The sequence below is a fragment of the Chiloscyllium punctatum genome, chromosome 46 (genome assembly GCF_047496795.1).
Source record: "Chiloscyllium punctatum isolate Juve2018m chromosome 46, sChiPun1.3, whole genome shotgun sequence".
NCBI classification, from domain to species: domain Eukaryota; kingdom Metazoa; phylum Chordata; class Chondrichthyes; order Orectolobiformes; family Hemiscylliidae; genus Chiloscyllium; species Chiloscyllium punctatum.
In genome coordinates this window covers 40,466,850-40,755,207 of record NC_092784.1, presented here as the reverse complement: position 1 = coordinate 40,755,207, position 288,358 = coordinate 40,466,850, and the positions used below count along the sequence as shown (strand labels likewise).

Here is a 288,358-nt window from a genome sequence, read left to right as displayed (position 1 = left end):
GTCTGTGTGAAAAATGTGCCTCTTAGGTCCCTTTTAAGTCATTCCCCTCTCACCTTAAACCTCTGTCCTCTAGCTTTGGAACCCTCTTACCCTAGGGAAAAGATATTTATTATTCACCCGATCCATGCCCCTCATGATTTTATAAACCTTTATAAAGTCACCCCTCAGCCTCTGATGCTCCATGAACTTTTATTTTCCTCTTTATTGTCTAGGCAGCATTTATTGCCTGTCCCTAATTGCCCAGAGGGCAGTTAACAGTCAACCACACTGTTCTGGATCTGGAGTCATATGTAGGCCACACAGGTAAGGATGGCAGTGTCCTTCCTTAAAAGACATTAGAGAACCAGATGGGATTTTTCTGACAATCAACAATGGATTAATGGTCATCGTCAGTGCCTTAATTCCACAAACCTTCACAAACCTTCCAGATATTTATTGAATTCAAATTCCATGGCAGGATTCGAACCCAAGTCCCCCTAATACTATGAATATACAAATATGTAGAGAGATCATAGAAAGATGTAGGAAGAACAGGGTGGTGGTGGTAGAAGATTTTAATTTTCCCAACATTGACTGAGATTCACTTAGTGTTAGAGGTCTGGATAGAGCAGAATTTGTAAGGAGCATCCAGGAGGGTTTTCTAGAGCAGTGTGTAAATAGTCCAACTTGGGAAGGGGCCACACTGGACTTGGTGTTGGTAAATGAGCCCGGCCAGGTGGTTGAAGTTTCAGTGTGGGATTACTTTGGGAATAGTGATCACAATTCCAAAAGTTTTAGAATACTCATGGACAAAGACGAGAGTGATCCAAAAGGAAGAGTGCTAAATTGGGGGAAGGCCAACTCTACCAACAGTCAGAGGAGCTGGGGAATGTAGATTGGGAGCAACTGTTTGAAGGGAAATCCACATTCAATATATGGGAGACTTTTAAAGAGAGGTTGATTAGAGTTCAGGAGAGATATGTTTCTGTGAAAATGAGGAATAGAAATGGCAAGTTTAGGGAACCATGGATGACAGGTGAAATTGTGAGACTAGCTATAAGAGGAAAATTGATGTGTACATAAGATCTAGGTGACTGAAGACAGACGAAGCTTTGGAATAAGATTGGGAATGTAGGACCAAACTGAAATGAGGAATTAAGAGGGCTAAAAGGGATAATGAGATATCCTTAGCGAGCAGGATTAAGGAAAACCCCAAAGCATTTTATTCAGACAGAAGGAGCAAGAGGGTAACTAGGGAAAGGGTTGGCCCACTCAAGGATGAAGGTGGAAAGATATGCAGGGAATCAGAGAAAATGAGTGAGATTCTTAATGAGTACTTTACATTGGTATTCGCCAAGGAGAGGCACATAGCGGATGTTGAGCTTAGGGATGGATCTTTAATTACTCTAAGTCATGTTGGCATAAGGAGGGAGGAAGTGTTGTGCATTCTAAAAGGCATTAAGGTGGACAAATCCTCAGGTCTGGATGGGGTCTATCCCAGGTTATTGAGGGAAGCGAGAGAGGAAATATTGGGGCTTTAAGAGATATCTTTGTAGCATCCTTGAACATGGGGGAGGTCCCAGAGGACAAGAGAATTGCTAATGTTGTCCCCTTCTTTAAGAAGGGTAGCAGGGATAATCCAGATAATTATACACCAGTGAGCCTGACGTCAGTTGTAGGGAAGCTACTGGAGAAGATACTAAGGGATAAGATATGTACCCATTTGGAAGAAAATGGGCTTATCAGTGATAGGCAGCATGGTTTTGTGCAGGGAAGGTCACGTCTTATAAACCTAATAGAATTCTTTTTTTTTGTAAATATATTTATTAACCAATTTTTTTAACTTTACAAACATATAAAATTATTGAAAAATACAATCAATAACAAATATCAGTATAATAAAAAGAAAACAAACACACAATCAATACAACTACCGTCTCCTAACTATTAGCCTACCCTCTAAGACAAAACAAACCCTAACACTGTGCAAAGCAACACCAAAAAAAAGAAAGAAAAGCAAAAAAAACCAGAAAAGAACACAGAATACGGAACAGCTATGCTCGGCGCAAAGCTCCCAAACAGAGGAATGGGAGCATTGTATATACACCCATATTAACTCAGGAGACCCCCTCCAGGGCTCAGGGCTTGACAAATCTAATCATTCTGGTTTAACAAACATCCTAGTTAAGATAACTGACAAATCTGTTTTCCAAATAACTCAAGTAGGGCTGCCATGTCTTATAAAAATGGTCTGTTGTGTGGTGCACCGTGTTTGTAAAAAAGTCCAAGGGAATGTGCTCCATAATTAATTTCTGCCATCCCAGCAAGCCTGACGGGTTCTCAGACACCCAATTCATCAGAATATTCTTCCATGCATAGTATGCAAGAATATTAAATAGTTTCTTCCCATGCCCGTCTAAAGATGGTAAATTTGGTAGACCTAAGAGGAGAGATATCCGGTCTACTTTGACTTCAGTCCTCAGTACCCTCCCTATCTCTCCCGCCATAGTGCTCCAATAAACACGGAGCCTGAGGCATGTCCAGAAGCAATGGGTAAGAGTACTTACACTTATTTTACATTTGGGACACATTGCAAATGCCCCTTTTTTAAACTTCACCAGATGGTCTGGTGCCAGGTGAGCCCTTTGTAGAACTTTTAACTGCCTGGTGCATGTTCTATTACAGATTGAGATCTTTCAAGTATTCTCCCATATGTTCTCCCATGTTTCAGAAGAGATCTCCACTCCTAGCTCTTGCTCCCAGACCTCACATAACCGGTTAATATCCTGCCAGACCCTGCACCCAGCAGGCGATAGAGGGCACTAACCGAAAGGGTGCTTGTAGAACGTAGCAACAACCTCTCTGTATCGGAAAAGATCTCTGCTGGGTAACCCATATTTGTAGCTCAGTTGCTCAAAAGACACCATAACCTCCCCCTCAAACAAGTCTCCCAAATTAGAAACTCCTCTTGCTGCTCATAGTTTGAACCCTGAGTCCATCATCCCTGGTCGGAACCCTGGCATTCCAACTATAGGTTTAAGTGGCAAAGCCTTGGATAAACAATCCTCACTCTGATGCATTGCCTTCCAAGCCCTGACTGTACTAATAACAATGAGGTTCTGGCAGAATTCTTTGAAAAGGTGACAAAGTTGGTTATGAGGGAAGGAATGTAGATGTCATATATAAAATTCTGATTTAGTAAGGCGTTTGGTAGGCTGATGAAGAAGATGAAGTCAATGGGGTCAAGGGTGTTCTAGCTAGATGGATTGACAACTGGTTGTGCAACAGGAGACAGACAGTAGTAATGGAAGGGAGCTTCTTAAAGTGGAGACCTGTGACCAGCGGTGTCCCACAGGGATCTGTGCTGGGACCACTGCTATTTGTGATATACATAAATGATTTGGAGGAAGGTATAGGTTGCCTCATTAGTAAGTTTGCAGATGACACTAAGATTTGTGGAGTAGTAGATAGTAAAGGGGACTGTCAGAGAATACAGCAGAATATAGATAGATTGGAGAGTTGAGGAGAGAAATGACAGGTAGAGTTCAAATCAGACAAATGTGAGGTGATGTATTTTGGAAGATGCAATTCAAGAGCGAACTATACAGTAAATGGAAAAGTCCTGGGGAAAATAGATCTACAGAGATTCTGGTTGATCTGGGTGTTCGGGTCCATTATTCCCTGAAGGTTGCAACACAGATCAGTAGAGTAGTCAAGAAGGTGTACGGCATGCTTTCCTTCATCGGATGTGGTATTGAGTTCAAGAACTGGTTCAGCCACTTTTGGAACACTGCATACAGTTCTGGTCACCACATTACCAAAAGGATGTGGATGCTTTGGACAGGGTGTAGAGGAGGTTCACCAGGATGTTGCCTGGTATGGAGGATGCTAGCTATGAAGCGAGGTTGAATAGATTAGGATTATTTTCATTGGAAACAAGGAGGTTGAGGGGGGACCTCACTAAGGCCTACAAAATCATGAGAGGTGTAGACAGGGTGGATAGCAGAAACTTTTTCCCAGAATGGAAGACTCAATTACTAGGGGGTCACGAGTTCAAAGTGAGAAGGGAAAGGTTTTGGGGAAATATACGTGGAAAGGTGTTTAAGCAGAGAGTGGTGGGTGCCTGAAATGCGTTGCTAGTGGAGGGGTAGGGGCAGGAATGATAGCGTCATTTAAGATGTATCTAGACAGATACATAAATGGGCAGGGAGCAAAGGGATACAGACCCTTAGGAAATATGTGACTGTTTAGATAGAGGATTTGGATTGACCCAGGCCTGGAGGGCTGAAGGGCCTGTTCCTGTGCTGTAAGGCTTTTTGTTCTTTGTTCTTGTTCCCCCTGAGTAGTCCCAGCCTGTTCAGCCTCTCCCTGTAGCTCAAACCCTCCAACCCTGACAACATTTTTGTAAATCTTTTCTGGGCCCTCTCCAATTTAATAATCTGCTTCTTATAGCAGGGCAACCAGAATTGTATGCAATACCCCATAAGTGGCCTCACCAATGTGCTTGACAGCTGTGACATGACGTCCCAACTCCTGTACTCAATGCTCAGTCTGATGAAGGCAAGTGTCGCAAACTCCTTCTTCACCAAACTGTCTACTTGTAGCATGACTTTCAAGGAACTATGTACCTGCACCCCTCGCTCTCTCTGTTCAACAACAATCCCCAAGGCCCTACCATTAACTGTGTAAATCCTGCCCTGCGGTGTCTTATGGAGATGCAATAGCTCGCATTTGTCGAAATGAAAGTCCATCTGCTACTCCTCAGCCCACTGGCCCAGTTGATCAAGATTCCGTTGTACTCTGAGATAACTCTTTTTTACTGTCCGCTACACTGCCAATTTTGGTGTCATCTACAAACTTACTAAGCATGCTTCCTATATTCTCCATGGGGTGCGGATGTTGCTGGCTAGGCCATCATTTGTTGCCCATCCCTAACTGTCTTTAAGAACATGATGATGAATTTGCTTCTTGATTGCTGCAGTTAGGGAATAAGTTCCAGGATTTTGACCTAGCGACACTGAAGGATATTTCCATGCCAGGATGGTCTGTGGAGGAGAACTTGCAGAAGATGGTGTTCCCAGGTATCTGCTACCTGTGGCATGCTAGATAGAAGTGGGTTTGGAAGGTGATGTTGGAAGAGGCTTGAAGAATTGCTGTGAGTGACGATGGTACACACTGCTCTCACTGTGCATTGGTGGTGGAGGGTGTGATATTGAGGTGATGGGGGACGGTTCTACTTTGTCTTGAATAGTGTTAAGTTTTTCGAAAATGTTGCACTCATCCAGACAAGTGGGGACTATCCCAGTACAATCCTACCTTTTTCTTGGACGCTGGAGAGGCTTTGGGCAGTCTTGCCATGGAATTCCCAGTCTCTGACCTGCTCCCTTAATCATAGTATGGATATGATTAGCCCAGTTCAGTCTCTGGTTAATGGAATCCTCTGGGATGTTGAAGGTGAAGGATTTAGCAACAGTGATATTATTGAACATCAAGGGTGTAAAGGTGCTGTGCCTTTGACAAGATTATTCTGTCCTTGGTTCTTCTTGAGAGGGATCATAAACGCAGAAGTTCCGATGTGTCTGGTTTGTATGGGTTTTAGGGCCAATTTGATTTTGCCAACAGATATTGCCACAGCCAAAAGGTTTTCAAATTTTAAAGAAACACTTGTACAATGAAAGGGGAGTGGCCAATTCTGGTTTGTTTTGGTTTTAACAAGCTGTTTTGTTTGTAAGTGCTGGTCAAGTTAATTAGCTGGGAACCCAGAGGAGCTGCTGGACCCAAAGGAACAGCTCCATGTTGATGCCAAGGAGGTGTTTATGGGAATGTTGCAAGTATTTGGAGCAGCATCATTAAGTTATGATAGAGTCGATTGGGGTTTTGAGATAAATTAAGTTATTCAATATTCTGTTTTATTTTGTTCGTGTTTAAATAAATTCTGTTTTGTTTAAAACTCAGTGGTTGGGCTAGCTGTAATCACTCCTGGTACATAACACTTTTCACCAGCTTAAAACAACTAGAAAAGTTAGGGTCTGGGCTACCTTCTTGAAATTTTTTGAGGGGTCTGGCTTGGTCCTTAGCAAGGGGTGATGATTGGATTCTCTTTTGTCGGAGGTGGTCTTTCCCTGACTTATGTCTGGTGTGAATATAACTTGTCACTTGTCATCCCATAGCAGGATATTGTTCAGATCTTGCTACTTTTTGACACAGACTGCTTCAGTATCTGAGGTTGAAAATGATACTGAACATCGTGCAATCATCAGCAAACATCCCGACTTCTGACCTTATAATGGAGGGAAGATCATTGATGAAGCAATTTTAAATGGTTGGGCCTAGGACACTACCCTGAGGAAACCCTGCAGAGATAGATTCATTGAGTCATACTGTATTGAAATAGACCCTTCGGTCCAACTAGTCCACACTAACCATAATACCAAACTAAACCAGTCCCATCTACCTGTGCTTGGCCTGCATCCCTCAAACCTTTCCTTTTCGTGTACTTATCTGTCTTTCAAATGTTGTAACTTATATGGATCCACCACTTCCTCTGGAATTTCATTCCACATGTAAAACAGTTACCCCTCATGTCTTTTCTAAATCTTTCCCCTCTCACCTGAAAATATACCCACTAGTCTGGAAATCCCCAATTCTAGGGAAAAGACACCTGACATTCACCTTATTTATACTCCTCATGAATTTTAACATCTGTATAAGGTCATCCTTCAACCTCCTACACTCCAGTGAAAAAAGTCCCAAACTCAAACCCTCCATTCCTAGCAACATCCTGCTAAATCTCTTCTGAACCCTCTCCACCTTAATAATATGCATCCTATAACAGGGCAACTAGAATTGCACACAGTACTCCAGAAGAGGTCTCACCAACATCCTGTCCAACCTAAACATGTCCTGGAGCTGAGATGACTGACCTCCAACAATCATGACCATCTTCCCGTTATATATGATTCCAACCAGTGAACAGTTTCCCATCTGATTCCTATTGGCTCTAATTTTGCCAATGCTTCTTGATGTCACACTCAGTGGTATTTAAGTAGTAGGACTGAGGTCTTGAAATTGGATTTGTAGAAAAAGTGGATCATTGGGATGAGGAATTTGGGAAGGAAGGTGGGCAATGAAATGAGGGATTTGCGGAGAAGGTTGGTCCTTGGAATGACGGATTTGGGGAGAAGGTGGATTCTATACTGTATGACTGTATGATTCTATACTGGGATGAAGGAACATATGATTGAGGAACAAGGCATAATCTGTGAAAAGGGAAAGTCTTGTAGAATCTGCTGATCTATGTTCCTCCAATCCATTCCACTTTATGTTTAAACTAAACAGCATGAAGTTTCAGGGGAGGCCTAATTTGTATTAATACAGTCTGTACAAGGATAGAAGATTTCTTTCCAATTTATGAAAGCACTGGCACCATTACTGAGGCTTTACATTTCAACCTCTCTTTTACTGATTGAGTTTAAATTCCACCAGCTGCTATTATGGGATTTAAACACACAACTCAGGGCAATGAACGGCAACCTCTGCGTTGCTATTCCAATGACGTTACAACTACATCAGCCAATCCCACACATCTCAGATTTGAAATCAGAATTTCTGGATTATTCATACTGGTCAAATGGCTGAATAACAGAATTCTGTAACTGCCATGATTAGAACCATAGAATCCCTACACTGTGGAAACGGCCATTCAGCCCAAGTCCTTACAAAACCTCTGAAGAGTAACCCACCCAGTCCCATTCCCCTACATTTCCCTTGACTATACACCCCTGAACACTGTGGGCAATTTAGCATGGCCAACCCACCTAACCTGCACATGTTTGGATTGTGGGAGGAAACCGGAGCACCTGGAGGAAACCCTGACGGGGACAATGTGCAAACTCCGCACAGAGTCCGAGGCTGGAATTGAACCGGGTGCCTGATGCTGTGAGGCAGCAGTGGTAACCACTGAGCCACCATAGTATTACTAATCCAGAAATTGGCAGAAAGGGCTCTCTTACAATGTTGATGTTACAGTTGGGGCATTGGAGGAAAGGGATGGAGAGGTGGGTCTGTGTGAAACCTGATTGACTTCTATAACTTAGTTGTGTCTATGGTGCATTGTATAAAATACAGAAAGGCATTGGGGACACTGAAAAAAATCAAAGTGTTCAGAACAGAATTTGGAGTATATGGAATTGAGATGATGATTTTTTTCAATTAAGAGGGTGAGGTCTTTTTCTCAGAGGGCTGTAGCCGTTCAATCATTGAGCAGGTACAAGACAGAGACAGATAAGTTTCTGCAAATGAATGACCAATAATACATGAGGAAATAGCGCAGGAAAGTGGTGTTGAGGGGATGGTCAGTCAATTTCTCGAATAACCAGGGAGGCTCGATGGGTTTGAGTGGCATAATCTTGTTCCTGTGTTGGGCTCTGCCTGAAGGGTGTCACTAGGTAGTGGATCGCAGAGGGGCTTTCAATGCAGAACGGAGATTCTCTCTGCCTCAGACCTCCTCCTGGTTTTGATCTGATGTGGATGTGGAGCAGCCTCTCAGCCCATTCTGCCCCTCGTCCATGAGACCTGGTTGAAAGGAGGGCACTGCCCTCTGGGGAAACAGCTGATCTGTGAGGGGCACTGGCTGGGACCTGCAGAGAGGTGGCAGCACCACCGATTTAAAGGCTCCTCCCAATTGGTGGAAGCCCCGGCACCGCCTGTCCAATCAGGGGAGAGAGCACGGCGAGCGGGCGGAGCCACGGAAACCCGGAAACGGATGGGCCGTGACCTGGTAACTGTCCGTCATCGCGTCGCAGGGGGGAGGAAATCCATATTGTGTAGGTTCAAAAGGTACATACTATAAATAACTGTATATTAGTGAGGAAAGAGAGAAGGAAGGAGGCGGGGAGTGAAGTGATGAGATTGTGGGGAGAGGGTTATGTGGAGGGAGGGATCAGGAGGAGACAGGGAGAGGGATTGGGTCTGAAGAAAGGGAAGGGGGACAGGGGCTTGGGAACAAATCATAGGTCTGTCTGTATGTGTGGGAGGGAGTTTGAGGGGGTTACTGTGCTGCTCCTTGTATCTTGCTTGCACCAATAAATGCTTTCATCGCTTTTCCTTCGGGATGGTGTACCTTTCAGAGCCTGAGGCTGACCTGGCTTGACTGAGAGCCAATCTGGTATTTCTGTCGAGTTATAATGTAAGTGACCAGTTAACTTTCAGCTAAACCCCATGAGCAGCAGTGTGACAATGGCATTTGATAGCAGATTGGGCCATGGATTAGATTCTCATCTAAAGACAGCACTTTTGACGAGGCAGCTTTTCCCTTAGTGTTGCCCCCCTCATTGGAGATTAGATTAGATTAGATTTCCTACAGCGTGGAAACAGGCCATTTGGCCCAACAAGTCCACACCGACCCTCCGAAGAGTAACCCCATCTAGACTCTTTTCCCTCTGACTAATGTACCTAACACTATGGGCAATTTAGCATGGCCAATTCGCCTGACGTGTACATGAGAAGGTGATGTAAAGATTCTGTGATAAGGAGGAGCAGGTGAGCTGAGGACCCTTAGAGAGAAGCAGACAGTTCAGTAATGAGTTTGACTCTGGACAGACAAGGATAAGATTTTTCTCGGCTGTATTTAAGTAGAAGTAAGAGTAAATGAAAAGCAAATATTCCCTTTAATTAAGATATGTCTTGGAAGATCCTGATTTGTGCATCCCGCTTTACTGTATATGGGAAACCCTAGATGCTTCTGGAGACCTGGCCAACCTGGGAAGTGTCTCCAGCTGGAGCAATTTGAGTCCAGGGGTTTAGAACATAGAACAGTTAAGTGCAGGCCCTTTGCCTCGAAGTTGTGCTGGCCTTTTTATCCTACTCAGACTAACCTTCATTTTACTAACTTCCATGTGCCTATCCAAGAGTCACTTAAATGTCCTTAATGTATCTGACTCTACTACCACTGCTGGCAGTGCATTCCACGCACCCAGCACACTTTGTGTAAAGCTTGTACCTCTGACATCTCACCTAAACCTTCCTTCAATTCCCTTAAAATTATACCCCCTTTCTGTCATGGGAAACTGTCTGTCTATCTACTCTAACTGTGCCTCTCAACATCTTTTGGAGATGCCGGTGTTGGACTGGGGTGTACAAAGTTAAAAATCACACAACACTAGGTTATAGTCCAACAGGTTTAATTGGAAGCACTAGCTTTTGGAGCGCCGCTCCTTCATCATGTCGTTGTGGAGTGCGCAATTGTAAGACACAGAATTTGTAGCAAAATTTTACAGTGTGATATAAAAGAAATTATACATTGAAAAAAAACCTTGATTGTTTGTTAAGTCTCTCATCTGTTAGACTGACCACTTCTTTCATATGTAACTCTCAAAACTTTTTTTAAAAAGTTACATTCTCAGGTTAACTGTAACAATTGGTGTCAGCGCAGATAAGATGTTGAGATGTTGAAGGTGTTAGCCCCCTGTGTTCCCTGTCTGTGCCATAATGTTTAGACTGATTCTAATCAAAAAAGTGCATTAGCAGACTCATGCAGTTTTTGAACAAAGTACAATGTAACTCTGCAAGTACAAATTCACCCCACAAGCATATATTGTATGTGTGCATGTGGGTTTTTGTGTGTGTCTGGGGTGGGGGTTGTGAGTGTCTGTGAGAGAGTGTATGTGTGTGTGTGTGTGAGAGTGTAAAGTGGTCTAAGTCTGTGAGAGGGTGCATGTGGGTGTGTGTGTGTGTGTGTGTGTGTAGTGCAGTGGTGGTCACCTGTCGTGTGACATGAAATCAAGGTCCCGGATGAAGCCCTCCCTATGGGTACCGAACTTAGCTATCAGCCTCTGCTTGGCTGATAGAGCAGAGGTGACCACCATTGCACTATACACACACACAGACACTCCTAAGTGCACACGCACGCACACAGGCACTCCTACACACAGACATGCACACAGACACTCTCGCTCCCACACTCTCACATGCACCCTCTCACAGACTTAGACCACATTACACTCTCACACACACACACACACATACACTCTCTCACAGACACTCACAACCCCCCACCCTAGACACAGACACAGACACAGACACACACACTCCTACAGATGCACACACTCCCACACTCTCACATGCACCCCCTCACAGACTTAGACCACTTTACGCTCACACACATATACATTCTCTCTCACAGACCCATTCAAACCCCCACCACAGACACATACAAACAAACCCACATGCACACATACACATATACATTTGTGGGGTGAATTTGTACTTGCAGAGTTATGTTGTATTTTGCTCAAAAACTGCATTAATCCATGTAGCACTTTTTTAATGCACTTTTTAGATTAGAATCAATCTAAACATTATGGCACAGACAGGGAACACAGGGGGCTAATGCCTTCAACATCTCAACATCTTATCTGCGCTGACATCAATTGTTACAGTTAACCTGAGCATGTAATTTAAAAATAGTTCTGTGATTTACATATGAAAGAAGTGAAACTATCATGGTCATTCTAACAGATGAGAGACTTAACAAATAATCAAGGTATTTTTCAATGTATAATTTCATTTACATCACACTGTAAACTTTTGCTCCAAATTCTGTGTCTTACAATTGTGTACTCCACAACGACCTGATGAAGGAGCGGCGCTCTGAAAGCTAGTGCTTCCAATTAAATCCGTTGGACTATAACCTGATGTTGTGTGATTTTTTTTTAACTCTCAACATCTTGTATGCCTCAATCAAGTCACCTTTCATCCTTCTTCGCTCCAATGAGAAAAGCCCTATCTCCCTCAGCCTTCCTTCATAAGACAGGCCCTCCAGTCCAGGCAGCATCATGATAAATCTCCTCTACACCCTCTCTAAAGCTTCCATATCTTTCCTATTATGAGGCAAACAGAACTGAGCACAATATTCCAAGTGGGTGGTCTACCCAGGACTCTGCAGAGCTGCAGCATAACCTCGCAGCTCTTAAACTCAGTCCCCCTGCTAATGAAAGCCAACACACCATACTCCTCCTTAACAACCCTATCAACCTGGGTGGCAATTTTGAGGGATCTGTGGACATGGACCGCAAGATCCCTATGTTCCTCCACACTGCCAAGAATCCTGCCCTTAACCCTGTATTCTCCATTCAAATTTGACCGTCCAAAGTGAATGACTTCACTTTTCCAGGTTGAACTCCATTTGCCACTTTGCCTCGATCTGCATCCTGTCAATGTCCTGTTGCAGCCAACAAGAGCCCTCCACACTACCCACAAACTCCACCAATCTTCGTGTTTGCTCGAACACAGCTTGCTCTAGGGTGTGCTCAGGAGACCGAGAGGTTTGTAGCTGGCACATCTCAGGATATGGTCGCTCTCTAAGGAAAAACAGGCAGTGAAGGAATGGGTGCTAGTGAAGAGGAGGAGCAAAAGAGTCTTCTGAGTGCATCTTGTTTAAAAGCTGTTTTTCTGTGTTGGTTCCTCAATGGGGGCCAAGGACACAGCACTGAGCATGGTTGCTATTCATGGAGGGGGGAAAGAGATGTGGAAAGACAGTAGTGGTTGGGAACTCATTAATAAGGAGAATAGATGGGTATCTCTGTGACGTGACTCCAGGATGATAGGTATGTTGCCTTCTGGATGGCAGGGTCAAGGATGTCAGTGAACAGCAGCTGGGCATTCTGAAGTGGGGAGGGTGAACAGTCCATATTGTACAAAATTTTAAGGGCCCAAATATTAACTGGACAGTTCTACTTATAAGGTGAGGAAGGAATAACACTTTTTTTCCAATGTTTTTAGCCAGTACGTAGAAAGCCCAAAACAGTTCTGAACTTAACATTGGGAAATGAGCCCTGGTAGGTGGAAGATGTATCAACAGGGGAACATTTTGGAGATAGTGACCATAATTCAGTTAGATTTTGGCTAGTTATGGAAAAAGGTAAGGATAGGCCAGGAATTCAAGTTCTAAAATGGGGAAAGGTTAATTTTACAAGGATAAGGAATGATTTAGCCCAGGTAGACTGGGAGCAGCTACTTACAAATAAATCAGTGTCAAACCAGTGGGAAACAATTAAGGGAGAATAATCAGATTACAGGGTAAATATGTTCCTATAAAAACAGAGTGGGGCTGAGACTGGAGAATCCTGGATGTGAAGGGCATGAATGTTAGGGTTAGGTAGCAAAAGAGAAATTAATGGCAGGTGCCCAAGACCTCCATGTCTGCATGGGTTTCCACTGGGTAATCAGGTTTCCATCCACAGTCTAAAGATGTGAGGGTTAGGTGGATTGGCCATGTTAAATTACCCATAGTGTCAGGGGGTATGCAAGCTAGTTGGGTTAGCCATGGGAAATGTAGGGTTTACTGGTATAGGGTGGGTGAGAGGGCTGAGTCTGGGTGGGATGCTCTTCAGAGGATCGGTGTGGACTCGGTGGACTAAATGGCCTCTTTCTGCACCATTAAGGATTCTGATTCTATTCTATGACTTCAAAAGGAAACTTATTGGGCTCTGGGATAGAATTGGGGGTTGGACCTGAGTGAATTGCTGTACAGGGGAAACACCGGCTTGATATGCCAAATGTCCCACTGTGTCAAAATATGTACATAATGATGACATATCCAAGAACTGCTTGGATGCAGCAACTGGGATTATATTTCCTCTTTGTTTTTCCAAAGATCCGACATGGACACGCGCTTCACCAGGGGCAAGTCTCCCATCCTGGAGCGCTCGCTAACTCGTCCAAAGACTGAGGTCAGCCTGAGTGCATTTGCTCTGCTCTTCTCCGAGATTGTACAATACTGTCAGAACCGAGTGTACTCTGTGTCAGAGCTGCAGAACAAGCTGTCTGAGCTGGGTCAGCAGGTCGGCATGCGTATCCTGGATGTGCTGGTGATGCGCGAGAAGAATGGCAAGCGTGAGACCAAGGTCATCAACATGCTGCTCTTCATCAAGGTCAATGTATGGAAGGCACTGTTCGGCAAGGAGGCTGACAAACTGGAGCAGGCCAATGATGACGACAAGACCTACTACATCATTGAGAAGGAGCCCCTCATCAACGCTTACATCTCAGTGCCCAAGGAGAACAGCACGCTAAACTGTGCCTCTTTCACTGCGGGCATCGTGGAGGCCATTCTTTCTTACAGTGGCTTCCCTGCCAAGGTCACTGCTCACTGGCACAAAGGCACCACACTGATGATCAAGTTTGACGAGTCGGTCATCGCGCGAGATAAAGCTCTGGATGGACGCTAAGCTTCCGCCCGACTCACTCTGCCCTGTTTAGGTGTATCCTCAGCCCTCCCCTTTCTCTTACCACACTGTCCACCATCCTGCCCTTCTCAAACCAGTGAATGTCTGCCTCATGTTGTAACATTGAAATAATCTTGCTTCAGCCCTCACTGACCTTTCCAACTTCCAAGATTCTGCTATGGTCAGGCCTCTGTTCCTGGCTCTGTCCTGCAGTAGCCTCCCCTGTGCTGTGGGACCTGAACGATACAAATCATATCTGAAAGAAAGCCAGCTTTTCCGAGTGTTTGCACTATCTGAACTTGTATGGAAAAGTTAACAGTTATAAAATCAGATTTCAGAGATGGTGGCAAAACTCTCTTTTGTCTGTGAGGCTGCCACGATTTAGGAATCATTCTCACCTTGGTAATAGTTGGCATGAGCAGTGGGACAGGATTTTACAGATTTCAGTTTTAATCCCCTGAAAAGGACCACTGAATGTGGGATATAGGATATTTCTGGAAATTGGCAAACTGATCCTTCTGCATCTAGGGCTGTTCTTGTCTCACTGGGACATTGTGGAGGAAGCTTCTTTCTCTGTTTTAACCCTGTGTATAATTGCTCTGGGAGTGTTTGTGCGGTGGGGAGGTGGGGCTGCTGGAGGGGAATGTTTGGGGACAGTGTACAGGAAACTTTATACTGTGTCAACCCCATGGCATACCTGTGCTGAGGGTGTTCCAAGTGTAGAGGGAGCTTCACTTCTGGTTTAAAGTAGTAGATGGACCTGTACTCTATCTAACCCTCTGCTGTCCCTGTCCTGGGAGTGTTTACTGGCACTGCATAACCTGAAACCACTCACATTTTACAATAGATTGCTTTGTTTCTCTTCTTTCATTGAAGAACTGTGAGATGGTTGGGTGTCTGAGTTGAGGGTTTGTTTCCCAGTGTTATGTTGAGGTGGTTCATTTGTCCGATCTCCATATGAAGTTAATCCTTTTACTTGAACCCAGCCTGAACAGAAAATAGAACTATGAACAACTGTGTATATTATTTCAATAAATCCAATAAACTAAATAAATTTATGTGAAGAGAATGGGCTGTCTCATAATTTGTGATTAAAATGGGTGTAGCTGATGTGTAACTCCCTGGTAGTTTCAGTTCCAAGTCAGTGTGTGCTGCAGAGAAAAGTCTCCCCCTCTAAAAAGTGTGTAAAATCTAAGAGGTTATCATCAGCACAGTGAATCACAGTGAAATCATTTGTTTATCTAATCAAGGCTCCAATTCTTTGCCTGTTTGAGTTTTTGCCTCTGGGTATCTCTGTAGCTCTCTCCCTCTAATTTTGTGGCTGGTTTTTCCTCAATGGTATATGAAGGGTTTAGTTACAAAAATATCAACTAATCTTTTGACCACCAAAATCCCTCTCTCAATGCAAGATTGTCCAAAATAAGATGGACCAAAACTTTTTGGGTAGTACTGCGAATGTGCTCCTTATCAATGTCCCGTACAGCTGTAACATGGATGTCCCAATGCTTTCCTCACCACCCTGTCTGCCTGTGACGCCATTTCAAGGAACTATGTACCTGCACCCCAGCTTTTTCTGTTCCAACAGAATCTCTGCAATATGGAATTGAGTCCATCGAGTCCACACTGATCACCTAGAGAATACACCACACACGCACACACCCTCCCCAACATCTCTGGAGTCCTATATTTGCCATGGTTAACCCACCTAGTCTGCACACCCATGGACACATTGGGCAATTTAGAATGGCTGATCCATCGAACCTGCACAGCTTTGGACTGTTGAAGGTAACCTGAAAACCCGAAGGGAACCCACGCAGACACCGAGAATGCAAATTCCACACACAGTTGCTCGGGGGTAAAATTGAAACGGGGTCCTTGCACTGTGAGGCAGCAGTGCTAACCACAGAGGCACTGTGCTGCTGGGTCACTGGGTTGTTTCAACACTATGGAAACAGAAGCAATTCCTAACCCATAACCTCCCTACCAGAAATAACACTATCCCTTGCTTGATCAAGTTAAACCCTTCTTTGCTTAACCTCAATACACTATGCTGAGCTAAACATCAAAGGAAGAAACTGCCTCTCTTTAGTGCCTTTCACCATCTCAGGATGTCTCTGGGTACTGGTGACGCAGTTATTGCAGCGCAGAAGGAAGCTATTTGGCACTTGTGTCTGTGGAGCAATCTGGTCAGACTTATTGCATGACAATATAGGAGCAGAAGGAAGCTGATCGTCCTTAGAGTCTGTTCCACATTTAATAAGGTCATGATTGATGTGATAATCATCAAGTCTTTTCTTCATAGACCTTGATCCCCTTCCTGATTAAAAATCTACCTCTATCTATTTGATTATACTTAGCAATCCAACCTTGGCAGCCCTCTGTGCTAAAGAATTCCACAAATGTGTTACCCATTGAAGAAATTACTCCACATTCCTGTTTTAAATTGAGCTATGTACCTGCACCCTGGGTCTTTGTCTCCGTAGAATCCCAACATGTAAAATTTAGTTCATTGAGTTCACGAGTGGAAGCATCCACTCCACATCTATTTTATCCATGCCATTTATCATCTTGACTACCTCACTTTGATATCCCCACATTTTTCTAAATTCCAGATGATAAACTGTTCAATCTCTCATCATATGACAAACTCCTCATTTCTGGGATCAATCTAGTGATCAGGAGAAGCATAGCAGCAAAAACCAGGGAGGGTTTTCAGAGATAAAAAAGCTTCTTTTAAAAGTCCCTGTATCTTCCTCTAGTCAATTCTCCTGAACTCTCGACCCTTGGGCATCTATTCTTACTTACAAAATGACATTGCTTTTCTTGCTGCTGGCTTGTGTAGATTTGGATGCCCAGCTGAATCTACCAGAACCACCCACAGCTTTCCACTCTTTGAGAATTGGCAAAGTGGCTATGTCAGGGGAGATCCCTATCCTCCCAGGCTTGTTTCAGTCAATTCCTTTCCTCCCCTTCTTCCAAAGTTTGCCAAAGCAAAATGCTCTCGTTCACTGCTGTGTGTATATAAAAGAAAAGCTCCCTTACATGACCTTCCTGGAGCCTGAAATTACAAACTTTGGAGCTGTAACCCTTTCCACTGACAATCTAGCCTTGCTGATTAAGTGCTGATCTACCTCCTTATTCTGGGCCCTAGTAGTGTTCATTTAGGTTAGATTAGATGAGCGTGGAAACAGGCCCTTTGGCCCAAACAGTCCACACCAACCCATTTCCTTCTGACTAATGCACCCAAAACTATGGGCAATTTAGCATAGCCAATTAACCGGACCTGCATATCTTTGGACTGTGGGAGGAAACCCACGCAGACACAGAGAATGTGCAAACTCCACACAGGCAGTCACCTGAGGCTGGAATTGAACCTGGGATCCTGGTGCTGTGAGGCAGCAGTGCTAGCTACTGTGCCGCTCCTAAAGGAATGTGGATCATTGTGGCAATGAGCGGTTTAACATATATTTTACAGCTAGGAACTATGGCTAATGATAGAGGGCCCAACATTCATTCTAACACATAACAGAGCAGCAATCATTACTGCCTGTCCCTGGAAATTAGGATTTTCAAGTTGGTCTATGTCATGAATGCACCTTCTTTGGCTATCTGATCCTGGAGTGAAACTGGAATCCAGACTTTCTGACAGGGGCAGGGGTACTACCCACTGTAGTGAGCTATTGTCAGTGTTCTTGCTACCAGTGAATGGGAGCAGTTTTTCTTTGTCATCATTCTGTATGCCTTCAGCTCCACCAACAACCGATTTAAGATCATGGTTCAAGCTTGCAATGTGGCTCATTCTACTTGCTGGAAGTTTTTATTGATTCATGGGCTGTGGGTGCTCCTGGATGAGCCTGTATTTATTGCCTGTCCCTAATTGCCATTCAGAAGGTGATGGTGAGCTGCCTCCTTGATCCACTACAGTCCATGTGCTGTGGGTTGACCCACAATGCACTTAAGGAGGGAATTCCAGGATTTTGACGCAGTGACAGTGAGGGAACAGTGATACGTTTCCAAGACAGGATGGAAGACGACTTGATCTGTGACCCAATTCCCTTGTCTTTCTAGGTGGTCGTCAGTTTCCTAAGGAGCCTCAGTGAATTTCTGTCGTGTATTCTGTAAATAGTGCACACTGCTGTTATAGAGCTTTGGTGGTGACTGAAGGTTTGTGGATGTCAATCAAGCAATCTGTTTTGCCCTGCCAGCTTATTGTTGGAGTTGCACCCATCCAGGTAAATGGGAAGTATTCCATCACAGTGCTGACTTGTGCCTTGTAGGTGGTGGACAGGCTTTGGGGAGTCAGGAGCAGTATTTGTAACCCCACTCCCCAACTTTTCCTTGTAGCCACTGTATCTTAATGGCTAGTTCTTCCAGTTTCTGGTCAATGGTAACTTCCTGGATGTTGGTATGAGGGATTCTTTGCAGGGACTCGTTCTCAGAAACCTTGCACCATTTTTCAAATTACCTGGACACTTGGGGGCTGATATCACCTGTTGCTGTCTCAGAAGATGCTATTTAATTATAAACTCACATTTTTCAGCATTTTTCTCAAATGTCAAAGATTGAAAACTTGTCATTCCCACTTAATTGGAAAAAGCACCCAACTACTTCCTTTCAACCTGATTTATACTCCCTAGCCCTTTTGTTCAGACATGTAGCAGGGATAGGCCAGGTAATTACAGAACAGGTAATTAATCAGATGTCAGTGGTAGAGAATTTATTCAAAGAAATTCTGAGGGACAGGATTAATTGTGGATAGTCAGCACAAATTTGTTAGACTAATTTATTGTCTGACTAATTTTAGAGTTTTTTGAAAAGTTGCCTAAATATATCGATAGTACGGTTGATATGATTTACATGGACTTCAGTAAGGCCAGTTTACAAGGTCCCACATGGAAGCCTAGCCTAAAAGGTAAGATCCCATGGGACCCAAAAGCAAATTGATAAAATGGATCTAAAATTGGCTTGCAAACAGGCAAAGGTTATGGAAGGTAGCTTTTGAGGTTGGTGTTAGGGCCTTTGCTGTTACGTAATTTAACGACTTGGATGAGGATATAGAAGGTACACTTAGTAGGTTTGCAGATGACACAAAAATTGATGGTGGTATTGTTAATAGTGAAATGGCAGATGGAATTCAATCCTGATTAGTGTGAGGTGATGCATTTTGGGAAATCTAATAAGATAAAGATGTACAAGGGATCATGACCAAGAATTATTGGTGTGTGGGTGGAACCACTTGTGATTGAAAGTTGGTGTGGTGCCCTGAATGATAACAGGGCCAAGAAGAAAAATTATGGATCCTCGTGCTCTCCTATTTTCTGGTGTTTTCACCATCCCCACCCCCTTAACCTTAACCATCTGCTATCAATCACCCATGTTATTTTTCCATTTCCAAGATTCATCAAACAATTTCCCATACAGAGGCTCTTGCTAAATGATGATTCATACTGATGACACCTGGATATAATTATCATTGCATATTTATAGGATGGGTCACCATCAATGTAACGATACAATGGCACATTAGTTCGTCCGTGCTCTGCAGGTGATTCCCACTGCAACTATTCAATAAACCAGAAAGTACAAATTTTGTTGTGATAACGTTTTGCAATCTTGTTAATTTGGCAGGAAAGTATTCAGTGACTGCCTGAGCCCTCAAACATGTTCTGTAATTTACACCACATGTCCATGGTGACAGTAAATTTGTGTGTAGGGGAAAGATGCAATTGGTTTGCAACTGAGAAAAGTGCACAAGATCCTTCCTGTTCTGTGGAAGAAGTAGAAGAATTGGGCAGAGCAATGGTAAATGGGATTTAATCATGTTAAGTGAGAGGTGGTATATTGTGGTATAAGTGAAATGATTGAACAATGTGAGTCTTAACTGCCAGTGAGAGGTGCTGGAGCCTGGGTATCTGTGGGCACATTGTGAAAAATTCACAATTACCTCTGCATTTACTTGATCAAGAAGACTCTACTTCTCAAAACAACATAATTTCAATATCACCTACAACTTTATCACACTTCAAACAGTCCTCACAAAAGCACCAAGATAAAGCCGGATAATTAACCAGAGGAAAGGGCTCATGCCCGAAACGTCGATTCTCCTGCTCCTTGGATGCTGCCTGACCTGCTGCGCTTTTCCAGCAACACATTTTCAGCTCAGAATCCCTCAGGCAGTGTGCCTTACAAAAAATGTACATTGTGAACATCAACAGTATTGAAATTGTATGAGATAGCTCAGAGTGAAACATGGAGAAAAGTTTACAATGAAAGTCCAATGCTTATATTGGACCAGTTTTGAGAACCCATTGGCTGTAAAACAGTTTTGGACATGTGAAAGGTACTATGTAAATGTAGGATTTGTCTTTTTTCATTGTCGCTGCATGCTGTAGGTGCTAAGTGAACCAATGGCCAGAACAGATTCATAGAAACTCTACAGTATTGAAGCAGGCTATTTAACCCATTAAGTCCACATCGGACCTCTGAAGAGTGTCCTATCCAGCTCCCACCTTATCTCTGTAACCTTGCATTTCCCATGGCTAACCCATCTATCTTGTACATCCATGGACGTTAGGGGACAATTTAGCATTTCCAATCCACCTATTAGACTGTGAGAGGAAACTGGAGTACGCAGAGGAATCCCACACAGACAAGGAGAATGTATAAACTTCAGACAGGCACAGTCACCTGAGCGTGGAATCAAACATCGGTTCCTTACGGCAGCTGAGCCACCCCAGATTCTCAGGATAAATGAATTATGTGAAAATCAACTTGTGTTTGCAAAGTGCATGTAAAGAAATTATGGTCTTTACAAAACAATTCAGCTGTATAGCTTACACATCCCTTTTATTCTGACTTCTGTGGTATTAGAAGAGGATCAATTGTTATGGGGGTAAGGCATAAAAGTAGAGTTGAGAATTATGGGATCATCCATAATCTCATTGAATGGTGAAGCAGACGTGATGGGTTAAATGGCTTATTTCTGCTCCTCCCTGTTATGTTCTAGCCCACAATATACTGTAAATGACCAAGAGATACATACCTCAGGAGAAATGATAAATGCTGACCTGAATTCTCAAAGGTGAATGATACCTGGTACAAAAAGTCAGTTTGGCCTTAAATAGACAAATTGATTGTTTACCCTGCATTCAGAAGCTGTCCTAAACTGTGAATTTACAGCTGATCCCTAAACATTCCATATGGTTACCTGTTACATTTATACTAAATAAATGTGAAATTGGAACTATTAAAATATTTGTGCTGTTTGAGGTATGAAACACGTAAAAATGCAAATAGTCAGACTCTCTCTCTCCACAGGGCGAAAGTGGGCACTAATGGAGAGCTTTTGCCCAAAGCGTGGACTCTCCTGCTCCTCAGATGCTGCCTGACCTGTTGTGCTTTTCCAGCAACACACTCTCGACCCTGTTTCTCTCCACATGCTGCTAGACCGGCTGAGATTATCCAGCACCTATTGCAAATTCACTTAAGAGGTGCCAAGAAACAGGACCATTAATAATAGATCAGATTAGATTACTTACAGTGTGGAAACAGGCCCTTCGGCCCAACAAGTCCACACCGCCCCGCCGAAGCGTAACCCACCCATACCCCTACATCTACCCCTTACCTAACACTACGGGCAATTTAGCATGGCCAATTCACCTGACCTGCACATCTTTGGACTGTGGGAGGAAACCGGAGCACCCGGAGGAAACCCACGCAGACACGGGGAGAATGTGCAAACTCCACACAGTCAGTCGCCTGAGGCAGGAATTGAACCCGGGTCTCAGGCGCTGTGAGGCAGCAGTGCTAACCACTGTGCCACCGTGCCGCCCACTTGCAACATGCAACATTCCGTGTGGCAAACAAAAGGCGAATAGTGTGGTGCTGGAAAAGTACAGTTGGTCAGGCAGCATCTGAGGAGCAGGAAAGTCATCATCAGGAATCGTGAGGGGGCGTGGCCCAATCTGATTGACAGTTGCCAGGGAGACGTCCTAGTTTGATTGACGTATTGGGTCATGTCCTTATTTGATTGACGTGACAGGGGCGGGTCCTGGTTTGCCGGGCAGTGGGCGCGCGTCCTAATTTGATTGACGTGTGTGGGGCGTGCCCTAATTTGATAGACGTGTGTGGGGCGTGCCCTAATCTGATTGACGTGTGTGGGGCGTGCCCTAATCTGATTGACGTGTGTGGGGCGTGCCCTAATCTGATTGACGTGTGTGGGGCGTGTCCTAATCTGATTGACGTACGGGGTGGCGGGCGCTCCTCGGTCACGGGTTGATGGCGCCCTGGGCCTCAGCAGCTCCCGGTCGTGGGGGTGAGAGCGCCCGGTGCTGAAGCCGGTTGTGGGCGGGCAGAGTTGTGCGGTCCACCTGCAGACGGACCATGGACACCGAGAGCCGGCCGTCAGGTAGGGGCCGGTAAACTAGACACCGGAGAAACACGGGGCCCCGCAGAATCTGCTGCTTTCTCTCTGTAGATACAGGCGGATCTGCTGAGCTTTTACACTGGCCCCTGGTTATGTTTCTGATTTCCAGCATCCTTTGGTTGTTTGTTTAATTAGGGCCCGCCCGGAGTGAGGCTAAAAGGGTCGAGGGTCGGGGGTCGGGGGTGAGTCGGTGAAGGTGAGGGTTGCAATGAGGAGGCTGAAGGTGAATGGGGGGGGGCAGGGATGAGGAGTGTGTAGGATCTGATGGTCAGGCTGAGGATGATGTGTGTGGGTTGGGGGGGGGGGGGGGTGTGTGGGTTGGGGGGGGGGGGTGTGTGGGTTGGGGGGGGGGGGTGTGTGGGTTGGGGGGGGGGTGTATGTGGGTTGGGGGGGGGTATGTGGGTTGGGGGGGGGGGGGTGTGTGGGTTGGGGGGGGGGGGGTGTGTGGGTCGGGGGGGGGGGGGTGTGTGGGTCGGGGGGGGGGGGGTGTATGTGGGTTGGGGGGGGGGGTATGTGGGTTGGGGGGGGGTATGTGGGTCGGGGGGGGGGGGGTGTGTGGGTCGGGGGGGGGGGGGTGTGTGGGTCGGGGGGGGGGGGGGTGTGTGGGTCGGGGGGGGGGGGGTGTGTGGGTCGGGGGGGGGGGGGGTGTGTGGGTCGGGGGGGGGGGGGTGTGTGGGTCGGGGGGGGGGGGGGTGTGTGGGTCGGGGGGGGGGGGGTGTGTGGGTCGGGGGGGGGGGGGTGTGTGGGTCGGGGGGGGGGGGGGTGTGTGGGTCGGGGGGGGGGGGGGTGTGTGGGTCGGGGGGGGGGGGGGTGTGTGGGTCGGGGGGGGGGGGGGTGTGTGGGTCGGGGGGGGGGGGGGTGTGTGGGTCGGGGGGGGGGGGGGTGTGTGGGTCGGGGGGGGGGGGGGTGTGTGGGTCGGGGGGGGGGGGTGTGTGGGTCGGGGGGGGGGGGGTGTGTGGGTCGGGGGGGGGGGGGGTGTGTGGGTCGGGGGGGGGGGGGGTGTGTGTGGGTCGCGGGGGGGGGGGGGGTGTGTGGGTCGGGGGGGGGGGGGGGTGTGTGGGTCGGGGGGGGGGGGGTATGTGGGTCGGGGGGGGGGTGTATGTGGGTCGGGGGGGGGGTATGTGGGTCGGGGGGGGGGGTATGTGGGTCGGGGGGGGGGGTATGTGGGTCGGGGGGGGGGTATGTGGGTCGGGGGGGGGGGGTATGTGGGTCGGGGGGGGGGGTGTGTGGGTCGGGGGGGGGGGTATGTGGGTTGGGGGGGGGGGTGTGTGGGTTGGGGGGGGGGGGTGTGTGGGTTGGGGGGGGGGGGTGTGTGGGTTGGGGGGGGGGGTATGCGGGTTGGGGGGGTGGTGGCGGTGTGCGGGGTGGTGGCGGTGTGTGGGTTGGGGGGGGTGGGGGGGGTGTGTGGGGTGTGCGGGTTGGGGGGGGGTGTGCGGGTTGGGGGGGGGTGTGCGGGTTGGGGGGGGTGGGGGGGTGGGGTGTGATTTCAGGGGTTGAAGAGCAAATCCAAGTGGTCATGGGAGTGAGAGTGTGGAGTCTGAGGTTGAGGCAGGTGAGTTTGGGGGGGGGGGGGGGGGGTAATCTCTGCCAAGGTTTGGGTGGAAATCAAGTTATTTCTCACAGCTGGAAGTCGCTGTCCTTCACCAGCAGTATGTGGTTACCTAGAAGGGCTTTCCTCCTGCCTCTTTCCCCTGACTCCCCACTCATCCATAGGACTGGGCTGTCTCCCCTTGCTCATTTTTGGTGTCTTGGGCTCTCCTCTTGATGTCCTGTGTGAAATGCTTTCAGTTGTAGAATGGCTGCCGCTGTGTTGTGTGACAAGTTAACATTTTGATTGTGGCATTTCTGATTGTTGTTCAGGGTATCGTGTCTTTTATGTGAATTCATCCCTGTCCTACCCCCAACTCCCATGCAGTCAGTTGATTTCAGACATCTATTGGAAGCAGCTAAACTCACGGAGGTGAACAAAATGTTATGTTTGGATGGTAAAGGAATGAGGAGAAAGTGAAGACTGCAGATGCTGGAGATCAGAGTCAAGTGTGAGGTGCTGGAAAAGCACAGCAGGTCAGGCAGAATCCGTGGAGCAGGAGAATCAACGTTTCAGACGTAAGCCCTTCATCAGGGATGAGGCCTGTGGGCTGGAGGGGCTGAGAAATAAATGGGGTGGGGATGTGGCTGGGGGGTGGGTGGGGGAAAGGTAGCTGAGAATGCAATAGGTAGAATAAAGTAGGGACAAACATGATAGATCAGAGAGGACAGTGGAGCAGATAGATGGGAAGGACGATAGACAGGTCAAGAGGGTGGTGCCAAGTTGGAGGCTTGGGACTGGGAGGTGAGGGGGAGGGGAAATAAGGACACTGGTGAAATCCACACTAATCCCTTGTGGTTGCAGAGTTCTATGGCAGAAGATGAGGTGTTGTTTCTGTAGGTGTCGGGTGGTTTGGGTTTGGGGACGTGGTGGAGGAATTGGTTTTGCAGTTGTCTCCTCCGTGTGTGTATGGATAGAGTCTGTGTACATTTGGTATTTTTCGAGGGGATATTTAGGGGGATGTATGAGTTGCATGGTCTGCCTTCATGAGGAGGACAACACACCTGAGAAACAGGAACAGGGGTGTCCAGCCTGTTCTATTCTGACTTTCTGCACCTTCATCTGTTTCTTTCCCTTATCCTGATATCCTTGTCCAACAACATTGAAGGACTTGAACAGCTATTGGCGCAGTAAGCTGCGTAACAACAGCTTGCCCTTTATAAAGCATCTTTAATAATATTGGTGCTGGAAAGCACAGCTGGTCAGGCAGTATCTGAGGAGCAGAATAGTCAACGTTTCGAGCATAACCTCTCCTTGAAATGTTGACTCTCCTCCTCAGATGCTGTCTGATCAGCTGTGCTCCTCCAGCACCACATGTTTTGACTCTGATCTGTAGCATCTGCAGTCCTCACTTTCTCCACCTCTAAAAATACAGCAGGAAATTCCAAAGAGCCGAATCAGAAATTCTGCGCTGAACTGCATCAGGGCAACATTTGTTTTAGGAGCCCTGTGTTTGAGGCCTAAGCAGTGGAAGGTACCCTTACCCGGAGTATTTTGACAAAGCAGAGCAGAATTGGAACACTTCTGGTTGAGTGCGGATATTTGGCTAAGTTTAGCCGAAGTGGTAAGAAACTTTCAGTATGTTTGTGCGATGTGAAGAAGCTGCTGCTATTTGTAAAATTGCACTTCAGAATTGCAGAATGAATCAGCTTTCCCTTTAAGACAGAGGAACTTAAAGCCAAAGCAGCTTTGCACATGACCTGCAGCATGTGATTGTGTAAGGTGGTTTGCAGCTAAATTGCTGTTCTCGATTTCTTTTGTCTCTGCCTCATTGTTCACACACAGTGAACAGGATGAAATCTGATAGCACCTTGAGCCTATCCCACGCATGTGGTAGCCTGTTCATCCCAATATTTACTCCCTAATTGAAAACTAATTAATCCTAGAAAGGTGAAACATAGGGTTACTAATCGGGAGGATGGTATCTTAACTCATGTCCAATCTCTCCCTCAAGTATTTGCTTCTTGTGGACTGAGTGACAGCGGGAAGGTCTCAGATAATTTCTTGATCCCTCGAATTATAGCATGCACAGTGGCTGCCAATTATTAAACTGCGCGAGCCTTCTCTTCTGGGCAGCCCATGGCGTCTGAATTCAGCAGCTTGTGCTCCACTCCTTTCCATTCCATAGATATAACTGCATAACTCAAACTGCATCCCAGCGCCACATTGTCTGAGGTATGTTGGTGTCTTTGTGATCTGCTCACTCTGGTGCACGTAAAGGATCCATGTTTGGAAGAAACACATGAATGTTCTTTTCCCAGTATCCACTCCAGTATTTATCGCTCCAACAGCATCGTCAAAACACTGTACTGCCTTGCTTGACTCAACTACCCATCAGGAGGTACAGTGGGCAAAGGTGGTCTGCAGTCCATAGAGAATAAGAGGAGCACTGAATTTATAATGCACCTATCATGACCACCAGTGTGTCAGAAGGTTGCACAGCCAATAATGGATGTCAACTCAGTGTTCCAAAGTTTGGATTTTGATTTCTAGTTCCTAAGGAAGTTGTTTTTTCATAATACTGTTCCAATGCCTGTTTCTCCAAGGTTACCAATAAAATCGGGCTTTTCACTGTGCCTTATATCCAGCTTATTTTTGGCCTTGATTTTTGTGTCCTCTTTGTCTACAGGAGTAGTGCCAGAGGACTTTAGGCTAGCAAATGTGGTTCCCCTGTTCAAGAAGGGGAGTAGGGATAATCCTAGTAACTATAGGCCAGTGAGTCTCACTTCTGTTGTGGGCAAAGTCTTAGAGAGAATTGTAAGGGACAGGATTTATGCACATCTGGATAAGAATAATGTGATCAAGGATAGTCAGCATGGTTTTGTGAAGGGCAGGTCGTGCCTCACAAACCTTATTGAATTCTTTGAGAAGGTGACTAAGGAGGTAGATGAGGGGAAAGCGGTAGATGTGGTATATATGGATTTTAGTAAGGCATTTGATAAGGTCCCCCATATGGTAGGCTACTGCAGAAAATACAGTGATATGGCATTGAGGGTGAGTTGGAGGTTTGGATTAGGAATTGGCTGGCTGGAAGAAGACAGAGGGTAGTAGTTGATGGCAAAGGTTCATCTTGGAGTGCCGTCACTAGCGGTGTTCCGCAAGGATCTGTTTTAGGACCATTGCTGTTTGTCATTTTTATAAATGACCTGGAGGAAGGGTTAGAAGATTGGTTGAGCAAGTTTGCGGATGATACGAAAGTCGGAGGAGTTGTAGACAGTGAGGAAGGATGTGGCAGGTTACAGCTGGATATAGAGAAGCTGCAGAGCTGGGCAGAAAGGTGGCAAATGGAGTTCAATGTAGCTAAGTGTGAGGTGATTCACTTTGGTAAGAGTAACAAAAAGATGGGGTACTGGGCTAATGGTCGGATACTTGGTAGTGTGGAAGAGCAGAGGGATCTTGGTGTCCATGTACACAGATCTCTGAAAGTTGCCACCCAGGTAAATAGTGCAGTGAAGAAGGCATATGGCGTACTGGCTTTTATTGGTAGAGGAATTGAGTTCCGGAGTCCTGAGGTCATGCTGCAGTTGTATAAGACTCTGGTGCGGCCGCATCTGGAATATTGTGTGCAGTTTTGGTTGCCATACTATAGGAAGGATGTGGAGGCACTGGAGCGGGTGCAGAGGAAGTTTACCAGGATGTTGCCTGGTATGGTAGGAAGATCGTATGAGGAAAGGCTGAGGCACTTGGGGTTGTTTTCATTGGAGAAAAGAAGGTTTAGGGGTGACTTGATAGAGGTGTACAAGATGATTAGGGGGTTAGATAGGGTTGACAGTGAGAACCTTTTTCCACGTATGGAGTCAGCTATTACAAGGGGGCATAGCTTTAAATTAAGGGGGGGTAGATATAGGACTGATGTTAGGGGTAGGTTCTTCACTCAGCGAGTCGTAAGTTCATGGAATGCCCTGCCAGTAGCAGTGGTGGACTCTCCCTCTTTATGGGTATTTAAGCAGGCATTGGATAGGTATATGGAGGATAGTGGGTTAGTGTAGGTTAGGTGGGCATTGATCGGCGCAACATCGAGGGCCGAAGGGCCTGTACTGTGCTGTATTCTTCTATGTTCTATGTTCTTATCACCTTAGTCACTACATCTGGTGCAGCACGAGGGACTTTGCTTCAGTGATTATGGGCATCACATTGACTCAGTGGTTAGCACTGCTGCCTCCTGGCACCAGGAACTGGGTTTGATTCCACCCTTCAGGTGACTGTCCATGTGGAATTTGAACGTTCTCCCTGTATCTGCATGAGTTTCCTCCAATTGCCCTGGTTTCCTCCCACAGTTCGAAGATATGCAGGTTAGGTGAATTAGCCATGCAAAATTGCCTGTACTGTCCAGGGATGTGCAGGCTTGGTGGATTAGCCATGGGAAATTTAGGGTTACAGGGATAAGTTAGGAGGGTTGGGTCTGGATGGGATGATCTTCGGAGAGCCGGTGTGGACTTGATAGGCCAAATGGTCTGCTGACACACTGATATCAGTGGGCAAGAAGAGTTAGTCACATTGCTCTGGGTCTGGAGCCTCATGTCAGCTAAAGTGGATAAGGACAGCAGATGTCTTCCCTAAAGGACATGAGTGAACCAGACGGTTTTGTTTTTAGTTATGGTCGCCATCACTAGCATCCAATTCCAGATTTATTTATTGAATTTAAATTTCACCAGGGACTGTGATGGGATTTGAACCCTGGGACTGTCGATTCCTAATGCAGTGATATTAATAGTATATCACTCTCTCCATTCATTCCCCTTGAGATTCTGCGGGTACTGAAATGCCTGTTCTTTGTACGACAGCCTGAATACAGTGACAGCAGCATACTGAACATGGGCTTCACAGCTGAGCTCCAGCCTTGGCCTGACTTTGTGCTCCCACTTGACGCTCAATGCAGTCAAAAGACAGGAGACTCTGATATCTTGTTACGTACATATTTATGTTTGTTGTGGAACTGACTGCATGTAGGCAGTGTATGAATACAGGTTCTTAAATCTGTTCAAGGACAGGGTGTAGTTTAAGATGCCTACATAGCAGGAGGGAATTTGATTACCATAATTGTTCTTGTGACTAAAAATTAATCAACAGTTTCCTCATTAGTATCGATGTAATCAACTTTAGAGTAACATGATAACTAATCAGATGTTAGCTTTAGGTATGCAGTTAATACTTGTGCCCTGTGCTAGTGCAATGTCTAAGAGAATCTTTGTGTATTATTCTTTATATTAGAGTGCCCTTTTGCCTGCTTGTGTGCTTTGTTTGGCTTCCAAAATACTTTGACACAATTTGAGATGTTTGTTTGTGACGAGTGTTGCTTGAGGTGTCATACCATTTCCCCCTCAGTTGAAGCAAAATGTTCAGAGACACTGTAGAGTTTTACTTCATTCATCTTTATTCCGGGCCCTGAAGGGAGAGGGAATGATCGACCATGTGCAAAGGGAGATGAGTTCACGGTCTTCTCTGGAACAGCAGTTTCTTAATGATCTATATAGTAATTTTACAGGGAGGAGCATCCAGATAAGGCAACATACATATTAATTGGGTGACCGTTACAATCAGTGAGTATCAACAGTAAAGATTAAGCCATCTGCTGTTACACAATGAATCACTGGCTTCACTCAACGAATATCTTTCACCTTGTTAACTGACATTACATACTGAATACTACCTCATCTTTGTTACATGGCTCTATATAATGAATGCTTTTCCACCTTGTTAACCCATTACCCTTGCCTTCAGCACCCATTGCTAACTGTAAGTTCTTACCTGATCTGAGTCATGTTCAGCTGAACCTCTTGTTTCACAAAACTCAGAACTTAGCTCTCTCCCTGACTGCTTATATCCTATATACATTCTTATTCTCTCCTTTATTATTTCGTGATAACCACTGCGTGGCACTACCAGCTTTTGTAAGACTCTGACAGCCAGTATTTAAGCAAGTTATTGATACACAACATGCAGTGATTATAACAAAAATTACTAGTGCGTTACAGTAATTAGTTTGAAGAATAGTCCCATGTGAAAAAAATTCACCAGTAAAGTTCTTAAATCCATAGTGACCACTCCATACCCTCCAAGTCAAGTGGAAACGAGCCAGGTCTCCAAGATCTCCTTTAGTAATGTCCAATCTGAAAGCAAAATTCAGTCTGTCCTTGTTTATCACTCCACAGAGAAATCTGATTTCTTGGATAATGCCGGTTAAGTACTTAACAAAACTGACGAGACTTCCATCCTTCCGAAGATGCTTCAAATGGAGGATACCAGCGCCTCTGAGTATGCAGTGCAGCAGCTGCAACTGCAGGCTCAGTGAATGCAGCATTTTTTGCTGAGTCTGCTCTCGCTTTGCTGTTAAATGTAACAAAGCCAACTGGCCGTTTTGATGTTAGCTTGGTCAATGAACCATCATAACCATAAATGATGGAAAGATAAGGTAAAGCTCACGTGGTTTAATGTCCATAGTAAAGCCACTGACAAAAAGTCGACAGACCTTGATTGTTGTTAGCTGCTTCACTTTTCATGCTCGTGACTGGGGAGCTGATTGAATCCATTGCATCAGGTTGTGGAGGGGTGGGCAGTGGTCTGAAGATGTACTTTACCGGTGAATGGAGAAACTCAAGAGAGGATGTTAGCTGCTGAAAGTATCTTTGCATTTCTTCTCTCATGCCTTCCATGCCAAGTTAGTTATCAGTATAGACAGTCACGCATTTAACTACTCTAAATCGTGTCTGCCTATTTCAACATTATTTGAATTCTTGAAGTCTGTTACTCTGTTCACTATTTATGACATTATCGAGTTTTATATAATCCATAAACTTCTAAGTTGTACTGCCTTAACAACCATAAACAACAATCGATGGTCCTAAAATCAAATTTTCAGGAGACCCCATTCAGGGTTGTTCAAAAATTATTTTCCTGTAACAAATTGATACCTGGCTACTGTGAAAGCTGTCAGGAAACGTATTTCAAAAATCTGGAACAGCAAGAAAACAACAATGCCTCTTCAGTTGCTAAAGCACAGGAAACAGTTTCAGTTTTGATTTAAATTCCAAGTATTCATGGAAAACAAATGCTGAATATCTTAAAATACGGTGACAGGCCAGGCAAATATTTAGCATATCTCGCTAGGAAAAGGAGCGCCCCCTCAAGGCATTACAGTGATTAGGGAAGGGTCTGGGAGCCTAACGTGTGACGCTAACAAAAAAGTGACATTCCAGAGATTTTACTCTAAGTTAAAACCATCTGAGGATTGTGAGGAGTACGGGCCAAAATGGAATTTTTTTAAAGGATCGGGCATGACCCCCGGACAAGAGTCCTTTCTCAATGCTCCCTTATCAGAGCAAGATGTGCAGGATGCTGTGAGGCAGCTACAGAGTGGAAAGGCGCCCGGTCCTGACGAGCTTTCCAGTGAATTCTATAAGGAATTTATAAACATACTGTCAAGCTCGATGCTCAATATGTTTAATGATTCATACACTCATGATTGTCAGCTGCCATCTGAGTGTGGCCAATATTTCACTTATTCTTAAAAAAGGGAAGATCCTGAAGGACTCAGCTTCACACGTGCCCATTTTACTTTTAAATGTGGACTTTAAAACCCTCTCTCATACTCTGTACAAACAAATACTACAGTGGGCGGCATGGTGGCATAGTGGTTAGCACTGCTGCCTCTCAGCGCCGGAGACACTGGTTCAATTCCCGCCTCAGGCGACTCTTTGTGGAGTTTGCACATTCTCTCTGTGTCTGCGTGGGTTTCCTCCAGGTGCTCCGGTTTCCTCCCACAATCCAAAAATGTGCAGGTTAGGTGAATTGGCCATGCTAAATTGCCCGTAGTGTTAGATGAAGAGGTAAATGTAGGGGAATGGGTCTGGGTGGGTTGCGCTTCGGTGGGTCGGTGTGGACTTGTTGGGTCGAAGGGCCTGTTTCCACACTGTAAGTAATCTAATCTACATTGGACAAACAGGCAGAAAACTAGCCAGCAGGATACATGAACACCAACTAGACACATGACCCTCTCTCACTAATATCCTGATAAACTGATGAGGAAGGACACTTTGACTGGGACAATACATCCATCCTAGGACTAACCAAACAAAGACATGCACGAGAATTCCTAGAAGCAATGAGTTCTGGTTGGAATGCCATCAGCAAACGCACCAAGTTAGACCCCATCCACCACCCCCCCCCTGAGAAAAGGAACAGGAAGTGTCTTCACAGGAAATGACATCACCAGCCCAAGGAAACCCAAACATATAAATAGAAAGCAGGAATTTTTAGCATTGCTTTACATGAGGTCCACTGAAGATGTTACCTGTTAAGGTAACGAAACATCTGGAAATGAACCTTTCAGCTCAGCGAGCAAACCTACATCCAAAATGGTTAGATATCGAAGCCTCCCAGGCAAGGTGCCCCCTTACTAGTTTTCTGTTTTTGGGCAAAATGAGGACAGGGAATATTGCCATAACCCAATAGTCTTCAATGCTGTTAAAGCATGGAGGGCAATTCGGCAGAGGGAAGACAGTATTGGCAAAACATCTTCTTTTACACCTTTTGTCGGTATGCTCTGTTTTCAACAGGGGGTGATGGATTCAGGATTCAAACATTGGGCAGCTGGAGTGTGTCTTACATGGGCAGTTTATTTGAGGGAGACGTAATGATGTCCTTCGATCTGTTGATACGGAAATATGAGCTATCTAATAGGGACCTCTTTCATTTTTTTTTTCAAGTTAGGGACTTTATTCAAAAAAAGCTTCACTTTTGACTGATCCCTACAAATCCGACGTAGAGAGGGGTGTGCTGAGTGCTAAGAATACACTGTCAGTACTTTATATCATCAATTGGGGAGTGCCTCCTCAGATGAGTTTGATCGACTCTACAGGATGTGGGAGAGAGAGCAGGGTGTTGAAGTTTCCTCAGAGGCATGGGAAGATACTTTGGGAAAGCGCAAGAAAGATATTAATTTGCAGTAGGACCTATGCTTTACAGTTGAAGATGCTGCAGACAGTTTGTCAAAATTTAAACCAGGAGTCTGTTCAACATGTTCCAAGTGCAAGGTCTGCACGGGCACTCTGGTCTTGTGGTAGGCTTCAATGGAGAGGATTTTGAGTGTAAGGGTGGAGCAGTACCCGACCCCTCTCTACTGGGCCTGCTCAGTGTGTTCCCTGACGCGCATAAGAAAAAGTTTTTCAATATTCTCACGTTCTGTGCAAGCAAGAATATTTTGCTAGGTTGGGTATCCGAAAACCGCCTTGGCCGGTTGGGTTGGCGGAAGAGTGTTATGGAGCATATTCCCTTGGATTTTTCTCACAAGTATGGTCCATCACAAAATTGAGAATTTTTATAAGATGTGGCAGCCCTTCTTGGAATATTTGGACACTGATTTATCTGCCACACTAACAAGGGTTTTTATATAGTCCGTAACATTTGTGTTTTCCGAGTCCAATATCTGGGGAGGAGGAACCATTAACGTTTGAGTGTTTGGCTGAGCTGACTTATTACTATTTATTAGTTTGTAGGTTATTTGTTTATTTGGTTAAATAGCTAGTTTGGTTTTTTATTCTATACTTTTCTATATGTTTATACATTTGTACATGACGGTGGGTTGGGGCTTTTATTACTTGTGTTTTTTGTACTGTTTTGAATTATATTGTTTTGTATTTGTAATGTTAAAAATCTATTTTTTTAATAAAAATATTTTTAAAAAATACTACTCAAACTGAGATTGACAGAAGTTTCAATGCCATTGGATTGAGAGTGTGTGTGTGAAGGTGAGTAAATGATCTTATTGAGTGGTAGGGCAAGCTGCAGGAGCTGAATGGCTGACTCACCCAACTGTTTGTTTTTTGCAAGCAAAGTAGTTTTATTTTATTAAAGTGGGAGATCTATGAGGGACAGTGAGCACGTCTACAAGCATTGCACAGTCAGCTCCGTGATCTCTTACTGCTCCTTATCTTGAAGACAGTACAGTGGACCCAATGCGTGAGCTGTTTCTTTCATGGTTTAGTCACTTTGTGCCAATAATGGTTCTCAAACAGTAGTACGTTGAGTGACCAGATGCTGGTAGTTGCAGAGGAAGGAGTGTCAATGAGGGAACCTCTCCTCAAGTGGAAGCCCTCCATCTTTAACTCTTCAGATGAAGAAGGTGCTTTGGATTTACATACCACATGAGGTGTAGTTAGTGCCTTGAGAAAGCCATTTGATTTGTACTGTTGTGACATAGCTTATGGCACAAGGTGAAGTAGTGGTGATCTCTTGGAACAGTTTCCTCTGAGCAAAAGGGAGGCGCAAATTGTGATAGGGATAAACCTAGTCTAGTCTGCTCTGCCATTTAATTAGATCGTCACTTATGATTATTCCATGTTGTGAGTGGGGTGCTGGAAAAGCACAGCAGATCAGCATCCAAGGAGCAGGGGAATCAATGTTTCGGGCAAGAGCCTTTCATCAGGAATGTGGCTTGTGAGCCGAGGGGGTGGAGAGATAAATGAGGGGGAAGGGGTGGGGCTGGGGTGGAGGTAGCTGAGAGTGCGATAGGTAGACTGAGATGGGTGTAATCGTGATAGGAGAGGAGGGCGGAGCAGATAGGTGGGAAGGAAGATAGACAGGTAGGACAGGTTTCGCCACTATGCCTATCTCTGTTTACCTATCTAACACTCAGCTACTTCCCATCCCAGCACCACCCGATATCTCTCCACCCGCTTGGCTCACAAGCCTCATTCCTGATGAGGGGCTCTTCCCTGAAACATCGATTCTCCTGCTCCTTGGGTGCTGCTTGTCCTGCTGTGCTTTTCCAGCACTTCACTCTCGACTCCGATCTCCAGCTTCTGCAGTGCTCACTTTCTCCTGATTATTTCATGTCCCGTAGACCAATAGTCTGCCCCCCACCTTGCTCATCAAGAATGTATCCATCTCTGTCTTAAACATATTCAATGTCTCTACTTCCAGCACCTTTTGAATGCCATTATGTCAGGCTGGGAGTTGGACTTAATAACCAAGGCTAATGTTTGCTGCTTGACTGAAAGTGTAACACTAGATCCCATTTGGCATTTTTCTTCTCTCTGTTCAGAAAGTGCGAAGCTGCTGACTCCGGTGAACAGCTATGGTTCCCAGGACAGTGACCATGTTGTGGGCCCTCAGCCTACCCACCTGTGCCAGGGGCAAGAGGAAGAACTGAGGAGGAAACTAAAATATTTCTTCATGAGTCCCTGCGACAAATTCCGAGCGAAAGGCCGGAAACCCTTCAAACTTATTGTGCAAATATTGAAGCTCATCGTAGTCACAGTGCAGGTAAGGGGTAACCTTGGAGAAATCCACTGAGAGAGATTGACACAGGTTGGACTATTGAGCCCGTGATGGTAAAGAGGAGACTTAGGGGTAACCTCAATGCTTTAGTAATGCAGATACCCAGGATAATACTGCAGGGATGTGACTTTAGATCTCACCTTTGCTAGAATTTAAATTCAATTCATTTAAGAAACAAAAACAATCGGAAGTCCTGTCATAGTGACCATGAATAAATTGTCATAAATACCCATCTGGTTCATTTTAGGAAGAAAATCTGCCAACCTTGACCAATCTGACCTACATGTGACACCAGACCCACAGTTATGGGACTGACTCTTAATGACCCTCAAGGGCAATTAGGAGTAGGCAAATAATTTGGCCTTGCCAGTGACGTCAACATCCCATGACAGAATTTAGTGAAGGATGCTCACTGTTTGAGTCATCGTTATAGAAATATATAGCACAGAAAAAGGTCTGTTGCATTCCCAATGGTCAAAACCAAACAAATAGCATTCTAATCCCATTTTCCAACACTTGCCCCATAGTTTTGCATGCCTCGTGCACACCTAAATACTTATTAAACATTGAGGTTTCTGTCGTATCACCCTTATGGCAGTGAGCTCCAAATTCCCACCATCCTCTGGGTGGAAATCGTTTTTCCTTGCAGTTCCTCTGAACATCCTACCCTTACCTTAAAACTATGTCCTCTGGTCATTGATCCCTCCATCAAGGGGAAAAGGTTATTCCTGTCTGCCCTATCTACGCCCCTAATAATTGTCATGTCCCCTCTGTCTCCTGTGCTTCATGGTAAACATCCACTCTTGTCATTGAAACTTCTAGCCCAGGCCACATCCTGGTAAATCTCTGCACCTTCTCCAGTGCTAACCCATCCCCCGATAATGTGGATTCCAGAATTGCATACATACTCTAGCTGTGGCCAAACCAGCATCTTCCAGCATAACCCATCTGCTCTTAAACTCTGTGCCTCAGAAAACAACACAAGTATTCCATATGCCTTCATAAAATAATATAGCATGGAAACAGGCCCTTTGGCCCAAACTGGTCCATGCTGACTCAGCTAGTTTCAATTGCCCGCATTTGGTCTATATCCCTCTAAACCCTTCCCATCCATGAATCTATTCAATTATTTTTGAAATGTTGCTGTTTTCTCTTGCAGCCCATTCCATATACGCATCACACTCTCAGTGAAGAAATTGCCCATCAGGTCTGTCTTAAATCTTTCCCCTCTCGTCTTAAATCTATGCCCTCTAGTTTTCAATTCACCATCCCTGGGGAAAAAGACTATATGCATTCATCCTATCTATGTCCCTCATGATTTTATACACCTCAATAAGGTCACTCCTCATTCTCCTATATTCCAAGGAATAAAGACCTATCCTGGCCAACCTCTCCCTATAACCCAGGCATACTACTCTTGGCAACACATCTTTGCACTCTTTCCAGTTTAACCACGTCTTTCCTATAACAGGGTGACCAAAACTATTCACAATGCTCCAAGTGTGGCCTCATCAACAACTTATACAACTGTAATATGCTAGCTTCTATACTCAAAGCCTTGACCGATGAATGTCAATATGCTAAATGCCTCCTTCACCCTGTCGACCTGTGATGCTGTTTTCAAAGAACAATGTACTTGTACTCCTAGGTCTCTCAGTTCCACAACACTCCTCAGGATCTTACCATTTACTGTATTAAGTCCTACCTTGGTTTGACTTTCCAAAGTGCGACACCTCACATTTATTTTTGTTGGATTGTATTTGCTAATCCTCTACCCACTTCCCCATTTGATCAAGCTCCCTCTGTGATTTTTGAGAACCTCTTAACCACTTTATGCATCTGATAACCTTAAGGGACCAACATATGTGCACACCATGGACGCTCTGATTCTCGGTGCTGCCCAGAAGCCTACATTTCTTCATATTTTTGCTTGCCTTACTTGTTCTGACCAAATGTAGCACTTCGCATTTATCCAGCTTGAATACTATTTGCCACTAGTCAGCCCCTTTTTATTTTCTTGTAGTCTAAGGTGGCCTTCCTCCATCTTTATCACCCCACCAATTTTTGTATCATCTGCACACTTACTTAAATGTAGGCGTCTTGATCAATTTAAATCACTTATATAAACCACAAACCACCTAAAACCGACCTCTGTGGGATTCTATTGGAGACAGACTTTCAGTTTGATAAACACCCCTTGACCATTGCTCTGCTTCCTACCACTGCAACAAATACAGATCTAATTTGCTAAATTTCCTTGGATCCCATGGACTCTTAGCTTTGCTATCCATCTCCCTTGCAGGATTTTATCAAAAGCTATTCTAGCTGAGATTGTTATTTGTCTGTACATTGACGAGATGAGCAAGTTTAGAGATTTTTATTACTCCATTTAGGATGTGACTTGAAGTTCCCTTCGCTGTCATACATGGTTCTGATTTGGACAGGTATTTGAAGTTTCTTCAACATCAACGAGTCAATATTCTGGAAATCCCTCCTGAAGGTTACTGGGGATAAATCCACATACCACTAGTGTATAAAAGAAAATCTGTCATGATCTAGACTGCAGCTGTCCCAGAACAAGGCAGCACTCTGAATCAGCAATAAAATGCCAGCCAGGCCAACGATGCGCACATAGTCATCGTCATAGAGTCTCACAGCATGGAAACAGCACCTTCAGTCCAGAAATGTGAGATGCTGCATTTTGGAAAGGAAAATCAAACACGGAGAAAGTGAGGACTGCAGATGCTGGAGATCAGAGTCGAGAGTGTAGTGCTGGAAAAGCACAGCAGGTCAGGCAGCATCCGAGGAGCAGAAAAATTGACGTTTCGAGCAAAGGCCCTTCGTCGGGAAAGAGGCTTGTGGTTCAGGGCTGAGAGATAAATGGCAAGGGGTGGGTTTGGGGAAAAGTAGCTGAGAAAAGTGATAGGTGGATGAAGGTGAGGGAGAAGGTAATAGATAGGTGGATGAAGGTGAGGGAGAAGGTAATAGGTCAGAGAGGGGAGTGATTAACAAGTCTGGAGGGTGGTGCCGAGTTGGAGGTTTGGAACTGGGATAATGTGGGGAGAGGGAAAATGAGGAAGCTGTTGAAATCCACATTGATTCCGTGTGGTTGCAGAGTCCCAAAGCTGAATATGAGATGTTCCTCCTCCAGGCGGGTGGTTAGGGTTTGGCAGTGGAGGAGGCCCAGGACCTGCATGTCCTTGAAGGAGTGGGAGGGGGGTGTTGAGGTGCTCAGTCATGGGGTGGTGGGGTTGGTGGGTGCGGATGTCCCAGAGATGTTCTCTGAAACAATCCGCAAGGTGGGGTCCTGTCTCCCTGACGGAGAGGATACTGGGTGCAACGGATGCAGTAGATTACATTGATAGCGGTGCAGGTAAATTTATGACATGTGGAAGGATCCCTTGGAGCCTTGGACAGAGGTGAGGGGAGTGGTGTGGGCGCAGGTTTTGCACCTCCTGCAGTGGCAGAGAAAGGTACCAGGAGTGTGGTGTGGGCTGACTACCCCAGTTGACCCATTGTCTCAGCCTGCGCCTGTCCCACCGAACTCCCCTCTTCCTACATCGACACCATCCTGTCCACTTTAGTCTTGGAGCTCCTCACCTATGTTAGTGACACCACGCATGCCCTTCAGTACCTCCAAGGTTTTCGTTTCCTCAGCCCCCAGTGCCTTATATTCACCATGGACATCCAGTCCCTGTACACATCGATCCACCACAACAAAGGCCTCCAAGCTCTCCGTTTCTTCCTCTTGTGCCATCCCAAACAGAACCCTTCCACCGACACCCTCATCCATCTGGCTGCATTGGTCCTCACCCTCAACAACCCCTCCTTCCAATCCTCCCACTTCCTCCAAACCAAAGGGGTAGCCATGGGCACCTGCGTGGGACCCAGCTATGCCTGCCTGTTTGTCGGATATGTGGAATAGTCCATCTTTCAGAGTTACACTGGCATCATCCCCCACCTGTTCCTCCACTACATCGATAACTGTATCGGCGCCGCCTTGTCCTCCCACAAGGAGGTTCATCAAGTTTACCAACACCTTCCACCCCAACCTCAAATTCACCTGGACCATCTCGGACACCTCCCTCCCCTTCCTGAATCTCTCCATCACTGTCTTTGGCGACCAACTAACCACAGACAAGCCCGATTCCCACAGCTACCTAGACTGCACCACCTCCCACCCCACCTCCTGTATATAAATGCCATCCCTTATCCCAAATTCCTCAGCTGCATCTGTACCCAGGATGACCAATTCCACCACAAAGTCCCAGCTGGTCACCTTCCACGATTGCAACTTCCCTTCCCATGTGGTTGATGATGCCCTCCAGTGCATTTCCTCAACTTGATGCACCATCACCCTTGAATCCCACTCCTCCCAATACATCAAGGACAGCATCCCCCCACCCCCAACCTCCATATACATCGCATCATCCTTCCCACACTTTCGCCATCTCCAAACGGACCCCACCACCAGAGATATATTTCCTTCCCCACCCCATCAGGGTTCTGAAAAGACCATTCCCTCCGTAACTCCCTCATTAGGTCCACACCCTCCGCCAGCCGACACCCCACTCCTGGCACCTTTCCCTGCCAATGCAGGAAGTGCAAAACCTGTGCCCACACCACTCCTCTCACCTCCATACAAGGCCCCAAGGGATATTTCCATATCTGTCATAAATTTACCTGCACCTCCTACCAATGTCATCTGCTGCATCCGTTGCACCCGCTGTGGTCTCCTCTACGTTGAGGAGACAGGAATACTGCCTTGCAGATTGTTTCAGAGAACATCTCTGGGACACCTGCACCCACTGACCCCACTGCCCCGTGGCTGAGCACCTCAACTCCCCCTCCCACTCCACCAAGGACATGTAGGTCCTGGGACACCTCCACTGCCAAACCCTAACCAGCCGACGCCTGGAGAAGGAACGCCTCGTATTCAGCCTTGGGACTCTGTAACCACACGGGATCAATGTGGATTTCAACAGTTTCCTTATTTCCCCTCTACCCACATTATCCTAGTTCCAAGCCTCCAACTTGGCACTGCCTTCCAGGCCTGACCATCACTCCTCCCTTTGACCTATTACCTTCTCCCTCACCTTCATTACCTATTGTTTTCTCAGCTATCTTTCCCCAAACCCTATCCCTTGCCATTTATCTCTAAGCCCTAACCCACAAGCCTCAAATCAAAGCAGGACTTATACATTTAATGGTAAGGTCCTGGGGAGTGTTGCTGAACAGAGAGACCTCGGAGTGCAAGTTCATAGTTCCTTGGAAGTGGAGTCTCAGTTCGATAGAATAGTTAAGAAGGTATTTGGTAAACTTTCCTTTATTGGTCAGAGCATTGAATATAGGAGCTGGGAGGTCATCTTGCATCTGTACAGGACATTGCTTAGGCCACTTTTGGAATACTGTGTGCAACTCTCGTCTCACTTCCAGCAGAAGGATGTTGTGAAACTTGTCAGGGTTCAGAAAAGATGACAAGGAAGTTGCCAGGGTTGGAGAGTTTGAGCTGTAGGGAGAGGCTAAATTGTCTGGGGCGGTTTTCCGTGGAGTATCGGAGGCTTAGGGTTGACCTTTTTAGAGACTTTTAAAATCATGAGGTGCATGGATAGGGTAAATATCCAAGGTGTTTTCCCTGGAGTGGGGGAGCCCAGAACTAGAGGGCATAGGTTTAGGGTGAGAGGGGAAAGATTTTAAAAGGGACCTGAGGAGTATCTATTTCATGCAGAGTGAGTGTGAGTGTGAGTGTGTGTGTATGTGTGGAATGAGCTGCCAGAGGAAGTGGTGGAGCCTGATGCAATTACAACATCTGAAAGTCATCTGGATGGGTATATGAAGAGGAAGGGTTGAGAGGGATATGGGTCAAGTGCTGGCAAATGGGACTAGATTAGGTTAGGATATCTGGTTGGCATGGACGAGTTGGACCAAAAGGTCTGTTTCCATGTTTCTCTATGACTCTAGTCCCACCTGCCTGCTCCTGGCCAATATCCCTCCCAACCTTTCCAATTCATGTACTTACCCAAATTACTTAAATATTGTAACTGTCAACATCGGCTCACTCGCTGTGTAGAAAAAAAGAATTGCCCTTTATGTCTCTTTTAGATCTCTGTCCTCTCACCTTAAAGGACGCCTACTATTAACCCTATCTATACCCCTCATGATTGTATAAACCATAGAAGGTCATCTTTCAACCTCCTATGCTTCAGTGGAAAAAAATCCAGTTATTCTTTATAATTCAAACCTTCCATACCCAGTAACATCCTGGTAAATCTTTTCTGAACCCTTCCCAGCTTAATAATATCCTTCCTACAACAGGGTCACCAGAACAAAACATGTTACTCCATAAGAGGCCTCAACAATGACCTGTACAACCTCAGCATGACTCCCAACTCCTATACTCAAATATTCTGAGCAAGGGAGGCAAGCTTGCGATATTCAATTTTTTGATTATAGGGATCAAGGAAATGAGTTTCGGTCCTGAACTTGAGACTCTGGCTCACTGAATGCTCTGTTCTCATCACTAGGAATTAATTATGTTTCTAATTCTAAAGAAAGGAGTTTGAAGAAAGCATTGCATTTCTGTGGTGACATTTTCAAACTCGAAGCCCTTCGCATCCAGTGACTGGTAGTGACTGTTGCAATGTGAGAATCAAAGCAGTCACTTTGTGCCAAGCAAATTCCTGCAAATAGCAATGTGTGGTCATAGCTAGACAATCTGCTTTTATCTCTTAGATAATTGGTAAACGCCGCAGATTCTGGTGAGAACTTGCCTCCTGCCCTTTGAAATAGTGTTCAAGGATCGTTTACACCCAGCAGAGGAGACTTGGTCCCGGTGATTAATCTGGTGGAGCTCTGTTGTACAGTTCTCTGTAACAGATGTAAGCTTATTTGGATAAGCACACCAATCCTGTAAATGCTATTTCAGGTGTGTGGGACTGGATGCTGTATTTTATTTTTTTGCCTGTGAGCATTACTAGTGAGACGAGCATTTACTTCCCCACCTTAATTGCTCAAGAAAGTGGTTGTGGGCCTCCGCCTTGAACTGTTGCAGTCAGCAGGGTGGAGGTACACCCAGAGTATGAGAAGGGAGAGAGTTCCAGCATTTTTCCTCTTTGGTGAAGTCCCAAGTCCGGTTGGTGTGGTTTGGAGGGGAAGTTGCATGCATTCAGAATTCCAGTGCAAAATTGATGAAGAAAGGAAAAATGGAATATGGAGGTAAATTACCAAAAGAAAATCCACACTGGCTGTAAAAAGGAAAAGATTCACCCAGAGCCAGGGGAATTTATATCTGAGAATAGGAAAATGGCAGAAACACAACCAATTGCTTTATCTCTGTCTTCACAAGGGAGATGCAACATTATCTTCACGAGCAGCAAAGAACTGGGAGGAATTGGTATTCATAAGAAGGTAGTATGGGTTAGAAAGAGCAATTAACGGGTCTGAAAGTTGTGAAATTCTCTGGTCCTGATGTGTTACATTGAATGTGGTGGCTGTAGAGGTAACAGATGGTGGTCATCTTTAGAATTGGTTCCTGCATACTGAAGAGAAGCAAGTGTAACCCAACTCTATATGACGGGAGGGTGACCGAAACCTGGGAACTAGACATGTCAGCCTGACAGCAGCAGGGAAAATGCTGGAAATTATTTATAAAGTAGACACTTAGAAAAAAGTAGGGTTAAACCGTCAGTGTGGATTTATGAAAAGGGGAAATCTGATCAATCTGTTGGAGATCTTTTGAAGCTGTGACTAATAGAGTAGATAAGGCTAAACCAATGGATGTAGTGTATTTGGATTTTCAGGAGGCTTTCGATAAGATCTCATACACGTTACGAAGCAAAATTAAGATATGTGGGATTGAGAATAGTATAAAGGCATGATTTGAAAACTGCTGGATAGAAGACAGTCAGATAAACACGTACTCTGTAGGCTGGCAGGTGACAACCTCCAGGATCTGTGCCTGTGCCCCCAGCTATTCCCAAACTTTGCAAGTAGGCACTAAATTTACAATATTTTCAAGTTTATTGATGATACAGAGCTAGGTGGGAATGAGAATTGTGAACAGGAAGCAAAGGAGTTTCAAGGGGACTTAGACTGGCTGAGTGAATGGGCAAGAGTGTGTCAGATGGAATTTAACGTGGAAGAATGTGAAGTCATCAACTTTGATAACCAAAACAGAAATACTGAGTATATCTTTGTAGTCAGAGATTAGGCAATGTTGATGTTCAAAGGAATCTGGTGACCTTGTTCAGATGTCACTGAAAGCTAACTATAGGTGCAACAAGAAATTAACAGGACTGTAGTGTGTTGGTCTTTGTTATTGCAAATTTATATTGAGCACAAGAGTGAAGGTGCCTTGTTGCAGTTGTATAGAAAATTGATTTACCCCACCTGATGTATTGTGCACTGTTTTGGCCTCTTTACCTAAGGAAGGGTAAATTTATAGAGTCATAAAGCACGGAAACAGACACTTCAGTCCAAAGCATCCATGCTGACCAAATATCCTAAATTAAGCTTGTCCCATTTGCTAGCGTTTGGCTCATATCCATCTAAACCGCTCCTATTCATGTACCTATCTAGATGCCTTTTAACTGTTGTAATGGTACCAGCCTTCATCACCACCTCTGGCAGCTCATTCCAATATTACACCACCCTCTGCATAGAAACATTTGTCCCTCAGGTACCTTTTAAATCTCTCCCCTGTCACCTTAAATTAATGTTTCATAGTTTTGGACTCCACTATCCTGGGAAAAAGACCTTGGCTATTTACCTATCAATGTCACTCATGATTTTATAACCCTCTATAAGGACACTCCTCAGCCTCTGATGCTCCAGGGATGATAGCTTCAGCTTATTCAGGCTTTTCCTATATATCAAACACTCCAACCCTGGTAACATCCTTGTAAATCTTTTCTGAGCCCTTTCAAACTTAACAACATCCTTTCTTCAGTAGGGGAGACCAGAATTGAACTTGTTGTAGAAGAAATTCAACAAAACTCAATAAATTAATCCCAGGATTAATTAAGTAGGATTGCCTATGAGGAGATTTGAGACTGGTCCTGTTCTGTCTGAAATTTAGAATTGGAGGGGATCTGATTGAGACACAAACAGATCTTACAGGGGTCGCCAAGATGCATGCAGCAAGAATACTCCTCGTTGAGGTCCAGTCTCAGAATAATGGATAGGACTGAAAGGAGGAATTCCTTAATTCTGAGGGAGGTGAATTTTCAGAATTCTCCACCCCAGAAGGTTGTAAAAACTTAATTATTGGCAATGTTCAAAACATGGATTGATATATTTTGAAATATAAAAAATATCAAGTGATGGGAATAGTTTGGAAAAATGGCATTGAGGTGGAAAATCAATGACAATGTAGTTAAATGATGGAGCAAGTTTGCTGGGCCCAATGGCTGCCTAATTTTTCTTGTATGAATGTGTCTGCTCTCCATGTCTTTGAGTGGTAGAGGCTACAGGTTTGGAAGGCGCTTTTGAAGGACGGTAAGTGAGTTGTTTCCATAGCCTCTGTCCAGCAGTGGCCAAGAAGGGCTAGTATTTGTGGAAGCAGTGCTTGCAAGGAGCAATAGGACATGAGGTCAGTGGCGACTAGAGGGTTAACTGTTGTGTGGGCACATTGCTCTGTCATTGAACCGTGCAGGCAAATGTGTTTATTTAACAAACATCCAACATATTCAATAAATAAGGAATTAAACTAAACAGTCAGTACATCATTTACTAGTATTTCCTCTTACCATTTTACCAACAGCGCACAATAAAGGTGAAAGTTCATATACATATTGTGTAACACCCTGCACCACTGTCAGAGAAATTAGCCCAATAAAGCAGAGATCACAAAACACAGATCGAAGTGAAATTAGCAAACCGTTTATTAACACAGCAATATCACAGAAGAGAAATTGACTCAGCTGAAACAGCACAGGGAGTCTGTCCAGGTAGCTGAAACACACTTCCCGAGCTGAGAATCAAGCCGGGTTTTATAGGAATGCTGTACAATGATGCTAATAAAAATAGGGAAAAGACTATGTATTTGATAATTAAGTAATCCAGTTACGATGGTGATAATCACTCTGCAGTATCAGAAGAATGTCCTGATTGTAGATACAATGTAGCTTCCTGGCAGCATCAAACAGCTTTTAGTAGGATCAGGAGATTCCAGCTCTCTTTGAGTGTAAGTGAGAATGTCCCTTTTAAGGCAGGTATTGTGAGCGAGGTATTCTGGTACCTCTCTGCCTGTCACTGGAGTATGAGACTGCCCTTAGGGTTTTGGGACGTCTGTGTTGATTGGATCCAGAAAGCTTATTGTCAGTTTGTCTTGGGAAGTGTATTCTCTGGTCTGTGAGTGACTATGGTCATGTCTCGTTTCTCTTGTCAGCTTGTTTGGTCAATGCTGAGGCATTCTGGGTGTTTCTTGTATGGTTTGGACAAGCTTGACTTTGTGTCCTGTGTGGCCATGCTGTGGGTAGGCAGGTGGCAGATCTTTTCCCACAGCCACCAATACTCAGCAGCAGCAGTGCGGACTACCTCCAAGATACTCTATAGAAATCCACCAAAAACTCAACAGCACCTTCCAAACCTGCAACCACTTCCATCTAGAAGGACAAGGGCAGCTTATACATCGAAGCACCACCCCCTGCAAGTTCACCTTCAAGCAAGTCTCTATCCTGATTTGGAAATATATCATTGTTCCTTTGCTGTCATAGGGTCAAATCCTAGAATTCCCTCCCTAAGAGCATTGTGGGTGTACCTATAGCACATGGACTGCAGTGGTTCAACCACCACCACCTTCTGTAGGGCAAATGTTGACCCAGCCACTAACGCCCACGTCCCGTGAAGTAATAATAAAAAAAAGCACAAGTGTACCAAAGTCACCAGCACAATTATGTCCATTACTCATGTCGCAGTTTGCTAATCAGGGATGCCAGTTGTCATGTCCTGACCAAAGTCAAGATTAGTGTGGAATTCCTGATGAAGGGCGTTTGCCTGAAACATCGATTTTCCTGCTTCTCGGATGCTGCCTGCACTACTCTAATCTTGATTCTGATCTCTAGCATCTGCAGTCCTCGCTTTCGCCTATGTTCTGACCAAAGGTTGCTCTGCTCAGCTGAGCTGTAGACAGGTTCAGGGCCAACTTAGGCCACATACTTTTCCCAAAAGGATTTTGTTGCCTTTTCTTGCACAATCATATAGCAATTATTCTTGTTTGATTCTTGGTGTGTGCGAACAGACTTAGCTGTTCCCTTTTGTATGTTCATAGAATGTAGGCATCACTGAAGCCATAATTTTTTTGCCCACTCTTGTTGTCCAGAGGGCAGTTAAGAGTCACCCACGTTGCCGTAGGTCTGGAGTCATGTCTACGCCAAACCAGGTAAGAATGACAGACCTCCTCCCAACAGGACATTAATGACCCAGATGGGCGCTTACTGCAATTGTCAGCAGTTTCCAAATCACCATTCAATACAGGTGTTGAATTGTCTTTCCAGCTAGTGTGATGGAGTTTGAATTCCTGGTCCGAGAGAATTAGTAAGGCTCTGGATTACTAGTGACATTACCGCTGTCACCCCGCCAGGCTGCAGACAGTGTCATAGAGCTGGACAGCACGGAAACAGATTCTTCAGTCCAATTCGTCTATGCTGACCAGTTATCCTAAATTAGTCTTGGCTCATGTCCCTCCACCCTTCCCATTCACATACCCATCCTTTTTAAATTTAAATGATGTAATTGCACCAGCCTCCACAATTTCCTCTGGCAGCTCATGCCATATATGGACCACCCTCTGTGTGAAAAAATTGCTTCTTAGGTCCCTTTTAAATCTTTCTCCCCCCTTACCTTAAACCTACACTCTCTAGTTTTGGACTCCACGGCCCTTAGGGGAAGGCCTTGGTTATTAACCCTATCCATGCCCCTCATTTTATAAACCTCTATAAGGTCACCCCTCCGTCTCCGACCCTCCAGTGCAAATAGCCCCAGCATATTCAGCGTCTCCCTATAGCTCAAACTTTGCAATCCTGGCAATGTCCTTGTAAATCTTTTTCTTACCCTTTCAAGTTTAGCTATTTTTCCTATTGTAGGGACTCTAGAATTGTGCACAGTATTTCAAAAGTGGCCTAGCTAATGTCCTGTGCAGCTGCTACGTGACATCTCCATGCCTGTACTCAATGTACTGACCAATAAGGGCAGGCATACCAAATGCAGCCTTCACTATCCTGTCTGCTTGTGGTAGACAGTGGTACAGTTAATCTTGCTTCAAGATGATTGCAGCAACATTGGATGAGTGAGCTGTCTAGCAGAAACCACAGTAAATCTTCAAATGTAACCATTTTGGAGTTTTTTGTGGGTTAGAAGGAGCAGGAACACAAGTCCCAATTGTCTTCTGATTCAATGGCCAGTTGCAGTTACTATCGGCTGTTTGCTGTTCCCATTTCTCAGCTACTGGCAACAGGATAATGACAAGGTACCTGGCAGAACTCCCAGAGCTGTTTATTGAAATAAATCCATTATGATTGGCAGGGCTGTTTGTCACTGATCTCACCAGTTACGTTGCCCATTGCCCGATCTCTCTCCATTCCATTCCTGTATCTGATAGGTTACCCTATAAAATGGGCACCTTTGTTAGGACTATATCGTAGTTTGTTATCATTGACCCCGCATTAAGAATGTAATTTAGTATCCGAATCCCTTTTGAGACATTTTGACGATGTGTCAAAGTGCCGTAACTGGGTGTTTAAAAACAGTGGTTTGCAAAACTAAACTGCTCCTGGCTCTGGCAGTGTCTGATATTGTTTTCTGCTATAAATAGAGAATCTATTGCTTGTGGTAATTTATGCTGATGAATAGAAATGACCATTTGAGATTTTAAAAATCCTTTCATGGGATGTAGGCAGTACCGGCAAGGCCAGCATTTGTTGCTCAAACCAAGTTGCTGCTTGAGAAATGGTGTTGGGTTGCTTTCTTGAATGATTACAATCTGAGAGACGTAAGGACACAGCAGTGAGGTAATTCCAGTTGACCCAGTGATGGTGAAGAAACAGTGATATTGTTTCAAATCAGGATGATGTGAGGGGAACTTGCAGGCATTGATGTTCCCATGTCTCTGCTTAGCGAAGGGTGCAGTTAGTTCTGGAGCCTTTTATTACTATTGAACCTTTTATACAAAAGTACTTGTGAAAAGTATTCAATGTTGCCTTGTGGAGTACGCATCTGCTACTTTGGTTACAGCATATTCTCAAAGATAACGATGAGGTGAATTAATCAGATTAACTTTGAATCCATTGATTATGGTAAAGTTGACCCCTGAATGTCTGCCTCTCTCTGGCTCAGGGTGATGACGCAAGTCTTGCAGGGCATCCCAAAGTTAAGGGTTGCGAGTTCGGGCAGCAATAGCTGCTGTGGACTGAATTAAAACAGCTACTGTCCTGCAATCTTGGCCCTTACTGCATGATATCTCTGTTCTCCACTGAGGGGTGACAACAATTTTCTAGTTGCAAAATAGGGTCATAGTGGGGAAGCAAGTTCAGGCAGCACTGATTTATTATGTGTGCGTGTTATAAAGTCATACAGACCATTTGGTCCAAACAGAATTCCAAACTAAACTAGTCCCACCTGCCTGCTCCTGTCCTATATTCCCTCCAAACCTTCCAATTCATGTACTTATTCATGCTTTTCTTGAATGTTGTAATTGTGCCTGTATCCACCACTTCCTGTCATGTGGAATGAACATGCAGAGGAAGTGGTAGATATGGGTGCAGCAACAACATTCAAGAGACGTTTGGATAAGTACATGAATGGGAAAGGTTTGGGGGGATATGGGGCCATGAGCAGGCAGGTGGGACTAGTTTAATTTGGGATTATGTTCAGCATGGACTGGTTGGACTAGGCCCTGCAAGATTTGTCGTTCATGTTATGTCAGACAAAGAGAGGCGGGCATCCACGGGTCACCTTTATCATAATTAGCGGTTTCAAAGTTAATCTGATTAATTCACCTCGTCGTTAATTTTGAGAACATGCTGGACTCCACAAGGTAACAATGAATACATTTCACAAGTAATTTTAGACAAAACGTTCAATGGTACTGAAGAATCATGCTCCAGAACTAACTGCCCCCTTTGCCAAGCAGAGGTCAAAACATTGAATATAGGAGTTGGGAGGGCCTGTTGCACCTGTTATTGGTTGACTACTTTTGCAATATTGAGTGCAATTCTGATCTCCCTTCTATAGGAAGGATGTTATGTAACTTGAAAGGGTTCAGAAAAGATTTCGAAGGATGTTGCCAAAGTTGGGAGTTTGAGCTACAGGGAGAGGCTGATGCTGGGGCATCAAGAGGCTGAGAGGCGACTTTATAGTTGTTTGTAAACTTGAGGTGTATGGAGAGGGTAAATAGACAAAATCTTTTCCTTGGCTTGGGGGAGTCCAGAACTAGAGGGTATAGCTTTATGGTGAAAGGAGAAAGATTTAAGAGACCTAAGAGGCAACTTCTTCATGCACGTATGGAATGAGTTGCCAGAGGAAGTGGTGGAGGCAGGTGCAATTACAACATTTAAAAGGCATCTGGATGGGTATGTGAATAGGAAGGGTTTAGAGGGAAGGGTTTAATGGGACCAGAATAATTTGGAATGTTTGATTAGCATGGATGAGTTGGACCGAAGGGTCTGTTTCCACACTACAGCTCTGACTCGATGCGTACCCCTCTCGTTTTAAAAAAAGTTTTTTAAAAATCTCTCTCCTCTCACCTTAAAAATGAGACCTCCAGTCTTGAAATCCCCCATCCTAGGGAAAAGCCAACTACCATTAACTCTATCTGTGCGGCTTACTATGTTATATTTGTCAGATGTCCTTTTACCTGCAAACAGTCTACTTCAATCAACCTTTAAAAGTTCTTGTCTCATATCATTAAAATTTGCCTTATTCCAATTAAACAAAATTAGATTTTATGGAAGGGTTATCCATTTCCATAACCATTTTGAAATTAATAGAATTATGATTGCGAGACCCAAAGTGTTCCCCCACTTTTACTTCAGTCACCTGCCCTACCTTGCCCATAAGGTCATGTTTTGCTCCTTCTCCAATAGGAGCATCCACACATTTGTTTGTGAATGTTTGTAGCTCAGGTTGAGGTTTAGGGTGTAGGTTTGCTCGCTGAGCTGTAGATTTGATACCCAGACGTTTCATTACCTGGCTAGGTAACATCATCACTGGCGACCTCCAAGTGAAGCGAAGCTGTTGTCTCCTGCTTTCTATTTATATGTTTGTCCTGGATGGGGTTCCTGGGGTTTGTGGTGATGTCATTTCCTGTTCATTTTCTTGGGGGGGGGGGAGGGGTTGAAAGATGGTATCTAGATCTGTGTTTGTTTATGTCATTGCGGTTGGAGTGCCAGGCATCTAGGAATTCTCTGGCATGTCTTTGCTTAGCCTGTCCCAGGATAGATGTGTTGTCTCAGTCGAATTGGTGATTTTTTTCATCTGTGTGTAGGCCACCCTAAACATTGATGAAAATGTTTTCTAGAACACATTTGACAAATTCTTCACCATCCAAACCTTTTACACTATGGTATCCCCAGTCAATGTGTCAATGTTTAGAAAATTAAAATCCCCCATTAATACAACCTTATCATGCTTACATATATCTGAGATATTTCTACATGTTTGTTTCTAAGTTTCCCTTTAACTAGTGGGAGGCCTATATTACAATCCTATCAAGGTGATCTTTCTTATTTATAATTTCTACCCATATTTTCAGTAGACTATTTTTCAGAAGTACCTTTAATCAAATGTATTCTTTAATCAAAAATGCTTCCTCTCCACGCTCCCCTCCCCCACCCCCGGTCTCCTTTCCTAGTCTTCCTCTAGCATCTAAAACTCGGAACGTTGAGCTTCCAGTCTTGTCCATCTCTCAGCCAAGTTACTGTAATAGTGATGATGTCCCCATCCCATGTTCTTAAACATGCCCTGACTTCATGCGGTCTTACCTGTAAGATCTTCAGAGTTACTACATACTCTAACTCTCTTGCCTTTTCTAATTAATGAGCTCTCCTCACATTCAAAGGAGAAAGTGAGGACTGCAGATGCTGGAGATCAGAGTCAAAAAGTGTGGTACTGGAAAAGCACAGCAGGTCAGTCAACACTGAAGGAGCAGGAGAGTTGATATGTCAGGCATAAGTCCTTCATCTTACTCTTGAAGGGCTTATGCCCAACATGTTGACTTTCCTCAGTTATTGTATGACCTGTGCTTTTCCTGTGCCACGCTTTTTGACTACACATATTCAGAGCCTTCTCATCAATCTTTCTATTTACACTGCTGCTTAGAATTCCTCTAACACAGTAGGTAGTCAGGCCATCAAGGGGTGAGGCCGCATTGGGTTTGGTACTGGGTAATGAACCATGCCAGGTGTTAGATTTGGAGGTAGCGAGCACTTTGGTGATAGTGACCACAATTTGGTTATGATTACTTGAGCGATGGAAAGTGTTAGGTACATACTGCAGGCAAGAGTTATAGCTTGCCTAATTGCATCAATTATGATGCAATTAGGCAAGATTTAAGGTGCATAGGATGGTGGAGGAAACTGCAGGGGATTGACAAAATTGAAATGTGGAGTTTATTCAGGGAACAGCTACTGCATGTCCTTGAGAAGTATGTACCTGTCAGGCAGGGAGGAAGTGGTCGAGCGAGGCAGCTATGGTTTACTAAAGAAGTTGAACCTCTTGTCAAGAGGAAGAAGGAGGCTTATATAAAGATGCGACATGAAGTACTTGAGATAGGACAAGTTAACCAGGAAGGACCTAAAGAGAGAGCTAACATCCAGGAAGGGACATGAGAAGGTGTTGGCAGCTAGGATCAAGGGAAATCCCTAAGCTTTCTATAGGGAGGTCAGGAATAAAAGAATCACGAGGCTAAGACTACGGCCAAATCAGAACAGTAGTGGGAAGTTGTGTGTGGAATCAGAGGAGATAAGAGAAACGCTAAATGAATTTTTTTTCAGTATTCACACTGGAAAAAGACAATGTTGTCAAGGAGAATACTGAGATACAGTCTACTAGACTAGACAGGGTTGAGGTTCACAAAGAGGTGGTGTTAGCAATTCTGGAAAGAGTGAAGATAGATAAGTCCCCTGGGAAGGATGGGATTTATCTGACGATTCTCTGGGAAGCCAGGGAGGAGATTGCTTTGATCTTTGTTGTCATTTCTACAGGAATAGTGCCAGAAGACTGGAGGACAGCAAATGTCTCATTGCTCAAGAAGGGGCGTAGAGACAGCCCTGGTAATTAAAGACTAGTGAGCTTTACTTTGGTTGTGGATAAAGTGTTGGGAGGGGTTATAAGAGAGAGGTTTTATAATCATCTTGATAGGGATAAGTTAATTTGGGATAATCAACACGGTTTTGTGAAAGGTAGGTTGTGCCTCACAAACCTTATTGAGTTTTGAGAAGGTCACCAAACAGGTGGATGAGGGTAAAGTGATTGGTGTGGTGTACTCGGATTTCAGTAAGGCATTTGATAAGGTTCCCCGTGGTAGGCTATTGCACAAAATACAGAGGCATGGGATTGAGGGTGATTTAGCAGTTTGGATCAGAAATTGGCTAGCTGAAAGAAGACAGAGGGTGGCGATTAATGGGAGATGTTCATTGTGGAGTTCAGTTACTAGTGATATACTGCAAGGGTCTGTTTTGGGTCAACTGCTGTTTGTCATTTTTCTCAATGACCTGGATGAGGGTGTGGAAGGATGGGTTAGTAAACTTGCAGATGACACTGAGGTCATTGGAGTTGTGGATAGTGTTGAAGGATGTTGTAGGTTACAGAGAGACATAGATAAGCTGCAGAGCTGGACTGAGAGGTGGTAAATGGAGTTTAATGTAGAAAAGTGAGGTGATTCACTTTGGAAAGAACAACAGGAATGCAGAGTATTGGGCTAATGGTAAGATTCTTGGTAGCACAGATGAGCAGAGAGATCATGGTGTCCATATGCATAGATCCCCAAAAGTTGCCACTCAGGTTGGTAAGGTTTTTAAGAACACATACAGTGTATTGGCTTTTATTGGCGGAGGAATTCCGTTTCAGAGCCATGAGGTCATGTTGCAGCTGTACAAAACTCTGGTACGGCTGCAGTTGGGGTTCCGTTTTGGTCACCACATTATAGGAAGGATATGGAAGCTTTGAAAAGGGTTCAGAGGAGATTTTACAAGGATGTTGCCTGGTATGGAGGGAAAGTCTTATGAGGAAAGGCTGAGGCTGTTTTCATTTAGAGAGCAGATGTTTGAGGGGTGACTTAATTGAAACATATAAGATGATCAGAGAGTTAGATAGGTTGGGCAGTGAGAGCCTTTTTCCTCAGATGGTGATGGCCAGTGCGAAGGGGCATAGCTTTAAATTGAGGGGTGATAGATATAGGACAGATATATGGCATTGAGGGTGAGTTGGAGGTTTGGATTAGGAATTGGCTGGCTGGAAGGAGACAGAGGGTAGTAGTTGATGGCAAAGGTTCATCTTGGAGTGCCGTCACTAGCGGTGTTCCGCAAGGATCTGTTTTGGGACCATTGCTGTTTGTCATTTTTATAAATGACCTGGAGGAAGGGTTAGAAGATTGGGTGAGCAAGTTTGCGGATGATACGAAAGTCGGAGGAGTTGTAGACAGTGAGGAAGGATGTGGCAGGTTACAGCGGGATATAGAGAAGCTGCAGAGCTGGGCAGAAAGGTGGCAAATGGAGTTTAGTGTAGCTAAGTGTGAGGTGATTCACTTTGGTAAGAGTAACAAAAAGATGGGGTACTGGGCTAATGGTCGGATACTTGGTAGTGTGGATGAGCAGAGGGATCTTGGTGTCCATGTACACAGATCTCTGAAAGTTGCCACCCAGGTAAATAGTGCAGTGAAGAAGGCATATGGCGTACTGGCTTTTATTGGTAGAGGAATTGAGTTCCGGAGTCCTGAGGTCATGCTGCAGTTGTATAGGACTCTGGTGCGGCCACATCTGGAATATTGTGTGCAGTTTTGGTCGCCATACTATAGGAAGGATGTGGAGGCACTGGAACGGGTGCAGAGGAAGTTTACCAGGATGTTGCCTGATATGGTAGGAAGATCGTATGAGGAAAGGCTGAGGCACTTGGGGTTGTTTTCATTGGAGAAAAGAAGGTTTAGGGGTGACTTGATAGAGGTGTACAAGATGATTAGGGGGTTAGATAGGGTTGACAGTGAGAACCTTTTTCCACGTATGGAGTCAGCTATTACAAGGGGGCATAGCTTTAAATTAAGGGGGGGTAGATATAGGACTGATGTTAGGGGTAGGTTCTTCACTCAGCGAGTCGTAAGTTCATGGAATGCCCTGCCAGTAGCAGTGGTGGACTCTCCCTCTTTATGGGTATTTAAGCGGGCATTGGATAGGTATATGGAGGATAGTGGGTTAGTGTAGGTTAGGTGGGCATTGATCGGCGCAACATCGAGGGCCGAAGGGCCTGTACTGCGCTGTATTCTTCTATGTTCTATGTTCTATGACAGATGTCTGAGGAAATTTCTTTATGCCCTCTCTGCACCAGTAGTAGACTAGCCAACTTTACGGGCATTTAAAAGGCCATTGGATAAAAATATGGATGAAAATGGAATAGGAGAAAGTGAGGACTACAGATTCTGGAGATCAGAGTTGAGAGTGGGGTACTGGAAAAGCACAGCAAGTCTGGCAACATCCGAGAATCAGGAGCATTGACATTTCTGGCCCTGATGAAGAATTCGTGCCCAAAACATCAATCCTCCTTCTCTTTGGATGCTGCGTGACCTGCTGTGCTTTTCTAGTACTCCACACTCAATTTTGAAAATGGAATAGTTTAGGTTCGATGAGCTTCAAATTGGTATCACAGTTCGGCGCAACATTAAAGGCCGAAGGGCCTGAAATGCACTGTAATGTTCTATGTACTTGCCTGTCTATCAGTACAATGTCATGCTAATGAAACAAGCAAATCTCCCTGGTAAGGTATTGGTTCCTGTCTAGTTTGGGTTAGACCCATCCTTTTTGAGCAGGGCTTTTCTGTCCCAAAAGAGATTCCAGTTGTCCAAAAACCCTGAATTCCTGAACAATACACCACCTCTTCAGCCATTTATCGTGTTGCTTTTGTCCAAGTTTGGCATTGGGAGTAAGCCAGAGATTGCTACTTCAAAGGTTTTTAAAATCTTCCACCTAACTTCTTACATTTTTTCTGTAGAGCTTTAATCTTTTCCGAAATGTATCATTCTTACTGTTATGACACTGGGTAAACCCAGAAAAGCTCACCTCGCCTCATAATCTATTAAAGTATGAGTGAGAAAGAATACCAAATCCCACTATTTAAAGAAAAAATTAACCATTTATTCTTTAACTCCAAGAAAAAAATGTTGAACAACAGCTATCTACACTGTAAACCTCCTTTGCCTGATCAATTTATTTACCTTCCACTCTACAACACTGTAGTAATCCAATAAAACCTCCTGGTTAGGTTTTACAAAAATTCAAATTTCAAAACCAGTCGGCTGTGTCGATTCTCCTCTATATCTTCCTCTAGATTTCTTGTGGGGTTTTTTTTCGGTCTTGTGCACAGTGCAATTCTACGGGCTGTCTGTATTTGTTGATGCTCTTTGCTACTCTGGCTAACCGTTCAAAATGTCTGATTTTTATAGGCCAAAACATCAGATTGTCTCTTGGTTTGATGCTGTCAAAACAGTAAAATTCAAATTCAATTGCATTTGGTATCTTGTAATATAATTTAATCTGATTGGCCAAATTCAAATTTGTTATGTACCACAGCAACAGCTCAGCTATTTGTTTCACAGCCAAATGTTATATTTTAAAATTTTTCAGCATACTCTGTGCTTTCCTAGATCTGTGCCAGCTTTTGCTCTCAAAGGTACACACTGCACACCTACTTCTTCATAACACCACTAATGCGTACAACAATTTCCTTGCATTAGTTAGTGGAGTACAGGATCATTGCCCAACAGCTAACCTTCCTGCCATGGTCAAGCATCACAATGAAGAATACCAAATCTGTGCATATTTGGTCCCTTTAAATAAAAATAAGATTTTAAAAATTCATTCATGGGATGTGGATGTCGCTGGCCAAACCAGCATTTATCCCTAACTGCCCAAAGAGCAGGCAAAATTCAACCACATTGATTACCTGGTCTAGGGTGGCATGGAGACCAAACCAGGTAAGGACGACAGTTGCCTTCCCTAAAGTTCATTAGTGAACTCGATGGGTTTTTCTGACAATTGACAATTGACAATGGATTTATGGCCATGATTAGACTTGTCATTTCAGTTTTTTTTAAATTAAAATCAAATTCCACCATATCCCATGGAGGGACTTGAACCTGGGTCCCAGAGCATTTCCTGGATCTTTGCATTAATACTTCAGTGGTGAAACTACGAGGCGTTGTCCCACTTGGTACATATTGTCTTTTGTGATCACAGGACATCCCAAAGCACTTTACGGCTAATTATATACTTTTGAAGTGTAGTCACTATTATAATGTACGTAACATGTCAAGATCCACTTTGTAAAAATTCATTCATGGAATTGGGTGCTGCTGGCTGAGTCAGTGTTTATTGGCTGTCCCCAGTTGCCCTTCCTGAACTGCTGTAGTCCATTTGATGTGGTACTGTTGGGGAAGGACCATTGTGGTAGTGACCAGATAATCCTGGTTTTGTGATGCAGGTTTGGAAGATGAAAAGCTAATGGAGGAACTCAGGAGCTCTCCCTGCTCTTTGAAGGACAGTTTTCTTTTTACCAATCTACATGAGAGAAGAGAGAAGGGGAGCTCGGTTAAATGCCACATCGGAAAGGTGGCTTTCTGACAGTGCAACGCTATACTACAATGGTGTGTCAGCCTTTAGTTTTGTACTGAAGCTCGGAGAATGGGATTTGGACCCACAAACTTCTAGCTCAGGCAGGAATGCTGTCAACTATGTTATAATCTAAGTTAGAATGCCAAATGACAGGGAGCCCTTTTACCAGGCCAGCATGTTAATGTTTAGAGACTGATGCCACTTGCTAATTGTTTTCCACAGTTGATCCTGTTTGGATTGAGTAACCAAATGGTTGTAGATTTTACTGAAGAAAACACAATGACATTTAAGCACCTCTTCCTGAAGGATTACACAGATGGGTCGGATGATTCTTACGCTGTGTATACACAGAAGGATGTCTGCGATTCTATTTTCTACACCGTTGAACAGGTTAATGGCTGTCATACTTCCTCTTTTTACGATTTGAACACTTTACAGTTTTACTCTTTCTGTTAACTTGCCAAATTGAACTTTCTAGTGGCAACCCATGCTTATCGAGTCAAACTGCTATTTCAGCATGTAGTTTGAACTGGATAAATATGCCATATTGTAAAATAATATCACATAAGTTTGAATCTTATTGAAAGAAAGAACTCACTTGTATAGATTGTCTTTTATGAGCTTAGGGCATCCTTAAGCATGTTGCAGACAATTAAGTAATTTTTCAAGGATAATAACTGTTGCCCTGTGAGAAAAGGGCCGTCAGTTTGCATGCACCAAGCTCTCTCAAACAGCAATGACCAAGTAATTTCTTTCAAGAAAGAAAACCCTGGGAGTTTTCAATGGCATCTGTAGGGAGAGAACAAGAATTACCATTTCAAGTCCATGACTCCTCATCAGAACTGGAGAAAGACGAAAATCTAATAGATTAGATTACTTACAGTGTGGAAACAGGCCCTTCAGCCCAACAAGTCCACACCGCCCCGCCGAAGCGCAACCCACCCATACCCCTACATTTACCCCTTACCTAACACTATGGGCAATTTAGCATGGCCAATTCACCTGGCCTGCACATCTTTGGACTGTGGGAGGAAACCGGAGCACCCGGAGGAAACCCACGCAGACACGGGGAGAACGTGCAAACTCCACACAGTCAGTCGCCTGAGGCGGGAATTGAACCCGGGTCTCTGGCGCTGTGAGGCAGCAGTGCTAACCACTGTGCCACCGTGCCGCCCACGGTTGCGAGGGGAGTAAGAAAAGTGACTGAGAGAGATGGGTTGGGAGGCAAAAGCTGTTCAATGACAAGAACTAGTCTTAGAGGGCCAGAGGGGGACAATAAAGGTGAATGAGGGAGAAGATGCAAGCAAACAATGCCTTCAGAAAGTACAGCAGAGCTTCAAGGTGTACGTTCCTGGATGAGAGATGGTAATTAAATGAACACGAATGAAAAACAGAATTTTCTGGCAATCTGAAAGAAGAATGGAAGTTCTACTTTGCTATATCTTGTATGTTATGCCAATTGCCCTGAGAGAAATCTAAATCCTTTACCCAATAAAATCCTGCTCTGCTGTTTGCTCCTATTTAGCATTCAGCCCTACAGGGAATGCCTACTGTGTATGATCCAGTTCTTTTCCCTTAGTATTCACAAATGCCCTTCTGGTGATGCAGTTTTAAATTCACCTGGAAAGCGGACATCATTAGCTGCACCAGCATTTCTTGCCTGTACCGAGTTGCCCTTGAGAAGGTAGTGGTGAGCTGCTGCAGTCCACTTGCTTTAGGTTGACCCACAATGCCGTTTGGGAGGGAATTCCAGAACCTTGGCCCAGTGATAGTGAATAAACTCAAATTTATTTCCATATTGACATGGTGACTGGTTTGGAGAATTACATTACATTACAGTGTGGAAACAGGCCCTTCGGCCCAACAAGTCCACACCGACCCGCCGAAGCGCAACCCACCCATATCCCTACATTTACCCCTTACCTAACACTGCGGGCAATTTAGCATGGCCAATTCACCTGACCTGCACATCTTTGTGACTGTGGGAGGAAACCGGAGCACCCGGAGGAAACCCACGCAGACACAGGGAGAACGTGCAAACTCCACGCAGTCAGTCGCCTGAGGCGGGTATTGAACCCGGGTCTCTGGTGCTGTGAGGCAGCAGTGCTACCCACCGTGCCGCCCACGAATCTTGCAGAGGGTGGTGTTCCCCTGTATCTGCTGCCCTTCCTTCAAGATGGAAGTGGCTGTGAGTTTGGAAGTTGCTGTCTGAAGTTCTTTGGTGAATTTCTGCAGTCCATCTTGTAGGTAGTACACACTGCTGCTACTGGGCATCTGTGGTGGAGGGAGTGGATGTTAGGATTAATAATGCAGGTTGCTTTGTCTTGGATGGTGTCTAGTTTCTTGACTGTTGGAGCTGCACCCACCCAGGCAAGTGTTGTGTATTCCATGACAATCCTGACTTGTGCCTTATAGATGGTAGAAAGGCTTTGGGGAGTTGGGGGGGTAAGTTACTCACTGTAATATTTCTAGCCTGTAACTTGCTATTGTAGCTACTGTTTATGTGGCAAGTCCAGTTGAGTTTCTAATCATTGGTAACCCAAAGGATGTTGAAAGTGGGATTATGCATTGCATGTCAAATTGAATAATCAGAGCTGGAATCCTGGACATTTTTCCTGAGCCACCGCCTACCCCAAGACACTTAATGCAAAATTACTGGCTTCCTTCTGCAGTGTTACGACTTAAACAGTTTCAGCTTGTTACGCCTGGGGTTGCAAGGTTGAGGGTTCAAGTTTCACCCCAACTCTTGAGGGCTTATAAACTGAATGTAGTATGGAAGGGAGTGGCTGAGGGTGCCATCAGCCTTTCTGTTCAGTTGGATCTTTTCAATAAACTAATCTCTCATCAGAATTTGGAAGCCCCATAGAAATCTCTCCAGAGTCCTGGTATGTTCCCTCCTCAATCAGTAACACTGAAAGCAAGTGATTAATCGCACTTGTTATTGAGGTTTTTGTTGTGTCTGTATATTGGTGATGCTCAAAGTGTTATCTCTTAATCTTTTAGTTATGTTGCTGTTGAGTGTCCGTCCTGTGTCTCTGGGAGATGCTGAACTTTGTGGTTTTACATACTCCACTCAACCCCATTCTTTTGAACTGTTTACTTGATGAGTGTGTTAAAGGCAAAAATGGGGCAAGAAGGCCAAGGCTTTGTGAATGAATTGCAAGGACTGGACAAAGATTTGGCTAAGGAAGTGGCTTTGGGTGAAGCATTAAGCAGAGAATTCCAGAGGTGGTGGCATTTGTAGCTGAAAGTGGAGCTATCATTGGTGAGGCAAAGGGATTGGGATATTGTCTAAAGGACTGGGTGAACTCAGGCAACATAGCTAACTTTGAGCCAGAATAAGTATGCTCTGTTTCCTATCTCCAGTCTTTGTCCAGTGATTGCTGGTAGGTGTGGAGTGGAATTGTTCAAACACCGAGGAGAGAGCCAGCACCATTGAGATAGTGGGGACAGGGGAAGAACATATGTATGGCTCCAATCCCGATCTTGAGACATGAGTAGATATCACCGGGCTGCGCACAATTGTACAATGTTAAACCATTGGGCTTGTCTGGCTCCTTTGGTGCATGTGGCTCTGTTTCAAAGTAGCCAGTGAACCCCAACTCTTGGACAGTGATTATCTACACGCCGATCACTAAGGCATATTGAGTTGGTCATTGCTGTTTGTGGGATCTTCCAATGCATGTAGACTTCTGGGTTTCCTGCTTTGCAGCAATTTTATAATGTTCCACCACTGCAAAGCTCTCAAGAAAATCCTGGGCTTGTGAAATCTGCTGTTGGAATATAAGTTTCTTAGTTTTTCATCAAACCTTCCCTGATACGATTCTGCATCTCCTACCTCTATGTGCTTATGATGTAATTCAGAATTGCTGTTTGTGTCCCTGCTGTTTGGCTGTGTCCTGTCACATTGCTCAATGTCCTTTACAGTGCAGTAGCTTGGTCCTGCATTGGCTGGGTGGACCTCGAGCAACTGCAGGGTGGCTGAAGTCAGATACTTTATCTTCCTTGTAGTACCTGGCTCTGCAAAACATGACTTTGGGACGGTACGCCTATGTGTTCGGTGGTGATGAGAATCGCACTGCGCTGCAGCTCTGCCAGCGCTTTTACAAGAAAGGCAGCATCAATCCAGCAAATGACACCTTCAACATCAACCCACTGGTGATAACAGGTGAGAGATTCATGTGCCCTCAATGGGGAACACACAAATGGAAAGCTCTTCTTTCACCTGCCTGCTGTGAGGATAGTACCAGGATTTAATCCATCCCTTATAAAGGGACAGAGACATGTCGACATTGGCATGGTGTGTTACTTGAGGAACTCTGAGCTGAAAGTGATCCAATGAGATTGCAGTTCCCCATACCACCTTGATGGTGAAAGTGATGGGTTTAGGCGCTGCTGTAGGAGCAGCCTGGGTGAGTTGCTGCCCAAGCTGTATGTTGGGGGAAGTGACATTGATTAAAAACTGCAGCACCTTGGATGTTTTCAAGCCTTGAGTACAGTTACACTTGTCCCATTGAAATGAGTGGTGAGGTTTCTCTCAATCCTAACTTGAGCCCTGCAGATCGTTAAGGAGATGTGGCAACTACAAAAAGTGAGTCACCATCTCTTGCAGTCAGTGTTGATGTAGCTGTCTCACTCCCTCCCCGTGGTACTGACTTGTGTCCCAAGGTCCTGTGTACATTCAGAGCCCCTTCATGTGTGGTTTTGGTGGTGAATACCAGTCTTAAACCATTGGAACTTGTTGGCCAGTCAGAGTGAGGGATGACCTTAAAAAGGTTTATAAAATCACGAAGGGCATGGATACGGTGAATAGTCAAGGTCTTTTTCCTAAGGTAGATGAATCCAGAACTAGAGGGCATAGGTTTAAGGTAAGAGGGGAAAGATTTAAAAGGGACCTAAGGGGCAACTTATTCATGCAGACGATAGTGCATGTATGGAGTGAGCTGATAGAGGAAGTTGTGGAGGCTGATATAATTTCAACATTTAAAAGACATCTAAATGGGTACATAAAGAGGAAGAGTCTGAAGGGAAATGGGCCAAATCATCACGAATGGGACTAGGCCAGATTGGGATATCTGGTTGGCTTGGACCGAAGGGTCTGTTTCCATGTTGTATTGGTTTCGGACTCTAATTTGGTTATATTGCCATCACAGCAAGTGACCGGGGCAGGCCTGAGATTGCACTAGATTATGGGAAGTTTCTGGTGGGTCACTGACAATCTTGTTCGCCCATAGAGCTGGGACAGTGGAAAAGGCCTCCTTCCTGGGAAAGGGTAGCTTTTTTATGCTGTAATTTAGTTTAATTCATCTCCAACTACACAAATTTAATTTGCTTTGTTACTGTAGTTACAAAGAATCCTTGCAGTGAGGCATCATACCCCAGTGGGAGGGTGGAGACCATATAGAACTCCAGGTTTTATAAAAGTAGAAATCGGTTCTAAATGAGTCAACTGCAATTGCATAGTGCTTTTGACTTGGTAACCAGTCTTAAAGTGATTGCCCTCAACCATGCTAGAGTGGACGAGAGGAGGTCAGGCCGCAGAGCTGATGGGTAAGTCAGTGTGCAGCAATGTGATGGGCTGGGTGAGCCTGCAGTTTCTCCTTGCCATGCTGTCTCACTGTTCAACGACAGCACTAATCCCATAGTGAGCACCATTGCACTTTCCCCAGGCAGTACAAACTCCCAAGATGCACCCCAATGCATGTCTGTCTGACGCTGATGGGGTTGTAGGGGTGTATTTTCATAGAATCCTAGAATCCCTAAAGTGTGGAAACAGGCCATTTGGCCCAACAAGTCCACACCAGCTCTCCAAAGAGCATCTTATCCAAATAGAGTAAAGGTGAATTTGGACTTTGAGTTTAAATTTGAGTCATTGGTGAGAGATAGGGTAACAGTGCCCCTAAACTAAGTAGAGTCAGAGAGATGTACAGCACAGAAACAGACCCTTCGGTCCAACCCGTCCATGTCGACCAGATATCCCAACCCAATCTAGTCCCACCTGCCAGCACCCGGCCCATATCCCTCCAAACCCTCCTTATTTATAAACCATCCAAATGCCTTTTAAATGTTGCAATTGTACTAGCCTCCTCCACTTCCTCTGACAGCTCACTCCATACATATACTACCCTCTGCATGAAAACATTGCCCCTTAGGTCTCTTTTATATCTTTTCCCTCTCACCCTAAACCTATGCCCTCTAATTCTGGACTCCTCCAACCCAGGGAGGAGATTTTGTCTATTTATCTATCCATGCCCTTCTTGATTCTGTAAACCTTTAGAAGGTAACCCCTTAGCCTCCAATGCTACAAGGAAAATAGCCCAGCGTATTCAACCTCTCCCTGTAGCTCAAATCCTCCAACCCTGGCAACATCCTTCTAAATCTTTTCTGAACCCTTTCAAGTTTCACAACATCTTTCTGATAGGTAGGAGACCAGAATTGTGCCACACTATTCCAAAAGTGGCCTAACCAATGTCCTGTACAGCTGCAACATGACCTCCCAACTCCTGTACTCAATACTCTGACCAATAAAGGAAAGCATACCAAATGTCACCTTCACTATCCTATCTAGCTGTGGCTTCACTTTCGAGGAGCTATGAACCTGCCCTCCAAGGTCTCTTTGTTCAGCAACACTTCCTTGGAACTTACCATTAAGTGTTTAAGTCCTGCTAAGACTTGCTTTCCCAAAATGCAGCACCTCACATTTATCTAAATTAAACTCCATCTGCCACTTCTCAGCCCTTTGGCCCATCTGATCAAGATCCCATTGTAATCTGAGGTAATCTTCACCATCCACTACACTTCCAATTTTGGTGTTATCTGCAAACTTACTAACTATACCTCTTATGCTCACATCCAAATCATTAGTAGAATCAGGCTGGGAACACTGTGTTGGCCCACTAGCAGTGGTGAGGCAAGTTCAGTTTTTGGATGGGGCAGTTCAATCTTGAATGGAATCACAGATTGATTACCAAGGCATCACTGAGTGCTGAAGAAAGGCTTCATGTTTGGGCTGGGGCCCCTAAAATTAAAATTGAGACTGAAGGTTGTACCTGAGTTATTAGCCTCCCCTTTCAGCTGTTGTCAGACCTGTATTGGATTCTCAGTATTATCTGTTTGATTGATGGGCCTAAAATATTAAGCGGTAGTTTGTGTTAAGAGCTGTAACTTCTGGTAAGCCATTGCTTATCAGAATCCTCAATAGGAGCGAGAGTGACAGCATAGTTTTTATTGGGGACGTCAACTTTCCAGATATTGACTGGGAATACTATAGTTCAAGTACTTTAGATGGGTCAGTTTTTGTCCAATGTGTGCAGGAGAGTTTCCTGACACAATATGTAGACAGGCCAACAAGGGGCGAAGCCAGATTAAATTTGGTACCGGGTAATGAACTTGGTCAGTTGTTAGATTTGGAGGTAGGTGAGCACTTTGGTGATTGAGACCACCATTCAGTTATGCTTACTTTAGCTATGGAAAGGGATAGGTGTATACAACAGAGCAAGAGTTATACCTGGGGGTGGAGAAGGAAATTACAATGTGATTAGGCAAGACCTAGGGTGTATGGATGGGGGAGGAAACTGCAGGGGATGGTCACAATTGAAATGTGGAGCTTATTTGAAGAACAGCTACTGTGGATCCTTGATAAGTTTGTACTAGTCAGGTGAGGAAGACATTATTAGGTGTGGGAGCTGTGGTTTACTAAGGAAGTTGAATCTCTTGTCAAGAGGAAGAAGAAGGCTTACGTTAAGATGAGGTATGATGGCTTAAAAATGTGTTGCTGGAAAAGCACAACAGGTCAGGCAGCATCAAAGGAGCAGGAGAATCACCGTTTCGGGCATGAGCCCTTCAGGAATGAGGAGGGTGTGCTAAGCAGGCTAAGATAAAAGGTAGGGAGGAGGGACTTGGGGGAGGGGTGTTGGGAATACAATAGGTGGAAGGAGGTTAAGGTGAGGGTGATCGGCCGGAGAGGGGGTGGGGGCGGAGAGGTCGGGAAGAAGATTGCAGATCAAGAAGGCAGTGCTGAGTCTGAGGGTTGGGACTGAGACAAGGTGGGGGGATGGGAAAATGAGAAAGCTGGAGAAATCTGCATTCATCCCTTGTGGTTGGAGGGTTTCTAGGCAGAAGATGAGGCGCTCTTCCTCCAGGCATCGTGTTGCTATGGTCTGGTGATGGAGGAGGCCAAGGATCTGCATGTCCTTGGCGGAGTGGGAGGTGGAGTTAGTGTTCAGCCACTGGGTGGTTGGGTTGGTTGGTGCGGGTGTCCCAGAGGTGTTCTCTGAAACATTCTGCAAGTAGGCGGCCTGTCTCCCCAATGTGTACGAGGCCACATTGGGTGCAGCGGATGCAGTAAATGATGTGCGTGGAGGTGCAGATGATGGCTCAGTTAGGGCGCTTGAGAGTTACAAGTTAGCCAGGAAGGAGCTAAAGAGATAGCTAAGAGGAACCAGGAGGAACATGAGAAGTCATTGGCTGATAGGATGTACAGGACATTGGTAAGGCCTTTTCTGGAGTACTGTGTCCAGTTCTAATTGCCCTATTATAGGAAGGATATTATTAACCTGGAGACGGTTCAGAAAACATGATCTGGAATGTTGCTGTGAGTGGAGGGTTTGAGATTCAGGGATAGGCTGAGACCTTTTTTATTTCAGTGGAGCATAGGAGGCTGAGTGGTGGCCTTATAGAGATTTATAAAATTGGGAGTACAGGTAAAGTGTCTTTTCCCTCGGATGGGGGTTTTTAAGACTAGGAGGCGTGTTTTTAAAGTGAGAGGAGGAAGATTTTAAAAAGACATGAGGGCAATATTTCTACCCAGTGAGTGGTTCATGTGGAATGAACTTGCATAGGAAGTGGTGGATGTGGGTACAGTTACAACGTTTAAAAGACATTGGATAAGTACATGACTAGCGCTGAAAATGTGTTGCTGGAAAAGCGCAGCAGGTCAGGCAGCATCCAAGGAACAGGAGAATCGATGTTTCGTGCATGAGCCCTTCTTCAGGAAAGTTTCCTGAAGAAGGGCTCATGTCCGAAATGTCGATTCTCCTGTTCCTTGGATGCTGCCTGACCTGCTGCGCTTTTCCAGCAACACATTTTCAGCTCTGATCTCCAGCATCTGCTGTCCTGACTTTCTCCCGAAGTACATGAATAAGAAATATTTTGAGGGATATGGAGCAAGTGCAGGCAGGTGGGGCTCCTTTACTATGGGATTATGGTTGGCATGGACTGTTTGGACTGAAGAGTCTGTTTCTGGGCAATATAACTATCTATTGAGCCATCCTATAAAAAAAAATCAAAATTAAACTAATTCATATTGTTTTGACAGACAATGATGCACACGAACCAATCAGTTGTGCAAGACCTGTAGTACCAGTGAGCACTTTGTTGTATCTCTACTTAACCTCAGTATTATTAAGATTCATTAAGTGGGCTCTTGCGGTGCAATTGGGTTCAATAATGTCACTACTTCTGGAGCTGGAGAGCCAGGTTTAAGTCCCACCTGCTCCAGAGCTGTATAATATGTTCACATTTCAGGTCATTGACTTTGCAATCAGAGCACTCTTGTAGCACAGTAATAATGTCCCTTCTTCTGGACCAGGAGACCTGTGAATCAAGTCCCACTTGATTCAGAACTGTGCATTTGCATGTCTGACAGGTTGATTAGAAAAAGGATATGATTCCCTGGTATTTCAGAGCATTCTCTTGCGGCACAGTGGTAGTGTCCCTACCTCTGGGCTAGGAGGTCTGGGTTCAAGTGCCACCTGCTCCAGTGTGTCATAAGATCTCTGAATAGGTTGGTTAGACTATATACAGAACAACCTCAATTATCTGAACGAAACAGACGGGAGTATTTCGTTCAGATAACTGAGAGTTCGGATAACAGATTGTTCAGATAATGTATAGCTTTCTTATTGGGACCTTGCGATCTCTTGGTTGGATAATCCAAAATTCAGGTAATTGTTATTCGGATAATCGGGGTTGTTCTGCACATGTATTTTTTTTAAAAAGATTAATTAACCTGTGATGGATGAAACTAGAGGCACTCATGCAGTGAATTTCTAACATTTTTTTTTCTTTCAGAGTGTGTGTATGTGAGTCCCTCTTTTCACATCAATTCCAGAGAAACACCGCAATACAGGAATATCACATTAAAATTCTACAAGTAAGGCTGTCCTTTTAAAACTGATGGTTGAGATTGTTTTATTCAGTCCAGCTTGCTTGATAACTGAGTAGCATTGTTCACGTCAAGAATTAAAGATTTTTGTGTATAAATTTGTGTTGCAGACATTTCGTCCCCTGTCTAGGTGACATCCTCAGTGCTTGGGAGCCTCCTGTGAAGCACTTCTGTGATCTTTCCCCCAGCATTTGTAGTGGTTTGAATCTGCCGTTTCCGGTTGTCAGTTCCAACTATCCGTTGCAGTGGCCGGTATATTGGGTCCAGTTGATGGTGCTTATTGAATCTGTGGATGAGGGCCATGCCTCTAGGAATTCCCTGGCTGTTCTGTGTTTGGCTTGTCCTTTTAATAGTAGTGTTGTCCCAGTCGAATTCATGTTGCTTGTCATCTGCATGTGTGGCTACTAAGGATAGCTAGTTGTGTCATTTCGTGGCTAGTTGGTGTTCATGGACAAAGCAGACTACATCCAAAAAGTGCAACAACTACTTTCAGATACCAACACCTACCAAAAGAGGGAGTTTGACCCCACCCCACAGCTCACCAATAGGATAAACAACACACTGAGGAACCTACAAAAAAACAGACAGATAACCAGGTTTGACCTACAGAGAATGAAACCTGAAAGCAACAACACCCCCAGATTCTATGGACCACCTAAAATGCACAAACCAGGCATCCCACTCAGACCCATAGTATCACAACCAGGGACGCCATCACACAAACTGGCTAAAGAACTACAGCAGAAACTGAAACACCTGATCAGCAGATCCAGACACTCTATACAATCGACACAGGAATTCTTGGACATCATCAGAAATATACACATAGACAAGGAAGAAGCCATGGTCTCATTCGATGTAACGGCACTGTTCACCTCCATCGACAAAACCCTAGCCAGAGAAACAATAGCCAACCTGCTGGACATACAAAACAGACAACAGGATGTTGAACCTATCAACAAAGACGGCATACTCAAACTACTGGACCTGTGCCTCACAACACACTTCACATTCAACAACCAAATATATGAACAAATCAGCGGCACACCCATGGGCTCACCCATCTCTGGACTCATAGAAGCGGTAATGCAAAGATTAGAACAAACAGTCTTGCCGCAAATTCAACCCAAACTCTGGGTCAGATATGTGGGTGACATCTTTGTAATCATTAAAAACACCGAAATAGAGAACACACACCAGATCATCAACGCCACACTCACAGGAATCCGATTCACAAGAGGAAGAAAAGGACAATCAACTCCCATTCCTAGATGTGATTGTACAGAGAACACCTAACTGAGAATTCACCACAAAGATATACAGGAAAGTCACGCACACAGACCAAGTCCTGAACTACGAAAGCAACCACCCCAACACACACAAAAGAAGTTGCATCAAGATACTATTGAAAAGGGCCACAACACACTGCAGTACACCAGAACTGCAAAAAGAGGAAGAAGAACACCTATACAATGTATTCGCCAAAAACTGATACCTGCGCAATTTCATCAACAGATGCCTAAGGGAAAGACAATGGAACGAGGCCATGCCACAACCCAAAGGACTAGCCACACTACCATACATCAAGAGCATTTCTGAACTGACAGCCAGACTACTGCGACCACTAGGACTCATAACAGCACACAAACCAACAGCCACTCTCCGACAACAACTCACCAGAACGAAGGACCTGATACCCAGCATGAGCAAAACCAATGTAGTGTACAAAATCCCATGCTAGGACTGCACAAAACACTACATAGGACAAACAGGAAGACAGCTAACGGGATCTGCATCCACGAACACCAACTAGTCACGAAACAACACGACCAGCTATCCTTAGTAGCCACACACGCAGATGACAAGCAACATGAATTCGACTGGGACAACACTACTATTATAGGAAAAGCCAAACACAGAACAGCCAGGGAATTCCTAGAGGCATGGCACTCATCCACAGATTCAATCATTGAGCACATCGACCCGGACCCAATATACCGGCCACTGCAATGGACAGCTGGAATTGACAACCGGAAGCGGCAGATTCAAACCATTACAAATGCCAGAGGAAAGATCACAGAAGCACTTCACAGGAGGCTCCCAATCACTGAGGATGTCACCTAGACAGGGGACGAAATGTCTGCAACACAAATTCCCAGCTCGGTGAACAGAACCACAGCAACGAGCACCCGAGCTACAAATCTTCTCACAAACTTTGATTGTGTATAAAACTGAATCAGAATAACTCTGAATAGGAAGGCACTGAGGTTTTAGAGGGTGTAATGTAGGTTTTCAATATTGTTGCCTGGTTTGAGGAGCTATATAGAAGGAAGGGCCTGAAATTGACTTTTGCCATTCCAGCCTGTTAGATTACTGTGTGATAGGGCAGAATTTCAAATCAACGGATGACTCCGTGTAGATACAACCAGGTGGACCATAGAAACCAGGATGGCATGGTGGCTCAGTGGTGGTTCAGCACTGCTCAGGTAACTGTCTGTGTGGAGTTTGCACATTCTCCCTGTGCCTCCGGGTGCTCCGGTTTCCTCCCACATTCCATAAGATGATCAGGTTAGGTGAATTGGCCATGCTAAATTAGCCGTAGTGTTAGATGAATTTGTCGGAGTTAAATGTAGGGAAATGAGTCAAGGTGGGTTACTCTGAGGGTCAGTGTGGATTTGTTGGGCACATTGTAGGGAATCTAATCAAATTGAATCTAAACTCCGAATTCAAACTCAGGACATGAGAAATTGCTTCAGAGTCACACAGCTAAGGATTTTCTTCCCAGGTTTGTTGTCAAGGCAAAGATTGTGACCAGATTCAAGAGAATTTTGGGTAAAGGCAGATGAGATTTGGGTGGAGGTAAATTTTATTTTTAATTCATTCAGGGAATGATGACGTCGTTGGCCAGCCCAGTGTTTATTGCCTATCCCAAATTGCTCAGAGGGCAGTTAAGAATCAGCTGTATTGCTGTGGGTCTGGAGTCACATGTAGGCCAGACCGGGTAAGGATGGCAGATTTCCTTCTCTAAAGGACATTAGTGAGCTAGAAGGGTTTTCCTGACAATCAATAATTGATTTTATGGTCATCATTAGACTCTTAATTTCAAATTTTTATTGAATTCAAATTCCACCACCCAGGTCCCCAGAACATTACCTGGATCTCTGAAATAATCGACTCTTGATAATAGCACTAGGTTATCACCTGCCCATATGATCATGACTTCAGTGTATCTCCTGCCAACACACTTGAATTGGAAGTTAGTGCCGTTGACATTGTCATTGTAGTGCTAATATTCTGTTGGAAATGGGAGAATTGTATCTTGCGGCCAGTATCCAGCCATCCTGCTGGTTCCTTCCTTTCTTGCTCTTTGTAACAGCCAGTGCTATTATTAAGTTGGATAGCAAGCCTATCATTTGTAATGGGAGACTCTGCCACTACATCACTATCGATTCAACAAAGCAAGTAGCTGAAGTCTCCAAGGTCTGTAGTCAGGTTGTGAATTATTTAGAGGTTACGACAACTAATGTTCCCGGTAGTGTCCTGTTTCAGGTGATTCAAGGTAAGCTGGAGGCAGATCTTTGGTAACCTCAGGACGTAGTGATAATATCATGAGTATGTTTTTTGAAGACCAATTACAATACTCATTGAAAGGTGTATCATTAAACATATGGATGATAATGGAAGGTTAGATGGGCTTCAGATTGGTTTCACTGATCGGTGCAGGATCGAGGGCAGAAGAGCCTGTACTGCAGTGTAATATGTTCTATAACACCAACTGCTTTCCACTGGTCATTACTGTGTGACTGTATGGACTGAGTGTGCCTCCTGTAGTTCATGTAACAACAAATGCAAAATTTTAAGATTATTTGCTCCCTTGGAGGGCAAATACTGCGAGTCTGTTTAGTCCAAATAACCTGTTTTAGCTTGTGTGTATCCATGTGCACAGTGTAACATCATCAAGCCTTTCTTACAACTAACTGTAGAACATAGAACAATACAGCACAGAACAGGCCCTTCGGCCCACGATGTTGTGCCGAACTTCTAACCTAGATTAAGCACCCATCTATGTACCTATCCAAATGCCGCTTAAAGGTCGCCAATGATTCTGACTCTACCACTCCCATGGGCAGCGCATTCCATGCCCCCACCACTCTCTGGGTAAAGAACCCACCCCTGACATCTCCCCTATACCTTCCACCCTTCACCTTAAATTTATGTCCCCTTGTAACACTCTGTTGTACCCGGGGAGAAAGTTTCTGACTGTCTTCTCTATCTATTCCTCTGATCATCTTATAAACCTCTATCAAGTCACCCCTCATCCTTCGCCGTTCTAACGAGAAAAGGCCGAGAACTCTCAACCTATCCTCGTGCGACCTATTCTCCATTCCAGGCAACATCCTGGTAAATCTTCTCTGCACCCTCTCCAAAGCTTCCACATCTTTCCTAAAGTGAGGCGACCAGAACTGCACACAGTACTCCAACTGTGGCCTAACCAAAGTCCTGTACAGCTGCAACATCACTTCACGACTCTTGAATTCAATCCCTCTGCTAATGAACGATAATACTCCATAGGCCTTCTTACAAACTCTATCCACCTGAGTGGCAACCTTCAAAGATCTATGTACATAGACCCCAAGATCCCTCTGTTCCTCCACCTGACCAAGAACCCTACCATTAACCCTGTATTCCGCATTCTTACTTGTTCTTCCAAAATGGACAACCTCACACTTGGCAGGGTTGAACTCCATCTGCCACTCCTCAGCCCAGCTCTGCATCATATCTAAGTCCCTCTGCAGCCGACAACAGCCCTCCTCACTGTCCACAACTCCACCTATCTTCGTATCATCTGCAAATTTACTGACCCACCCTTCGACTCCCTCATCTAAGTCATTAATAAACATTACAAACAGCAGAGGACCCAGAACTGATCCCTGCAGAACTCCACTTGTAACTGGGCTCCAGGCTGAATATTTACCATCTACCACCACTCTCTGCCTTCGACCGGTTAGCCAGTTTTCTATCCAATTGGCCAAATTTCCCTCTATCCCATGCCTCCTGACTTTCCGCATAAGCCTACCATGGGGAACCTTATCAAATGCCTTACTAAAATCCATGTACACTACATCCACTGCTCTACCCTCATCCACATGCTTGGTCACCTCCTCGAAGAATTCAATAAGACTTGTAAGGCAAGACCTACCCTTCACAAATCCGTGCTGGCTGTCCCTAATCAAGCAGTGTCTTTCCAGATACTCGCAAATCCTATCCCTCAGTACCCTTTCCATTACTTTGCCTACCACAGAAGTAAGACTAACTGGCCTGTAATTCCCGGGGTTATCCCTATTCCCTTTTTTGAACAGGGGCACAACATTCGCTACTCTCCAGTCCCCTGGTACCACCCCCGTTGCCAGTGAAGACGAGAAGATCATTGCCAACGGTACTGCAATTTCCTCTCTTGCTTCCCACATAATCCTAGGATATATCCCGTCAGGCCCGGGGGACTTGTCTATCCTCGAGTTGTTCAAAATGTCCAACACATCTTCCTTCCTAACAGGTATCTCTTCTAGCTTAACAGTCCGTTTCACACTCTCCTCTTCAACAATACGGTCCCTCTCGTTCGTAAATACTGAAGAGAAGTACCTCTCCTATCTCTTCCGACTCAATACACAGTCTCCCACTACTGTCCTTGATCGGACCTACCCTCGTTCTCGTCATTCTCAGGTTTCTCACATACGCATAAAATGCCTTGGGGTTATTCTTGATCCTATCCGCCAAGGATTTTTCATGCCCTCTCTTAGCTCTCCTAATCCCTTTCTTCAGGTCCCTTCTGGCTATCCTGTATCCCTCCACTGCTCTGTCTGAACCCTGTTTCCTCAACCTTATGTAAGCCTCCTCCTTTACTAGACATTCAACCTCCCTCGTCAACCAAGGCTCCCTCACACGACCATTTCTTTCCTGCCTGATAGGTACATACATATCATGAAAGGTACATTTCTCAGGCCCACAAGTGTCCAGGCAGGTTTTTAACCTGTTAGCTTACAGCAAAGGAGCTTTCAGTAGATTGTCATGCTTCAAGTGACCCAAGTGAGGCAAAGTATCCGATTGTTGCACCCTCAGGTCACCTACTGTGATTGGGATAATGAGTATCTCTCTCCGGCTGACAACACATTCACTGTGAAATGGAATACAGTGCCAACTACCTCATTAAAAAGGTTTCATCCGAATTATTTTATTAGTTGCTATGTTCCTTGATCCATTCATACTTTCCTGTTAACCCCTTCTGTACAGGGCTCTAACCTTTGACCCAACTCCAACTTAGCCTGGATTTATACAGCTGTTCGGAAACTGGGTGAGCCCAGATGTTGAGTGCGCCATTGCTCATGTTTCATCCTGACCAGCTACAATATTCCATGATAATGTTCTATGTTAACGTAACTGTTGCAGCCCTCGGAGACTTACTAATAAGAACTGCCCTGTGTGAAGCAAACTGGAGCAGTACCTACTTCAGACCTTTGTGTGTTGTTAAACTGGGACAAGTGAGTGAGTGAGGGTGTGGTGTGGGGTGCATTCATAGTTGGAAAACTTCTCAGTGCATTTCTGTTCTAGGCACCAGACATGAGTGAGAGACGTGTGGGCCGATTGGAGTAGTAAGGATAGGAGGGGTCCTATACCCCATTGAGAGCCAGGAGAAAGTGAAGGTTGTTGGGGATAGGTAGGAATGTAGAGTTGAGGCCATAATAGGATTAGCCATGATCCTAGTGAATGGAAGAAGAGCCTGGAAGGACTAATGGTCTACTCCTAATTGATATACATATATGCAAAGCTCTTGATCAGATGAGCCAATGAGCCAAGGAGTGTAGATGGAGTTTAATTTAGGTAAGTAGAGGTCCTGTGTTTGGAAAAGCAAATCAAGGCAGGGCTTATATACTTAATGGTAAGGTCCTAGGGAATGTTGCTGCACATGTTGTTGAAGTTCTAAATTGGAGAAAGGCCAATTTTGACAGTACTAAGCAGGAACTTTTGAAAGCTGATTAGAGGCAGATGTTCGCAGGTAAAGGGATGGCTGGAAGATGGGAAGCCTTCAGAAATGAGATAACAAGAATCCAGACAAAGTATATTCTTGTCAGGGTGAAAGGGAAGGCTGGTAGGTGTAAGGAATGCTAGATGACTAAAGAAATTGAGGGTTTGGTTAAGAAAAAGAAGTAGTATAGGTAGGATAGATGAAGTGAATCCTTAGAATAGTATGAAGAAAGTGGGAGTATACTTAAGAGGGAAATCAGGAGGGCAAAACGGGGACATAGCTTTGGCAGCTAGAAATAAGGAGAATCCAAAGAATTTTTACAAATATATTAAGGACAAAAGGGTAACTAGGGAGAAAATAGGGCCCCTCAAAGATCAGCAAGGCGGCCTTTATGTGGAGCCACAGAAAATGGGGGAGATACTAAATTAATATTTTGCATCAATATTTACTGTGAAAAAGATATGAAAAATGTAGACTGTACGGAAATAGATGGTGACATCTTGCAAAATGTCCAGATTACAGAGGTGGAAATGCTGGATGTCTTGAAAAGGTTAAAAATGGATAAATCCCCAGAACCTGATCAGGTGTACCCAAGAACTCTGTGGGAAGCTAGAGAAGTGATCGCTGGGCCTCTTGCTGAGATATTTGTATCATCGATAGTCACAGAGGAGGTGCCGGAAGACTGGAGGTTGGCAAACATGGTGCCACTGTTTAAGAAGGGCGGTAAAGACAAACCAGGGAACTATAGACCGGTGAGCCTGACCTCGATGGTGGGCAAGTTGTTGGAGGGAATCCTGAGGGACAGGATGTACAAGGCAAGGACTGATTAGGGATAAGGTAAAATAGTCAACATGGCTTTGTGCGTGGGAAATCATGTCTCACAAACTTGATGGAGTTTTTTGAAGAAGTAACAAAGAAGATTGATGAGGGCAAAGCAGTAGATGTGATCGATATGGACTTCAGTAAGGCGTTCTACAAGGTTCCCCATGGGAGACTGATTAGCAAAGTTAGATCTCATGGAGTACAGGGAGAACTAGCCATTTGGATACAGAACTGGCTCAAAGGTAGAAGACAGAGGGTGGTGGTGGAGGGTTGTTTTTCAGAATGGAGGCCTGTGACCAGTGGAGTGCCACAAGGATCGGTGCTGGGCCCTCTACTTTTTGTCATTTACATAAATGATTTGGATGCAAGCATAAGAGGCACAGTTAGTAAGTTTGCAGATGACACCAAAATTGGAGGTATAGTGGACAGCGAAGATTACAACAGGATCTGGACCAGATGGGCCGAGAAGTGGCAGAAGGAGTTTAATTCAGATAAATGTGAGGTGCTGCATTTTGGGAAAGCACATCTTAGCAGGACTTATACATTTAATGGTAAGGTCCTAGGGAGTGTTGCTGAACAAAGAGACCTTGGAATGCAGGTTCATAGCTCCTTGAAAGTGGAGTCGCAGGTAGATAGGATAGTGAAGAAGGCGTTTGGTATGCTTTCCTTTATCAATCAGAGTATTGAGCACAGGGAGTTGGGAGGTTGTATTGCAGCTGTACAGGACATTGGTTAGGCCACTGTTGGAATATTGCATGCAATTCTGGTCTCCTTCCTATCGGAAAGATGTTGCAAAACTTGAAAGGTTTCAGAAAAGATTTAGAAAGATGTTGCCAGGGTTGGAGGATCTGAGCTACAGGGAGAGGCTGAACAGGCTGGGACTGTTTTCCCTGGATCGTCGGAGGCTGAGGGGTGACCTTATAGGGGTTTACAAAATCATGAGGGGCATGGATAGGATAAATAGACAAAGTCTTTTCCCTTGGGTCGGGGAGTCCAGAACTAGAGGGTGTAGGTTTAGGGTGAGAGAGGAAAGATATAAAAGAGACTTAAGGGGCAACTTTTTCACACAGAGGGTGGTACGTGTATGGAATGAGCTGCCAGAGGATGTGGTGGAGGCTGGTACAATTGCAACATTTAAGAGGCATTTGGATGGATATATGAATAGGAAGGGTTTGGAGGGATATGGGCCGGGTGCTAGCAGGTGGGACTAGATTGGGTTGGGATATCTGGTCGGCATGGACAGGTTGGACCGAAGGGTCTGTTTCCATGCTGTACATCTCTATGACTTTAAACAGACCTTGGAGTGCAATTTCACAGCTGCTTGAAGGTGGAATCTCAGGACGATAGGATAGGGACGAAGGCAATTGGTCTGCTTTCCTTTATTGATCAGAGCATTAAATATAGACATTGGGAGGTCAAGTTGTGGCTGTACAGTACATTGGTTTGGCCACTTTTGGACTACTGTGTACAATTCTGGTTTCCCTTCTCGCAGAAGGATGTTGTGAAACTTGGAAGTGTTCATAAAAGACTTGCAAACATGTTGACAGGGTTGGAGGTTTGAGCTACAGGGAGAGGCTGAATAGGCTGGGGCTGTTTTCCCTGGAGCATCGGAGGCTGAGGGGTGACTTTAGAAGTTTTTAAAATCATGAGGAGCATGGATAGGATAAATAGACAAGGTATTTTCCCTGGATTGGGGGAGTCAAGAACTCAAGGGCATAGGTTTAGGGTAAGAGGGGAAAAATTTAAAACTGACTTAAGAGGCCACCTTTTCACCCATAAGGTGGTGCCTTATGGAATGAGCTGCCAGAGGAAGTAGTGGAGGTTGATACAATTGCAACATTTAAAAAGCATCTGGATGGTTTATGAGTAGTAAAGGTTTAGAGAGATATGGACAAAATGCTGGCAAATGGGGCTAGATTAGTTTAGGATACCTGGTTGGCATGGACGAGTTTGACCGAAGGGTCTGTTTCTATGCTGTTTATCCCTATGACTCCAAGTATAATTACTTACATTTAAAAAAAATTAATTGGCCAGAGACACACTGTTTAATGGAGCCTCAAACTGGAAATCTTCTGGTCCAGTTCTAATGGAACTGCATTTGAAACAGTTCCAAAAAGGTCCATTCAATTGACTTCTGTGATGGAGTAAACCTATGAGGGAAGGTCAGACAGGATCAGCCTCTATCCATTAGAGCTTGGAAGAATGAGGTGATCTCACTAAAATGCTCAAGACCCTAAGAGGACGATGAAGGATGTTTCCTCTTGTGGAAGAGGCCAGAACCAGGGACAATGTTAAAAGAAGAGATCTGACATGTAAGATGGAGAGGAAGCGAAATATTTGGTCATGAATCTGTGAAACGCGTAGCCCAGAGAACGCTGGAGGAACTGGGTCAATGACTGTTTAAGGCAGCTAAGGTAGGTAGATTCTTGACAAACGAGAGAGTTGAAAGGTATATGGTGTAGTTAGGAATGTGGAGTTGAAGCCACAAACAGATCAGCCATTATCTTATCAAATGGTGGAGCAGGTTTAACGAGCTAATTGGCCTACTCCTGATTTATGTGCCCATGTGTACGTGTCATGTTGAGCCACTTGTGTTGAAACATCCAGAGTTGTCTGATAATTATACTTTGCTGGGAAACCCAAAATTGTCAATGGAAGGGAGATATAATTCCTTGTCAGCGCTCGGAAGAGGTGAGGGATGAGTTAATTGGACATGGTTACATTTAACTTGCTGCTAGTTGTTTCAGTCTCTCTTAATGCTCACCTGATGCAAGTTGACATCATAAAAATAAGGCATTCCGATTTTGCCAGCACTTCAAGAGAATCTGTTTGTTCCACATCTCTGCTGTTTCCCAATTTCCGTGCCAACCTTTCAAGTGGGCAAGTTATTGGAGGGCATCCTAAGGAAAGGCAAGGACTGATTAGGGATAGTCAACATGGCTTTGTGCATGGGGCTGTTTTTCCTGGAGTGTCAGAGTTTGAGGGGTGACTTTATAGAGGTTTACAAAATCATGAGGGGCATGGATAGAATAAGTAGACAAAGTCTTTTCCATGGGGTGGGGGAGTCCAAACTAGAGGGCGTAGGTTTAGGGTGAGAAGGGAAAGCTATAAAAGAGACATATGGGGCAACTTTTTCCACACTGAGGGTAGTACGCATATGGAATGAGCTGCCAGAGGATGTGGTGGAGGCTGGTACAATTGCAACATTTAAAAGGCGTTTGGATGGGTTAGTGAATAGAAAGGGTTTGAAGGGATATGGGCTGGGTGCTGGTAGGTGGGATTAGATTGGGTTGGGATATTTGCTCGGCATGGATGGGTTGGACCGAAGGGTCTGTTTCCATGCTGTACATCTCTATGACTCTTAAGTGTTTCTCAATGCGTTTTCAAAAGCTCCATTGTGTCTATTTTGGGCAGTGCATTGTATGTCAGGTCATGCCTCAGATGTGATCTGTAATTTTTATTAGCTTAGTGATGATGGTCCATGCAGTCTAAGCCTTGGCATTCATAGTCAGTCTCCTAAGGTGCTGACCAGTTTTGCACTCTGCCCCTGTGTTGAGCTGGGACAACATTTGACCATGATTTGGAAGGTTTTGTCTGTTCACTGTGAAAACTGATAGATGGGGAATGGCGAATTGTACTGTTGCAAGTAACCTGTTAAAACCTATTCTGAATTTGTGTTCTCAGGCTGATAGATGTCTCCATAAGATTTAAACTGAAGGCAATTAACATTCAGACCATTATCAACCATGAAATCCCAGATTGTTACACGTTTCAGATTCTAGTAAGTACAATCCTCATTTTTGTTTTTGTAAATGGCCTGTTCCTCTCCCTTCAAGTGGCTTGCCTAATATTAAGCTCACTTGCATGTTAACTTGTGGAAGAATTAGTCCATCCAGCCATATGATAGGATGAACAGGAAGGAGCTAATCTTGACTTGGCGGCACAGCCAATAGCTGAACTTGGGTCTGTCTACTGACTCTCCTAGGACTGCAGTGGTTTGAGAAGACCGCTCATCAGTGCCTTCTCAAGGGCAGTCAGGAACGCTGGCCTGAACAGCATCACCAGAATAGAGAAATGTATTTTAGGGAACAAAAAACCTTTGTATTTTGTCATACTGCCGTATTTCTGTTTGAGTTAACATGTCACTATGGACCCATTGACCAATCCCAATGTTAGAATGATCAGGAATAGATGAAGCTCTCTCCTCTTGTAGTGAGAAGTAGAAGGTCTGATGTATTAAAGATCTTTAAAGTTTCAGAAGGTTTCATTGGAGTGGAGACGGAGAGAATGTTCCCACTTGTGGGAAGAGCAAAATTGGAAGCCATGGTGGTTACCAAGAAATAAATCAGGAATTTGAAAGAAACGTTTTTACATTGTTAAAGGTGAGACCAAGGTACGAGTCGAGTTGAACAGTACAGATTTATTTAAGGGGACTAAATGCGTATGAGGGAATGATACTACAAGTTAGGTGAAGCATGGGAAGTTGCTCAAGTGGTGTGCAAACACTAGCATTGTCTAGTTGGGCTAAATGGCCGCTCTGTCCCAAGCAATTTTCTTTAAAAAGCAGTTGATCGTTTGTAAACCCTCCATTCATTCAGTAGTAATTGTGCTGTCCAGCGTGGGACTGATCACCCAGACTGGCTGCAGGTTTAATTCCATTCGGAGGAGTTTACTACTATCAGCTGGGGCTACTATGGGTGCCTGCCATCTTGAATCTGTGGAGGAGTGTAGCAGAAGCTAAATTTCCTTCTATCTACTCCTGTCCAGCGATGTCCTGTCGTCATTCTAGCTGTCACAAAAAGTAAGAACAAAAGGCCAAGTTCAGGACTGGCTGTGATGCTCCTTGCAGTTAGACTGCGTTCACTGTTTGGACTCTTCAGTAATGTGGAAGGGCTGCCTGGGGCATGATAGGATCTGTAACCCCAGTAGCTGCATGACACAGTGAGGTGATGCTGTTGCTTGTCAAATGAGGAATGGTTGAGGACTCTTCAGTCTCTACTTGATGGAGTTTAGAATGAACAGGGGATCGAATTGAAACTTGCTGAGAGGTCTTGATAGAATGGTCATTGGGAAGATGCTAAGAGAGTTGAGGGTCTTATCACAACCTGTCACACAGATTCCGAGTGAAGGGCTCCTTTAGAACCGAGAGTCGTACCCTTTGATCAGGAGAAATTCCTTCAGCCAGGTGGTTGTGAATCTGTGGAATTCATTGCTGCAGAAGCCTATGAAGGCCAACTGATTGTGCATTTAAGACAAAGGTAGGTTGGTTCGTGAGGGGATCAAACATTGCGGGTAGAAGGAAGAGAATGTTTCTCAAACCAACATCAGCCATAATCATGTGGCAGAGCAAACTTGTTGGGCCAACTGGCTTAATTCTGCTCTTGTATCTTATGACACTGGGGATTGTGGTGTTGAGAGCACAAAAGCAGGTGGTGACTAATTATTTCTGTTCCCTTTCAGATCCTGTTTGATAATAAAGCACACAGTGGCCGGATAAAGATCACCCTGGATAATGATGTGGTTATTAATGAATGTGTTGATCCCAGTGTTCTTGGATATGGTAAGGATATCTAATGGAGAGTCCTGAAGGCCTGTCTGATATACAGTCAGTAGGGAGATAGTGGGGCTTTGGGATTAAGGGGAGAGCACAGGACATTGGGATTAGGTTTGGGATTGACACAGATCAATGGAAAGTGAGTTAGGCAATGGGATTAGTTTGGGAATGACCTGGCACAAGGCACACCTTCAAACGTGTATTGATCACGTGACTTTTATAGCTCTGACAAGTACCATGGGGCATTTCGTTACACTGCAGACATTATGCAAATGTTAGTTATTGTAGTACACTCAGCACAGGCCAAAAGGCTATATTGCCCCGTCGCCTCTGGTGTTCTGCCTTGATTCAGTTAAACTATCCATACTAATAATAGTTGTAAACAGATTCTCAGAATGGGCTGACACTTTGTTACACCCCACAGTTGAACCAAGGCTACAAAGGAGCGGTTGGCTATGACACAAGGTGCCCACAAAGGTGACACACCTCCTGTATTGATGGAATGTAATTCTACAGATGAGCCCTAATGGGATACAGTTCCAATTGCAAAGCTTATCCATGCGGCCATTTGTAATGGCCAGGAATTCTACTACCGCTCCCCCCCCCCCCCCCCCCCCCCCACCACCATCACCGCCGGAGCCACTCTGTCTCTCCTGACCTGTTGCATGCTGTTGGCTTCTTGCGCTCTCTCAAAAGTCCAATAATAATCTCAAACTAGTCCCTGACGTTGATAGGAACCCTGTTGCTAGCTCCCAGCCAAAACTGAGCTGGAGACTAGGGCAGACTTACAATTTTATGTCACCGTCCTGAATTGCAAAGTGCTTTGCAGACAATCCACGTCTCTGTAGTGTTCTCACTGTGTAATGTGGCAAGTACTATGATCCTTCATGTACCTAAAGGGAGCGCTAACTGTACCTCAGGTCAATGAATGAAAGTTAGGGCCCCTGACAGTGCAACATTGCAGTAGCATCAGTACATTACTGCATATTGTTCTGAGAACATTTAACACCTATCATGTTCTTTGTTAAACAGTTTTTCCCAGAAATCACGACTGACTTTGGATTGACTTGCAGGGTAGCTTCCATTGCATGAAAGGAGCTGTTTAACATTATGATGTGCCTGTCTGCTTATTGTTTGACACTCATTAATCCACCTAAACACCCAGGAACTAGCCCCACACCTTATGCCTCCAGGCATGCACCACATCCTCTTCTACCTACCCGGATGGTGGAAACTGGTTCAATAGTTTTTTTTTGTGTATAATAGTTTTAAATATTTGAAAACTTGCTGGGAATGGGGCTAATTGCAGAGCCCTACAGAAAAGCTCATACAGGATAAATTGACTGAATGGTGGTCTCCTATAACACCTGACTTTATCTGGATGTCTGATTGTAACTGGGTGTTAAATTTTGTTGTCACTAGCTCAGTATGAGTGTGAATTATTCACCTGATTGAATTCCAAATGGTAGGGTTAACAATGCAACATCCAGGGAACATAACAAACAGCCTATGCCAGTTGAAATAGTGGGAAGGTTGAAAGGCTGTGCATTGTCCTGATTGCTCAAGATTTCTGCAGTGGGTTAATTCATCCTCCCCCCATTCTGTATATCTAAAGACTTTATTTTTCTCTCCACCTCCTCCAAAATGCAGCTAATAACGACGCTGGACGATTGATCTTTGACATTTTTATTATTTTGTTGTGTATGCTTTCATTTGTCCTGTGCACAAGATCAGTTATCCGAGGACTCCTGCTGCAACATGTGAGTATATTTACGTTTGAAAACGTAGATGGGTGGGTTAGCAAGTTTGCAGATGACACAAAGATCAGTAGAATTGTGGATAATGTAGAAGGCTGTCAAAGGATACATCGGGATATAGATCAGAGATATGCTGGAGAAATAGCAGATGGATTTAATCTGGTCAAGAGTGTGATGTTGCATTTTGGATGATCAAATGTTAAGGAGAAGTGTACAGTTAATGGCAGGACTCTGAACAGCACTGATCTATAGAGGGATCTTGGGCTTCAAGTCCATAGCTCCCTGAAAGTGGCCATGCAAATAGATAGGGTGGTAAAGAAGACATATGATATGCTTGCCTTTATTGGTTGGGGAACTGAGTACAAGAGTCAGGATGTCATGTTGCAGCTTGATAAGACTTTGGTTAGGCTACGCTTGGAGTATTGTATTCAGTTCTGGTCACTACATAACAGAAGTATGTTGAAGCTTTAGAGAGGGTGGAGAAGAGGTTGACCAGGTTTTTTTTTAAGAATTCATTTGTGTAATGTGGGTGTTGCTGGTTTGCCTCCATTGATTGCCTGTCCCTAGTTGCCCTTGAGAAGGTGGTGGTGAACTGCCTCTTTGATCTGCTTCAGTCTACCTGCTGTGGGTTGACCCACAATGCCATTAGGGAAGGAATTCCAGGATTATGACCCAGCGAGAGTAAAGGAACAACGATATTTTTCCAAGTCAAGACAGTGGAGGGGGCTTGAAATTGGAGGTATTCCCATGTATCTACTGCCCTTGTCCTTCTAGATGGAATTGGTTGTGGGTTTAGAAGGTGCTGTCGTAGGATTTCTGGTGAGTTCCTGCCATGCATCTTGCAGATAGGAGCAGTAGTGCGTACTAAACATTGGTGATGGAGGGAGGGGATGCTTGTAGGTGTAGTGCCAATTAGATGGGTTGCTTTGTCCTGATGGTGTCAAGCTTCTTGAGTGTTGGTAAAGCTGCACCCATCCGGGCAAGTGGGGAGTTTTCCATCACACTCCTGACTTGTGCTTTTGTAGATGTTGGACAGGCTTTGAGAGTCAGAAAGTGAGTTACTTGGTTCTGATGTGCAGTTGTAGCCAATGTGTTTATGTGGTGAGTCCAGTTGAGTTTTTGGCCTGTGGAAGCCCTCTGGATGTTGGTAATGGGGGATTCAGTGATGGTAATACTGTTGAATGACAAGGGGTGGTGGTTAGATTGTCTGTTATTAGTAATGGGTACAACCTGGCATTTGTGTGATGTGAATGTTACTTGCCACTTAGCCCAAGAATCAAGACTGTGGTGCTGAAAAAGTGCAACAGGTCAAGCAACGTCCAAGGAGCAGGAGAGTCTATGTTTCAGGCCCTTCATCAAGGGCTTATACCCGAAACATCAATTCTCTTGCTCCTCGGATGCTGCCTGACCTGCTGTACTTTGCCACTACCACACTCTCAACTCTGATCTCCAGCACCTGCAGTCCTTACTTTCTCTCACTTGTCAGCCCAAGCCTGGAAATTGTCCAGATCTTGTTTTATTTTGAGGAATTACGAATGGTGCTGAACGTAGTGCAATCATCAGCGAACCTTTATGGAGGGGAAGGTTATTGATGAAGCAGCTGAAGCTGGTCAGGCCTAGGGCATTACCCTAAGGAACTCCCGCAGAGCTGAGACAACCTCCTACAACTATAACCATCATCCTATGTGTCAGGTATGGCTCCAACCACCAGAGAGTTTGCTCCTGATACCCAAAGAATCCAGTTTTGCTCGGGCTCCTTAATATCACACTCAGTCAAATGCAGCATTGATGTAAATGGTTGTCACTCTCACCTCACCTCTGGAATTCAGCATTTTGTTTGTGTTTGAACTAAGGCTGTAATGAGATCAGGAGCTAGTGGACCTGGTGGAACCCAAAATGGGCATTGCTGAGCGGGTGCTACCTGATGGCAATGTTGATGACACCTTCCATCACTACTGATGATCAAGCAGAGACTGATGGTGCATTAATTGGCTGAGTTGGATTTGTCCTGCTTTTTAATGTACAGGACATACTTGGGCAATTATCTACATTGTCAGGTAGACAATGGATGCTGCCTAGATTAGAGGGTATAAACTATAAGGAGAGGCTAGAAAAACTCAGGTTGTTTTCTCTGGAGTGCAGAGAGTGAGGGGAGAACTAATAATAGTTTACAAAGTTGAGATGCATAGATAAGGCTAGAATCTTTCCCAGAGTTGAAATGTGTATTACGAGAGGGCATGCATTTAAGGTGAGAGAGGCAAAGTTCAAAGGAAGTGTGATGGGCAAATTGTTTTTGCACAGTGGTAGGCGTTGGAATGTGCTGCTAGAGTGGGGCTAGGGGCAGAGGCAGATACGATTGGGGCGTTTAAGGGGCCTTTTTAGATGGGTGCATGAATAAACAAAGAATGAAGGTATATGGATAAACGGCAGACTAAAGGGATTGGTTTAATTTGGCATCATGTTCAGCACAACATCCTGGGTTGAAGGGCCTGTTCCTGTGCTGTACTGTTACGTTTGATCTTTCTGTTGTACAAAGGTGGTGCCCGGGGAGGCAGAACCATCTCCCCCAGTTTCTGGCCCTGTAATAAACATGAGCACTACCAGCTCACGTATATAGGGTGACCCTGTTTGTGATGCTTGTGCAAGGCTGCTTACTGAGCCTTTGAGTCATTCAGCATAGAAACAGGCCCTTCAACCCACCATGTCTGTGCTGACCATCAAACTGTACTAATCCTATATACTTACACTTCGTCCATTGCCCTCTATGCCCTGCCATTTTAACTGCTCGTCCAGATGCTTCTTAAATGTTACAAGAGTGCCTGCTTCCACCCCCTCACAGGCAGCACATTTCATATTTCTACCAGCCTCTGGGTCAATAAAGGTCTCTGTACACTAATTCCATTTTCCAGCCTTGGAGGTTATGGCAACACAAGTGAGGGCTCAATATGCCACAGTCCCCAGAGGAGGGTAAAAAGTTGAGAAGAGCTTGAAAAGGAAAGCAAAGCGAGTGCATGAGAAAATAGGAGAGTTGAATAAAGGAAATCCCTGAGAGTTTAAAAAAATTACTTATATATAAAGACCAGGCGAATACGTAGGGTCCATTAGGGATATAGAGGTAATCTGTAAACGTACAAGAATGTCTCTGTGACTGGAAGCTTGCTTCGCACAAAGCTTGGGATAGGGGCTTTTGCTGTTTGTGGTGGACATTAATGATTTGGATTTAACTGAAGGGCTGTGATGTTGTTGGTTGCGGATGACACATTGTTCATATAGTAAATAGTTTGAAGGATAGAGTCATAGTTGTACAGCGCAAATAGACTGTTCAGTCCAACCCAAAATTAATCTAGTTCCATTTACCAGCATTTAGCCCATATCCCTGTAAACCAGGTTGCACCTGAACTGCAGGGGTACTAATATCGTGGATGGGAAGTTTGCTAGAGCTCTTCAGGAGGGTTTGAACTAGTTTGGCAGGGGGTTGGGGACCAGAGCTAAAGATCAAAGGGTGGGGTAGCTGGTGACAGGCAGATACAGCATGCAGAGAGTCTGTGAAGAAGGATAGACAGTTGATTAGACAAATTTGCAGTCAGTGTGATGGGTTGAAGTGTGTATATTTTAATGCAAGAAGTGTCAGGAATAAAGGTGATTAATTTGGAGCATGGACCAGTACTTGGAACAACAATTTTGTGGCCATTAAGGAGACTTTGATATCACAGATGCAGGAATGGATGTTCCGCGGTTTTGATGTTTTAAAAGGAATAAGGAAGGAGGTAAAAGAGGTGGGGGAGTGGCATTGCTAATCAGGGATAGCTGCAGAAAGGCAGTTTGTTGAGGCGGGTTTGTCTACACAGTCTGTATGTCTGGAAGTCAGAAACAGGAAAGGAGTATTCTATTGGGAGTTTTCTACAGGCCCTGCAATAGAAGCACCATCACAGAGGAGTAGACTGGGGGGCAGATTATGGAAAGGTGCAGAAATAACAGGGTGGTTGCTATGGGTGACTTTAACTTTCCTAATATTGATTGGTACTTTCTTAATGCAAATAGTTTGGATGGAGCACTTTTTTTGTCAGGTGTCCAGGAAGGATTCCTGACTCGTATGTAGATCGGCTGACTAGAGGGGAGACCATATTGGATTTGGTGCTTGCCAATGAACAAGGTCAGGTGTCAGATCTCTCGGTGGGTAAGCATTTCAGTGATCGTGATCACATCTCCCTGAACTTTACTGTCGTCATGGAGAGGGATGGGAGCAGGCAGTATGGGAAAGTATTTAATTGTGGGGGGGCGGGGGGGGCGGTGGAGGAGAAGAGGAATTAGCATAAATTGGGAGCAGATATTCTCTGGGAAAAGCACAACAGAAATGTGGAGGTTGTTTAGGGAGCACTTGCGAGTGCAAAATAGGTTTGTCGCACTGAGGCAAGGAAGGGGATGGGAGGGTGAAGAAACCTTGGTTGACCAGGAATGTGGAACATCTAGTCAAGAGAAAGAGGGAATCTTGCTTAAGGTTGAGGAAGCAAGGATCAGACAGGGCTCTGGAAAAATATAAGGTAGCCAGGATAGAACTGGAAAGATAGAAGGGGGCATGAAAAAGTCTTGGCAGATAGGATTAAGGAAAACCCCAAGGCGTTCTACACTTGTGTGAGGAACAAGAGGATAGTCACCATGAGGGTAGGGCCGATGGGAGATAGCAAAGGGAACTTGTGCATGGAATCGGACAAGATAGGGGAGGTCCTTAATGAATACTTTGCTTCAGTATTCACTAGTGAGAGGGACCTTGTCGTTTGTGAGGACAGCGTGTAACAGGTTGATATGCTCGAACAGGTTGATGTTAAGAAGGAGGATTTGCTGGAAATATTGAAAAACAGGAGGAAAGATAAGTCCCCTGGGCAAGGTGGCATATACTCAAAGTTATTACTGGAAGCGTGGGAAGAGATTGTCGCACTATTGGCGGTGATCTTTGCGTCCTCACTATCCACTGGAGTAGTACTAGGTGATTGGAGGGTGGCAAATGTTACTTCCTTGTTCAAGAAAGGGAATAGGGATAACCTGGGAATTATAGACCAGTCGGTCCTGTGTCAGTGGTGGGCAAAGTATTGGAGAGGATTCTGAGAGAATTTGATTATTTGGAAAAGTATAGCTTGATTAGAGATAGTCAGCCTGGATTTGAGAGGGGCAGGTTATGCCTCAAAACCTTATTGAATTCTTTGAGGATGTGACGAAATACTTTTGAAGGTGTGGTAGTGGTGTAAGTGGATTTTAGCAAGGTGTTTGATAAGGCTCCCCATGGTGGGCTCATTCAAAATACAGAGCCATGGGATGCAGAGAAATTTGGCTGTCTGGATACAGAATTGGCTAGCCCATAGACACAGGGTGGTAGTAGATGGAATGTATTTAGCTTGGAGCTTGGTAACCAGTGGTATTCTGCAGGGGTCTGTTCTGGGGCATTTTCTGTTTGATTTTTATAAACGAAATAAAAGGATAAGGGAGTGGAAGAGTGACTTTGTAAGTTTACTGATGACACAAAGGTTGGTATTATGGATAGTGTGGAGGGCTGTTGTTAGTCACAACTGGACATTGACAGGATGCAGAAGTGGCAGATGGAGTTCAACCTGGAAAAGTGTGAAGTGATTCATTTTGGAAGGTCAAATTTGAATGCAGATTATAGGATTAAAGGCAGGATTCTTGGCAGTGTGGAGGAACAGAGGGATTGGGGTCCACATACAAAGATTCCTCAATGTTGCCACGTCAGTTGATAGGGTTGTTAAGAAGGCATATGGTATATTGGCTTTCATTAGTGGAGGGATTGAGTTTAAGAGCTGCGAGGTTATGCTGCAGCTCTATAAAACCCTGGCTAGGCTACATTTGGAATATTGTGTACAGTTCTGTTTGCTCATTATTGGAAGGATGTGGATGCTCTAAAGAGGGTGCAGAGGAGATTTACCAGGATGCTACCTGGACTGGAGGGCATGTCTCATGAAGAAAAGTTGAGGGAGCTAGGGCTTTTCTCATTGGAGCAAAGAAGGGTGAGAGGTGTACAAGATGATGAGAGATATAGATACAATGAATAGGCATAGACATTTTCCCAAGATGTAAATGTCTGTCACGAGGGGGGGCATAATTTTAAGGTAATTAGGGGAGATATCAGAGGTGGATTCATTACACCAAGAGTGGCGAGTCCATGGAATGCAATGCCAGCAGTGGTGGTAGAGCCAGATATGTTAGGGACGTTCAAGTGACTCTAGGATAGGTGCATGGTTATTAGTAAAGTGAAGGGTATGTAGGTTTGTTTGATCTTAGAATAGGATAAAACGTCAGCGCAACATCGAGGCCTGAAGGGCCTGTACTGAGCTGTTCTATGTTTAACCCTTCCTAGTTATAATCCCATCCAGAGGTCATTGAAATGTTGTAATTGTATCCGCCTACACCACTCCCTTTGACATGCATCACCCTCACCACCCTCCATGCTTGAAATGTCAAGAGGGTAGCAACTGGTCAGAGGGGCAGTGGCAAATGGAATTCAATCCAGAAAATTGAGAGTTACTGCACTTGGGGAGGACAAACCAGTCAAGGGGACTGGGAAGTACTGAAGGTCAGAGAGATGTTGGTGTGCATATCCACACATTGCTCAAGGAAACAGGTGTACTAAATAAGATGATTGAGAAGGTATAGGGATACATGTCTTAGCGAAGGAGTATTGTTTCATGGATATCTTTGGCAAGGCTGGTCTTTCTTGCCCTTTCTTGCCCTTTCTCTCATTTCCCATGAATTGAGTTGGCTGAGCCATTCAGTGGGCAGTCAAGAGTCAACCACATGGCTGTGGGTCTGGAATTGGATGTAGCCTTGACTGGGTAAGGATGGCAGATTTCCTTCCCCAAAGGGCATTTGTTAACCAGATGTGTTTGTGCAACAAAAGGTGAAGTAGTTTCATGGTCCCCATTCCCGAGGCTAGCTTTCAATTCCTCATTTATTTATTTGAATTTAAATTCCACCAGTTGCCTTGGCGAGATCATAAACTGTGTCCCAGAGACATTGCGACATTACTACCATGTCATTGTCACCTATGAAGCTCAGCCCTCTCTCTGTTCTCTCTCACCATGCTCACCTACACAGCCTATGCAAATTCTATTGTGTAGGAGCTTCTGAAAGGATATATATATATATCAGCAGTAAGATCCTCAATGCCTGAGATTTGCTTTTTATTTCCACAGGAGCTTTTGAAAATGGCGGAGCTTGAATGAAGGATTTCAAAACAAGCTGTATTCCAGCAAGTTTTTAAAGAAGCAAAATGTGGTTAAAATGTTCATGAGTTATGCAGTTACATAATGTATAGCACAGTGGTCTTAGGCAGTCCCTTGGGATTGAGAATGACTTTTACTCCAGTTCGGTGAGCACAGTATTGGCCTATTTGACTGAACTCTCGTGGTTATGCCCCACGCCAGTCTCATCCCATTCTGCCTCACTAAGCTTGAAATTGTGGTTCTGTTTTGTCAGGTGTTTTCTTTCTTTGCTCTGTGAATGGAGAGGAAAACACTTGCCGACAGTCAGACTTTAAAACTTGAATCAATGCAGGCAGCATAGGATGGATAGAAATAAATGTAAATAGTTAAAGTTATTGTTTCATATTTGAAGAGAGAATTCATAAATTTTAAACTTTTTATATCCTACTGTACTGATTGAGTCAAGTGTGCAGTTTGATCTCCAAAATCCAGGAAGAATATCGAGCAACCAGCAAAAGATACAAATAAGACACTCCAAGCTACTCCTCAAACTGAGATAATAAAAAGATTGAAGGGTTTGTATTAACTATCGAGAAAAGCATTTTGAGGGTGAACTAATAACAGCTGGAGAGACATGATGGGGATGTTTCTACCTAGCTCTGCTTGGAGCATTCCATCTCTTTCTTTCTCCCATCTCCACTGTCCCTCCACTAATCCTCTTTCAACACCCCCCAAAAAATGTTGTGTGCAAAAGTTATCCACACTCTGTTCTCGTTCTGCTGTCAGTGATGACGCTAGAGTCTGGCAGGCCCAGAGATCTTCAAACCACTGATCCCAGGACGAAACAGTACATTTTCCCTATCTCTCTCTTTTCTCCAGGAATTTGGGAAATTCTTCCTGTTGAAGCATGGGAAGGAGGTGTCACATGCTACTCGCATGGAGTTTCTCAACGGCTGGTATGTTCTGCTGATCATCAGTGACATTTTCACCTTTGTGGGAACAATCATGAAGATCGGAATTGAGTCTAAGGTAAAGGAGGTTGTGCCATTTGTCTTGGTGCTCTGACTGGTCCCTGACCTGTTACACGCACAGTTAGAATTCCACCAAAGCCGATCCACAAGGGAAGAGTATGGCCCCCCGCACATTGCTTGACAGAACTACCCCTTAGCACAATGGTTAGCACTGCTGTCTCGCACTGCCAGGGACCTGGGTTCGATTCCAGTTTTGGGCAATGGTCTGTGTGGAGTTTATACATTCTCTCCCTGTCTGGGTGGGTTTCTCCCACAATCCAGAGATGTGCAGATTAGGTGGATTGGCCATGATAAATTACTGATAGTGTCTCATCAGTAGAAAAATACTTCTGATTATTTATTGAAGTGATGGCCTGGGTTGGATCTATACTCAGGGGAAATAAACTTGCAGGATTACAAAGATAGAGCAGCAAATGGGACTATCTGGGTTGTTCTAGAGAGCCAGAATGGTCTCAGTGGGCCAAACGGCCTCATTCTATGCTGGGGTTCAATCTGCCATCATTCAACCCAGGCCAGAGAGCTGCCAATTGATCCAGTCTGGCACAGTCTAGTCAGATTCTGTGGGCATGCAGCATGGGGAGAGAGGCCAGTCATGTTTCCAAATCCTAATATCTCCCTGTGACAATGGGTGGAAAGAATTGCATTGCCCTATTAAGAGATGCATGCTTGGTCAGCGTTGCTCCCTGAACCAGCACAAAAACAGCAAATTAAATAGTTATTCTTTTCACTTGCTGCCCAAGAACAACTGCTAAACTTCACCACAAATCAATGACTGTACCCCAGAAGCAATAAACTTTGAGGTACCATCACATTTGGATGTTTCAACATATTTAAGGTACTGTAAATCTCTATTGCACTGTACTTTGCAATATCAGTACAGTACCAAGTGGTTCCACTGAGTGGCAGCATCGATCATCACACCACAGAGTCCTGGTCTCAATTTACCCACATAGGTCAGAGTCTGACAGAGATTTGGAACCCAGAATGCTCCAGGTATGAATCAGGTGATGGAGAAAACACAATAGAAAACTGCTAGCATTTATAGGACGACAAGAGAGTATCCTAGGCCACTTCCAATACTAGAAGTCACTCTGCACTGAACAGATTTCCACAGTTCAACAGAAGTTCTCTCATTTTCAATTGCTAACAAGCATGCAATTACTCCTGGTATTTACACCATCGCATCCCTGTCATATTGCACTAGGCATACCATCCCTTCATTCTCAGCCCCACTGCAGCATACTCACTCCTGCAGTCCTTTAACCATCCTCCTCCCTTACATATTCCTCTTTTCTCACTGTAATCTCTGACTAGCTTGATATTCAGTACCTTGGCAGTAAATGCACAGCTATTTTTATTTCCTAGAATAGTATCCCTACAGTGTGGAAACAGGCCATTCGGCCCTACAATTCCACACTGATTTACCAAAGATTAACCCACCCAAACCCATTCCTCAACCCTTTACCCCTGACTAATGTACCTTCCCTACACATATGTTAAGCTGAGGACTGTATCTGAAGGTTCAGATGGCTGTTTTTGAAAAAAGTCCCATGACACTATTTAAAGTCTTCTGGTGACCTGCCTGCCAAAGACTGCTCATTTATCTTTGTGGAGATTGTGCATTCTCCTCGTGTCTGCATGGGTTTCCTCTAGGTGCTCCGGTTTCCTCCCACAATCCAAAGATGTGCAGGTCAGGTGAATTGGCCATGCTAAATTGCCCGTAGTGTTCAGGGATGTATAGGTTAGGTACATTAGTCAGGTAAATGTAGGGGACTGGGTCAGGGTGGGGTACTCCTCAGAAGGTTGGTGTGGACTTGTTGGGCCCAAGTTTCCCCACAGTCGGGATTCTAACTCTAATTAGTTTTGCCCTGCTGGTGCTGAAAGGTTGCTGTGCAAGAGTCTGGGGCAATAACTGGTGATTCATTGGCTATCAAACCTTTTCCACAAGCCCAGGAGATGTGATAAGTACAAATTTATTCATTTGTGTCCTGAAAAATGTGACTACTGACTGCTAAGCCCAACACACTGGAGATGCTGTATACAGTTACAGTGTCTCTTAATAAACCTCCATTTAAATGCCAGCTTTCACAACCTTGGGAGTGGCCCAGAGTGCTTTACTGCCAATGAACTACTTTTGGAGGGTTGTCACTGTTGTAATGTGGAAAATCCAGTGGCCATTTTATACATTGCAACACCCCATCAGCAGCACAATGGTAGGTAGAGTCATATACTCATACCGCACGGAAACCGACCCATCAGTCCAACCAGTTTATGCCGAACATAATCCCAAACTAAACTAATCCCAAATCTCCACCTGTCTCCTCCAAACTTTTGCTATTCACTCACTTATCCAAATATCTTTTAAATATTGTAATTGTGGTCACACCCACCACTTCCTCAGGAAGTTCATTCCACATGTGAACCATCTGTGTAAAGTCTTTGACCCTCATGTCTTTTTCTTTAAATCTCGCTCCTCTCACCTTAGTGTGCCCTTTAGTCTTGAAATCCCCCATCCTAGGGAAAAGACGACAACAACCATTAACCCTATCTATACCCTTCATGACCTTACAAACCTCTATAAAGTCACCTCTCAACTTGCTACACCCAGTCAAAAAAAATCCCAGCCTATCCAGCCTTCTGATAGCTCAAACCTTCCATATCCAGCAACATCCTGGTAAATCTTTCCTGAACCCTCCCCAATTTAATAATACCCTTCCTATAACAGGGCCACCAGAATTGTGCACAGTACTCTAGAAGAGCCCTCACCATTGTCCTGTACAACCTCACCAGCTAATTCACTTGATCTGGTGGTTGAATGATAAATATTGGATAGGATACTCCCCTGCTCTTTTTGGAAATAATGCTATGTGATTTATGAGCTGAGAATGCAGACTTGACCTCAGTTTAATAACAATCAAACTTAATAAAATTTGACAATAATGTAAGCCTTTGATTTTATAAGCAATTGCTGTTCCATATCTTAATCAAATCTCATCCATTCCATTCCCTGGGTTTCTTTTGCAGAATTTTGCATCCTACGACGTGTGCAGTATTTTACTGGGAACCTCGACCCTGTTGGTTTGGGTTGGAGTTATTCGCTATTTGAGTTTCTTTCAGAAGTACAATGTAAGTATTGTGCCTCACCACAGAAAATAGTGAAATTTCAACTGTCACCAAACTGAGATTAAACTGTAACCTTGAAAGTTTTCCTTCTGTTGTTAAATTAGGTTGTAGTTGTATCTATCTTAACCTCATCTACCTTGCATGCAGGTCATTCTGTTATAATGCACGTTTTGTTAACACAAATTTGCTCTAACTTGATGAGTTGGGGGATACTTACTATACTGTGAATGTTTAAAGTGTGCATTGGTTATAATGCAATTTCAGTCCCATTAATTTAAATGGTGCTGTTATTACACGATTTTCTTAATGCAGGGTCGCACGAGAACGGAACTGTCGTGTTTGACCTGACTGTAGTCCTATATCGTGAACAGAAACCTGTCAATCTCTGTTGTCTCCAGTTTCAACAGCATTGTAGTGCAGGAGGGTGGCATGAGTTCTAGATTTTCACATCCGTTTGTGTTAATGAAATGCTTCCTGATGTCACCCTGAGCAGTCTAACTCTAATTTACAGTTATGGCCCTTCCTCTGGACCTTCATCAGAAGACAAAAACTTTTCTTTCTGTCTGTCTCCCCCGCCCCCAGTTTCAATGAAATTTATCGCAGTGGTTAGCATTGCTGCTTCACAGTGCCGGTGACCTGGGTTTGATTCCACTCTTGGGCGACTGTCTGTCTGTGTGGAGTTTGCACATTGTCTGTGTCTGCAAGGGTTTCCTCCCATGGTCCAAATATGCAGGCTAGGGTGGATTGGCCTTGGGAAATGTGGGGTTTCAGGGAATAGGGTACGGTCTGGGTGGGAAGCTCTCTGGAGGGGAATTATGGACCCAACAAGATGAATGGCTTGTTTCCACATTGTAGGATTCTATGATTCTATGAAATTCTTGAATAATTAGATCACCCCCAACCTTCTCCAACGCCTATGAAATCTGTCCTCGTCACTTAACCTTTTTAGCACCTGTATTATTTCCTGTTAGGCCAATTTAACCTTCAAATTGTATGGTGTCTACAATGTCTAGTCTTTCTCCCTGTCCCCCTTCTTCAATATCTGTCTTTCAGTCCTCTAACTCAACCTGAACTTCCTTTTTGTTTTTGAATATCGCCCCTCGGTGATAATTGCCACACACAGTTGTAATTCTTCTTGAAGTGCATGTTTATTGTCATGGTCTGTGTTGCTGTATGGTGTACTCTTTCCTCTGGTTACTGACCTGACGCTGCTCTTTTCACAGATCCTCATTGTAACTCTCCGAGCGGCTTTCCCCAACGTGATCCGCTTCTGCTGCTGCGTGGCTGTCATTTACATGGGTTATTGCTTCTGTGGGTGGATAGTGCTGGGGCCTTATCATGACAAGGTAGGTGGCATGGGTGAGACCCGGGTATCTAGAAAGAGATGCAATTTCTTAGTGGGTTACGCAACCTCTTCTGCTTTTTAAACGCACTACAGTATTTTTAGAACTTACTTTAACCAAAGGAACGCAGCAGTCAAACTGTACACCACAAGCTGTGATAAATGGCTAGCTCATCTGTTTTCGTGTGAAATGCTGTGTGAAAGATGATTGTTAGCCAGGGTACTGGGAGGGAGTTCTACTGTTCTTCAAATAGTGATCTCAGAAACACTGGAGAGGACAAGGCAGACCTCAGATTTACAGCCGAGTGGTACATGTCTGTAGTAATGCTGTCAGCTTGGGGTTTTGTTTTTCAAATATCTGGGATGACTCTTGAATCAACAATGTTGTGGCTCAGATGGGGTTCATCAGGTTAATTCCAGGGAACAAAAGGCTCTCATATGAGGAGTGGTTGAATAGCTTGGGCTTGTACTCGCTGGAGTTCAGAAGAGTGGGGCGGGGAGGTGTGATCTGATTGAGGTATATAAAATGCTAAAGGAAATTCTCTTAGTCTCGAGCAAGAGGGTATAGATATAGAGTGAGAACAGGTGGGTTCAAAACTGAAATGTGGCGAAACTGCTCCCCTCGGTTGTGAATCTGTGGAAGTCATTGCCTTGGAGCGCAGTGGAGGCAGAAGCACTCAACAGATTCAAGAAAGAAATTAGTACGTTTCTGATGAAAAAAGGGTTAATGTGCTATGGGGAGCAGACAGGACAGTGGAGTTGAGACCAGGATGAGATCAATCATGATTGCCTTAAATGGCGGAGCAGGCGTGAACGCCTGAATTTCCTACTCCTGCTGTTAATTCCTATGTTCCTGTGGGTGTTAACCATTGAACTGTAGTCCCTCACTGCTGTATATGTTCCAGTTCTCTTAGCCTTCGGTAAGGTTGGGTGCAGGAGGAAGTCTCCCCTCTTGCAGGGGGGGGCGGGGGGTGCGGGGGGGGGGGGGCGCGGGGCGGGGGTGCTGGGGGGGGGGGGCGCGGGGTGTGGGGGGGTGAGAGTCCCTGAGTGTATTTGGGTCACAGTAAGGTGGGGGGGGGGGTGGGGTTAAGACCCCCTGTGTGTTTAGACTACAGTGAGGCGGAGTGAGAGCACCCATGGGGGTGCATTTCTATCTGAGCTATGCTGAAGCAGGAGTGTTACGTTGAAATAGCACTAACGTTTCTCCCGTCTGTTTTGCAGTTTCGCACACTGTCGATGGTTTCGGAATGTTTGTTTTCACTCATCAATGGGGACGACATGTTTGTGACGTTCTCTCACATGCGACAGAAAAGTACGCTGGTGTGGCTATTCAGCCAGCTGTACCTGTACACCTTTATCAGCCTCTTCATCTACATGGTCCTCAGCCTCTTCATCGCCCTCATCACTGGCTCATATGAAGCCATAAAGGTTAGTGATAACTGGGCTGCCTAGAGGTTGATTCAGTGAAATGCAACATTTAAACACCTTTTGTAGGAGGCTAGTGAAGCATATGGATAGTAGGAATGATGGGGTAAGGGTAGACATGGAGTGTGAACTGGTTGGATTGAATGGTCTGTCTCTACAGTGAAGTACTGTTTTGATTTAATTTTGTGTATTGTTACTTATATATTCTTACATTAAAAAGCACTCCATACTAACTTCAGTGCTGTGGCTGGGGTGCAGACTAAGGAAAGGCAGTGGATTGTAGCTGTTATAAAGGGTGACAGTCATTGTTAAACTGGGTAATTGCATTTGTGCCAATATGCACCTTTACCAGGACATTTGTGGATATATTCTGTGTACAAGTAAACATTAGACATTCTGGGAGAACTTTCAGTGTGCTGGGGCGCAGGCTAATGGAAACAGCAAAAACAAACCAGCTTCTTATCTCCTGATGAAGTGTCATATTGCAATGGTTTGTAATGTGACAGTAACTCCATCAGTGCTGCATGGGTCAGAGAGGTTTCTGAATTGTTTTTGACAGGAGAGCATTGGAGTTCCTATAATCCCTGACCACCACCTACCTTCATCCTGCTGCAACATTGTGTAATCTTACCTTGTGCACACTGGCTGCTGTGATGGATTACCTCGGAGGGTTTTTAATGATCTGAGCAACATGATATGCAAACCTTTCACTTGTTGCTGTTCCCCACGTACGGTCAAAACTTCAGGGGCTGGCTCTCGTCCTAGACAAATATCCCTTGGCTGGATTATCCCGAAGCCCCTGGATGCAGTGTGTCACTGGTGGGATAGAGCGGAGCTGTTGTGGATAGACTCTGTCTTGTGAAGGCATTGTCACATCGGGCGTGATCATTGACTGGTGACCATTCCTCCGGAAACTGATGGTGCTGCTGCCCTTGGTGCACTGTCTCAGTAACGTCTCGCTGTTCACCAACTCAGTCGTCATAAAACCAAATATTGCAGTGACCTCAGCACTAATCCCAAAGCACTAATACCTGAAACCAGCAGTCAGTTTGAACACAGCAGCATTCCATATGTAACCATATGATATCCCATTTTAAATATGTTGATTAAGGGGTAAATATTGACTGAGATATTAGTTGTAATTCCATTGTGCCTAGTTTTACTGTCTTCCCCCTGTCCCCAGCCTTCTTGGTGTTACTGTCTCCTCTCCCTAACATGTTGTTTTTTATTTCAGCACCATGGAATTAGTGGGGTCCATCCCCTGGAGCTGCGTGAATTCATCGCTGAGTGCACAGACGCTCCAAACTCTGGCAAGTTCCGTGAAATGGAGAGTTCGGTTTGCTCCTTTTTCTGCTGCTGTGACAGGTAAAGTCTGAGACTGTGAGAGTGTTGTTTCTATACGCTGCCCTATGAGGAATACTGCAGGCCTCGCTGCATCCCCACTCTGAGGGGAAGAGGACTGGGCCCAGTAAGGGCTCAAACCAACAATAGGAGTTCTCAAATGGTTAATTCAGCCCCTCAATCTTGTTTGGCCTGTTCTTTTCATGCTTGGTTGATTTGGTTGATACTCTCATCCATCTGCCTTTGATATCCCTCCATGACCTGTATATCAACAGTCTCATAGCTGCGGTCTTTAACCTTTTTATTCATTCCCAGTCTACACAACTGCTGGGAGAGAGGATTCCTGATTGCCACCAGCTTGCGTTTGAATCCATATATCCTCACTACTACACTGGGCCTAATTTGAAGGTTGCCCTCTTGCCTGTTTTTCTTTTTCTCTACCCCGTAACATCATTTACACCTCAACATCAGCTGTTGCTTCTCTGGGGTATGCAAGTTGTGTTCATGTAATCTGTGCTCATATTTTAACCTTTTGAACCTTGCAAGGTACCCCCTCTCTGCACACTGGGATATACCCTTCCCTAATGCAGTTAATACCAGATTGAAGCCCACAGAATGGATAGCAGTCCTTTTTCGAGTGACATTAATCAGAGAATTGAAGGCAGTCTCAGTACCACTGTAACTGCCCCATCAAACCAGGTCTCCATTGTTCCAATGTGTCTCAACAAATACCCATTCATGGGCAGAATGAATGGTTGGTAGCAAGGTAGGCCAGTTGGTGAAGAACACTTCTAAAGAACGCTTAAAGTAACAAGATCAGCTGTATGATCTTTCCCATACTTATACGACTGTCTATGATCACCAAGGCGCCGTAAAGTTCATTGAAGCTGGTATTCCCAATCAGTCTCCCATTCAAATACTAACCAAGATCTGTAACAAAACCAGAGGGGATTGGGAGACTTTTTTTATTCACTTGTGGAATGTGGGTATCACTGGCTGAGCCAGCATTTATTGCCCTTGAGGTAGGGCTGAGCTACTTTCTTGTGCTGTAGGAAGAGCCATAATGCACTTTGGGAGGGGATTCCATGCTCCGGTTGGTAGGCCTTGATTTAGTTCAGCATTGTTCCCAAAATGATTGGGAATAGTTGACTGGTTGTTTTGTGTGGCTTCGGGAGCTGTCTTTTGTGTGGCAGAGTCTTGGTTTGAAAACCTGCTTATTTTCCCTCCCTCTCCACAGGATGACCACTTATGAGGACACCCTCTTGGTAAACTGACTACAGCGTATGCTCGAGGCGCTGCCAGGATCTTGTGTGGTGAATCCAGTCGATTGTGTGCAGTGAACGATAACCAAAGCCTTCCGGTGAAATACTAAGATCAGCAAAGGTGCATCCCCAGTGTCAGTGAAAAGCAGAATGGTTTGAAAAGACAGGAAATGGAAATCCTTTCTCCAAATAACTGATTAAATGGTTGGCAGGTTTATCGTAAGAGGAATATTTTCTCCGATTTTAGTTTTTACATATGAAGGGTGCATTGTTGTGAGACTATCATGTTATTTAATTATTTTAATCCAATAACTTGGAGGCATCGAAGTCTTTGTCTTCCCCATATTCCATTGGCTGGATAGGAAATGACATAGAGTTGACCAAACGGCTGCTGCTGGAAGCTTCAATCATTATTCAGTGTGTGAAAAGCATTCTCTGCTAAATCCTCTCCTACCCTGGCTTCTGCCTCTCTCTGACAATAATCTTCTCCTTCTACCCAACGAGAATGAACTGGATCAGTGTGTTGGTAAACGGGAGCTGTGTAGTCATTAGTAGTCTTGTTGTACTCCCAAAAATAATCAGTCTGTAGGTTATTCCTCCTTGCAAATCTGTTCCATGGTTTATTTACATCCTGGGTAATTGTTTACATGATACTTCTATAATCTTAAAGACTTCAACTGCAACATCCTTAATCTTCTGTCCTGTGGACCTAGTCTATTCAATTTAATCCTTTTAGCCCTGCTAATATGCTGGTGAAACCATTGTATAAATCTGAGGCCCGTATACCCTTTGTTGTCAAGGCTGAACATTGTATGTCCGCTTTTTATTGGCTTTCTAGGTTTCTGTTACTGGTTTTCCCACAAGTCCAGGTATCGTCTGGGAAGTCTGTTTCTCTATTGTAAACAAATCATGCAAGGCGTCACTTCACAAGTCTGTTTACTGCCCTCTGTGAGAGATGGATGCTAATGTTGGCCAGTGAACTGGAGTTAGTGATGGACTCAGCAAACCTAGCAGCCGTATTGTACAGTAAATGGTTATTTATTCCACAGAATCTGTTTAAACTGTGTGCTCTACAGAGTTTATTTTTTAAAAAAGTGCTTTCCAATGATGCCTGCCCACAAAAGGAGGATTAATTCTCTCCTGCCTGGAGTGGAGGGTAGTTGTGTAATGCAAATTATGTGCACAAAGCTAATTGTTTGCTGATAGCTATACAGTGTCTAGATGTGGATCTAGATCGCGTGCATTCTGACTGAGACTTGTGCTGCTGTGTGTATCCCTTCTGGGGTGACATTACTTATTGAGATGCTACAGATTGTATATTCACACAGCTGCCCCACTGTCCAGTTTCAATTCTCAGTTCAAGGCTGTTTAATCTCATCATACTGATAAAATGAATTTGCGCAGCATGTATTGGCATCAGGAGACCCTGTCAACAAAATCATGTCCGAATTGAAACTCTGGTACAAGTGGGATCCCCACTGCATTTGAGTTGTCACAGAGTTAAGAGTTTGTAAAGTTAAAGGGTCTAAGTTTCTTTTTTAGAAAAGTGCAAGCTAAAATATTTTAAAATATTGTATGATATTGGTTCCTGTTAGAAGTAGGAGGAAGTGAGGACTGCAGATGCTGGAGATCAGAGCTGAAAATGTGTTGCTGGAAAAGCGCAGCAGGTCAGGCAGGAGAATCGACGTTTCGGGCATGAGCCCTTCATTCCAGCAACACATTTTCAGCTCCTGTTAGGACTCTCCCATATTAAGTGCAAGTACAGTAGAATTGTGCGAAGTTGAATTGTGAGAGGCCTTGAGTGGAGTTTTGAGTGTGCTAAGAAGCCGTTCTATAACCCGATCTGCCTGCAAATACACTGTCAAAAAAAAACACATGGTAACGCAATGCTGAGTGTGAGATATGCTTTTATTTTTCAGTCTACTTTAACTGTGACCTGACCTTGTACAGTAAAAGGCATTGAAAAGCAGTTTGAGTTGGCTCTGGAATTGCTCAGTAAATATTTTCAGCTTAGTTTGTTGTCTTCAGGATTGTGACACACTCCTCCATGTAGTGAAGCAGTCCATTCTGTCATGCTGTCTAATGAAATCGCAGACCAGCTCCACAATTTTTGCTGTTTCAGTGAGAGAGATGGGTGCTGGGAGTGAGTATCCATCGCACTCGGTGTCTTCGGGGCAATAACCTTCCTTACATTGATGCATTTCCCTGGTCCATGCCTCTAGATGCTGGAGGTCACTGAAGAGGTATTGCAAGCCCTGTGCTGCCTGGGTATTGATGGTTACAAATCCATGTGGTTCCCTGCAGTTTCCAATAACAAGAACTGGTATCTTTCTGGTGCCAACCCTGTTTGCACCATCACTTAGGTGCCACATTCCTTGTCTCACTTTCCATCGCTACATATTCCATCCTCAAATATTGAAGAACAGTCTGGAGTGGTCTAGTTGCTAGTTGGTTACACTTTTTAGGGGAGAGGTAGAGTGAGCAGTGTTTAGGAGCCGAGGTGCTAGAGGGGGGCTTTGGGCTACGCCCAGGCCGAGGGTTTGTGGCTCTGGGTATTTTGTGATCAACACCAGCAGGGCAATCTTGTCAGATTGTGGTGATTTCTGGCCAGCTTTTGAACTGTGTTGAGAGACCTCTCCGAGATACTTGCCTGAGGCTGTTGTCTGAATTGCTTCCTTCAGACAATGGGGAAGAGGGAGAAAATGGTAAATTCTAGGAAAATCCACATTAAAAACTGAGGACTTTGCAGCACACAAGGTCACTGAGAAGAAGAGAGGACATGTTGACATTTGGAGTAGCCTCCCTGAACTGTCCAGTGTTGAAAGCAGTCTGTGCCGAGTGCACTCTGGAAGTCACTTCTGATGGAGGGTCTGCGCTCAGCGTCCGTTCAGGTATGTGCCTGACCCCCTCATATACTGACAGACCTGTGTGTTTATCCTGTGTTGTGCAGGAGTTTGCACCACATCTTGGTCTGTATGTGGAAGCACCGGGAATTGTGTCAATTGTGATCCATGTGTTGAAGATTTTCACTAAAACATTGTTCACTTCACTCCTTGTTGTGGATCATTTTATGGATGTATGCAAGTTGCTTTAGACCGTTAAAGTGCACACTTGTATTGTTTTGGCCTTGACAATGTGGACCATTTTCTCAACTGCATGTTTCCCTGTGTTTTCTGCCTCTGTGTTGCTCAGAATTCCAGAGGAGTCCTTTTCAAGGTAATATAACAATCATCTGTGTACAATTTCCTATCTTAAGCTGTTTCCAAGACGCACAATAATAAATTAAATTCAATGCACTCACCATGTGTGGGCTTTTATTCTGAATCCTGTCCCTGATTCTTTGTTGCCTGTAAACTTCTCGAAGTGACCTTGTGTCTGTGGCGACCTGGAGTATGTTTTTTTAACCGCGGAACTTCTAGTTCAAATGATGTAATCTCGTGCTTTTTCAAGACTGCAGAGGCAGTGCAATGAAAAGCATTTTTGTGTGATGAGACATGCTGGTAAACCACCAAATTAGTTTATTTTTAATAATAGGTAAAAATGAGTACAAATGTGTTTGTGATCTGTGTTAATGTGTTCCTGAAATAACAAAAGATACAACCTCTGAACACTTTTTGGGTGAATGCCTATTTGCAAGTCTTGAGTTGTGTGTTGCAACATGCATATATTTATCTCTCACTGAAAGATAAAAAGATTTGTCCTCTTTCCTTAACTCTTGGGGAACTGGTCTGTAAGCTATCAACATTTGCATTCTGTTTTCTCTCTTTTTGATGTGGAAGCCTCAGTTGTCTGCGTGTTCATTCAGCTGAAACACTGCTGAGCATTTTGAATTTGTAAAAAAAACATTGTTGGGCACTTAACTTTGAGATGAAATGGTTCCCACTGTTTACTAAATTAACATCACAAAGGTCTGGAGTGCATGCCCACTGCTTTAGCAGTTTTATATGAAAACATTGCTAAAAAAAGAGACATGAAGTCATCGCGTTTGCGTCAGGACTGAAACACAAGAAAGCCAATTTTAGCTTAGAAATAACAACAAAGCTGGTTGATTGGACTACGGTTATACAGCAAGAGATGTTAACTGTTGATCTTAGTTAACTGATTCAGTTCAAACCAGGTAAGATGCTCAAACTGGGCAACGGCATTGTCCTGGGGATACAGCAGAGGCTTAGCTGTCTCTATAGTCCTTTCACATTGAAAAGGTTGTATTATGTGGACATATTCCTTTTGCTAATGGAGAACAGGGTTCTGTGCGAGAGAATAACGTCAGTCACTAGTGGAGGCAATATGGTGGCACAATGGGTCTAACTGAGTGGACCAAATTTGTGTAATTCACACTAAGCGTAGTATAAAACAGTAGCTTACCCTGCCACTACTCTGATCATATCAAGTATAAAAGTGTGGAATCATAGAATCCGTACAGTGCAGAAAGAGGCCATTCTGCCTACTGAGTCTGCACCAACCCTCTGAATCCTACCTAGACCGAGCCCCCTATCAACCCTATTCCCATGGCTAACCCATCTAGACTGCAAATCCCTGGAAAGAATGGGACAAATGTTCATGATCAATCCATAAGGTGATTGGCTTAGTGGTATTATTGCTGGACTGTTAATCCAGTGACCCAGATAATATTCTAGGGGCTAGGGTTCAAATCCCACCATAGCAATTGGTGGAATTGGAGTTAAGCCTTGAGCATTGAGTCGATTTTTGAAAAAAGCCCATATAGTTCACTAATGTTCTTTGGGGAATGAAACTGCCATCCTTACCAGGGCTAGTCTAAATATGACTCCAGACCTGAAGGAAAGTGGTTGTTCTTGATTGTCCTCTGGGCATTGAGGGATGGGTAATGAATGCTACCTGGCCAGTGACGCTCTCATCCAATCAATGAATAAAGAAAATGCTAATTTTTTACTATAATCATATTTAAATGTTGGAGCAGACTAAAGGGGCTGAATGGCCTTACCCCTATTGCATGGGTGCTGCACTGCAGGAGCTATGTCCCAGGGCATGCCCGGAAGAGTTTTACCTGACTGTCTCTGGTATTTTAGATTACAAGATTTCAGAACTGACCAAGGGCCATATTGGACTCAACATGTTAACTGTTTCTCTCCCCACAGATATTGACAGCCCTGCTGAGTTCCTCCAACATTTTGATTTCATACAAAATCTGGATTTGTTAAATGGATTCATAACTTACATTGTTTTTGTACTTTATGATAAACTTGTGGGAAACCACTGGTTTGATATGCATGAGAGTATTCTGTACAATACTAGGCACTGTGCTTAAGGGTGAATAGGAAGGTATTTGGAAAGGGTGCAGAAAAATCTTACAAGACTGGATCCAGGCATGAGGAACATGAGTCAAGTGGTTAGGTTGGAGAAGCTATCAAGTTCGAGTCCAAGTACGTGCAGTTAGGTGGATTGGCCATGATGGTGATTAGCACTGCTGTCTCTCAGCGCCAGGGAACTGGATTTGATTCTAGCCTTGGGTGGCTGTCTGTATGGAGTTTGCATATTCTCAGTGTCTGCATGGGTTTCCTCTGGGTGCTCTGGTTTACTCCCACAGGTTAGGTAGATTGGCGATGCTAAATTCCCCATGTCCAGGGATGTGCAGGCTGGGTACATTAGCCATGGGAAATGCAAGAATAAGGTAGGAGGGTGTGGCTCTGGTTGGGATGCCTTTTGGAGGGTTGATATGCTTCCACACTGTAGGGATTCAATGAAGCTGGGTCAGTTTTCCTGGAGAATTGAAGATTAGGAGGGAGTTGGGTGGAGGGGCTCAAAATCATGTAGGGTCTGGATAGAGTAAGTGGGGGAAGAACCCTTTTCCTTTTGGAAGGATGGAGGACCATAGATTGCAAGCTGTGTCACCTTCTCAAGGGCAAATGGGGTGGACAAAAAATGCTGACCTTACCAGTGACACCCACACCCCAAGAACAAATGTAAAACAGAAGTAGTAAAGGAAGCAACAACTACGTGAGGAATAGTTTAACACAGTGAGTGGTTAGGTTTGACAATATATTGCCTTGAGAATGGGCTGCAGGCAGGCTCAACCTTGGCTTTCAATGGGGTGTTGGACAGATGCCTGCAGAGAGAATATTGGCAGGGCTGGTGTAGAAAAGGTGAGGATAAGGGTCTAAATATCTCCATGAGAACGGGCCTGCTCACACATGGACCCAGTGGTGGTCTCCTGTGCCTCCAACTCCATTTTGCTCCCTGGCCCCATACTTGCGCTGAACCGGACTATGTGCCAATACTGTTCAAGTTGATCATCTGAATGTAAGATTTCTTCTGTTGCCAAAAGTGTCCACATCTGCCTGACTGTTTCCCCACATCACTCCTTGTGTGAGCATAGCCGTTTCTGCACTCTCTTGGCTGATATCCTCTCCTTGCTGCGAAAAAGCAAACTTATCTAAAATTGCTGGCCACGTCCTGACTCTCACCAGACATCCACCTGTGACCCCCTCTGCTCACAAATGCCTCCATTTTAAAATGTTCATCCTCTTCCCTTTACCCTTCCTTTGCAAAGTGCCTCATTATCCAAGCTCCTGATCATTGGCCATGAAGTACCGTGAGATGTTTTCCTGTGCCAAAGAAGCTGGGTCATTGCATGTTGGTGAGCAATTTAATGACAGAAGATGTCCCAGCCTGCTCTGAATAACCCCGGGCAATTAGGAATGGGCCTGTGAGTGAATTTGTTTAAAAAGAAATCTGCGTTCTGGAGGAGTTTGTGGTAATACTGGGGGAGAAATGTGCAAAGTCCTGCACTCTTCCCTCTTTCCCTTTCTCTCAAAACTGCAAAAGCAAACGAGATGGCTTCTGTTGTCCCAAAGGTAGACAGGCAGGAGGCTGGAAGAACACAACAAGCCAGGCAGCAACAGGAGGTGGAGAAGTCAGCGTTTCAGCGACTTTGAAGAAGTTTTGTGTTGCCCTGATTGCAATACCCTTCACCCAGGACAGAAAGCATCCCTCAGGGCTGTGATCCTGCAGGTCTATCCCCCTGCTGGGGAACTGAACGGGTATTGCGGGTATTTAATATAGTCGACAACTCTGGCAAAACTTTGCCAGATTTCGGAAGTTATTTTTGTTTAAAATAAATCCTGGTTAAGAAATTCTGCATAATTTGTAAAACAGCAGGCTCTGCTCTGATCTGTGTGTCAGCGAGCTGTCTTTAATCCTTTGTGATGAATTTTTTTTATTGCCCTGACTCTCGCCCGCCTGGGTTCTGATGGCAGCAGCTGTAAGTTATTACCCGGTTCCTGATTGTTGACTCTCTGCTGATATGTTTTTCCTCTCTCTGTGTCTGTGGATTCTGGCATGATTAAGGTCTTCTGTTGAGGGGCTGTGGGGGAGTGGGTGAATGGTGATGGTCACGCTATCAGTGACTGGACTGAAACTAATAGCTCCTAGGTTTCACCAGGGGACAGGACACAACTGCAGTGATGACCCTCTCCCACAATTCTCTCCAAATTGAAGCTTGCAGACTGTGTGGCACTCCAGGCCAAGCGTGCTAAAATCTAGACTTTTTTTTTTCTTTTGGCTCTTTCTTTTATTTCTCCTGTGGATTTTTAAAATTATGAATTTGAAATCAAGATGGTGCCAGTGAATGGTGACTTTGTACATTGTACTCCTGTATTCTAATACTTGTGTACATGTGCTGAAAATGTGTTGCTGGAAAAGCGCAGCAGGTCAGGCAGCATCCAAGGAACAGGAGAATTGACATTTCGGGCATCAGCCCTTCTTCAGGAATGATGAAGCCCGAAACGTCGATGCTCCTGTTCCTTGGATGCTGCCTGACCTGCTGCGCTTTTCCAGCAACACATTTTCAGCTCTGATCTCCAGCATCTGCAGTCCTCACTTTCTCCTACTTGTGTACATGTGACAATAACTCTAATTCTCTCTAACTCCCTCGCTCTCTTTTACGCACCTCTGCATTTGTGTGCATACATGCACATACAATGGCACTTGAGCACACTAATGTATAGGTTTTGCCAGAGCTCAAGGATTCAACCAGATGTAGAAGAAGTCTTTAAAAGGAATCGGCAGAAGGAAGTCTGTCCTCCCTGCCTGAGCTATAGGGAGAGGCTGTATAGGCTGGGACTTTTTCCCTGGAACGTTGATAGCTGAGGGGTGTCCTTGTAGAGGTTTATAAAATTATGAGGGGCATAGATAGTGTAAATAAACAACATTTTTTTTCCCTGGGGTTCAGAACTAGAAGACATCGTTTTAGGGTGAGGGGGAAAGATTTAAAAGGGGGGAGGCAGTGTGGTGTTGGAATGGGGGTAAGATACTAGAAGGGTGAATTCTAGGCGAGGGGAGAAAGAATGGGCCAATGGACCAAGGGCAGACGAGGGGCTGGAGCTGAGGAGTGAGGGTACTTAGCTCCTCCACTTAAGTTTCAGAGCAAATACTGTAATCAAGGTTCCTTAATGCTTATTGACTCTGTTTTGTTTTTAAAAAAATAATGTATTTTATGGGGTGTGTTTATCATGGCTACACCAACATTTATTCCCTGTCCCTAGTTGCCCTAGAGAATCTTGGAATCCCACCAGTGTGGAAGCAGGCCATTTGCTCCATTGAGTCTACACCGATCCTCTGAAGAGCATCCCACCCAGACCTGCCCCGTCCCTGTAACTTTGCATTTCCCAAAGTTAGCCTGCACATCTCTAGACACTGTGATTTAACACAGCCAATCCACCTCACCTGCACATCTTTGGACTGTGGGAGGAAACCCTCTCAGACACTGGGAGAATGCAAATTGCACACAGTAAGTCACCTGAGGCAGGAATCTTGGGTCCCTGGTGCCATGAGCCAGCAGTGCTAATCACTGAACCTTTGTCCCTCTCTAGATGGAAGTGGTTGTGGTTTTGGAACATGTTATCTCAGGACCCTTGGTGAATTTCTGCAGTACATCTTGTAGACAGTGTGCACTATTGCTACTGAGTGTTTGTAGTGGAGGGAGTGGATACGTGGGTGACAAGTGAGCTGCTCCATCCTGGATGGTGTTGAGCCACAGGATGAAAGAACAGTGATCTATTTCGAAGCCAGTTATAATGCCTGGGCCATCTCGTTACAAACTAATCTTTTCTTTTAAAAGACAGCAAAAGTAATGTGTCATTGTGATAGAAACCAGTAATGGAGAGACGGTTGAAAGATTTAACCTGGATCTTGTAGCTTTTCAGGCATGCATATTCCTGGCAGCAGCTCCTGCCAATGCAGAGGGCAGCAGGAGTTGACTTCTGCTTAATTCCATTGCCATGACAGATCCCTGAATGCATCAAACATAATTTGGAAAAGCCAGCCTGCCATCTCAGTAAGGGAGCAGCTTCTGTCAAGCAGCCAGACTGAAACAATGGGAATCCAAGACCGACTTTAAAAAGGGCAAGTCAGCCTGTTTCTCCTTACACACAGGCTTGCGGGTGTTTCAAATGAGAGCTGGTTCTTCAAGATCAGGAAGATTAAAGGGCTTGTGGGAGGGGAAAGAGAAAAATTCAGACTTTGTGGCTCATGGCACAATGAGGTGGGATGGGATGCTGATGGGGTCAGTCAGTATACACTCATGCTGTTGTATTTTGTTGCCAGCTGGTGTGCTTTCTGAGAATCACGAAGCTATTCTTTCACGGGACGTAGATGTCGGTGAGGCCAGTATTTGTTGGCCGATTGCTGGGGGCCATTTCAGATGGTAGTTAGGAGTCAGCCACACTGCAGTGTGTCTGGAGTCACAAGGAGGCCAGACTGTGTGAGGGTGGCAGATTTCCTTCCCCATAAATGGACATTAGTGTACCAGCTGGCTTTTTATACTAATGATAATTCCTCACGGGGACTAACTTGCAATTCTAGATTATTGCTTGAACTTGGAGGCTGGGGTAGGATTTGAATGCATTGTCCAGAGTGTTAATCTAGAGAGTTGGTTAAAAAAGCAATTGTGAAGGCCTGGCGAGGGGAGGGAGGTGTGGGATCACTGTGGGGAGGCGGGGTATCATAGCTTTAAAGTCTCACAAAGCAAAAATTTAGGGAGAGAGAGTGTAGGGGTGTCCTGGCTTCTGAGGAAGTGTGGTCAGGATATGCTGTGTGTGTTGAAACAGAAGTCTGAATCAGTCCCCCCACCCCAGTTTGATTTGAGAGCTGTTTGAATTTGATTATCCGACCTCACTCCAAAACCCAGAAAATTTAGTGGTAGAAGTAAGCCATTTGGCCCATTGAGTTAGCTCCGGTGTCCAAGGAGATCATCTCATTCTGAATTTGATTTCCCTGTCTTTATCCCATAAACACTTTGTTTTGCATTTTATCCGCCTTCCTCCTGCACTTCAGATTCCCCACCACCCTTCATCTACCCCTTTATAAATTAGATTCACTACAGTATGGAAACAGGCCCTTCGGCCCAACAAGTCCACACCAACCTTCTGAAGAGTAACCCACCCAAACCCATTCCCTTACTGTATATATTTACCACTGACTAATACTCCTAACGACCAATTCACCGGAGCACCCAGAGGAAACCCACACAGACATGGGGAGCATGTGCAAACTCCATACAGATAGTCGCCTGAGGCTGGAATTGAACCCAGCTGCCTGGTGCTGAGGCAACAGTGCTAACCACTGAGCCACCCTCTGGTGCAGTCTCTCTCTCGCCCCCTTTTCTCCTATTTGCCCTCCTCATGTCTCTTCCCCTCTTTCCTGCCTCCTTATTGGCCCTGCCACTAGCTTCCTTCTGGTAATCTCTATCTGGGTAATCTCTTGCCACCTAGGGGCCAAATCACTGGCTGGAGGCAAACCGTTTGACTGACTGTGGGAGGCATCGTAAGGGAACCTGGGTGCCGTCGCTGATGGCACTGAGTGGGTTGGAGTATTTGCAACTCAAGCTGGTTCAGGTGATTGGGGAGCAGGGAACTCTGCTGTTTCCCACTCACCATGTCCAAAGATGGTGGCGCAAGGAGTTCTGTACCCTTTGACCAATTTAGTTCAATGATCTCGGCACAGGCCTGAGATCTGATGCTTCTGTGTTCATGTTGTGATTGTACCTGAATCTTAGATACATCACCCATGTTTGTGGCAAGTTTCTAATTGGCTGGTTTCACTTTGTGGTGCCCATCAATTGCTGCTGCCTAGAACCCTTCCCTGCTGTTTTCTTGACTCTTCTCACCCACTCTTTGCCTAAATATCATGCGTCTCTTGACATCTGGAAGTTCTGGTAGAAGACCATGAACTTGAAATGATGCTGCCAGATTTGCTGAGTGTTCTCTCTCTTTATTTCAGAGTTCCATTGTTTGCCTCTTCACTGTACCCCTTTCAATTTGTCTCCATTCCAGTGACAGTGGATAATGTTGCACAGTCACAGAGAGAGTTGAGTGAAGACTGCTGAGGACAGTGTGGTCCCTTCTTTCCCTTTACGGCCTTATCTGATACTTAAATCCCTGCAGCTTCACTCGATTTTCTGACTCAACACAAATCCATTCATCCCAGCTTGCATGTTGGTGGTTCTGGTTCAGCCCCAACCCCTGGTGTGGGGCAGGAGAAGTGCCATTTTCCTCTGCAGTAGAATGTGAATGAATGTGTCAATGGTAGTAATATAATTTTGACGTCAGCATCACATACTATCACTGTTCTGGGGAGAGAGGTACCCACAAACTATATTAGAGATCACTGTTCTGTACATCGGTGTTTTAAAAATAAAGTTAGTTGGAGCTCCTGGGAGTTTGACAGTAATCACTCTTAGCTAAGGCAGAGACAGAGGTGTAGCAAACTCAGAATAGGGACGATCTAACCTGAGAGCAGCCTTTACACTGTAGAACAAGACCAGACCTCTGTGGGCTGAATCCATCTGGCAGCTCAAACCTCCACCACTTTTTCTGTGAAGAATTTCTTCTTGACTTTGCCCCCTGAATATCATGGTTGTATTTAAGTTATTATAAAAAGCAGAAAGTGTTTTTTATAATTTCTGTTAATGTTCTGTATGCAATACTTGTTGGGCCAGCATTTATTGCCCATCCCTAGTTGCCCCTTGAGAAGATGAGGTAAGTTGCCATCTTGAACCAGTTGCAGTCCACATGCTGTCAGTTGACCCACCGTGCCCTTAGGCAGTGAATTCCAGGATTTGACTCAGCAACAGTGAAGGGATGGTGATCTATTTTCAAGTAAGTATGGTAAGTAGTGTGGAGGGACATTTGCAGGAGATGGTGTTCCTACATATCTGCTGCCCTTATCCTTCTAGACGGAAGTGGCAGTGGAAGTTGCTGTCTAAGAAGCCTTGATGAATTGGATTGTGGATTCAGAAGATGCTGTTGAAGGAAGCCAAATATGTTGATGCACTCTGTCTTGTCCATGATGCAGTCTGCTCGAAGGGCAGAATGGCCTACTCCTGCACCTATTGCCTATTGCTATCACTGTATCGGTGGTGGCGGGAGTGAGTGTTGAAGGTGATGGATGGAGTGAATGTCAGCGAGACTGCTTTATCCTATATAGTGTTGACTTTCCTGTGTTAGAGCTAATTTCATCCCGTGAGGTGTACTCCATCTCACTCTTTAACTTGTGCCTTCTGAATGGGGAGGGGGAGGGGGCAGGCTTCAGGGAGTCAGGAATGGAGTTTGCCCCTGCAGAATTTCTGACCTCTTGTAGCCACAATTGTTTCCAGTTCAGTTTCTGCTGATGGTAACCAGTCCTCAGGATGTTCTATATAGTGCCTTTCACGACCTCCGGATGTGTTCAGGTGCTGTAACCATTGAAGTGTTGTTTGAACTGTAGTTCCTGTTCTAATGTGTGATATAGCAGCCAAGTTCAACAGAGCAAACTCCCACAGCTAAACAACAAGTAAGTGTTGTCTGAGGGATAAATATTGGCCAGGTTTTTGGGAACTCCCTGCTCTGAAAGTTATTTTTAGGTTCTTTCACATACACCTCAAGCAGACTAGATCTCTGTTGAACATCTCATCTGAAACTTAGGACTTAAGAGAGATGGAGGGGATGTGAAAAAATCTTGGTGGGTAGCATTAAGAAAAACTCAAAGATGTTATAGAACTTATGTGAGGAACAAGAGGATGACCAGAGTGAGGGTTGGAATGAATAGGGGGCGGGGCGGGGCGGAAGGACAGTGTAAAACAGGAAAACAGGCTTTTTATGCTCAAGCAGGTTGGTGTTAAGAAGGAGAATGTGCTGGAAATTTTGAAAAACATGATAGATAAGTCCCTGGGCCAGACAGGATATACCCAAGGTCACCATGGGAATAGAGGGAAGAGATTACTTGTGCCTTTGGGCAATGATCTTTAAGTCCTCACTGTACACTGGAGTCGTACCAGATGATTGGAAGATGGCAAATTGTTCAAGAAAGGGAATAGGGATAATCCTGGGAATTACAGACCAGTTAGTCTTACAACGGTGGTGGCCACATTATTGGAGAGGATTCTGAGACACTGGATTTATGATTATTTGGACAAGTATAACTTGATTAGAGACAGTCAGTCAGCATGGCTTTGTGAGGGGCAGGTTATGTCTCGCAAGCCTTATTGAATTCTTTGAGGATGTGACAAAACAGAATAGTGGATGTAGTGTATGTGAATTTTAGCACAGTTTGATAAGGTTCCCCGTGGTAGGCTCATTCAGAAAGTAAGGAGGCATGAGATACAGGGAAATTTGGCTGTCTAGATACAGAATTGGCTGGCTCATAGAAGACAGAGGGTGGTAGTAGGTGGAAAGTATTTAGCCTGGAGCTCGGTGACCAGTGGTGTTCCTCAGGGATGTGTTCTGGGACCTCTGCTCTTTGTGATTTTTATAAGTAATTTGGATAAGGAAGTGAAAGCATGGGTTAGTAAGTTTGCTGATGATGCGTAAATAGTGTGGAACAGGACATTGACAGGATGCAGAGCTGGGCTGAGAAGTGGCAGATGGAATTCAATCTGGAAAAATGTGAAGTGATTCATTTTGGAAGGTTAAATTTAAATGCAGATTACAGGGTTAAAGGCAGGATTCTTGGCAATGTGGAGGAACAGAGGGATCTTGCGGTCCACGTCCATAGATCCCTCAAAGTTGCTACCCAAATTATAGGGTTATTCAGAAGGTGTATGGTATATAGGCTTTCATTCGCAGGGGGATTGCGTTTAAGAGTTGCAAGGTTATGCTGCAACTCTGTATAGCCCTGGTTAGACTAAATTTGGAATATTGTGTTTAGTTTTGGTCACCTCATTATAGGAAGGATGTGGAAGCTTTAGAGAGGGTGCAGAGGAGACTTACCAGGATGCTGCCTGGACTGGAGGGCAAGTTTTATGAGGGAGCTAGGGCTTTTCTTATTGGAGTGAAGAAGGATGAGGGGTGACTTGGTAGAGGTGTACAAGTTGATGAAAGGCATAGATAGTGGATAGCCAGAGACCTTTCCCCAGGGCAGAAATGGCTGTCCTGAGGGGGCATAATTTTAAGGTGATTGGAGGAAGGTTTAGGGGAGATGTCAGAGGTAGGCTCTTTGCACAGTGTGGCAGATACGTGGAATGTCTGTCAGCAGTGGTAGTAGAGTCAGAGAAATTAGGGACATTTGAGCGACTCTTTTTGGGTAGGCACATGAATGATAGTAAAATGTAGGGTATGTAGATTAGTTTGATCTTTAGAGTAGGATAAAAGGTTGGCATAACATCAAGGGCCAAAGGGCTTGTACTGTACTGTACTCTACTGTGCTGTATGTTCCATGAAAGGCTGTACCCCTGACATTGTAGCACTGGGTGTTTTGGTCTGTCTCATTTCCCACTCTTCTCCGTTTGGAGTCCATGTTCCAGAATGTCCCTTTTGAGGCTGAAATTCCCAGCACCTGATCTGAACTGTCCCCCAAGAGATCAGCGGCTCATTCCGTGTGGGATTAGTGGCTGTTTTGTTGCGGGATTGGCTAAATTGCTTTTCCTCTGGCCAGTTGGTTTCACCTCTAACTTTATTTGGAGGGCATTAGCGCTGGTGGGTGGGCTATAGCACAGATCAGTGGGATTGGGCGGGTGGTTGCTGTGGTCAGTGGAATTGGTGGGTGGCTGGTGGCTGTGGTCAGTGGGACTCGTGGGTGGCTGGTGGCTGTGGTCAGTGGGACTTGTGGGTGGCTGGTGGCTGGTGGCTGTGGTCAGTGGGATTGGTGGGTGGGCCCTGGCTGTGGTCAGTGGGATTGGTGGGCGGGCCCTGGCTGTGGTCAGTGGGATTGGTGGGTGGGCCCTGGCTGTGGTCTGTGGTCAGTGGGATTGTGCAAGCCCTGGCTGTGATCAGTAGGATTGGTGGGCAAGCCCTGGCTGTGGTCAGTAGGATTGGTGGGCAGGCCCTGGCTGTGGTCAGTGGTCAGTGGGATTGGTGGGTGGGCTCTGTCATTGATCCGTGGGATTGGTGGGCAGGTGGTGGCTCTGGTCAATGGAATTGGTGGGTGGGCTATGGCACTGTTCAGTGGGATTGGTGGGCAGTCCCTGGCTGTGGTCAGTGGGATTGGTGGGTGGGCCATGGTACTGGTCAGCGAGAGTGGTCTGTATGGTAGAAAAGCGACATAGCGCAGATGCTGCAAATTTGAAATAAACAGCACAGAAAATGCTAGAAAAATTCTGGAGAGAGAAACCGAGTGAATGTTTCAGGTTGGTGACCCTTCATCAGGCTCTTGTCTGGTTGAGAGTTTGCAGGAATTATTTATCAATATTACTGGACACAGGGAGGATGAGTCCCCTGAGTGAGGGGAGTCTCAAACCAGGGGACATTGTCTCGGGATATGGGGTAAGGACTGAGATGAGGAAAGATTCCTTTACTCATAGGGCTGTGAGCCTGTGGGATGTTGCTACCACAGAAAGGCCATGTCACTGAATATTCAGAAAAGACATGGGTTTGTTTTTAGATTTTAAAGGCATCAAGAGTAGGGGGAGACAGTGTGATTGTGGCATTGAGATAGGGGATTATATGATAATACTGAGTGGCAGAGAAGGCTCGAAGGGGGTGAATGGCTTGTTTGTGCTGTTGGTGTCTTTGTTTGAATGATATAGTGTTAATGACCACACATGTTGTCACTTGGATTGAGTGATTCGGAGCTGATTTTATTTCCTCTGGTTCATGGCAAAGATTACAAGTGCATGGAGGTCACAAACTCCGAATGGCCTGGCGGGCATGTGGTAAGAAGTTTTTTTAAACATGGTTAAATAATTTCTCATGATTCAGGATCAAATTGTCGAAAATCCAGTTTATTACCAAACAGTACGGTGACTGTTCCAGTTATACAATAGACTGATACAACCAGCTGTAGACCTAGGATGATCAAACTTGGCCTCTATAGATGTTGGACTTCCGACTGTCTTATTCCCCTTTCTGTGAGAGGTATATCAGATGATTTGCAGACTGGATATTAACACAATTTCTTGTGTACACAACCTTCAGACCTAACATAAAGAGCATCTTTGATGGTTTAGCTGCTGAGTAGTTATTATTCGCAAAGGAACAGGATGACCTCAACAATCCCAAGTGCTCTCATTGTTCTGGTCAATACCTGTCACCTAATATGGGGTGTAACCAATGTGTTTGCTATCGTTTTCTTCTGCCCAGCGACTGTGTTAACAGAAATTCACATTGAAACTAGCCAACACGGGCGGATTTGCACAGAGAGTCTGGAAGCTGGCCCTGCATGACTCAGATGCTCATTACCAATGGACACACTGTTCTTGGAGGCTGTGACACATCATCGCATTATGCTGAGCTGCCAGCAGACAGCTGGTCTCCAGCTTCCCATGGAACACCGACTGGTAAAGGAGAGTGACCATTATTCCCAGCAACCAAGACTAAGCTTCACCCTATACAGACGGGATGGCAATTTTTACGTCAACGAGGGGCCAGGTCTAGCAGCTAAAGCAAACAATAGAAGGCGGCCCTCTGCATTTGTGTAGCGCCTCTGAACGTTTGTACAAATGTCTCGAGGGTTGTGGCGTGAGTGCGATTGGGCATCGATTGGCACTGATCCAGGCTGTGTTAAGGTGAGTAAGGCTTAGTCTGGGGAGCTGCAGGAGGGTGAGGAGTTCAGGGCACAAGTTGTGGATGTTTGGCCACAGGGCGTTGGCGTTTTGGATATAGGTAAGAAGAATGAGTTGGGGCAACATTGGAGTCTCCTCTCCTTGTTCCCCACCCGTTTTTGGTTTACCCTGATCTTTCCACTTTACCCACACCACTACTCTTTGTCCTCTGACCTGACCCCTGACCTGTCAGACTTGTCTGCACTTTGCCTCGCTGTTCTCGCCTCATGATGTTTGATCATTGCCCTGTGTCTTGTATTCCTCTCATAAAGCATCACTGAATGGTGGAATGAGGCGATTGCTTTCCCTCAGTGCTTGTGGGGCCAGTGTTAATATCCCATTGGCTCCCCTAGGGCTAGGTTAGATCAGGGATTAGTTTGGGGAGTGTGTAAGGGAGGGTTAGTGCTGGTGATTGATCCTGGAGCCCCAACCAGACAGGTGCCAAGTGTTGCTCTCCCAGGTTAAACCACCCAGGGCACACCTCTGAACAACTTGGTTGTTTCATGAGATCTCCCAAAGCGTTAGGTCACCCCATGAGGCTTCTTTCACACGTAGTCAGTGTCATAAGGAATGAATCGTGATGGGCAATTTGTACACAGCAGGATTCCAGAAAGCCATGACGTGCCAACCAGAGGACTAGATTAAAGGATACTCAGCCTTGATGTCAAATATCAGGAAGATTGGGAGCTATAGAGATATATAGCATGGGAACAGACCCTCCAGTCCAATTTGTCCATGCTGACCAGATATCCTAAATTAAGGTAGTCCCATCGCCAGCATTTGGCCCATCTCCCTCTTAAACCCTTCCTATTCATATGCCCATCCAGATGCCTTTTAAATGTTGTAACTGTACCAGCCTCCACCACTTCCTTTGGCAGCTCATTCCATACACACACCACTCTCTGCATAATTTAAGGTCCCTTTTAAATCTTTTCCCTCTCACCTTTAAACTTATGCCCTTTAATTTTGCACTCCCCTACCCTGGGGAAAGGACCTTGGCCGTTCAACTTATTCATGCCTCTCATGATTTTATAAACCTCCGTAAGGTCACCCAGAGAAAATACTCCTGGCCTATTCAGCCTCTCCCTATGGCTCAAACCCTCCAACCCTGACAACATCCTTTTTTGTTAATCTTTTCTGAGTCCTTTTCAAGTTTAACGCTGAGTCTCCTATCGGTATACTTTTGAAGAAAGAATACTGTGGGTGCTGGAGGATCAAACCTGATCCGAAATTGGTCTTGAGCTGTTAGGTCAGCTCCTTTCTCCACAGATGCAGCCAGAGGGTGTTTTTTTTAATGCAATTGTAGCATACCTGTTCCCTAAATACTCCTCCACAAGCCTGAATGAGCAGAAACCACATCAGTTTAATGTCTTAGATGGCACCTCTGACAGCACAGAACACTCTCAGTAAGGCTCTGAGGTGTCAGTCCGGTGCTTTGGGATCAAGTCTGTATGGTTTCCTGAAGAAGGGCTTATGCCCGAAACGTCAATTCTCCTGTTCCTTGGATGCTGCCTGACCTGCTGCGCTTTTCCAGCAATACATTTTTAAGCTCTGATCTCTAAGCATCTGCAGTCCTCACTTTCTCCTGTATGGAGTCAGACTTGAACCCACAACCTTCTGAGGCAGAAGTGAGTGGGTTCAACACTGCCACTAGTGGGAAGCATTTCTCATATAAAATCCAAGCACAGTCTGAAGCTTCTGCAGTTGACTCTGGGTCAATAGATCTTTGTGTGAGGGGCAGCTTTGGGATGTTCTACCTGCCTGTCCCAATCTTTAAGTACCTACAGTTTTTGTTATCGAGCCATGCTTATTTGAGGATTTTCGATACTGTAGGATAGTACAGCACTATGTAGGCTCACTCAGAACTGGACCTGGCCTCAGGACCTTCTGGGTAAAAACAATGACTACAGATGCTGGAAACCTTTCCCCATTTCCTCAGTGACTACCTGGTCAGGTCCACGCCCCCCCAACAACCCACCCTCCCATCCTGGCACCTTCCCCTGCCACCGCAGGAATTGCAAAACCTGCACCCCCACTTCCTCCCTCACCTCTATCCAAGGCCCTAAAGGAGCCTTCCACATCCATCAAAGTTTTACCTGCACATCCACCAATATCATTTATTGTATCCGTTGCTCCTGATGCCGTCTCCTCTACATTGGGGAGACTGGATGCCTCCTAGCAGAGCGCTTTAGGGAACATCTCCGAGACACCCGCACCAATCAACCAAACTGCCCCGTGGCCCAACATTTCAACTCCCCTCCCAGTCAGCCGAGGATGTGAAGGTCCTGGGTCTCCTTCACCGCCGCTCCCTCACCACTCGACGCCTGGAGGAAGAACGCCTCATCTTCTACCTTGGAACACTTCAACCCCAGGGCATCAATGTGGACTTCACCAGTTTCCTCATTTCCCCTTCCCCCACCTCACCCCAGTTCCAGCTCAACACTGTCCTGATGACCTGTCCTACCTGCCTATCTTCCTTTCCACCTATCCACTCCACCCTCCTCTCTGATCTAACGCCTTCATCCCCACCCCCATTCACCTATTATACTCTATGCTACTTTCTCCCCACCCCCACCCTCTTCTCATTTATCTCTCCACCCTTCAGGCACTCTGCCTGTATTCCTGATGAAGGGCTTTCGCCCGAAACGTTGATTTTCCTGTTCCTCAGGACCTTCTGACTGAGGTAAGAAATATCAATTGGTATTCCGTCTCTGATCCTAAAACTGCCTGGTGCTGCCTGTAGTGTGAGGGGCAGGAGTGATAAAAGATTGGTGTGATGGTCCACTTGGTTGAATAGCTAATTGATATTCACTGATGTGGCTGATCTCACCCACAGCCTGCCAGCCCCTGCAACAAGTGAGAGAAACGGATGGGACAGGCAAGACTACTTTGGGGCATGCTCCAAATGCTGTGACATTCCTGTTAAATTGTTGTACAATCCATGATCCTCAATAACATGTGCACTGGGAACAGTGGGAACTGTTGGAGCTGCATCACTTTCAGCACAGAGCCGTCACCAACCTCTGTCACTGAGCTGCAGTAGAGTTAAACAGTCATCGAGATCTACAGCACAGGAAAACGCCGCTCAAACTAACCATTCTCATCCCATTTTCCAACACTTGGCCCATTGTTTTGTGTTTTTAGCATCACAAGTGCACACTAAGTACTAAAATGTTCTGAGTTTATGAATTATTGCAGTAAGTTCAGTAATTAAAACATTGTTAAGGTCTCTGCCTCTATCCCCCCTCACAGGTAATGAGTTCCATATTCTCACCAGCTTCGGATGAAAACCTTCTCCCTCCCATCTCATTCTGTCCCTTACCTACAGTCTTGGTCTTTTCATCAAGGGGAAAAATCCTTCCTGTCTGTATGCCCCTTATAATATTTTATATCTTAAGCATGTCCCCTCTCAATCTCCTCTGCTCTAAGGAAAACAATCCCAGTCTGTCCAATCTCTCTTCAAAACAAAAACTCGTTCCATACATGCACCACACTCTGCATGAAAAAGTTGTCCTTATGTCCCTTTTAAATCTTTCCCCCCTCACCTTAAATCTCTGCCATCTAGTTTTGGCCTTCCTTGGCCATGGGTTAAAGACCTTGGCTATTTACCCTATCCATGCTCCATGTGATTTTATAAACCTCGATAAGTTCACCCCTCAGCTTGTGAAAAATAACCCCAGCCTATTTGGTCTCTCCCTCTAGCTCAAACCCTCCAATCCTGGCAACATCCTTGTAAATCTTTTCTGAACCCTTTCAAGTTTCACAATGTCTTTCCTACAGCAGGGAGTCCAGAATTGCTTGTAGTATTCCAATAGTGGCCTAACTAATGCCTAATACAGTCACAACAAAACCTCCCAACTCCCATACTCGATGCTTTAACCAATAAAGGCAAGGATGCCATATGCCTTCTTCACTATCCTATTTATCTGTGACATCACTTTCAAGGAACTATCAACCTGCACTCCACCGGTCTCTTTGTTCACCAACGCTCCCCAGGGCCTTACCATTCAGTGTACATGACCTGCTATGATTTGCCTTTCTAAAATGTAGCACCTCACATTTATTTAAATTCAACTCCATCTGTCATCCCTCAGCCCATTGGCCCATCTGCTCAAGATCCTGTTGTACTTTGAGGTAACCTTCACTATCCACTACAGTCTAACCTCTGTTAGAAATGATTGAAAGGAATTCTGAGTGAGAGTTAATCTGCATTTGGAGAGGCAGGGATTAATCAAGAACAAGATTGGGGGGAGATCCAAGATGGCGGCGACCGAGCAAGTCTGAGCCTATAGTGCTCCTCCCAAGACTTGGGCAAAGTGGGCCACCCGTCTCCACCACAGGAACCCCCTCCCCCACCATCCCCAGCTGCAGTAGAGGCGTATGCAGCCACCCCGGGGAACTTGCCTACGGTGGCGAGCCTCGTGGAAGCAATTTCCAAACTTAATGTGAAGATCGACGCGTCACAGAGCACATGGAATTCACTCTCGGCCGTGCTACAAAAGCAGCCATCGAGGAAATAGAGCGCCGAGTTAGAGGGGTGGAGCTAAAGGCCGAGACTATAGCAGAATCGGCCGTGGGTTGGGTCTGGACACTCGAACAGTGACCTTAGAAAATTACATCGATGACCTCAAAAATATTCATTTGCTGGGCCTTCCCGAATGGGAAGTGGAAGGCCAGCTTGCAGCATTCCTCGCCCTTCCACAGCTGTTAAAACGGGAGGCTAGATCAGGCCAGGTAAGGGTGGAATGGGCCTACTACAATGCGCGGGCCTGGCTCAAACCAGCGCCCCCACCCAGTCCCGTTCCAGCTGCAGAGCTACAAGGAGAGGCAGATATTCTTAGAAGCTCCCAGAAATCTTGGGAAAGATCCCCACAAGCCATAATTTATAAAAGATCCAAGATTATGCTATTCCAGGACTTTTCCCCAGCTTTGATCCGAAAGAGGAAGGTGTTTGATGAAGTGAAGAAGCGTTTAAGGGACTTAAACATCCACTACTCCCTGCGCTACCCAGCAACATTACGCTTTAGCCATGAAGGGTCAGTGTACAACTTTGGATCGCCGGAGAAGGCCAAGGAATTTTTGGAAACTCTCACAATTTATCTAAGAGTTAATTTGAGCGGTGAATGATGTTCTTCTGCCCTCCCTTCACCCTGGTTTACCCCCCTTTTTTCCTTTCATTACCTTACTGTTTAATATTAATCTCCAGGGCGTGGGGAGAGGGGTTTATTTATTTGTTCTTCACTTAGTGATTTTCTCCCCCTTTTTATTTATATATATATAGGCTGGGGGGGTCTAGTTAATGTAGGTGGGGGGAGGTGGTTACTTTATCCTATTTTATCTTTGTAATTAAGAGCGGGGCTGTTTTCCCCTGTTATTTTGTATTGCTATATTTAATTATTATTTGTTGAGACTGTAATTTTATAGAATATATGTTCATACGTGGTATTGACATTACCAAATATATCTAGGTGTTGGTGGGGGAGGGGGAGAGGGAGGGTACTCACTGTTAACTCTCTCTAGTATATTCGAATTTTCTTTATTCTATTGTGGGGTGCCTGGGTCAAGGGTGGGGCACTGGTTGGGAGAGGATATGATGGGCTTTTGGAAAGGAAGTGGTGCTCCCTGGGAACAAAGGGGGAAAAATCTCAGTTTAAATGCGTTTTTTAAAATGTAGAAATAACTTTTTTATTATATTGATGTGAGTGTATTAAAGAACCTTTTGTTTTTGTGAATTTTATATGTTCTATGCTCGGGATGTTTCTTCTCCTGAGGGGTCTCAGACTTGCCCAGACGATTATGGTTAATCAGTCGATTAAACGGTGTACCTGGCATGTCAAGGAGAGTAATTCACCAATCAAAAGGAAGAAAATATTATCAAACCTTAAGAAAGAAAGGGTTGATATAGCTCTCTTACAGGCGACACACTTATTGGATAAAGAACACTTGAAATTGCGACAGGGTGGATTTGATCAGGCTTTCTTTTCTTCCTTCAGCTCAAAAACAAGGGGAGTTGTCCTCCTTATTCGGAAGAATCTCCCTTTCAAAATCCTAAATCAGATAAAAGACAAATCTGGACATATATTCTGATTAAAGCCCTTATAAATGGAGAGGAATATGGGATCTTAAATCTGTATTGTCCCCCGCCACATCCTTTTAAATTTATAACAGAAGCCTTCTCCATATGGATGGCTCTCGGTGCTCGTCCTACAATTAAAATCTTCCCCCCGTAATTGTATTATGGACCTGGAAATAGATAGGATTCCCAAGAGTACTGCAGGAGTATCCCCCAGATCCAGACAATTGGTGGGTTTGAACAAAGAATTAGCACTAGTAGATGTGTGGAGATGCCTTCATCCACATGGCAGAGATTTTTTTTTACTCCAATCCACATAAATGTCACATCAGAATTGATATGTTTTTTGCCCCCTTGATTTTTTAAAATTCCCATATCATCCTGTAAAATAGGCAGTATAACAATTTCTGATCGCACTGCTGTATATATGGAAATCAAGGTGAGGAATAATGAGACATCCCCCCGGCATTGGCGTATGGATTCTTTCCTGATGAAAGATAGTAAATTTGTAAAGTATTTCTCTCAAGAATTTAAAACTTTTTTTTAGGAATTAATTCAGGTACGGCTAGCAACCCATCAATGATGTGGGAGACCATCAGAACTTACGCGCGAGGTTTGATCATTTCATACTCAGCGACCCAGAAACAACTAAAGGGAGAACAACAGCGTCTGCTTGAAGCTCGCTTAAAAGCAGCTGAAACAACATACGCTGACAGACCTTCTATTATCAAGTTACAAAGGATTACAGCCCTGAGGACAGCTCTGAACATCACACTTACCCAAACAGCTAAGAGGGAAATATTATTTGCAAAACAAAGGTTATGTGAATTTGGCGATAAGCCTGTTAGATACTTAGCATTTCTCGCAAAGAATAAAAAGTCCCCTCAAACTATTACATCTATCTCGGAAAGTGCAGGTACCCTGACTCATGATCATAAAAGGATTAACACAATCTCTTGAAAATTTTATTCTGATTTCTATAAATCACAGGATTGCAAAGATAGAGCTAGGAGGATGCAGTCATATTTTAAAAAACTTGACCTTTCCAGACCTAACTCCGGAACGGGCATCGGTCCTGAATGTTCCCCTAACAATCCAAGAAATACTTGACACAATCAGGCAACTTCAGAGCGGTAAGGCACCTGGCCCAGATGGCTTTCAAGCTGAATTCTATAAAGAATTTACAGGAATATTGGCTGGTCCACTTCTGGACTCACACAGTCTGGGCTGTCTCCCGCCTTTGCTGAAAGAGGCGAATATCTCTCTTATTCTCAAAAAAGGAAAGGACCCAAAAGATTGCGCATTGTACAGACCAATATCCTTGCTAAATGTAGATTTTAAAATCCTTTCTAAAACATTGAGGCTAGAAAGAGTATTGCCATACATCATAAAGGAGGATCAGATGGGGTTTATTAAGGGCCGTAGATCATCCAATAATATTAGAAGGGTTTTGAATGTGATTCAAAACCTGCCATCAGGGAAAGATACCAGGAGTAGTAGTCTCATTAGACGCGGAAAAGGCATTTGACAGGATTGAATGGTCATATCTGTTTTACACATTGGAAAGGTTTGGCGTTGGACAGGTGTTTGCCAAATGAGTCTCAACACTGTATAATGATCCAAAAGCAATTGTGGTTACCAATGGACTAGGCTTGAATAGCTTCAGTGTGGATAGGGGCTGCTGTCAGGGATGTCCTCTCTCGCCATTGTTATTTACGCTGATAATTGAGCCACTAGCAGAAGCTATACAGGCTGACCCTAATATAATGGCCCTGAGGATTGGTACAAGTAAACATAAAATTATGCAGATGATGTTCTCCTATTCCTCAGTAATCCCCTGCTGTCCATGCCTCGCTTAATCCAAGTTGTTAATATATTTAGTGCATTTTCAGGCTTTAAAATTAATTTTTTGAAATCTGACGCTATGCCAATGGAAGGCCTCGCTAGTATATTCTACCTATCGAATGGATCCCACTTTCCCTTTCGGTGGTTCCCGGAGGGTTTCTTATATTTAGGCATTTTTATCACCCCAGTATTTGGCTAGCTATACAAGGCTAACTATCTGCATTTACTGGAAAGGATAAGGCAGGACCTCCAGTGATGGGGAGACCTTCCAATTGCCTGGTTAGGCAGAATCGCACTAATTAAAGTGAATGTCCTGCCCCGTCTCCTATACCCTATGAGAATGCTTCTGGTGATGTTGCCGAGGCTGGCACTACGTAAATTATATGGCTGGCTGGGTTCCTTTATCTGGAATCATAGAATGGCCCCTCATTAAGCTGAAGAAGCTACAGCTTCCACAGGCAAGGGAGGACTGGATTTTCCAGATTTTAGGAAATATCAGTTCAGTTCCCTATTAAGCTACATAGCCGATTGGGTCTTGTCTGACCTGCAATCAATCTGGCTGGACATCGAGGCTTCTCAAGTAAAATGCCCACTTATTAACCTCTTATTTTCAGACAAGAGGAAAATCATCACGGATCAATGTAAAAACCCTATAATACTAAATATAATTAAAGCTTGGAATATAACATGGCAAAATGAGGGCAACTCACATAAAACATCCCCCTATACTCCAATAATGGGGGTATGGGGGTTTCAACCGGGGCTTATAGATGCCACTTTCAAACTCTGGAGATCCTGGGGTATCTCCTGTTTAGGGGATCTGTTTAAGGAAGGGGTCCTGATGTCGTTTGAACAGCTGCATCATAAATTTGGATTACCTAATGGTGATCTCTTTCGATACTTCCAAATTCGACATTACATACAGAAGAAGACCATGTTTTAGATAGTTTTTATAAATCAGACAGAGAACATAGAGTGTTATGGCCAATGGGGGTATCTTCAGTCAGCACTCTTTATCATTTATTACATGATGAAGTATCGGAAGATTTGGACAATCTACTTAAAACATGGGATCAGGATTTGGGGCTGGAAATCTCTATAGAAATGTGGAATGACATCTGGGAAAATGCCAGAAAAATCTTCATCTACAACAGAACTCAGGCCATTCAGTTGAAGATACTTCACAAGGCCCATATAGCACCGAACCGATGAGCAAAATTTAAGGCAAGAGCATCTCCAATGTGTCCCAAATGTAAAATAGAGGTGGGCACTCTTGTACATTGCTTATGGATCTGTCATAAGATCCATAGACATTGGACTAAAGTAGCAAACGCTCTGACAGAAATCTTGGGAACGGAAATTAGAGTGAATCCAGTATCTCTCCTTTTGGGCTTTTCGAGCTTACCCTCCCTGGATATGCGCGGGAAGAGATTATTTTCCATTCTCTCTTTCTGTGCAAGGAAAAATATTTTGGTAAACTGGGAGGCTGAGGGCCCTCCTGGACTTTCGAATTGGCACAGAATACTCATGGATTATATTCTCCTTGACTTCCTTACAAACATGGTGCACCAAAAAACTGAATTATTCCATAAAATATGGCAGCCCTTCTTGAATTACGCAAATACAGAGATTTTGGCCATTCTAACAAGGGCTTTTAATTAATTGAGATAGCGACCCTGGCTGGCCCGGGGCCTCTTGGGAGAAGAATCCCACACGAATATGGGTTTTGTTACGATCTGATGTTAACACATTCCGAACATGTACTCAATTTCTGTGTATCCATTTTTTTCTTCTTATCTTGAGTAATGTAATCAGACACTCTGGTTAGTTGTAGGTTAGATTAGTAGTTAGTTGAGTTTTGTCTTTTTTTTTCCTCGGTATAATTCTATATCAATGTTTATACTTGGGTTTTTACTTGTAAAAAACATGTTAAATTTTCAATAAAAATATCTATAAAAAAAGAACAAGATTGATTTTTTTCAAAAAGGTGACCAGGTGTATAGCCGAGGGCAATGCTTTTGATATAGTCTGCCTGGATTTCAGCAAAATGTCTGATAAAGTACTGTGAGAGAGCCCTGGAGATCCAAATTGGATTCACAGTTGGCTAAGTGGCAGGAAGCAGAGGATGGTTGCAGGGTGGTCTTTCCGACTGTGTCCAGTGGGGTCAGTGTTGGGGCCCCTACTGTTTGTGGTTTCTATGAATGATTTAAACTTGGAATGTAGGAGGGTTGATCAGTAAGTATGCAGATGATAAAAGATTACAATAAATAGTGAGAAAGTAGACTTAGGTTACAGGAGGGGTATGGACAGGCTGATCAGTGGCAATTGGAATTCAATCTGGATAAATATGAGGTGATGCACTTGGGCAGGACAAGGCAAGGGAATACATGATTAATGGTAAGACCCCATGATCAGAGGGACCTCGATGTGCATGCCTATTGGTCCCTTAAGGTATCAGGACAATGGATAAGGTCTTTTCCCCATGGTGGGGGAGTCCAGAACTAGAAGGACATACATTTAGGGTGAGGGGGAAAGGTTTAAAAGGGACCGAAGGGGCAACTTTTTTCACGCAGAGGGTGTTGTTCTGTATAGAATGAGCTGCCAGGAGAAGTGGTGGAAGCTAGTACAATTACAACATTTAAAGGCATCTGGATGGGTATATGAATTGGAAGGGCTTAGAGGGATATGGGCCTATTGCTGGCAAATACAGTCATAGAGTCATAGAGATGTACAGCATGGAAACAGACCCTTCGGTCCAACCTGTCCATGCCGACCAGATATCCCAACCCAGTCTAGTCCCACCTGCCAGCACACGGCCCATATCCCTCCAAACCCTTCCTATTCATATACCCATCCAAATGCCTCTTAAATGTTGCACTTGTACCAGCCTCCACCACATCCTCTGGCAGCTCATTCCATACACGTACCACCCTCCGCATGAAAGAGTTGCCCCTTAGGTCTCTTTTATATCTTTCCCCTCTCACCCTAAACATACACCCTCTAGTTCTGGACTCCCCAACCCCAGGAAAAAGACTTTGCCTATTTACCCTCTCCATACCCCTCATAATTTTGTAAACCTCTATAATGTCATCCCTCAGCCTCTGACACTCCAGGGAAAACAGCCCCAGCCTGTTCAGCCACTCCCTATAGCTCAAATCCTCCAACCCTGGCAACATCCTTGTAAATCTTTTCTGAATCCTTTCAAGTTTCACAACATCTTTCCGATAGGAAGGAGACCAGAATTGCACGCAATATTCCAACAGTGGCCTAACCAATGTCCTGTACAGCTGCAACATGGCCGCCCAACTTTTGTACTCACTACTCTGACCAATAAAGGAAAGCATACCAAACATCTTCTTCACTATCCTTTCTACCTGCGACTCCACTTTCAAGGAGCTATGAACCTGCACTCCAAGGTCTCTTTGTTCAGCAACACTCCCCAGGACCTTACCATTAAGTGGATAAGTCCTGCTAAGATTTGCTTTCCCAAAATGCAACACCTCACATTTATCTGAATTAAACTCCATCTGCCACTTCTCAGCCCATTGGCCCATCTGGTCAAGATCCTGTTGTAATCTGAGGTAACCCTCTTCGCTATCCACCACACCTCCAATTTTGGTGTCATCTTCAAAATGGGACTAGATCAATTTGGATATTTGATTGGTATGGATGAGTTGGACCAAACGGTCTGTTTCTGTGCTGAAAATGTCTCTGACTCTGTCTGTGGCTCATAAACAACATGCTGATACTAAGGCATTTTTCAAAGACCTAAGACGTAAACCTAAGAAGGGAAGAAATGTGTTCTAGGTGCCCTAAGTGACTACTTGGGCTACAGACCTGACAAGACCGGGTTACACCCATTGGAAGATCAGAGGTGACTCAGCTCTCATGTTTATCTAGGAGCTTAGATCATTTCTTGGGCTGGGAAATTATTATGGAAAGTTCATACATATATACTGGCGTCCATCCTGGCACCTTTACATCAACTTCTGAAAAAAAGGGTCAGCCTTGGAAATGTTTGCATAGGCAAGAAAATAAAGACAGCTGAGTGAATCACATAGAGACATTGACTGACTAAGGCTGGAAGAAGTGAGACCGTGCTGATTGGCAACAAATGTACCTGGTTTCCAATCTCTGCTGTCTTGCAGAAGGTGACTCGTAATACTCTGAAAGAGCAGTCCTGACACCTTCAATACCCTATTGTCTAGACTGCTCACGAAAGGAGGAAGGGTACACTGTGTGCAGAAGATGTGTCAACCAACGAGTTCCTAGCGAGATTACCGAGAGTTGTGAACATCTTATTAGAGAAAGGATGTGGTCACACCAGAGAGGTTACAGAAAAGATTTTCTAAAAGTTGTCATTAGTAGCGACTAACGTTCGCGATGAGGCAAGGGTGGTTTGCATAGCTTTTATCATTGTAACCGGTGGGAGATTTAATTGAACTATATAAAACAGTGAGGAAACAGAAACTGGAATGTTCCCTGGCACAGAGGGCAATAATCAAGAGTCACAGATTTAAAGTAGAGTTATTGATCTTTTGCAGACCATTTCACCCATCATTTCTGTGCTGGCCCTCTTGAGGAGGTATTTTTCCATCTGCCCCTCCTTCCAGATGCGGTAGAGTTTGGATTAACCCTAACCCTGTTTTAAAACTGATCGGTAAAAGTGTATCAGAGGAAGGATGAGACAGGAGTTGAGGAGAACCCTTTTCACCCAGAGGATGGGCAGGTATCAGGAAGTCACCGCCTATAATGGCAATAAGGGCACCTTTAGCGCACTTGAGATGCTGTAAGCTTGCAGGGCCACAGCCAAGAGCTGGGAGGTGGGATTTGGCTGAAGATCAGTACCTCAACCAGTAGGAACATGATGGACCCTTCTGCACTGCCATTCTTTGTACAGATCTTGGTTCTGAGGAGAGGGAAAACACAGCTTTTCAACCCCAAAGCCAAAAGGAGAAGCTATTAAATTTGATTGTGAAAGTTAGAGGGGGATGTGGTAGGAGTGACATTATTTAGAAAATGGGCTGTAAGGGTTCACTTGAAGTCAGTGACAGAAAACTCAACTCACTAACATTGTTGGGTTGCTGGCTGATCCATTAGAGGAGCATACAATAGGGCATCTTTAAAAAGACAATCATGCAGTTTAAAACGCTCCTATTGATAAATCACAGAGTCATAAAATCATAGAGTCCTAGAGATGTACAGCATGGAAACAGACCCTTCGGTCCAACCTGTCCATGCCGACCAGATATCCCAACCCAATCTAGTCCCACCTGCCAGCACCCGGCCCATATCTCTCCAAATCCTTCCTATTCATATACCCATCCAAATGCCTCTTATATGTTGCAATTGTACCAGCCTCCACCACATCCCCTGGCAGCTCATTCCATTCGTACACTCTGCATGAAAACGTTGCCCCTTAGGTCTCTTTTATATCTGTTCCCTCTCACCCTAAACCTATGCCCTCTAGTTCTGGACTCCCTGACCCGAGGGAACAGACTTTGTCTATTTATCCTATCCATGCCCCTCATAATTTTGTAAACCTCTATAAGGTCACCCCTCAGCCTCCGACGCTCCAGAGAAAACAGCCCCAGCCTGTTTCAGCCTCTCCCTATAGCTCAAATCCTCCAACCCTGGCAACATCCTTGTAAATCTTTTCTGAACCCTTTCAAGTTTCACAACATCTTTCCAATAGGAAGGAGACCAGAATTGCACACAATATTCCAACAGGCGTCTAACCAACATCCTGTATGGCTGCAACATGACCTCCCAACTCCTGCACTCAATACTCTGACCAATAAAAGAAAGCATACCAAACGCCTTCTTCACTATCCTATCTACCTGCGACTCCACTTTCAAGGAGCAATGAATTATATACGAAGGGTATATTTTTTCTAATTCCTTCACAGGATGCGGGCATCACAAGTAAGGCCAGCATTTATTGCCCATCCCTAATTGCCCATAGGGCTATGATGTCGAGGTGCCTGTGTTGGGCTAGGTCAGAAGTCACACTCCACCGGTTATAGTCATAGAACATAGAACATTACAGCATAGTACAGGGCCTTTGGCCCTCAATGTTGTGCCAACTTGTGAAACCAATCTGAAGCCCATCTAAACTACACTATTCCATTCTCATCCATATGCCTATCCAATGACCATTTAAATTCCCGTAAAGTTGGCGAGTCTACAACTGTTGCAGGCAGTGCGTTCCATGCCCCTAATACACACTGAGTAAATAAACTACATCTGACATCTGTCCTATATCTATCTCCCATCAATTTGAAGCTATGTCCCCTCATGCTAGCCATCACCATCCTTGGATAAAGGCTGCCAATGTCCACCCTCTGATTATCTTATGTCTCAATTAAGTCACCTCTCAAGCACCTTCTCTCTTAACGAAGTCCAACAGGTTTGTTTGAAATCACAAGCTTTCAGAGTGTAGCCCCTTCATCAGGTGAAATGAAGAGAAGCACCCAGGCCGGTGTTGCACTGGGGTGTACAAAGTTAAAAAAAATCACACAACAGCAGATTATAGTCCAGCAGGTTTATTTGGAAGTACAGTGGTGCCTCGGAATCCGAATTTAATTCGTTCCAGGAGGCTGTTCGGATTGCGAAAAGTTTGGATTCCGAAACCATTTTCCCCATAAGAAATAATTGGAAGTGAATTATTCCATTTCTGGACCCCAAAAAACATTTTCAAGACACTTTTAATAAAAGCAAGAAATAAATGTACTAACATGAAAATAACTTCATTTACCTTAGTGAGGAGTGCTAATGGTGAATGCACAAGGGTGATAATTAAAACAACCAGCACAAATCACGAGATAAACTAGTGATGGACACTCGAGAGATGCTTTCACGACTACTTCGGGGATGAACTGAACAAACAATGTGCGACCTGAATGGTACGTGGTGTTTGGATTCTGGAAATGTGTTCAGATTTTAGGGCAAAATTTTCTCGAAATAATTGTTCAAATTCTGACTTGTTCGAACAATAGGGCATTCCGATTCCGGGGTCAGCATTATACTAGCTTTCGGAGTGCTGCTCCTTCAGCAGGTAGTGCCACAACCACCTGGCAAAGAGGCAACGCCTCGAAAGCTAGTGCTTCCAAATAAACCTGTTGGACTATAACCTGGGGTTGTGATTTTTAACAGAATTTATAGGCAGAGAGATCAAAAGATCATACAAATGATGCGAGTGGCATGTCCACAGGCTGAATCGCAAATCTCTGCAGGTGGTTAAAAGTGTCAGACTGTGTGAGAAAAGTGTCAACAGCTGAATCCCAAGTGAAGGGATGACCTATAATCTGATTAACTGAGGCAGAGAGATAATTACAAAATAATTAAAAATAAAGTGGTGCTGGAGACAAACGGAATGGCTGGAAATAACATCCTACGTATAAGAGTCACATGCCAAGTGTCTAACTAAAGTAACAAGTAATCCAAAACTGTACTAACTAGTTAAGGTTGAGAGAGATCATAACAAGTTATCAAGGTGATGATGTCAAAACAGGACAGTAGGGAAGGTTTTACAAATACAGAAGTGTGGTGGGGTTATGTGTAACGTGACATGAACCCAAGATCACTGTTGAGGACATCCTCATGGGTATGGAACTTGGCTGTCAGTTTCTGCTCAGTGATTCTGCATTGTTGTGTATCTCAAAGGCCACCTTGGAGGATGCTTACCCAAAGGTCAGAGGCTGAGTGTCCTTGACTGATGAAGTGTTCACCAATTGGGAGGGAACACTCCTGTCTGGCGATTGTTGCACGGTGTCCATTCATCCGTTGTCATAGCATCTGCATGGTCTCACCAATGTACCATGCCTCGGGGCATCCCTGCCTGCAGCATATGAGATAGACAATGTTGGCCAAGTCACATGAGTATCTGCCTGTGTGCTTCTCTCTCACTTCACCTGATGAAGGAGCAGCTTGTGATTTCAAACAGTAAATAAATAAACCTGTTAGACTATAGCCTGGTCTCATGTGACTTCTGATTTTGCCCAGAGGGCAGTTAAGAGTCAACCACATTACTGCGGGTTGGAGTCACGTGCAGGCCAAACCAGGTAAGGATGGCTCTTTCCTTCCCTCAAGGGCAAAGGTGAACGAGATGGGATTTTTCAACATTTGGTTCATGGTCGTCATTAGACTCTTAATTCCAAATTATTTTCTATTGACTGCAAATACCACCGTCTGCCTTGGTGAGATTCGCACCCAGGTGCCCTGGATTAATAGTCCAGCAATAATAGCACTAGGCCATTGCCTCCTGCTGTGTTTGTGTAAGAGAGAGTGTCTGTGGACACATTCCTGGACACTGGTGTACGGGCAGGGCCAGCTCGGAGCTCTGTAAGCTGCAGCTCACAGTGACGGTTCCTGTCACCATCCACTTTGATGTAGGAAAGTTCAGACTCTGCAGATGTGAAGAACCACTCCTGGGGTCTAACTAGAAGAGTCTCATGTTATTATTAATGTACAGTTTAAAGCAGATTAGATTAGATTCCCTTCCCTACAGTGTGGAAACAGGCCCTTCAGCCTAACAAGTCCACACCGACCCGACAAAGAGTTACCCACCCAGACCGTTTCCCTCTGACTAATGCACCTAACACTATGGGTAATGTAGCATGGCCAATTCAACTGAACTGCACATCTTTGGAGTGTGGGAGGAAACTGGAGCACCTGGAGGAAACCCATGCACACAGGGGGAGAATGTGCAAACTCCACACAGACAGTCGCCCGAGGTTGGAAACGAACATGGGACCCTGGTGCTTTAAGCCACCGTGCCGCACAGGTTATGTTGATGTGATTGACATTGTTTACAGAGACTTTGTGGGAGGTCAGATATTAGCGCTACTCCTTCCAGATCCTAAACTGTTCTACTTTCAAATCTGACATATAGGGCGGAGCTTTAGTCTCCTCAGTATTAACCCTTCCAGCCCCAGCTGCAACAGAAGTGACCTGATATCGAACATGAAACTCAAAACTGCAAATGTCGAATTGGATGTGCTGTTGATGCATAGAATCACAGAATCATGAGAGTGTGGAAAGAGACCGTCCAGCCCATTGAGTCTGTGGTGACTCTCTGAAGAACATCCCATCCAGACTCACTCTATCCCTGTAACCCTGTATTTCCCATGGCTAGCCCACCTAACCTGCACATCCCTGTACACTACAGACAATTTAGCATGGCCAATCCACCTAACCTGCACATCTTTGGACCACATATCATGGGATGTCTCATTTTCCCTAACCTCCTGGCCTGGGAATGAAAGGGGAGGCTGGATTAGGCAGGAAAAGTACAGCAAGAGCCCAGAGTCGGACAGCCTTGTGGGTCTGACTACTATTTGCCCCTCTTCCCCACTCCCCACCCCAAGCCTCAGACCTGTTGGCAGGGAGTGCTTTCCAAGCAGGGCTCTCGCTACAGATCTGCGTGTGTTTTCTCTCTCACTCTGTCTCGGTGAAACATTGCTGCATTTGTATTCTGCGACTAAATGTACCTTCACCACTGCCTCCCTGACAGGAAATAACAAGTTTGTGGCTAGATTCTGGCTCCTGGACCTTTTGCCCAAAGCCAGTTCCCTCAGCCCCCTCTTTCCACTGCCCACAGACCCTGACCCTACATCAACGGTGTAGATCCCACAATCTACTCAGCACTAACCCCAGCCCAGGGGTAACCACAGCCCCTGTCCTTTAAAGAGGACATATCAGGCAGAAGAGAAAATAAAACGAAACTGCTAAAAGTGCTTATGTCAAACGTGTGCGGAATGTGGTTAAGTAACTGTCTCACTTATGAGTTAGCAAAGGTTATAGGTTCAAAACCAACAGCAGGAACATGAGCAGAAAGTAGGTCAACACTCTTATGTAATTAGGGCTGCACAGGTAGTCAGATAAAAACCATGATGTGAAGCTGCTAGTGTTGGACTGGGGTGGACAAAGTTATAACCCAACAGATTTATTTTGAAGCACTAGCTTTCAGAGAACTGCTCCTTCATCAGGTAACTAGTGGTGCAGGATTATAAGACAAGAATTTATAGCAAAAGATCAAGATGTCTTGCAATTAAAATGACATATTGAATAAACCCAGATTGTTGTTAACTCTTTCATCTTTTAGAATGGGTTGCGGGTTTTGGTTCATTAATATGCAAATCCCAGAACTTCTTTTAAGTCACCTTCTCGAGATAACTTAAGGTTTGATTAAAAAAAGGTGACATCTCATCTCAGACAATGTATTGAGGTTTGAGGTTAGAGTGTGTCTGAATCCCAACCTTGAGTCTGACTGGTCCTATTTCCATAGTAGGAATTTATAAAATATTAAATGCATTGACTGCCTGCTGATTGTGTGCTTTTTGAGCAAAAACAGAATGTATCTGCAAATACAATTCTGCAAATGCAAATTCACCCCATAGACTTGTGTGTGTGCATGCATGCATGTGAGGGAGGGAGAGAGCGAGAGAGCGTGCAAAAGAGAGTGTGTAAGTTTGTGCATGCGAGTGCATGCATGTGAACGTGAGTGCGATTGAGAGAGTGTGTGTTTGTGTGAATGTGTGCTTGGTTGAGTGTGTTGGAGTATAAGACTGTGAGAGGGTGTGTGCATGGGTGTGAGCGTGGGGGCGTATGTGTGCATTTATGAGAGAGGGTCTGCGTGAGTGTCTCAGTGTGTGTGTATGTGTGTAGTGCAGTGGGGGTCAGCCATGGTGTGATGTGAACCCAAGATCCTGGTTGAGGCTGTCCTCATGGGTGCTGAACTTGGCTACACACTACAGGTGACTCCACTACACTATACACTCTCGCGCACACACTTTCTTACATACTCACACACTTTCAGACACAAGCTTTTCCTCAGTCACACGCACATACATTCCGCACTCTCACACCCATGCACACAACCTCTCACACTCCTGTACACTCTCTATCAAGCACACACACACACACAAACACACACTGTCTTACATGCACTCATACTCTCTCTCTCTCTCTCTCTCTCTTCCTTCCTCCCATGCAGACACATAGACATAGGTCTATGGGGTGGATTTGCATTTGCAGAAACATTCTGTTTTTGCTCAAAAAGCACACAATCTGCAGGCAGTCAATCTATAAAACATTTTATAAATTCCTACTTTGGAAATAGAACCAAGATTCTATTGGTCTCAAGATTGGGATACAGACAGACTCTAACTGCACACCTTTAATACATTGTCTGAGCTAAGATGTCACTTTTTAAAATAAAACTTTAAATTATCTTGAGAATGTGACTTAAAAGAAGTTCTTGAATTTACATATTAATGAACTGAAACCTGCAACCGATTCTAAGATGAAAGACTGAACAGCAATCTGGGTTTATTCAATGTATCATTTTAATTGCACGACACTGTGATCTTTTGCTATAAATTCTGTACCTTATGATCCTGCCCCACTAGTTACCTGATGAAGGAGTAGCCCTCTGAAAGCTAGTACTTCCAAATAACCCTGAGAAAGTGAGGACTACAGATGCTTGGCACACCAGCCTCATTCCCGAAGAAGGGCTTATGCCCGAAACGTCGATTCTCCTGCTCCTCGGATGCTGCCTGGCCTGCTGTGTTTTTCCAGCACCACATTTTTCACTTCCAAATAACCCTGTTTACTGTGACCTGGTGTTGTATGATTTTTAAATCAGTTAAAAACCCAAGAGAGAATTTAAAAGATCACATGATTTAGAAGAAGGACTGGTTTTTTGATATATATTTATCTCTTGACTGAAAGGGTATTATCAGATCATTGATACTGTTCACAGATTGGCTCTCGTTGTTTCCTACATTGCAACATTGAAAAAGAAATGAATTAGCTGTTAAGTTCCTCAGGTTTTTAAACTGGGGCCCACATTGGTGTGCATTGCCCTTTTAAGCCACACAGGCAATAAACTCAAGTGACAGATGAACTAGTCCCAGTTCTTTTGGAGTTGTTGGCTCCTGGACGGCTTTCCCTGTTTGTGTTGGAAAAGGATTTGTTTGCAAAAGCTCGGCCAGGAATGCTGTTACAGAGCAGCGTGCAGGACCCAGTGAGTGTCAGGGAATGTGTCAGCAAGTGTGTCACTGAGTGTGCCAGGGAATATATCAGCTTGTGTGTCAATGTGTGTGCCAGTGAGTGTGATGAGAGTATGCCAGTGAGTGTATCAATGAACATGTCAGTGTCAGCAAATGTAGCAGGAAGTATGCCTGTGTACGTGTCAGTGAGTGTCAGCGAGTGTGTCAATGTGTGTCAGTGTGAATGTGCCAGTGAGTGTATCAGCAAGTGTGCAGTGAATGTGTCAGTTTGTCAGCAAGTGTCAATGTGTCAGCGAGTGTGCCCGTGTGTGTCAGTGAATGTGTCAGATTGCGTGTCAGTGAGTATGCCAGCGAGTATGTCAATGAGTGTGCCAATGAATGTATCAGAGAGTGTGTCAGCCAGTGTATCTGTGACCTTGTCAGTGAATGCGTCAATGTGTGTGTCAGCAAGTGTGTCATTTAACGTGTCTGTTCACAATCATTGTGTTACATTTTGTCAAAGGGAAACTTCCAAAAGACCTTGACTCTGACCACCCAATTCCACCTGTGTAACTTCACCCAACTTCACACAGAGTCATACAATGCAGAAGCAGACCCTTCGATCCAACTAGTCCATACTGACCATGGTTCCCAAACTAAACTAGTCCTACCTATCTGCTGCTGGCCCATATCCCTCCAAACCTTTCTTATTCATGAATTTTCCAAATGTCTTTTAAATGTTGTACTGTACCCATATCCACAGTTTCCTCTGGCAGATAGCTTGGCTAATTCTTTACTGAAATCTGACTATTCCAGGAGATTTCAGGCTGATACCTCATATCCTGCAAACTTGGGATTGTCCTCTCCGCTGATGTTTGGGACTAAATTGGCAGTAAGTCCCATTTCCCTGTCACTCCCCTGCCTTCCACTTACCCCATCTTTATTTTAAAACTCGTATGACAAGGGGATTTGACAGACTCAAATCTGAGGCAATGTCCCCCCCACCCCCCCCCCCCACCCCCACATCTGTTACAGAGATTAGAATTAGAAAAACACTTTAAAAATAAGGGGGTTGCCATTTCAAAGGGAGATGAAGTGATGAAAAAAATCCCAGAAATTGCTGGAAAGGTTCTGCTGGTCTGGCAGCATCTGTGGAGAAGAATCAGAGTTAACGTTTCGAGACCAGTCCTCAGGACAGACGGAGATGAGGAGATTTTGTTTTGTCTGTGAGTCTGTGGAATTCTCTTCCCCAGAGAGTATTTGAGTATTTTGAACATTTTCAAGAAAGAGGTAGGTCTTATACAGAGATTTTATTGTCACTCTTGGGAAATAGGGCAGTACAGATGACTGAAGTGACAGCGGGGGAGCAGTTTGGGACCAGTTCTATTAATTTTAAAATAGTTCTGGAGAGGAACAAGTGGTCCACGGGTTTAAGTTCTAAATTGGGGCAAGGCAAATTTTGATGGATTTAGACAGGAGCTCGCAGGGGTTGATTGGAGGAGTTTGCAGGCAAAGGGACCTTCAGCAAGTGGGAGGCCTTTAAAAGTGAGCTAGCTAGAATTCAAGGTCTATATGTTCCTGGGAAGGTGAAAGACAAGGTTGGCAGGAAAAGGGAACCCTGGATGACAAGAGATAATGAGGCTTTGACCAGAAAAAAGTAGGTATGGCTTGATATAGGCAGTTGGGATGTGGGGAATCTCTGGAGGTATATAGGGAATAGAGGAATTTACTGAAGAGGGAAATCAGGAGGGTGAAAAGGGAGCATGAGATAGCCTTGGCTGAGAAAATTAGGGTGAATCTAAAGAGGTTATTTAAGTATATTAAAGGAAAAGAATAACTAGAGAGAGAAGAGGACCTTGAAGGACCAAAGTGGATGTGTATATGTGGTATTGCAGGAGATGGGCAAGGTCCTCAGTGAATATTTCTCCTGTGTTTACTGTGGAGAAAGACATGAAGATTTGGGAACTTGGGGAAGTTAGTGGTAATATCTTGGGGACAGTACATATCACAGTAGAGGAGCTGTTAGCCGTATTAGAAAGTCGATAAATCTTCTTGTCCTGACCAGATATATCCAAGAACACTGCAAGAGGCTAGGGAAGAAATTGCACCCTACATATTGCCTAATTGCCCAGCTATAACTCATGCCCTGCGGAATTACACCTATCCCTTTCCATCGCTAAAGTAAACATAACGGTGGCACAGTGGTTAGCACTGCTGCCTCACAGCACCAGAGACCCGGGTTCAATTCCCGCCTCAGGCAACTGTCTGTGTGGAGTTTGCACATTCTCTCCGTGTCTGCGTGGGTTTCCTCCGGGTGCTCCGGTTTCCTCCCACAGTCCAAAGATGTGCAGGTTAGGTGAATTGGCCATCCTAAATTGCCCGTAGTGTTAGGTGACGGGGTAAATATAGGGGAATGGGTCTGGGTGAGTCGCGCTTCGGCGGGTCGGTGTGGACTTGTTGGGCCGAAGGACCTGTTTCCACACTGTAAGTAATCTAATCTAAAAACTGAATTGTGGTCACTGTCACCAAAGTGCTCACGTACCTCTGAATCTAACACCTGGCTTGGTTCATTGTCCAGTTCCAAATCCAGTATGGCTTTGTCTCTTGTTGGCTTGTCTACATAGTGTCAGGAAACCCACTTGCACACACTGGACAAAAACTGACCCATTTGGGGCGGCATGGTGTCTCAGTGGTTAGCACTGCTGCCTCACAGCACCAGGGACCTGGGTTCAATTCCTGCCTTAGGCAACTGTCTGGGCGGAGTTTGCACCTTCTCCCTGTGTCTGCGTGGGTTTCCTCCGGGTGCTCTGGTTTTCTCCCACAGTTCAAAGATGTGCAAGTTAGGTGAATTGGCCAATATGAGGGGCATGGAGAAGGTGAATAGCCAAGGTCTTTTCCCAGGGTGAGGGAGTCTGAAACTAGAGATTTGAGGTGAGAGGGGAAAGATTTAAAAGTGACCTAAGTGGTCTGTGAGCTGACAGAGGGCGTGGTGGTGGTTGGTACGGTAATACATTTAAAAGGCATCAGGATGGGTAAGTGAACAGGAAGCGTTTAAAGGCATATGGGCCAAAATGCTGGCAAATGGAACTAGATTAATGTAGGGTATCTGGTCGGCATGGATGAGTTGGACCGAAGGATCTGTTTCTGTGCTGTGACTCTAAGTTAGACTGAGACTAAAGAAATTATAATGGGGAGTAATGACGTGACACAGATGATATTTTGTATTAAGAACTAAATGCTAATGAGTTCTCAGGTCGTAATCGACTGCGTTGTAGGATCCGAAAGGAAGTGGTAGATGCATTGGTATAAATTTTCCAAAGCTCTGGGGGAGGGTAACACCAGACTGGAAAGTCATGAATAAACTCTTCTGTTCAAGAAAGGTAGGAGGCTGTGGCTGTGAAGAGGACTTGAGAAGTATGAAAATAGATATAGATAGGATAAGGGAGTGGGCCAGAAAACTGATGGATGGGATGATATGAACTTGTCCATTGTGGCAGGAAGAATATATAAACAGTGTGTTATTTAAATGGAGAGAGATTGCAAAATACATTCCAAGGATCTGAGTTTCCTGGTACATGAATCATAAAGAGTGAGTATGTAGAGACAACAAGTGATTCGGAAAGCATTGTGAATGTTGTCATTTTTGAGAATGTAAATGCAGGGAAATTATGCTACATGGCATTGGTGAGATCCTCTGTGAATACTCTGTGCAGCTTTTTGTTTCCTTAATTAAGAATTACATAATATTTAGCAGAAGAAATTCAGAGAAAGATGTTGTCTTTCGAGTTTGTACATGTTATGCCCGTATCCATTGAAATTTCAAAGAAGAGGAGAGTTCAATAAGAAATATGACTAGGAATGTGACAAAAAAGTTCTGAATTAAATCACCTTTTGGGTAGCATGGTGGCTCAGTGGTTAGCACTGCTGCTTCACAGCACCAGGGACCAGCCTTCAATTCTAGCCTCAGGAGACTCTGTGAAATTTGCACATTCTCCCCATGTCTGCCTAGATTTTCTCTGGGGGTGCTCTGGTTTCCTCCCATAGTCCAAAGATGTGCTGGTTAGGTGGATTGGGCATGCTCAATTGCCCGTAGTGTGCAGGGATGTGCAGGATAGGTGGGTTAGCCATGGGGAAATGCAGGGATAGGGTGGAGGGGGGAAATCTGGGTGGGATGGTCTTTGGAGGGTTGGTGTGGACTCACTGGGCCAAATGGCCTGCTTCCACACTATAGGGATTCTATGGTAAATGGGTATCTCCTAATGTTTGAACATTGACCCCTAGATTTAAAAGGAAAATCACTCAGTGGTGAGAGATTACAGACCTGGGAGTCTTGGTGCATGAATCACAAGGTGTTATTTCACAGGTACAGCAAGTAATTTAAAAAAATCTAAGAGAATGCTATCAGTTAACATGAGGGGAATTAAATTCAAAAGTATGGAGGTTATGCTTCAGTTCTGCTGACGACTGGGAGACCCCATCTGGAGTATCGTGTACAATTCTGGTCTCTTTATTTAAGGAAGGATGAATATGAGTCAGAGAAAGTTTACCAGACTAATATCTGAGGTGGGAGGGTTGTCTTATGAGGAAGGATTGAACAGGCTGGGCTTGTGTTTCCTGGTGATCAGAACAGGTGACTTGGTTGAAATATCTAAAATCCTGAGGGGTCTGAAAAGGGTAGATTTGGAGAAATGTTCCTCTTTTGGGAGAATCTAGATCTAGGCTTCTATGTTCAAAATTCAGGGATCACCCATTTAATACAGAGATGAGACCATTTATTTTCTTACAAAGGATCATGAGCCTCTTCTTGAAAAGGAGGTGCAAGTGAAGACTAAATATTTTTAAGGCAAAGGTGAATAGATTTGTGTTAAGTGGGGGGGGGTGAAAGGTTATCACTGATAGGTAGGAATATGGATTACTTTGATTATCCCTGTTATAACAGCTTCAAACATTTTTCCTACGACAGATGTTAAGCTTAAAGGCTTGTAGTTTCCAGCTCTCTGTCTCCCTCCCTTTTTGAATAAAGGAGTGGCATCTTCTATCTCCCCAGATGTTGCCTGAATCAAAGAAGTTTGGAAAATTAAGGCCAATGCATCAACTATCTCACAAACCACATCTTTTAAGATGAAGTTCCTGAGAATCCAGACACCTATCAGCCCTCATTCCTGGTGCAGAGCTTTTGCCCGAAACATCGATTCGCTTGCTCCTCAGATGCTGCCTGACCTGCTGTGCTTTTCCAGCATCAGACTCTTGACTCTGATCTCCAGCATTTGCAGTCCTCACTTTCGCCTAGTCCAACTATTTACTGTCTACCATTCCTCTGGAGTTTAGAAATTGAGTTGGGGGTTCTGATCAAAACTTACAGAATACTGAAAGGCCTGGGTAGAGTGGACATGGAGAAGATGTTTCCACGCGTGGGAGAGACTGGGACCCGAGGGCACAGCCTCACAGTGAAGGGTCGACCCTTTAGAACTGAGAGGAGAAGAAATCTCTTCAGCCAGAGGGTGGTGAATCTGTGGAACTCATTGCTGCAGAGGGCTGTGGAGGCCAAGTATCAGCCATGATCGAATGGTAGAGCAGACTTGATGGGCTGAATGGCCTCACTCTGCTCCCATACCTTATGACCTATGATTTTCCTAAGTTCCTTCCTCACATTTCCAGGTTCATTGCTGCCTCTGGGATCTTCTGCCTCCCTGGTGAAATATTGCAAAATACCTGTTCAATTCATCTGCCATTTCCCTGGTCTCTATGATTAATTCTCCAGATTCACTTTTTATCGAACCAATGCTTTTTGAACTATTTAAGTCTTTTTGAAATATTTATAGAATCTCCTATCTGCTTCTATATTTCTGCCTAGCTGTGTCTCACACTCTAATTTTCTCTGATTATCCATTCTTTAGCACTTGTTGCTGTCATTTTATAATCAGACCGATCTTTTAACCTGCTACAATTATATGCTTTTACTTTTAGTTTGATACTAATTTTAAAATGTCTGTTTAACCAAGGATGGTAGATCTACCGTTTGGAAGTTTTCCTATTTGTTGGAATGTATCTTTTCTGTGCTTCTGAAATATTGTTAAATATCACTGCATCTCTACTGAACTTACCTTTAGCAACTTTTACAACTAACTTTAGCCAGTTTTGCTTTCATGTCCTCATCATTGCTCTTATTTTAAAATGAAGAAATAGTCTCAGAGCCTCTGCTCTCTCCCTCAAACTGAATGTAAAATTCAATCATATTATAGTTGTTGCTACCGAGCCCACCTTCACATGAATGATTCCCAGCTCAGTGCAGAAGAGGTTAACTCATTGAAACATGGAAAATTCTGAGGGGGCTTAATATGATGGGTGCTAAAGGGATGTTCCTCCTTGTGACAGAAGCTACAACTAAGGGCTACAGTTTCAGAATAAGGATTTTTTTTTCTTTCTCTCCCCAGAGAATTTTCTTCCCCAGAGAGCAGTGGAAGCAGGGTCACCAAATAATTTTAAAGTTACATGGATTCTTGATGAACAAAGAGGTCAGAGGGCATTGCGATCAAAGAGCAAAGCAGACTCCAATGGCCAAATTGTCTACTCTGACTCCTAATTCATCACTATTGCGTGGAAGTAGGCCATTCAGCCCATTGAGTCCATACCAACCCTCCTGAGAGCATCCCATCCAGACCCAGACCCTATCCTTTAACCTTGCATTTCCCATGGTTAACCCACCCAGCCTGCACATCCCCGGACACTATGGGGTAATTTAGCATGGCTAATCCATCTAATCTGTGCATCTTTGTACTGTGGGAGGAAACTGAAGCGCCTGGAGGAAATTCACACAGACACAGGAAGAAATTGCATACGCCACACAGACAGTCGCCCAAGACTGGAATTGCATCTGGGGCCCTGGCGCTGTGAGCCACCATGCTGCCTATTTGTTTTTTGTGTGTTGTCACATCCGATGATACAAAACAAATATAGTTGGTAAGCAAGGATTTAAGTCAAGATTAGAGTGGTGCTGGAAAAGCGCAGCAGGTCAGGCAGCATCCAAGGAGCAGGAAAATAGACGTTTTGGGCAAAAGCCCTTAATCAGGAATACATCAGACCCGCTGTGCTTTTCCAGCATCACTCTAACCTTGAGTCTAATCTCCAGCATCTGCAGTACCCACCTCCACCAAGCAAGGATTTAAAATGAGTGAGAAACTATCGCTATCAACACAAGAGGCTACTAAAGAAATGAATGGGCATTCAAGACTACAGATCCGATCCCAAAGTTCCCTTCTAATGTCCTATAGGGAAGGAAATCTGTCATCCTTAACTGGTATGGTCCACATGTGACTACAGATCCACAGCTATACAGTTGACTCTTATCTGCTCCCTGACAATTCACTCTAATCAAGGGCAGTTAGGGATGGGCTTGCCAGTGATGCCTGTTCCCTTGAACAAATAAGGGAACTAAAAAGTGCTTTTGAAATCCCACCCTTAAACTAGAGAGTTTCTCCTCACAGTGCCAGTCCTGTCACATTCTGTTACACCTGTTCCTTGGGGTCCTGCATGAGGCCACTCCCTTTTTTTTAACTTCAAAAATATACTTTATTAATAGAAAAATCTTTATATATACCTTGTCACAAATGCAGTTTTGTTCTGTACCTTCGCATATTGAGGAAACAAACAAAGGAGTTTGAAACAACCCAAAGACATCTCTTACACATATTTACATGCATTTAAGGTTCTAGGAGGGTACAATAACTGAATGGACCCCCATTTACCTTCAGCAGAAAGACCTCAGGTGGTCTTTCCCAACTGCACCTTGGTAACAGCTGCCCCAAGCTTTAATGTGTCCCTCAGCACATATTTCTGAACCTTGGATTTTTTTTTTTATTTCAAAAATATACTTTATTCATAAATGATTTGATGGTCTGTACATTGGATCATGCCATACATATGTCCATATTTACAAACACAGATTCGACTTTATCCTTGTCCTTTACAATCCTGTGCATTTTTTCAATCTTGTATATATACATATATTTGGCTGAGGCATCAGCAGAGCCCAAAAAAACGACTGTATGGGCCCCCTGTTCTTCTTTCGGCAGGCCGATCTTACACGGTGGTCTTTCCCCACCGCGCCTTGGCGGCAGCTGCCCCAAGCTTCAGCGCGTCCCTCAGCACGTAGTCTTGGACCTTGGAATGTGCCAGTCTGCAACACTCGGTCGGGGTCAACTCCTTCAGCTGGAAGATCAACAGGTTTCGGACCGCCCAGAGAGCGTCCTTCACCGAGTTGATGATCCTCCATGCGCAGTTAATGTTCGTCTCGGTGTGAGTCCCGGGGAACAGGCCGTAGAGCACGGAGTCCCGCGTCACGGCGCTGCTCGGGACGAACCTCGACAAGCACCACTGCATTCCTCTCCAGACTTCCTCTGCATAGGCACATTCCAGAAGGAGGTGTGTGACAGTCTCGTCCCCCCCGCAGCCACTTCGAGAGCAGCGTGCAGTGCGGCTGAAAGTCCGGGAGTGCATAAAGGATTTCACAGGCAGAGCCCTTCTCACCACCAGCCAAGCCACGTCTTGGTGCTTGTTGGAAAGTTCTGGCGATGAGGCATTCTGCCAAATGGCTTTGACAGTCTGCTCAGGGAACCGCTCGACAGGATCCGCCCTCTCCTTTTCCCGAAGGGTCTCAAGGACGCTACGTGCTGACCACTTCCTGATGGACTTGTGGTCAAAGGTGTTTTTCCTCATAAATTTCTCCACGAAGGACAGGTGATACGGAACGGTCCAACTACTCGGAGCGTTCCGCGGCAGCGAGGCCAGGCCCATCCTTCGCAACACCGGGGACAGGTAGAACCTCAGTACGTAGTGACACTTGGTGTTTGCGTACCGGGGATCCACGCACAGCTTGATGCAGCCACACACAAAGGTGGCCATCAGGGTGAGGGTGGCATTGGGTGTGTTTTTTCCCCCATTGCACCGGTCTTTGTACATAGAGTCTCTTCGGACCCGGTCCATCTTTGATCTCCAAATGAATTGGAAGATGGCCCGGGTGACTGCGGCGGCACAGGTCCTGGGGATAGGCCAGACCTGTGCCACATATTGCAATACTGAGAGTACCTCACACCTGATGACCAGGTTTTTTCCCGCGATGGAGAGCGACCGTTGCCCCCATCTGCCTAGTTTCTGTCTCATCTTCCTGATCCGCTCCTCCCAGGTCTTGGCGCACGCCCCAGCCCCCCCGAACCAAATACCCAGCACCTTCAGGTGGTCAGTCCTGACGGTGAAGGGGATAGAGGATTGGTCGGCCCAGTTCCCGAAGAGCATGGCCTCGCTCTAGCCTCGGTTTACCTTGGCCCCCAAGGCCCGTTCGAACTGGTCGCAGATGCACACGAGTCTGTGCACGGACAGCGGATCCGAGCAGAAAACAGCGACGTCATCCATGTACAGGGAGGCCTTAACCTGCAGGCCCCCGCTGCCAGGAATAGTCACCCCTCTCAGGCTCGCATCCTTCCTGATGGATTCGGCAAATGGCTCTATGCAACACACAAACAAGGCGGGTGAGAGGGGGCATCCCTGCCTGACTCCAGATCTTACAGGGAAGCTATCTGATTCCCACCCATTGATTGAGACTGCACTGACAATGTTGGTGTAGAGCAGTCTGATCCAATTTCCGATTCCCTCCCCAAAGCCCATTTTGGAGAGGACATCCCTCATATATGTATGCGATATCCTGTCAAAGGCTTTCTCCTGGTCCAGGCTGATGAGGCAGGTGTCCACTCCCCTGTCCTGCACGTAGGCGATCGTATCCCTGAGGAGTGCGAGACTCTCAGAGATCTTCCTGCCCGGTACAGCACAGGTTTGGTCCGGGTGGATCACCGATCCCAGAGCAGACCTGACCCGGTTGGCGATGACCTTTGACAAGATTTTGTAGTCTGCATTTAACAGTGAGATCGGTCTCCAATTTCTAATTTCCTCCCTCTCCCCCTTCCGCTTGTAGACGAGGGTGATGATGCCTTTCCTCATGGATTCACTCATGGTACCTGCCCGAAGCATACTGACATACACCTCCAGCAGGTCCTGGCCGATCAAGTCCCACAGAGCGGAATAAACCTCGACCGGTAAGCCGTCGCTTCCGGGAGTTTTATTCTTTTCGAAAGACTCCAGGGCCTTGGTCAGTTCATCCAGAGATAGCGGCTGGTCCAGCCTCTCTCGTGTTCCGTCATCTAGGACCTCCGTGATAGAGGACAGGAACGACTGGGAGGCCGCACTGTCGGTTGGCTTCGAGTCATACAGGCTGGCGTAGAAGGATTTGCTGATCCTCATGACGTCAGCCTGAGATGACGTTACCGAGCCATCTTCTTTCTTCAGGCTGCTGAGCACGGAGCTCTCTTTGTGCACCTTCTGGAAGAAGAAACGTGAGCACGTCTCGTCCTGCTCCACCGAGCGGACCCTGGACCGGAAGATTATCCTGGAGGCCTCCGAGGCAAAGAGCGAGGCTTGCTGGCCCTTCACCTCCTTGAGGTCCTCCGTGACATCGACCCCCATCGTCTGCAGCAGGAGCAGGTTCTGCATACTTTCCTGGAGCTGGGACAGTTTTCCCCGCCTCTCTCTCGCCTCCTGGACACCTTTGAGGATAAAGAACCTCTTGATGTTCCCTTTTACCGTTTCCCACCAGTCCGCTGGAGACTCAAAGAGGGGCTTCACGGTTCTCCAACCTGCGTAATCCCTCTTGAGCTCTTCGATGTTTCCCGGGGTCAACAGCTTAGTGTTCAGTTTCCACGTTCCCTTGCCCGCCCGCTGTTCGTCCTGTAGGTGACAGTCGGCCAGCAGGAGGCAGTGGTCAGAGAAGAACACCGGCTTGACGTCGGTGGATCTGGCTCTTTGCTGGAACATGTAACTGAGACAATGCGCCCAGATTTGACAATCTACACTGGACAGTTCTTGATGGAGGGGTCGTCACCACCTTCTCAGTTCGCCTATGTATTTGGTGGGGGTTGGGTATGAGATGCCCATGACCAAAGGAAGAATGCTCAGCATTGCCTGCCCTCTGGTTGGTTGTAGGACATGTGAGTGGCTGGGGAACCCAAGGGGCAGGGCACTTGGAATGGAGAGGCAGGACTTGCCATGCGAATGAGGCGCCTTCCTATTGGTTGCGGTGTTGCGATTGACATGGAGCAGACAAATGGGGCGGGAGCTGTGCTCCAGGAGTTGCAGACAGGGGCGAGCGGCCGGAGGAGCGAGTCTTGTGAGTAACTTTTTTTTATCAACTTTTGGCAACTTTTTCTACTGGGGGGGGGAGAGATTCTCTTTGTTCCTGAAGACGATGATGGTCCTGTTTTTACTTTGAGAGGCGACGAGATGTAAAAGCAATGTTTTCGAGGTTTGATTTCAGGCAGTGAAATGTACCAGATTAAAACTGACCAAGGGGTAAATTTCTCCCACACACCTTTCTCTCTCTCTTCTCTCTCTCTCTCCACCCAAAGCGTGGTGAAAAATCTCCGTCTTTAGTTCCCAGCTCTTTTGTTTCTGCATCTCGCCTTTGTGTTAAAGAAACCTCTTAAATTGCAATCCCTCCTCTCCCCTCTTTACCCGTCGGTGCTGGAGTTTAGGGTTTAGGATTTAGGAGAGAGAAATGTAGGGTGTCAGACGGAATCCTTGAGAGCTGTGTGGAACCAGCCCCCGAGGGCGTGTTGTACTCTTTTTAAGTGGTCTCTGCAGTTACCTGGTGAAGTTCCGGTCAGTTTCAGTCTGATTTTAGCCACACAGGAGTGTCTCCTATAAGAACAAGAGAGGGGTGGGGGGGGGGTCAGTAAACCCCTCTATTTCTAGGCTGGCTATCGTGGCAAACGAGGTTTGATTTGAAGATTTCCCTACACCCTCCACTCCTCTCCCTGTTTATTCCTTTTTGAAATGCAGGGTTTGAGTGTAGTTGGAGCTTCCCCACTGTTGAATAGGCGCCTCCATCTCTGGGCTCCTCAAGAGACTGTACAGTATCTCTCATTAGACTTCTCTCTCTCTAACTGACAACCAGGGGAGGGAGGGTTAACTCTAGCTCCTCTCCATCTATTTCCCCATCTCCCTCTCCTGCATCCTGTCCCCAGGTGTTGATGGAATGCTCACAGAGAGAGGCAAACATCTACTTTTGTGGATTAACTCACTGGTGACTTTTAATTCACTAGATCTGTGAGTCCAACAGCCCCAATTTATAATCAATAAACAGGAAGCAAAGGACATATTAATAAGGGAGAGGCCATTCAGCCCATAAATTCAGTCAGATTCTAGTTGACCTGCAGGTGACCTGACTGCTCTATAATGTCTGACACATAGGCAAATATCTTGATCTTAATATCAAGTTGTGTAACTTAAAAAGATTCAGAGAAGATTTACAAGGATGTTGCCAGGGTTGGAGGGTTTGAACTATTGGGAGAGGTTGAACAGGCTAAACAGGCTATTTTCTCTGGTGTTTCAGAGGCTGAGGGGTGATCTTACAGAGGTTTATAAAATCATGAGGGGCATGGATAGGGTGAATAGCCAAGGTCTTTCCCTTAGGGTAAGAGAGTCCAAAACTAGAGGGCATAGGTTTAAGGTGAGAGGGGAACGATTTAAAAGGGACATGAGGGGCAGTGTTTTCACGCAGAGGGTGGTTTGTGTATGGAATGAGCTCCCAGAGGAAGTGGTGGAGGTGGGTACAATTACATCTAAAAGGCTTCTGGATGGGTATATGTATGGGAAGGGTTTAGAGGGACATCGGCCAAATGCTGGCAAATGGGACTAGTTAATTTAGGATATGTGGGTTGGCATGTACGAGTTGGACCGAAGGCTCTGTTTCAGTGTTGAACAACTCCATGACTCTATCAGTTTATATTTTTGTGGCATTTGGGAAATGTAAGCTGAGTCTATGCAGCTGGGAAGTTTCTGTTGGGATAGTTTGATCCTAGATTGGTGTAGAGATCCCTCGCCCTCCTGTATAGGCAGCCTGAGAACTCTCCGAGCTCCTTGGAGAGGCAGCGATGAGATACAAACAAAGCTGACTTTGGAAATGAGGATGAGGACTGTCTCCATCTCTCTGTCACACTTCTGCATTCCCACTAGTGGCCCCTGAGTGGCCATCAGGAGCTCTGGCACCCAGCCACAGTTTCTAGCCTGTGGCTGTGATTGAGAGGATAAAGCAAGGCACGCTTTGGCTCTGCTGTCTGTGATTTAGTTGAGTGCTGAGTGGTTTTCATTTTAACTCTTTCTCTCTCTATTGCAGTGAGCTGTGCTCTGCACAACACACTCCCATATTTTCTCTGTCCTTCCTTTTTAAACAAATTTTCAGTTTCTCTGTCTGTCTCTCATAAGCTGGAATTTGTTGCTGGAATTTGAATCCCTGTGGATAGAATTGTGGATTCTATGCTTGAGCTCCGTCACAGTGCATTCCGGTCAATTTTGAGAGGGTCTTCAGGGTAGTGTTGGCCTTTTTGGTGATGTGTACAATTTCAGAAAGGCCACGGAATGTAACCATAAATCGTTCTGAACATTTGCAACTCTCCTTTCTGCCAATAAGTGTGTAATCATGGTGACATGTTTGCAAGGTGTCTACAGCCTTATTCTTACAATTCATCAACACAACTCTAAGTCATTGCATTCTATTCCTCACTATTATCCTAATGCATCTATCTGTATTGCATGCAAAACAAAATTGTTTCACTGTCCCTCAATATGTGATAACAATAAATCAATTAATTTATCTGCTCCACCTACCTACACTATATATTCCTTTCTCCCTTCTGTCTGCCATTCACTATCTCCCTATGTCTTGCGCAATTCTTCAGTGCAGCAAGGGTTAATTCTTTTTAGTTAAATGTTTTTGGATCTGTACAAACAGGCAGTTTAAAAATGCAGGGTGGTGGTCTGAAGCCAGGGGCATGGTGTGAGTGGAGTTAATTGCTCCCAGGCAGGCTGCCTGCGCAGATCTTCATTCATAAAGCTTGGAAATTCCCTCTGGGCTGCATTCTTCCTAATTCCAATGCCATAGCCTTTCAACATACTGAGGAGATTTTAAAGAGAAAGAATCCATGCCGTGTGAACAAGGACTGACAGATGACGATCCTTTATTCTACCTACTCTGTCCCACACAACTCTGTGTGGGCATGTTCTGAAATATGCCGTCCCCATTTCCAACCAAAAATGTGATAGGTAGGGGTGGAGTGAGGGTTATTAATCCAGGCTAAATATTTGGGAAATTCCTCTCCAGTTACAGTGCGCGCGCACGCACACACACACATACAACACCCTCATGGACAAATTATCATCTCGATTGCAACAGCAGTCCTCTCAGTACAAGCTGCCAAAGTGGTAACCAAATCAAAATGCTCTGGAGAAAGCAACTTCCAAGTTGTTCGTGTTTGGAAATAGACTGTGGAAAAACACAAGAGACTGACCTTGACAATTTTGAACTGATAGAATTTGGAAGTTGCTATGGGGAGATGGTGGCGTCGAGGCAGTGTGGGCTAGTGACCCAAAAGCCTAGGACAGTGCTGTGGATGTGGGTTCATTATTTAAAATGAAACTCATGAATTTGAAACCTATTTCAATTATTTAAAAAAAGATTTGTATTTATAGCTAGGCTCAATAATGAATCTATCATTATTTTAAAAACCCCCCTGACTTACTAATTAATGTCCTTTTCGAAAATCTGCCATCCTTGCCTGGTCTGGCCTACATACGACTCTAGCTTTACAGCAATGTGGTTGACTTTTTACTATCTTCTGAAATGGCCGATTTGGCTATGCTCAGATAAAGTGTAATTAGGGATGGGCAACAAGCACTGGCCCACATCCTATGAAAGTAATTGTTTCTTCTGAGTTGGAAAGACAGGGTTACATCTCGGAGGCTAAATATTATTGGAAGACTGAACATTCCTGTTTCTTATATTCACTCATGCGATGTGGCTGAACCAGCCTTTATCACACATCCCTGTTGCCCTTGACAAGATTGTGGGCTGAATCCTTGAATTGCAGCAGTCCTTGCAGCGTAGGGACAATGTGAGGGAGGGAATTCCAAGATTTTAACCCAGCGACGCTGAGGAAATATGTTGAGTCAGGAAGGTGAGTGTCTTGGTGGGGAGCTTGCAGGTGGCAGAATTCTAAAGTTCCCTGATGTCCTTTTCCTTCTAGCTGAGAGAGATTGTGGGCTTGGAGAATCCCATAGATTGTTATGGAGCAGAGGGAGGCCATTTGGTCCATCATATCTGCTCCAGTTCTGTTACCTGGCAGGTACTGTTGGAGGAACCAGTTGATTTGAAACGTGCTTGTTCTATGGTAAAAGTCCATATCCTTGTCAAGAGTGAGCTTCCAAATTACCGTTCACATTCTATATCACGGCCTTTGTTTAGCAATTGAGGTCTGTAGCAGTGTTGCAACTGCTTCTTTGAGTCTAAGTGGTGGCATAGCCATTGACATCAGAGTGTGTAGAAACTCAGTGTAAACTGCTAGAATCTATAGTGACAGGATCAACCGACAGCATTTCTTCTTCATTCAGCTAAAGGAATCTTCAATTTTTAACACCAACAGCTTTTCAATAATTTCAATCAAATAATTGTCCCTCCCATTTTGCCACATTTGACCCAAATCTGCCACATTGTCTCTGTTAATCTGGTAACTGTGGATCTGAAGGAGCAAGGAAGAAGCAGGAATCATAGAGTCATACAACACAGAAACAAACCCCTTGATCCATCTTGACCATAATCCTACATTAATCTAGTCCCATTTGCCAGCATTTGCCCAATATTCCTCTAAACTCTTCCTATTGATTATACCCATCCAGATGCCTTTTAAGTGTTGTAATTGTACCAGCCTCTGCCACTTCCTCTGGCTAAAGTGAGGACTGCAGATGCTGGAGATCAGAGTCTAGGTTAGAGTGGTGCTGGAAAAGCACAGCAGGTCAGGCAGCATCCGAGGAGCAGGAGGAAAATCGACATTTCGGACAGGAGATTCCTGCTTGAAAAAAATTGCCCTTACGTCCCTTTAAAATCCTTCCCGTCTTACCTTAAATCTATGTCTTGGACTCGTTCAGCATGGGAAACAGACCTTGTTTATTCACCCTATCAAATATTCTGTAAATCTCTGTAAGGTCACCTCTCACCTCTGATGCTGCAGGGATAATAGCCCCAGTCTCTTAACCCTCTCCCTCTAGCTCAAACCCTCCAACCCTGGCAATGTCCTTGTAAATCTTTTCTGAATCCTTTCAGTTTCACAACATTTTTCCTATAGCAGGGAGACCAGAATTGAATGCATTAGCTTTTGGAGTCCTGCTCCTTCAGGTGCGTGTGGAGTATAAGATCGTAAGATTTGTCTTACAGTCTTATACTCCATAACCACCCGATTGAAGGAGCAATGCTCTGAAAGCTAGTGCTTCCAAATAAACCTCTTGGACTTTAACCTGGTGTTGTGATTTTTAACTTTGTAAACAACCCCAGTCCAACACCGGCATCTCCCAAATTAGAATTGAATGCAGTATTCCAAAAGTGGCCTAACCAATGTCCTGTACAGCCACGACATAACCCCTCAGCTCCTATACTCAGTGCACTGACCAACAAATCAAATATGCCTGTACTTACTATTTCTGCTGACTATTTCTTCCTTTCACAGACCAACTTCAACCTGCTGGGAAAACTGCTTCTGAAAAAATAAACCCCTCTGTTAATGAGGCACCCTAACAAATCAAAAGTTCAAACCATCCAAAGTGGCATTGAATATGTTGCATTGTATGACCTCTGGTCCCCTCTGGTTATAAAAGTCTGTTTCTTAAATAGTTCATATCAGCTGTCATTATTCACAACTAGAGCCTATGCATAGTCCTCACTGACATTTGTATAAGTAGCAATCCTCATTGCAACTCCCATGAATTCCATCCCATTTCCCCCATGGAGCTGATCTCATTCCACCTCTCTCTGGATTTCCTTTACCTTTTCCCCCATTTTTTTTTATTCCTTCCTTCCCCCACCCCTGCCTCTGATGTTCACTGGTATTACCAATCATGCATTAAACACAATTAGGTCCTTCTTGCACCATGCACACTCCCCTCTGCCATCCACCAACTGATGTGTGCCCCCCCCCCCCCCCCCCCACCAGCCCATAAACTGAGCCATCCCAAAATAGACCAGATGAACAGTGTTATCTTTGGAGAATATTGTCCTTTTGAATGAACCCTAATGTTCTAATTGCACCAGTCACTCAGGGTGATGATGGCCTAGTGGTATTCTCACTAGATTATTAATCCAGGGATCTGGGTTCGAATCCTGCCATGGCAGATGGTGAAGTTTGTTAGACTTCTAATTCCAAATATAGTAAATGATGACCTCAAAATCACCGATCTTTGGGAAAAACCCAGCTTGGTCATGAGCATGGGTAAGTTGGACCGAAGGGTCTGTTTCTGTACTCAAGTTGTTCTTTAGGGAAGGTAGCTGCCATTCTTACCCGGTCTGGCCTACATGTGACTTCAGACCCACAGCAATACGGTTAACACCTAACTGCCCTCGGGGCAATTGGGAATGGGCAATAAATGCTGGTCTGGCAGGTGATACATTCATTGTGTGGATGAGTTTTAATGTACTGCCTGAGTACCTTTTTGACCGCTCCAACCCAGGGCACCATTTTTAAACATTTAGAACCGAGATGAGAAATATGTTGATGCAGAGGGTGTTAGACTTTCGGAATTTTCAATCTGAGAGGGTGGTGGAAGCTTAGTCTTTGCATAAAGATTGGTGATCAAACATTTAACAATGGCTTGAAGAGTTTTGAGGATTGGATGGGTAAAAGGCTACCTTTGATAGACTTTGATCGTCTTAAATGGCAGAATAGGCTTGATGGGCTGAATGGCCTACTCTTGCTCCTCTGTATGCAATAAAACAATCTGGCTTCCCTCTCTCCCTCTTCTGACTTCTTTAATACTTTGCACTGAAGGGTGTATGACTGTATTAATACCCTGCCCCATGTGCGTAACGAATGGCCTATTGTTACCTATGTCTGTTTCACCAGCTTACCATCCTAATAATGTAAAGGAAAGCAGCCCAACAAACCATTCGATACAAATGTCTAACTTTATTGCATCTCCCTGAGGGTTACTATTGTCCGCATCATTTCTCCTACTCTGTATATGTTCATCAATGTGGATGTTTTGTAGTATTCTTTAGAATTTTTGAATAATGAGACTTGATTTTCATTGAAACATGATCTCAGCAGGGTGGGGGACCCAGTCAGTTATTGGGAGGGGGTAGGCAGGACATCAACCTACAATGAGATCACCCATGATGGTATTGAATGGCAGAATGAACTTGAGGGGGCTGAATGGCCTATTCCCAGTCCTAATCAGCATATTTGTGTTCATCTTCTGACAGCTGTGCTAGTTAGTGCATCGTCAGCTATCCATCAGAAACTCGGATGATACATTCATTATCATTAAACAGTCCAAGTTAGAAAGGACACACCATCTTTTTAATAGCATATTCACCAGGATCAAGTTTACCAAAGAAACTGTTCTTAGACATACTGGTAGAACGAACGAACAACGGTGAATTCCTTATCATAATATACAAAAAGAGTATGTATACAGACCAGATTTTTAATTACAACAGTAACCACCCCAACATCCACAAACAGAGCTGTGTCGAAACCCTGTTTAAATAGGCTCTAACATACTGATACACCTCAGAGCTCCACAAAAAAGAACTCCTCTACAAAGTCTTTGTTAATAATGGGTACCCTAATAGCTTCATCCACTGGTGCCAAGGATACGAACAACACCAAGAAGACGCAGTGTGTCCCAACACATTGACCACCCTACTCTATATTAGAAATGTCACAGAACTGACTACAAAACTCATGTGCCCTCTGGGAATAACGACAGCACACTTTTTGTCAGTTACTATCCAAGACAAAAGACCCGATACCTGCAACATGCAGGATGAGTGTTATATGCAATATACCATGTAGCAACTGTGAGAAGCATTACAAAGGACAAATGGGCAGGAAACACGGCTCCAGAATGCATGAGCATCAGCTTGCAATAAAATGACATGGCCAGTTCTCCCTCACGTCAACATACACTGACAACGAACGATACCAATTCACCTGGGACAATGTTACAATACTGGGACAGGCAAAGCAAAGTCAAGCTCAGGTATTCATTCACTGGGGCCATAAACAAGCATGTTGAAATAGACCCCATGTACAGTCCACGACAGTACAAAACCAGAAATAGAACCGTGGGCCAATCACAATAACAGCGCCTCGTCTGGAGGCTACACAGCACTGAAGATGTCACCCAATAGGGAGGCAAAACTTCTGCAAAGAAAAATCACCTGGCTTGGTGAATTGACCAACAACTCCTATCCATCAACTCCCTAGTGTTTGGTCAAATTCCCTCAATCCAGGGTCTGCCAGCTCTTTATATTACTTCAGCACCTTTTCCCTACTCTCACGTTGGTCTTCAATCCTCTTTCTCACTTGCTGTCAGCTGGAGGTCTTTGTAAACACAGAGCTTGCGTTTCCCATTCCCAAAATGTCCCCAAGAGCGTCATCCCCATGGAACTGTTTGAAGCCTTCAGATAAATGAAAGCTCCAACAATACTCAAAAAGCTTGACGTCATCCAGGACAAAACAGCCTCTTGATTGGCACCACATCTACAACCATCCACACTCTTTCCACCATCAATACTCAGGTAGCAGCAGTGTGTACCATTTACAAGGTGCACTGCAGAAATTCACCGAAGATCCTTTCACGGCACCAACCGAATCCTTAACTAATTCCATCTACAGGGACAAGGGCAGTAGATACGTGGGAACGCCACCTCCTGCAAGCTCCCCAACCAAGACACTCCCCGTCCTGATTTGGAAATCTTTGCTGTTCCTGGGTCAAAATCCTGGAATTCCCTCCCTAAGGGTATTGTGGGTTTACCCACAGCAGGCAGACTGCAGCAGTTCAAGAAGGCATGGTGGCACAGTGGTTAGCATTGCTGCTTCACAGCGCCAGGGTTCAATTCCTGCCTCAGGTGACTGTGCAAACTCGACATAGACATTCTCCCTGTGTTTGCGTAGGTTTTCTCTGGGTGCTCCGGTTTCCTCCCACAGTCCAAAAATGTTCAGGTTAGGTGAATTGGCCATGCTAAATTGCCTGTAGTGTTAGGTGTAGGAGAATGGGTCTGGCTGGGAGGGTCGGTGTGGACTTGTTGGGCCGAAGGGCCTGTTTCTACACTAAGTAATCTAATCTAATCCAAAGGCAGCTCACCATCACCTTCTCAAGGGGCAACTACGGATGGGAAATACATGTTGTCCCAGCCAGTGCCACCCATATCCCACAAATGAATAAAAAGGCAGCCAATTTCTGCATGGAAGAAATTCACAAAAAGCAGTGAGCTGTCATCCAGTTTCACTGATGTTGATGGAGGGGTGACTGTTAGCTCCGAGAACATTAGAGCTCCTTTTTGAGCAATACCACAGGAGGGCAAGCAGCAAGATCAGCTTGAAGCTTCGGCTTCTGAAGTGAAGGTATCTCCCATCAAGCCCAGCACAAGATGCACCAAAGAAGAAATGTTGGCCATTGGTCCAGTTAGGTTACAATTACTGGGGTGAAGCTCCAGGTAGATCAGGTCTCGCCCCTGCTCCAGTAACTGACAGCTGGATTTCCAGTGTTGGGCTGGTAAGATGGCTTTTACAGGAGGAAATGAGCTTCCATAATTTAGACTAGTCTGTGAGAATTAGGTTCAGGAGAGATGTTAGGAAGTACTTCTACACAAAGGGTGGTAGAGGTCTGGAACTCTCTTCCACAGATTGCTCAAAAAATTATTTAGCTAATTTTAAATCCAAAGAGGAAATTTGGGACAAAGGCAGGTATATGGAGTTAGGCCACAGATCAATCTCTTTAAATGGCACAGTGGGCTGAATGGCTTACTTCTGTTCCTATCTTGGCATCTTTTACAAATATCCATTAAATCCTGCACTCGGGTCTTAGCTGGGGCTCTGTGGGTATGATTGTCATGTCAGGAGTCGGAGAACTGTGGATTTGAATCTCACTCCAGAGACTTGACAATTTTATAATCTGGGTTGAAAAGTCCACAGCAGTACTGAGGGAGCACAGTGTTGTAGCAAATATCTCAGCCACTATCCCTTTGTTTCTCCTCAGACCATCTAGCTGTCTCAGTCTCCATTTGTTCAGTCAGCAACGGGATTGCTGGCCAATCAGTAAGCTATGTAGGTATTCCAACTGTAATCTGACCATATCTGTCTGTAATCTGTGCATATAATACACATATTAGTGTATATTGTTGTTAGTAAACCTCCAGATATCTGACTCCATAGCATTTCAGCTCCTTGTGGTATATGTTACATGAGTGAATGTATAGAACATCACATTATGTCTTGAGTGGGACATAGGTACTAAAAGATGGTAATGGCATGAAATGGCAGTTTTGAACATATTTTTCTGACCGTCACCTATCACCTGTCTGAGTTCAGAGTTGAAGTTCTTATTAATAGCCAAGTCTATAGTTATACTGAAGCAAGCAGCATTTTGTAAGTATGCCCTCTTTATTTTAAAAAGTGACAGGCACTTATTAAAAGGTGCTGAAAGGACAGCTCCACCCTAACAAAGGGTGTTCAGAACCAAATATAGAAAAAATGCAGAGGAAAAGGTTGAAATGTTTAGAAAAGGGCCTTATGCAAGTCAATTCCGCTGGATTACCTCTCTCAAATGGCCACAAACGTTGTGCATGATGTCACAGCTTTGTTTTTGATGCAGACGCCCCTGTCAGACACAAACCTGTGACATTCTAAATGGCAATGAAATATTTTTAAAGCTGTAACAAGGAGAAAAAAAAAGTAAACACAAAGGAGAACAGAAGCGGAAATAAGTGAAACCTTACACTACATCACCGATTCCTTTTGTGCTTTTTAACAATGGCAAAGAATGGCTGGATGAACTTTGGATCATTCGGGAGGCTGTGGGAGTGAAAGAGGGGAGTTAGAAGGAGGTAGTCACACCTGCGTTAGTGGATAAAGATGGCTGGGTTACCATTAGGAGAGGGAGAGGGAAAGGGAATGGGTAGACAGTGCTATTTTGGATACTGGTAGTGGGGTACGAACCACTGGTGAAAGTCTCAGCCTCAGCAGCCAGGTCGGTGGCACTGAGCATGCCTCTGGCTCAGAAGGGAAGGGGGAGAATAGGAGAGTGATAGTGATAGGAGATTCAATGGTGAGAGAAACAGACAGGAGATTCTGTGGATGCGAATGAGATTCATGGATGCTGTGTTGTCTCCCGGGTACCAGGCTCAGGGATGTCTCTGATCGAGTCTACAGGATTGTTGAGGGGGAAGGAGAGCAGCCAGAAGTCATGGTACACATTGGTACCAATGACCTAGTTAGGAAAATGAATGAGGATTTGAAAAATGAATATAGGGAGTTAGGTTGGAAGCTAAAAAGCAGGACTACCAGAGTAGTAATCTCAGGATTGCCTACAGTGCCATGGGCTGGTGAGGCTAGGAACAGAAATCAAGTGCAGATGAACATGCAGCTGCAGGATAGGTGTAGGAGGGAGGGCTTCAGATATGTGGGTCACTGGGATACCTTCTGGGGAAAGTGGGTCCTGTATAAGGAGGACAGTTGCACCTGAACTGGTGGGGTACCAATATCATAGGTGGGAGGTTTGCTAGAGCTCTTTGGGAGGGTTTAAACTAGTTTGGCAGAGGGAACGAGACCTATGGATCAGAGGATGGGGTAGCTAGTGTACAGCCAGATAAAGAATGCAAAGAGTCTGTGAGGAAGGATAGATAGTTGATAGGGCAATGTCGCAGTCAGTGTGATGGGATGAAGTGTATCTATTTTAAAATGAGAAGTATCGGGAATAAGGGTGTTATACTTGGACCATGGATCAGTACTTAGAGCTACGATGTTGTGGCCATTATGGAGTCTTGGCTGTCACAGGGGCAGAAATGGTTGTTGGATGTTCTGGGGTTTAGATGCTTCAAAAGGAGGGAGGTAACAGGTGTGGGCTGGCATTGCTAATTGGGGATAGTATCACAGCTGCAGAAAGGAAGGTTGCCGAAGAAGGAAGCTTGCTTAAGTTTGGTGTGGCAAGGATCACACAGGGCTTTGGAGGGTTACAAAGTAGCCAGGGAAGGACTGAAGAGTTAGAAAGGGGGCATGAAGAAACCTTGGCGGGTGGATTAAGAAAAATCCCCAAGGAATTGAAAGCTTATGTAGTGAACAAGAGGATGGCCAAAATGAGGTAGGGCTCATCAGGGATAGTGGAGGGAACTTGTGCCTGTAGTTGGAGGAGGTCCTTAATTTTTTTTTGCTTCAGTATCCACTAGTGAGAGGGATCTTGTTTGTGAGGACAGTGTGAAACAGGCTGATATGCTCAAACAGCTTGTTAAGAAGGAGGATGTGCTGGAAATTTTGAAAAACACTGAGGATAGGAAATCCCCTGGGCCAGAAGGGATATACCCAAGTTTCCTATAAGAAGTGAGGGAAGAGATTGCTGCAACTTTGGCAATGATCTTTTCATCCTCACTGCCCGTTGGAGTAGTACCAGATGATTGGAGGGTGGCAAATGGTTTTCCCTTGTTCAAGAAATAGGGATAATCCTGCAAATTACAGACCAATCAGTTTTGGGTTTGTCGTAGGCAAATTATTGAAGAGGATTCTGAGAGACAGGATTTATGGTTACTTGGAAAGCCATAGTTTGACAGTCAACATGGCTTTGTGAAGGGCAGGTCATGCCTCACAAGCCTGATTGAATTCTTGACGATATGACAAAACACATTGAAGGTAGAGCAGTGAATGTGGTGGATGTGGACTTTAGCAAGGCTTTTGTTCAGGTTCCCCATGGTAGGCTCATTCAGAATGTAAGATTATAGGTTGCAATGAAATATTGACAGGATGCAGAACTGGGCTGATAAGTGGCAGATGGAGTTCAACCTGGCGAAGTGACTCATATTTTGGAAGCTCTAATTTGAATGCAAAAGACCGGGTTAAAGGCAGGAATCTTGACAGTGTGGAGAAACAGAGAGATCTTGGGATTAATGTCCATAGATCCCTCAAAGTTAACATCCGGGTTGTTAGGGTGTATGGTGTGTTGACGTTCATTAGCAGGAGGATTGAATTTCAGAACCGTGAGGTTATGCTGCCGCTCTTTCGAGCCCTGGTTAGACCACACTTAGAATATTTTGTTCAGTTCTGGTCACCTGATTATAGGAAGGATGTGGAAGCTTTAGAGAGGGTGCAGAGGAGATTGAGCAGGATGCTACCTGGACTACCATGTTTTACCAAGAAAAGTTGAGGGAGCTAGGGCTTTTCCTATTGGAGTGAAGAAGGGTGAGAGGTGACTTGATCGAGGTGTACAGGCATAGAAAATGAATAATCAGAGACATTTTCCCAGTGCAGAAATGACTATTGCAAAGGGGCATAAATTTAAGGTGCTTAGAGGAAGGTTTTGGGGAGACGTCAGAGGTCAGTTCTTTACACACAGTGGCAGGTGCATGGAATGCACTGCCAGCAGTGGTGGTACAGTCACCATGCTGTCCCATTATAAGTTAATATTTCAAGTTCAGAAATCGCCTCCAAGTTGATCTCCATCATGTTGGATGGAGCTCTCTGGATATGCTCCACTTAGTTAGATGTCTAGTCGCAAAACCCAAGGTTGTCATCAGCTGATAGTTTGACCACCTTCTGATCTGCCTTATCAGACAACCAGACCACGTGTGTTATACAGTAAGTCCCCAGGTAAGGAATGAGTTCCATTTTTTTTTCCATTCTTTGTAAGCTGAATTTGTGTGTAAGTCAGAACAGATCCGGGCCAATTAGTCTGCCTGTTCGTTAGGATGGAACATTGTACATAACTCTGGACTTTTAAGAATAACTTTGAAAAATGAGAAGCTTGAGGTCGGTTTGTAAGTACGTTTGTAACCTGGGGATGTCCTGTATGATGTACAGCATGCAATGGGCCAGCTCAGTGGTTAGCACTGCTCCCTTACAGTGCCAGGGACCTAGGTTCGATTTTTGCAGTTACTAGCGGTGTTCCGCAAGGATCTGTTTTGGGACCATTGCTGTTTGTCATTTTTATAAATGACCTGGAGGAGGGGCTAGAAGGTTGGGTGAGCAAGTTTGCGGATGATACGAAAGTCGGTGGAGATGTTGACAGTGAGGAAGGATGTGTCAGGTTACAGCAGGATATAGATAAGCTGCAGAGCTGGGCAGAAAGGTGGCAAATGGAGTTCAATGTGGGTAAGTGTGAGGTGATTCACTTTGGTATGAGTAACAAAAAGATGGGGTACTGGGCTAATGGTCGGATACTTGGTAGTGTGGATGAGCAGAGGGATCTTGGTGTCCATGTACACAGATCTCTGAAAGTTGCCACCCAGGTAAATAGTGCGGTGAAGAAGGCATACGGTGTACTGGCTTTTATTGGTAGAGGAATTGAGTTCCGGAGTCCTGAGGTCATGTTGCAGTTGTATAAGACTCTGGTGCGGCCGCATCTGGAGTATTGTGTGCAGTTTTGGTCGCCATACTATAGGAAGGATGTGGAGGCACTGGAACGGGTGCAGAAGAGGTTTACCAGGATGTTGCCTGGTATGGTAGGAAGATCGTATGAGGAAAGGCTGAGGCACTTGGGGCTGTTTTCATTGGAGAAAAGAAGGTTTAGGGGTGACTTGATAGAGGTGTACAAGATGACTAGGGATTTAGATAGGGTTGACCATGAGAACCTTTTTCCACGTATGGAGTCAGCTATTACGAGGGGGCATAGCTTTAAATTAAGGGGTGGTAGGTATAGGACAGATGTTAGGGGTAGATTCTTTACTCAGCGAGTTGTGAGTTCATGGAATGCCCTGACAGTAGCAGTGGTGGACTCTCCCTCTTTATGAGCATTTAAATGGGCATTGGATAGGCATATGGAGGATAGTGGGCTCGTGTAGGTTAGGTGGGCTTGGATCGGTGCAACATCGAGGGCCAAAGGGCCTGTACTGCGCTGTATTGTTCTATGTTCAACCTCAGACAACCTCTGTGTGCAGTTTGCACCCTCTCCCCGTGTCTGCAGAGTTTCCAACGGGTGTTCCAGTTTCCTCCCACAATCTCAAAGATGTGCAGGTTAGGTGAATTGGCCATGCTAAATTGCCCATAGTGTCCAGGGATGTGTAGGTTAGGTGCATTAGTCAGGGAAAATGGGTATAGGGTTGATGTGGACTTGTTGGGCCAAATGGTCTGTTCTCACACTGTAGGGATTCTATGAGCACAACACAGCATGAAATCACACGAGAAAGTCCTGTCGATTTACGCCAATATTGTTGTCCTGTTCCGCTCCCCCCTCCCCCCCCCCCCCCCCCACCCCCAGCCCCATTCAAAGCAAAACGTTCAGAGACCAGTATGGTTTTACTTCCTTCATCTTTATTCTGGGCCCTGGAGGGAGAGAGAACGATCATCCATGTGCACAGAGACATGAGTTCATGGTCTTCTCTGGAACAACAGTTTCTCAATGAACTATATCGTCATCTTACAGGGAGGAGCATCCAGATAACGCAACATACATATTATTTGGATGACTGTTACAATCAGCGAGCATCAACAGTAAATATTAAGCCATCTGCTGTTGCACCATGAATAACTGGCATCACATAATGAATACTTTTCACCTTGCTAAACTGACATCATAAACTGAATGCTACCTCATCTTTGTTACATGGCTCTACATAATGAATGCTTTTCAACCTTGTTAACCCATTACCCTTGCCTGCAGCACCCCATTATTACTACAAGTTTTTAAAATCTGATCTGAGTCATGCTCAGCTGAACCTCTTGTTTTACAAAACTCAGAACTTAGCTCTTTCTCTGCCTGCTTATACCCGATACACATTCTCATTCTCTCCTTTTATAATTTCATGATAACCACCGCAATGGCACTACCAGCTTTCATAAGACTCTGACAGCCAGTATTTAAGCAAGTTATTGACACACAGCATACAATGATTATAATAACAAAAATTACTAGTCTGTGACAGTAATTAGAATTTGAAGAATCCTCATTTGGGGGGGGGTGGTGGTGGAAGAATCACCAGTAAAGTTCTTAAGTCCACAGTCCTTAATGGTCACTCCGTCCCCTCCAAATCGAGTGGAAATGAACCATTTTCCAAAATCTCCTTTAGTAAAGTCCAACCTGAAAACAAATTTAGTCTGTTTTTGCATCATTCCTCTGAGAAAACTGATATTTTTGGATAAAGGTAGTTAAATACTTCACAAAACAGATGAGACTGCTGTCCTTGCAGAGATGCTTCAGGTGGAGGATACCAGTGCAACTGAGCATGAAGTGCAGCAGCTGCAGGTTCAGCAGCAGCCTAGGTGGACACAGCATTCTATGCTGCGTCTGCTCCTGCTCTGCTGTTAAATGTAACAAAGCCAACTGGCTGTTGTGATGTTAGTTTGATCAGTGAGCTATCCTATCCCTTAAATGATCAATAGACAAGGTAAGGCTCACGGGGTTTAATGTCCACAGGAAGGTCACTGACAAGAAGCATACCAGTCTCCTCTTCACTGTTATTAGTTTCTTCCCTATTTGTGCTCGAGACTGGGGAGCTGATTGAATCCATTGGGTCTGGTTGCGGAGGGGTGGGCGGTGGTCTGAAGGCGTGCTTTACCTGTGAATGGAGAAACTCAAGAGAGGATGTTAGTTCCTGAAAGTATCTTTGCATTTCTTCTCTCGTCCCTTCCTTGCCAAGTTGGTTATCAGTATGAAGACAGTCACACATTTAACGACTCTAAATTGTGTCTGTCTATTTCAACACCAATTGAATTCTTGAAGTCTGTTACTCTGTTCACTATTTATGTCTTTATCTTGTAAATAAACTTGAAAATTGTACTGTCAAAAACAATTCTGTCAATTATAAACAACAATCAATGGTCAAAATCAAATCCTTGAGGATCCCTTTCAGAGTTATTCAAAAATTATTTTCCTTTAACAAATTGATATTGGCTAGTGTGCAAGCTATCAGGAAAATATTTCCAAAATCTGAAACAGCAAGAAAACGTAAGTGTTTCCTGTGCTTTAGCAACTGAAGAGTCAGTTTCACTTCAGATTTAAATCTCAAATATTTGTGGGAAACAAATGCTGAATATTTTAAAAATATTTTCTCCAAATGAAACTTCCCAAATAAAATAGTCGAAATTACGGTGGCAATTTTGGTAGAGATCAACATTCTTTGTATTTGCAATATGAGGGGGCCAATTAAGTTGTAACAATAATTAACAGAATTTAAGCAGCTCAGTCTCCTGTTCTAATATTGTCTAGAAAATCTTAACAAAACATCAAACTAAAAATGCACCCTTCTTTTTGTGAACATTCTGCATTAAAAACACAGCAGCAAAGATATTTTAATACAATGTACTCTTATCTGGCTAAAGCATGATCACTGATCCAACGTTTTTTAAACAGGCATTGTAGAATTTCAAACATATCAAGGGAGTCAAGGCACTCAATAAATTTGTTTTAAGGTTACAAGTTTGATAATTTTAAAAAGGACATAATGTACAATTTCAATGTAAAAATAAAATCTGTCCCACTATCCAGCCTACAAAACATATTGAATTGATATCCTAATTCAAACAAGACAAAGCAGTTACTTAAAAGGATTTTCTGAACCAGGATTTTAACAAACCAAATATTTAAACATCAAACACTCTCAGCATGGCACAATTTATATTGAAATTTCAGCCCAAGTATTAATACCTTAATTTCAGTGTTTTCTCACTTTCTTTTAACATCCTCTCACTGAAATTACACTTGTCAAAAGCGGAAGCCCTCGCAGCGGACCACATGGTGCTGCAATCCAAGCCACACACTTTCCCCCAGAACAAAGACACTCAGAGCCTCAAATTTCACCACTAGGGGACTTTAACCCCTTTCTCACTTTACTCCTCATGGGTGCTCGAATCCCATTTAAACACCGAAAGCTTGAACCTCAAATCAACCCACCCAGTAGACTCAAATCACAATTACATCCCCAGAGGACTCGAACCTCAATCATATTTCCCGCCCCCCCCCCACCCCCCCCCCCCCCCAACTGGAGGGGACTCGAACCCCAGTCCCACGCAGAAGACTTGAACCTCAAACAAACCCACCCCAGGGGACTCTAACCCCATTACTATGCAGAGGACACGAACCTCAATCATAGCCTCCCACCCTGTGCAGCGCAGAGGACTTGAACCTCTGCCTGTCAGCGTGCCTGCTAAACTGGATCTCTTGACTGAACTAATTACTGCTGAAAATGTGTTGCTGGAAAAGCGCAGCAGGTCAGGCAGCATCCAAGGAGAAGGAGAATCGACGTTTCGGGCATAAGCCCTTCTTCAGGAAGGGCTTTTGAACTATTTACTTTTTTTGAACTAATTACTGTTCAAGGAATCCAAAGGCTAGAGAGCGATTGAATGAAGGGACCGTCTCTGGCACACAGGAATATTGAGAGGGACCAAGGTTTAAAATCTTGTGGGCCTGTCGGTCTTGAGACACTGCTGTTCCGGGTGGCCACCGACACCGTCTGATTGCCACAGTCAGCATGATCCAAACAAATAATTACAATGTTGTTATCCTGCTTCCCACCCCCCACAGTTGAAGTAAAATGCTCAGAGACAGTGTAGTTTTACATCCTTCATCTTTGATCCAGGTCCTGGAGGGAAAGAGAACGATCGCCCATGTGAGCAGAGACATGAGTTCATGGTCTTCTCTGAAACAGCAGTTTCTCAATGAATTATATAGTCATTTTACAGGGAGGAGCATCCAGATAATTCAACATACATATTAATTGGGTGACTGTTACAATCAGCGAGCATCAACAGTAAATATTAAGCCATTTGCTGTTGCACAATGAATAACTGGCTTCACATAATGAATACTTTTCACCTTGTTAATCTGAATGCTACCTCATCTTTGTTACATGGCTCTATATAATAAATGCTTTTCCATCTTGTTAATCCATTATCCTTGCCTACAGCACCCCATTGTTAACTGCAAGTTTTTATCTGATCTGAGTCATGTTCAGCTGAACCTCTTGTTTCACAAAACTCAGAACTTAACTCTTTCCCTGCCTGCTTATACCTGATACACATTCTCAATCTTCGGAGGGGCGGTGTGGACTTGGGCCAAATGACCTGTTTTCACACTGTAGGGATTTTATAAGCATACCACAGCGTGAAGTCACACAAAAAAGTGGTGATCACTGTATTGAGGAGAAATCTAATTGTATTGTACATTCGTGAAAGTGTTCTGCAAATGTCTGAAGGTGATGTAACTGTTGTGCATCCTTGTTAATGTTTATCAGACCATTTCAAATTTGGGGGCAAGAAAGGGGGAATGTTGTTTTGTTGCACAGATCTCGAGGTAGCTCAATGGCATCACAGCATGTGGCATGCTCATACGAATGTTCTCCGCCTTGCTCTTTATGCAGTCAGCAGTTAGGTCAGCCTGTTTACTAACTGGACAGTTAACTATTTTTAGATTATGTACCTGTAATTTGAGCATTAAAACCAGACTCTTGTGCTATGGTAGTGTCCCTATCTGAGTGAAGAGGTGTGGGCATAACTCCCACCTGCTCCAGAAGTGTTGTAACATCCCTGAACAAGTAAATATTTAGAAACCAGGATGCATAAGTCTGAGCTATCACACTGGGGTGCACAGTTTACTAACAAATTTCCAGATATTGAACTCAATCTGAACACAACTCTGTGGTACAGGCTGTGTGGGCTGAGACGCAGAAAACCGTGAAACACCACCCATAGGGCGTTTTGGAGGTAATCTCTCCACTGATTCGTTAAACCGAGGTCCCAGTACATTAATTTACAGCGTGAAGGGAGAAGTTAACATTGGTGTTGTGTGGTCAATATTTATTCCCCTTCACTCCCCAGTTTCAAAAGGAGGTTGTAAAAGGTTCTTTATGAATACAGATCTGCACCCCACCACACCCCGCAAACTCTCACTGATTGATTGCAGAACTGTGATGGGCAGTTACAGTTTAAACACATGCTGACCCAGGAGAAGATGCCCACACAGCATCCCCCACCCATCCCCGAAAACCCCGCGCACAGACCCCTATCAGCAATCACCAACTTTATTCAGAAAGAGCTGTAATGATGCTACTAAAGGTGGGATCAGTCTGCATCTCTCCAGAGCCCTGCCTGCTTTCCCTCTCTTGGTATGGATAGATTAGATTACCTACAGTGTGGAAACAGGCCCTTTGGCTCAACAAATCCATACCGACCCTCCGAAGTGTAACCCACTCAGACTCATTCCCACACCTATATTTACCCCTGACTAATGCACCTAACACTATGGGCAATTTAGCACGGCCAATCCACCTAACCTGCACATTTTTGGACTGTGGGAGGAAACTGGAGCACCCGGAGGAAACCCTCGCAGACACTGGGAGAAAGTGCAAACTCCACACAGTCAGTCACCCAAGGCTGGAATCGAATCCACTCCCTCCCTCTCTTGCTTTGCGCCCACCTCATACTGTCCTCCTTCCACACCACTTTACCCCATACCCCCATCTCTCTGCAGCCAACTTTTTACTCGCTGTTTCCTCCTTTCTCTCTCTTTGCTGCCCCACGCCCCCCCCCCCCCTCTCTTTGCCTCCACCCCCCACCCCCAATCTATGCCCTCATCTTTCTACGGCCCCCTCTCTGTCCCCCTACACATCCTTCCTTCCTCCCTCCCTCCCTCTCTCTCTGCCTGTCTTTCCCCCTCGATCTGTGTCCCCCTCTCCACCCCCCCCCCCACCACCCTGTCCCTGTCTCTCTCTCTCTCCCTCCGTCTGTGCCTATCCTCTGCCTGCCTCTCCCTTCTCTGTCCCCACTGAGGCAGCTCCTGTTGTGTGTGGATTGCAGTGAAGCACTGAGCCTCATTAAACTGGATGTGGGGTTTATTACCATTGCTTGATACCTGGCTGTTTTCTGCAGCTCTGTTGCTGATCCCCCCTCTTTCGTGCCTCCGTATTTCTCTCCCTCCTCCCTCCCCTTGTTTATCCCTGTTAACCCAATCCAGTCTGTTCCCCAGATATGTTTGATGCTGGTTTGTTTTGTTTACCACCTGTGGATCCTCTGGCTGTTCCTTGAATGATTCCATTGTTTTTTTTTCTTGTCCGTCTCTCGGACTCTGAGCAAATGAAGAGCTTCCAGATAGCGATCTTTCCTGCGAAGCAGAAAGTCCGGCTTGCATTTGTATAGCACCTCTGAAATCTCAAACCTTCCCCAGCGCCTGCCTGTCGATTTGCCTCTTGAAGTGCAGTGGTAGCTGCAGGAATTGCTGCCAATTTCTGGACAATAGCAAATGGGAAACAGGAAGAAAATGAAGGATCTCCGAGGAAGACCGACTTTGAAAAGGGTTGAGTGTGGCGTTGGAAAAAGCACAGCATCCGAGGAGCAGGAGAATCAACATTTCGGGCATAAGATCTTCATCAGCCCTTCATCTTTCTGGTGAAGTGCTTATGCCCAAAATGTCGATTCTCCTCCTGACATACTGCCTGACCTGCTGTTCTTTTCCAGCGCCACACTCTCTACTCTGATCTCCAGCATCTGCAGTCCCCACTTTCTCCCAGACTTTAAAAAGGACTGGGTGATGAAATTGTAAGGTGGGTTTGTAAATGGCCACACTGTGGTGGTGGGGGTGGTAACCGCATAGTTAGTAGTTCTTGCTTGGGTGGGATGGGGAACAAGGTTGGTCAGGACCCTGAGGAGGATTCACATGTTCCTTAGAAATAGTGTCCGAGACCCTCTTTCACACCTGTCCCAGATGGGCTGACTGGCTAAGGGCCTCATCTGATGGGCGTTGGGAGGAGTGCTGATAGGAAGGCCCAACTTGGCCTGATCCTGAGCTTATACTCTCACTGTGATCAGGGATTGAACCCCAGGGTCTTGGCACCATCTCGCCCATCTTGACTGTCCAGTCCAATGAGCAGCCCCCAGATAGTGGTGGTGCTAGGGTTACTGTGTACTTTCACAAGCTGCTTATAGCTAGGAGCTATGGATTGTGATTGGGGAGGCTCCAACATTTGCTCCCTGGTGTTACCCGGCTCGGAACCTCTCCCACTCAAGGCCACCTGCCTTTGGGATGTGAGCGAAGGATTAGCAGGCTGTTATCTGACTTAGCCACGATACCTTTCTTGACCATTTCAGCCCAAGAGTGGGACTGGAAGCCATAGCTCCTGCCTCAGGTCTCCAAAGCTCCTCACTCCCCACGCAGATTACACGTTCAAGTAAATACTGCAGAGGGTGGAAATCCCCAGAGAGCTCTGGGGAAACTCAACAAGTGTGGTGGAATCAGTGGAGAGAGAAAAAGAGAGTTCACATTTTGAATCCGAGATGACTCTTCCAAAGGAAAAATGTTGTGAAACTTGAAACAGTTGAGAAAAGATTTACAAGGCTATTGCCGGGGTTGGGGGGTTTGAGATACAGGAGGAGACTGAATAGGCTGGGGCTTTTTTCCCTGGAGCGTCAGAGGCTGAGGGATGACCTGCTAGAGGTTTATAAAATCATGAGGGGCATGGATAGGTTGAATAGTCAAGGTATTTTCCCCGGGTTGGGGGTAATCCAGAACTAAGGTAAGAGGGGAAAGATATCATAGAGACCTGAGGGGTTACCTTTTCACGCAGAGGGTGATGTGAGTATGGAGTGAGCTGCCAGAGGACGTGGTGGAGGCTGGTACCATTACAACATTTAAAAGACATCTAGATGGGAATATGGTTCAGAGGAATGTTGGCAAATGTGACTAGATTAATTCAAGGTAGCTGGTTGGCACAGACTGGTTGGACCGAATGGTCTGTTTCTATACTGGAAAACCCAGTGATTCTCTAACTGAAGTTCAGAACAGAGCCCTTCTGAAGAACTAGACATTAGCTCTATTGCAGGCAATCTATTAAAGCGTCTGCACAGCAGGATCCCGCAGACAGCAGCATCATTGTCTGATTCGGGATAGTCAACATGGCTTTGTGCGTGGGAAATCATGTCTCACAAACTTGATTGAGTTTTTAAAGAAATAACAAAGAAGATTTATGAGGGCAGAGTGGTAGATGTGATCTGTATGGACTTCAGTAAGGCATTCGACAAGGTTCCCCATGGGAGACTGGTTAGCAAGGTTAGATCTCATGGAATACAGGGAGAACTAGCCATTTGGATACAGAACTGGCTCAAAGGTAGAAGACAGAGGGTGGTGGTGGAGGGTTGTTTTTCAGACTGGGGGCCTGTGACCAGTGGAGTGCCACAAGGATTGGTGCTGGGCCCTCTACTTTTTGTTATTTACATAAATGATTTGGATGCGAGCATAAGAAGTACAGTTAGTAAGTTTGCAGATGACACCAAAATTGGAGGTGTTGTGGACAGCGAAGAGGGTTACCTCAGATTACAACAGGATCTTGACCAGATGGGCCAATGGGCTGAGACGTGGCAGATGGAGTTTAATTCCGGTAAATGCGAGGTGCTGCATTTCGGGAAAACAAATCTTAGCAGGACTTATACACTTAATGGTAAGGTCTGAGGGAGTGTTGCTGAACAAAGAGACCTTGGAGTGCAGATTCATAGCTCCTTGAAAGAGGAGTCGCAGGTAGATAGGATAGTGAAGAAGGCATTCGGTATGCTTTCCTTTATTGGTCAGAGTATTGAGTACAGGAGTCGGGAGGTCATGTTGCAGCTGTATAGGACATTGGTTAAGGCACTATTGGAATATTGCGTGCAATTCTGGTCTCCTTCCTATCGGAAAAATGTTGTGAAACTTGAAATGGTTCAGAAAAGATTTAAAAGGACGTTGTCAGGGTTGGAGGATTTCAGCTATAAGGAGAGGCTGAAGTTTAGGGGTTTACAAAATTGAGGGGCATGGATAGGGTAAATAGGCAAAGTCTTTTCCCTGGGGTCAGGGAGTCCAGAACTAGAAGGCATAAGGTTTAGGGTGAGAGGGGAAAGATATAAAAGAGACCTAAGGGGCAACTTTTTCACGCAGAGGGTGATGCGGATATGGAATGTGCTGCCAGAGGAAGTGGTGGAGGCTGGTACAATTGCAACGTTTGTGACATTTGGATGGGTATATGAATAGGAAGGGTTTGGAGGGATATGGGCGCAGGTGCTGGCAGGTGGGACTAGATTGGGTTGTGATATCTGGTCGGCATGGACGGGTTGGACCGAAGGGTCTGTTTCCATGCTGTACATCTCCATGACTCTCCCCGTGACTGTTTGCCTGACCCACCTCGCACACTGTCACTTACTGGGCCTGACCCCAAAGTTAGGTTTCACTGCGTCATTGTGTTAAACTGTGACCTTCAGGATTGATCACGGAGAGAGAGCTCAAGCAAGGCAGGGACTGAACAGGAGGTTAGGGAGAGGTGTTCACGTCATCCTGGTTTTCAAATCCTTCTGTACCTGTTTTCACCACTGCTCCCACATCACGGTCTAGCTCCTACACTCCTCCCTATCCCTGTCACTTCCGCCAGCCCCTACTCCCGTCCCTATTTCTGTCATCTCTTCCTCCACACTTTCCTATCTGTCACCACCTCCAAATACCTCACCCCTCCCTACCTCTAACCTCCTCCAGCCCCACACCCCTCCCTATTTCTGTCACTTCCTCCAGTCCAACTGTGATCATATTGAATGGCAGAGCGGACTTGTGGGGTCGAGTGGCCCATTTCCCCTATACATTTCAGTGTATGCCCTACACTGCTCCCTGTTTCTGTAACCCCTTCCAGTATCTGCATCCCTCTGATCCTGCTCCCTCGTGTGTCGCGTTTGTATGCACTCTGCCATGGGTTGGTTGCACACTCTGTTGTCTTGACTCCAGGGGTGTGGGGAAAACGGTCCCACAGTCTCATTGCATCTTTGTTTTATCTTGTGCCAGCACAGGGCCTAAGGGAGGCTTCCTTGTGCTAAAGGTGCTGCACAGCTGCAAGTTGTTGTTGACTGAGTCGAGGGAAGGGAAAGTCTGAAGGGAAATGGGAGATAGGATTTAACTGCAAGGAGCTGGGCCAATGGGCAGTCTCTGCTGTCCCTAATTGAAAAGGGAGGGTTTGTTCCCATGGTGATGATGTTGGTTTGTTGATAGCAATAACTAGCTGCTCTTTATGTCCCAGATTGTAACTAAGCAACAGGGCAATGCTCACTTTGTTAGTGAGGTGTCTGAATGTGGGATGGATAAAGAGAACCTGGGTCCCCGGTCTCACCTGGGAATGCTGGGAAGGCTCAAACAGGAAGTTCCCGGAATTAGGATCTGGAGCAGGTTAGAGATGTCAAGAGGCCCACTTGCACTTTGACCTGGGGTTATCAATGTTCACTTGCTTTATCTTCCCTGCTCTTGATTGATTGATCAGCTGGTCAGCCAGGCGAGTATTTATGTGAAGCAATTTGAATCCCAGGTTTCCTGGCTCACAGGCAGGGACACTATGCATCAAGAGGCAGTTTGTATGTGGAGCTGTGATTGAATCATTCTGATCATTGAGAGGCTTGTTGGGCTATTGATGGCCTGATTGTATGGCATCGGTCATTGATATAATCCCTCCAAGGATGAATAGGAAAGCAGGACCCTGTTATCATTCTGTCTGGATTTAGTGATGACTCATCTACTGACTGTATCTGTGCCAGCAATTGTTTGCATAAACTCAAGGTCACGCTGTGTATTGCTGTAGATTGGCATGCGTTTGTTTTCACATGTAGTGGGAGGGTTTCTCTGTTTCGATATCTTCCTTCAGTTCAACAAGGTTCCATTGGATTGCTTCACTATTGTTTTTCCCCAGTCCACACCCCTCTGCCTACTGCGGCTGGAGATAGTGACTGATGACCGACATTACGTATTCTGTTCGCGTTAGACAGTAAAGTTTGTTTGTTTGTAAAGTTGACTGTCAGGTTGTAACGACTGGGCAAGGTGTCTGCCCTACATTCTATGGGATTTGTCAACCTTGCAGCTCCAGGATCCAGTCACATGGTAGAAGTGAGTGGTTCTGCCTGTGAAGATCCTTTCATAGAATCCCTCCAGTCTGGAATGAGGCCGTTTGGCCCATTGATTCTACACTGATCCTCCGAAGAGGGGAATCCTACCCAGATCCAGCCTTATTCGAGTAACCCTGCATTTCCTAATACCTAACCCACCTGGTCTACACATCACAGAGACCAGGTGTAATTTAGCATGGCCAATCCGCCTAATCTGCACACTGTGGGAGCAAACCCATGCACACACAGTGACAATGTGCAAACTCCATAAAACAGTTGCCTGAGGCTGGAATTGAACCCAGGTCCCTGGTGCCATAAGGCAGCAGTGCTAACCACTGAGCCACCAAGCTGCCCATTTCTGGTTGGGTTGGCAACGCATTCTCTGGGCCCCCAACTGCCTGAGGCCTTTCCATTCTCCCTTGTATTCCTTCTCCTCGGGTCACTGTCACCACCTTCAGCTGCTCACCATGGAAGTCGCGCCAACATGTAACTCCCTCCTCCTAAAGTCGGGGGCCCCTTGGCAGACAGTGGGTGGATAGTTTTATTTTAATTGAGTAAGATTATCCAGGGAACTGGGCGAAAGACTGGTAAATAGCACTGAGTCACTGGGCAACCATGATCAAATGGAATGACAGAATGGTGCTGAATGGCCTGTTCCTTTTTATATTTTAAAATAATTCAGGTGAGCCTTTCAGATATTCTTCCCTCAACTCTTTGCCGGTGTTCCTGATTCCCATCCATATCCCTGGCACCTTGTCCTTTCATTGACCTCTTGAGATCATTCCCGATGGGCACGGTCTTGCCCCTGAGTTCAGGATGCCAGCATTGGCTGAATGTCTTTGCGGGAATTCAGGCTGCGTTGTCTACATTCCCCAACACTTTGCTAGGAAACTGGGAATATCAGATACCCAAGACCACAAGTTCAAACCCTACCTCTGGCCATTCTCTGAGAACTTGCATTCCTGCTTCACTGTCAAACTTTTGGTTTAATGTGAAAGGTACTGACTGGCTCCCCAGTGTCTGCTTAGACTGGGATGCCTGTCCCAGGCCTATCCTGGTCCCAACTCAACATCCTTGACTGAAATGGTTAGAGTGTGTGTGCGCGCGCGGCTGTATGTGTCCCAAGCCATCCAGGTTTCCTAAACTGTACTAGTCCCACGTAGCATCATAGACATGTACAGCATGGAAACAGACTCTTTTGTCCAACTTTTGTATACTGACCAGATATCCCAAATTAACCTAGTCCCATTTGCCAGCGTTTGGCCCATATCCCTCTAAATCTTTCCGATCCATGTACCTATCCCGATGTCTTTGTACCAGCTGCCACTACTCATGCCTGTGTCCAGACGCATCTTAAATGAATCTACCGTGCCTGCCTCTACCACCTCTGTTGGCAACGTGTTCCTGACACCCACCACCCTCTGTGTGAAGTACTTGCCATGTGTATCCCCCTTAAACTTTTCACCTCTCACCTTGAAAGCATAACCTCTCGTTACTGAATCTTTCACCCTGGGAAAAAGCTTGCCTCTATCCACCCTGTCTATACCCTTCATGATTTTGTAAACCTCAATCTCCTTTTTTTCTAATGAAATTAAACCTAACCTACTCAACCTCTCTTCATAGCTAGCATCTTCCGTACCAGGCAACATCCTCGTAAACTTTCTCTGCACCCTCTCCAAAGCATCCACATCCTTTTGGTAATGTGGCGCCCAGAACTGGAGGGTGATATTTCCTGGAATTTAAAGAATAGTTTGCGGGCACACTGAGATGTTTTATACAAAACTACACAAGCTATTAGTCAGAGCACAGCTGGAATATTTACGGAAACATTGACTGACATTTGGAGGCAGTCGAGAGAAGGTTCACTAGACTAATTAGATTACTTACAGTGTGGAAACAGGCCCTTCGGCCCAACAAGTCCACACCGCCCTGCCGAAGCGCAACTCACCCATACCCCTACATTTACCTCTTGCCTAACACTACGGGCAATTTAGCATGGCCAATTCACCTGACCTGCACATCTTTGGACTGTGGGAGGAAACCGGAGCACCCGGAGGAAACCCACGCAGACACTGGGAGGACGTGCAAACTCCACACAGTTAGTCGCCTGAGGCAGGAATTGAACCCAGGTCTCTGGCGCTGTGAGGCAGCAGTGCTAACCACTGTGCCACCATGCCGCCCATAATACCGAGTATGGACGGACTGTCTTATGAGGAGAGGCTGAGCAGGTTGGGTTTGTACCAGTTGGGATTCAGGAGAATGAGGGGTGACCTTACTGAAACACAAGATTCCAATGGGGGGTTTGGCAGGGTTGGTGTGGAAAAGGTGTTTCTGTCTCTGGGAGAGTCTAGAACCGGAGTCAGAGAATAAGGCGCCTCACCTTTTATGACACAGATGGGCAATTTCTTGAGAGAAGAGTGAATCTATGGAATTCTTGACTACAGATAGTTGTTGAGGCTGGTTGTTCAGTATGTTCGAGGCTGAGAGAGATTGCTAATCAGGAAAGGATTCTGGGGTTATGGGGAAAAGGCAAGAAAGTGCAGTTCAAGATTTTCAGATCAGTCATGATCTCATGGAATGGCTGAGCAGACCCAATAGGCTAAATGGCCGATGTCGTATTCTGAAGGGCCTGAGATGCTAAGAGTGTTTCCCCTTTGGTTGGAGAGTCTGAAACACAGAGGAGGAGCCCACTTATTTAGGTCGGAGATGAGGAGAAATAACTTTATGGTGATGTGTTTTGGAATTCTTACCCGAGTGGGTTTTGGGTGCTCTGCAGTTGAATTTGTAATGTCTTATGGGATTGAGGGGTACAGGAAGTGGTTGGAAAAGATGGAATTGAAGGCCAAGAGCACCCAGGGTGACAAATGGCTATTTCTTGCTATTTCTTGTCAGTGTATCAGTTCTTTGTATCAAAAAGATCCAGTGAAAAGATCACATGGCCTGTAGAGCTACAGGTAGGCAGCACGTCATCCCCAACACCACTATGCTGAGGGTAGTGAGGAGTCTGCTACACACAGCGACTTCCAAGACTTACTTGCATAAAATGAGGAGTTTAGCCCATTCAATCTGCTGTGCTTTTCATTCCTAGAAGTACAAGAGTCCTGAATCTGACACTTCTGTCTAACTTGTCTGTGCCTACCAGGTATCCTAACCTAATCTAGTCCCAGTTGGCCCATGTCCCTCTAAACAATTCCTATTCATTTACCCATCCAGATGCCTTTTAAATGTTGCAATTGTACCAGCATCCTCCACCACCACCTCTGGCAGCTGGTTCCATATATGAACCACCCTTTGTATGAAAAGGTTTCCCCTTGGGTCCCTTTTAAATATTTCCCCACTCACCTTCAACCTATGCCCTCTAGTTCTGGACGAGAGGGGAAAAGTCTTTGACTATTCACCTTTATCCATGCCTCTCATGATATTATAAACCTCTATAAGGTCACCCTTAAGCCTCCAGGGAAAACAGCCCCAGCCTATTCAGCCTCTCCCTATAGCTTAAACTCACCAATCCTGGCAACATACTTTGTAATTTGGATGCTCGGTTTTTTGTGATTTATCCATGAGGTTTCCTAAATTCCTCAGTGCTGCAGCTTTCTGCAGACTTTCTCCATTTAAGTAATATTCAGCTCTACTATTTCCTTGCAAAAGTGACCAAACAGGTGGATGAGGATAAAACGGTTGGTGTGGTGTCTATAAATTTCATTAAGGCATTTGATAAGGTTTTACATGGTAGGCTATTGCACAAAATATGGAGGCATGGGATTGAGGGTGATTTAGCGGTTTTGGATCAGAAATTGGCTAGCTGTAAGAAGACAGCAGGTAGTGTTTGAGGGGAAATATTCATCCTGGAGTTCAGTTACTAGCAGAGAACCATAAGGATCTGTTTTGGGTCGACTTTTGTTTGTCATTATATAAATGACCTGAATGATGGGTTTGTAAATTTGCAGATGACACTAAGGTCGATAGAGTTGTGGATATTGATGAAGGATGATGTAGGTTACAGAGGGACATAGATAAGCTGGAGAGCTGGGTTGAGAGGTAGCCAATGGAGTTTAATGTGGGAAAGTGTGAGGTGATTCACCTCGGAAGGAGTAACAGGAATACAGAGTACTGGGTGAATGGTAAGATTCTTGGAAATGTAGATGAGCAGAGAGATCTCTGTCCATGTACATAGATCCTTGAAAGTTGCCATCCAGATTTATAGGGTTTTTAAGAAGGCGTACGGTGTGTCAACTTTTATTGGTGGAAGGATTGAGTACTGGAACGATGAGACCATGCTGCAACTGTACAAAACTCTGGTGCGGCCACATTTGGAGTATTGTGTATAGTTCTGGTCACCGCATTATAGGAAGGATGTGGAAGCTTTGGAAAGGGTTCCAAGGAGATTTACTAGCATGTTGCTTGGTATGGAGGTAAGGTCTTACAAGGAAATGCTGAAGTACTTGAGGCTGTTTTCACTAGAGAGAAGAAGGTTGACAGGTGACTTAAATGAGACTTATAATCAGAGGGTTAGATATGGTGGACAGTGAGAGCCACTTTCCTCTGGTGATGGGTAGCATGAGGGGGGGCATAGCTTTAAATTGAGGGGTGATAGATATAGGATAGATGTCAGAGGTCGTTTCTTTACTAGGGGTGTGGAACACATTGCCTGCAGTAGTAGTAGACACACCAACTTTAAGGGCATTTTAAATGGTCATTGTATAGGCATATGCATGAGAATGGAATAGTATAGGTTAGATGGCCTTCAGATTGGTTCCACAGGTCGGTGGAACATTGAGGGCCAAAGGGCCTGTACCACGCTGGAATGCTCGATGTTATATGTTGTATTTTGCCTGCATGAGTATTGGTCAAGGGACCTGAGTGCATTGGCTGGAAGGACTGAAGGGGTGCTATACTGACGAGGGTGTTAGCTGGAATAACAATCAGTGACTTTGTTTTATTCATTTACTGCATCAGGACATTGCTGTCTAGGCAGCATTTATTGCCCATCCCTAATTGCTCAGAGGTCAATTAAGAGCCAACCACATCGCTGATGGCCTGGTGTTGCATGTAGGCCAGACCAGATAAGGGTGGTAGGATCCTTCCTTGAAGGACTCCGTGAATTAGATGGGTTTTTCTGACAATCAAAAATGGATTAATGGTCATCGTTAGATTCTTAATTTCAGATATTTATTGAATTCACATTCCACAATATGTTGAGGCAACGCTCGATCCCAGGTGCCCAGAACGTTTTCTGAGTCTCTGGACTAATAGTCCAGCAGGAGACAGAGAAAAGGGTGGAGAGAGGGGAGGGGGAAAGACAGAAAAAGTGGTGGGGCAGGATGGTGTTGGGGGAAGGGAAAGACAGAGTCTCCCTCCTCTCTGCCCCCAGCTGCACGCCCCCCCCCCCCCAACCCTGCCCCAGTTGGGGTGTGGGTGAGGCCTATACCATGATAAATTTCAAAAGTGGGTGGTGGGTTAAATACAGGTACATACTGGGGGAGGCTGGTTCATTCATGTTTACAGGGTGATTAAATTACAAAGTAGCCTTAGCAAGCTGCCTTTTGGTTCCTGCAGGGCTGCCCCAGCTCTTTGATTCTGGAGTTGTTCCTTTCGTTTGGCCAGGGCAGAGACTGAGCAGCTCTGTGTGTTTCAGAGCAGCGACAAGAGCATTACAGCGTGTTCCCGGGAAGGGATTTGTGAACCGGTTAGTCGGGGCCACTTCAAAGACACCACTGTAGGGAATCTAACCAATCTAATCAAACTAGAACACTCTACTGGAATCTGTCTGTTCGTCATGCTCTCTGCCTGCTCCCCCTTCCAACCCCAGCCCTCTCTCTCTCTCTTTCTGTTTCTGTCTCCCCACGCTCTCTTCCTTTTTTCTCTTGTGCGTGCTGTCTCTCTGTCTCTTTCCCCCCCCCTCCCTTTCCTCCACTTTCTGTTCCCCACTCCCCCCTCTCTCTCTCTCACCCTCTGTCTCTCCCTCCCCCCCCCCTCTTTCTGTCTCACCATCTGTCTTTCCCCCCGTTCTCTCTCTCCCTTCCCCCATTCCCTGCCCCCCTCTCTCTCTCTCTGCCTCCCCCTTTCATGCTCTCTCTTTCTCCCCCACCCTTCTGCCCTGCTTTTTTCTCTTTCTTATTTTTTTCATTCTCTCTCTTCACCCCCCCCTTTCTTCTGTGTCCCCCCATTCCTCCCTCTCTCTCTGCAAATCACTCTGTTGCTCTCTGTCTCTCTGTTATCTCTCTCTCGCTCTCTCTTTTTGTTATCAATTTCTCTGTGTTTCTCTCTGACACAGCCCACCCCTGCCTGATGTTGATTGACTATCCTTCGTGGTGGTGTGGGCTGTGGTTTGAAGTGGCAGTGTGTCTGCCCTTTGTGATGTGAGATGTTGTGGTGATGGTGTGAAGCTGGTAATCCCGAGGGCCAGGCCTGTGCTTCGGGTTGGGGCTGGTTGGGGAACAGACTGAACGTCCTGCCCCAGCAGCTGACGTCACCCGGAGATGGCAATTCAAGCACTGGAATGTTTCTGAATATTTGACTGGAAAACAGTCTACCCCTCTCCCCCTGACCCTGACAGGAGGAGAACTTGTCCTTAGCTGCTCATGACGTACGTGTGACTGCAGACTCACTGCAATGTGGTGACTGTTAAGTGCCCTCGGAATTGGCCATTCAATTCCAGGGTCCTAGGTCAGTGATGCCAATGTGCCTTGAGGAATAAATAAGGAGGACTGGGAGAACCTGACACATACTGGCCCAGATTGCTTGGGATGTGTGGGGGTGGGGAGCTTGTGCTAATCATTGAGATGGGCAGAAAAAGGCAAGTGCTGGAAATTGTTGTGGAGGGAAGCAGCTCCTGGGTAATCGTAGGGAGGAGAGTGTCAGATCCCAGTTGCTGGGGATTGGCAGAGTGGGTCTGACACGCATGAAGGTGGAGATCCTGAAATAGTTGGGGTTTTCTGATTTGAAAAGGGATGGGCTGTCTTGGGGTATTCCTCAACCAAAGGCAACAGTGTTTGGGAGGGGAGGGTGTGAAGTTGTCCACTGAACTGGACTGAAAACGCTTTTTTTCCCCCCTGCTGGTTTTCTCTCTGTGCTCTCTCTCTCGTGTCAATGTCTCCTTTTCTCTCTTTTTTTTCTTTTCTCTCTCTTCTCTCTTTTTTTTCTCTCCTCTCCCCTCTCTTTCCCTCTCTCGAGCATTGCATCTATACCTCTCTCTCACGCACGTTGCATCTACCTCTCCACGCGTTGTGTCTCTCTCTATTTCTCATGTTGCGTCTCTGTCTGTCTCTCTCTCTCTCACGTTGTCTCTCTCGAGTTGCCTCTCTTTCTCTCTCTTGCGTTGCATTTCTCTCTCTCGCGTTGCATCTCTCTCTCTTTCTCTCGCATTGCGTCTGTCTCGCGTTGCGTCTCTTTCTCTCTCTCTCTCTTGCATTATGTATCTCTCTCTCTTTCTCTCACGTTACCTCTCTCTCGAGATCCGCCATTCCTGAAGAAGGGCTCATGCCCGAAATGTTGATTCTTCTGCTCCTTGGATGCTGCCTGACCTGCACTTTTCCAGCAACACATTTTCAGTTCCCTCTCGAGTTGCCTCTTTCTCTCTCTCTTTCTCTCACGTTGTGTCTCTCTTTCTTTCTCTCTCACGTTGTGTGTGTGTGTGTGTCTCTCTCGCGTTGCCTCTCTCTCGCTTTCTCACTCACTCTCACGTTTCCTCTCTCTCACGTGGACCCTCTCTCTCTCTCTCTCGCATTGCCTGTCCCCCCCTCTCTCGCATTGCCTCTCCCTCTCTTTCTCTTGCCTTGCCTCTCGTTCTCTCGCATTGTGTATGTGTCTCTCTCCCTCTCTCCCTCTCGCGCGCGCGTTGTGTCTCTCGCGTTGTGTGTTTTTCTCTCTCGCGTTCTCTCTGTCTGTCTCTAGTGTGTGTCTCTGTCTCTCTCTCTCGCACGCGTGTTGCGTCTCTCTCTCGCGTTGTCTCTCTCGCGTTGTCTCTCTCTCGTTGCATCTCCCTCTCTTTCTCGCATTGTGTGTATGTGTGTCTCTCTCTCTCGCGCACGTTGTGTCTCTATGTCTCTCGCATTGTGTGTCACACTCTCTCGCGCGTTGTGTTTTTCTCTCTGTCTGTCTCTAGTGTGTCTCTCTGTCTCTCTCTCTCTTTCTTTCTCTCTCTCTGTCTGTCTGTCTCTCTCATGTTGTGTCTCTCTCTCGCATTGTGTCTCTCTCTGTCTCTCATGTTGACTCTCTTTCTCACACACACTCTCGCGTTTCCTCGCTCTCGCATTGCCTCTCTCTCTGTCTCGCGTTGTCTCGCTCTCTCTCGCGGTCTCCCTCCCTCCCTCTCTCTTCCCCACCCCCTCTCTCTTCCCCACCCCCTCTCTCTTCCCCACCCTCTCTCTCCGCTCTCTCTCTCTCTCTCTCTCTCTCCCTCCCCTCCCTCCCTCCCCCTTCCCCTTCCCCTTCCCCCTGTCTCCCTCCCTCCTTCCTCTCCCCCCCCCCCATCTTTCTTCCTTTCCCCCCCGTCTCCCTTCCTCCTCCCTTCTCTTCCTCCCCACCCCTTCCTCCTCTCTTTCCCCCCCCGTCTCCCTTCTCTTTCTCTTCCCCCCCCCCACCCCGTCTCCCTACCCTTTCTCTCCCCCCGTCTCCCTTTCCCCCCTTTCCTCCCCCCGTCTCCCTTCCCCCCCACACCGTCTCCCTTCCCCCCCCCTTTCCTCCCCCCGTCTCCCTTTCCCCCCCTCCCCCACCGTCTCCCTTTTTCCCCCCCCTTTCCTCACCCCCCGTCTCCCTTTCCCTCCCCTCCCCCCTCCCCCCCTCCCCCCCGTCCCCCCCCCCGTCTCCCTTCTCTCCCCCCCCGTCTCCCCCGCTCCCCCCCGTCTCCCTTCCCCTCCTCCCCCCCGTCTCCTCCCCCCCGTCTCCTCCCCCCCCGTCTCCCCATCTCCCTCCCCTCCCCCCCGTCTCCCTCCCCCTCCCCCCCCGTCTCCCTTCCCCCCCCCCCCATCTCCCTTCCTCCCTCCCCCCCCCCCCAGTCTCCCTTCCTCCCTTCCTCCTCCCCCCGTCTCCCTTCCTTCCCCCCCCCTCCCCCGTCTCCCTTCCTTCCCCCCCCTCCCCCCCTCCCTTCCTTCCCCCCCCCCGTCTCCCTTCCTTCCCCCCCCGTCTCCCTTCCTTCTTCCCCCCCCGTCTCCCTTCCTTCCCCCCCCGTCTCCCTTCCTTCCCCCCCACCCCCCGTCTCCCTTCCTTGCCCCCCCCGTCTCCCTTCCTCCCCCCCCCACCCCCGTCTCCCTTCCTCCCCCCCCACCCCCGTCTCCCTTCCTCCCCCCCCCCGTCTCCCTTCCCCTCCCCTCCCCTTCCCCTCCCCCCCGTCTCCCTTCCCCTCCCCTCCCCTTCCCCTCCCCCCCGTCTCCCTTCCCCTCCCCCCCGTCTCCCTTCCTTTTCCTCCCCCCCCCCCCGTCTCCCTTCCTTTTCCTCCCCCCCCCGTCTCCCTTCCTTTTCCTCCCCCCCCCGTCTCCCTTCCTTTTCCTCCCCCCCCCGTCTCCCTTCCTTTTCCTCCCCCCCCCGTCTCCCTTCCTTTTCCTCCCCCCCCCGTCTCCCTTCCTTTTCCTCCCCCCCCCCGTCTCCCTTCCTTTTCCTCCCCCCCCCCGTCTCCCTTCCTTTTCCTCCCCCCCCCGTCTCCCTTCCTTTTCCTCCCCCCCCCGTCTCCCTTCCTTTTCCTCCCCCCCCCGTCTCCCTTCCTTTTCCTCCCCCCCCCGTCTCCCTTCCTTTTCCTCCCCCCCCCGTCTCCCTTCCTTTTCCTCCCCCCCCCGTCTCCCTTCCTTTTCCTCCCCCCCCCGTCTCCCTTCCTTTTCCTCCCCCCCCCGTCTCCCTTCCTTTTCCTCCCCCCCCCGTCTCCCTTCCTTTTCCTCCCCCCCCCGTCTCCCTTCCTTTTCCTCCCCCCCCCCGTCTCCCTTCCTTTTCCTCCCCCCCCCGTCTCCCTTCCTTCCCCCCCCCCGTCTCCCTTCCTTCTTCCCCCCCCCGTCTCCCTTCCTTCCCCCCCCCCCGTCTCCCTTCCTTCCCCCCCCCCCGTCTCCCTTCCTTCCCCCCCCCCCCCGTCTCCCTTCCTTCCCCCCCCGTCTCCCTTCCTTCCCCCCCCCCCGTCTCCCTTCCTTCCCCCCCGTCTCCCTTCCTCCCCCCCCCCTCCATCTCCCTTCCTTCCCCCCCCCCCCCGTCTCCCTTCCTTCCCCCCCCGTCTCCCTTCCTCCCCCCCCCTCCATCTCCCTTCCTCCCCCCCCACCCCCGTCTCCCTTTGCCCCCGTCTCCCTTTCACCCCTCTCTCCCTTCTCCCCCCCCCCCTTTCTCTCTGTATCTCTCTTTCTCTCTCTCACTCTTTGTGTCTCTCTTTCTCTCTGTCTGTCTCTCTCACTTGCGTTGCCTCTCTCTCTTTCTCGCTCCCTTGTTTTGCGTCTGTCTCGCTGTCTCTGTCTCCCCACTTTTCGCTCTCTTTTTCTCTCTCTCTCTCTCTCTCTCCTTTCCTTCCCTGCCTTCGCGCTCTCTCTCCGCCTTTGTCCCTCTGTCATTCTCCTCCTTTCTCTGTCTCTGCTGGTCTCTCCCTGTCCTCCTGTCTCTCTCTCTTTTTCTCTCACTCCCTTGGAGCTGAAGCTGGCACTACCTGATGTGAGCTCTGGCCTTCAGTCGTTCTTTCTGTTTTACTGCCCCTTGCCCCCTCAGGAAAGAACAGAGAGAAGTTTCCAGAATGTGAAATTGAGCCAACATTTTAGAAAGAAGAAAAAAAATTGAGGAAGGATGTGGTTAGAGGCACAAATAGTCAGCTGCCAGGAATCTGAGGGTTCGTAGGCTCAGATTTGTGCTAATTTGAGTCTAACTATAGAGCGGTGAACTTTATAAAGGTAAAAACAAAGATTGCAGCTGTCGGAAACCAGATTCTGGAGTGGAGTGGTGCTGGAAAAGCACAACAGTTCAGGCAGCATCCGAGGAGCAGGAAAATCGATGTTTCAGGCAAAAGCCCTTCATCAGGAATACAAAGTTTAAAAATCACACAACACCAGGTTATAGTCCAACATGTTTAATTGGAAGCACACTAGCTTTTGGAGCGTCGCTCCTTCATCAGGTGGTAGTGGAGAGCTCAATCCTAACACACTGAATTTATAGCAAAAATTTACAGTGTGATGTAACTGAAATTATACAATTTCAATTTGAGGGATCCAATATACGCAAAGGCAGGGGGCAGACAGTTTGGGTGCGGACTGCCTTCTCACGCACATACACAGAATTGCTCTGCACTAAGCTAGCATGGATTCTGGGCTGAATGGCCTGTTATGATTTTGAGTGGAAATATTCTTTCTACAGTGGCCGTATCCAAGCCAGTCATCATTTTAAAGACCTCTATCAGGTCACCTCTAAATCTTCACTTGGCAGACTTTTATTTTTAAGAACACCCCAACCTTGAAAAATTTTCTGTTAATGTATAATTTTCAATGTATAATGTCAGTCACATAGTACATTTTTGCGAAAAATTCAGTGTGTTAGGATTGAGCCCTCCACTACCACCTGATGAAGGAGCGTCGCTCCGAAAGCTAGTGTGCTTCCAATTAAACCTGTTGGACTATAACCTGGTGTTGTGTGATTTTTAACTTTGTACATCCCAGTCCAACACCGGCATCTCCAAATCATCAGGAATACAGGCAAAGTGCCTGAAGGGTGGAGAGACAAAAATGGAACGGTGAACTTTGTCAGGGACACTGAATGGATGAAGCCTTTGGTATAGATTTGGAGAGATTTCAAAGATTGGGGTGGAGGGTATTGAACACTTGGTGAAGCCTATTGATGACTGACTAGCTAATGTTTGGGAGTCAGTCACCACTGCCTGTGTTTGTATAGAATAAATTCAATTGATGCTGGATTTTTCCAGACACTCTGGATCCAGCCACAGTCTTGATGGCAGCCAAACTGGCAGGGTCCTCCGTGGTTTTGAATTCCTCAGTGGCCTTATTCCCCCTTTACCTCTACATCTATAGGTGTGTAAGGGGTAAAATAATGACTAGAGTAAGATTAGGGCCAATCAAGGACAGTAGTTTGTGGAGTCAGAGGAGTTAGAGCACAGAACAGGCCCTTCAGCCCACGATGTTGTGCTGATCATTGATCCTCATGAATGCCCCCTCCAATATCTGTGACCATATGCATGTCCAGTAGTCCCTTAAATGTCCCCAATGACCTTGTTTCCACAACTGCTGCTGGCAATGCATTCCATGCTGTCACAACTCTCTGTGTAAAGAACCCACCTCTGACATCCCCTCTATACTTTCCTCCAACCAGCTTAAAACTATGACCCCTCGCATTAGCCATTTCTGCCCTGGGAAATAGTCTCTGGCTATCGACTCTATGCCTCAGGGGAAGTGCAAAATGAATATTTTTCATCAGTATTCACACTGGAAAAAGACCATGTTGTTGAGGAGAATACTGAGATACAGGCTACTACACTAGACAGGATTGAGGTTCACCAGGAGGAGGTGTTAGAAATTCAGGCAAATGTGAAAATAGATAAATCCCCTGGGCTAATGGGGTTTATCCTAGGATTCTGTGGGAAGTCAGGGAAGAGATTGCTGAGCCTTTGGCTTTGGTCTTTGTCATCATTGTCAACAGGAATAGTGCCAGAAGACTGGAAGATAGAAAATGTTGTCCCTTGTTCAAGAAGGGGAGTAGAGACATCCCTGTAATTATAGACCTGTGAGTCTTACTTCAATTGTGTTGGAAAAGGTTATAAGAGAGAGGTTTTATAATCTTCTTGATAGGAATAAGTTAATTAGGGATAATCAACATGGTTTTGTGAATAAAGTGCCTGACAAACCTTATTGAGTTCTTTGAGATGGTGACCAAACAGGTGGATGAGGGTAAAGCGGTTGGTGTGGTGTATATGGATTTCAGTCAGGCATTTGATAAGATTCCCCAATGCTGCACAAAATTCAGAGGCATGGGATTGAGGGTAATTTAGTGGTTTTGATCAGAAATTGGCTAGCTGAAAGAAGACAGGGTGATGGTTGATGGGAAATGTTCATCCTGGAGTTCAGTTACTATTGGATCTGTTTTGGGTCTGTCACTTTCATAAATGACCTGGATGAGGGCGTAGAAGGATGGGTTAGTAAATTAGCAGATGACACAAAAGTTGGTGGAGTTGTGGATAGTGCCGAAAGATGTTGCAGGTTAGATAAGTTGCAGAGCTGGGCTGAGAGGTGGAAAATGGAGTTTAATGCAGAAAAGGGTGTGAGGTGATTCACTTTGGAAGGAGTAAGAGGAATGCAAAGTACTGAGCTAATGGTAAGATTCTTAGCAGTGCAGATGAGCAGAGAGATCTGTGTCAAAGTTGCCACCCAGGTTGATAGGGCTGTTAAGAAGGCATACAGTGTGTTAGCTTTTATTAGGAGAGGGATCGAGCTTTGAAATCATGAGGTCATACTGCAGCTGTACAAAACTCTGGTTCGGCCGCACTTTGGGTATTGCGTGCAGTTCTGGTCACTGCATTATAGGAAGGATGCAGAAGCTTTGGAAAGGGTTCAGAGGAGATTTACTAGGATGTTGCCTGGTATGGAGGGAAAGTCTTGTGAGGAAAGGCCAAGGCTGTTTTTATTAGAGAGAAGGAGGTTGAGGGGTAACTTAATTGAGACTTATAAGATAATCGGAAGATTAGATCGGGTGGACAGTGAGAGCTTGTATCCAAGGATGGTGATGGCTAGCACGAGGGGGCATAGCTTCAGATGTCAGAGGTAGTTTATTTCCTCGGAGTAGTGGGGGCATGGAACGTACTGCCTGCAACAGTTGTAGAGTTGCCAATTTTACGGACACTTAAATGGTCATCAGGTAGGCATATGGACAAGAATGGAACAGTGTAGGTTAGATGGGCTGCAGATTGGTTTCACAGGTTGGCCCAGCATTGAGGCCCAAAGAGCCTGTACTGCACTGTAACATTCTATGTTCTAACTTTCGGGCAGCATGGTAATTCGGTGGTTAGCACTGCTGCCTTGCAGTGCCAGGAAGCTGAGTTCTTTTCCATCCTCTGGTGACTGTTTGTACGGGGTTTGCACGTTCTCCCCATGTCTGCATGGGTTTCCTCCGGATGCTCCAGTTTCCTCCCACAGTCCAAAGATTGTGCAGGGTAGGTGGATTGGCCATGCTAAATTGCCCATAGTAGCCAGGGAAGTGTAAGTTAGGTGGGCTTACTATACTAAGTGTGAGATTGAGGATAGGGTGGGAAGCTCTTTGGAAGGTCGGTGCAGATTCGATGGGCTGAATACACTCTATCTACACTGTAGGGATTCTATGACCAGCCATGATCTTATGGCATGGTCAAGCAGACCTGATGGGCTGAATGGCTGCTGCTCCTATGTCATGTGGTCTCCTCAAAGTCTCATGTTTCGTTCTACCTTGGGTCACTTTAATCATGACCTGCTATTGATGTTAACTTTGTTTCTCCTTCCAGATCTGCTGAGTTTCTCCAGCGTTCTCCCATTTAATTTCCAATCCAGTGTTTTGTCTTAAAGGTCTAGATAAGGTGGACAGAGGAAAGCTGTTCCATTGGTAAATGGTCTGAGTTCAGTGGAGATTGGGTTTAAGATTTAAAGAAGTGGTGACAGGGTGAGGACTAACGTTTTCACATAGTGAACTGGAAGTTACTGATGGTGGCAAGAATGGAGATGGTGAGCAATTTCAAAAGAACATTGTATGGGTGCCTGCAGGATGTGAACTTGCCGAGGAGATAGAGCAGGCAGCATGGGACTAGCTGGATTGTGATGCTTTTTAAAATAAATGTTGGAGGTGTGACATCACCCCCACCCCTTCCAGTAAAGCACTATAATATAAAAATCAAAAGATCAATGGAAAGTAATCTCATGTTTCCTCCCCAACCCCAGTGGCATCCACAGCCCACTGTTATATTGGGCGGAGGAGGAGGCGGCAGTGGTAGTGGTGGTGGTGAGGGATCCAACATGTGCAAAGGCAGGGGGCAGACAGTTTGGGTGCGGACTGCCTTCTCACGCACATACATAGAATTGCTCTGCACTAAGCTAGCATGAATTCTGGGCTGAATGACCTGTTATGACTTTGAGTGGAAATATACTTTCTACAGTGGCTGTATCCAAGCCATTCATCATTTTAAAGACCTCTATCAGGTCACCTCTAAATCTTCATTTGGCAGATTTTTTTTTTAAGAACACCCCAACCTTGTCTGATCTTTCCTGTTGGCTACAATCTCTCTCGCCTCTGACCATCCCTCCAAATCCTCATTTTGTCTTTTTTATACACCGTCTCCAGTGTGTCCTTTATATGCTATGGAGACCAGAACTGTGTCTGGCACTCTTGTGTAGTTTCACAATGACAATAGGAGCAGGAGTAGCCCTTCCGTAAGATCTGCCTCGCTCCGCCATTCAATGGGATCTTAGCTAAACATCCATACCAGTCCCCTGTTCCCACTTTCTCCCCACACCCTTTGATTCCTTTAGCCCCCAGAGCTATACCCAACATTTTCTTGAAAACACAAAACCACTATTATTTACAAGTCCTTGCCCCTTGCAATAACTGGCTGTGCTTTGAGTAATTTTTAGAATTTGCTTTGGGACATCTTGAAGGATCCTTGGTGTAAGTCAAGGTTTTGCTGCTGGCTTTGAGGTGCAGGACAAGAAAACTTGATCCTGGGGGTGAGCTGTACATATCCTGAGACCCAGAGATGGTTGCATGTGGAGTGAGCACTTGTGCACACACACCACTCCGGGGAAAACATTAGCAGTTGCTCTGTTGACGATTGGAAGAATGCTGAGTATGACTGATTATCTGCCAGCTCTCAGGAGAATTTGTACATTTGGATTGAGTTTGTGGTTCTGCACGTGATTCATTCGAAGGAGATCAACCTCCCCTCGGCTCTATTTTTAGCAAAGATTCTACAGTTTGTCGCTCTCTCACGAGGGAACCTGGTTGCGAGTTTGGATCTTGGTCTCGTCTCTTTGTCTCAGTCCTTGCCTGGATAATATCCCAGACTATGGTCAGAGGCAGAGACCCTTACCAGTGTGCTCGAGGTGCGGTTCTGAAAAGGGTGTTGAGAGAGTGCATGCAAGAGGGAGCTGCAAAGTGGAGGCGGCTTAAATTTTGAATGATTTGTGTCTGATATAAACCGGAACACAATTTAGTTCAAATTTGTTTCAACCCCACTGTAAACAAAGCCTGGCTGTTGTTATTGGTGAGCATTAAATTGGCACATTCTCCATGGCAACACCTCTACCAATCAGTCCATTTGCGACCCAGTCAGCATGTTCCCCTTTAGTATAAATGTTGGTTTCTCCCACACCCTTGATTTGGGATTCTTGCAAAATGTCCTGACTGAATGCAAGAAAACATGCTTTAATAAAATGTTTTTTTCCTGCAGTGGGGCGATCTGTTAAGTCTGAGAGAATCTTTTGCCTACACTATGGATAGCACCCCATGTACCTCCCCCTTTCTGTAATATTGTCTGTCTGTGCCCCAGTTTCCGCTCATCTGAAGAACCAGTGCTGGGCCAAATGGCCGCCTCCTGCATGTAGCAATTTGTACCTTTGTTCTCTCCAGAACAACTCCCACCAAACATCTCTGTCAACTTAGTGTCATAGAATCATAGAGATTTACAACTTGGAAACAAACCCTTCAGTTCAACCCATTCATTCAGACTATATATCCTAACCTAATCTAGTCTCATTTGCCAGCACTTGGCCCATAGTACTTCCTATTTAAACTAGGCCAAAGTCCTGTTGTTGCCCTGTTGACATTCCAGTTGCCTGTCATGCTGTGCTCCCTGACTTCTGCCTCCAGCTCTGACCATAATGGGATGTTAAATCCCTCCATAGCCTCACGCCTCCCTATCGCAGTAATCTCCTCCAGCAGTAATGCGCTCCCACACGTCTGTCTTACACAGCCTCTTCCCCTTCAACATTGATGGCAGACACTGAGGGCCTGAATGAGGAAAGACTTCTCCTTTTGTGTTAGTCATTTGTGACATGTGGGCGTCCTTGGCAGGGCCCAGTATTTTTGTCCCTAGTTGCCCCTTGGTGATGAGTGGTTTGTTGAAAGCTGCAGTCCATGTGCTGGGGGTTGACCAACAATACCCTGAGGGAGGCAAGGATATCGCTACACCTCAGTATGAAAGAGCAGCATCCCCCAATCGCCCCATGTTTTGAGAGTGTTGCAAACTTGTATTCCACAATGAACTTGGGCAAGGGCAAATTCTGAAGGGTTTTGGTTCATTTTGTGTTTGTTTCTACAGGGGAGCAGGTCACGGCTCTGAATCCAGGCATATCCTCCCCCTCGCAGCCACATCTCCGAGGCCAGTGTTGGTGCTGTGCCAATGTCTGCTTCATCCCCACCCCACCCCCCTGCAGTCATTAACCATTCCCCCTGGATTGTATTGCTAAGCCCTCTTGCTGTTGCTCCATGCCACCCCGCCCCCACTCTCTGGGCAGCACAAGGACGGTTTGTTTCTCAGAGGCGTCTGTAAAAACACACTCCGCACCTCAACCACTGATCCCACCCTCCGTTTCCAATCAACTCTACTTGGAAATTTCCATCCTGGTTTCTGACCCAGCCCTGCCTTCATTGCACTGGAGCACCATTTCCCCAATATCCTGAACATTGATCCCATCTTTCATCACACTATCCACTTCCAGAAATATTCCCATTGTCTTGCCCTCATTTTCACCCCCCCTTTCCCTTCCCCCCTTTTCCCCTCCCCCCACCCCCTCCCCTCCTCTTCCCCCTTTCCCCTCCTCTCCCCCCCTTTCCCCTCCTCTCCCCCCCTTTCCCCTCCTCTCCCCCCCTTTCCCCTCCTCCTCCCCCCCCTTTCTCCTCCTCCCCCCCCTTTCTCCTCCTCCCCCCCCTTTCCCCTCCTCCCCCCCCTTTCCCCTCATCCCCCCCTTCCCCTCCCCCCCTTCCCCCCCCTTCCCCCCCCCTCCCCCCCTTCCCCCCCTTTCACCTTCCCCCCCTTTCCCCTTCCCCCCCTTTCCCTTTCCCCTTCCCCCCCTTTCCCCTTCCCCCCCCTTCCCCTCCACCCCCCTTTCCCCTCCACCCCCCTTCCCCTCCACCCCCCTTCCCCTCCACCCCCCTTTCCCCTCCACCCCCCTTTCCCTCCACCCCCCTTTCCCCTCCACCCCCCTTTCCCCTCCACCCCCCTTTCCCCTCCACCCCCCTTTCCCCTCCACCCCCCTTTCCCCTCCACCCCCCTTTCCCCTCCACCCCCCTTTCCCCTCCACCCCCCTTTCCCCTCCACCCCCCCTTTCCCCTCCACCCCCCTTTCCCCTCCACCCCCCTTTCCCCTCCACCCCCCTTCCCCTCCACCCCCACCTCCATCCCCCCCCTTTTCCCCTCTTCCCCCCCCCCCCCACCCCCCTTTCCCCCCCCCCCCACCTTTCCCTCCCCCCCCCCACCTTTCCCTCCCCCCCCCCACCTTTCCCTCCCCCCTTTCCCCTCCCCCACCTTTCCCTCCCCCCTTTCCCCTCCCCCACCTTTCCCTCCCCCCTTTCCCCTCCACCCCCCTTTCCCCTCCACCCCCCCTTCCCCTGCCCCCCACCTCCATCCCCCCCTTTTCCCCTCCCCTCCCCCCCCACCTCCATCCCCCCCTTTTCCCCTCCCTTCCCCCCCCCCCCCACCCCCCTTTCCCCTCCCCCCCTCCCCCCCTCCCCCCCTCCCCCCCTCCCCCCTCCCCCCTCCCCCCCTCCCCCCCTCCCTCCTTCCCCTCCTTCCCCTCCTTCCCCTCCTTCCCCTCCTTCCCCTCCCCCCCCTCCCCTCCCCCCTTCCCCTCCCCCCCCCCTTCCCCCCCCCCCTTCCCCTCCCCCCCTTCCCCTCCCCCCCTTCCCCTCCCCCCCTTTCCCTCCCCCCCCACCTTTCCCTCCCCCCTTTCCCCTCCACTCCCTTTCCCCCTTTCCCCTCCACTCCCTTTCCCCTCCACTCCCTTTCCCCTCCACTCCCTTTCCCCTCCACTCCCTTCCCCTCCACTCCCTTTCCCCTCCACTCCCTTTCCCCTCCACTCCCTTTCCCCTCCACTCCCTTTCCCCTCCACTCCCTTTCCCCTCCACTCCCTTTCCCCTCCCCCCCTTCCCCCCCCTTTCCCCTCCCCCCCCTTCCCCTCCCCCCCCTTCCCCCCCCCTTCCCCCCCCCCTTCCCCCCCCCTTCCCCCCCCCCCTTTCCCCCCCCCATTCCCCTCCCCCCCCATTCCCCTCCCCCCCCTTTCCTCTCCCCCCCCTTTCCTCTCCCCCCCCTTTCCTCTCCCCCCCCTTTCCTCTCCCCCCCCTTTCCTCTCCCCCCCCTTTCCTCTCCCCCCCCTTTCCTCTCCCCCCCCCTTTCCTCTCCCCCCCCCTTTCCTCTCCCCCCCCCTTTCCTCTCCCCCCCCCTTTCCTCTCCCCCCCCCTTTCCTCTCCCCCCCCCTTTCCTCTCCCCCCCCCTTTCCTCTCCCCCCCCCTTTCCTCTCCCCCCCCCTTTCCTCTCCCCCCCTTTCCTCTCCCCCCCCCTTTCCTCTCCCCCCCCCTTTCCTCTCCCCCCCCCTTTCCTCTCCCCCCCCTTTCCTCTCTCCCCCCCCCCTTTCCTCTCCCCCCCCCCTTTCCTCTCCCCCCCCCCTTTCCTCTCCCCCCCCCTTTCCTCTCCCCCCCCCCTTTCCTCTCCTCCCCCCCCCCTTTCCTCTCCTCCCCCCCCCCTTTCCTCTCCTCCCCCCCCCTTTCCTCTCCTCCCCCCCCCCTTTCCTCTCCTCCCCCCCCCCTTTCCTCTCCTCCCCCCCCCTTTCCTCTCCCCCCCCCCTTTCCTCTCCTCCCCCCCCCTTTCCTCTCCCCCCCCCCTTTCCTCTCCCCCCCCCCCTTTCCTCTCCCCCCCCTTTCCTCTCCCCCCCCTTTCCTCTCCCCCCCCTTTCCTCTCCCCCCCCTTTCCTCTCCCCCCCCTTTCCTCTCCCCCCCCTTTCCTCTCCCCCCCCCTTTCCTCTCCCCCCCCCCCTTTCCTCTCCCCCCCCCCCCTTTCCTCTTCCCCCCCCCCTTTCCTCTTCCCCCCCCCCTTTCCTCTCCTCCCCCCCCTTTCCTCTCTCCCCCCCCCCCTTTCCTCTCCCCCCCCCCCTTTCCTCTCCCCCCCCCCTTTCCTCTCCCCCCCCCCTTTCCTCTCCTCCCCCCCCCCTTTCCTCTCCTCCCCCCCCCCTTTCCTCTCCTCCCCCCCCCCTTTCCTCTTCTCCCCCCCCCCTTTCCTCTCCCCCCCTTTCCTCCCCCCCCTTTCCTCTCCCCCCCCCTTTCCTCTCCCCCCCCCCCCCCTTTTTTCTCGTTCTCTCCTTGAGACCACCTCGTTCTCTCCCTCCCTCCTCTTGTCACTCCCATCTTTCTTTTATCTCACTCACTGCACACACCCCACACAAGCTCTCTCTTCCCCCCCACCCCCCACCCCACCCCCACCACACCCCAGTCTATTCTCTCCGAGCCCCCATTTCTATCTCTCTCTCTCTCTCTATTCACCACCCGCACCACAACCCCACAACCCCATCCAGTGTTGGGTATAATCTCTGATAAGACTGTTTGGAAGTGGGGGCCTTCAGTGTTTTGCGAGGCTCATCCCTATCTCCAGGATACGGGAAAGCCCGAGCTCAGATTTTCCTTGAGCTGACCAGGTAGCAGCAGCAACAGCCAGAGGCCTGGGCCTTGACAAAGACCAGCAGTGTGTGGGAATTGGCCAGGGACTCTGCTCCAGGAACAGACTTTCCCCAGCTTGGAACAAGTTTGGTTTGAATCTGCACAGTCTTCCCTCATGTGGCCACAACCTGGATTCTTTCCCCCTGCTTCCACCACCACCAGCTCCCCCCACCCCCCAACTACCCCGTTCAGTCTGAGCCATGCTGCTGTGACTGTCCCAGAGGCCTCTTTGGCCCAGTTTTCCTCCTGTTCCTTGTTGGATTGGCCAGGCTGACAAGAGCCCCCTGTGTGGTTCCAGTCTGCACATCCAGACACAAGCAGTAAATAGCTCCATGTTTACTTGTGGGTGCTGTATGTTCCGACCGTGTCTGAATCCCATACAGCCCCTCTTGTCTCCTTACCTCCTATGTCCAGCTCATTGGCCCCAAAGTGGTCAAGGTGACCCAAGCTTTGTTACCAAGGCAACAACAGGGGGACGCAGCATACATGCGCGCATACACACACAGGCTGAAGATTAATCCCCCAACGGTGTGGTTTTATATTCGAAAATTCTTTTTCTCCGAATTGCTTTTTTGTCCCCCTTGACCATTTTATGTTGGCTGTAAAATGAAAGCTTGCAGACCGAGGGAGGGGGCAAAGGATGTTTGACTGACGAATCACACATTTGGCTATGGGAAAATATCTCTTCCCTCTGTGTCCCTCTGTCGCTCTCACACCCCAATGGGGGGGATTATATTATGCTAACTCTGTTCAATCAGAGTTGGCGATCCTGGGGAAACAGAGTGATCTGGTTTCGTGTTGATTTTTTTTTCTCATTGTTTTAGTGTTGCCTTTCCCTAATTGCCCCTTGAATCAAATGGCTTGTGTGAGCCCTTATTAGGGGGCAGTTAAGATTCAACTGCATTACTGTGGGTCTGGTGTCACAAGTTGTCCCTGACCAGGTAAGGATGGCAGTTTCCTTCCCTAAAGGACAATACCAGATCAGGTTTTTACACCATCACTGGAAAACTGCCTTTCGACTCCAGATTTATTAAATTTATCGAATTTACTTAAATTAATTTTTAAAAATTCCTCCCAATCTGTGGCTGTGTTTCTCCTGTATCTGAGTTTGTCCTAGGTGTCAGGATTTCTGGTCTGGTGATGTTTATCGCAATCCCACTGCCTCCCTACTGTTCCTAGTCCAGATATGGGGTGGAGTCAAAAGGAAGGAGGACTTTGCTGCATTTGTGTAGCATCTGAAACCGTTCATGACAAATCTAGGACCTGAGGTGCACCAATGGGGGTTGCCATGGCAACCTGTCAAACCATTGAGCATCATGAGGGAGCAGTAAACTTTGAGAGAAATCCCTGTTGGGGTGGAAATGTAGGCTCTGCCTTGCCTGATCCCCATCTTCATCACAGTCTCTGACGGAGGTGATGGCCTAGTCATATTCTTGCTGCACTGAGTTCAAATCCCACTGCGGCAGATGGTGGAGTGAGAATTCAGTACAAAGAAAATGGAATTAGCAGTCTACTGATGACTATGAACTGAACCCATCTGGTTCACTTTATGTTCTTTCGGGAAGGAAACTGCCATCCTTGTCTGGTCTGGCCTACATGTGACTCCAAACCCACAGCACTGTGATTGACTCTTAATTGCCCTATTAGGGATGGGGCAATAAATGCTGGTATAGTCAATGAGAGAGACACGTTAAGCCATTCAGCCCCATGAACCTGCTGTTCTGTTCTCTGATTTGATTTCTGATTACCTATCTCCCTTTCCCTCATCTGGTTGTAACTTCAACTTCGCATTCCCTGCCAGCCCTGCCACTCCCAGATTTAACAAGAATTTATCCCCCTCTCCTGTAAAAATATTTAAAGATTTGGTTCCCACTGTCTTTTGAGGAAGAATGACTTTTGAGGCCCCATGAGAGAGAGACTTTCAAATGGGTGATTCCTTAAGTTGAAGCAGTGATCTGCAGTTTCAGATCTTCCCTCATCCATTCCACATCTGCCCTGTTGAGGTCTCTCCAGACGTTATAGGTTTCAACTAATTGCTTCCAGCAGAGTTGCTAATGGGGAGACAACTCTCCACAGGGTTAATTCTGATCTTCCAGACCTGAGGGGGGGGGGGGGTTGGTGGCGAAATGGCATCAGAAATGCCACTGGTGAACAGAAGATTCCACTACGTGAGAGACACAAAATTTACTTCAGGGGATGATGATTGTAGGGACCAAGGGAATGGCCCTGCATTGGTAAGAGGTCAGGTCCTGTGATGTATAACGTTCGAATTGGTGCGACAGTCCCGAACAAGTACGTGGACCATGTGAAAGCCACAAACTCGCAAATGGTGAGAGCAAAACTTCCCCACTTGACTGCCTTTCTGGCTGTTCTGGAACCCATGGGCTCTCCCTGTCCGTTGAAGACGCCTTGGAATCAGAGATGGATGTGGCGGATATCCCCGCCTCGATGTCTTTACTGCCTGAAGAAGAGAACAAATTTCTTCCAAGACATTCCAGGTGCAAGAGGTGAGCTGCTGTGTGTGACGTGCTGCCTGTATTAGAGGCAGAGTTGGAGGAACCCGAACTAGTGCTAAAATGTCTCAGGAGGAGCTACAAAAGAAAAGAACCAACCTGTGTCCTTAGAGGGATAGGGATGTACTGATTGTAATGAAATCAGAGTTGAAAAGTGTGGTGCTGGAAAAGCGCAGCAGGCCAGGCAGCATCTGAGGAGCAGGAGAATCGATGTTTTGGGCATAAGCCCTTCTTCAGCCAGGTGGACCTCCTAGAATATAACAAGGTAAAAACAATAACTGCAGATGCTGAAAACCAAATACTGGATTAGTGGTGCTGGAAGAGCACAGCAGTTCAGGCAGCATCCAAGGAGCAGCGAAATCGATGTTTTGGGCAAAAGCCCTTCATCAGGATGAAGGGCTTTTGCCCGAAACGTCGATTTCGCTGCTCCTTGGATGCTGCCTGAACTGCTGTGCTCTTCCAGCACCACTAATCCAGCTCCTAGAATATAAGTTCCCTGTTTGGACTAGATTAACAGCCCCAATCAGGGAGCCCATGGCTGACAGATATTAACAGGTATGGCAGAGGTTCTGTTCACTCTGAGAGCTGGCTCTGAGGGAGCTGGAGTCAGTGTCAAATACTCTCCATGTATAAATAAATGATGCCTCTGTGGAGGTATTTCACTTCCTTTTAGCTTTCCTGATTCTTTGCTGTACCTGTATGCTAACCATTTGTGATTCATAGAACATAGAACAGGGCAGCATAGTACAAGCCCTTCGGCCCACTATGGTGAGCCGAGCATTTATTGTAATCTAAGATCAACCTAACCTACACACCCCTCAATTTACTGCTGTCCATGTGCTTGTCCAGCAGTCACTTGCATGTCCCTAATGTCTCTGACACTACTACCACCATTGGCAGTGCATTCCATGCAACGACCACTCTCTGCATAATGAACCTACCTCTGACATCTTCCCTATATCTTCCTCCAATCACTTTGAAATTATGACCTCTTGTGACAGTCATTTTTGGCCTAGGGAGAAGTCTCTGGCTATTTGTTCTTTCTATGTCTCTCATTACTTCGTACACCTCTATCAAGTCACCTCTCTTCCTTCTCTCCAGTTTGAAAAGCCTTAGCTAACTCAACATCTAAGACAAGCCCTCCAAGCCAGAGGGTAAATCTTCTCTGCATCCTCTTTAAAGCATCGACCTCATTCCTATAATGAGGTGACCAGAACGGGACATAATATTTCAAGTGTGGTCTCACCAGGGTTTTATAGAGCTGCAGCAAAATCTTGCGCTTCTTAAACTCAATCTCTCTTTTAATGAAAGCCCAAAAACCACACGCCTTCTTAACAGCCCAAATGCTTTAATTCCCCCTCCCACTCTGCTAAGGACATGCAAGTCCTGGGCCGCCTCCACTGCCAAACTCTAGCCACTCGACGCCTCATCTTCCACCTTGGGACCCTCCAACCACGTGGGATCAATGTCGATTTCACCAGTTTCTTCATTTCCCTTCCCGCCACCTTATCCCAGATCCAATTTTCCAACTCAGCGCCATCCTCTTAAAGTATCCTACCTGTCCATCTTCCTTCCTACCTATCTGCACCATCCTCCACTCTGACCTATTACAATCACCCCCCCACCTCCATCTACCTAGCGGATTCCCAGATACCTTCCTGTTTCCCCCTGCCCCGCCCCAGCCCCACACCGCCCCAGCCCCACACCGCCCCAGCCCCACACCCCCTCCCATTTATCTCTTAGCCCCTTTTTGGCCACCCCCCTCATTCCTGATGAAGAGCTTATGCTTGAACCGTTGACTCTCCTGTTGCTCGGATGCTGCCTGACTGGCTGTGCTTTTCAAACACTACGCTCTTCTACTCTGATCGCCAGCATCTGCAGTCCTCACTTTCTCCTACCACCTTGGGTGGCAAGTTTGAGGGTTCTAAATATGGACCCCAAGATCCTGCTGGTCTCCACACTGCCAAGAATCCTATCTTTAACCCTGTGTTCAGCATTCAAATTCTACGTTCTAAAATGAATCACCCTATTTAGCCAGGAAGACCTCTATGTGCCACTTCTCAGCCCAGGTCTGCATTCTGCCAATGTCTTGTTTTAGCCTGCAACAGCCTTCGACAAAATCTACAACCCCACTGACCTTTGTGTCATCAGCAAACATACTAACCCACCCTTCTACTACTACATCCAAGTTATTTACAAAAACTACAAAGAGCAGAGGCCCAAATCAGTCGTATGCCTCTGGTAAGCAAGGTACAGGAAAGGATTCTGAGAGATAGGATTTATGACTATTTGGAACCGCTGCGGGACACCACTGGTCACTGACCTCCAGGTGGAATACCTTCCATCCACTACCATTCATTGTCTTCTTTCTGTATCCAGTGAGTCAAACTTCCCTGTATCCCATACCTCCTAACTTTTTGAATGAACCTACCATGGGAAACCTTATCAAATGCCTTACTGAAATCCATATACACTATATCCACTGCTCAACCTTCATCAACTTGTCACATCTTCAAGTAATTCAATAAGGCTTGTGAGACATGACCTCTCAAAGCCATGCTGACCATCTTTAATCATACTGTTTTTCCAAATAGGGTTTATGACTATCTCTCAGAATCCTTTCCAGTACCTTGCTGAGCACAGACATAAGGCTGACTGGTCTCTAATTCCCAGCGATTTCCCTATTCACTTTCTTGAACAGAGGAACAACATTCGCCTCCCTCCAATAATCCAGTACTACTCCCATGGAGAGTGAAGATGCCAAGAGCATCGCCAGAGGCTCAGCAATCTCATTCCTTGTTTCCCGTAGTGACCTTGGATATATCTGGTCAGCTAACCTTGGATATATCTGAGGACTTACCTGTCCTGATGCTTCCCAGAGTTTCCAGCACATCCACTTTCTTAATATCAGTCTATTCAAGCCTATTAACCTGGTCCACTGAGTTTGGACTATCAACAAGGTGCCTCTCTCTCGTGAATACTGAAACAAGAATCTCTTTTAGGGCCTACCTCTTCAGACTCCAGGCACAAGTTCCCTCCACTATCCTGTTTGGCCCTATTCTCGGTAAAAACAATGACTGCAGATGCTGAACACCAGATTCTGGATTAGTGGTGCTGGAAAAGCACAGCAGTTCAGGCAGCATCCGAGGAGCAGTAAAATCAACGTTTTGGGCAAAAGCACTTCATCAGGAATACAGGCAGAGTGTCTGAAGGGGACCCTATCTCTGATCATTTTCTTATTCCTCATGTAGGTGTAAAACGCCTTTGGGTTTTCTCTCCCACCAAAGCTTTTTCATGGCCCCTCCTAGCTCTCCTCAGTCCATTTTTGAGTTAAAAAAGAAAAGAACAAAGAAAATTTACAGCCCAGGAACAGGCCCTTCGGCCCTCCAAGCTTGTGCCGATCCAAATCCACTGTCTAAATCTATTGCCCAGTTCCTAAGGATCTGTATCCCTCTGCTCCCCACCTACTCGTGCATCTGTCCAGATGTACCTTAAATGAATCTACCATGTGTGCATCTATAATCTGTGCTGGCAGCGTGTTCCAGGCACCTACCAGACACTTCTGCATAAAGTACATTCCGCGTGTATCCCCCTTAAACTTTTCACCTCTCACCTTGAACATGTGACTTCTTGTTATTGAATCCGTCACCTTGGGAATAAGCTTGTTTCTATCCACCCTGTATATACCCTTCATCATTTTTGTAGACCTCAATCAGGTCACCCCCCCCCCCCCCAATCTCCTTTTTATTTCTAATGAAAACAAAGCTAATCTACTCAACCTGTCCTCATAGCTAGCACCATCCAGATCAAGCAACATCCTGGTAAACATTCTCTGCATACTCTCAAAGCATCCACATCCTTTTGGTAATGTGGTGACCAGAACTGTACACAGTATTCTGAATGTGGCAGGATCAACGTCTTGTACAATTTTAATATGACCTGCCAGCTCTTAGACTCAGTGTACCCCATCCAATGAAGGCAAGCATACCATGTGTCTTTTTGACCACTCTAGCCACCTGTGCAGCCACCTTCAGAGTCCAATGGACCTGAACTCCCAGATCTCTCTGCTCATCAACTTTTCCCAAGGCTCTTCTGTTTGCAGTATAGTTCGTTCGAGAATTAGACTTCCCAAAATGCATCACCTCACATTTGTGTGGATTGAATGCCATCTTGCCTCTCCATCCCAACTCCATCTCATGCGAACTACATAGTCCAATTGGAACTGTTTAAGGCTGTCTGTGTCAACCCATCTTCCCTCGGCTCCCCCAAAGCTGAATTGAAATCCACCTGTTGAACTAAAGTACGATCCTGAGCTACAGAAGGATCATTGGTAGAAGTGACCAAACAGGATTGATTGGATTTGAGGGAGGTGGTTAAGGAAGGAAATGTTGGAATTTTGGGCCCAATTAATTTGAGATGGAGGAGTGGTGCAGCCATCTGGTGGGGACGGAGTGTGGGTGGGCAAGAGTTAGTTTGGTGTGTCAGAAGCTGGAGATAGGGAGCAAGGCATAATTTCACCAGGAGCTTGACAGAATCTTCCTGGGATACTACAGGATTCTGCCTCTGGGGTCACTTGGTCATAGTTTGATTTGCTGTCACTGGACTAAGATGCTGTGTCAGTGGCTTCTTCAAACTGACAAGTGCATTCTGACCTATTGGCAGCCCCTCAGCTCAACCTCAGCACACCCCTTCATCTCGACTCAGCCCTCAATTAGATTTAAAATAGTGATAGAAAAGGATAGACTAGATCTAAACATTGAAGTTCTAAATTGGAGAAAGGCCAATTTTGACTGTATTAGGCAAGAACTTTTGAAAGCTGATTGGGGGCAGATGTTCACTGGTAAAGGGATGGCTGGAAAATGGGAAGTCTTCAGAAATGAGGTAACGAGAATCCAGAGAAAATATATTTCTGTTAGGGTGAAAGGAAAAGCTGGTAGGTATAGGGAATGCTGGATGACTAAAGAAATTGAGGGTTTGGTTAAGAAAAAGAAGGAAACATAAGTAAGGTAGAGACAGAATAGATCGAGTGAATCCTTAGAAGACTATAAAGGCTGTAGGAGTATACTTAAGAGGGAAAATAGGAGGGCAAAAAGGGGACATGAGATAGCGTTGGCAAATTAAATTAAAGAGAATCCAAAGGGTTTTTACAAATATATTAAGGACAAAAGGGTAACTAGGGAGAGAATAGGGCCCCTCAAAGATCAGCAAGGCAGCCTTTGTGTGGGGCCGCAGAAAATGAGGGATACTAAACGAGTATTTTGCATCAGTATTTACTGTAGAAAAGGATCTGGAAGATATAGATTGTAGGGAAATAGATGGTGACACCTTGCAAAATGTCCACATTACAGAGGAGGAAGTGCTGGATGTCTTGAACCGCATAAAGGTGAATAAATCCCCAGGACCTGATCAGGTGTACCGTAGAACTCTGTGGGAAGCTAGAGGAGTGATTGCTGGGCCTCTTGCTGAGATATTTGTATGATTGATAGTCACAGGTGAGATGCCGGAAGACTGGAAGTTGGCAAATGTGGTGCCACTGTTTAAGAAGGGTGGTACGGACAAGTCAGGGTTCTATAGACCAGAGAGCCTGATGTCGGTGGTGGGCAAGTTATTGGAGGGAATCCTGAGGGACAGGATGTACATGTATTTGGAAAGGCAAGGACTGATTAGGGATAGTCAACATGGTTTTGTGCGTGGGAAATCATGTCTCACAAACATGATTGAGTTTTTTTGAAGTAACAACGAGGGCAGAGTGGTAGATGTAATCTGTATGGACTTCAGTCAGGCGTTCGACAAGATTCCCCATGGGAGACTGATTAGCAAGGTTAGATCTCATGGAATACAGGGAGAACTAGCCATTTGGATACAGAACTGGCTCAAAGGTAGAAGACAGAGGGTGGTGGTGGAGGGTTGTTTTTCAGTCTGGAAGCCTGTGACCAGTGGCGTGTCACAAGGATCGGTGCTGGGTCCTCTACTTTGTCATTCACATAAATGATTTGGATGTGAGCATGAGGTACAGTTAGTAAGTTTGCAGATGACACCAAATTTGGAGGTGTAGTGGACAGCGAAGAGGGTTCTCCAATTATAACAGGATCTGGACCAGATGGGCCAATGGGCTGAGAAGTGGCAGATGGAGTTTAATTTAGCTAAATGCGAGGTGCTGCATTTTGTGAAAGCAAATCTTAGCAGGACTCATAACTTAATGGTAAGGTCCTTGGGAGTGTTGCTGAACAGAGAGACCTTGGAGTGCAGGTTCATAGCTCCTTGAAAGTGGAGTCGCAGGTAGATAGGATAATGAAAAAGGCATTTGGTATGCTTTCTTTTATTGGTCAGAGTATTGAGTACAGGAGTTGGGAGGTCATGTTGCAGCTGTTCAGGACATTTGGTTAGGCCACTGTTGGAATATTGCGTGCAATTCTCGTCTCCTTCCTACCAGAAAGATGTTGTGAAACTTGAAAAGATTGACAAGGATGGTTGGATTATTTGAGCTATAGGGAGAGACTGAACAGGCTCAAGTTGTTTTTTCCCTGGAGTGTCGGAGGCTGAGGGGTGACCTTATAGAGGTTTACAAAATTGAGGGGCATGGATAGGATAAATAGACAAAGGCTTTTCCCTGGGGTTGGGGAGACCAGAACTAGAGGGCATAGGTTTAGGGTGAGAGGGGAAAGATACAAAAGAGACCTAAGGGGTAACTTTTTCACACAGAGGGTGGTATTGGTATGGAAAGAGCTGCCAGAGGAAGTGGTGGAGGCTGGTACAATTGTAACTTTTAAGAGGTATTTAGATGGGTATATGAATAGGAGGGGTTTGGAAGGATATGGGCTGAGTGCTGGCAGGTGGGACTAGATTGGGTTGGGATATCTGTTCGGCTTGGATGGGTTGGACTGAAGGGTCTGTTTCTATGCTGTACATCTCTGTCACTCTGCAAATGACCAGCTTGTCTATGTGACATGGCCTCTTGGAAGAACACACTATTTTGCCTATTAAATATCGGGAAGCCCTTGTTTTCTATTCGCACGCCAAGCTCTTTCCCAAAGACTCCATCCATCTCCTTGACAGCGGTCAATTCCTTATGATCATGGGATAGAGTTGGATGATCAGCCTTGTTCCTGTCTTTTCTGCATCACCTTTGAACCCTTTAACCTAGGCAGCCAAATCCAACTCCTCCCTGAAACATTCAATTTTTGTTTGGTCTCAACTGCTTGCTGTGGTCACGAGTTCCCTGACTCCCCATTTTCTGCGTCAAGAAATTCCTATTAATCTCAGTCTGAGGATGATCAGGTTTATTGAAGGACGGTTCATTTTTATTGGAGGCAGTATTGGAGACAAAATTGGGTGGTGCGGTGGCGTAGCGCAAGAGACCCGGGTTCAATTCTTGCCTCGGGCAACTGTCTGTGTGGAGTTTGCACGTTCTCCCTGTGTCTGCGTGGGTTTCCTCCGGGTGCTCCGGTTTCCTCCCACAATCCAAAGATGTGCAGGTCAAGTGAATTGGCCATACTAGGTTGCCCATAGTGTTAGGTGAAGGGGTATGTGTAGGGGAATGAGTCTGGGTGGGTTGCTCTTCGGAGGGTGGGTGTGGACTTGTTGGGCCGAAAGGCAGGTTGGGACTCTACTCACTGGAGTTTAGAAGAATGAGATGGTCTCATTGAAACATAAGGGGCGTGACAGGGTAAATGCTGAGAAGATATTTGCCCTTCTGGGAAAATCTAGGACCAGATGGCACAGTCTCAGAGGCAGCAATTTCAGACTGAGAAGATGGAATTTCCTCTCTCTGAGGTTTGAGTCTCTGCCTCCTGCCTCTCGTTCCTCTTAAACCTGTCTGCCACAATATCATCTTGGAGTGGAGTTTTGTTAATGTTCCTATGAATACGCCATCATTATTTATTACATTTAAAGCTCCACATTGTATGTTGAACCTTGACTTAGTTTAGCATTGCTGTTTGGGAACCTTATATCTTTGATCCAACAAGTAAGAGCACAGATGCAGTTCATGGTTAACTTTCAGGCATTATGGGATGTTTAAGAGTTGATAGGTCACTATTTATAAAAACAGGGTCAACCATTCAAGGCCAAGACTAGATTAAATCTTTCCATTGAGGATCATGGATCTTTGGAGCTCCCTTTTTCTCTTGTCATCTAAGGCAAAGATTTTGAAGAATATTTTTTTTTGAAGGCACAGCTGGATAGATTCTTGTTGCTGAGCAAGGAGGTAAAAGATTATTGGGATTGGACAGGAGGTAGAATTAAGCTAATGCTTGCCAGTATCTTATTGAGTGGCAAAACAAGCTCAAGGGGGAGAGTGGCCTGCTTCTCCTAATTCATATGCCATTGTTGAGGTGATATACAAGAGCTATTATGTTTCCAAGTTAATTTAGAAGTGGACTCCACACAGGCTGTGAATGCTCTGTGACAAGCTGTTGAGGTATTCGGGCCTGGCATATTGTCCACCATTTGACTTTCCTTCTCCTTTCCACACTCTCGCCACCATCTCTCAAGGGAGGCAACCAAGTAGGGTTATTTAGTCCTGGATGGTGCTGAGTTTCATCCAGGAAAGTTGGGGGGGAAGCATTCCATCACATTCTTGTGGTCTAGTTTAGTTTTAGTTTAGGACTATTGTCGCCATGGACTTGTTGGACTGAACAGTCTGTTTCCATGCTGTATGACTCTGTAAACTTACTGGGCAGGGGAGACCGTGATTTGCTGTTGGTCTATGGGTCTCCTGGCTGGCACGGGGCAAGGGAGGGGGCAGAGCACCAGGGTGGGGGAGATCTACATCGGTAAGGACTGGCACCTCAAGGGCAGTGCCTGCTGCTTGTTCTTGCAAAACAGCCAGCGGTCAGAGAGCTTCTTAGAAGGGGAACGCAGCATCCAGTTTGTGCAGAGCAAGCCCCCGCAGAGAGCCAGGTGAACAACAATAGGCCTGTGCTTTTGGTTGGGGTGGTGGGGAGGAACCCACTGGTCAGATACAGCGAAGTGAGCCTGTTGGCATAATGGGTCTGAGTTCAGACAGTACATTGGCTGTTTCCCAAGGCCTGACCTAATTCTGATTTGCAGGTGCAGTGCCAGGATTGTGGGCGACGTGAAAGTGGGCCGCAGGGACACCATGGGTGAGTGCTTCCACAACCGCTCTGTCTGGTTTTTCTACAACAGCACAGGCAAGGAACTGAGTCCGATCTGGAGGACCAAGGACAAGCTGGTCGTGTCACTGGGCCTGCTGGTCTGCGTCATCATTATCCTGGCCAACCTGCTGGTCATCGTGGCCATCGCCATCAATCGCCGCTTCCATTTCCCCATCTTCTACCTGTTGGCCAACCTCGCGGCCGCTGACCTCTTCTCTGGCGTGGCCTACATGTTCCTCATGTTCCACACCGGCCCACGTACCATACAGCTCAGCGTGCGCACCTGGTTCTTCAGGCAGAGCCTTCTGGACATCAGCCTGACTGCTTCAGTTGCCAACCTCCTGGCCATTGCAGTGGAGCGCCACCAGACCATCTTCCAGTTCCAGCTGCACAGCAAGATGAGCAACCAACGCGTGATTATTCTCATTGGCTGCATCTGGTGCACGGCTGTTCTCATTGGATTTATCCCGCACCTCGGCTGGAACTGTATCTGCCATCTGTCTACGTGCTCTCGGATGGCACCGCTCTACAGCCAGAGCTACCTGATTTTCTGGGCTGTCTCCAACCTGGTCATCTTTGGCGCCATGTTGCTCAACTACCTTCATATTTACTATTACGTCAAGCAGAAAACCCAACGTATGTCTCGCCATACGTCATTCCAGCAACGCCACAAGGACACCATGATGAACCTCATGAAGACCGTTGTGATGGTTCTGAGTGAGTTTTCTTTTTTTCTCTCACTTTTGCTCCTCCCTCTCGCTCTCGCTCTCGCTCTCTCCCTCTCGCCTTCTCGCTTTCCCACCATGTCAGGTTTTCCTCCGTTTAAAAAAAAAAGAATCGGCCTCTGTCGTCCTCCCCCATTAAATAAACTCATTGTGTCCTAATTTTAGCCTCAACTCTACATTCCTGCATACTCCCCCAATAATCTCTTATCCCCACAGTCATCAAGAATCTATCTCGGCCTTATAAAAGATTCAAAGATTCTGCATGCAGTGCCTTTTGAGGAAGGCAATTCCAAAGATTATTCCTCTTGAGAGAGAAAATGTTTCCTCATCTGTCTATTGGCATCCCATTATTTTTAAATTCTGACACCTATTTCTAGAATCTGCCCATAAGAGGAAACATCCTTTCCACAACCACTCTGTCATAGAGTCACAGAGATGTATGGCATTGAAGCAGACCCTGCAGTCCAACTCATTCATGCTGACCAGATATCCTAAATTAATCTAGTCCCATTTTCCACCATTTAGCTCCTGCCTCTAAACCCTTCCTATTCATATACCCATCCAGATACCTTTTAAATGTTGTAATGGTACCAGCCTCCTCCACTTCCTCTGGCAGCTTACTCCATACACTCACCACACTTTGTGTGGAAAAAGTTGCCCCTTAGGTCCCTTTCAAAATCATTTCCCTCTCACCCTAAATCAAGTGCTCTCATTCTGGACTCCCCCATCCCATGGAAAAGACCTTGTGTACTTCCCCTATCCATGCCCCTCATGATATTGTAAAACTCAGCCTCCAACACATCGGGGAAAACAGCCCCAGCCTGTTCGACCTCTCACTATAGCTCAAACCCTCCAACCCTGGCAACATCCTTGTAAATCTTTCCTGTACCCTTCCAGGTTTCATAACATCATTCCGATAGGAAGGAGACCAAAGTGCACACAGTATTCCAAAAGTGGCCTAAACAATGTCCTGTACAGCCGCAATATGACCTCCCAACTCCTGTACTCAATACTCTGACCAATAAAGGAAAACATACCAAATACCGCCTTCACTATCCTATCTACCTGCGACTCCACTTTCAAGGAGCTATGAACCTGCACTCCAAGATCTGTTTGTCCAGCAACACACCCGAGGATCTTACCATTAAGTTACAAACCTGCCCAGATTTGCCTTTCCAAAATGCAGCACCTTGCGTTTATCTGAATTAAACTCCATCTGTCCTTCGCCCATTGGCCCATCTGATCAAGATCCCATTGTACTCCGAGATACTGTTGCTGTCCACTACACCACAAATTTTGGTGCCACCTGCAAACTTACCATACCTTCTACGTTCATATCCAAGTTTCTATAAATGACGAAAAGCAGTGGACCCAACACCGATCCTTGTGGTACACCATTGTACATGGGGCTCCGGTCTGAAAAGCAAACCTCCACCACACCCTCTGTCTTCTACCTTTGAGCCAGTTCTGATGTCACATGCTCAGTGACTTCCACCCCCCCAACTGCCCGTGTTTGCTACCACTCCTGCCCCCACCAACGCCACTCACCTGCATTCTGCCGACACGCCCCCTGCAGGTCCCACTATCACTATCCCTGCCCCCCCAGAGCCCTGAGGGGAACAACACCTCTGCTCATGACTCCACCCCCATTCCCCCCCACCACCACACCCACTCCAGTTACAGGCTCCATCCCCCACTCCCAACTCCATAACATCCTAGCCTTGCCGAGTTTTCACCATTCCTCCTGACCTCCCCCTCACTGAGGACGAATATCAGTCCTCAGCAAAGGACTCACCTTCATCCCCGTCCGCCCACGCATCAATGAATTTAATACGCGCCATAATGTTGAACACTTCTTCCGCCGGCTCCGCCTCTGGGCTTAACTTTTACAATCAGGACTCCCGCCCACCTTCCGAAGACCCCTTCACTCCCCTCCAACACACCTGGACACCCCGTGCTGGCCTATTACCTGCCCTCGACCTCTTCATTTCCAACTGCCGCTGGGACATTTAACCGCTTCAAACTGTCTACCCCCCTCCCCCACTCCAACCTCTCACCCTCACAATGTGCAGCCCTCCACTCCCTCTGCTCCAATCCCAACCTCACCATCAAACCAGCAGATAAAGGCGGTGCAGTGGTAGTCTGGTGCACTGACCTCTGAAGCCAGACGCCAACTCGAAGACACCTCTTCCTACTGCCCCCTCGACCATGATCCCACCCCCCCATCACCAAACCATCATGTCCCACACCATATAGAACCTCAGCACCTCAGGAGATATCCCACCCACAGCTTCCAACCTCATAGTCCAGGAACCCCGCACTGCCTGATTCTACTTCCTTCCCAAGATCCACAAGCCTGACCACCCTGGCCGACCCATTGCCTCACCCTGCTCCTGCCCCACTGTGAACTCATCTCCACTTACCTTGACACTGTCCTATCCCCCCTAGTCCAGGAACTCCCCACATTGAGACACCACCCACACCCTCCACCTCCTCCAAGGTGTCCGTTTCCCCGGCCCCTAATGCCTCATCTTCACCATGGATATCCAATCCCTCTACACCTCCATCTGCCATGACCAGAGCCTCCGTTTCTTCCTCTCCTGATGTCCCCAACAGTACCCTTCCACTGACACTCTCATTCATTTGGCTGAACTTGTCCTCACCCTTAACAAGTTTTCCTTCGAATCCTCCCACTTCCTTCAGTCCAAAGGGCTAGCCATGAGCACCTGTATGGGCCTGTCTCTTTTTGGCTACATAGAACAGTCCACCTTCCATAGTTACACCGGCACCACTCCCCACCTCTTCCTCCGTTACATTGATAACTGCATTGGTGCCACCTCGTGCTCCCGCGAGGAGGTCGAGCAATTCATCAACTTCACCAACACATTCCACCCTGACCTTTAAATTTACATGGACTATCTCTGACACCTGCCTCCCCTTCCTGGACCTCTCCATCTCCATTAATGACGACCGACTTGACACTGACATTTTTTACAAACCCACCGACTCCTGCAGCTACCTGGATTACACATCTTCCCACCCTACCTCCTACAAAAATGCCACCCTGTATTCCCAATTACTCCGCCTCCGCCATATCTGCCCCCAGGAGGACCAGTTCCACCACAGGACACACCAGATTACCACCTCCTTTCGAGACAGCAATTTCCCTTCCCATGTGGTTAAAGATGCCCTCCAAAGCATCTCACCTACATCCCACCCCTCCGCCCTCAAACCCCACCCCTCCAAACCCCTCGTAACTAGGACAAAACTCCCTGGTGCTCACCTTCCACCCCACCAATCTTCGCATAAACCACATCATCCGACATTTCTGCCACCTCCAAACAGACTCCACCACCAGGGATATATTTCCCTCCCCACCCCTTTCCGCCTTCCGCAAAGACCGTTGCCTCCGTGACTACCTGGTCAGGTCCACGGCCCCCCCTGCCCCCCCCCCCCCCAAACAACCCACCCTCCCTTCCTGGCACCCTCCCCTGCCACCGTAGAAATTGTAAAACCTGTGCCCACACCTCCTCCCTCACCTCCATCCAAGGCCCCAAAGCAGCCTTCCACATCCATCAAAGTTTCACCTGCACATCCACCAATGTCATTTATTGTATCTGTTGCTCTCGGTGCAGTCTCCTCTACATTGGGGAGACTGGACGCCTCCTAGCAGAGCGCTTTAGGGAACATCTCCGGGACACCCGCACCAATCAATCCCATCGCCTTGTGGCCCAACATTTCAACCTATCCCCCCTCCCACTCTGCCGAGGACATGCAGGTCCTGGGCCTCCTTCACCACCATTCCCTCACCGCCTGGAGGAAGAGCGCCTCATCTTCCGCCTTGGAACACTTCAACCCCAGGGCATCAATGTGGATTTCACCAGTTTCCTCATTTCCACTTCCCCCACCTCCCCCCAGCTCCAGCCTTCCAGCTCAGCACCGCCCTCATGACCTGTCCTACCTGCCTATCTTTCTTTCCACCTATCCACTCCACCCTCCTCTCTGACCTATCACCTTCATCCCCACCCCTATTCACCTACTGTACTCTATGCTACTTTTTCCCCACCCCCACCCCCCTCTCATTTATCTCTCCACCCTACAGGCTCCCTGCCTATATTCCTGATGAAGGACTTATGCCCAAAACATCGATTTTCCTGCTCCTCGGATGCTGCCTGACTTGCTGTGCTTTTTTCAGCACCATTCTAATCTAGACTGTGGTTTCCAAAATCTGCAGTTCTTGTTTTTACCCTGTATCCAAATGGGTCTGCCCTCCCTACAGTATGGAAGCAGGCCATTCGGCCCATTGAGTTCACACCAACCCTCCAAAGAGCATCCCACCTAAACCCATCGTCCTACTTTCTCCCTGTAACCCTGCATTTCCCATGGCTAACCCACCTAGCCTGCACATCCCAAGAAACTACAGTCAGTTTAACGTGGCCAATTTACCAAACCTGCACATCTTTGGACTAATACACATCTTATATGTTTCAATTAAGTCAGCTCTGACTGTTCTCCGCTCCAGTGGATACAGGCCGAGCCCGTCTAGCCTTTCCTCATAAGACAATCGAAAGCTATGGTGATCTGACATAAGATCCGCTTATAAAATTTCGGGAGATGATGGCCTAGTGGGTATTATCACTACACTATTAATCTTCTGGGTAATGTTCTGGGGACCAGGGTTTGAATCCCACCACAGTGGAATTTGAATTCTGTAAAAAAGATTGGAATTGAGAGCCGAACAGTGACCATGAAATTTTGTAGATTGTCATAAAACCATGTGGTTCACTAATGTCCTTTTTAGGGAAGGAAATCTGCTATCCTTAGCTGGTCTGGCGTACACATGACTCCAGACCCACAGCAAAGTCGGTGACTCTGAACTGCCCTCTGAATTGGCCCCAGCAAACTCCTAAACACCAGGGCATTCCAGGATCGTCAACAGATGGTCACTTGCCAGTGATAGCCACATCCCATGAAAGATTGAAGAGAAACATTTAGACTAACTCCCATCTGAAATCTTCAACACCTAGGAGCATACCCGACTATTCCTTCCTCCCTCTTTTTTTTCTCTTTTTTTCTTCTTTTTTTTCTTTATTTTTTTTTTCTCTTTTTTTTCTAGCACCCTCCCTTCCTCCCTCTTGTTTGTCTGGTTTGTCTGCATGATTGGCCATTACACTCACGAGATAAAGGTGTTTCTCCTCAATTCGCCCATTGGACGATTAATGACTCTGACTCTATCTGCATGACCCCTCGTTTAGGACGCCCTGCAAATTGGAAACATTTTCTCTAAAGCCACTGTATCAAAGCCTGTGTAAGTTTTCAAGAGCTCCCTCTTCTTTTTTTCAAGTTATTCTGGAAAAAACGTCAAACCTCATAAATTTGCCCTGGATTCTGTTGATCTGTTTTGTCCTGCCTTTAATGTCTTTATTTTATTTGTCACAAGAAGTCATGCACAATATTCCCACAGAGAGTCAAACAGGGATTCGCTCCAGTCTTGCAGTCTCTCCCTCTAGGTTTGAGCCAGCTTGATTTACTTTTTTACAGGCCTGAGTTGCTACCCCTAATGATTTCTCAATGTACTCATCTGGATTCTTTTTTTTTGCCCTCCCACCCCTCTCATAGGGGATGCGGTGCATAGTGCCCCTATCTCAGGGCCAGTAGCCCTGGGGTTGAGTCTCCAGGCTGAAGAAAGTGCACTCAAAACGTGGTCAAACATGCTGATTGCGAGACACTAAATCCTTCAAATTCGTCTGATGGCAGGCGGTAAGAACAGGACTCATACACCATGGAAACAGACCCTTCAGTCCAACTTGTCCATGCTAGCCAGATACTCCTAAATACATCTAGAACCATTTGCCAGCATTTGGCCCATATCCCTCTTAAACCCTTCCTATTCATATACCCGTTCAGATGCTTTTTAAATGTTGTAATTGTACCAGCTCCTCCACTTCCCCTGGCAGCATCTGCAGTTTTTTTTTGTCCACCACTTCTTCTGGCAGCTCGTTTCATATATGCACTATCCTCTGCATGAATAAGTTGCCCCCATATATCCATTTTAAATCTTCCCCTTTTCACTTCAAATCTATGCCCTCTGGTTTTGGACTCCCCTACCCAGTGGAAAATCTATTCATGCCCCTCATGATTTTATAAACCTCTATAAGGTCACCCCTCAGCTTCCAATGACTTAAGGAAAATAGACCCAGCCTATCCAGCCTCTCCCCTTAGGTCAAACCCTCCAACACCCTTGTAAACCTTTTCTGAACCTTTTCAAATTTCACAACCTCTTTCCTATAGCAGTCTGTAGGAGTCTCCTGGTTAGTTATCCTACAGAGTAAATGATCTATCACCGTAGTACATTGCCCATAAACATGGACCAATCCAATGGAAGTGCATGGCCCCATCTTCAGAAACAGGAATAGGTGAGACAACAGACCCTGTTTCTCAATTTCAATTTCATGCTGAGTATGTGGCCTTCCTATTCCTCCTGTATGCCTGTTCATTCTAACCTTAAATTGTGAAGCCCACATCAATTACCATGAGAGGCACTTGAAAGAAGCTGCTCAACGTGTAATGAGGTGCTTGCAGAGTTAGGGTAGGGCTTGAACCTGGATCATTTGGCCAGAGGAAGGGACACTACCACTACTCCATGGGGGCTTTCAAGTCCCTTCACACGCTGAGTGCAGGGAATTGCTGGCCCTGATTAGTTGCAAGACCTATTCCATGGTGTGGGAATGTCGTCAGTTATTTCACAGTACTTATTCAGTTCACAGAAACGAGCAGAAAGAGTTGACACTTTGATAATGTAGTGGACCACAGAAGGCTGGGTTTCATCTTGTAGCTAACTGGGATCCTGTTTCTTAAGTTCTGTTTCTGGCTTTCTTCATACTGTCTCAGGAAGAACCAAACCTTCTTAACACTTACTAGACCATTACTAGTGAACCAGTTCAGAGATTTTAAGACCCACATTTAGAGCAGGTGGGACTGAACCCAAGCCTCCTAGCCAAGAGGTAGGGACACTGTGACTGTGCCACAGGTGCCCCACTCCTCCTTTTGATACTCTGCGCTGCTCATCTTTGGTTTATTTGAATTGAAGAGAGTTAAACTGAGCCCTTTATCAGTGATTATTTGCTTTTCGAAGCCCTGTTTTAGAGAGCATGTGCTGTCGGTCTATGGAAGAGTCATGTCTTTTATTGCAAAGTAACATTATATATATTCAAACAATATGAAAACAATGCAGGCTTTGCAGTACTTAATGAGTTCTTTGCGTCAGTACTCACCAAGGAGTCTAGACGGATGTTGAGGTTAGGGATAGATGTTTGATTACTCTAGGTCAAGTTGGCATAAGGAGATATTAAGGTGGACAAGTCCAGACGGGATCTTTCCCAGGTTACTGAGGGAAGTGAGAGAGTAAATAACTGGGGCCTTAACAGGTATCTTTGCAGTATTGTTGAACACGGGTGAGATCTCGGACCACTGTGCTGGGACCCCTGTTGTTTGTAGTAAACATAAATGATTTAGAGGAAGGTATAGGTGGTCTGATTAGCAATTTTGCAGATGACACTAAGATGATGGAGTAGAAGATAGTAAAAGGGTCTGTCAGAATACAGCAGAACATAGATTGCAGAGTTTGACAGAGAATTGGCAGATGGAGTTCAATCGGAGCAGATGTGAGGTGATGCCTTTTCGAAGATCCAATTCAAGTGCGAACAATACAGTAAATGAAAAAGTCTTGAGGAAAATTGATATACAGAGAGATCTGGGTGTTCAGGTCCATTGATCCCTGAAGGTGACAAAGCAGGTCAATAGAGCGGTCAAGAAGGCATACGGCATGCTTTCCTTCGGATGGGGTATTGAGTACAAGAGTTAGCAGGTCATGTTACAGTTGTATAAGACTTTGGGTCGACCACATTTGGACTACTATGTACAGTTCTGGTCGCCACATTTCCAAAAGGATGTGGATGCTTTGGAGAGGGTGTAGAGGAGGTTCACCAGGATGTTGCCTGGTATGGAGGGCGCTAGCTATGAAGAGAGGTTGAGTAGATTAGTATTATTTTCATTAGAAAGATGGAGATTGACGGGGGAAATCTGATTGAGGTCTACAAAATCATGAGAGGTATTGACAGGGTGTATAGCAAAAAGCTTTTTCCCAGAGCGTGGGGTCTCAATTACTAGGGGTCACGAGTTTAGGGTGGCACAGTGGTTAGCGCTGCTGCCTCAAAGTGTCAGGGACCTGGGTTCGATTCCAGCCTTGGGCAGCTGTCTGCATGGAGTTTGAATGTTCTCCCCATGTTTGTGTGGGTTTTCTCCAGGTGCTCCGATTTCCTCCCACAATCCAACGATGTGCAGGTTAAGTGAATTGGCCACGCTAAATTGCCCATAATGTTTAGGGATGTGTAGATTAGGTGCATTAGTCAGGGATAAATATAGGATAGGGGAGTTGGTCTGGCTGGGTTACTGTTCGGAGGGTCAGTGTGGAGGGTCAGGTTCTCTGAGTATAATAGGATCTTGATCAGATGGGCCAATGGGCTGAGGAGTTGCAGATGGAGTTTAATTTAGATAAATGGGAGGTGCTGCATTTTGGACAGGCAAGTCAGGGCAGGACTTGTCCACTTAATGGAAGAGCCTGTTTCCATACTGTAGGGATTCTATTCTATGATTCAAAGTGGGAGGGGAAAAGTTGAGGGGAGATAGGCATGGAAAGTTATTTATGCAAAGGGAACGCATTGCCAGCGGAGGTGGGCATGATAGCATAATTTAAGATATATCTAGCCAGTTATATGAATGGGAAGGGAACAAAGGGATACAGACCTTCAGAAAATAGGCGACACGTTTAGGTAGAGAATCTGGATCGGTACAGGCTTGGAGGGCCGAAGGACCCGTCTCTGTACTGTAATTTTCTTTGTTCTTTGTTCAGACAATTACAGAGAAGGAAGTATTTAAAACCAATGAGAGTGTGATTCTAATTGCATGACAACCACAGAGTGCAGAGAGGTGGGTCATGAAGTTTGTTTATTCATTCAGTCAGTTACTGCATATCCTTGATTAATGAGAGTCAAAAAGCATGGTACAGTCAAAAAATGAATCCACTTTGACCGAACTTGATTCTAATTCAAAGAATACATTTTAGCAAAATGTGATTATGAATCTCTGATTGAATGATCGCTTCTCTTGCGCTTGCTCTCACAAACACAGTGAGTTGAAATCAGCCTAAAGTAGAACACTGCTTTTATTTTTCTGTATTTCCTTTTCAACTTTCCTGTAATAGAAACAATGCCAGGTACTAAATGAGGATTTCATGAAAGGATCTATCCTTGCTCATTTGACCTTAAGACACTGCGTCTTGCACTGTTACCTTACAAATTCAAACTGAGATAATCATGTGATGCACAAGTCTCCTATATTGACTACAATTGACCCAGATGTAATTTAATTCTTCATTTGCTTAATTAACTAGCCATTTGGATGCAGAACTGGCTCCAAGATAGGAGACAGAGGGTGGTGGTGGAGGTTTGCTTTTTGGACTCTAGGGCTGTGACCAATGGTGTGACAGAAGGATCGGTGCTGGGTCCACCACTTTTTATCTTTCTATATTTGGATGTGAACATCGGAGGTATAGTTAGTAAGTTTGCAGATTACACCAAAATTGGCGGTGTAGTGGACAGCGAAGAAGGTTCTCTGAGTATAATAGGATCTTGATCAGATGGGCCACTGGGCTGAGGAGTTGCAGATGGAGTTTAATTTAGATAAATGGGTGATGCTGCAGTTTGGACAGGCAAGTCAGGGCAGGACTTGTCCACTTAATGGTAAGGTCCTAGGGAGTGTTGCTGAACAAAGACCTTGGAGTGCAGGTCACAAACTGGTAGTGAAAAAGGCGTTTGGTACATTTGCGTTCATTGGTTAGTGCATTGAGTATTAGAGTTGGGATGTCACATTGCCATTGTACAGGACATAGATGAGGCCACTTTTAAAATACTGTATGCAATTCTGGTCTCCCTACTATAGGAAAGATGTTGTTGAACTAGACTGATACCAGGTATGGAGGAACTATTCAATGAGGAAAGGTTGGATAGGTTGGATCTATCCTCATTGGAATTCAGAAGAATGAGAGGCAATGTTGTTGAGGCGTACGAGATTCTTAGGGGCAGATGTGTTGCCATAGTCTTACCAGATCATAGGGGCTACTCTCTTATTAGAGAGAAGTGACTGGTGGTGATTGAACCTTTGGGCCATTAGTTCCTAGTAATCTAATTAGATTAAATTCTCTACAGTGTGGAAACAGGACCTTCGGTCCCACAAGTCCACACCGACCAAAGAGTAACCCATCCAGATCCCTTTTCCTCTGACTAAAGCACGTAAAACGATGGGCAATTTAGCATGGCCTGTTTCCCTGGCTTGCACATCTATGGACTGTGGAAGGAAACCGGAGCACCTGGAGGAAACCCACGCAGACACTGGGAGAATGTGCAAACTCCACGCAGACAGTTGCCTGAGGCTGGAATCGAACCTGGGTCCCTGGCGCTGTGAAGCAGCAGTGCTAACCACTGAGCCACCATGCCATGAGAAACACCTGCACCACTCCACTCCCCTTCCTCCCCTCCTCCCCAACCCCTACACACCTCCCAAAGCATCACTCCCCTTCCTCCCCCCTCCCCACCCCTACTCACCTCCCAAAGCATCTGTAAAGAGAAATCAAAGTTAATGTTTTGGCTCTGGTGGCTATTCCTCAGAACTGCTGTTAGCTAGGAAAATGTTGGTTTGTATGCAGAAGACAGGGTGGGGGAGGGGGTAAGGAGTGAATGATAGGTAGGGTTAGGGCCCAAAGAGAGAGAAGAACAGTTGGACAGACAAAGGAGTTCAATAACGATCTGGCTGGTTGGGTGAATAGTTGTTCATAGAGGCCATTAGTGGCTAACAATAGGTAGTGTGTAATAGCAGACTGTTATCAAAGGCCTGGTGTGTGTGGTAGGGGTCTGGGACATGGGAGAGTTCAGGCCCTAAAATCTTTGAACTTGATATGGAGTCCAAAGGGCTGCAGGGTCCCCCAAGTGGAAAACGAGGTGTTGTTCGTCCAGCTTGTGCATAGCTTTGCTGGAACAAAGCAGCAAGCCTGAGACACAGATGTTAGTCATGGAACAGGGTGGTGTGTTGAAGTGGCAGGCAATTGGAAGCTCAGTCTTTTTTGCAGGCAGAATGTGGATATTCTGCAAACTGGTCACCCAGTTTACACTCCATTTCCCCAATGTAGAGAAAACTATATTGTGAGCAATGAATGTAGTAGACTAGATTGTGAGAAGTGCAGGTAAAGTGCTGCTTCACCTAGAGCTTTGATTTCTCTTCACAGATACTGCCAGACCTCCTGCGTTTTTCCAGCAATCTCTAATTCAGTTTCTGATTTACAGCATTTGCACTTCTTTTGGTTAATATTCTTGGGGGCCTGACAAAGGTAGATGTGGAGAGCTCCATGTGGGAGAGTCTAGGACCAGAGGGCATCATCTCATATTAAGGGGTCACCCAGCTAAGACACAGGTGAGGAGGAATTTCTTTAAGGATCTGTGGCATTCTTTACTGCAGAGGGCTATCTATGCTGGGTCATTCAGTATATTTGAGGCCAAGATACTGAGATTTTTAAATAGTAAGGGGAATCAAGGGTAATGGGAGAAAAGGCAGGAAGGTGGAGTTGAGGATTATCAGATCAGCGATGATCTCATTGAATGGCAGAGCAGATGCGATGGGCTGAATGGCCTACTCTTGCTCCTATGTCTTCTAGGTCATATGCTTTGATATGGTGTTGGTAACACAACTGCATCTCTAAGATGAGAACTGACACTGAATTGGAGTGAGGTTGGCAGTTTATATTCTCAAAGTTTACTAACACTGTACTGTGTTTATTTTATTGCAGTTGTTTTGAGTGTTTGTCAGACTTTGCCAAGCTCTGTGTGTATCATTTTTGTAAAGTAACTTGCACAGTGTGTTTACAAAGAACATAGAGTCATAAAGTATGGAAACAGATACTTCGATCCAACTAAACTAGTCCCACCTGCCTGCACTTGGCCCATATCCCTCAAATCTTTCCTATTTATTCAAGACTTTAATCTTTTCAATGGTCCATGTGCTCAAAGACACTTTGACTGCATTTTACAATTTCATTCAACACCGAGGAAGGATTCATAGGAGGTGGTTTGCGCACACTAATACCCTTTTAAGGGGGAGGGGGGGGGGGGGGGGAATTGTCAGGCCTCCAAGAGCAATGTGACTGTTTCTTAACACCTTCTGAAATGACCTATCCAGCCCCTCCAATCAGGGTGACGAGAGATGGGCAGCAAATACTAGCCCAGCCAATGGCAGCCACATCCCAAACAATAATTAAACCTCAGCGAGGTGCAATTGTCCCTTTTAAGGGGTGAGCTTTCTTCTCAATGTTTTCTGGAAAAGAAGTGGGTAGTTGCCTCTGAACGAGTGAACGAATGATTTGAGGTGAACGAGTGATTCTTCTGTTCAGGTGGTTGAAGGAGGTCCCTCAGCCTGGATGGCAGCTGATGCCCTGCAATTTGAGCACCATTGGGGGTTCATTGGTAATTACCTGAGAGACAGTGCCTGCTGTGGTTTGAAGAGGTTCATGTACATTATGATGATGTATCTGAGGATCTTAGTGAGAGAGGAAGCAGCAGTCTAGACTATGGAGGGAGAGGTCCTCAGGCTGCACTGGAGAGCTCTACAATGTGTAGGTGTAAATAAGGAATATAACAGGACAATAGGAGTTGAAAAGCCTTACTTAAAGATAAGGAGCCAGCGGGGTTCGGGGCAACATAGTGGCCATGTCACTGCACTAGTAATCCAGAGCCCCGGGTTAAAGCTGTGGGGTCATGGTTTTGAATCCCACATGCCAGTTGATGAAATTTGAATTGAAACTAGTCTAATGGTAACCATTGCTGTAAAAACCATCGCTAGTGTCCTTTAGGAAGGAGATCTGATCTAGTCTGCATGTGACTCCAAGATGGTGAAAGTGGATTTGAGGCAGAGATGGGATCAGCTCTGTCCATGTTGATTGTTGGGGTGAGCTTGAAGGACTAGGCCATTCAGTCCAATGTTTTGATGTTCTTTTTTTCTTTTTAGACCCCCACACTACCGCCTAACTGCGGTAGTGCTTATTTTTTCCCCAGCTCCCATGTTGTGTGTGTGCAGGTGTGAGACGCAGTGAGAGACACGAGGTGTACGAATCGTTATTCAATTTCCACCACCAGGAAGAAAGGGAATACCCGAGTGGCCAGTGACAAGCAGTGCCCTTCACATCAAAGGGCAATGCTGTGTGATCAAACGGTGAAGGGGAGGGCAGGGATTAAATCAAAACAGAGTTTGTTTTGATGTTCTTAACTGCCCTCTGGCTAATTAGGGCAATAATAGACTAACCAATGATGACTGCATGCTATGAATGAATAATAAAGAAATGTGTGCAGACACCTACTCCTAACCCTACTCCAGATCCATGTGCAGTATTGGCTTAAAACACAAAACAAAGCATTTCCCACTGCATGGCACTGCTTCTGAATCGCGCCAATACTTGCAGTAATGGATTAGGTGGGTCTTGAACCTTTAAATATATAACCATTCGGCCCAATGAATATCCAGTGGGTGTGCTTTAGTCAGACCCCAGGAAAACCAAATGGGATCTTGACCTTCAGGAATAGAAACATTTGAAGACCAGAGCTGATGTGTAAGGATGTCAATGTGCCTGTATGAGGGTCTGGTTAGGTGTCGATAAAGTCCCATTCCCCTACAAGGCCACATTGGTTCCTGGTCTGGAAATGTCTTGGATTTTAAAATTCTTATCATTGTTTTCAAAGCCTTCTCGGGGCTCATTCCTTGCCACTAAATTGGGGTGGGGGGACTCACTTGTAGGAAAAATTAGAAAACCTGAATTAAACGAGGAGGTAAGAGTGCAGAACTCAGGAGAGGTTATTAAAATCTCAGGCACAGATAGGACAGTGTGTTTGGAAAGACAATGAGAAAGAGGGATGGTTAATACAGGACTGAAGGGGTTATATCTGAATGCACGCAGTAGAAGGAATAAGGTAAATGAGCTCGTGTTGCAGATCGAAATTGGCAGATATGATTTGGTGGGCATCACTGAGACATGGCTGCAAGGGAATCAGGATTGGGAGCTGAATATTCAAGGGTATACATTCTATTGAAAAGATAGGGGGGTGGGGTTGCCTTATTAGAAAGAAATGAAATTAAATCAATGGTACGAAACAAACTAGGGTCAGATGGTGAAGAATTTGTGTGGGTAGAACTGAGGAATTGCAAAGGTTAAAAAAAAAAGTTGGACTTGTGCACAGGCACCCAAACAGTAGTCAGGAGCTGGGGTGCAAGATATGCCAGGAGTTAGAAAAGCAAAATTACAGTGATCATGGGAGATTTCAGTGTACAGGTGGACTGGGAAAATCAAGTTGGTAGTGGATTGCAAGGAAATGAATTTGTGGAATGTTTATGGGATTGGTTTTTGGAACATCTTGTGGTGAAGCCCACTAGGGAACAGGCAACACTGGATTTAGTGTTGTGCAATGAGGCAAACTTGATAAGGGAGCTTAAGGTGAAGGGATGTTTATACGGCAGTGATCATAATGACATTGTATTTTCTCTGAAATTTGAAAGGGAGGAGATAGAATCGGAGGTAACGGTATTACAACTGAATAAAGACACCTACATAGGCATGAAGGAGGAGCTGGGTAGAATTGACCGGGAGAGGAGCCTAGCAGGAATGAGAGTGGAACAGCAATGGCAGGAGTTTCTGGGTGTAATTCAGGAGACATTCATCCCGAGGGGAAAGAAAACTTGGTATAGGAAGGATGATACATTAATGGCTGACTAGGGAAATCGGGGATAGCATAAAAGCAAGAGAGAAAGCATATAATGTGATGAAGGGCAGTAGGAAAGCACAGGATCGGGAAGCTTACAAAGATCAACAGAGGGTAACAGAAAAGGAAATAGGGAGGGAGAAGATTAAATATGAGGGCAAGCTAGCCAGTAATTTAAAGAAATACTGTAAGAGTTTCTTTAGGTATATAAAGAGCAAAAGAGGCTGGAAAGTGTTGTGGGAGAGATAGTGAACAAGGAAATGGCTATGGAACTGAACAATTACTTTGTGTCAGTCTTTGCAGTGGAAGAACAGAGTAATATCTGAAAAATTCAAGAGCGTGAAGGGCAGAGCTGAGTATGGTGGCCATCACCAAGGAAAAGGTACTAGAAAAACGGAATGGTCTGAAGGGGATGATCACCTGGACCAGACAGACTACATCCTAAGGGACATAGCTGAAGAGACAGTGGAGACATTAGTCTTTCAGAAATTGAGAGAATCAGAGAGAGTCTCAGATTCCTGGAAACTTGCTAACGTGACACCCATGTTTAAAAAGGGAATAAGGCAAAAGATGGAAAATTATAGACCAACTAGCCTAACCTTGGTTTGTGGGTAAGATCCTGGAATCTGTTGTAAAGCATGAAATTTCTGAATACTTGGGAGTGTGTGTTAAGATAGGGCAAAATCAGCATGGTTTCATCGAGGGGAGGTTATGCCTGACAAATTTGCTAGAATTCTTTGAGGAAATAACAAACAGGTTAGACCAAGGAGAGCCAATGAATGTTATCTAACTGGACTTCAAGAAGGCCTTTGACAAGGTGCTGTTTAAGAGGCTACTATGTCAGACGCATGGACAGAGCTTGGCTGCCTGTCAAAATACAGAGAGTGGGGATAAAAGGGTCCTTCTCAGGATGGTAGCAGCTGACAAGTGGTGTTCCGCAAGGCTGAGTGTCAGGACCACAACCTTTCACTTTATACATTAATGATCTAGATGAAGGAACTGAAGGCATTCTGGCTAAGTTTGTAGACAATACAAAGATAGGTAAAGGGTCAGGTACCATTGAGGGGGCTTGGAGGCTGCAGAAAGGTTTGAACAGGATAGGAGAGTGAGCAAAGAAGTGGTCAGATGGAGTACAGTGTGGGAAAGTGTTGAAGTCATACACTTTGGTAGGAAGACTAGAGGCATGGACTATTTTCTAAATAGCATCATAGAGATGTACAGCATGGAAACAGACCCTTCGGTCTAACCCGTCCGTGCCGACCTGATATCCCAACCCAATCTAGTCCCACCTGCCAGCACCCAGCCCATATCCCTCCAAACTCTTCCTGTTCATATACCCATCCAAATGCCTCTTAAATGTTGCAATTGTACCGACCTCCACCACTTCCTCTGGCAGCTCATTCCATACACGTACCACCCTCTGCGTGAAAAAGTTGCCCCTTAGGTCTCTTTTTTATATCTTTCCCCTCTCACCCTAAAGCTGGACTCCCCAACCCCAGGGAAATGACTTTGTCTATTTATCCTATCCCTGCCCCTCATAATTTTGTAAACCTCTATAAGGTCACCCCTCAGCCTCAGACACTCCAGGGAAAACAGCCCCAGTCTATTCAGCCTCTCCCTATAGCTCAAATCCTCCAACCCTGGCAACATCCTTGTAAATCTTTTCTGAACCCTTTCAAGTTTCACAACATCATCTTTCCGATAGGAAGGAGACCAGAATTGCACGCAATATTCCAACAGTGGCATAACTAATGTCCTGTACAGCTGCAACATGACCTCCCAACTCCTGTACTCAATATTCTGATCAATAAAGAAAAGCATACCAAACGCCTTCTTCACTATCCTATCTACCTGCGACTCCACTTTCCAGGAGCTATGAACCTACACCCCAAGGTCTCTTGTTCAGTAACACTCTCTCTAGGACCTTACCATTAAGTGTATAAGTCCTGCTAAGATTTGCTTTCTCAAAATGCAGCACCTCACATTTATCTGAATTAAACTCCATCTGCCACTTCTCAGCCCATTGGCCCATCTGGTCCAGATCCTGTTGTAATCTGAGGTAACCCTCTTCGCTGTCCACAACACCTCCAATTTTGGTGTCATCTGCAAACTTACTAACTGTACCTCTTATGCTCGCGTCCAAATCATTTATGTAAATGACAAAAAGTAGAGGACCCAGTACCGATCCTTGTGGCACTCCACTGGTCACAGGCCTCTAGTCTGAAAAACAACCCTCCACCACCACCCTCTGTCTTCTACCTGTGAGCCAGTTCTGTGTCTAAATGGCTAGTTCTCCCTGTGTTCCATGAGATCAAAGAGACTTGGGAGTGTTAGTCCAGGATTCTCTCAAGGTAGTAAACTTGCAGGTTGAATCAGTAGTTAGGAAGGCAAATGCAATGATGGCATTTATTTTGAGAGGACTTGGATATAAAAGCAGGGATGTACTTCTGAGGTTCTGTAAGGTTGGGGTCAGACCACATTTGAAGTATTGTGCGCAGTTTTGGGCCCAGTTGCTTAGGAAGGATGTACTGGCCCTGGAGTGGGTTCAGAGGAGGTTCGTGAGAGTGGTCCCAGGAATGAAAAGCTTAACATATGAGGAATCTTTCAGGCCTTTGGGTCTATACTTGATGGAGTTTAGAAGGATGGGGGGAGGATCTTATTAAAACATACAGAATACTGAATGGCCTGGACAGAGTAGATGTTGGGAAGATGTTTCCATTGGGGAGAGAGACTAGGACTCGAGGGCACAGCCTTAGAGTAAAGGGAAGATACTTTAGAACAGAGATAAGACAGTGGTGAATCTATGGAATTCATTGTCACAGAAGGTTGTGGAAGCCAGGTCATTGGGTATATTTAAGACTGACATAGGTTCTTGAATATCAAGGGGATCAACTGTTACAGGGAGGAAGTGGGAGAATAAGGTTGAGAAACTTATCAGCCATGATTAAATGGTGGAGCAGACTCAATGGGCTGAATAGCCTAATTTCTGCTCCTATGTCATATGGTCTTAAATCATAGTTGTGCCTCTGGTGAAGTTTTGGTGTTCTGTCCCGCTTGACACCAACGCTTCAGTGGAGGTACACTGATATTAGCTGGATTGGTGACGAAACGTCTACCATCAAACTTATCAGCTCAGCGAGCGCATCACCAACCTCATCCACAACCTGAGCTACAAATCATCTTGAATACAGTGAATAATACATCATCATGTCATTTTGCATATTAAAGTTGATCTTTCTCTGCACCTTCTCTGTAGCTGTAAAACTGTATTCTGCATTATGTTCTATTACTCTGGTTTACTTATGTAAGATATAATTTGTCTGGTTTTCACGCAAAACAATACTTTTCACTGTGTCTCCATACATATGATAATAATAAATCAAAAGGCACTACACAAATCCAAGTTGTAGCTGTTTACTCTTGCCTTCATCTCTATTTCCTGACATTACTGCGTTATACCATATCTGTGGTCAGTATTCTCAATTGTAAATTTAGCTTCCTCTTTGCTCTACCTCAAAGTGTGTGGTTTGTCCGTTCCTTTATCTGAGCTTGCCTCCTACCTACAAATCTTCAGAGATAAGAGATTACAGAGGAGCTAGAGGAATTGGCTTGGAGAGTTGAATCTGGTTAATCCGATTTTCATTGTTGGTCTGGGCTTGGTCATGATATGTGCTTGAGGAATATTTAAGTTAGTGTTTTTTTTTCTTTCACCAGTGACCTGTAGTTATTTATGGCTGTGGATTTATTTTTAAACCTATATCGATCGAAGGGAGGCTTTTTTTCTGACATTAGCTCGCAATAATATTTGCGCACTCGTATGACCGCGGTGCAGATGTCTCTTTTTGGTGGTCCGCTGTGAGGCTCTTCTGATAAAGTGGGTTATTAATGTAGCAGGAATATCCCAGAGTCCATGAGAGAGCAAAGGGAGTGGCGCTATGCATTACTTAGTCCTGGTGGTGGGAACCTGGCTGGTAGTCGTATCGGGGATACAGCATTGAGGATTAGACTGTGAGACAGAGGACTAGGCCATTTAGCCCATCGATTCTGCTCCCTGCTTTTCAATGAGATAATAGCTGATCTGATAATCCTCAATTCAAATTTCCTGCCTTTCCCCAAAGCTCTTGATTCCCTTCCTCTTTAAATATCTGTCTATCTCAGCCTTGAATATACCAAATGACCCAGTCTCGACAGCCCTCTGTATAAAGAATACCTCGGATTCACTCCCCTCAGAGAAAATTCCTCCTCATCTCTGTCTTAAATCGGTAACCTCTTACTCTGAGATGATGTCTTCTGGTCCTAAATTGTTCCACAAGGGGAAACAACCTTTCCACATCGACCTGTCAAATCCCTAATGAAGCTTGTGTTGTTGTTTGCTTCAGCCAGAGGCAGTTGTCACAGAGCAGGCTGGTGTTGTTACCAGGGCAAACAGAAGGCAGGGCCTGAAGTCAGTGGGGTTGGTCTGTCCAATGTCGGCAGAAATTGTTGCTGATTGCGGACTTGATGTTGGCGAAAATCTCTTGCATTTTGTTTTCAAACCTTCTAGCCCCCATTGAACCTTCTCCAGCCCCACCAGCCTCTTTTATCTACCCTCAAACTCCATCTACCTGCCCCACTATTCAACAAGATCATGGTCGATCTACCCCAAGCCTCAACCCATCTCAACATTGCTGTTAACTCTCTGATATTTCAAAAATCTGTTGACTGCCTCTTTAGATATTTCTAGAACTTTCATTATTAACTGCTTGAGCCTGAAGACCCTTAATGTCTCTGCCTTTCTCTAACACACTCTTTCTTCTCTTTTTAAAAACCTGCCTTAAACCCACCTTTTACTCATTCAGTTTGATATCCAGTTTTGTTTGAAAATGTCGAGAATTCTGAGTGTTTTTTTTTGCTAGTGCAGGTTAGGTGAATTGGCCATGCTAAATTGCCCATAGTGTTCAGGGATAGGTAGGTTAGGCACAAACTTAGAGGATTCGGTCTGGGTGGGTTACTGTTCAGAGGGTCGAAGGGCCTGTTTCTACACTTTAGGAATTCTATGATAGTTTGCGGCTGCTTTGTAATTTGTGAGCTCTCGGTGGGGATGGAGGGAAGGTGAAAAGGGATAATGAAAAGGGATGGACTGAGAGAAAATATGTGAGTAAACGAAAGCAAGGGAGGGTAGGGCAAAAGAATTTTTTTTGAAAAATTGAGAGGATGTGAGACTTGTGAACAAGCTGCCATTTTGGATAGCAGTAGGGGAGGAGGTCATGGGTGGAGGGAATAGGCCGAGCTTGGCACGGTGCCTTGTGGAGTTGCTGAGGCCAGAGATGAGTTTGGAAAAGCTGGTGCTGCCCACGTCTGTTCCTTTTGTCTCTGTAGTGCAATGCTGTTTGGCTAGAAGTGAAAATGTACTCTGCCAAGTTTACTTTTAGCTTTTATTTTTGTTCCACCCTCTAATCTCTCAACCACCAACATGTTTTCCAGGGCTGTGAGGAATCTCGTCATAAAGTGACCTTTGAGATGTGGTGGGTGTGTGGTTGGCCTGTAAGCAGTTTGTTTTTTTTTGTGTTGCACACTAGCTCATGTGACTGAAGCCTTGCAGCTAGGCCTTGGATCTATATGACCAAACATTTTTGATACGAGGTCGTAGGGGAAAGTGTTTAGATTCAGCCATCAAGAGTTGACAGACAGTAAGTTAGCTCCCAGCTGACATATTGTGGAATCTGTTCCCTATTACCTGCTGTACCCCACGACAAGAAAAAGCCTAGGCCCAGGAGCCTGTCTCTACGAACCGGGAGCAGAACTAATTGATGTACCCACACAGAGGTCAGCTCGAGGGAGGGAGGCTTTCTGTAGGAGTGGCAGTGTTCAGGCCTGTGTTTTCTAAGTCTGAGTAATCCAGTGATCACACACCAACATCAGGGAGCAGGACAGTAATCAGCCCAGAATTCCAGAGTCTGTAATTAAAGATCTATGGACCAAGACAGTGTTCTCCTGAAAATGAGGGTTGTCCGCTCATCCATAAATTATCACTAAGTGCCTCTCTTAAAACACTGGCCTGTTGTTTTGGATTAGTTGAAGAATTTCGATTGTAATTGTTGGATGGTCATGGGGTCGGAGGACTTAGACTGGGGAGCAGGTCTTCCCTCTTTGTTTAGCTGCTGTGTCCTTCTGGAGGCTGGGAGGATGAGAGAGAGAGAGAAGGTCAGAGTGCTCAGCGTTCCTTGTATTTGAGAATGACGCCAGTCAGGTTGTAGGATTCTAACCCATGTCACTGAGCAGCACTCCCTGACCCACAAACCTTTGGGCAGTTCATCTGTGAGGTAATGGGGCCTAGAGAGTAGGATCTGTCCATTATCCTTCTGTGCTCCCCCACTCACCATGAAGACATTGCAACTCTCAATGTGATGCAGCCCTCCATTGACAAGTTGGTGCCGTTTTGAACGAATAGAAATGTAGAAATTAGCAGTAGGCCACTCGGCGCTTGGAATCTGCCTCCTCGTTTTTTTTTCTTTTTTTTAGTTTTCTTTTTTTTGTGAAGGGGAGGGTAGGGACAAAATCTCTGTTCATTTTTTATTTTTACCCCCACACTACCGCCTAACTGCGGTAGCGCTTATTTTTTCCCCAGCGCCCATGGTGTGTGTGTGCAGGTGTGAGACACAAGGTGCATGAATATTTATTCGATTTCCACCCCCTAGAGTTTTTTTACATTCCTTTTTTTCTTTTTTTTCTTTTTTCTTTGTTTTCTTACCCCCACACTACTGCCTAACTGCGGTAATTCTTATTTTTTCCCCAGCACCCATGGTGTGTGTGTGCAGGTGTGAGACACAGTGAAAGACACAAGGTGCACGAATATTTATTCGATTTCCACTCCCTAGAGTTTTTTTTTCCCATCTTTTTTTCCTTGCTTATTTTTTCCCCAGCACCCATGGTATGTGTTTGCAAGTGTGACACACAGTAAAAGACACACAGTGCACAAATCTTTATTCAATTGCCACCACCAGGAAGAGCCTCCCCGTTTATTGTGATCATGGCTGATCATTCAATTCAGTCCCCTGTTCCCAGTTCTCCCCATTTCCGTTAATTTCTTTAGTCTTGAAGACAGGTAATCCCTGTACTTGGCCTTCATAGCAAGAGAATTCGACATACCATTTGCCTCCTTCACGGCCTGCTGCACCTGCATGCTTACCTTCAGCGATTAGTGTACAAGAATACTCAGGTCTCATTGCAACTCTTTATTTCTCAATTTTATCACCATCCAGATGATAATCTGCTTTCCTGTTCTTGCGACAAAAGTGGATAATCTCACATTTATCCACATTGTACTGCATTTACCCACCTATAGAGCCTGTTCAAATCACACTGAAACATCTCTGCAATCCCTTCACATCTCACCCTCCCTCCCAGTTCAGCGTTGTCTGCAAACTGATTAGTTCCCTCATTGAAATCATTAATATATATTGTGAATAACTGGAGTCTAAGCACTGATCAGCACTGTGATAGGCTGCCACTCAGGGATCCCTGTGACAGGTCCTGTGGCTGGCCGCCACTCAGTAAAAAACCTGATTGGTAGCAAATAAGAGCCAAAAGAACTGTGGATGCTGTAAATCTGAAACAAAATCAGGTGTTGCTGGAAAAGCTCAACAGATCTGGCAACATCAGTGAAGAGAAATCAAAGTTAATGTTTCAGGTCTGGTGGCCCTTCGTCAGGATTGATGGTAGCTAGGAAAATGTTGGTTTATATGCAGGGGGTAAGGAGTAAATGATAGGTGGATATAGAGCCCAAAGAGAGGGACAAAGGAATTATTAACCATCTGGCGAGGAGAGTGACGAGCTTTTAATGGAGACTGTTAGTGGCTGACAATAGGTTGTGTGTAATAGCAGACTGTGATAACAAGGCCTGGTATGTATGGTAGGGGGGGTGGGACATAGCAAAGTTCAGGCCCTAAAATTGTTGAACTCCGTATTGAGTCTGGAGGGCTGCAGGGTCCCCAAGTGGAAAATGAGGTCTTGTTCTTTCAGTTTGCGCTGAGATTCGCTGGAACACTACAGCAAGCCTGAGATGGTGATGTTGACCAGGGAACAGGGTGGTGTGCTGAAGTGGCAGGCAATTGGGAGCTCAGGGTCTTTTATTTTTTTTGCAGGCAGACTGTGGATGTTCTGTGAATCAGTCACCCAGTCCACGCTTCGTTTCCCCAATATAGAGGAGACCACATTGTGAGCAGCAAATGTAGTCGACTTAATTGTGAGAAGTGCAGATAAAGCACTGCCTCACCTGAAAGGTATGTTTGAGCCCTTAGATACTGCAGAGGGAGGAGGTAAATGAGCCATTGTTACACCCTCAGCATTTGCAGGAGAAGGTACCATGGGTATGTGGGGAGGGTTTTGGGAGTGAAGGAAGAAGGTGGACAAGGGAGGACAGGAGAATATGTGTCTGGTGGTGTTATCTCGCTGGAGGTAGTGGAAATGGTGATTGATGATCTTCTGGATGTGCATGATGGATGGTAGGTAAGAACAAGGGAAACCCCATCACTATTGTGGGAGGAAAGAGAGGAGGTGAGGGCGGAAGTGTGCGAAGTGGGTTGGACCCGGTTGATGGTCCTTTCAACAATGGTGCTGGGCAATTCTCGGTTGAGGAAGAAGGTGGTCATTTCAGAGGCTCCCTTGACGAAGTTGGCCTCCCTGGAACATGTAAGAATGAGCTGGAGGAATTGGGACAATAGAATAGACTAGACAATAGAATAGACAATAGAACAGGAAGCAGGGTTTTAGAACAGGTAGTCCGGTAGCTGAGAGTTGGTGGGTTTTTTGTGGATATTAGTGTCTGCCATGTAATACCCCACCCTGTTCCCTGGCCAACATCTGTCTCAGGCTTGCTGCAGTGCTCCAGCAAAGCTCGTCGCAAGCTGGAAGAATAACACTGTATTTTCCTCTTGGGGACCCTGCAGCTCTCTAGACACAGCATTGAGTTTAATAAGTTTAGGACCTGAATTCTCCTATGTCTTAACCCCCCAAACCTATAACACCAGGCTTTGTGTATAGTTTGCCATTACACACTACCTGTTCGCCACTATCCATCTCCATTAACAGCTATTCACCCTCCTAGCCAAATCGTTATCAATTCCTTTATCTGTCCAACTCTTCTTCTCCCTATTTAGGCTCTCCGTCTATCATTTACTCCTTAACCCCTCCCCCTATATAAACCAACATTTTCCAAACTATCATTTCATTCTGAGGAAGGGTTATCGAATCGAAGGGTTATCGAGATTTCTCTTCACAGATGCTGCCAGACCTGCTGAGCTTTTCTAGCAACTTCTGTTTTTGTTTCCAATTGGTAGCAAGCTCCTCCTAGTCTTTAGTATCATTGCTACCAGGAAGTGCTTCTGAGTGTCTCTGCAATATCTTCTCTTGGAACTTTTACAAAAGCAGGGGCTGTTGGGGGAATGGCCTTCGGATACAGTACTCTGTCTGGAGTTGAGTTGAGTCATCCATTCCTTGTTCTGCCAGATTGATGAATTATCCCAGATTCATGGATATTTGGAGTGTAGGGTGTTCTGTCTTTATTGACAGAACGCTCCCGGAGATTGGAATGTCCCAGAGTCAACAAACAAAATGTTTCACAAGTGCAGGAGCAGAATGTACAGGTCATGGAACCTGCTCCACCATTCAATGCCATCATAGTTGATCTTGGGTTTCAGCTCTACTTCCTTTACACCTCCCCACAATTCTCTGAGACACCAAAACTCACTCTTTCTGTGGGCTTAATTGCATTTAACACCGGAAATTTCTTTACCCTCTGGATGACTGGATTCCTCCTCATTCCCAGAAATGTCAACCTCTTTCATCTCATGTTTTGTTTTAAAATTCTAATAAAGAGTATCATAGTGTCATACAGCACAGAAACAGGCCCTTCGGCCCAACTAGTCTGTGCCGAACAGACTTCCTGAACTGAACTAGTCCCATTTGCCTACGTTTGACCCATGGGTGCTTAATCTAGGTTAGAAGTTCGGCACAACATCGTGGGCCGAAGGGCCTGTTCTGTGCTGTATTGTTCTATGTTCTATGTTCTCTGTCTCTTTGGACCTTTTCCTGTGCATGTACCTGTCCACATGTCTTTTAAATGTTGTATTTTACCTGCGTTTACCACTTTCTCTGGCAGCTGTTTCATATACGCACCATCCTCTGTGTGAAAACGTTGTCCCTTAGGTTCCTTTTAAATCTTGTCCCTCTCACCTTAAACTTCTGGTTTTGCACTCCCCTATCTGGGGAAAAGACCTTGACTATATCTTTCATGATTTCATTAATTCTATAAAGTCACTTCTCAGCCTGTTTTTGCTCCAGGGAAGAAAGACATCCCAGCCTATCCAGCCTTTCAATGTCAAATCACCACCACCATCACCATTCCTGATGAAGGGCTTATGTCCTAAACTTTGATTCTTCTGCTCCTTGGATGCTGCCTGACCTACTGTGCTTTTCCCTTACCACACACTCGACTCCGATCTTCAACATCTGCAGTCCTCGCTTTCTCCTTACCAGAATGTTGCCTGGTGTGGGGAATTTTAGCTATGAAGAAAGGTTGGATAGACTGGGTTTGTTTTCACTGGCATGCAGGAGGTTGCAGGGTGACCTTATAGAAGTTTATAAGGTAGTGAATGACATGAATAGAGTGGAAAGTATGCAGCCTTTTCCCAGGGTGAAGGAGTCAATAGGGTACACAGGTTCAAGATGCAGGGTTGGGAGGAGTTTAAAAGAGATGTGTGAGGCAAGTTTTTCATACAAAGGGTGGTGAGTGCCTGGAACATGCTGCCAGAGGAGGTGGTGAAAACAGACACAATAGAGCATTCAAGAAGCACCTGAACAAATACATGAATAGGAAGGGAATGGAGGGATACAGATCCTGTAAGTGAAGGCAGTTTTAGTACGGAAGGGCAGAATGTGTTGGCAGGTTTGAAGGGCCTGTTCTTTGTTCTATCACTATTTATTTCCCCGAGTTCCCTAGCTTCCATGACTTTCTCCACAGTAAATACTGATGGGGGGGGGGGGGGGGGCAGGTGTCACTGGAATATATTTGTTTCAGATCCTTGCCCCTTGAACTGAGTGGTTCTCTAGCCCATTTCAGAAGGCACTTAAGAACCAATTACATTGCTGAGTGTCTGGAGTCACATGTAGGCCAGACCAAGTAAGAATGACACACTTCCGCTCAAAGGACATGAATGAACCATTTATGTCAGTCATAGTCACCATCACTGAGATGAAATGAATTTTCAATTTAATGAAATGAATTTAACTTACAATGGTGGAGTTTGGACATGTGATCCCAAGTTATTAACCTGGGCCACCCTATTTTCCTTCATTCACAAAGGCTCAATTTTCTATGATATCTGCCGTCCCCCCATGCTTCACAAACCTGATACGTTGGAGTGAGAGTCCCTCTGCCTTCCTTGCCCAGGAGTATTCTGGGTAATGGTAGCTTGTCAGGGCACCAGCGGTAGCTCCACTCTCTCTCAAAATTGAAGGTTTTGGGCTCAAATTCCAACCCAGGCTGGACTGGAATACAGAATGCTGGCTAACGCTTCAATGCAAGAGTGCTGCACAGTCTGCGATTTTATCTCTTTGATAACCCCACAGTCCTGTCCAGTGGGCCTAAATCTCCCAGCACCGTTTTATAGGGGAGTCAGGGGTTCCTGTCTGTGTCCTGGTTGCTAATTATCCCTCAACTGATCAGCTTTGCTCTCATGTCCTTGTTATTTTTGGAATCTTGTTGTGTTAGGAGGGCTGCCTTTGAAGAACAAGAAAAGGTTGGAATGATTAAAAATGGCAATCCTATAGGGTTTGTATGTTCATCCAGAAAGTGTTCAGAATAAGTTGGATGAACAGGCAGTGTAAATAAATGTGTTCCTATTACAAAAACATAGTTACGAGGAAATCAGAACTGGAGTCTTAACATTTAGGGCTATTTGACCTTTTGGAGGGATAGACGGGATGGAAAAGGCAGCACTGTTAGTATGGTTTGATTGAGTTGTATTGTCATGTGTACCTAGGTACAGTGAAAAGTTTGTTTGCTATACAGACAGATCGCACCACACAAAATGCATTAGTGTAATGGAACAGAACAAGGAATACAATGCTACAGCTCCAGAGAAGGCATACAAAGAGCAAGATTAACATTAAATTTAAAATTTTAGAGGTCCATTCAGAAGTCTAATAACAGCAGGGGAGAAGCTGTTCTTGTGCCTGTTGGTTCATGTGTTTAAGCTTTTGTACCTACTGCCCAATAAGAGTTTGGAAGAGATTATAACTGGAGTGGGAGGGATCTTTGGTGTTGGTTGCCTTCCCAAGGTAGGGAGAAGTGTAAATGGAGTCAATGGACGGAAGGTTGGCTTGCATGATGATCTGGGCTATGTTTACTGCAGTTTCTTATGGTCCTGAACAGAGCTGTTGCAGAACCAAGTCGTGACACATCTAGATAAAATACTTTCTATGGTGCATCTATAAAAATTGGAAAGTGTCTTTTACAGACATGTCGAATTTCTTTAGCCTTCTGAAGAAGAAAAGGCTTTGTTGTGAGGACAATTCTGAGAGATGATCTGAGCTCAGATGATGAAGGCCTTTGACTGAGTAAGATAAATGTCCATGGTGTCAGAGGCAAATGCTAGCATGGATAGATGCTTGGCTGTCTGGCAGAAAGCAGGGATTGGGAATGAAAGGATCTTTCTCAAGATGGCAGACGGTGACAACTGGTGTTCCGCAAGGCTGAATGTTGGGACCACAGCTTTTCACTTTATACATTAATAATCTAGATGAAGGAACTGAGGGCATTCTGGGTAGGTTTGCAGACAATACAAAGATAGGTAAAGGGATAATTAGTATTGGAGGCAGGGAGGTTGCAGAAAGATTTGTGCTGGAAAAGCACAGCAGCTCAGGCAGGATCTGGACTAGTGGTGCTGGAAGAGCACAGCAGTTCAGGCAGCATCCAAGGAGCTTCGAAATCGATGTTTCGGGCAAAAGCCCTTCATCCTGAATAAGGGCTTTTGCCTGAAATGTCGATTTCGAAGCTCCTTGGATGCTGCCTGAACTGCTGTGCTCTTCCAGCACCACTAATCCAGAATCTGGTTTCCAGCAACTGCAGTCATTGTTTTTAGCTCAGGCAGCATCTGAGGAGCAGAAAAATCGGCGTTTTGGGCAAAAGCCCTTCATCAGGAATGAAGGCCGGGGTGGAGAGATAAATGGGAGTGGGGTGGGGCTGGGGAGAAGGTAGCCAAGAGTACAATAGGTGGATGGAGGTGGGGATGAAGTGATAGGTCAGAGAGGAGGGTGAAGCGGATTGGTGGGAAGGAAGATTGGCAGGTAGGACAGGTCACTAGGATGGTGCTGAGCTGGAAGGTTGGAATTGGGGTAAGGTGGGGGGGGGGAAGGGGAATTGAGGAAACTGGTGAAATCCACATTGATGTGCTGGGGTTGAACTATTCCGAGGTGGAAGATGAGGCATTCTTCCTCCAGGGGTTATGTGGTAAGGGAGTGGTGGTGGTGGAGGAGGACCAGGGCCTGCATGTCCTTGGCAGAGTGGGAGGGGGGAGTTGAAATGTTGGGCCACGGGCTGGTGGGATTGATTGGTGCGGGTGTCCCAGAGATGTTCCCTAAAGCGCTCAAAACGTCGATTTTCCTGCTCCTCGGATGCTGCCTGACCTGCTGTGCTTTTCCAGCACCACTCTAATCTAGACTCTGATCTCCAGCATCTTGCAGTCCTCACTTTTGCCTTGCAGAAAGATTTGGACAGGTTAGGTCAGAAGCCTGAAGTGCAGAGAGACTGGGAGTTCTAGTCCAGGATTCTCTCAAGGTAAACTTGCAGGTTGAGTCAGTAGTTAGGAAGGCAAATGCAATGATCAAATTTATTTTGAGAGGATTTGAGTATAAAAGCAGGGATGTACTTCTGACACTTTATAAGGCTGTAGTCAGACCACATTTGGAGTATTGTATGCAGTTTCGGGCCCCGTTTCTCAGGAAGGCTGTATTGGACATGGAGCATGTTCAGAGGAGGTTCACTGGAATGGTCCCAGGAATGAAGGGATTATCATATGAGGAATATTTGAGGACTCTGGGTTTATGCTCAATGGCATTTAGAAGGATGAGGGAGGATCTAATTGAAACACAGTATACTGAATGACCTGGACAGAGTAGATATTGGGAAGATGTCTCCATTGGTAGGAGAGTCTAGGACCCGAAGGTATAGCCTTGTAGTAAAGGGAATACCTTCTAGAACAGAAATAAAGAGAAATTTCTTTAGCCCGAGAGTGGTGAATCTATGGAATTCATTGCCACAGAAGGCGGTGGATGCCAGGTCATTGAGTGTATTCAAGATGGAGATAGATAGGTTCTGGAGTACCAAGACTTACGGGGAGAAAGTTGGAGAATTGAGCTGAGAAACATATCAGCCTTGTTGGAGCAGACTTGATGGGCTGAATTTCTGCTCCTATGTCTTATGGTTTTAAAACTTATGTAGAATCCTTTTGGGTGGAGACAAAAAAACAGCAAGGGGGAAGAAAAGACATTTGTAGAAATGGAGTATAGACCCTCAGACAGTAGCCACTCTGTAGGAAATCAACGAACAGAGCATGTTTTACAAAAAAAAAATATGGGTGACTTTAACCTTTTTGATTGGGCCAAACAAGTTGGAAAGGGTAACGATGACAACTAAATCATGGAACGCATTAGGGATGGCAGCCTAGGGTAAAATGTTATAGTGCTAACCAGGGAGTAGGCCATCTTGGATCCGGTAACGGGTAATGAGGCAGGCTTAATAAATGACCTCCGAATAAAAGGTCTCCTAGGAAGTAGTGATCATAACATGATAGAATTCAATATTCAGTTTGAGTTGGGGAAACTAGGGTCAAAAACAACTGTGCTTAGCTTAAAGGGAATTATAATGAAATGAGATAGAGTTAACTAAAGTGGACTGGGCAGGTAGATTAGTAGGAATGACAGTAAACAAGCAGTGGCAGGTATTTAAGGAGGTAATTAGTGACTCTCAGCAAGAATATATCCCAGTAAGGACAAAGGATTCTAAGAGAGGGTTAAACTAACTACTCCTAACCAAGGAAGTTAATTAGAGTATAAAGTTGGGGGGGTGGGGGGAGAACCTATAAGGAGGCAAATGTTAGTGATGGCCCCAAAAGCTGATAAATCCAGAATCCAGCAAAAGGAGGAATGAAAATAAACTGCAGAGGCATACTTGTGAGGAATACAGAAACCGTCAACAAGAGCTTCTTTAAATATCTAAAAAAGAAGAGATGTTCAAAGTGAACATGGGTCACTTTGAAAATAATTTTGGGAGTGATAGTTATGGAGAACAAGGAAATGGCAAAGGAGTTAAATAGATATTTTGCATCAGTCTTTCACGAGTGAACACTCCATCAATACTAAAGAATATGGGGGAGGAACTAAATACCATCATCATTTAAAAGATTTTTGAGGGTGGGATGTCATGTTGAGATTGTACAGGATGTTGGTGAGGCCCCTTCTCGAATACTGTGTCCAGTTCTGGTTGCCCTGTTATGGGAAAGATATTATTAAACTCGAGAGAGGTCAGAAGAGATTTACCAGGACGTTGCTGGGAATGGAGGCTTTGAATTATGGGGAGAGGCTGGATAGGCTGGGAACTTTCTCACTGGAGCATAGGGGATTTAGAGGTGACCTTTTGTAGAGGTTTATAAACCCATGAGAGGTATAGATAAGGTGAATGACACGTGTCTTTTCCCTAGGGTGGGTGATTTCAAGATAAGGGAGCATAGTTTTAAGGTGAGAGGAGAAAGATTTTACAAAAAAAGACAAGGGGCAACTTTTCTTTACACAGTGGTTTGTGTGTGGAATTAATTTCCAGAGGAAGATGTGGATTTGGATGCAAGTTACAAAGTTTAAAAGACATTTAGAAAAGTACATTAATAGGAAATGTTTGGAGGGATAGAGGTCAAGCGCAGGCAGGTGGGACTAGTTTAGTTTGCAATTATGGTTGATTGGACCGAAGTGTCTGTTTCCATGCTGTATGACTCCATTGCTGCCAAACCCACTGCCCTGTAAGATCTGCTCCTACAATCTCCCTCCCTCCACCCCATAAATCTCCAATTTCCATGACAGGCATGTCATCAGCATTGTGGCTCGTGAGCTGTGGGGTTCCTTTCCCTAAAACCACTTTGCTTTCTTGTTTTTATTTTAAGGTACTCCCTAAAACCTGCCTCTGACCAGGTTTTTGATTACGTGTCTTAATACCTTGTCTTAATTCTGTTTGGTAATGGGCACTGTGCAGTGCATTAGGATGTTTTACTACATGATGGATGCTATATAAATGCTAGTTGTCAGTAATTCTAGTCTGAGGAAAGTTTCTCTCTGGTAGATGTAATAGTGATGATCAATGGTGTGTGGAATTGAGACAGGTTGATAGTTCAAACTAGACATTTCAAAACACTTTTACCTTTTAATTCTTTCATAGGATGTGGCTGTCACTGAGTAAGGCCAGCATTTGTTACCCTTGCCTATTTGCTGTTGAACTGAATGCCATGTTAGGGTCATGTCAGAGGGCAATTAAGAGTCCACTACATTGCTGTGGGTCTGGAGTCACATACAGTCCAGACCAGGTAAGAATGGCAGTTTCCTTCTCTTAACGGCATTAGTTAAAAAGTTGGGGTTTTTTTCCCATCAATTAGCAGTGGGTTCTTGGTCATCATTTGGACTTTTAGTTCCAAGAATACCTTACATATCTTAATTTCAGATTTTTATTGAATTCAAATTCCATCATCTGCCATGGTGGGATTCGAACCCAGATCCTCAGACAATTACCTGGATCTCTGGATTAACAGTCCAATAATGAATACCACAAGGCCATTATCTCCTCCTATCTACTCTGTTAAATCCCCGAGGAAACTTTTATGCTGATATAAGGTTACCTCTCGGTCTTCAATACTCTAAGTACAGGTCCAAATTACTCAACTCCATAAAAAAACATTGACAATGATTTCCAGGTTTACTCACAGAATCATAGGATTCTTACAATCCAGAAAAAGACCCTTTTGGCCTGTTGTGTCTGTGCTGGACGATATGCATCTATTTCATTCTAATTCAATTTTCTGGCATTAGTATGCCTTGAAGTTCCGAGGGCTTATCAAAGTACGTCTGAAATGTCTTGGTGGTTTCTGCCTCTACAGTCCTGACAGGCAGTGAGTTCCAGATACCCCCAGAAGGGAAAAAGTTTCCCCTCATCATCTCCAAACCGCCTGGTTTATTGCCATCTCGACTAAGGTGAGAAGTTTCTCTTCCTTGGCCAACACCATCAGCACAAAAACCACCCTTTCCCAGCCACTTTCAGTTCTGAAGAAGGGTCACGGACCCGTAACGTTAACTCTGCTTTCTCCCTCTCCACAGAGGGTGCCAGACCTGCTGAGTTTCTCCAGCACTTCCTGTTGCTGGTTCTGATTTCCAGCTCTGCAATTCTGTTTGACTTTAGGATGCCTTTACGGGGAGATTGGTCAGGATTAGCAATGTTTCGGCGAACATGGGTTGGGGATTAGTTTAGTTGCGAGCTATTGAAGAATATAATTTCCCATTGTTTGGAGTTGATGAGCTGTGCATGTCATGTCTCTATAGACCACAGGCCTAAATGGAATGAGAGAAGTCCAGGTCTCCATTTACTGCTCAGTTGATGATGTTACCGAGTGCCCTGAGGGGAGGAGTGTTGGAATGAATTGCACTGAATTTTAAAAAATTCATCCATGGGATGAGAGTAGCACTGGCTGGGCCAGCATTCATTCCCCCTTTCTAATTGCTCAGAGGGCAGTTAAGATTCAAACACATTGCTGTGGGTTTGGAGTCACATGTAGGCCAGACCAGGTAAGAATGGCAGTTCAAGTGAACCACATGGGTTTTTCCAATAATTGACTCATAGTTATCATTAGACTCTTATTTCCAGGTTTAACTGAGTTTAATTTACACCATCTGCCACAGCAGGATTTGAACCCAGGTCCCCAGAACAATACCTGGGTCTTTGAATTATCAGTGTAGTGATAATACCATTAGGCCATCACCCTGAATAGCTTCCGATTTGATTTGCTTTTGACACACAGAGTCATAGAGATGTGCAAGCACAGAAACAGACCCTTAAGTCAAACTTGGCCCTACCAACCAGATACCCGAAATAAATGTAGTCCGATTTGCCAGCATTTGGTCTATATTCCTGTACACCCATTGCTATTCATGTACCCATCCAGATGCCTTTTAAATGTTGTAATTGTATCAGCCTCCACCACTTCCTCTGGTAGCTCATTCCATGGACACACCACCCTTTGTGTGAAAAGTCCCTTTCACATCTTCTCCCCCCCCTTAAAACTATGCCCTCTAGTTTTGGACTCCCCTACTCTGGAGCAAGACCTTGACTATTCACTGTGTCCATGCCCCTCATGATTTTATAAACCTCTATAAGGTCACCCCTCAGCCTCCAACATTCCAGAGGAACGTCGCCCCAGCCTACTCAGCCTCTCCCTCCAGCTCAAACCCTCCAATACTGGCAACATCCTTATAAATGAACCCTTTCAAGTTTTGCAACATCTTTCCTAAAGCAGGGAGACCAGCGTTGAACTTTGGTTATTTTGCACTGTCCATATGCAGAGAGGACAGTTTCCCTGGCATTGCTCACCGCTCCTGGGTTGCCCCTTCACCCCATGCTGATGACCTTTCTTGACGAGTGGAAATCTGGGATCTGAAGGAGAGGGTCCGGACCATATCTGACTCATACTATGAGGGTTGGGAGGAGTTAATGCTGAGCTATCTGCAGAGGGGGAAAGTGTCGGCTGTCCCCAAACAACCGCTTAATTGTTGTCTCATGCTGGCCTGTGCTGGGGCGACCATTATTGACAAAATATATGAATGACCTTAGATGAGGGGAGTGAATGTACTGTAGTCAAGTTTGTGGATGATCTAAAACTGGGTGGGAAGGCAGGTGGTGAGGCTGACACAAAATGTCTACAGAGGGATATAGATGAGTTAAGTGGCAAGTGAATTGTCATGTGGGAAAAGGTTTTGCACTTTGGCAGGAAGAATAAAAGCTGAATATTACCTAAATTCGGAAAGACTGTTATACAGAAGAATTGAGCAGTTCTCAGATAAATTACAAACAAACTAGCTTCCAAAATCAGCAAGTAATAGGGGGTGGGAATGTATTGTTGGTCTTTAATTCGAAGGGAATGGGGAATGGTGGATCAAGAGTTTTGCTAAAACTGTACCAGGCACAAATCAGACCTCATTTGGAATGCTGTGAACGGTTTTGGGTCCCTTCATCTAAGGAGAGAGAAACTGGCATCCGAGGCAGTCCAGAGAAGGTTCATTTGGCTGATACCAAGTATGGAGGGATAGTCTTCTGAGAGGTTGAGTAGATTGGGCATGTACCAATCAGAGTTCTGAAAAATGAGAGATCACCTTATTGAAACATACAAGATTCTTAGATAATTTGACCTTGTCAATGCGGAAAAATAATTTCCCTTTGCAGAAAGGACCACGATCTTGGAGTAAGGGATCGGACATTTACGAGAGATGTGGAGTAGTGGAGCCCCTTACTACAAAGTGCTGTGGTGGTCATTCAGAATATTCCGGGCTGAGGTAAACAGATCTTTAATCAGGGAGGGAATCAAGAATTATGGAGAAAAGGCAGGAAAGTGGAGTTGAGGATTATTAGATCAGCCATGATCATATTGAATTCGTGGAGATGACTTGATGGGCTGAATGGCAGCCTTCTGCTCTATGTCATATGTCCTGATGGACCCATGGCGAGAGGGTTGTGGATGGGGAGGTAGAGACTCTACCTCTGTCACTGTTGAGAAAGGGACAGGAGGCGTAGGGGTAATGTCACAGCCAGGAACCCAGAACCCCAGGATTATGTTCTGGAGAAATGGGTTCAAATCCCACCCAGGAGATGATTAAACATCTGGGAAATAACAGGCCCAATGTTGACCACTGCTGGGGAAAAAAACATCTGGTTAACTAATTCCCTTTCGGGATTCGTGTGTCTGTGTCTGCGTCAGTGTAAAAGAGATTAAATGTGAGAGACTTAATTGGAAAACCTCCATAAATAAACATGTTTCAAACTGCATTAACCTGTACAGTGTCGGTTGCTCATGTTTGAGCACAGAATATATTACTCGGCAAAAAGAGACTGTCTCTCAGGCTGTCCAACTGATACAATCTGCGTCTCATTCAGAATGTGGTGATCAATATGAAACCTCTGCTCGGTTTGTTTGTCCGAGTGAATAATCCCTCTCTGTCTGATTGGTATTAGCTGTTCCTCCCTCCCTCCTTTCCCTGTGTTTTGACCCTGCCTCCAGCCTTGACCCTTGTGTTTCTTTTTTGGCTTCTCCAGCTCTGGCTGCGACTTGTGGCAGTGGGTTCCCCTCCTGGTCGTGGCCTGTTACATCTGGTATGAAAGGGTACATTGAACTCCATTCATTTGACACAGCCACACAGTCATACTTGGTTGCGCCACTCTCCCTACAAACTCCCCTGAACCCCAAGGTAACTTCCTGTGCAACTGGAAAAGATACAAAACCTGCCAGTACACCATCTACATCACTTCCATCCAGGGCCCCAAACAGTCCGTCCCAGTGACACAGGGGTTCACCTGCCTCTCCTCCAACCTCCTTTACTGCATCAGGTGCTCCTGATCTGGTCTTCTCTACATCAGGGAGACCAAACATAAACTTAGGGAGCGGTTTGCTGAACATCTCAGCTGGACCCTCAGGGCTGACCAGACCTCCCAGTCACTGCCTATTTTAATTCCCCTTCCCAGTCCCTTTTCGACACCACCATCCTTGGTCTCCTCCATTGTCATAACGAACCAAACCGCCAATTGGAGGAGCAACATCTCACCTTCCACCTGGAAAGCCTACGGCCCGGAGGACTCAACGTTGAGTTCCCTAGTTTCAAATAACCTCCATTCCCAACCCCTGACTCCCTTCCCAGCCCTTCCCTCTCCCAACCACCTACCGGATTCATTCCTTAACGACCAGGTTGTACCCTCTCTACCTGTCTTCACCGAACCCCACATTATCACCCTGCCCCCACCACCCCCTTTATCTGCACCTCCCCCTACACCCACCCCCAGTCCTGAAGAGTGGTCACATCTGAAATGTCGACTTCTCTACCTCCTGATGCCCTCTGGCTTGCAATGTTCTTCCAGCCTCCAGCCTGTCCACACAGTCATACAGCACGAAACAGACCCTTCAGTTCAATTCGTCCAGGCCAACCAGATCTCCGAAATTAATCTAGTCCCATTTGCCAGCATTTGGCCCATATCCTCCTAAACCCTTCCTTTTCATATACCTGTCCAGATGCCTTTCAAATGTTGTAATTGTACCAGCCTCCACCACTTCCTCTGGCAGCTCATTCCATACACACGTCACTCTATGCATGAAAAAGTTGCCCCTAGATCTCATTTTTAAAATTTTTCTCCTCTCACCTTAAACCTATGACTTCTAGTTTTGGACTCCCCTATCCTGGAGAAAACACCTCCTGTGTTCACCCTATCCATGCCCCTCATGATTTTATAAACCTCTACAAGGCCATCCCTCAGCTTCCGATACTCCGGGGGGGAAAAAGCCCCAGCTTAAACCCTCCGATCCTAGTAACATCCTTGTAAATCTTTTCTGCACTCAATTCTTCTTTCTTGTTTCTCTCTCTCTCTGTCTCTGGAAGCTGTGTCCATATGCATCAGCCTGTCTCACTATCTTTCACATTCCTTGCCTGTATCTCTTTCCCACTCCCATTCCCTGGCTCAAGCTTTCATAGTTTTGCTTCTCCTGAACTTCAACGCTGCACTCGGTGTGATTTTGATTTGGTCAAGTTTTTGGAGTGTGGCTTGCCCCCATAACCCTCTGTCTGAGAGGCAAGTGCACCACCCATTGACCCACGGTTAAAGCTCTTAAAGGGTGGTGGAGTGCGAGTGTCTGTGCCTCTGAACTGGAAGATCTGAGTTTAAACCCAAGATTAGTGTGGTGCTGGAAAAGCACAGCAGGTCAGACAGCATCCGAGGAGCAGGAAAAGTGATGTTTCGGGCAAAAGCCCTTCATTATTCCTGACGATTCTCCTGCTTCTCGGATGCTGCCTGACTTGCTGTGCTTTTTCAGCACCACTCTAATCTCCAGCATCTGCTGTCCCCACTTCTGCCTGCCTGAGTTTAAACCCAGCCAGTTCCGCCAATGTGCTTTGCAACATTGTGGAGAAGGACATGGAAGATAGAGAATGTAGGGAAATAGATGATGATTAGATTAGATTCCCTACAGTATGGAAACAGGCTGTTCGGCCTAACAAATCCACACCCACCCTCCGAAGAGTAACCCACCCAGACCCATTCCCCTACCCTATATTTCCCTCTGATTAATGTACCTAACACTATAGGCAATTTAGCATGGCCAATTCACCTGACCTGTGCATCTTTGGATTGTGGGAGGAAACTGGAGCATCCGGAGGAAACCTGCGCAGACACTGGGAGAAGGGCAACTGTGGATTTTGCACAAAGGCGGGAAGCGAGCCTCATCCCTGGCGCTGCTAACCACTGAGCCACCGTGCTGCCCCGTGACATCTTGAAAAATGTCCGTATTACAGAGGAGGAAGTGTGGATGTCTTGAAATGCATAATCCCCAGGACCTGATCAGGTGTACCCGAGAACTCTGTGGGAAGCAAGACAAGTGATTGCTGGGCCCCTTGCTGAGATATTTGTATCATCGATAGTCACAGGTGAGGTGCCGGAAGACTGAAGTTTGGCTAACGTGGTGCCACTATTTAAGAAGGGTGGTAAAGACAAGCCAAGGAACTATAGACCAGTGAGCCTGACATCGGTGCTGAGCAAGTTGTTGGAGGGAATCCTGAGGGACAGAATGTACATGTATTTGGAAAGGCAAGGACTGATTAGGGATAGTCAGCATGGCTTTGTGCATGGGAAATCATGTCTCACGAAATTGATTGAGTTTTTTGAAGAAATAACAAAGAGGATTGATGAGGGCAGAGTGGTAGACGTGATCTGTGTGGGCTTCAGTAAGGCCGTTTGACGATGTTCCCCATGGGAGATTGGTTAGCAAGATTCGATCTCATGGAATACAGGGAGAACTAACCATTTGGATGCAGAACTGGCTCGAAGGTAGAAGGCAGAGTGTGCTGTTTTTCAGACTGGAGGCCTGTGACCAGTGGAGTGCCACAAGGATTAGTGCTGGGTCCATTACTTATCGTCATTTATATAAATGATTTGGATATGAGCATAAGAGCTAGTAAGTTTGGAGATGACATCAAAATTGGAGGTGCAGTGGACAGTGAAAAAGGTTACCTCAGATTGAAATGGGATCTTGATTAGATGGACCAATGGGCTGAGGAGTGGCAGATGGAGTTTAGTTTCGATAAATGTGAGGTGCTGCATTTTGGAAAAGCAAATCTTAGCAGGACTTATACACTTAATGATAATGTCCTAGGGAGTGTTACTGAACAAAGAGACCTTGGAGTGCAGGTTCATAGCTCCTTGAAAGTAGAATCGCAGGAGGATATGATAGTGAAGAAGGCATCTGGTATGCTTTCCTTTATTGGTTAGGGTATTGAGTATAGGAGTTGGGAGGTCATGTTGTAGCTGTGCACGACATAGCACACTGTTGGAATATTGCATGCAATTCTGGTCTCCTTCCTATCGGAAGGATGTCTTGATACTTGAAAGGGTTCAGAAAAGATTTACAAGGATGTTGCCAGGGTTGGAGGATTTGAGCTGTAGGGAGAGGTTAAATAGTTGTGGCTATTTTCCGTAGCTGAGGGATGACCTTATAGAGGTTTATAAAACCATGAAGGGCATTAGGTTAGATTAGATGACATTACAGCGTGGAAACAGGCCCTTCGTCCCAACAAGTCCACACTGACCCGCAACCCATCCATGCCCCTACATTTACCCCTTACCTAACACTACGGGCAATTTAGCATGGCCAATTCACCTAACCTGCACGTCTTTGGACTGTGGGAGGAAACCGGAGCACCCGGAGGAAACCCACGCAGACACTGGGAGAACGTGCAAACTCCACACGGGCAGTCGCCTGAAGCAGGAATTGAACCCGGGTCTCAGGCGCCATGAGGCAGCAGTGCTAGCCACCGTGCCACCATGCCACCCACATGGATAAGATAAAGAGACAAAGTTGTTCCCCTGGTGTGGGGAGTCCAGAATTAGAGATTTAGGGTGAGAGGGGAAAGATACAAAAGAGACCTAAAGGGCAACGTTTTCATACAGGGTGGTGCATGTAAGGAATGAGCTGCCAGAGGAAGTGGGGGCTGGTTCAATAGCAACATTTAAAAGGCATCTGGCTAGGTATATGAATAGGAAGGGTTTGGAGGGATATGGGCCGGGTGCTGGCAAGTGTGACTAGATGAGGTTAGCATATCTGGTTGGCATGGGTGAGTTGGACTGAAGGATCTATTCTCGTGCTGTATATACCTATGACTCGATGTGCTAACAGGTTGGTTGAAAATAGTTTGCTTTTGAAAACCAGGTCTGTGCTGGAAATGGTTGTTTTAAAAACTTGATCCTAGACACCCGACAGGTTCAGGCCGGCTGTAACTGAGGGAAGAGAAGGAAATTCCGAGTAAAACTGCAATAGTGCCTCACCCGGACCAGCCAAAATTAAATACATGGCTCAGAATTTACACACTCTTAATATTTCTTCGAATTAGGGTGAAGGGAGCAGTCCAATTGTTTAATTGGAAGATAAACATCCTCTTGGGCATTGTAGATTCTGCCTGGTGGGGCATTCTGCCTTTAATTATGGAGAAAATCGCGGGATTTGGTCGTTGCTGGTAAACCTGCCTTTCAATAATCCCCTTGGCTCCTGAACTGTGGAGTTTCTTTAGCCGTTGCTGTGGGTGGTGAAAGGTCACTTTCATTCCTGTGGGGCTGGAGTCACATGTATGCTGGAGCGGGTAAAGGTGGCAGGTTGTGGGTGAGGGCTCAGGATGGGTGTCAGGATGAGGGTCAAGGATGGATATGGGGTGGGGAGAGGCTTGAGAGGGGAATTGGGTGTGGGCATGGTGGTGTTTGAGTGGGAAGTAGCGACATTCATGCTAGTGGTGTCCTGGCCTCTGTGCCTGCAGTGTCTCTGCCCTGTGCCATGCTGCCCTGATCCTGTGCCCCTGCCCCTGTGCCTGTGGTGTCTCTGACCTTGTGCCCACAGTGTTGCTGACCTGTGCCTTGCTGTCTCTGACTCTCTGCTCCTTGTTGTAGGTGCGTTTGTGATCTGTTGGACCCCAGGCCTGGTGGTGTTGCTGCTCGATGGGGTGGATTGCCGGAGCTGTGACATCCTGAAGGTGGAGAAGTACTTCCTGTTACTGGCGGAGCTGAACTCCCTGATTAACCCACTGATCTACTCCTACCGTGATGAAGAGATGTTGCACACCTTCCGTCGGATCCTCTGTTGGCCGTGTAATCGCAGTGGTACCTTCCAGGACCCCATCAAATCTCACATTCTCATGCAGCAGATGCTGACCTCCAACCAGCGGGCCTCAACCTCCCAGGAACACTCCACCTTATAAACATGGTGCCTGAGCAAACCCAGGGCATCCCTTCTCCCTGCCTCTAAATAAACCCCCAATCCCAAATACCCCTGAATATAGGCCAGGGATTCTGTGTCGGGTTACACAGAAAGATCTCAGGTGAAGTCAAGCCCTTTCAAAGGTCAACCTTTTGTTCTGATCAGACAATCCCCACCCCAGAGTATGGTGAGGGGGGTAATTGGTTGTGGGGGTTGCCAAGTCATTGTCTTCTCTCCCAGAGGCTCAGGGAATTCCTAGAGTGGGACCCTCCATCTGAAATGACTTGCTGATTGAGGAGGAGGGGTCTGGGGCGTTTTACTGCAGGCCGCAAGGTGCCCTGTCGGGCATTTAGTAACCACCTCTTTTCAGTATATCCACTCCCACTCCTTCCTGTCCCCAGGAAGAATCCATCCAGGAAATACCCTGGTGCCTGGCTCTGGGAGGGAGGGAAGAAAGGGACGCTCTAACATTTCCCATTGGAATTCTGGGATCAAGCGGCAGTCCCAATGTCTGCAACAATCCCATGTCTATGGGACTGACCTTGGTTGATCTTCCGAGTGGGGCAAGAGCTTCGGAAGCGATCCTGGACAGGATTGCATTTGATTCCTTGTTTCTGGAGCCACAGGATAAGGGGGAGGGAGGGGAAGGTGGTGTACCTTTTCCAGAGTCTTGATCTTGTTTTTGAAGAAGAAATTGACCTGCTTGCAAGAACAGTATTCTCATGATCACATTTTGTTCCCAGTCTGTTGTGTGGAACCACTCGGGTGAAACACCCACCTAACTGTGGCTGCGTTTTTGAGACTGGAACTGAGAAAGACGTTTTGTTTGTAAATGCCTTAACCACATTTCATGATGTCTTGCCAATTTCTGCTGAGAGTGCTGTAAGACACAGGGAGGGGGTTGGAATGGGGAATGGGGAAAAGGTGGGGGACAAGAGTTTGAGATTTGTGGCTCTCTCCGCTGCCTGCTCTTTGGGCTGTAGCTTACCCAAGGTGGTTATAGGGGCCTCATGCAGTTCACAGGAGTGTCGCAGTAAATCACCTGAGGCTGACTCTAACCCCTCCCAGACTCGTCCTGAGGGGAGGGGGTGGTCCCTGGGATACTTTACTTTGAAAAATTGCCCTCATTTTCCAAGCTGGGGTTGGGGCAGTTGGACCATCTATACCCACACTGCGAGCTGTCCAAAGCCCATAGGCCTGGAAGGGAGTTGGTTGGGAGTCTTGGGTTTCTGGAGTGGGTCATAGTTGAATTAGGGCCTCCCATGGATGGATAGCTGCCTGATGTTTGACCATGTTTGAGCTCAGGATGGGCGATATAAACACACGCACGCACCACATACACACTCGTGTGCTCTCTCTCTTGCTTTCCCCCTGCATGTGCTCTCTCATGTACTGTGTAAGTATGTGTTTCTAATTCTGTCTTTCTCACTCACTCACCCTTGCGCTGTCTCAAACAATCTGTGTAATGTTCTGTCTGTCTCTGTCTCTTTGAGTCTGCATTCTTTTTCTTGTGCTCTGTCTCTCTCTTTTTCTCTCTGCCTGTCGATTTTTCTTCCTGCGCCTGTTTTTCCTTGTGCTCTGTGTCCCTCTCTTTCTCTGCCCCCATCTCTCTCACATTCTGTTTCATGTACTCCCATGCTCCATCTGCTTCTTGCTCTCTCTAATCCACCCTGAAGCCAATAATCCTTTGTATTTCACGGAGAGATTCAGTTGTTCAAACATGTTCCATTTTAACTGTTGCACTGACTTCCAGCATCAGTTAATCACCTGGGCAACTCAGCGCAGCCCTCCTGCCCAGGCAGGGGGGTAGGGGGGTGGGGGGGGGGAGGGGGGAGAATGTGCTCTCATCCTCCTGTGGGTGTGGTGATTGTGAAGAAATTATTCTTGGGCTCTGTTGCGTGGGGGGGGGGGGAAACCTGTGAAACTGGCATCTGCCCCCAAAGGGAAACAATGCAGTGTTTTGAGGGGCTGCCCCCCAGCTGCCTCAAAAGGGACTCTTGGGTGATGAGATCCTTTGTATGTGTGTGTGTCTGTGTGTGTGTGTATATGTACACTGCCTGCAGTTGAGGTTCCCAGCCAGCTCTAGGGTGAGGAAAAGCATCCTTCCCTCCCTCAAGGAGGCTCACCTCTTATTGAAATGATGTTTGGGGCGGGGGGTGCTCCTCTGGGTGGGGGTCTGGATGTTCTCTGTCTTACCTGCAGCCAGGAACAGGTCTCTGGGCACGGTCTGATTCCTGCCAGAGGCTCGGGCTGGAGTCTCCTTTTATTTAGTCTGTTTCCCTCTCTCTCTCTCTCTCTCTTACTTTTCATCCCTCTCCCTCTCTCTCCATAACCTACGTTCCCCAACTTGCCACACCCATCTGCCACCCCTTGAAACAGCCCATGTCCTCAGACACCAGGGCCATTCCCTGTCAATGCCCTTCCTTGTCAGCTTTAAACATTCCCCTTTCATGACTCTCAGTCTCTATCTTAATGAGCCTAAGTTGCTCAAGTGTGGATGAGGTTGGGCTCTGTGTGTCTCTCTGACTGTCTGTGTGTGTGTGTGTGTGTGTCTCTCCCTCTCTCTCTCACACACACGCACACACTCACCCTCTCTCTCTCACACAAGCACACACACACACACTCCCTCTTTGGGATTCTCCTTCTCCTGGAACTGAACAGGTTTAGACAGGAGCAGCTCTGCCCTAAACACACTCTCTCTCTCTCTCTCTCTCTCTCTCTCTCTCTCTCTCTCTCTCTCTCTCTCTCTCTCTCTCTCTCTCACACACACACACACACTCCCGGTTCCCAACAGTGTCTTCCCTCAGATAACAGTACCTGCTCAGCGAACAGTGGTGTATTCTCATATCTTTTGTACTGAGTTGTATAGTTGCTTCTGTAAAGTTGGACTTTTAATTATTGACAGTGTTTTTATGAAAGAATAAAATGATCGCAAAAACTTTTTGCTAAACCTTGGTTCAATGCGCGTAAAGTCCAGTCCATCCTCAAACTTTGAATCTCTGTCAGATCATGGAATAAAAATTGTGGATGCAGACCATTCAGCCTATCAATACTGACCATGTGAAAAGCATCCCACACCCCTCCAATTTCAATGGCTAACCCATGCACATCCCAGGATACTATCAGCAATTTAGCATGGCAAATCCACTCTAACTTCCACATCTTTGGACTGTAGGAGGACACCCACGCAGGCAAGGGCGAATGTGCAAATTCCACACAGACAGTCACCTGAGGCTGGAATCCAATCCAGGTCCCTGTGAAGCAGTGGTGTTAACCACTCGGCCACCCATAGACCTCCTACAACAACTACCCAGGGAGTACCGGGACTGTTTGGAAATGGATTCTGTACTTGTTTTTTAAACTGTGACTTGTCTTGGACTGTTCACCTTGTACAATAATGTCATGTCCAGTGGAAACTCATGGCCTTGGGATGGTTGGGGTAAAACTGTCTTTCAGATGTGTATTCAGTGTGGTCTTGTGGCACACTGATAGTGTCTCTACCTCTTAAGGTCAGGTTCCGTGGCTTCAAAGTTCACTTCAGTCAGAGGTGTGGTGTAACATCACTGACTAGGTTGATGTTTTAAAATGCCTCCCCCATTGAGTGAGCCGATTAGCACTGCATTGTTTTATCAGTATGATGTGTGTAGTTTGCAAATTCAAAGATTTCACTCCCCCTTCACTCATTTTGATTAACAAATAGTAAATAAAATTGCTGTTGAACTTTTCTGAGTTTGATTGCAGGAAGCCGTGTACGCTTGATGCTCACGGCACTTGATTGGTTAAGTCCAGGTGGGGACTCCAAGCAAAGTGAAAGTGCTGCAATTTCACGGTGCCACATGGTTGCAGATATTTCCTAAACAGATTTTAAAAACTACCTTCAAACGCATTTACGATATCCTGGAGCCTGTCATCTCTGCATTCCTCTAGGATCTGCAAAATTTACCACAAACTGGTAAATACAGTCGCTGCATTTGGATTCCACACGTGGCCACTGGAACTCAGTAACACCCCACTGCTGCCCAGGGGTTGGCCTTGATCTTTCTCTTTGGTGCCCTCCCCTCGTTTTCACAGATGATGGGCCCAGCAGAGTGAAAATGTGCATTAATGTGGGGTAACACATACCCTCAGGATAACTGTTTAGGTTAATTTAACTTGTATACCTTTACATCCTCAGTGTTTTACTAATTTGAAATAGGGTGACAACAGAGTGACCTCTGAATTTGACTTGTTGGCATTGCCTACACAACCTTGGTTCATAGCCAGAACTGCAAGCTCCTTCTTGGCATCTTGTTGAACAACTAGTGTCAATCAGAGTTCCCTCGTCTCAGTTATTGTAGCAACATACCCTTTTACAAAGATGTTGCAGCCTGGAGTTCTGCATAGTGATGGTGGAAGCTCTAATGGTCTCTGTGGAAGAGAATGAGTAATGACTGGGTGAATTGGGTTTGATTCCACACTGATTTAGGAGAATAAGGAGTGACTTGATTGAAATAAAAAGATTCTGAATGGTCTAGACAAGGTGGATATGGAAGTGAGTGAGTCCAAGACTAAGGGCTACCATTTTAGAATTAGGAGTCTTTTAGGACAGAAAGGGGGAATTATCTCCCTGAATATTGAGAGAGTTTAGAATTCTTTTAGAAGGCGGTAGAACTGGGGCTACTGGATACTTTTTAGGCAGAGGTTGGGTAGATTCTGTTAGCCCGAGGAGGTACATAGGGATGTGGAATTTGAAATACCACAGATCCATACTCTCCTTGAATGGGGGAGCTAACTGAATGGTCTACTTCTGTTCCTAATGAGACCAAACCCTATACATGATTATCCCAGTGCAGTCTCTCATGACCTGTAATGTTGTAGCAAGACTTTAGAGGGAATGGTATTAAAGTTGTAAAGTGTTATTCACCATCTATCTACTCAATCTTGATCTCTACCCCAACCCCACCAGGAACCTCAGGTTTACCCCAGTTTGAACCTCACATCACTACAACTTGAGTAAAGACCATGTAATTACACCTGGCAGTGGTGGGTATTTTGGGTGGGGTGTGCAAAGGCACAAGGAAATGAAGGGTGAGGGTGGTTTTGTCTCCCAGACCTGAGGGTTTCCTGCGCCGGTGGTACTGGTTATATATAAATGTTTGTAAAGACAGTCAGCTATCACTAAGGGACATAAACCACTGGGACAGTCAGGATTTGATGGTGGTTATCTCTGGGCAAGTGGGTACTCTTGTGACATGATGGTTAATGTCCCCTGCCTTTGAATTGGAAGTTCCAGGACTTGTCAGTCAAGGAAGGTATGCTGATAAGCAGCCAAACTGCAAATCCTTTCAACGCACATCAAAAAGAGCAGAAGTTCCCGTCCAGTGAGAAGTCATATGTTAATCCAGAATGTTAGAGTGTGAGGTCTCTCAGCCCATCATGCCTGCTCTGCTAGTCGATGAGATTGTGGCTGATCTGAAATCCTCCTCACTTTCCCATTGGGTGATGGGATAGAAATTGAACTCTCCACCATCATAAACTGTAACTTCAGGCCACAATGTGTAAAAGTGTCAGTTACTACAGCAAACTTAGCTCTTGAATGAGCACCCTCCTCCTCCCTACCCCACCCCACCCCTCACCCACCACCTTTCCTGCTTTTAAACTAACAGCTCAAACCTTTAATTGGCCTGATTCTGAGTGGGGGTTGAAGGCTCCCAATTCCCAACAGATCCCTGAGGGGGTTGTTGTTTTGCTGAGTGCCAGTTTTCTATCCAGTGTAATGTGGAACCACCCACTGCAGGAATCAGGAAAGGGGATGATGGAACCACAATGAAAGGAGCAGGGGAAGAGGTTTCTAGCTGGTGAAGGTGGTAGGTCTGTGTGCATCAGCTATCAAAGATAAGCAGAAGCTCAATGCATCCAGGGCACCATGACAGTTCAGTAAAGGTGGTTGACTGTTAAAGAATTGGATTTGATCCTATGGGAAGGTGCTGGAGCGTTAGCTTGAGAATCCAGGAGAATGCAGTTTCCAGAAAAGAGATTGAACCATTAGGAAGTGAGCAGTTGTTGAGGCGGTCAGAGTAGCCTTTGATTGAATTGAATTAGCAGTCTTGTCACATATACTTAGTTGTTCTTAGGGTTAAAAAAAGTAGAAATAAAAAACACAGCATTGCAGATCATAGGAATTAGTTAGAACAGAGAGAAATAAAAAGTTCCGAACATGGTCCTTCCAACCCAGTGCATGCCGACTCCTAGCCTCTAGGCCGCACTGAACCTTAACTCCAGACTGCATCAGGCTTCACTTTGAGGTTCTTGAGGCTGGAAATCCACACATGAGAGACTGCCACGCTAGATCTTTCAGTAAAATGAGTTGAAATGCTTCTGGGAGACTGTTTGAGGTTTTGTGACCAGCACTGATCACTCTGGTCTAAGTGGGATGCTGGGAAACATTCTGTAAATTGTCTTTGTTTTTGTCGCATCTGCCATTTTATGTGCAGTGCATTCACCCACAGCTTGTTTGCCAAGTCAATACTTGCCTCATGTTAATCCCGATTGTTAGAGTATGGAGTATATATCGGAGATTATTTCAGTTTTTCTAACTTTGTGGAGTAAAATTTATCCTTGGATTGCTTACAGAATTTATAGTTTATGACTTTTTTTTTCCCCTTCAGTGATGATCCGGACTTTGAAATTCCATTGTTTTATACAAGACTGGTCCCCATTGATCAAACATCAGGGGTTGGTCCGGGGGTGGCGGCAGCAGTTGTTGACTGTAAATTACTGAGAAAAAGATAGAACACATTGAAGCAATAAAGCATTAACTCTGGGACTTACTACATTCTTGGAGGCATCCGTCCCACATTCCTGACAGATCAGCTCATTCCTCACAAGTTTCTGACTTCTACGCAGTCCCCCCCCCCCCGCAATGGTCATAATGTTCTTTCGAGCGACTGGGATATTTACTGAGGTCGTCACAGACCCAATGGAAACCTGAAAACCCTGAAACCTTCCACTCAGTAGGAAGGCAGACCTGAGTAATTCTCAGGCAGAGGCTCTGTTTTACGCAGTGCGCAGACTGTTGTTTGGGCTATTGGAGTAAGGGAGCATGAGTTGATACCAGAAGGCTGTGACTGGTCAAAAGACTCTTGTGTGATTATTAAAATGAGGGTCCGCGGCGTTCAGATCAGAATTCAGAAAGGGGACTTACGCAAGCCGTTGAATATAATGGGCAAGCCATACCCATACCACTTCGGACGAGGACATGGTCCTGGGACCTACTGCAATGCCTGAAGCTCAAAATCATCCGCTCCCCACCGCTCGCCATTACTTTCTCTCTCTGTCTCTCTCTCTTGCTCTCTCTCTCTCGCTTGCTCTCTCTCTCTCTCTCTTTCTCTCTGTGCTGCAGAGTGAGGTGCTGCTGCCGTTTAGGATGAAACCTTGAATTGAGAGTCCAGGGAACTTTCTTGAGTGGATGTAACCAATTGCGCTCCACTGTTTGATAAGTACGCATCCCTCCACTAATACCCCCGGCCAGTACGGGCGAATGCAGCTTGTGGCATCTTGCTGTGCGCGAAAAGCTGCTGAGCTTCTGTGGACACCTGAGCTTTTATGTTTTTTTGTTAATTTTGAAGGGAAGGTGGCATTGCGCTGATGCCACTGGCCTAGTAATGCAGTGACAACCTGAGTTGGATTCCCATCCTGGTGGTTGGTGAGATTCGAGTTCAGTAAAAAGGCTGGGATTAAAAGGAGAGACCCGATTGTTGTAAAAACGCCATCCATTTCACTGGAGCTGCCTTCCTGATCTAAACTGGTCATCTATCCTGGACCCTGTAACATGGTGGGGGTGGGAGAGAAAAGACTAAAGAATGTGCATTATTCTGGCACCTGTCACACCCTATGGCCGTCTCAAAGTGTGATACAAGCAATCAGGTAGTCATATTCCCATATATCTGCTGGCCTTGTCCTTCGAGATGGAAATGATCATGGGTTTGGAAAGTACTGTCTGGGGATCTTTGGTGAATTTCTGCAGTGCTTATTGTAAAAAGTAAATAGTACTGCTGCTAAGCATCAGTGGTTGAGTTAGTGGTTATTTCTGGATGTAGTACCACTCAAGTTGGACTTCTTTGTCCTGAATGATGTCAAACTTTTTGAGTGTTGTTGGAGCTGCAGCCACCCAGGCAAGTGTAACACTACAGGTGACCCCACTACACCCACACACACACACACACACACACACACACATGCACACACACACACTCTCTCTCTCTCACACACACATTTACACACACACACACACATACACTCATGTTCTACAGGTATCTGTTCTTGCACATCCTGTGATCCACATTCAGTGCCAAGTGTTGTCATATGCACACCCTTTCTAGTAGCATCGCATTATGCTGGCTCAAGGGCGCCACAGTGGTTAGCACTGCTGCCTCACAGCGCCAGAGACCCGGGTTCAATTCCCGCCTCAGGCGACTGACTGTGTGGAGTTTGCACGTTCTCCCCGTGTCTGCGTGGGTTTCCTCCGGGTGCTCTGGTTTCCTCCCACAGTCACAAAGATGTACAGGTCAGGTGAATTGGCCATGCTAAATTGCCTGTAGTGTTAGGTAAGGGGTAGATGTAGGGGGTATGGGTGGGTTGCGCTTCGGCGGGGCAGTGTGGACTTGTTGGGCCGAAGGGCCTGTTTCCACACTGTAGTAATCTAATCTAATCTAAAGGCTGCACCACTCCCCAATTCCACTTCTTTCTCTGGCTCATTTGCTGTGCTAACAGGAAACTTTACCGTTTCCTTCCAGAAATTAAGAAACACAAGATGTAATATGTATCTCCCCATGGCACTCTGGAACCTTCATCCTCTCCCCCTCCCTCTGCCTCCATCCCCTCCCCCAGCCCCACCTCCTGTTAGGTATTCACCATCCCTCCTGACCTTCCGCTCTCGGATGTTGGACATTCTGTAGTCAGCAAAGGTCTCAGTTTTATCCCACCGTATCCCCATTTAATGAATTTTGGGTATGGCACAATGTTGAACTCTTAATTTGTCATCTTCGCCTCTGTGCCCATTTCTTTGGACAAGAGTCCTCTACCCGTCCCACAGACCCCTTCGCCCACCCCCAGAACTCTCCCTGATTGCCTGAATTCTTCTGTCCCACTCACCCATTCCAACGAATCTCCCGTGAACTAACTGCACTCAATACTCTCAGATCCAATCTTAACTTTGTAATTAAGCCTGCTGACAGGATAGTGGTGGTGGTGTCTGACAGACTGACCTCTACATTGCAGAGGCTGACCTCCTCCTATCTCTCCTGGACCAGTGACTCCATCATGGAACATCAATCCATTGTGTCCACGATCGTGACTAACCTCATTTCATTTCCCTCCCCTGGCTCCAACAATTGCATCCAAGCCCATAATCTCCCAATCCTGCACAATTCATTTCTACCTCCTTCCCAAGATCCACAAACAGGGCTGCCCGGGCAAACCCATTATTTCTACCTGCTCCTGCTCCACAGAACCCGCCTCTAGGTGGGATTGAGGCAGGCCACGCAGACGTGGGGAACTGTGCTGAATTTAGGGTTCAGGTTCTGACGAGTTGGGGTGAGGACGAGGATCTGGTTGTATTGAGTGAGTGTCTCCCCCTTGAGCTGGGCAGTCAGGATCCAGGCACTTTCCTGTGAGCCACTGCTACCCCCTGCTGGCATCACAGAGGACTGCGTGACCTTGCTGGGTAAAAAACTTCACCTTGCCCCCAACAATCTGCCTCTAGCATTGTCAAAGCTTTATAGAGTCAGTATTATCATTCACTGAGTCAGAGAAGGAGATTTTAAGGCAAAATGGCCCAAAAGTCTCAGTCAAAGTTGCAGGGGAGGGGGGTATGGGGGAAAACGGTAAACTGCATTTATATAAAATGTTCCAAGGTTGCTCCCAGGAGGATAATCCTTTTTACACCGAGACACTGAGGGAGATATTAATATAGGTGACCAAAGGCAAAGACATGTACAAAAACACAAAAGACACTGAAAACCACACAAAAAACAGCGATACAAAAACACAAAAACAAATACGCGCAGAAAAACAAAAATACATAAGCACATGTGAAATCACAAAACCACACAAAAAAAGCACAAAACACACTCATAAAAACACAAAAACACACAGAAAATCACAAAAACACACACAAATACAAAAACACTCCAAAACACACAGAAAAACGCATGGAAAAATACAAAAACACATAGAAGCACAAAACACATGCAAAAACACAAAAACTCGCAGAAAAATCTAAAGCCACACAAAAAAATACAAATGACACAGAACACATAATAAAGTACAAATACACACGCACAGTTCGCAACAGCGCACAAAAGAAGAGAAATTCAGGAAATGCACATAAAACACACAAAAATACAAACATTCAATAACACAAAAATGCATATAAACTCACAAAACACAGAAAAACACAGAAAACACACAAAAAACCTGAATGCAAAAACATACAAAATCGCAGAAAAACACCTGAAAATTACACAAAATACACAAAAAGTACTAAAACACAGAAAAACAAAAACACATCGGAAAACACAATATATACATAAAATACCAAAACAGAAAGAAAAACACAAAACACAAAAGCATACAAAAACACGTGCAAAAACACAGAAAACCACACAAAAAACATGAACACAAAAAACAGAAAAAATACATGAAAAACACATGACTTTACACAGACAGTGGTAGGTATCTGGAACACGTTGCCAGCAGAGGTAGAAGAGGCAGGCACAGTTGATTCAGTTAAGATGCATCTGGACAGATGCATGAGTAGGTGGGGAGCAGAGGAATACAGGAATGCTTAGGAATTGGGTGGCAGGTTTAGACAGTGGGTTTGGATTTGCTTAGGCTTGGAGGGCCTGGGCTGTAAATTTTCTTTTTTATTATATAAAACAGATGCAAAGAGCAGAAAAATGCAGCAAACACTAAAACAATGCACAGAGAAAAAAGCAAAACCACAGGGAAACACAGAAAACCCAAAAATACGCAAACACACATGAAATCACAAAATCATACGAAAAAGCACACAAAGCACACACTGAAAATCATGAAAGCATGCATAAAAACACAAACACATACAAAAACACAAAACACACAATACAAAACACTCAAAAACACAAAAGTACTCAGAAAAGCACAAAAACACAGAGACAAACACAAAAACACATAAAAACACATGCAAAATCATAAACAAACTCACAGAAAAACATAAAACCTCACAGAAAACCACAAAAACACACAGAGAAACACAAAACATATAAAAATACCCAAACACACACAAAAACACAAAAAGACTTAAAAACGCAAACACAGAAAATACAAAAACACACAATAAACACATAACAGGCAGAAAATTCTAATCACGCACAGAAAAACACAAAAATCACAAAAACACACCGAAAAACAGCAAAACACAAAAAACGCACACAAACACACAGAAAAACAGCAAAACACACAAAGGCACACCAACACACACAAAATGCTCAAAAACGCACAGAAAAACCCCAAAACACACACAAAACAACAAAAACACTTAGAAAAACACGAAAAACAAGACACACAAAAACAGAGAAACACACAGAAAACACTAAAACACACATATACAGCCACAAAAACACACAGAAATACATAAAACCATGCTGAAAGCCACAAAAAGACTCAAGGAAAATGCAAAAAACACACAGACACAAAAACGACAAAAACACTCAAAAATGCAAAAACATGTACAAACGCACGAAACACAAACCAAACCCACAAAAAACTTAACACATACAAAACACACAACACTCAAAAACACAAAATGCACAGCAAAACATGCAGAAAACATATAAATGCACAAAACACTCAAATACATGAAAATACAGAAAAACACACAAAAAGCACAAAACACACAGAACAACACAAAGAACACAAAACACAAAAAAGGGAAAAAAAACTAATGTTTGGATAATTGAATAATTGAATGAATGTAACATTTGATGCATTGAATGAATGAATGAATGATTTGATTCAATGAATGTATACATGAGTGAATACATTTCTTTCATTGAATGTATGAATGAATGAAAATAACATTTGAATAATTGAATGAAAGAATGCATGAATGAATCAATACAGTGCTTGTTTCATTCATAGAACACATGAAGGAATACATTTGGTTCATTGAATGAATGAATACGTCTTTTGATTCCTTGAATGAATGAATGAATGAATAAGTACAACGTTTGATTCATTGAAAGAAAGAATGAATGAATACAATTTTTGATTAATTGGATAAATGCATGAATGAACACAATGTTTGACTCATTGAATGATTGAATATATGGACAGTTTGATTCATTGAATGAATGAATTAACAAGATGTTTGATTCATTCACCAAACGAATGAAAGAATAGAATGTTTGATTTATTGATTGAATGAAAACAATGTTAGATTCATTGAATGATAGACTGAATGAATGATGAATGAATGAATGATTGAATGCAACTTTTGATTCATGGAATGAACGAATGTGTTGAATGGTTGAATGAATGAATAAAACGTTTGATTCATCCTGTTATGGAGATGTGGGTGTACCGTTAAGAGAGTGAAGGACTTGGCAAGCTTAGTAATCTATTTTTTTCAGGAGCATAGAACAGAGCCACAGAGTACAAGGACATATGTAAGAATCAGATGGAGAGGACTAATGATATTGTACATGAAGTAGATGTAGGGAATACTGCTCTTATAAAACAACACCCCTATTGGATTAATCCTTTCAAAGCCAGACAGGTGCAGATGGAGATGAGGACATCATCGAAGCAAGCCAGAGCGAGTGGAGTTCACCGCTTGTCTTAGTTCTCAAACCCGACTGGAATGATTCTGCATGGATTATCATAAGGCCAACGCTGTTACAAACTCAGACTCATATCCAGCTCCTAATTTGGAGGACTGTATTGAGAAAGTCAGACAAACCATTTACATAACCAAGTTGGACTTAATGTGTGGTTACTAGCAGGTACTTTTATGAGAGTTGGTGAAAGAAATTTCTGTGTTTGTAACCCCAAATAGACTAAATCAATTTAAAGTTGATTTTTGGAATGAAGAACGCACCTGCCATATTCCAAAAACTCATGAACAGAGTTGTGGCTGGGTTAACAAGCTGCAGTCTATTTGGACGATGTAGTAGGTCCTGGAAAGATCACACGGTACAGTTGGCAGAGCTATTTGAATGACTACAAGAAACAAAACTGGTGATAAACTTAAGGTAAAATGGAATTTGTGATAGCAGAGGTGATATTCTTGGGACATAACATCTGCCATGAAGGTTGGCCCCACAGAATGCAAAGATTGAGGAATTTTCATGACCAGCCTCTGAAGAAAGAGGTGCTTTGATTCTTAGGACTCAGCTGGCACTGTACCCCTACCGGAAGATGAGGATGGGATTGAACAGCCAGTTGGTTACTTTTCAAAGTAAATCAATATCCACCAGAGGAAATACTCCACAATTGAAAAAGAACTATTGAGTTTGGTACTGGCCTTATATCATTTTAATGTGCATATCATGAACAATGTGTTGCAGACAGTTGTGTACACTAACCACAATCTGCATACATACTCAGAAAGTTTTAAAGAAAGGAATATGAAACTATTTCATTAGAATCTTACATTACAGATGTTTAATTTAAAAATCATAAATGTTGTGGGTCTGAGTAATTTAATTGAAGATGTGTTATAGGGTATTTAACTGACAGGGTTCAGATGTCTTTATTTAATGATGTACATATGCAGGTATATGGGAAAATATTAAGTTGAACTGTATCTGTATGTTAGGGTCATGGGTTTTAAAAGTAGAGAAATAAAATGAAACCATCTTTTCATTATGATGGTTCATTTTTTTCTTGGGGGTGTAATGAAGATGTGGGTGTACCTTTAAGAGAATGTGGGACTTGGCAAGAACACCGAGTGCTGGAGAATTTGCAAAGTAACATTTGATTAAGAACAAACAGCACTTGCTGTGTTGCTATGAGACAAAAAGCACAAATCTGAATTTAGCCAATCAGTTTAAATTATACCCCCAAAAATATCAAACTCCAATCCAATTTGAATTGAGTATTTTGGCAATCTTAAAAGCCAATGACACAATCCGATGCTTTGCAGGTTTAAGACTGGGAGAAATTGAACAGTTAAGAGGAGAACTGCCAGCACAGCATGTATACAGATTGCCTGAAAAATAGCTCTCTTAAAAGTACTTTAAGAATCAGTAACCTGTGACACAGTCCTTGACCACTTGATGTTTTTACACATTACTGCACAGGATAAATCTTTTCTGTGTTACTGATTTTAAATTAAGCAGGAGGGTTACCCTGTGTCATAATAATTCAATGAATGAATGAATGAATGCAACGTTTGTTTCATTCCATGAATGGCTGAATGAATGCAATATTTGATTCAATGAATGCATGAATGAGCGACAATGTTTCTTTCATTGAATGAATGGAAACAAGATTTGATAAATTGAATGAATGAATGAATACAACGTTTAATAAATTGGATGAATGCTTGAATGAATACAACATTTGATTCATTGAATGAATGAATGAACACATTGTTTGATTCATTAAATGAATGAATGAATATGATGTCTGACTCTTTGAATGACTGTATGATTGAATACAATGTTGATTCCTTGAATGGATGAATGAATGAAGCAATTGGGTTTTTAGATGAACATAATGTTTGATTGTCTGAATGAACAAATTATTGATGCAAGAAATGAATGAACTAATGAATACAATATTTGATTAATTGAATGAATGATTGAATACATTTGATTCAATGAATAAATGAATGAACGCAATATTAGTTTCATTGATTGAAGGCATATGTGTATAGTTTGATTCAGTCAGTGAATGAATGAATAGAATGTTTGATTAATTGACAAATTAATGAATGAGTGAATACAATGTTGGATTCATTGGATGAATGATACAATGAATCAATACAATGTTTGATTTGCGGAATTAATGATTGATTACATGTCTTATGCATTGGATAATTGATTGAATGAATGAACATGACGCCTGAATCATCCAACGAATGAATGAATGAATACACAGTTTGAAAGAATAAATACAAAGTTTTATTCATTGAATCAATGAATACAACATTTGGTTCTTTGAATGAATGAATGAATGAATACGACATTTAATCAAATGAATGAATGTATATAGCATTGTATTCTGCACTGAAACATTGAATGAATGAATATAACGTTTGTTTCATTCAATGAATGAATTCAACGTTTGATTAATTGAATGAATGAATACAGCATTTGATTTATTGAATGAATGAAAGAATGAACGCAATGTTTGAGTCATTGAATGAATGAATGAAAGAATGAATACAACATTTGATTCTTTGAATGAATGAATGAATATAATTTTCAATCCATTGAATGAATGGTTAAATGAATGAATGAATACAGCATTTGATTCATGGAATGAATGAATGAATGCAACGTTTGATTCATTGAATGATTGAATGAACAAATGAACAAATGAAAGAATGAATGAATGAATGCAACTTTTGACTCATTTACGAAACAATTTAGAGAATACAACGTTTGATTCATTGAATGAATGAACGAATGAATAAATGCAATTCTTGATTCATTGAATGAATGAATGAAAACAATGTTTGACTGATTGAATGAATGAATGAATTATTGTACACAAACGTTTACCCAATGAATGAAGGGATGAATGTTTTATTTCATAGAATGAATGACTGGATGAATAGAATGTCTAATTCATTGAATGAATGAATGCAACATTTATTTTTTTTGAATGATGAGCAAATACGTTGTTTAATGCATTGAATGAACGAATGTATGCATGAGTGACTAAATACAACTTTTGAATCATTCCATGACTGATTCAGAGAATGCAATATTTGACTGACTGAGTGAGTGAATGAATGAATGTACCACTTGTTTGATTGAATGAATGAATGAATGAATGATTGAATCAACAAATGATTGAATTAATGAACAAAATGGTTGTCTCATTGAATGAAAGAGTCATTGGATGAATGATGAATGAATGAAAATATTTGATACTTTAAATGAAAGAATCAATTAATACAAAGGTTGATTAATTGGATGAATACAACGTTTGATACCTTGAAAGAATGAATGAATGTGTGCATTGATTGCTTGAATGAATACAATTGACTAAGAATGAATGCAACTTTTAATTCATTGAATGAATTATTGATTTGATTCATTGAACAAATGAATGAACGAACAAATGAATGAATGATTCTTTGCTTCTTTGAACTAATGTTTGATTGAATGCAATGTTTAATTCATTGGATGAATGGATGAATGAATATACCATTTGAAAATTTGAATGAATGAATGAACTCAGTGTTTGATTGTATGAATTAATTATTTTGTGTACAAAGATTGATACATTAAACGAATGAATGAAGACAATGTTTGATACATTGAAAGAATAAACGAAGACAACTATTCATCGAATGAAGGAAGGAATACATGCAAAGATTGGTTCGGTCAATGAACAAATGAATGAATAGAATGTTTGATGGATGAATGAATGCAGCGTTGGATTCATTAAATGAATGTTTGAATGAAAGGTTGAATGCAATATTTGATTCATTAAATGAATGAATGAATACAACGTTTGATTCTTTGAATGAATGGATGCAACATCTGATGTATTGAATGATTGAATAAATGAATGAATGAATACAACCTTTGTTTCAGCCAATGAATAAATGAACACAACTTTTGATTCAAAGAATGAACGAACGAATGAATACAATATTTGATTCAAGGAATGAATGAATGTAATGTTTGACTTTTTGAATGAATGAACAGATACAACACAGATATGAGTATAACATTTCATAGATTCATAGAAATCCTACAGTGTTGAAACCTGCCCTTCAGCCCAAGATGTCCACGCTAACTCTCCAAAGAGTAACCCACCCAATCCATTCCCCTACTCTATTTCTCTGTGTTTATCCCAGACTACTGCACCTAACGTACACTTCTCTGAACTCTCTGGGCAATTTAGCATGAGCAATTAACCTAACCTGCACATCTTTGGATCGTGGGAGGAAACCAGAGCACCTAGAGATATCCACACAGACACACAAAAATCTACAAATTCCACACAGACAGTTGCTGGAGGCTGGAATAGAACCTGAGTCTCGAGTGCTATGAGGCAGCACCTCAATGGTTAATGGTTATTAACCATTGAATGAATGAATGAATACAACATTTAAGTCATTGACTCTTTGAATGAGTATGTACAAAGCTTGATGTACAAAGGTATGTACAAAGGTATGTACAATGATTGAATTAATGTATACAACTTTTGATTCTTAGAAAGAATGAATATATCCAAAGTTAAGTTCATTCAGTGAAGAAATGAATGAATACAACATTTGACTCATTGAACAATTGAATGAATGAATACAACGTTTCATCCTCTGAGTGAATGAATCAATAAATAAAACAATAGATTCATTTTATGATTGAATACAACGTTTCAAACTTGGAAAGAATGAAAGAATGAATACAGCATTTGATGAATTGACTGAAGGAATAAATGCAATGTTTGATTCATTGAATGAATGAATACAACATTTGATTGTTTGAATGATGAATGAATACACTGTTTGATGCATTGAATGAACAAATGCAGGAATGGAAGACTAAATACAACTTTTGAATCATTCAACCATTGATTCAGAGAATGCAACATTTGACTCATTGAATGATTGAATGAGTCGTTTTCTAAATTGAATGAATTAATGAATTAATACAACGTTTGATTCATTGAATGAATGCTTAATTGATTGAAAGAATGAATTATTGTAAACAAAGTTTATGCATTTGATTCATTGAATGAATGAATGAATACAACACTTGATCGATTGACAGAATGAATTAATGAATACACCATTTGATTGCTTGAATGAATGAAGGAACGAATACAAGTTTCATTCATGAATGATGTATGAATACAACGTTTGATTCAATGAATAAATAAATCATTGAACGGTTCATTGAAAGAATGAATGAATGAATAAATGTTTGCTTCATGGAATGAATGAATACAATGTTTGATTCTTTGAATGAAAGAAAGAATGCACTGTTTGAGGCATTGAATAAATGCACGAATGAATGAATAAATACAACTTTTGAATCAGTCAATGACTGATTCAGAGAATGCAACATTTGTCTCATTGAATGATTGAATGAATGAATGCCACGCTTTCTAAATTAGATGAATGGATGAATGGATAAAACGTGTGATTCATTGAATGAATGAACGATTGAAAGAATGAATTATTGTATGCAAAGATTGATATAATGAATTTGTTTCATTGAATGAATGAAGAAATTAAGAGAGTGATAGATTCATGGAAAATAACGAATGAATGATTACAACGTTTGATTAATTGAATTAATGCATACAACAGATTGACAGAATGAATCAATAGGTAAACCGCTTGATTCATTGAATGAATGAATCAATGAACGAATACAATGTTTCATTCATGGATGCACGAATAATATATGAATACAACGTTGGATTCAATGAATAAAGGAATCTGTAGAAACAAACTGAATTCATTCATGAAATGACTCGAGCTCATCTCGTTGAGTCAGTGAATCAACCTATACTCGTAAATTCAATGAAACGAGACTCACTCACACAATTAATGAATTAAGCAACATTCCTTGACTCAGTGAAATGAGTTTCACGCACACATTCAATGAATCAAACTACATTCATTCACTCAATGAAATTAACTACATGCATTCTTTCGAAGAAACGCACTTCATTCATACAAAGCTTATCTCGTTGAATCAGTGAATCAATCTATATCCATAGATTCACTAACTGAACGAGATGACCTCGAGTCATTCCATGAATGAATTCATTTTGTTTCTACAAAAGAATTCGTGAAGTTAATTTCATTGAATGAATGAATATAGTTTGATTTATTGAATGAGTGTGTGAAAGTCATTTCACTGAATCAAGAAATGCAGCTTAACTCATTAAATGAATGAGTGAAACTCGTTTCCGTGAATCTATGTATCCACTGACTCAATGAGATAAGCTCGAGTCATTGCATGCTTGAATAAAGTCTGTTTCTCCGAATGAATGCGTGAAGTTAATTTCATTGAATGAAAGAATATAGTTTGATTCATTGAAGGATCGAGTGAATCTCATTTCACTGAGTAATTGAATGTCGTCTGATCCATTGAATGATTGAATGAAACTCTTTTCATTGAATCTGTGAATATAGAATGATTCAACCAATCAACGAGATAAGCTCGAATCAGAGCTTGAATGAATGACGTTTGTTTCTACGAATGAATGAGTCAAGTTAATTTCATGGAATGAATGCCATTCGATTTATTGAACGGGTGTTCGAAACCCATTACACTGAATCAAGGAATGTATCTTAATTCAATGAATAAGTGAGTGAAACTCCTTTCATTGAATCAAGGAATGTAGTCTAATTCTTTTGAATCAGTGTGTGAAACTCATTTCACTGAATCATTGAAAGTAGTTTGATTCATTGAATGAGAGAATGAAACCCGCTCCTTTGAATGTAGGTTGATTCAATTAATGGACAAGGTCAGCTGAAGTCATTGCATGCGTGAATGAAGTTTGTTTCTTCGAATGGATGCGTGAGGTCAGTTTCATTGAATGCATGAATGTAGTTTGATTTATTGAGTGAGTGTGTGAAACTCATTTCACTGAATCATGAAATGTAGCTTTATTCATTCAATGAGTGAGTGAAACACGTTTCAGTGAATCTATGGATATAGATCGATTCACTGAATCAATGAGATAAGCTCGAGTCATTTCATGCATGAATGAAGTCTCTGTACGAACATGTGCGTGAAGTTAATTACATTGAATGAAAGTAGTTTGATTCATTGAATGTGTGCGTGAATCTCATTTCACTGTGTCAAGGAATGTTGCTTAATTCATTAATTGTGTGAGTGAAACTCGTTTCTTTGAATCTATGATTATAGGTGGGTTCACTGACTCAACGAGATGAGCTCGAGTCATTCCATGAATGAATTCAGTTTGTTTCTATCAATGAATGTGTGAAATTAATTCCATTAAATGAATGAGTATAGTTTGATTCATTGAATGATTGAGTGAATCTCATTTCACTGAGTAATTGAATGTCGTCTAATACATTGAATGATTGAATGAAGGTCTTTTTATTGAATCTGTGAATATAGAATGATTAAAACAATTAACGAGATAACGTCGAGTCAGAGTTTGAATGAATGACGTTTGTTTCTACGAATGAATGAGTCATGTTAAGTTCAAGGAATGAATGTCGTATGATTTATAGAATGAGTGTTTGAAACCCATTTCTCTGAATCAAGGAATGAAGCTTAGTTCATTAAACGATTGAGCGGAACTCATTTCATTGATTGTGTGAGAATAGATTAATTCACGGAATGAACGAGATAAGCTCGAGTCATTGCACGAATGATTGAAGTTTGCTTCTTCGAATGAATGCGTCAAGTTGGTTTCATTGAATGAATGAAAGCAGTTTGATTCATTGAATGAGCGAGTAAAGGTCGTTTGACTGAATCTATGAATATAGACTGATTCACTGAATGAACGAGATAAACTCGAGTCATTTTGTTTCTTCAAATGAATGCGTGATGTTTATTTCATTGAAAGAATGAACATAGTTTGAATCATTGAATGAGTGAGCGAAACTCGTTGCACAGAATCAATGAATGTAATTTGATTCACTGAATAAGTGAGTGAAACACCTTTGTTGAATCAAGGAATGCAGTTTGATTCATTGAATGAGTGAGTGAAACAAATTTCATTGAATCAAGGAACTAAGGAATGTAACTTAGTTCAATAAACGATTGAGTGAAACTCATTTTATTGATTCTGTGAGAATAGATTAATTCACAGAATGAGCGAGATAAGCTCGAGTCATTGCATGAATGGTTGAAGTTTGCTTCTTCGAATGATTGCGTGAGGTTAGTTTCATTGAATGCATGAATGTAGTTTGATTTATTGAATGAGTGTGTGAAACCCATTTCACTGAATCAAGGAATGTAGCTGAAATCATGGAATGAGTGAGTGAAACTCATTTCAGAGAATCTATGCATATAGTTTGGTCACTGACTCAATGAGATAAGCTCGAGTCATTGCATGCATGAATGAAGTCTCTTTGTACGAATATGTGCGTGAAGTTATTGCATGAATGAATTTAGTTTGTGTCTACAAATAAATGCGTGAAGTTAATTTTATTTAATGAATTCAATGTTTGATTCATTGCATGATTGAGGGAATTTCAATTCACTGAGGAACTGAATGACGTTTAATTCATTGAATGATTGAATAAAACTCGTTTATTGGATATGTGAATATAGAATGATTCAACCAACCAACGAGATGAGCTCGAGTCAATAGACAATAAACATCATCAACAGGTCGAGGCAGCGAGCCGTGGATGGGGTCATTAGGGCCGACTGCCTGCCCCTCTTCCACGGTTACGTTAGAGCCCAGGTGTCCTTGGAGAAGGAGCACACGGTGTCCACCAACACCCTGGAGTTGTTCAGGGAGAGGTGGGCACTACAGGGAGTGGAGTGCATTATTTCCCCGTCCAACTCTATTTTGATTTAGTCCCTACCCTCCCCTTCACTGTTTTGATCACAAAGAATTGCCGTTTGATGTGAAGGGCAGTGCTTGTCACTGGCCACCCGGGTGTTTTTCATATCTTCCTGGTGGTGGAAATTGAATAAAGATTTGTGCACTTTGTGTCTTTCACTGTGTCTCACACCAGCACACACACACCATGGGTGCTGGGGAAAACATAAACACTACCGCAGTTAGGCGGTAGTGTGGATGTTAATAAAAGAAAGAAAAAAAAATAAACAGGAGATTGTTTGGAAAAAAATAGACAATAAACAATAGACGATAGGTGCAGGAGTAGGCCATTCTGCCCTTCGAGCGTGCACCACCATTCAATATGATCATGGCTGATCATCCTTAATCAGTATCTTGTTCCTGCCTTGTCTCCATAACCCTTGATTCCACTATCCTTGAGAGCTCCATCCAATTCTTTCTTAAATGAATCCAGAGGCTGGGCCTCCACTGCCCTCTGGGGAAGAGCATTCAACACAGCCACCACTCTCTGGGTGAAGACGTTTCTCCTCATCTCTGTCCTAAATGGTGTACCCCATACTTTTAAGCTGTTGTGGCACTCACCCATCAGCGGAAACATTTTCCTGCCTCCAGAGTGTCCAATCCTTTAATAAGTCTCAATCAGATCCCCTCTCAGTCTTCTAAACTCAAGGGTATACACGCCCAGACGCTTTCAGCGTAAGATGGTCCCACAATTCCAGGAATTGACCTCGTGAACCTACGCTGCACTCCCTCAATAGCCAGAATGTCTTTCCTCAAATTTGGAGACCAGAACTGCACACAATACTCCAGGTTTGGTCTCACCAGGGCCCTGTACAGCTGCAGAAGAACCTCAATCCCTCTTGTTATGAAGGCCAGCATGCTAATAAGCCTTCTTCACTACCTGCTGTGCCTGCATGCTTACCTTCATTGACTGGTGTACAAGAACACCCAGATCTCTTTGTGCTGTCCCTTTACCTAAATTAATTCCATTTAGGTAGTAATCTGCCTTCCTGTTCTTGCCACCAAAGTGGATAACCATACATTTATCCATATTCAACTGCATCTGCCATGCATCTGACCACTCACCTAAACTGTCCAGATCACCCTGTAATCTCCTAAAATCCTCCTCAAATTTCACCCTGCCACCCAGCTTAGTATCATTATCAAATTTGCTAATGTTATTACTAATACCACCTTCTATATCATCAATATATATTGTAAAAAGCTGCGGTCCCAGCACTGATCCCTGCAGTACTCCACTGGTCACTGCCTGCCATTCCGAAATGGAGCCATTTATCACTATTCTTTGTTTCTAATCAGCCAACCAACTCTCAATCCAAGTTAGTACTTTGCCCCCAATACCATGCGCCCTAACCTTGCTCACTAACCTCCTATGTGGGACTTTATCAATAGCTTTCTGAAAGTCCATCGACTGGATCTCCCTCATCCATCTTCAGAGTTACATCCCCAAACATTCCAGAAGATTAGTCAAGCATGATTTCCCCTTCATAAATCCATGCTGACTCTGACCTATCCTGTTACTACGATCCAGATGTGTCGTAATTTCATCCTTTATAATAGACTCCAATATCTTTCCCACCACTGAGGTCAGACTAACTGGTCTAGAATTTCCTGCTTTCTCTCTCCCACCTTTCTTAAAAAGTGGTACAACATTAGCCACCCTCCAATCCGCAGGAACTGATCCCGAATCTATTGAACTCTGGAAAATAATCACCAACGCATCCACGATTTCTCGAGCTACCTCTGTCAGTACCCTGGGATGTAGACCATCAGGCCCCGGGGACTTATCAACCTTCGAACCTAACAGTCTCTCCAACACCAATTCCTGGAAAATATAAATTCCCTTCAGTTCAGGTCCTTCAGCCACTGTTACCTCAGGGAGATTGCTTGTGTCTTCCCCAGTTAACACAGATCTGAAGTACCAATTCAATTCTTCTGCCATTTCTTTGTTCAGTGTAATATATTCCCCTGTTTCTGTCTACAAGGGACCAATTTTAGTCTTAACAATTTTTTCTGCCTTTCACTTACCTAAAAAAGCTTTTACTGTCCTCCTTAATATTTTTGGCAAGTTGACCTTCGTACCTCATTTTTTTTCTGTGCGTATTTCCTTCTTAGTAATCCTCTGTTGTTCTTTAAAAGCTTCCCAGTCCTCCATTTCCCCACTTATCTTTGCTTGAATGAATGACGTTTGTTTCTACGAATGAATGAGTCAAGTTAATTTCTTGAAAAGAATGTCGTTTGGTTTATTGAGTGTAGCTTAGTTCATTAAACAATTGAACGAAACTCGTTTCATTGAATCTGTGAGCTTAGAATAATTCACGGAATGAACGAGATAAGCTCGAGTCATTGCATGAAAGGTTGAAGGTTGCATGTTCGAATGAATGTGTGAAGTTAGTTTCATTGCATGAATGAAAGCAGTTTGATTCATTGAATGAGTGAGTAAAAGTCGTTTCATTGAATGTATGAGTATAGACTGATTCATTGAATGAACGCGATAAGCTCGAGTCATTGCATGATGTATGCATTTTGTTTCTTCAAATGAATGCGTGATGTTTATTTCATTGAAAGAATGAACATATATTGATTAATTGAATATATGAGTGAAACACGGTGCACTGCATCAATGAATGCTCCTTTCACTGAATCAAGGAATGAAATTTAATTCATTGAATCAGTGTGTGAAACTAGTTTCACTGAACCATTGAAAGTAATTTGTTTCATTGAATAGGAGAGAGAACCCCGCTCTTTTGAATGTAGGTTGATTAACAGAGTGAACAAGATCAGCTAAAGTCATTGCATGCATGAATGTAGTCTGTTTCTTCGAATGAATGAGTGAAGTTTATTTCATTGAATGAATGAAAATAGTTTGATTCATTAAATGCGTGCGTGAACCTCATTTCACTGAGTCAAGGAACGTTGCTTAATTCATGAACTTGTGTGAGTGAAACTCGTTTAATTGAATCTATGAGTAGATTCTGATTCACTGACTCAACGAGATGAGCTCGAGTCATTGCATGACTGAATTCAGTTTGTTTCTACAAATGAATGCGTGAAGTTAATTTCATTAAATTAATGAATATAGTTTGATTCAATGAATGATTGAATGATTCCCATTTTACTGTGTGATTGAATCGTCTAATTCATTGAATGATTGAATGAATTTATTTTGATTGCATCTGTGAATACACAATGATTCAACCAATCAACGAGATAAGCTCGTGTCAGAGCTTGAATGAATGACAAGTGTTTCTACGAATGAATGAGTCAAGTTAATTTCATGGAATGAATGTCGTTTGATTTATAGAATGAGTGTTCGAAAGCCATTTCTCTGAATCAAGGAATAAAGCTTAGTTCTTTAAACGATTGAGTGAAATTCGTTTCATTGAATCTGTGAGCATAGATTAATTCACGGAATGAAGGAGATCAGCTCGAGTCATTGCATGAATGATTGAAGTTTGCTTTTTCGAATGAATGCGTGAAGCTAATTTGATTGGATGAATAAAAGTAGTTTGAATAATTGAATTTGGGCTTGAAACTCATTTCACTTTGTCAAGGAATGTTGCTTAATTCATTAATTGTGTGAGTGAAGCTCGTTTCATTGAATCTATGAGTATAGATTGATTAACTGACTCAACAAGATGAGCTCGAGTCATTGCATGACTGAATTCAGTTTGTTTGTATAAATGAATGCGTGAAGTTAATTTCATTGAATGAATGAATGTAGTTTGGTTCATTGAATGGTTGAGTGAATCTCATTCCACTGAGTAATTGAATGTCGTCTAATACATTGAATGATTGAATGAAAATCTATTCATTGAATCTTTGAATATAGATTGTTTAAAGACAATCAACGAGATAAGCTGGAGTCAGAGCTTGAATGAATGACGTTTGTTTCTACGAAAGAATGAGTCAAGTTAATTTCATGGAACGAATGTCGTATGATTTATAGAATGAGTGATCAAAACCCATTTCACTGAATCAAGGAATGTGGCTGAAATCATTGAATGAGTGAGTGAAACTCGTGCCAGTGAATCTATGGATATAGACTGATTCACTGACTCATTGAGATAAGCTCGAGTCATTGCATGCATGAATACAGTCTGTTTCTCCGAATGAATGCCTGAAGTTAATTTCATTGAATGAATGAAAGTAGTTTGATTCATTGAATGTGTGCGTGAACCTCATTTCACTGAGTCAAGGAATGTTACTTATTTCATAAAAAGTGTGAGTGAAACTCGTTTCATTGAATGTATGAGTATAGATTGATTAACTGACTCAACGAGATGAGCTCAAGTCATTCCATGAATGAATTCTGTTTGTTTCTACAAATGAATGCGTGAAGTTAATTCCATTCAATAAATGAATATAGTTTGATTCATTGAATGGTTGAGTGAATCTCATCACACCGCGTAATTTAATGTCGTCTAATTCACTAAGTGATTGAATGAACTTCTTTTCAATAAATCTGTGGATATAGACTTATTCAACCAATCAACGAGATAAGCTCGAGTCAGAATGAATGACGTTTGTTTCTACGAATGAATGAATCACGTTAATTTCACGGAAAGAATGTCGGTTGATTTATGGAAAGAGGTTCGAAACCCATTTCACTGAAACAATTAATATAGACTCGTTCATTAAAAGACTGAGTAAAACTCTTTTCATTGAGTCTGTGAGCATAGATTAATTTACGGAGTGAACGAGATAAGCTCGAATCATTGCATGAATGATTGAAGTTTGCTTCTTCGAGTGAATGCGTGGTTAGTTTCATTGAATGAATGAAAGTAGTTTGATTCACTGAATCAGTGAGTGAAAGTCGTTTCATTGAATCTATGAATAGAGACTGATTCACTGAATGAACGAGATAAGGTCGAGTCATTGCATGAATGAATGCAGTTTGTTTCTTCAAATGAATGCGTGATGTTTATTTCATTGAAAGAATGAATGTAGTTTGATTCATTAAATGAGTGTGTGTGAAACTTGTTGCACTGAATCAATGACTGGTTTGATTCACTGAATCCGTGAGTGAAACTCCTTTCACTGAATGTAGGGGTCTGGGTGGGTTGCGCTTCGGCGGGTCGGTGTGGACTTGTTGGGCCGAAGGGCTTGTTTCCACACTGTAATCTAATCTAATAGTTTGATTCATTGAATGAAAGAGTGAAACCCGCTCCTTTGAATGTAGGTTGATTAATTGAAAGAACAAGATCAGCTAAAGTCATTGCGTATGCATGAATGAAGTTTGTTTCTTCGAATGAATGCGTAAGATTAGTTTCATTGAATACATGAATGTAGTTTGATTTATTGAATGAGCGTGCGAAACTCATATCACTGAATCAAGGAATGTAGCTTAATTCATTTAATGTGTGAGTGAAATTCATTTCAGTGAATCTATGGATATAGTTTGAATAACGGACTCAATGAGACAAACTCGAATCGTTGGATGCATGAATGAAGTCTGCTTCTTCGAATGAATGAGTGAAGTTAATTTCATTGAATGAATGAAAGTAGTTTGATTCATTGAATGTGGGCGTGAAACTCATTTCATGGAGTCAAGGAATGTTGCTTTATGCATTAATTGTGTGAGTGAAACACGTTTCATTGAATGTATGACTATAGTTTGATTAACTGACTCAACGCGATGTGCTCGAGTCATTGCATGAATGAGCGCAGTTTGTTTCTACAAATGAATGCATGAAGTTATAATCATTCTATGAATGAATATAGTTTGATTCATTGAATGATTGAGTGAATCTCATTTCACCGAGTAATTGAATGTCGTCTATTTCATTGAATGACTGAACGAAACTATTTTCATTGAATCTGTGAATATACAATAATTCAACCAATCAACGAGATAAGATCTAGTCAGAGTTTGAATGAATAACGTTTGTTTCTATGAATGAATGAGTCAAGTTAATTTCATGGAATGAATGTCGTTTGATTTATTGAATGTGTATTCGTAACCCATTTCACTGAATGCAGGTTAGTTCATTAAATGATTGAGTGAAACTCATCTCATTGAGTCGGAGGGCATAGATTAATTCATGGAATGAAGGAAATAAGTTCGAGTCATTGCATGAATGATTGAAGTTTGTTTCTTCGAATGAATGCATGAAGTTAGTATCATTGAATGAATGAAAGCAATTTGATTCATTGAATGAGTGAGTAAAGGTCGTTTCGTTGAATATATCAATACAGATTGATTCACTGAATGAACGAGATAAGCTCGAGTCATTGCATGAATCAATGCAAGTTCTTTTTTTCAAATGAATGCGTGATGCTTCATATATTGAAAGAATGTACATAGTTTGGTTCATTGAATGAGAGAGTGAAACTCATTGCACTGAATCAATCAATGTAGTTTGATTCACAGAATAAGTGAGTGAAACTCCTTTCACTGAATCAAGTAATGTAGTTTAATTCGTTGAATCAGTGTATGAAACTCGTTACACTGAATCATTGAAAGTAGTTTGATTCATTGAATAAGAGAGTAAAACCTACTTCTTTGAATGTAGGTTGATTAACTGAATGAACAATATCAACTAAAGTCATTGCATCCATGAATGAAGTTTGTTTCTTTGAATAAATGCTTGAGGTTAGTTTCATTGAATGGATGAATGTAGTTTGATTTATTGAATGAGTGTATGAAACTCATTTCGCTGAATCAAGGAATGTAGCTTAATTCATTGAATGAGTGAGTGAAACTCGTTTCAACGATTCTATGGATTTAGATTGATTCACTAACTCAATGAGATAAGCTCGTGTCATTGCATGCATGAATCAAGTCTGTTTCTTCAAATGAATGCGTGAAGTTAATTTCATTGAATGAATGAAAGTAGTTTGATTCATTGAATGTGTGCGTGAAACTCATTTCACTGAGTCAAGGAATGTTGCCTAATACGTTAATTGTGTGAATGAATGTCCTTTCATTGAATCTATGAATATAGATTGATTCACTGACTCAACGAGATGAGCTCGAGTCATTGCATGAATGAATTCATTTTGTTTCTACAAATGAATGCTTGAAGTTAATTTCATTAAATTAATGAATATAGCTTGATTCAATGAATGATTGAATGAATCCCATTTTACTGTGTGATTGAATATCATCTAATTAATTGAATGATTGAATGAATCTATTTTAATTGAATCTGTGAATACACAATGATTCAACCAATCAACGAGATAAGCTCGAGTCAGAGCTTGAATGAATGACAAGTGTTTCTACGAATGAATGAGTCAAGTTAATTTCATGGAATGAATGTCGTTTGATTTATTGAATGAGTGTTGCAAACTCATTCCCCTGATTCAAAAAATGTAGCCTAGTTCATTAAACGATTGAATGAAACTCGTTTCTTTGAATCTGTGAGCATAGATTAATTGATGGAATGAACGAGATAAGCTCGAGTCATTGCATGAATTATTCAAGTTTGCTCCTTTGAATGAATGCATGAAGTTAGTTTCATTGAATGAATGAAAGCAGTTTGATTCATTGAATGAGTGAGTATACGTCGTTTCGTTGAATCTATGAATATAGATTGATTCATTGAATGAATGATTCACGAGATAAGCTTGAGTCATTGCATGAATGAATGAAGTTTGTTTCTTCAAATGAATGCGTGATATTTATTTCATTGAAAGAATGAACGTAGCTTGATTCATTGAATGAGTGAGTGAAACGCATTTCACTGAATCAATGAATGTAGTTTCGTTCACTGAATAAGTGAGTGAAACCCCTTTCACTGAATCAAGGAATGTAGTTTAATTCATTGAATCAGTGTGTTAAACTTGTTTCACTGAATCATTAAAAGTAATTTGATTCATTGAATGAGAGAGTGAAACCCGCTTCATTGAATGAAGGTCGATTCACTGAAAGAACAACATCATCTAATGTCATTGAAATGACTCGAGCTTATCTCATTGAGTCAGTGAATCAATCTGTATCCATAGATTCACTGAAATGAGGTTCACACACTCATTCAATGAATTTAGCAACATTCCTTGACTCAGTGAAATGTTTTTAACTCACTCATTTAATGATTTCAGCTACATTCCTTGATTCAATGAAATGAGTTTCACTCACTCATTCAATAAATCAAACAACATTCATGCATTCAATGAAACTAACCTCACGCATTCATTTAAGAAACAAACTTGATGCATGCATGCAATGACTTTAGATTTTCTTGTTGATTCAGTGAATCGACCTACATTCAATGAACCATGCATGAATGAAGTTTGTTTCTTCGAAAAAATGCGTGAGGTTAGTTTCATTGAATGCATGAATGTAGTTTGATTTATTGAATGAGTGTGTGAAACTCACTTCACTGCATCAAGGAATGTAGCTGAAATCATTGAATACGTGAGTGAAACTCGTTGCAGTGACTCTATGGATATAGATTGATTCACTGACTCACTGAGATAAGCTGGAGCCATTGTATGCATGAATGACTCTGCCTCTTCGAATGAATGCGTGTAGTTAAGTTCATTGAATGAATGAAAGTAGTTGATTCATTGAATGTGTGCGTGAAACACATTCAACTGAGTCTATTTTATTAATTGTGTGAGTGAAACTCGTTTCATTGAATCTATGAGTACAGATTGATTCGATGACTCAATGAGATGAGCTCGAGTCAATGCATGAATGAATTCAATTTGTTTCTACAAATGAATGCGTGAAATTAATTTCATTGAATGAATGAATATAGTTTGATTCATTGAATGATTGAGTGAATCTCATTTCACTGAGTAATTGAATGTCGTCTAAATCATTGAATGATTGAATGAAACTCTTTTCATTGAATCTGTGAATACACAATGATTCAACCAATCAACGAGATAAGCTCGAGTCAGAACTTGAATGAATGACGTTTGTTCCTACGAATGAATGAGTCAAGTTAATTTCATGGAATGAATGTCGTTTGATTTATTGAATGAGTGTTCGAAACCCATTTCACTGAATCCAAAAACGTAGCCTAGTTCATTGAACGATTGAGTGAAACTCGTTTCAGTGAATCTGTGAGCATAGATTAATTCACAGAATGAACGAGATAAGCACGAATTGCATGAATGATTGAAGTTTGCTTCTTTGAATGAATGCGTGAAGTTAGTTTCATTGAATGAATGAAAGCAGTTTGATTCAATGAATAAGCGAGTAAAAGTCGTTTCGTTTAATCTATGAATATAGCTTGATTCACTGAATGAACGAGATAAGCTCGAGTCATTGCATGAATGAATGCAGTTTGTTTCTTCAAATGAATAATTGATGTTTATTTCATTAAAACAATGAACGTAGTTTGAATCATTGATTGAGTGAGGGAAACTCGTTGCACTGAATAAATGAATGTAGTTTCATACACTGAATAAGTGAGTGAAACTCCTTTCACTGAATCAAGGATTATCGTTTAATTCATTGAATCAGTGTGTAAAATTCATTTCATTGAATCATTGAAAGTAATTTGAATGAGAGAGTGAAACCCGCTTCATTGAATTAAGCTATTAAGTTGATTGATTGATTCATTTTATATTCACCGACTCAATGAAAAGAGTTTCAATCAATCATTCAATGAATTAGACTACATTCAATTACTCAGTGAAATGAGATTCACTCAATCACTCAATGAATCAAACTATACTCATTCATTCAATAAAGTTAACTTCACGCATTCATTTGTAGAAACAAACTGAATTCATTCATGCAATGAGTCAAGCTCATCTCTTTGAGTCATTGAGTCAATCTATACTCATAGATTCAATGAAACGAGTTTCACTCACACAATTAATGAATTATGCAACATTCCTTGACTCAGTGAAATGAGTTTCATGCACACATTCAATGAATCAAACTACTTTCATTCATTCAATGAAATTAACTTCACACATTCATTCAGACAAACAGACTTCATTCATACATACAATGACTCGTGCTTATCTCATTGAGTCAGTGAATCAATCTATATTCATAGATTCACTGAAACGAGTTTCACTCAATCATCCAATGAATTAAGTTACATTCCTTGATTCAGTGAAATGATTCAATAAATCAAATTACATTCATGCATTCAAAGAAACTAAACTCACGTATTCATTCGAAAAAACAAACTTCATTCATGGATGCAATGACTTTCTTCGAATGAATGATTGAGCTTAGTCTCATTGAATGCATGAATGTAGCTTGATTTATTGAATGAGTGTGTGAGACTCGTTTCGCTGAGTCAAGGAATTTTGTTTAATTCATTAGTTGTGTAAGTGATTCTCGTTTCATTGAATTTGTGGATATAGATAGATTCACTGTCTCAACGAGGGGACCACGAGTCAAAGCATGAATGAATTCAGTTTCTTTCTACAAATGAATGCGTGAAGTTAATTTCTTCAAATGAATGCGTGATGTTTATTTCATTGAAAGTATGAACGTAATTGAATGATTGAGTGAGACTCGTTGCACTGAATCAATGAATGTGGTATGATTCACTGAAAAAGTGAATGAAACTCCTTTCACTGATTCAAGGAGTGTAGTTTATTCATTGAATCAGTGTGTTAAACTCGTTTCACTGAAATCATTGAAGGTAGTGTGATTCATTGAATGAGAGTGAAACACGCTTCATTAAATGTTGGTTGATTCATTAAATGAACAAGATCAGCTGAAGTCATTGCATGCATGAATGAAGTTTGTTTCTTCAAATGAATGCGTGGGGTTAGTTTCATTGAATGCATGAATGTAATTTGATTTATTGAATGAGTGTGCAAAACTCATTTCACTGAATCAAGGAATGTAACTTAATTCATTGAATGAGTGAGTAAAACTCATTTCAGTGAATCTACGAATATAGATTGATTCACTGACTCAATGAGATAAGCTCGAGTCATTGCATGCATGAATGAAGTCTGTTTGTCCGAATGAATGCGTGAAGTTAATTTCATTGAATGCATGAAAGTAGTTTGATGCATTGAATGTGTGCGTGAAACTCATGCCACTGAGTCGAGGAATGTTGCATAATTCATTAATTGTTGAATTAATCGTTTCATTGAATCCATGAGTATAGATTGATTCACTGATTCAATTAGAGGAGCTCGAGTCAATCCATGAATGAATTCAGTTTGTTTCTACAGATAAAGTTAATTTCTTCAAATGAATGCGTGAAGTTACTTTTATTGAATGAATTAATATAGTTCGAATAATTGAATGGTTGAGTGAATCTCATTTCACTGAGTAATTTAATGTTGTCTAATTTATTAAATGATTGATTGAAACTCTTTTCATTGAATCTGTGAATATAGAATCAACCAATCAACAAGAGAAGCTCGAGTCAGAGCTTGAATGTATGACGTTTGTTTCTACCAATGAATAAGTTAACTTCATGGAATGAATGTCGTTTGATTTATTGAATGAGCGTTCGATACCTATTTCACTCAATCAAGGAGTGTAGCTTAGTTCAATAAACGATTGAATGAAACTCGTTTAATTGAATCTGTGAGCATCGATTGATTCACAGAATGAACGAGATGAGCACGAGTAATTGCATGAATGATTGAAGTTTCCTTCTTCGAATGAATGCGTGAAGTTAGTTTCATTGAATGAATGAAAGCAGTTTGAATCATTGAATGAGTGAGTAAAAGTCATTTCATTGAATCTATGAATACAGATTGATTCAATGAATGAACGAGATAAGCTCGAATTATTGCATGAAGGAATGAAGTTTGTTTCTTCAAATGAATGCGTGATGTTTATTTCATTGAAAGAATGAGTGAGAGAAACTCGTTGCACTGAATCAATGAATGTAGTTTGCTTCACTGAATAAGTGAGTGAAAGTCCTTTCACTGAATCAAGGAATGTAGTTTAATTCATTGAATCAGTGTGTGAAACTCGTTACACTGAGTCATTGATTGTAGTTTGATTCATGCAATCACGCATGGAAGTGATTCATACAGTCACTCGAGCTTATCTCGTTCATTCAGTGAATTAATCTATGCTCACAGATTCAATGAAACGAGTTTCACTCAATCGTTTAATGAACTAAGCTACATTCCTTGATTCAGTGAAATGGTTTTCGAATATTCATTGAATAAATCAAACGACATTCATTCCATGAAATTAACTTGACTAATTCATTCGTAGAAACAAACGTCATTCATTCAAGCTCTGACTCGTGGTTATCTCGTTGATTGGTTGAATCATTCTATATTCACAGATTCAATGATAAGAGATTCATTCCGTCCACTAAATCATTCAATGAATCAGTCTATATTGAGTCATTCAATGAAATTATCTTCAAGCATTCATTTTTTTAAGCAAAATTAATTAATTTATGCAATGACTCGAGATCACTTCGTTGAGTCAGTGAATAAATCTCTACACATAGGTTCAATGAAACGAGTTTCACTAACACAATTAATGAATAAAGCAACATTCCTTGACTCAGTGAAATGTGTTTCACGCACACATTCAATGTATCAAACTAGTTTCGTTCATTCAATGAAAATAACTGAACGCATTCATTCGAAGAAACAAATTTCATTCATGCATGAAATGACTCGAGCTGATCTCATTGATGTAAAAACAATGACTGCAGATGCTGGAAACCAGATTCTGGATTAGTGGTGCTGGAAGAGCACAGCAGTTCAGGCAGCATCCAAGTAGCTTCGAAATCGACGTTTCGGGAGTGAATCATTCTATATTCATAGATTCACTGAAACTAGTTTCACTCACACATTCAATGAATTAAGTACATTCCTTGATTCCGTGAAATGGGTTTCACACACTCATTCAATAAATCAAACTACATTCATGCATTTTATGAAACTAACCTCACGCTATCATTCGAATAAACAAACTTCATTCATGCCTGCAATGACTTTGGCTGACCTTGGTCATTCAGTGAATCGACCAACATTCAATGATGCTGGATTCACTCTACCATGCAATGAATCAAACTACTTTCTACGATTCAGTGAAACAAATTTCACGCGATGATTCAGTGAATTAAACTGCATTCCTTGATTCAGGGAAAGGAGTTTCACTCTCTTATTCAGTGAATGAAACTAAGTTCATTGATACAGTGAAACGAGTTTCACACACTGATTCAACGAATTAAACTACTTCCCTTGCTTCAGAGAAAAGAGTTTCACTCACGTATTCAGTGAATCAAACTTAGATTCAATGATTCAGTGCAACAGGTTTCACCCACTCATTCAATGAACCAAACCACTTTCATTCTTTCAATGAAATAAACATCACGCATTCCTTTGGAGAAACAAACTGCATTCATTCATGCTTATCTCGTTCATTCAGTGAATCAATCTATATTCATAGATTCAATAAAACGACTTTTACTCTCTCATTCAATGAATCAGACTGCTTTCATTCATTCAATGGAACTAACTTCACACAATCATTCGAAGAAAAAAACTTCATTCATGCATGCAATAACTTTACCTGATCTTGTTCATTCAGTGAAACGACCTACACTGAGTCCGTGAATCATTCAGTGAATCATTCTATATCCATAGTTTCACTGAAACGAGTTTCATTCACTCATTCAATGATTTCAGCTACGTCCCTTGATTCAGTGAAATAGTTTTCACACGCTCATTGAATAAATCAAACGACATTCATGTATTCAATGAAACTGACCTCACACATTCATTTGAAGAAACAAACTTCATTCATGCATGCAATGACTTTACCTGATCTTGTTCATTCAGTGAATCAATCTATATTCAGAGATTCAACGAAATGATTTTCATTCATTCAATGAAATTTGCTTCACGCATTCATTCGAAGAAACAGACTTATTTGATGCATGCAATGACTCGAGCGTATCTCAATGAATCAGTGAATCAATCTATATGCATAAATTCACCGAAACGAGATTCACTCACTCATTCAATAAATCAAACTACGTTCATGCATTCAATGAAACTAATCTCACGCATTCATTCGAAGAAACAAACTTCATTCTTGCATACAGTCATTTTAGCTAACCTCGTTCATTAAGTGATTCAAACTATATTCAAAGAAGCGGGTTTCACTCTCATTTAATGAATCAAACGACTTTCAATGATTCAGTGTAACGAGTTTCACACACTGCTTCAATGAATTAAGCTACAATCCTTGATTCAGTCAAAGGAGTTTCACTCACTTGTTCAGTGATTCAAACTACATTCATTGATTCAGTGCAACGCGTTTCACTCACTTATTCAATGAATCAAACTACGTTCATTTTTTCAATGAAATAAACATCACGCATTGATTTGAAGAAACAAACTGCATTCATTCATGCAATGATTACAGCTTATCTCGTTTATTTAGTGAATCAATCTATATTCATAGATTAAATGAAATGACTTTTACTCACTCATTCAATGAATCATACTACTTTCAATGAAACTAACTTCAAGCATTCACTCGAAGAAGCAAACTTCATTCATGCACACGCAATGACTTTAGCTGATCTAGTTCATTCAGTGAATCGACCTACATTCAATGAAGCGGGTTTCACGCTCTCATTCAATGAATCAAACTACTTTCAATGACTCAGTGAAACGAGTTTCACACACTGATTCAATGAATTAAACTACATTCCCTGATTCAGAGCAACGAGTTTCACTCACTCATTCTATGAATCAAACTACGTTCATTCTTTCAATTAAATAAACACCACGCATTGATTTGAAGAGACAAATTGCATTCATTCATGCAATGACTCAAACTTATCTCGTCCATTCAGTGAATCAATCTATATTCATACATTCAACGAAACGATTCATTCATCATTCAATGAATCAAACTGTATTCATTCATTCAATGAACTTAACTTGCGGCATTCATTTGTAGAAGCAAAATGAGTCTTTAATTAACTTATTTAATTGAAAGAATGAGTGAGTGAAACTCGTTTCATTGAATCTGTGAGCATAGATTAATTGACCGAATGAACGAGATAAGCTCGAGTCATTGCATGAATGAATGAAGTTTGCTTCTTCGAGTGAATGCTTGAAGTTACTTTCATTGAATGAATGAAAGCAGTTTGATATATTGAATGAGTGAGTAAAAGTCATTTCATTGAATCTATGAATATAGACTGATTCACTGAATGAACGTGGTAAGCTCGAATCATTGCATGAGTTAATGCAATTTGTTACTTCAAATGAATTCCTGATGCTTATTTCATTGGTACTATGAACGTAGTTTGATTTATTGAATGTGAGTGTAACGCGTTGTACTGAATTAATAAATCTAGTTTGATTCACTGAAAATGTGAATGGAACTACATTCGCTGAAATAAGTAATGCAGTTTAACTCATTGAATCAGTGTGTTAAACTCGTTTCACTGAATCATTGAAAGCAGTTCAGTTCATTCAATCAGACTGAAAACCGCTGCATTGAATGTAGGTTGCTTCACTAAATGAACAAGATTTGCTAAAGTCATTGCATGCATGAATCAAGTTTGTTTCTTCAAATGAATGCGTGAGGTTAGTTTCACTGAATGCATGAATTTGATTTGATTTATGGAATGAGTGAGTGAAACTCGTTTCAGTGAATCTATGGATAGAGATTGATTCACTGACTCAATGAGATAAACTTGAGTCATTGCATGCGTGAATGAAGTCTGTTTCTCCGAATGATTGTCTGAAGTTAATTTCATTGAGTGAATGAAAGTAGGTTGATTCATTGAATGTGTGAGTGAAACTCGTTTCGTTGAATCTATGGGTACAGATTGATTCACTGACTTAATGAGATGAGCTCGATTCATTGCACGAATGAATTCAGTTTGTTTCTACAAATGAATGCATGAAGTTAAATTCATTTGGTTTGGTTCATCGAATGATTGAGTGATACTCATTTCACTGAGTAATTGAATGTCGTTTAATTCATTGAATGTTTGAATGAAACTCGTTTCATTGAATCTGTGAATATAAAATGATTCAACTAATCACCGAGATGAGCTCGAGTCAGAGCTTGAATGAATGACATTTGTTTCTACCAATGAATGAGGCAAGTTAATTTCACTGAATGATTGTCTTTTGATTTATTGAATGAGTGTTCAAAACTCATTTCACTGAATCAACGATTGTAGCTTAGTTCATTAAACGATTGAGTGGAACTCGTTTCATTGAATCTATGAGCATAGATTAATTCACGCAATGAACGAGATAAGCTCGAGTGATTGCATGAATGATTGAAGTTTGCTTCTTCGAATGGATGCGTGAAGTAAGTTTCATTGAATGAATGAAAGTAGTTTGACTCATTGAATGACTGAGTGAAACCCGTTGCACTGAATGTAGTTTGATTCACTGAATAAGTGAGTGAACGTCCTTACACTGAATCAAGAAATTTAGTATAATTCATTGAATCAGTGTGTGAAACTCGTTTCATTGAATCATTGATAGCTGTTTGATTTATAGAATAAGAGAATGAAACCCGCTTCGTTGAAAGTAGGTTGATTCACGAAATGAACAAGAACAGCATGTATGAAGTTTATTCCTTCGAATGAATGCGTGAGGAGAGTTCCATTGAATGCATGAATGTAATTGATTTATTGAATGTGTGTGTGAAACTCATTTCACTGAATCAATGATTGTAGATTAATTTATTGAATGAGTGAGTGAAACTCGTTTCAGTGAATCTATGAATATAGATTGATTCACTGACTCAATGAGAGAAGCTCGACACATTGCATGCAGGTTTGGAATCTGTTTCTTCTAATGAATGCGTGAAGCTAATTTCATAGAATGAATAAAAGTAGTTTGACTCATTGAATGTGTGAGTGAATCTCATTTCACTGTGTCAAGGAATGTTGCTTAATTCATTAATTGTGTGAGTGAAACCCGTTTCATTGAATATATGAGTACAGATTGATCCACTGACTCAACAAGATGAGCTCGAGTCATTGCATGAATGAATTCAGTCTGTTTCTACAAATAAATGCGTGAAGATAATTTCGTTGAATGATTGAGTAACTGCATGTCGTTTAATTGATTGAATGATTGAATAAAACTTTTTATCGAATCGGTGAATATAGAATGATTAAAAACCAATCAATGAGATAAGCTCGAGTTAAAGCGTGAATAAATGACGTTTGTTTCTACGAATGAATGAATCAAGTCAATTTCATGGAAAGAATGTCGTTTGATTTATTGAATGAGTGTTCGACAGCCATGTCATTGAATGACGGAATGTAGCTTAGTCCACGATTGAATGAAACTCGTTTCATTGAAACTATGAGCATAGATTTATTCACAGGATGAACGAGAAATGCTCGAGTTATTGCATGAATGAATGCAGTTTGATCGTTCAAATGAACGCGTAATGTTTATTTCATTGAAAGAATGAACATAGTTTGGTTCATTGAATGAGTGAGTGAAACTCGTTGCACTGAATCAATGGATGTAGTTTAATTCACTGAATAAGTGAGTGAAAGTCCTTTCACTGAATCAAGGAATGTAGTTTAATTCATTGAATCAGTGTGTGAAACTCGTTACACTGAATCATTGAAAGTAGATTGTTTCATTTAATGAAAGAGTGAAACTCGCTTCTTTGAAGGGAGATTGTTTCACTGAATGAACAAGATTAGCTAAATTCATTGCATGCATGAGCGAAGTTTGTTTCTTCGAATGAATGCGTGGTTACTTTCATTGAATGAATGAAAGCAGTTTGATTCATTGAATGAGTGAGTAAAAGTCTTTCCATTGAATCTATGAATATAGACTGATTCACTGAATGAACGAGAAAAGCTTGACTCATTGCATGAATGAATGCAGTTTGATTGTTCAAATGAATGCGTAATGTTTATTTGATTGAAAGAATGAAAGTTGTTTGATTCATTGAATGAGTGAGTTAAACTCCTTTCACTGAATCAAGGAATATAGTTTAATTCATTGAATCAGTGTGTGAAACTCGTTTCACTGAATCATTGAATGAAAGAGTCAAACCCGTTTCTTTGAATGTAGGTTGATTCACTCAATGAACAAGATCAGCGAAATTCATTGCATGAATGAATGAACTTTCTTTCTTCGAACGATTGCGTGAGGTGAGTTTCATTGAATGCATGAACGTAATTTGACTTATTCAATGGGTGTGCGAAAATCATTTCACTGAATCAATGATTGTAGCTTAATTCATTGAATGAGTGAGTGAAATGTATGCGTGAAGTAAGTTTCATTGAATGAATGAACATAGTTTGGTTCATTGAATGAGTGAGTGAAACTCGTTGCACTGAATCAATGGGTGCAATTTGATTCGTTGAATGAGTGTGTGAAACTCATTTCAGTGAATCAAAGAATGTCGCTTAATTCATTGTATAAGTGCGTGAAACGCATTTCCGTCAATCTACTGACTCTAATCACTCCAGTCATTGCATGCATGAGTGAAGTCTTTCTCCGAGTGATGGCGTAAAGTTTGTTCCATTGAATGAATGAAAGTAATTTGATTTCACTGAGTCAAGGAATGTTGCTTAATTCATTAATTGTGTGAGTGAAATTCATTTCATTGAATCTATTGATGTGTAGATTGGTCCACTGACTCAACAAGATGAGCTCGAGTCATTGCATGAATGAATTCAGTTTGTCCCTACAAATGAATGAGTGAAGATAATTTCACTGAATGAATAAATACAGTTTGAATCGTTGAAGGATTGAGTGACGCTCATTTCACTGAGTAATTGGATGTCATTTAATTGCTTGAATGATTGAATAAAACTCTTTTTATCGAGCGTAGTTTGATTCATTGAATGAAGGAGTGTAATTCCTTTAACTGAATCAAGGCATGTAGTTGCACTGAATCAATGGATGATGTTTGATTCACTGAATAAGTGAGTGAACCTGCTTTCACTGAATCAAGGAATTTAGTTTAAGTCATTGAATCAATGTGTCAAACTCGTTTCACTGAATCATTGATAGTAGTTTGATTTATAGAATAAGAGAGTGATACCCGCTTCCTTGAAGGTAGGTCGATACACTAAATGAACAAAACAGCTAGAGTCATTGCATGCATGTATGAAGTTTATTTCTTCGAATGAATGCGTGAGATTAGTTTCATTGAATGCATGATTGTAGTTTGATTTATTGAATGAGTGTGTGAAACTCATGTCACTGAATCAAGGAATGTAGCTTAATTCATTATATAAGTGCGTGAAACACATTTCCGTCAATCTACTGATTCAAAGAGATAAGCTCGAGTCATTGCATGCATGAATGAAGTCTGTTTCTCCGAATGATGGCGTGAAGTTTATTTCATTGAATGAAGGAACGTAATTTGATTTCACTGAGTCAAGGAATGTTACTTAATTCATTAATTGTGTGAGTGAAACTCGTTTCATAAAATCTATGAGTACAGATTGATCCACTGACTCAACAAGATGAGCTCGAGTCATTGCATGAATGAATGCAGTTTGTCCGTACAAATGAATGCGTGAAGATAATTTCACTGAATGAATGAACACAATTTGAATCGTTGAATGTTTGAGAGACTCTCATTTCACTGAATAATTGGATGTCGTTTAATTGATTGAATCGGTGAATATAGAATGATTAAAAACCAATCAACGAGATAAGCTCGAGGCAAAGCTTGAATAAATGACGTTTGTTTCTACGAATGAATGAGTCAAGTCAATTTCATGGAAAGAATGCCGTTTGATTTATTGAATGAGTGTTCGACAGCCATGTCATTGAATGACGGAATGTAGCTTAGTTCACGATTGAGTGAAACTCGTTTCATTGAAACTATGAGCATAGATTTATTCATCGGATGAATGAGAAAAGCTCGACTCATTGCATGAATGAATGCAGTTTGATCGTTCAAATGAACGTGTAATGTTTATTCCATTGAAAGAATGAACATAGTTTGGTTCATTGAATGAGCGAGTGAAACTTGTTGCACTGAATCAATGGATGTAGTTTAATTCACTGAATAAGTGAGTGAAAGTCCTTTCACTGAATCAAGGAATGTAGTTTAATTCATTGAATCAGTGTGTGAAACTCTTTGCACTGAATCATTGAAAGTAGTTTGTTTCATTTAATGAAAGAG

The 288,358-nt window shown here is 44.4% G+C and overlaps 3 protein-coding genes across 6 annotated transcripts; all 3 read left to right on the top strand.

Moving 5' to 3' along the window:
- The first annotated feature begins 8,722 nt into the window (after positions 1-8,722).
- On the top strand, positions 8,723-15,273 carry trappc5 (trafficking protein particle complex subunit 5). 3 transcript variants are annotated; one of them, XM_072564062.1, is made up of 2 exons: positions 8,723-8,817; positions 13,634-15,273. In XM_072564062.1, the coding sequence occupies exons 1-2, from the start codon at positions 8,744-8,746 to the stop codon at positions 14,205-14,207; spliced, it is 648 nt and encodes a 215-aa protein (XP_072420163.1). In that variant the 5' UTR covers positions 8,723-8,743; the 3' UTR covers positions 14,208-15,273. The 3 variants fall into 3 exon arrangements, with proteins under 3 accessions (XP_072420163.1, XP_072420164.1, XP_072420165.1); XM_072564063.1 differs by having other exon boundaries at positions 8,727-8,804; XM_072564064.1 differs by lacking the exon at positions 8,723-8,817 and adding an exon at positions 9,146-9,166.
- A 7,168-nt stretch (positions 15,274-22,441) lies between these two features.
- mcoln1a (mucolipin TRP cation channel 1a) lies at positions 22,442-102,656 on the top strand. Of its 2 annotated transcripts, XM_072564060.1 has the most exons (14): positions 22,442-22,611; positions 35,259-35,479; positions 57,529-57,696; positions 61,318-61,474; positions 67,378-67,459; positions 78,999-79,095; positions 80,775-80,874; positions 82,519-82,628; positions 90,716-90,865; positions 93,892-93,993; positions 95,214-95,336; positions 96,554-96,760; positions 97,992-98,122; positions 99,336-102,656. In XM_072564060.1, exons 1-14 carry the CDS (start codon positions 22,587-22,589, stop codon positions 99,370-99,372), a joined length of 1,710 nt encoding a protein of 569 aa, XP_072420161.1. In that variant the 5' UTR covers positions 22,442-22,586; the 3' UTR covers positions 99,373-102,656. The 2 variants fall into 2 exon arrangements, with proteins under 2 accessions (XP_072420161.1, XP_072420162.1); XM_072564061.1 differs by lacking the exon at positions 35,259-35,479.
- Positions 102,657-147,405: 44,749 nt separating this feature from the next.
- On the top strand, positions 147,406-248,382 carry LOC140467965 (lysophosphatidic acid receptor 1-like). Its single transcript, XM_072564059.1, has 3 exons — positions 147,406-147,473; positions 205,388-206,169; positions 246,282-248,382. Exons 2-3 carry the CDS (start codon positions 205,437-205,439, stop codon positions 246,587-246,589), a joined length of 1,041 nt encoding a protein of 346 aa, XP_072420160.1. The 5' UTR covers positions 147,406-147,473; positions 205,388-205,436; the 3' UTR covers positions 246,590-248,382.
- The last annotated feature ends 39,976 nt before the right edge of the window (positions 248,383-288,358 follow it).

What these genes read in the sequence shown, in the direction of transcription:
- trappc5 (XM_072564062.1), top strand. Translation starts at nt 8,744, where the DNA reads ATGGGCCGTGACCTGGTAACTGTCCGTCATCGCGTCGCAGGGGGGAGG. An exon ending in ATATTGTGTAGGTTCAAAAG is followed by an intron (nt 8,818 to 13,633) that starts GTACATACTATA and finishes GTTTTTCCAAAG; the next exon opens with ATCCGACATGGACACGCGCT.
- mcoln1a (XM_072564060.1), top strand. Translation starts at nt 22,587, where the DNA reads ATGGACACCGAGAGCCGGCCGTCAG. An exon ending in GTTACACGTTTCAGATTCTA is followed by an intron (nt 79,096 to 80,774) that starts GTAAGTACAATC and finishes GTTCCCTTTCAG; the next exon opens with ATCCTGTTTGATAATAAAGC. An exon ending in AGATCGGAATTGAGTCTAAG is followed by an intron (nt 90,866 to 93,891) that starts GTAAAGGAGGTT and finishes TTTCTTTTGCAG; the next exon opens with AATTTTGCATCCTACGACGT.
- LOC140467965 (XM_072564059.1), top strand. Translation starts at nt 205,437, where the DNA reads ATGGGTGAGTGCTTCCACAACCGCTCTGTCTGGTTTTTCTACAACAGC. An exon ending in GACCGTTGTGATGGTTCTGA is followed by an intron (nt 206,170 to 246,281) that starts GTGAGTTTTCTT and finishes TCCTTGTTGTAG; the next exon opens with GTGCGTTTGTGATCTGTTGG.